We start from the raw sequence: 235,643 nt of genomic DNA on the forward strand, positions 1-235,643 counted from the left end.
CAGTAGGCCAGCGACTTTCTTTCTACAATGCCACCCATGCATCCTTCATGTATCTCATTATACAACCATCGTTTGCGATTACAAATGTGATTTGTAACTTTCATGCTTACATATGTATCAATAGTTCAATTTAATGGGACATTTTATTGAGGGACCATCTGTTGTTTTGGTCTGTTCTGGGACTGATTAAGCTGTTGTTTTGCTGCCTTGTCCAAGTTTGGGAACTGGTGTACTTGTGCAACTTTGAGGTAAAACTTTACGTATTTTACGTATACAATTTTCGTGATTTACTTACCTTTCTTATTATTTGCAATCCTATCTTTGTTTGTATTGTTTGTTGTTGTAACTTTCTGACCCACCTATACTGCAAATCTATGAAAAAGAGCTTCATAGATAATTGTATTTCTCCAGAATATATAGAGATTCTGATGCTGAGCATTAAACTGGTCAGACTACTACCGTTGTGTGAAATAGGTTAGAGTCAAGGAAGCAAATGTTAACAAAGGAAATTGAATATTCTAGACTAGGACAAAGAGGTTATTATGAGTGCCAGTGAGGGGTTAGAGGATGTGGCCTCAAATGAACCAAGTTTCCTGAGGACAATGGGGAAACATTTTTGAAAGTCATGATGGGTGATGACTTTTAGAAAACTCTATCACATCAATACCTGCTAGAGTGCAGAAATTAGCTGATTCATATCAAACATTCCTATGTATAGACAAAATAACTTCCTTGTAATATTTCCGGAGAGACTTTGAAAAGTACTGTCATTGACTACTTGCTGAGGCCGGGACGGCACACGAGAGTGGGGTATGGATAGAAACGCGTACACACCTGGCCACTTTTGTCTCCCTATAATTTGGCCATTTATGACTACGCCACGCAAGAGATGATTGCGGTCAATCCCGTTAATGCCACCGCAGCGCAAAATTGCTTGCTACCTTCTGCTAGATCACAGAAATGTCACACAGCTGACTCTACACATAACCGTCAAAGTCCAATTTAACATTTTTATTATCATCACCACCATCTGGCATTAGGTTTTAGGTCTATCCGTGGGTCACCGACCTCTGGATGCCAAGCCAAAGTGTCTCCCTGCTTAAACAAGTGTCTGGCAATGTTGACCTCAATTGGTGAACGCTTCTCCACACGGTCCTGTAAATCCCCCTCACCAGTCACTTGATGAATCTATCAGTCTAGTGGTACTCATTTTATCAACCAGATAGGAGAAAATGAGCTCAGTCAGCCACCAACCAGGATTTTGAGTTTTGCACGATCTGATAGCGACTGTGAATTTCTTAAGATTGATGGTAGTTTTTCAAGAATGATACCACTTCTGGTATACATATGGAACTTTTCCAACACGTAGCTTTGCAAGCCCGGGAAAAAATACTAAATAGAGGAAAACCTTGCCCAACGCGTGTTAGTCGAATGCGTGTTTCGTTTACACACGATTTACAAACTTAGGTCTGTTCTACAAAACACGGGGGTGATGTTTCGACAATACATTATGCGGTTTGACGCTGCTAATATTATCATGTCCATGTTGAAAAGTAATGCCCGCAGTGTTACATCGGTTGGAAGGTGTGAATGCATCGACTATGAGAACGATTTATTTACCGTGTATGTTTTGTGTGTGTATGTTTTTGTATAATAATGTAACACACTCAACACGTAGAGCAGCAAAATACAAATGCTCACAATGCCGCATCACTGTCCAACTGGCGCTCGACTCGTTGTTTTGGGCAACGCTCCTCTGACCTCCATTGTTGTTGGAGGGCAACTGCCTCCAACTCTCTAGTTATGTCCTTCCCGAGCCTCCTCCACAGTCATCGGCTCGTCTGATCAGCTCCACATCCTCCTATACAGTATTAGTCCATAATGTTTCTACCCATGCCCTGCTCTTTTAGCCTCCTCTATCCGGCCAAGCAGAAGCTGCTTGGGCATGCAGTTGATGGGCATGTGGGCTCCATAATCCAGCCAACGCAGCCTTGCCTGCCTGAGGAGCTCATTTTTGGGAGTGACCAAATCTGTCAACCATCGGTCAGCTCCACGTATTCCATTATAACCTAACCGATACAAAAATCTGTCCTTAAAGTTGGTTTGGTATCATCAGCAGGATTAACACTGTATCACTTGCTGCTGGCCAAGAGAAACAAAAATCTGAATTTGTAATTTGCATGCCAGCTTGATGTGGGCAGTTTTTCAGATAGGGAAGTATTCTGATTGCAATCTGAGGGTTCATGTGGACAGCAGATTCTATATAAAAACCAAGACGGCCCAGCAGTGAGACACGGTAGTGGAAAGGAAAGACTCGTGCACAAGAAGCTCCAAGTCTTCAATAAACTCCAGTTCTTCGATCAGCCATGCTCGCCTTTCTCGTCTGTGCTGCTCTGCTGGTTGGAGGTGAGTGATTGCCATGCACACATTTGTTTTAGTGGAGTGATCCCTCTAGCTTCTTCAGGAACTGGACTTAGTTATAGAAAAGTTTGCTAGTACATGGATTAAAACATGATACAACATGCATAAGGTACAACCCAAAAACACATCACTATCATTGTGTGTGTACTATGGTATGTATTCCCATGGGCGAGGTAGTTTAGCGGTTAGCGTCCTGTGCTACGAACCCGGCCACCCGAGTTCAACGACCGCTCACGACCAACACCAGTGACGATTATCTGAGTCGGTCTTGGGCCTCGCCTAGGTCGACTCAACCTCAAATGAGTACCTGCTACGATGTGTGAACATCGCCACTCGAAAAACAAATGCGGCTGGGCATGGTACTATCTACCCACCCTTTCGTGTGCCGCAACCGGCCTTCATAGGTGCTCATTAACTGCACTTGCCCCAACAGTTCGTTAAAGCTATACGGGGGATATTTGTTTTTGTTTCGCGTCTCCTTTTGTTTCTCACAGCTGAGGTGTCTGCTCAGAGTTGTGGGATCGCAGCGTATTCCCAGATCCGCGTGGTGAACGGCGTGGAGGCTCGCGCCAACTCCTGGCCTTGGCAGGTAACGGCAGAAGCTGAATAGCAGCCATCACAGCCACACGCTGCATTGCCAGTCGATCACAGTGCAGCAGTATCCATTGTTCTAAATGCCACGTGGAGGACATCATCCAGCAGTGCACTGACACAACGGCTGCATGTGTGCAACATGAAATGTTCAGATCTTCCACTATTATCAATATCATTGGATCAGTGACTATAATGGGAGAGTGGAAGCGCAGTGGTTTATGCACCGCACGACCAACCATGCTACATGGTTTACATTCCCAGCGACTGCTAATTATTAGTGGGGAATGAAATCCATACCAGTCCCGGATTCTATCCGTTCACAACCAGCTATGACTAGCATTGTGAGGCCTGGTCAAACGGAGAGTATATTGACGAAAGGGCTGAGTTAGTACTGTATTGTAAGATATAGAAATTGGACAAATAACCGTAACTACCATCACTTTTCTGGGTGTGCATTGCAGGCGCTCGTGCAGAGGTACTCTGGAGGAAGATGGGTCAACTACTGTGGAGGAACCCTCATTGATAGTCAATGGGTGCTTACCTCTGCGAGCTGCTACACGTGAGTCACGGCACCAGTGGCGTCGCTTTCATGTGTGCAGGCGGTGCAACTGCACCGGGGCCCAGGTACTATACAGTATTTTCCTGTACCACGTTGTGGCCACCAAAGTTGGAGCAGTGTATCCTGGGAGCAAGGAGGCGGCCTCTATCAATTACCTTTACACGATGCCGCAATGTGGCATTAGTTACCATGCAGTAACTCGCATCATTACTGTTTATTAATTCCTCACTGCAATGTTTACAGGTGTAAGTGATTACGACCGCCCGTCTCTCTGTTATCTCCCCACATCCACCACAATGTGCAGGAGTGGATACAGCTACAGGGTGGTGCTGGGAAAGCACAGTCTGTCCACAACCGAGTCGGGGCAAGTCACACCTGCATTGAGCCTGATCGCCTGGCATAGCTACTGGAATCCCAGCATCCCGGCCAATGGGTGAGACTGCACACGGGCGCCCTGTTTCCGTGACACTGTGACATTCCGAGTTGAAATAGACAGATACATATCCATATATACAAACATGTACAGAGACATTCTACAAAGACGCAAAGAGACAGACATTTATTTTCCCATTCTCGAAGCTCATCACTTAAACTGCCTTAAAGCAAAACAAAGTATAATTGGAATGTCAGGCAATGATGAATTATTTTTCAGAAGTAACATTTAGTGTTATATGGCAGTGTTAATGACAAGACGATGAGATGTCTTGATTTGTGCTTACGCACTGCTTCCAACCCATGCCCATTCTGTGTTTTTTTAAAGATACAGACAGATGAGACACAATGCAATTTCTTCAACTCATACAATGCTTACGATAATACAATAACTAAAATATACTGTAGACCTCATGCATTTGACCCTATTACCCATTGTTCCATTATCTGCAGAAGCTGTATTGTCCACAATACGTCTTATTACCCGTGGTCCTATTCTTCCCATTATTGATTAATCTGTCCCCACAAATAAGTGCAGTGTCAAATCATGGATAACCCCACGATATATATCCCCCACATCACCCGGGTTAGTGGGAGTTCTCCTGTGCACAGCGCTGAATCCCCAATGCTTGTTGTATGTTCGGAGTTGAGCGTCACATCACGGCTGCCCCTGTCTCAATCCCCCACAGGTACGACATCGCCATGTTCAAGATTGCGTCGCCCGTGGCTCTTTCCAGCAAGGTGCGCCTCGCCTGCCTGCCCAGCGCCAACCAGATACTGCCCAACAACTACCCGTGCTACGTTACAGGCTGGGGATCCCTTTCCAGTAAGTAACGTTCACTCACTGTCAATTAAATACAACAGCAGAGAGAGTTATGTGGAGCGCTTTAAGTCCAACGTGTGAATTGCCCCTCCAGTTTGACTCGGCTCTTAATCTTTCTGGGGTTGACAAAATTAACACAACTCTGCATAGAGTCAACAGTGGGCAGTAGTCTGCCAGTCGGGTGGCGGTGTTGCAATGTGGCTTTTCCCTTTTTAGTACAGAGAGATGGACGGTTCGATAGGGGAGCGCCTGTTAACCCCACCAAAATCCGATGCTTTCACCAACGCTCTCCATCTCCACGTTGTCTGTGTGCGTGAACAGCCAGCGGCCCCTTCCCCAGCGAGCTGCAGCAGGCCAGCCTGCCCGTGGTGGACTACGCGACGTGCAGCCAGGCCAGCTGGTGGGGGAGCAGCCTGAGGAGCAGCGTGATCTGCGCAGGGGGCAGCACCCGCTCTGCGTGCTATGTGCGTACGGAGTGCAACGCGAGCCAACCCGCGTCAATTCCTTAAGTAAAATTTCCAATGGGAAAATTTGAGGAAGGCCATAGCGGTAGTTTTCTTTACTTGCATTTTTCAAATATTTACTATGCACCCTCCGCATCAACATTTATTAACCCAGTTATTGGGCGATGCTGTGTTGGTAGTGGTGCATAAGCATGAATGACAAAAAGCTCCACACATTTTTCAATAACTCTACCTGTATACGTTTTTTTGAAGACCTCATTATTGATAAATTTGTTGCAGTTTTTTTTTAAACCAATAGTAGATTCCACTTTTGACGGCTTTATTCACATACATTAATAGAGTTACTAAAAATAAAATCCAGATATTAAGACGATGACATGAATAAAAGATGGTAGATAAACTAATACTGTAGCCAACATGGCAATCGTTGACTGTCGCTAGTCACGTTGGCCCTCCTAGATCGTGCCACGTGCATAGAAAACCCAAAGGCAGTATAGTAAAATTGGGGGACGGAAGGGATCAGGCCTTGGCATTCTGCGATATCTCTCCATGACTTAGCACCATGGCTCTGAAGCACACTTGACGAGTGTTTGCTCACACAGACACTTGCTACTACAGGACCTCAAAACTTTAGAACAGGAGCTCGATGCCCACACTCTTACAAAGCCAAAAACATGCTAGCAAAGACACACAAGTTGGTGAGAGGCATGGTGGTATTTGCTATCACAGCCACCCACTCCGGTAATCCAATTCTTCTTGATCCAATGTCAACGTGAGGCATTGCTGTACTCTGCTATGCACCACAGGGTGATGGAGGTGGCCCACTGAACTGCCAGCGATCGGACAATGCCTGGGTGGTGCAGGGAATCTCCAGCTACGTCTCATCTCTGGGCTGCAACACGATTCGCAAGCCCACCGTGTTCACCCGTGTGTCAGCCTACAACAGCTGGATCAGCAACGTGAGTGTTTAGGTTGCCACTGACCAAGTTATTAACATCATAAGACTATCACTATTAATATTTGATACTGTAGAAATATCATTGCCATTAACAATATGCAGTAGAGTTCCAACCATTTTGCGGTGATGTGGAGAGTACATATGTTTCCACGCTACTGCTAATGGAAAAACAATTTGGACATCTCAGGGGACATGCATATGTGATTAACAACTGCATCCACGTGGAGCACATCTGCTATATGGGTCTATGTTAAAATATTATTCAATAGCTGAGACTTATTAGCCAAGTCTATAAATGTGACATACCTTACAACTCAAAAGATTGGGTCATCACAGAAAGCAGATAATCGAAGTTCTATTCCAAATATTAGGGTCAAAATCATGTAATTGTCAATGTAATTATTGCTATAACTTTTGTAAATGTCAATATAATTGTCAATGTTGTAAATATCAATGTAAATCTCAATTGGCTTGCAATCTCCTAATTAGATTGATAATAATGGTATGTTACAAAGACAGGCATTGAAAGTGGGCTCCAGTGGTTTGCAATCAAAAGGAAAATTGTAAACGAAGTTGGTGCAAGATCATCGTAAAACTTGGGGGTCCAGGTATTAACTGCAATAGGAGAAGCGATGGCAAGGTGTGATGATGACAACTTTATTTTGATCGATCACAATGCAAAGGTGGGATTGGCATAAGGAATCAGGCTGGTATTGGCCAGGTATGATTGCTACCATATTTGTTTGTCTGTAGGTACTGACGTTTAAACACCACCCATTCTCTGTTTCTCCCACAGGTCATGAGCGTGTACCGTGAAGCCCCAAAGCTCGCCGATGGAGAGCAGCGCGTCAACAGCGGAGCCAATGCCACAATTGCTGCATTCAGGCAGCCACAGGAGTAAAGCTATATGCTGTTTACAGCAATGCTACAACTAACCCTAGAAATACAGTTTCTTGCTATGGGTATTTAGTTTTAATATTGGACTGGGCATGTGGTTCAATGCAGTGAGTTTGTGTGGTCACATTGCTATACATGTCATCACCTATGATAGTAAATGCTGCTCATGTGACCACTGTCAAAAAGACTGACTCCATTTTGCATGAATACCGGATGTTAAGTAGTTATCTTTGTATTTTGTGACGAAAGAAAGTGGCAATAAAACCAGCATGCATACTGGATCATAAAGTGCCATTTATATCACTTGAGAAGCTATTGATTGAATCTGAAATATTAGGATGAGGCCGAGGCAGCATGAGTTAAATTTCATCCGTTGTCATAGTTTAGTAGGGAATGGAACATCATGTGTTATTGTGGGACGACAGCTGATTCAGGGCGATGCGATTTTGGCTTGGTGTAAATGCAATTTGGAGAACAATTAAAGTACCTGGTTTGTTGAATTGACTGGTGGAAGTTATACCACATTAACCATACACATAATTACAGGATTCTCAGATTATTATTTTGGCGTTCATCTGTATTGCTAGGACACATAAAGATGTCACTAAAATATAGAATCACATTTGAGTAATCTATAAAATAATACGCTTTTTCAGGTGTGTGCCTGACTTTAATGCATCGGGATGACATCACGCGAGTTTTGGGTGAGGTGAAGGGGTTGATGGCTTCAAAAATGCAGGAGTGTTGAGAGGTGTATTAATGTCACGCCAGGATGGGGTGATGGTGTGAGAAGGCAGGGTGATGATGTCACGAGATGACGAGGGACCGAATGAAGATCATGATATCACGAGACCTTAGGCTGGTTAGAATTTATAGAGGGATCATAACGTCATGTGATACTAGTGTAGTTTATGATAAGTGTAATGACTCGGACAACTTGAACTGTAGAGGTTTCTTTAGTTATTATTTAGGCATCAACTTATTTTCATGCACTGCCCGCGTTAATCTACCTCGTAGGGAGGTGGGGACAACAACACACAGACGGTGCGATGCCTCCTGCCACCTCATCAGCAGACCTTCCTGAAGGACGAACTGCGAGACTCCCTTAGGCCCAGGGTTCTCGTGGTCAGTTTCTGTCCAGCACCACATGTTCAACAGGGAGACAACCTCCATCTGTAGCTGGCCTCATTCGGCATGCGTGAACCCCAACGTGTCATCTCTATGTGTGACCACCACGGCTGGTGGTGGGTCACTGAAAGCCACTTTGACCCCGGTGGCCCAGCCCTAGGCTGTTTACACTGGCCCTCGCTCGACGAGCATGCGCAGCATCTCTTCAGCGGCAAGCGGGATGATGCATCGGCATAGCAGTGCCCCACACCCCTGCGGTGAACCACTCGAAATAAGTACTCCTGGAGTATTTCCAACTAGCGTGAGAGCTGGCCGGGAGGCTGGTCCACTCTCAGAGAGAACTCGGGTGCCACGTGGTCCATGAATACTACAGACTCTCTGCCATAGAGATAAGGCCTGTACTGTTGGACGAAGTACACCATGGCCAACAGTTCCCTACGGGTGACACGGTACCACTGCTCGGTGGTTGACAGGATGCGACTCCTGTATGCGATCACCCTTTCCACCCCGTTCTTCACCTAGGACAGGACAGCTTCTATGCCCATGTCACTTGCATCAGTGTCCAGTAAGGACGGCAGGGAAACGCGATCTCGCAGCGCAGGGAACGCAGCCTCCTCCTGGAGTGTAGAAGAAGTTTTCCTGGAGGTAAAATTTTAAATCATTTTGCATTGTGTCTTCCACCAGACGTTCCCAGAATACCTGCACTATTTGTTTGGGCCTTCCACATTTATCTGGTCGGTGCCCCAAGTGTCGGATCCAACTTACCACGGGTGGTGATCAGTTGACAGCTCCGCCCTTCTCTTTACCTGAGTGTCCATAACATATGCCCTTAGGTCCTATGATGCAGCAATGTCAATTATTGACGTTAGGCCCAAGGTGCTCTCGTACCAGGTATACTTATGAGCATCGTTGTGTTCAAAAATGGTGTTTGTTATTGACATTCTATGACTAATGTAGAATTCCAATAATATTTCACCGTTCGGGTTCAGATCAGGGGGGTATTCCTCCCAATCGCGACTCTTCAGGTATTTCCATTGTTTCCCACGTGAACATGGAAGTCGCCCATTAAGACTATGGAGTCGGTAGGCAGCACCGTATCGAGCACTGCATCCTCCATCTCCAAGAAGGCCGAATACTCTGAACTGCTGTTTCGTTCATGAGCACAGACATCAGTCAGAGTTTTCCTTTTTGAGACCCGATGTCTCAATGAGGCTACCCTCTCATCCAATGGTACAAACTCCAACTGAATAGCACCCAGCAGGGGGCTTGTGAATATCCCCACATCCGCCCATGACCTCTCACCACATTGCTGCCATGGGGGAGCCAGTCTCTCCTTGGGAGTTTAACTGTTGACTGTACACAAAGTGTTGCATATATAACAAACCCAGAAAGGATGATGGGCTGAGCTGACCCCTGGTATCTAAAACAAGATCAATTTAAAGGGGAGTGGCTACAATGTGTTCAGAATGCTGCAAGAGTTGTAAAACACGGATCAACTCACTCCTGTGCACTGGGTGTCGGTTGGTAGAAAATGTTAACGTGAATTATTGTTGACATCTTTTAAGCGGTACCATATTTTGGAGCCTCTGTATTCGGCAGATTCGTTGACAAATTAGTTTTCAATCTGTCATAGCTCGAGTGGTACACATTTTGTTATTACAAGAACGGCAGCTGAAATTAAGAATAACTGAACGTGAACTTGGTATTTTCCACCAAAAGTTGAACATCTAATCTAGAAGTATTATTGATGCACTGCCAATTCGTCAATATAGGACAACATTTAATATTTTATTTTCAAAGAGATTGAAAATATCGCAAATGAAAAAAACAAATAAAGGCAAAGACTCAAACAAATTGTATCTAATCTGTGTGGCTTTTAAACATCGCATTTTTTCTGCAATCACTTCGTAGTAATCTAAAACTCTCCTTTGCACTGGAACCTTGAGATATACTGCATAGGGGGGGGTGGGGGTGGTAATGTTCGTGATTTGAAATTGCGATCTGGGATTCAACTCTTAGGCAATACAATAATCTGACAATTTAACACAAAAGATAAATACACTTGCGACGTATGTTTTACAGGAAATCATTCGTGAGCCTCAAGCTTCCTTTCAGTTAGATGCTGCTTGTGTTGTTTGGCTAATTTCTTATCGAGAACTTTGCATATACGAGGCTGGAGTTCTTAGAGGGTGGGCTTAGCCCCACCCCCCTTCCTCCTCTTAACCATGCCTTCCCCCATCATCTCATTGTCATCGTCATCTAAACCGTTAATATTAAAGGTATGTAAGTTAATCTAATTTTTAATTATTCCATTGTGTAATGTAATGTATTCCATTCGGTGTTTAGTGGATAAACAGGCTACTTAGCGAAGCTATGACGAGTCTGACCGGGGCCATGGTTCGTTCCCCTAACCCCCTATTTCCCACAGGCACCTGCACTTTACCAACCGCGAGGGCTTTCAGGAACCAAACACTCGCGGTTGGCAGGGGATTACTGTAGACCCTGGCTCATAGACAGTCAGAACTCGAGCTGATATTTTTAACTGTTACATATAAAAATATTAGTCGTTAGCTAATTGAACATTGAACTCACTCATTAAATGTGTAATGGATTCAACTGAGTCGCAGACGTACTTCTTGGAGGAAACACATATTTATTAACACCAACACATAACACAAACGGGTTACATCCCTTCACCACATAACCTATGGTGGTGTATCAACAGGCCTACTACGCTTGTTACTGGGAGTGGCTACAACGGACATGACCTTAGCTGGAGTCCACGTGTTGATGACTTCTTCTTGTATGCAGAACGGAGATCGTAGATCTTCAGATGATGGCAGCAACGCTGTACCCCTGTCCCTGTGCAGATCCCGGTTTATATGCTGCTGGGTCGTGGCTGGCCCCGTCCTTGGCCACGACCACCTTCAAGAAACCTCTTGCTCTTTCTCGACCCTTCCCCTAGGATCTACCCTGACACATGACCACACCCAAGCCCCCCTCCTGGGTCCTTGTGTAGATCTTACTGGTCACGTGCCTTCCAGGGTGAACCAAAATGCCATGGCCTAGGGTAACCTTATCCCATGGCTGACACTCCAACACTCCCTCCTGTAGGAGTCAGCACTGCACGCCACGCGTGGTGCCAATGCGCTATCCCAATGCTCACCGAGCCCACCCCTAGGGCTGGTACTACACCCACCAACGGGGTGTCCACGATGACAATGCATCACACGCCGTACCTCGCTACAGCCGGCATTACACAGCAATATACACGATGTCGCTACATACGTGATGTCCGCGATGTCACTTCAAATGCATAGTCACGATGCTGCTACATCAAATAGTGGTAAACGCCTAGGTAGAGGCTACCCATACTTCATCCCTTTGTCACATAAACAGTTAACACTGAAAAATCACCACCAAGAATTGCAACTGTGGTGCCACAGCAGCGATGCCGCTCGGTCGGAGACGTGCCTGCAACTGTGATGCCGCAGCAGCGAAGCCGTCCTGACGACGCCGTGGCCGCAACGCGGGCACCTCCAAGCGATAGGGCCGACGCTGCTCTTCCTTCACCACCCCCCACATGAACACACACAAACCCCCACATAGAGCCCCGAGGGGAGGTCACCTGGTCGACAGGTTTTCACCTGCGACCGGGGAATTGGGCGACCTCCCCCGAGGCTAACTCGCACTGCGGCGCCGTGACTTGGGTTGTAATTACATGGTCACGACGGGGCTGCTGAGCCACCGTGGATAGAAAACACCCACAACACACACGGGTCAGAAGGCAGGTAGGGGGGGGACGGAGTCACAAACGGTGGGAAAAACAGGGCCGGTCCTCTGATTGGTAGGACAGATGCACTTGTTTAGAGGGTGAAAAGCGGACGTCTGAGAGAGCACTGGTCCGGGGAGAGTGGCTGGATAATCCGAGCCACCTGATTGGATGGGAGGCCAGCGGATCAGCCCCGATTTATCTTTGATGCAGAGGGCAATAAAAAGGGTAGAGAAGGTGGGGAAAGATGAGTTCGTATTGTACTCAAGCCAGGCTCGGGGCCGTCGACTTCCCAGCCACTCGAACATCCGTGTGACGAGTCGAAGTGCAGCGAGGATCCGACCCAGCAGCTCCGTACGAGTCGAACCGTGAGTACCCGAGAGTGAGATATTGAGGCCATTGGGAGATCGTCTTATGAGAGTGATTTGAAAGAGTCTATACAGATCGGGTCTTAGACCATCGGGAGATAGGTTAGACCTGCCCTGCTGACTCAAACTGACTCGGGAAATTTAGCCTTGGACTCGCTGAGAATAAACTGCTGGGGATCAATAAACCTTGTCGTGTGGTTTCTGCGAGGGTGGAACGGATGCATGTTGGTGTGTGTCGTTGTACCCTGTGTTTGTGCGTGAGGGTGTATTTACCCACGTGTTTGCGCTCGCCCATGCATGTAGCTTGTGGTTAGCGTGTGGGTGTGTTGAGTGGCGGCGGACTCGTACAGGGGCACGTGAGATTACTCATACGCCCTTTCGTTTAATGTGTGCGTGAGGCTAACGGGCAGTGTACACGCGAGATTATTTGTGCGGCCTTTTGTTTAGCGTGTGCGTGGGGTGAACGGGCGGCGTACCTGTGAGTTTGTTCATACAGCCCTTTAAATAAATCTCCGAGACAACCCCCCAATCGGCTGCGCATGTGCAAGTGACGTCCTTGCCCTCTGACCCCCGACCCCGAGTCCCGCGCGTGCGATTGGTATGTGGCACGGGAGAAGAGCGACGTCGGATTTCGGGTGAGAGGGTGTGAGTGAGTCAGTGCGCGCGGAGATTGTGTGTATTGATCCCAGGTGGCTAAGCACCAGCCACGAATCATGCCCCGAGGGGCCGCAGCGAAGGGGGGGGGGGAGTCGGTGTGCAGTAACCCTCCCCAGGACACGGAAGAGGGGAGCAGTGGATCCCACCTGAGCGAGGAGCCGGGGGTCAGCCTCCCCAACACAACACGGGCTTGCCACAAGGTACACTTCCTCATCCTTGACCAGGCAGCGTTGGTTGTATCATCAAGAATGATTGAGGTGGCTATTTTCAAGAGTGACTCACAATATCTCTCGGTCTGTAACCAAATGAATTGGTTGGGCTTACACCTGAATAGGTCTCACATTGAAGCACGTTTAACACATGCATTGTGGACTGCTTCTTTAAAATCATTACATGGCATTAACTAAACACTCGTGTAGTCTACACCAGAAACAACATTCATTACTCACAAGTATTATGTCTCAATGACTGCAAATTGGATGGATTAACATAAACTTATTAAGCTCAGCTTGAACCTGCATCTTATGAAATAGCTGGCCCTGCCTCCCCCTGGTAACGTGGCCAAGTCTCTCAATCAGGCTATAAATTCCACCTCTGTGCTTTCTGCCATGCAGTGCCAGAGGGTGCCCATAATGGACAGAACAATTACTTTAGGTGGCCTCAATTGGCACATATATTCAACAGCTTGACATATATCTGGCGCTCCAGCATCAGAACGACAAAGATCTGGATCGAGAATGTGTACATCCTTCTTATACAGTACTGCAAATCTCCACAGGTTTACAACAGACGTTCCACATGTTACTGCTAGTTTTACATATTCTTACATCTCCAGAGAACTGAAAGCAACAAGAAGTACTTAAGTGCAATGCAGAAGACATCACAACTAGAAGACCTGTGTGGTTAACGTCCCGTTTGGGAGTTGCCTCAGCTTATTATCCCTTTATAGAATGAGCATCACACTTTTTGGGATGCTAGCCTCTGTTATAGTAATGGTGAATTTCAACCAATTGCTTAGAGCCAACATTGTAGATGGTTACGACTATCCCGTGCTTGGTTGAACACAGTCACTTTGACACAACCATCATTATTTAAGTTTTAAGTTAAGCAGTTTAAAAAACAATGTATATATTATCAGAGAACGTGTGTTTACATGTTCACCACACGTACGTGTAGTTGATGCAGACATGATTCCTTGCAAAAAGTTTCTGTTTGGTGATTGAACATTTTAACACAACTTTTCTTGTCAGAAATGATAAAACCGATTCTTATTTTTTTCATTTAGCGCTATCGATAACAATGTGTAATTAAGTTGTCAAATCTGGTTCAGACGCTTCATTTGAACACGCGTGTAATCCCTGAAAAATATTAATCACAAACTAATTTCGTAAGTAGGCTTTCACGACCAACATGATTATTAATTATTTTATTGTGGGTTAGATCATCGTCTAGATACTTACATGTTTCAGTATGACCCTTCACCACCCAACAGAGCCAATTAAAAAGTACGTTGCCACGTGGGGCAAATAGGTCAATGGATCTAGTGTTTCAGTAAAAACTGACTTTTGAAAAGCAACCAAAGGTAAAAAAATTACAATACGTGTCGCTGGAGATGACAGCATCAACAAGTGCTAACAAAAGCAAACTTTCAGAGCTTTTGTAGTGGGCATTGCCTTTCCATTGTCCTGGCCTGCTCTATCCACCAAATGACTCTCCCATAACACTCTTGCCCTCACCCTGTAGTTGTCTCTATAATGGTCTAAGCTTTCCTGGGCCGATAAATGCCTTCCCCCTGTCCCCATTTTGTTATCGAAATCCCACCTTTCCATCACCTATTCTTGCATTGGTCGCTACACAGCCCTGTCGCTTTTCCAGGGACTGGAAACAACTGGACCATGATGCATTCCATTAGAATATCCGGTCATCATCAGCGTGTCTAAGTCCTGCATCGACGGGTTGATTCCTTTGCAGCTCAATGAGAAAATAACATTCATGCTGTTCTTGATGAACTCGTGCCCATCCGAAGAAGCACAAAAAGAACAGGGAAAGCATGCAATAATTGACTGCCACCGGAGATGGCTGTAGTGTCTTTGTAAGAGAGATGGTTTCGAGACTGTCCTACTTGCCTACAGAGCCACCTGCAGATCTGCCAATTGCCTCATTATTGAGTCTCGCAGATCGTTCTATGCTCTGAATGTAAAGGAGTCGGCTCGCAACCCCCGTGCTCTGTCGTAAATCGCGAAGGATCTGCTGCACTCCAAACACCCATCAACCAGTCAACCCGGTCTGTGCAAAGTACTTGCGATGTTCTTAGCCAATAAATAGTGACGATCAAAATGGCAGTTTCTAACTTGAAGGAAATGCATTCTCCCATTCTGCCATTTGAGTTTGTTCAACCTGGAACCAATGCAAAAGTCAAAACCCTGGCATCAACGTCGGTGGCAGAGGTGTCGATGATCATCGCACAGTACGCCAAATAAGATGTTGCCGCTCGATTACATCCACACGCCGAGTCTCAAATAATGCTCAGACGTGCTTTAGCCGTTGATTATCCACCTGGCAAATCTCTGTTTCACAGACTGGTTAAAAATGGCGGAGGTAACCCCGCTCCTGAAAAAAGTTGGCTTGAGCCATAGTGACCCCAGAAACGATTGCCCAATTTCAAACATGAGTACGATTTCAAAGCACATAGAACACCTTTGTCTGAAGCGGTTACTTCCCCACATCGCTGTGACAGACAATCAACCCATTTCAGTCGAGGTACCGGAAGTTCCACAGCACTGAGAGGGCTCTATTAAAGATCACTGAAGATCTCTACAGGACATGTATGACCGGTGCACCACTGTGTTGGCTGGCCTTAATGTCTGAGGCATCTTCGAAACCATAGAGCAGCTATGATCAAGTTTTGTTATATTGATTACGGCACTAGAGTGGATTCATTCATTCCCCTATTTCCAATCACAGTTCGTCAAGCTGGGTGACAAACAGTCATCACCTTTGCCATACCTAGTTGACATACCACCAGGGGTCCATCTTCGGGCCCTTCCTATTTTCAACATATGTCTTTCCGATCGCAGATGTCATATCCTCGCATCTTATCAAGTTCCATCAATATGCTGATGCTACATAATTGTACATCACAGTGAAGTCAAAGTTAGACATGAAGAGCCTCAATAACCTCGAAGATTGCATATTAGTGGTGCATGTGGTTTTCACAAAACCAGTTGCTGCTTAATCCATGAAAATCGGAGGTTCTGCTGATTGGCACTCAGGCTCAGGCGAAAACATTTGTGGGAGGATCAGTTGTGGCAGTCGCAGATGCCGTTAGTGAGTTTTCTATTTATTTAAAGAGGCTCGGCAATATACTCAAGCAGAATGTCGTTTGACCACAAGGTGCAAAATATAGTCGGGTCCTGCAAATTTCATATGAAGGCTCACCGACACATTCGACTACTATTGAGTCATAACATAGACAGTATGATGGTGTGTAGCACAGTATCGACAAGGCTCAATTATTGCAACTCACTACTCTACGAGATGTCTGGCAAAAAAAATAGTAAGCTGCAGTGTGTACAAAATGCTTTGGCACGTGTTATGATGGATACTGCAAGATCCGACCATGTATGTCCAGTGTTCACTGAGTTGCAGTGGCTTCCAGTTGCCCAACGAATGCATTATAAGGTCGCATTCATTCCACACAAAGTGCTTTCCATAAAATAACCACAATGCCTTGCTGATGTCAAGGAGCAAAAAAAACAGCACGCAAACTTCAGTCATCTTCGCAGAGGCTTTTGGCTAACCATCAAACAAAGACGGCCACTGAATTGCTTGCCTTCAGATGCCCATCTGCATACATCTGGTATGCTCTTTCTTCGATGTTAGGAAATCACGGGAGCAAGGCACTTTTAAGTCTAGTTTGCAAACTCATGTGTTTAGAACTGCGTTGTGTGTTTAGTTTGTTGTCCTCCCGCACCTCCAATTGGCATGGTCTTCTACGTTCTGTGCAAAAGAAGTTCAACATACATACATCTCTGTGGCTCATTCCGGGCCCTCCCATGGCCATTCTGAAAAACTCTGTCGCGACCTATTGTAAAACCTTCATTTTTACATGACTATCGGCTCTTCTATTCCCACTGTCCCTCCTGTAAGGTACTCACACAGGCACTACCGTGGCCGCACCCTTTGACCACACTGCAATATCGCTCCCTTACTGACAGACTAATGCCCGATTGTCGGCCGGTGCTGAGTTCACTGATGCATCACAGAGATATCTGCCGCTGGGGATCCCCGTGGCTGGACGGTCAAAGGGTGTTCTGCCTCACGGCAGGTGTTCTGCCCCATGACAGGTGTGGGGGTGTGTGTACACAGGAATTTCCTGTTTGGAGGTTGAGTTTGGTCACGTGACCAGGAAGTTACGATTGAAGATTCCCTCTCAGCCACGCAGCAGGGTGCCAGATATTACACAGAGTACAACATGGTGGCAACTGTTCATTGTGGGACTTTAAGAAGCATTGTCTGTAAGTTCGTTTATGTTCGTATAATACTGGGAATGCTGTTATAATGTTAGAATGACCGTTATAATGTTCTAAATGCCTTTATAATGCTGTTGAGTTGTTATGATAAATATGAGGCCTAGTTAACAACGAAGCCTGCCACTTGCCTTATTGTGAATGTTACTTGTAATTGAAAAAGTCGAGTCAGACTCGTACCCATGTAACCTTATTGCGATCTTGCGAGCAAGGATGACGAAATATCTCATCCATAGTTCAGTGTTATGTGTGGTGCTGTACATTTAGGCTGCAGTATGGTGATTACACGATGTGCCCTTACTTAACACAGTAGCTTATTCACTTGTATGGCTATTCAGTACTAATGTAGGTGTCTGATCCATCTAGGATCTGGTGTTGAGTTTCCTGTTATCTAAGAAAATGTTATGATGCTGTCGTGTTTATTCATTGTATTGATATTTCCAAGTATTAACAGATGCTGTATTTGTGCTGTGTTTTTGCCATCAATTTTACCTCGTTCAATTCATGAATATGTTTGGAATCGGATGTTCATCCTTGCTCTGAAGGTTTAATGAATGCGAGGTTATCTACTCGGATAGTGGTGCAACGCAGCGCACAGCGAGGCCGAGACAGTAAAAAGACAGTCTTCTTGGAGCTCCCAACCAGCCAGCTCCTCAGGCTTGGAGCTCTCAAGCAGCCAGATCTGCAGCTAGTCTACATTATATTTGTGTTGCAAGCATCGCGGCGTGGAAAGCCACAGTTCAACAGGGAGAGATACTGAAGCAAGTGATTTAAGCAATACAGGACCTCCCATCTTGCCTCAAGAGGACCAAGGAAGTTCAAGGCCACAAAGAGAGGTCAGGCTGACACAAAGGGCCTTGGAAAGCTATGGTGCTGAGAAGCAAGACCTTGATGCCAGGATAGAAAGGGCATGGGACCGGGTTGAAGCAGATATATCTGAAGCTCAAAACACCTCAGACACAGTGGCCTCAATTCAGCGGGCCATACAGCGAGTGAAGGTGAGCAGTTCAAGCTACAAGCTGCTGGCAAATAAATACATCTTCCTCCTGAAGAAGGTGAAAACATACGAGGACATCGAGGGAGTGCGCATGCAAGAGCACTTCCTTGAACTGCTCGATGATAATGTGCAGGCAGTGATACAAGACGTGTCGCAGGGACATGCTGAGAGTCCACAAGGTTCGCGATCAACGCAATGAACCTCACGCCACTCCCTATGCCGAGTGACTCGACCTAGGATGGGTCATCGTAGGTGATGTCTGTCTCGATGGAACACACAAACCAGACCACATTAGCACATTCAGAACAAGTGTGCTCACGAATGGACGCACGTCACTCTTCAAACCGTGCCCCAACCACTTCACGCTGAAAGAGAAACACGAAGAGAAAACTCAATGCTGTACCATGCAGATCTACAAAGAAACCACCATGGTCACCACGACTTCGCTTGTTCATCCACCGTCTTCACTGGATTTTGTTCCTCCACGTTTTTCCAAGCCAGTCCTGACTGACAAGAAGAAGACTAAGCTGAAGCTGCTGCTTGTTGCTCTGCAGGCCGTGGCCTCTCCGTTCCTAGACCCGGAGCTGTTGTCCGAGTGAGAATCCTGGAAGGAGTTCCACGGCAAGGCCCCACAACCAGAACATACCATCCAAAGGCTTAAGCTGTGTGGAGCAGTTTTAGCTACAGCAGTGGTGGAACTGATCTTAGACGAATTGGTCATTAAACTGGATGCGGTAAAGTTCTACACGAAAAGTAACGTCGTTCTGGGCTACATAAACAACCAAACCAGAAGGTTCAACGCCTACATCAGCAACAGGGTGGAACGCATCAGGAGATCGACTCAGCCAGAACAATGGAATGACGTTCCAACTGAACAGAATCACGCAGATCTCGCAACTAGGTCTGCCCCTGCATCTCTGCTGAAGCAAACCATCTTGCTGACGGGTCCAGTGTTCCTCTTACGACGTGACGGTGGCCCAGGTACTACCAATGAGACTTTTGGACTCGTAGAGCCCTAGTCAGACAAGGAGATTTGTCCTCAAGTGACAACCTTGGTCACAAATGTGCGACCAAGAAGTCCACTGAGTCCACACCATTTTTAATATTTCTCGAAATGGACGACGATCGTGCGAGCGATAGCACATCTAATGCATATTGCAGACTGCTTCCATCACCCGATGAGAGGCACCACTTGTAGCTGCAATGGGTGGCATCACTGCACAGTGCCACGCACTGAAGATGAACTTTTCAGAGCAAGGAAATGAATATTCCGCTGTGTGCAACAGGCAGCTTATGCAAGTGAGATCAAGTCCATCAGCAAGGGAGAAGACCTTCCTCGGGTCAGCACCCTCAGGAAGTTAAACCCCAGGATGGACAAAGACGGCTTGCTCAGGATCGGTGGTCGGCTAGGGAATGCAAAATTAGATGAGAATGAACGAAACCCCCTCATAATCCCAAGCCAGAGCCACATCTCAATTTTACTTGTGCAATACTACCACGAGAAGGTCAAGCACCAAAGTCGGCACTTCACAGAAGGAGCAATCCGATCTGCAGGGTTGTGGATCGTTGGAGCAAAGAGGTGCATCACCAGCACAATCCACAAGTGTATTAGGTGTTGCAAGCTACGTGGAAAACAGGAAGAACAGAAAATGGCAGACCTCCCAGCCGATCGACTAAGTATGGAACCTCCTTTCACCTCTGTAGTGATCGACGTGTTCGGACCGTGGACAGTCATCTCCCGTCGCACCAGAAAAGGGCTTGTGAACAGCAAACGTTTGGCAGTGCTGTTCACCTGTATGAGTACACGAGCAGTGCACATCGAAGTAATCAAATCCATGGACTCTTCGAGTTTTATAAATGCACTCCGGAGGTTCTTCGCCATCAGAGGGCCAGCCAAGCAACTCCATTCTGATTGTGGAACCAATTTCACTGGAGCATGTAAAGAGCTTAAGATCTATACGGAAAATGTTGAAGGTCATTCTTTAGGGAAATTCCTTAGTGACCAAGGCTGCACATGGATCTTCAACCCTCCTCACTCTTCGCATATGGGTGGAGTCTGGGAACGCATGATCGAGATTGCTCGACACATTCTCGACTCCATGCTGTGTGATGTCAGGTCCACACAGCTCTCTCACAAGGTCTTGACCACTCTCATGGCCGAGGTCTCAGCTATAATTAACTCAAGACCCCTGATCCCCATCTCAACCGACCCAGAGTCACCATTCATATTGACTCCTGCTCCACTTCTTACCCAGAAGACAGATGTGCTCACAGCACCCACTGAGGAGGTCAGCACTGCAGACCTCTACAGACGTCAATGGAGGCAAGTGCAGAGCTTCATTAACACGTTCTGGCGTCGCTGGAAAAACGAGTACCTTACGACACTCCAAGTGCGCAGCAAGTGGCAGTCTAACAGACCAGACATCCGAGAAGATGACCTCGTCCTACTGAAGGACAACCAAGTCAAATGGAATGAGTGGCCAATGGGCCTTATCCTCAAGACTATTCCTAGTGCCGATGGAAAAGTTCGAAAGGTCGAGGTTATAATTGCGAAGCAAGGTGTCGTTAGGACTTTCGTCAGGCCCATAGTTGAGACAGTACTGCTTTTCTCTCACAAAGATATGGACAAATAAGTTGACCCATTGAACTTTGTTATACATTTGTTTATGAGATAGAAAATAAATGGTGGTATCTCCTAGATACTAGACGGGGAGTGTTCTGCCTCACGGCAGGTGTGGGGGTGTGTGTACACAGGAATTTCCTGTTTGGAGGTTGAGTTTGGTCACATGACCAGGAAGTTACGATTTAAGATTCCCTCTCAGCCACGCGGCAGGGTGTCAGCCATTACACAGAGTACAAAATGTGGCACAAAGAGCATCCCCGTGAAGACATATGCAACTGTTCATTGTGGGACTTTAAGAAGCATTGTCTGTAAGGTCGTTTATGTTCTTATGATACTGGGAATGCTGTTATAATTTTATAACAAGCCTTATAATGCTGTAAATGCCTTTATAATGCTGTTAAATTGTTATGATAAATATGCGGCCTAGTTAACAACGAAACCTGCCACTTGCCTTAATGTGAGTGTTACTTGTAATTGAAAAAGTCGAGTCAGACTCGTACCCATGTAACCTTATTGCGATCATGAGAGCAAGGATGACGAAATATCTCATCCACAGTTCAGTGATATATGTGTTGCTGTAAATTTAGGCTACAGTATGGCGATTACACGATGTGCCCTTAACACAGTAGCTAATTCTCTTGTATAGCTATTCAGTACTAATGTAGGTGCCTGGTCCATCCAGAATCTAGTGTTGAGTTTCATGTTATCAAAGACAATGTTAAGATGCTCTAGTGTCCATTCATTGTATTGATATCTCCAAGCATTACCAGATGCTGTATTTGTGCTGTGTTTTTCCCATCAGTTTTACCTCGTTCAATTAATTAAATATGTTTGGAGTCGGATGTTCACCCTGGCTCTGAAAGTTAATTGAATGCGAGGTTATCTACTCAGATAGTGGTGCAACGCAGCGCACAGCGAGGCCGAGACAAAGGGTGCCACGAAATGTGTGACATGGGAGATATTCATATTAAGTAATGCTGATTGTTGGAAATTACACAGTCCTATGATGGAGACCCACAGTATGACCACTGTTGACTGTATGCAAAGTTATGTTCAGAAACATATTAAATCTTTATTTTGACTGGAGAAATCTGATGAGCAGTGAAGCTCTTTTTAATGTTTATCAGTCATTGACATATGAGAACAAGATAGAAAAATGTTGAGCAAGTTACTCTTAAATACAAATAACGTATCGAAGTACAAATTAACACAGATACATATGTAGAGTAGTGGTCGGTGACGTTACGTCACGCTCACCTTCCTTCTGCAATGACGTCACAGGAAGTGACGTCAGGCGGATCTTCCGGTATGATGACGTCATGGGAAGCGATGTCGTACACAGGGGGCTGGGCGGTGATATGTCCCCCTGGGGTTCTTAAGCTGGAACCCGTGACATGAGCGGGGTCGTCGTGAGAGCCGGAAATGGGAGTGGGTGGAAGTCGGGACCCAGGGTAGGGTAGGCTAGCAAGAGGCTAGAGTGGCTGCTTCACCCGGCCGGCCGATGTTGGTTTTTCCCTCGGCCGGTGCAGTGGGAAGAGCCCGGGTAGTGTGTGTGTGTGTTAGGGACTCCCAGTACCCTATCCCTGGGGAGATATATATTAGCCCATGCCAACATAGGCGTAAGCCCCTAAATAACCCCAGGCGTAAGCCCCTAATAAACCCTGGCGTAAGCCCCTAAGAAGATCTGCCTCCAAGTCATTTGCACCATCACACATACATTACATTCCTGCAGGTTTCTCAAGACCAAATGCAAGCTTGGACTCTACCCGGCCAAACTCCACTCATTAAACTGGAGGGGGAATTGACAAAACGTGGACACTGTGGGTTCTAATTCCGTTTTTTTTTATAGATGACGTAAGTATATAAATGTGTCGTTAAACTCGCCACCACCCGACAGCCAGTTAGTAAGGGTTGTCCTGTAAACAGAACAAGCCAATGCATCACTGGTACAGCACACCGGTGTGTTGGAGAGCCAAGCCACTGCATTAACAAACTTACTACGACGTTTCGCCAGTAATTACAACTAGCTTCATCAGGCGACAGCCAGGTTTGTGTAGAAGTCCACCTTTTTAACGACAGATTTATATATCTACGCGATCCAACCCAAAAACCTGTATTATGGATGCTATTGGTCGCGAAATCCTACGTGTTAAACTGACTCTGGGCTCTACCGCCGTCTCCTGGCCAGTCGGGGTATGGCACCTCGACGCACATTGGAAGGATGTTTTGCAACATTTGCGTGGGCCACCAATCCTAAATAAATGTCAGCAAGTACGTGATGCATTGTTATAATCTTGTTTGAATGGTCAGTAATGAGTGGTGAGTGACGAGGATTAGGTGAGTCATACGTGTTCAGTCGTGTTTGGTGAGTGAAAGTTGGAAGTGGAAGGAAGCAGCCTTCACGTTGCCCACTCTGTTAAGTGAGAAATAACAACGAATGCCATCAACGCGGCGACCGAACGAGTTATCAGCCTCCAGCGCAACGACACAAGCCACGCCAACGGCCCCGTTCATGGCCAAACAACGTGCATAGATAGGCCCTGAGACAGGTACCCTCCAACTGTACATTGAGGGAAGTGCGAGTATCTCGCGAACACAATGAACAAACATATTGATGTCCTGACGCTGCAAGAAACCCATGTCTTCGCTGCCCTACATATATCACCACGAGTAAGTAGTGAGTGGGAGTGATAGCACAGTGGTTAGTGTAGTGCACTCTGTATGTATGTTTAACTTATTTCGTACCGTACGTAGCCAACAGAGCTAATCAAAGGTGCTCTGTATCCGGCGAAGCTAGTTCTATTCCCGCTCACGACCAATATCAGTGGCGAATACCTGAACCGGCCCAGGATCGCGCATAGGTCGACCGTGCCTCAATTGATTACCTACTTCTTTGTGGAAACATTGTCACTAGCGAGACAAAGGCAGCCAGGCATGTTACTGGCCCTATCAACCCCTCGAGTGCCTTCAGAGGTGCATGCTTAAAGCACTTGCCCCAACAGACTAAGGCTACATGGGCGATCTTTGGTCAGTGGTGAGTCTAGTGAATGTAGGTTTTGGGTGATTGGAAGTTGAGTGATGAGTGCTGAGTAACGAGTGTTTGGTGGTGTCAGATGTGAGATGATTAGCACAGTTCGCTATGTATGGTGTTCGAAATAGGTTCAACATACGTACATCCATATATAATAAGTTCAACATACGTAAATGCAATACGTCAAGCAAGTTGTGAGTGCCTGTATGTTATGACAGCCAGGTGAATGGTGTGTGGTAAATGTACCAGGCAATGAAACAAATCAGATACTTTATTTTGTACTTCAAATGTTTATTTTACACCAACCCAAACATTCACCAATAACATTATCAATCCACAGTACAGTATTGTTAATTCATAAACCACATCGGACACATTAAGCATTATGAAACGAGTCTTCATCACCCTGCATTAACCTGCTTCCCACAATACACCACGATACTGCGTGACCCAAACACTACTAAATTATAATGGACGGAATTGCACAAATGCTACATTGGCCTGACCAATATTAAAGTAATATAATGGCCTGTATAATGCTAAACTGTACACGTGTAACAGTGACATTATTTCGGTAGTCCAAAGATGCATGCCTTTAAAGGTCGTCCCATGAGCTTGTTTTTCCAATCATTGCTGGATGAATTGTCACCAAAATGTCAGTCCCTGAATAGATAGTTCAGAGGTAGCTTTGATCTGCAGGATCAGTCTCAAATGATTGTGTTTAATCCTCCCCCACTGTCCAATCGCTTTGTCCTACTGTACAGTCTTAGCCATCACCTACAATGAAGGCCAGATTTTACAGATGTCAGCCATGTCTCCGTTATGCTGAAATATCCGACTTAAAACCATCACATGTTTGTAGGTATAACATCTTAACATACATTGCTGTTGTTATATTAGTGTCATTTGTATTTCAGAAAACAAATATATATTTTTTATTTTTTTGATAAAAAGTACAATTCATAGCGTACTATATGTCCATTTTTATAGGAGAGTGATGCTTTGAATATGGCGTGGAGGCTAACACGTTTTTAAAAATAAACTCCACCAGCAAATTGAGCTCTGTTTCTGGATCCTCTTTGTAATGCCACGCAACCAGATTATGCATGAGTCGGGAGACTGAACACAACGCAGAACATCACACGGCCCCAGGTAATATCTGCCTGGTGGAGCATTAGCAGATCCGGTACACTTAAGATCACATTACAGTATTTGGAAATCGAGTCAATAATTTGCTAATTATGGATTTGTAATCAGTCGTACCATACAATATATGCAATATTGTTTAACATTGTCTTCACAAAGGGAGAAAAAATTTAAACTTACTATAAAAATAGCGGTTCATTATGGAACGTTACTTTAAAAAGATGTTTTAAAATAGTATAGCACTGGCAGTACAGTATGCATGTTGGTATGACAAAAATGTATTGTTTCACATGTGATCTAAATGCCAAGTTGTTATAGTGTCATTAACACTGGTAATGTCTGCCATGGCCACACAAACTCACTGCATCAAACCACCCATCCTATGCTCACATGTCCAGTCCCACATTAAAAAAGGCAATACCCGTAACAATAAACTGTAATTCTAGTATTAGCGGTAGCATTGATGTAAAGAGCATGATGCTTTAAGCCTGCGGCTTGTTGAATGCGGCAATTGTGGCATTAACTCCGCTGTTGACACTCTGCTCTCCCTCGGCGATCTTCGGAGCTTCACGGTACACGCTCATGACCTGCGGGAGAAATCGGGAATGGGTGGTGTTTGAACGTCAGTACCTATAGATAAACGAACATGATAGCAATCATACATGGCCGATACCAGCCACACCGATGACTCATGCAAATCCCACCTTTGCATTGTGATCAATAAAGAAAAAGGACATCACACCTTTCCATCACTTATGCTAGTGCACCGTCAAAACTTGAGCGCCAAGGTTGACGAGTCTTATCACCATCTTGTGGTTTTCACATTGGGTTTCTGACCACTGAATTCCACTTTCAACGCCTGCCTTGATAACATGTCCATTTCAATCCTCCACATATGCCCCATCCATGAAACGTTTCCCTGATTAATTACAAGGTTCAAGGTTAAGTGACATCTACATAGATCTTTACAACAATATCAACATTGACAATGATAATGACATAAGAGCAATAACAATAATCACATTGACAGTGACGTGTTATTGAAAATGCTTTTTACTGTACCATTTGTATGATAATGACAATGACATTGCTACAGTAAGAGCATCAATATTGACATTGCCAGCGAGATCATGGTACGAACGTTGACATTGACAGCGTTGGCACTCACGTTGCTGATCCAGCTGTTGTAGGCTGATACGCGGGTGAACACAGTGGGCTTGCGGACTGTGTTGCAGCCCAGAGATGAGACGTAGCTGGTGATTCCCTGCACCACCCAGGCATTGTCTGACTGCTGGCAGTTCAGTGGACCACCTCCATCACCCTGTGATGCATAGAAGAGGATACACATGCAACCACGTTAACTGGGTAAAGCATAAACGGGATATGGTGGTGGGTGCAGGAGCTTGCAAGTACAGGGAAATGGAGCGGTGTCTGGATGAGCAAACTTTTCAAATACGCTTTAGTACCGTGATGCTGAGTAACAGAGTAAAATCACACAACCCTAAGGCCTGATTCCTCCCATCACTTGAAACGCCTTTCTGTGTCTAGCCCCACACTGCTCTGGTCGCTAGACACACGTGGCAGGGTCTAGCAAAGTCAAACTATGATAAGTGACAAAATCAATATGCACCCTGTTGGCTCTGGCATTAATTTATTCAATATTTGTATTCCTTCTGCTATTTATTGATTGAATGTAGTCATGCAAAAACTTATTCGGAATAATTTTAGTCAAATCATTGTCGCCGGATTTCATTTGGTCATTCTGTTAGTCTAGGCAACTAAAGCAGTCACTATTTGTCCAGTCTGAGTTAATAATTATTGTGCTGGGATGTGCGCCGCCCCCTCCGCTCCCCCAACATTACCAGGTCAGCCAATCAGTGATGCCAGTGGTCACAGTCATCACCATGCTTGGGGATTGTTGTCCACTCATTGACATTGTTGACTAAATTCAGATTTAAAAGAAACATTTTGTTGATAACTATTCTCATTAGTAAATTTAGTCAAATAATTGAGGCAGGTTGGCTCGCGTTGAACTCCATACGCACAGAGCACGCAGAGCGGGTGCTGCCCCCTGCGCAGATCACGCTGCTCCTCAGGCTGCTCCCCCACCAGCTGGGTTGGCTGCACGTCGCGTAGTCGACCACGGGCAGGCTGGCCTGCTGCAGGGCGCTGGGGAAGGGGCCGCTGGCTGCTCACGCGCACAGACAATGTGGAAACGGAGAGCATTGGTGAAAGCATCGGAGTTGTGTGGCGTTAGCAGGTGCTCCCCAAGCGAACCATTGGTGTCTCCATGTTCAATATGCAAAAGGCACATAGCATCACAGCCCGCCTACTCGCATTCTAATGACTCCATACAGAGTTGTGTTCATTCTGAAGACTACAGAAAGATGAAGGGCTCAGTCAACCCTCTACTGTGATTTGTGACAGTTTCTCAGCCAGAATCATCTCGTTAACGTGGATGGCCAATTGACACATTGGGCTTAAATCACTTCCCATAACTCTGCCTCCTTTGTGTTTAATGGGGACCGAGTGAACGGTACTCACTGTCGAGAGAACCCCAGCCCGTGACGTAGCACGGGTAGTTGTTGGGCAGGATCTGGTTGGCGCTGGGCAGGCAGGCGAGGCGCACCTTGCTTGTGAGGGTCACGGGCGATGCAATCTTGAACATGGCGATGTCGTACCTGTGGGGGATCGAGATGGGCAGCTGTGAAGCAACGCTCAATACCAGTGACGGATTGGGACTAAAAATCGGCACAGGCATTTGTAAACAAACCGGACCAATATTTTTTTCCTCTATATTTTCTATATCTTTTTTTGTTTGCATTTTGACTGCTTGTGTTGTGGTTATTGCAAACATGATGCCTTGAATAAAGGTCTCAGTTTTTGTGCCAGTTAAAAGGGTAAAACCTATTCCTATATCTTGTTACTGGCAAAGGAGGTCTCATAATATAAATGCTCACCCCGAGCCCTCAATACTCTGATAGTGCGCTGTTTTTGAGTTGTACGCCTTTTGGCGTCTTCTGGTTCAACACCAATGGAGACTAGGCTCTAAGAAAAGCTGTCTCGGGTGTGGACCAATCAAATTCAAGGACAGTGCATATTATTATCAGAGTTGTCTTTTTTGTTTGCATTTTGACTGCTTGTGTTGTGGTTATTGCAAACATGATGCCTTGAATAAAGGTGTCAGTTTTTGTGCCAGTTAAAAGGGTAAAACCTATTCCTATATCTTGTTACTGGCAAAGGAGGTCTCATAATATAAATTCTCACCCCGAGCCCTCAATACTCTGATAGTGCGCTGTTTTTGAGTTGTACTCCTTTTGGCGTCTTCTGGTTCAACACCAATGGAGACGAGGCTCTAAGAAAAACCGTCTCGGTTGTGGACCAATCAAATTCAAGGACAGTGCATATTATTATCAGAGTTGTCTTTTTTGTTTGCATTTTGACTGCTTGTGTTGTGGTTATTGCAAACATGATGCCTTGAATAAAGGTGTCAGTTTTTGTGCCAGTTAAAAGGGTAAAACCTATTCCTATATCTTGTTACTGGCAAAGGAGGTCTCATAATATAAATGCTCACCCCGAGCCCTCAATACTCTGATAGTGCGCTGTTTTTGAGTTGTACGCCTTTTGGCGTCTTCTGGTTCAACACCAATGGAGACTAGGCTCTAAGAAAAGCCGTCTCGGGTGTGGACGAATCAAATTCAAGGACAGTGCGTATTATTATCAGAGTTGTCTTTTTTGTTTGCATTTTGACTGCTTGTGTTGTGGTTATTGCAAACATGATGCCTTGAATAAAGGTGTCAGTTTTTGTGCCAGTTAAAAGGGTAAAACCTCTTCCTAAACCGGACCTAATTATGGCTCTGGACAATATTCTTTTGTTTAATGGGCTGGGGGACAAACTGTATACTTGAAGCTAGATTTGCGATGTGACGTATTCGTTTAATTTTGCCGTGTGATCTCATTGGCCCATTTGGGCTGGTACAAAAAACAAACGAACTGGTGAAGAATAATATTTTGGGCTGCCAAATATCTGATTTAATGCCAACTAAGCAATGGATCTTACACATTCGAGGTAAGAACATTTTTAGATTTTTTTTCTTTTTACTCTGAGAACATTTGCTATTTCTCCACACAGTCCGGCTCACCGGCCCTCAGAATGGACCGGCCCACTGAGCATTTGCCCGGAATTATGCCCTATGGCCAGTCTGGGCCTGCTCCCCATCCAACATACCCCATGCAATTGGGGTTCAGCGTTGTGCAGATAACGCTCCTCTAACCGTGGTGATGTGGGGGACCAATATTGTAGATGATATTATCTGCTAATTTAGTCCTATTATTTTCGGAATAAAATTGCAGCTAATCATGTATAATCGAAAGAATACGGCCACGGATAATAGGAGTTTTTGCAGACCCTATAGTTCCTGTATGGATGCCTCTGTATGCATGTCTGTTTTTCTATTTATAGTGTATGTGTTTTGTCTGTTTGTCTAAATGACACTTTATGTTTGTATTTTTTATCTCTCCATGGCAATTCTATCACGGTGTCACACAAATCAGTGTGTGTGTTTGCGTTCTCACCCATTTGTTGGGATGCTGGGATTCCAGTAGGTATGCCAGACGGCCAGGCTCAATGGAGGGGTGATCTCCCCCGGCTCGGTTGTGGACACACTGTGCTTTCCCAACACCACCCTGTAGCTGTAGCCATTCCTGCACGTTGTGGTGAATGTGGGGAGATAACAGAGCAACGGGCGGTCTTAATCACTTAAATCTGTAAACATTTCAGTGAGGAATTACTAAACAGAAATTGTGCGAACTTGATTGGTTGCTTTCGTGACTGCAGGAATTACTCTGGTTTTTTCGGTAAAGTCACGTAGAAATTATAAAAAAAAATATATATAATAGCATACGACGTTTCGATTGCAACACAAGCAATCATCATCAGGTACAGAAGAGCTAAATTTAAGAGAGAGAGGAAACATATAACCGCATATATATACAAACCTTAAGTAGAGGGAATTAACACAGACACACCAGGGGACACAGAGAGAGACGGAGCAACACTAAATCAAACAGGGTTTAGCAAAATTTGGAAACTATATAAAGCAACACAGACGGTCGGTTAAAACACAATTAACACATGGTTTGGTAGATTACACTATTTCAAAGATTGCTCAATTGTAAGTTCAGTGTGAAATTTAAGAGAGAATACAGACCGCAAAGAGACATAAGGGGAGAAGCGGGCACACAATGAAGAAGTAAAGCCGCATCTCTGTGCCGACGACTTAAATAGCCAGAGAAGGTGGGACTGGGTTTCAGAGACAATGGGACGAAAAATTATTAGCTCTTCTGTACCTGATGATGATTGCTTGTGTTGCAATCGAAACGTCGTATGCTATTATATAATCTTATTTTTATTATTTCTACGTGACTTTACCGAAAAAAATAAAGTAGAAATTGTGCGATTTACTGCATGGTATTTTCACTGCCACATTGCGGCATCGTGTAAAGGTAATTTATAGAGGCCGCCTCCTTGCTCCCAAGATCGACTGCTCCATCCTTGGTGGCCACAATGTGGTACAGGAAAATACTGTACAGTACCTGGGCCACGATGCAGTTGCACCGCCTGCACACACACTAGCGACTCTACTGGTGCCATGACTCACGTGAAGCAGCTCGCAGAGGTGAGCACCCATTGACGATCAATCAGGGTTCCTCCACAGTAGTTGACCCATCTTCCTCCAGAGTACCTCTGCACGAGCGCCTGCAATGCAAACACAGCGAGATTGGTTGTGGTTACTGTTATTTGTCCAAAACTCCAATTACCGTATTATATCGAATAATACAGTCCTAACTTAGCCCTTGTGTCAATGCACAATGCTGGTTGCGAAGGGGTGTAATCCGGGACTGGTTCAGATATCACTCGCCACATTTGCTGGAAATGGAACCCATGTAGGCTGGTTCGTAGTGCAGTACGTAAACCACTGTGCCTCCGCTCTCCCAACGTACAATCATATTGAGGGACAGTGTGTTGTCCTGGTGTGTTCTGGGACTGTTTCTGTTGTTGTTTTACTGCCTTTCCCAAGCTTGGCAATTGACGTACAAATGCAATATGAACTTTGATACTTTATAAAAAAATAACATGTATATTGAAGGGACCCGACAGTGATGTGATGGTATATTCCTCTCCTGGTATGCGGGAGGTCAGGGGTTCAAACCCAACCCTGACACCTGTACATTTAGAGTGTGCATGTTCTCCTTGTGGTCGTGTGGATTTTATTCCCGGATGCTCAGAGTTATCCCTCCATATTTTAAAACATGCATCTATATTATTTTGCTGATATAAATTTTCACATGATGGGCCACTTTGGTGAGCTATCGTTTCTAAAAAAGAAATAGGTCAGTGGGCTTTATCTGGTAAGATAAAAATATATTTTCGTTTAATTTGTATATATTTTAAAGTGATTTGTTTACCTTTCCTATATTTGCACTCCTGTTGTGTTTTTGCGTTGTGTTGTTGTAACGTTCTGACCTGCCCCTACTGGACATCTGTGAAAAGAGCTTTAAAGCTCATCGGATTCCTCCAATATGAAAACATTCTGATTCACATGCAAAATACAGTGACTGATTCAATCGCATTGGGAAGAGTGGAAGATCTGAACATTTCATGTTACACACATGCAGCCTTTTTGTCAATGCTCCGCTGGATGAGGGCCTCCACGTGGCATATACACCAATGGATGCTGCTGCACTGAGATCGACTGACAATGCAGCGTGTCTCTGTGATGGCTGTTATTCAGCCTCTCCCGTTACCTGCCAAGGCCAGGAGTTGGCACGAGCCTCCACGCCATTCACCACGCGGATCTGGGGATACGCTGCGATCCCACAGCTCTGAGCCGACACCTCAGCTGTGAGGAACAACAGCACACACACAATAGCACACACGCGCAATACTATACACACAAAAGTACACACACACATAAATGTACTCAGGGGTGCAGCTCTGGGGTATGCAGCGTATGCGTCCTATAGGGGGGCCCAGTCGGTCACAAGGAGTCCCGAATAAACAGACGAACAAGTAAAACATGTTACGAACAATTTTGTTATTTTTGTTTACCTGCGGTCTACCATGGACCGAGCCCGATTAACGTTATCGTATCAATGGAGCATTCAGATGCGCGATCCACCGCCTTTGAGGAAATCCTAGAGACCTATACTGATGGGCGGGGATGAAAGCAAGACTCAACGCATGATAATTTCATTGTGAGTATTGTACCTTTACGTTTATTAATACTGTAACTGTGAGACTGTCTTCCTCTAAAACCCAATACACGGTGCAACTGAAATCATATCGAAACAGTGATAGCCTGCGTATTATTGCATACGGGTTAAAAACATCAGTAGCTGTTTCAGTGAGAGTCGGGAGAAAGGAGGGGGGTGTCCACCAGTCGATTCTTGCATACCCCCGTTGAAAGAGGTCGTTGCGTCGGAATACAATAAAAGCGGACTGAAATAAAAGCGGCGCTTAGCCATTCAAAGAAAGGGGAAATTATGGGGGGCGTGGCACTTGCATCGTACTCCAGAGCTTTGGTAATACTGGTAGGAACCTCCTGGTTCCACCAGCCCACAGGGGATTTTTGTGTCCGTCCGTCCGTCGTGCATCCAAAAATGGGAGGGGTGGGGCTGGGTGGAGAGGGGAGGGTGGGGAGGGAGGGGCTGGGTGGGGAGGGGCTGGGTGAGGAGGGAGGGGCTGGGTGGTGAGGGAGGGGCTGGATGGGGAGGGAGGGGCTGGGTGGAGAGGGGAGGGTGGGGAGGAGCTGGGTGGTGAAGTCGGCCACGGCACACACGAGGGGGTGGGTCGCCACCAACCATGTCCGGCCATCTTCACGACAGTTTTTCCTCCACGTGGAGAATCAACAACATGCGTTTGGAGTATGCGGCTGCTCTCAATCTCAACATTATGAGCCGCCAATTCGTGGGTATTGTACTCTTCTTTTTTTAGGAACAGCTTTTTTTTCTCTCCACCATCCCAGGTCCCCACTCGGTCCCCACCCTTCACGCCGGCTTGTGCCCGCCCTCACAGTCGGGCATATTTGCGGAATACACCACGTGGTGCCACCGTTGACCCTGGCCATTGACCGAGCAACCCAACGTTCCTACCAGCTCCCTCCGCAGGAATGTGTTTTTCAAGGACACGCCTGTGAGAGTGACGATGATCGTAAAAAATGCTGTCGACAACGCTATTGTGTATGAAGTCAATAATGTGCCGTTACCATCATGGCTGTCAACCTATACGGTTTACTCCGTATTCTTGTACAGGCAAATTGAGTTATCTCAGGTCCATACGGCATACAGCCGTTTCAATACGGGCAAAAAAAGTGTTTTTGTCTATTTTTTTGTGTTTCTTCCTTGTGATGGGACTGTAGGATGAACGTTGAGATTTTTTAAGGGCACGGGGTGACCAATAAGGTCTGAATTGGTCTGTAACAAGATAGGCACTGATAAAGAGTTGACAGGTGTATAATATTGTAAACCGTTACCGTGAATTATATCGGTTTCACAGTTGCAGTGTAAGATACTATTCTTTTGAAGATATCGGAGCAGACCCACAGACGCGCTTTGGATTGATTATTTTGTAGAATATGTTCCGAATGAATGTCCGTGTATCTGGTTGTTTATTAACATCAATAAAGCCCTGGAACGACTATACACGATTATTCCGCATAATGGTTTAACATTTATATAGCTATCGTTTAAAAGCATCATTATCATGAAGAAATTTGAGCAAACAGCGTATATTTCATATTTTTAATCTGTTAAAAGTGATTTGTATCAAATTGCATAATTAATGGTTAAAGAATAGGATAGCATATATCGCTCTGGTATGTGTGCTATATAATAAGTCTTATTACTGCCTATGATTCAGATCGTTTCCCTGATGGATACATTGATAGTTAATGTTAGGGTTTATATAATCCGCTTGGGAAGTCCTGATGGCATTTTATTGTTCTAAGAATTAATAAGCATAATTTGTTAAAACTGGCTAATGTTGCGAATAATATCGATTATCTAGATGTTATATAGTGATAAGAGATGGTCTCCCCACACGACTGACTGACGATGGGTGCACATGTGTGTGGCGTGGACTGAGAGGTCTCGTATCATATGTACGTTGAACTTCTTTTATGCCGTACGTAGCAAACCGTGATAAACAGAGGTGTGGGGGAAGGAAATCAAACTAAACACGAAAAGCAGTTCTCAAGAAAATGTACAGGTTCAGATTTTGGGCTCAGATTAAAACAGAACCAACCTGAAAGAAGTTCCCGCGACCATCATTATATGTATGATTGACACCCGTCTTCACTGGCAGACCATCATTAAAACAACTAAATGTGCAGCGACCGAACTGGACAAAAGCAGTATGGAAGTGCCATACGAGCATCTTCTAGAATTAAGTCTAGTTCACTTAGCAGCTCAATTTGTCAGCAAGAGCAACACTCACCCGCAACCAGCAGAGCAGCACAGACGAGAAAGGCGAGCATGGTTGATCAATGTCTTGGAGCTTCTTGAAGGCTTGTAGTTTCTTGATCACTGCCGTGTCTCACTACTGGGACCTCTTGGCTTTTATAGAGAATCTGTTGCCCACGTCAGACCTCCAGGAGTAAACAACTCTCAGGCAAAACCGCATGCAATTATTTACGTTTCAAATTAAGGCGTGCCATCGTGTCTGATATTTAGGTGGGTGTCAGCAGGAGAGAAGTGGTGGAATTTAAAGTATTATTTTAGGCGTATAAAACTTTTAGAAATGTTGCAGCATGTGCAAAAAGTTATATTTTTTATGCAAAACACACGCTATCAGAGGATCGCAAGCTAGAATCCTGGTTGGTAGTTTTATAGGCAGATACCCCCCCACCACAGTATGGGGAATATTCAACACTGGCATAGGCCCGCCAGTGGAGGTGAACACTGCCAAACACTGGTTGAACAGGGAGATACTTTCTTTGGCTTTTAGTGATTTGAAATGTAATGCATTAATTTATTTTCCTTATTTTAAGCCCATTGATTACATTATTGAGCTTACTCTTTGGTTCTTTCGGTAAAGTCACGTAGGTAGAAAAAACAATATATCACGCCGTTTTGATTGCAGGCGGAAAAAATATTCCAGCAGTAGAAATGCTGAACTAGGAAGAACACAGCAAGAGAGCTTCTACAACAAGAGGTTATATATGTTGGCCAAGGGCAAGCAGGCGGGGTCCGAGCTGGGAAGGAGTCCCATCCCCGCACGCAAGTATATAGGTTGTGTTAATGGGGGAGATTAGGGAGAGAGAGATTAGGGAGAGATAAAAGCATGTAAAAGTAAATGAGCTTCCGTCGCCGCATAAGTGAACCACCGCAACGGGTGCGGTGGTCGCGCCAGCGAGACACACAGCCCATCACAGAGCCAGAACCATCGATACATCGAGGCTAAGGGAGCAGAGGTGGCCATGTTAGTGAGACCCCAGGCCGTTAATGCAGAGGCACCCAAAAGGGCAATGCAACTCAGATAGTCGGAGATAACAGCCAAACGGCAGGAAGGATGGAAGCACCACACCAAGTTACGACTTTACTTGGTTAATAACTTCCTTCCAATGATTGTTCAGCTTATACCCATCTTTTCGGTTGAAATTGTCTGTGTGTTTATATATATATCTGGATGGCTTCATGGACACATTTTGATGGTAGCCCGAAGGTTTGCAGAGTACCTTGGTCTCAGAAAAAAACAATATCGTGGGAGCCCACTGCGTTATAACAATGATCAGCCAAGGCAGAGGTATTGGTTCTGTCGTGTTTCAAATCTGCCTTGTGTTCGCGAACACGGTCCAAGACCTGTCGTTTCGTTTCCCCAATGTAACTGCTGCAGCAGACACAACTTAATTTGTAGACACCAGGGTTTTGCATGTCAGGAATGACATCCTTCACAGATGGTATCAAATCACGGATTTTTTTGTACTGTATTGAATTGGACCTGGATCTTATGTTTGTTTAAGATTTTCGAAATATTTTTTGGTAACACCTGCTATGTATGGCAAGGTGATGGTTTTTATTGGGTCCTCAGATGGTTGTCTCCCCATGGTTGGGAATACAGCTTTGCGGATTGTGCGGTCTTAGTATCCATTCATCTTGAGGGCTTGGTGTACGTGCTCCAGTTCACTGGCTATGTGACGCTGGTCGGAGATGCAGCGGACCCTATGGTGTAGTGTTTTGATGAGAGAATTCTTCTGGGCCAGATGGTGGTGTGAATCAGGCTTTAGATTGTGGGTGGCTTTCCTGTAGACGGAATGTCCCAACGAGCCATCAGGCTTCTTCTCGACCAAAACATCCAGGAATGGTAGCATGCCATCATTTTCTACTTCCATTGTTAATTTGATGGAAGGGTGTATGGAATTGATGTGGTTGAAAAATTGGTACAGTGCTGGTTGGCCATGTGGCCAGATGACTTAAGGGTCATCTACGTATCTCTTCCACAGGGAAGGACGTAGGGTAGATGTCAGGATGTCATCTGTTTCAAATATCTGCGTGAAAACATTCGCTACCACTGGTGATAAGGGAGAACCCATAGGGATACCTTCATTTTGTTTGTAGAATGTACCATTCCAGGTGAAGTAAGTGTTGGTAAGGCAGTGCCTCACTAAAGTTGGTACATCAGGAGTCAGTCCCTGTTGGACCAAGTTTTCAATGATTGCTATTGTGTTAGGTACAGGTACCTTGATAAACAGAGAGATTACATAGAAACTGACAAGCAAATCATCTAGAGACAGTGAAATGTCCTTGATTAGAGAAACCAAGTGAGCTGAGGTGAGTACTGCTGAGGTGGTCTTGCCGTGAATGGAAGCAGGGTCTCAGACAGAAATCGGCCCAGTTTGTAGGTAGGTGAGTTGATGGTGGATACTATAGGACGGAGTGGAGTCGAATTAGTGATGATATTGTTGTTTTTTGTAGCCAGTCATTTGGTAGGATCTTTGTTGATTTTGGCATAACTGACATCATTAAGAAGGTCCTGGATTTTGTTGGTGTACGTGGTTTTATCCATAATGACCATGGCATTGCCCTTGTCGGCTGAGAGGAAGACAATGTCATCTCTCTTTTTCAATTGAGCAAGTTCAGAGCGCTCATCTCTGCCGATGTTTCTAATGGGTTTCTTAGCGTTTTTGAGGATGGTGGCGATTTCAGATCTTGCCACGTCTGCCGGGATGTGTCCCTAACCTTTGAGGGCTACGTCATCCTGGGCAATGATATCATCCACTGGGATGTGTTTGGGAGTGACTGAAAAATGCAGCCCTCTAGCGAGTACCGATTTTAGGCAATCAGAAATTGGACTGTTACTCTTATTGATAACAATCTTGTTAACATCTAACTTTTTCACGTGTGGATCTGGCTTCTTTTTTGACAGGATGTTGAATTTAGCAGTCAGGTTAACTTTACATTTGGTTGACATTGTCGCGGCAGAAGAAACAGTCATGTGATCTACAAGGTCCCAAGCAGATGTGGATATTTTATCGATTAATGCTAAGTGAGAAGATGGGTATAAGCTGAACAATCATTAGAAGGACGTTATTAACCAAGTAAAGTCTTAACTTGCTTTGGTGCTTCCATCCTTCTTGCCGTTTGGCTGTTATCTCCGACTCTATGAGTTGCATTGCCCTTTTGGTTGCCTCTGCATTAGCGGGCTGAGGTCTTACTAACATGGCCACCTCTGCTCCCTTAGCTTCGATGTATCGATGGTTCTGGCTGTGTCATGGGGTGTGTCTCACTGGCGCGACCACCGTTGCGGTGGTTCTCTTGCGTTGACACGCTTACCTCTCACAGCGCAGTTAGCAGCGCCGCACCTTGTGTTACACATAGACGTGACATTAACTTGCTAATCTCCCTAATCCCTCTGCCTAATCTCTCCCATCAACATAGTGCTAATCTCCCATTAACATTGCTACTCTGCGCATATGCGGCGACGGTACTCTTATGCGGCGACGGAAGCTCATTTACTTTGACATGCTAATTTCTCTCCATAATATCTCTCTCCCTAATCTCCCGTATTAACACAACTGATGTGCTTGCGTGCGAGGATTGGACTCCTTCCCAGCTCGGACCCCGCCTGCTTGCCCTTGGCCAACATATATAACCCCTTGTTGTAGAAGCACTCTGGCTGTGTTCTTCCTAGTTCAGCATTTCTACTGCTGGATTATTTTTTCCGCCTGCGGACGATCGCTTGTGTTGCGATCGAAACGTCGTGATGTTTTTTTTCTTTTTCTACCTACGTGACCAAAGAGTATGGATTCCTGATGTCACGAAAGCTTCAAATCAAGATTCATGATCTTTTTTTGTTAATTTTAATAATTTCAACTTTTTATGATAAAGTGTTATGTCTATGACAACATAGAAGATTAATTCATCAGCCTAAATGTTGTGTTGGGGATATACCTGGACCTGTCTTACCCTTTTGTTTGCCTTTTAAGCTGGAAGCAGTGGCACATGCCTGTGATCCGGCATTCTATAGTCAAATGTTGGTGGACCATGTAGATATATGAGAATCTTCCACCTGTGATCTGATACAAAGTGGCCAGAAGATATCAGTACGGCAAATTAATTCTAGAGTCCATTAGTACAGATCATCAAGTGTTTTCCCGGACCCGGGGCGTTGGGCTCGTGTGGGGTCTGGCTCCTGGCTGCGTTGCTGCTCGTCGTCATCTCTCCATCGTCTGACCACGTAGAAGATCTCCTGCGTGGTTTCCATCGCCGTCATCATCACGCTGCTAGCCAGCGGCATAGCCGAGTGAGCGTGATGGGACCACGCCAAGTGATCGGCTGTGTGTAGCCAGTAGAGACGTTAATATCTAGTGTTGTACTCAGTGTAAGGAAGAATAAGTGTTGGCCTGTGTTGTGCCCAGCGTGAGTAATAAAGAAGAAGTACCCTCTACACACTGTGCTACTGTGTGGGTGCCACAGTACTTTACCACTTTGTTTCAAAGCCTCTACATGCCTCGAAAGAAATCTCAATACACGTTTTGCATCATATACTATTCTCCTCTGTAATATATAGAGCCATCAATTTCACACTGGAACACTCCTCCTTGGCGCGAGTGCCACCGTCGCCATGCACAACGACGTCGAGGCACACCAGAAAACCTCTCTAAGCACAGCCAAACCGGAGGATGAGAGAAAAAATGTTATACAATCCATATCGTCTCGGTCTTTATATTGTTGATGGTGCGTTTTTGTGTGTGTGTGTGCACACGAGTGGGTGCTGTTGTTAGGGAAGGTAACTAACTCTATGAGAGAGCATGACCAGAACGGGTCGTCCCTCAGTTTAGAAAATATTCCCTGCCGCCAGCAAGACGTGCACAGGGTGTTCACGCCGATGAACCATCTCCCTGGGCCCTGCGAAAGCCGCGTGACCTCGGGTGAACGGGGGATTAGGGGTTGTGTGTTGACCAGGGGCAGTCTTCATGTTGTCAACAAATGCCTGGAGAATATTCTAGGCATGTGTTGACAATGATGGAGAACAAGTGGAGACTCTTTGACTTTTTTAATGTATTAACATTCATTTGTTATCATGTTACAGTGTATTATCCGTTCTTTTTACATTAATAACTATAGTCCCATGTGAGTGTTAACATTTATTTGAAGCAGCCTGTGCAGAGCGACCCCAGCGGTCGCTCACCACTAAGGGGCAGTGACGGTACCTTGACGCTTGTGCTTTGAGGCGCCTTAAGGGTGCACCTTGAGGCGACATACGCACGGATACACCCATATACATTTAGAGATATCCTCCACCTACGTAGAGACACACTCATATATAAACTGGTGATCGCATGGGCGTCTCAGGCTCAACGAAGCGGGGTGTCGAATATTCACCCCTGTGTGAGGTCGTCAGGTGCAGAGTGGTTGCCCAGCTGAGGTGTGCGATGACGAACCTGTGGCGCACACGCATGTGCACTTATAGTAGGGGGCAGGTACCCCACCCCAGGAGGGCCTCACTTGGGGGAAGGACTGTTCTATACAGGGGATGAGGAACCTGAGGACGAGATGGAGACCTGCCAGGGGCAGGCCGGTTGAGACAACAACCTGGCCGGGCAGAGTGGTAGAGGGCCGCGCAATGCGCCCACGAAGGAATTGCGAGCAATGATGAAACACGAGGGCCTGACAGAGGCAGGGGGCTGCTCTGGACCAACACTCGCCGCGCCGGCAAGACCTCGGGTGGCGCCGGAAAGACCTCAGGTGGCGCCGGCTAGACTTCGTGTGGCACCGGCAAGACCTCGGGTGGCGTCGGCCCACCAATTCCCCCACCCTGCTCGCGTCGGGTGACATCACTTGGGGCTTGGGTCATACATAATTTGTCAAAAGAAACAGCGGCGTTTGCATTCGAAGCAGCAGGACAGTATCTGTTTGCACAAATAATGTAGGAAGAATTAGACACAGGCACATGCCCTCCTTTGTATTTGCTTAAGATGTGCGTGGCTTCACAGTTTGTCAATTATGACATTTGCAAGAGAGCATTGCAACTGCACAAAAATAAATGTAACTGATATTTAAGATTGTGACCACAAATATGGGCACCTTTAAAGCCACGTCAATTTGTGGTAATGTAATCCCTATTCAATAACAAAAATATGTATAGAGTTTTAAAAAGCCAATGCCAATGTTTGTCTTGTTATGGACTTACTATGGAGTTACAAGTATTAAATTTCAATTATCACATGAAATGGCTTATGATATGTTTACGTCATTTAAAGGTTGCTTATTTTTACAAACTGCCAGAGAGACGGTAATATTCGTGGAGTGCAGTGTGAGGCAAGGACCATCTGTGAACAATGACCAAGATCCCCCGTATAGCCTTAATACACTTTTGGGGAAAGTGCTGTGAGCGAGCATCTATTAAGGTCAGCGCCAGCACACGCCCGGACGCCTTTGTCTCCCAAGTGAAAATTTTACACATCGCACAACGTACTAATTTGAGGCTGAGTCTACCTAGGGAAGGCCCAGGACCAGTTCAGATATTCGTGACTGGTGTTGGCTATGATTATTTTTGTATTCCACAATGTGGTGGATAAACTAAAGCCATTTACGTACGCGAGATTATTTACCAGTACATCAGTGAACATATATATATACATAATATAGGTGGAGCAACACATTATTCCTGTTATATCCAATGTCACAGACTGAAAAGTAGACATTTTATTGCAATATCAATGCTATAATATAAAAATACACTTCTGTCGAACATCAGTGCTCATCTCAATTTTCTCTGGTGTTCCCCCCCCCCCACCATCTGCACAAAACGTCGATTCCCATCAAAGATTCTGCAAGTCTCATTGTCTTACTGTGGATGTCACAACAACCCAGAAGCTCCATTAATCCATCTCTTCATACAAAAGCATAGGTTTGGTGAAAGTCTAAAAAACAAATGCAAAGCATCTATACACATTTCCAGCTGTTCTCTACGATCTGGCCAAGTGGAAGTAACAATGCGATGGCTACAACGAGCCTTGCCCAAATACCCACACTGGGTTTTCCCCGTAAGTGAGCACATCCGATTAGTTTATTCAGACGGGTAAGATGACTCCATGGCTACAACCACATTTCGAGTGCGAGTCGACACATCAAATCACAGAGCCTCTGCGACAGACGGTTCTCGACTGCAGGGCACGACTAATATAAACTACAATCATGAATCGTTTGACATGTCAGGATCGTATAACTTAAATAGGCAGACAAAAATGCACGCCCGAACATATTGTACCAGCATCTCACAAAAATGCTTCCTGCATGCAAATTATCCTTTGTGATGAAATAAATATATATACCTCCAGCACAAGCAATGATTTGATGGTTTATACATGGAACTTGCAACGAAAGAAAATATTTGCATTGCCTGAGTAGTTTCCGATACAAATAGTCAATCTCAGATATGCGTGCGAGCAGGTTCTATGCACGTTCATAATTTTCATAGTTTACATGATGCAGAATCAGAATCTGTATGCATCTTGGAGAAATCCAATGACCTACGGAGCTTTTTCCACAAATGTCCAGGAGAGGTAGGTCAAAAGTTACATAACGCAGGGGGGGGGGGAGGGGGGTATCCTATCATTCTGCTTTATCCACTCGCGTTATTTTATTTGCACACTAAAGCTGGTTCGTGATGCCCTCGGGGGGGGGGGAGGGGGTGACTACGAAGAGGAGGCGTCCCGCACAATGTGACGATAATACTGTGGGTTTGTGCCACGTTTGAACAGATCTTCCCAAATGGCTGTCCAACGGCGTGGATGGTTCTCTAAAGGTTCTCCCATTTCCTCCCACAAATAGCCACCCACTATGGGAATTGACCAAACACCCCAATTTTAACAAGACCCTCCTGAAAACGAGTATTGAGACTCAGTGTGGCTTCCGAAGGTAAAGTGGATTATCATTAAAGTTCCTGTAATACATTAAGGCAATATCACCTGCTTTGTAATCAGTTATAATTATTTCAGCGATGAAACAAGAATTGGTTTTAAACTTTTGGCAGTAATAGGTATTGAGATGTTCAAACACCAAATAGACACCTATTGCAAGGTATCAAGGCTGTATTAACCACACGTACTTGTGGCAAAACATGCTCTGATAATATATGCAGTTTGTTTGAAACTGATGGGCCTACACCAGAGATATTCTTCTGTATGGCCTTGTCTAACCAGTTTTAGACCACATATAGCCAAACGGCTAAAGTACAAATCTATCCTACACATTTATTTCAGCTTTATGTCTATCACTGGATGCAGGCCTCATGCGGTGTCAGTCATGTAAAAGGTTTGAGCACGCAGTGTTTAGGAACTAGATCAGGGGTCGGGAACCTTTTTGACTAAGAGAGCCATGAAAGCAAAAAAATTGGAAATTTATTTCAGTGAGAGCCATATAATATATTTTAAAAGTGAATTCAACTAAATGTCAGTATAATAAGCCTCTGAATTTATTCTTTTAAATAATGTTGTTATAACACTCACCATTAATGCGACTTCTGGTGCTGCATGGATTTGCTGATGTCTTTGTAGTCGGGTTGGTACTTTGTAGTCGGGTTGGTACTTGGTGAGGTTAAGCTTCATGCAAGCGTTGAGGCTTTCATCCGTTAAACGTGATCGTAGGTTGGACTTGATGTTTTTAAGATGTGAGAATGACTGCTCACATGCATACGTAGATCCAAACATGGTCAATACAGCAATACTCACACGCTGCAGTGTGTGGTATGTGACAGGAAGCGCGTTCCAAGTTTTGAGAATCAGCTGGTCTTCGGGTTGGAGTTTTTTCATTTCTGTCCACATGTGCTTGCTCGCCAACTCCGCTTTCTGTCGTGTGATTCTTTCCAAATCTTCATTCAGTGACTTGAACTTATTCACCCACATGTCTGAGGCCTTCAGGTCAGCCACTTCTGCTTCAAAATCTCTGACGGAGACACCAGGGATGTAATTCAGGTCGGCTGTGTTCAGTGAACACTCGTTTGGATGGGTGATGAACTTAAAAAGACGAGTGTGCTCACGAAATTCTCCAAAGCGTGCTTTGAAGGACTGTAGGAGACTGGATGTGCAGCCAGCTAGCTGGTGGAGATCAAGGTTTTGAATGGGCTCACTTGCTGTGCATGCATCTTTAAATTGGCTCAGTTTTTCAAAATGTAGTAAACGACCTGTTTCAAGATCCGTGATGAAAAGCTCCAGCTTGTTTTCAAAAGCAAATACAGCTTGTTGAAGGGATAACACTGTATTTCCAATGCCTTGCATTTTCACGTTGAGCTGGTTCAGATGTTCAGTCAGATCTACGAGATAGTAAAACTTGAGGAGCCACTCGGTGTCGGCTAGCTCAGGATACCCGACGCCTTTCATTTCAAGGAAAGTCCGGATTTCGTTCAGGCAAGCCGCAAAACGGCTAAGCACCTTCCCTCTTGACAACCAACGCACATTGCTGTGCAAAAGCAGACCAGGATAGTTATTTACAACTTCATCCAGCAGTGTTTTAAACTGGCGATCATTTAAGGCTCGGGCAACAATAAAGTTGATCACACGAATGACCAGCGACATCACTTCGCCAAACTGCCTGTCACACATCTGAGCACAAAGTGCCTCCTGGTGTATAATGCAATGGAAACTTAGGATGGGTCTATTTTCATGTTCACGGAGAAGCGCCACAAATCCTTTGTTTTTCCCCACCATACACGGAGCACCATCAGTACACACTGAGAGAAGTTTATCCATAGGTAGACTTTTTTCTTGAGCAAACTCCATGAAAGACTTGAATAAATCCTCACCTCTTGTGGACCCTTTTAATGGCAGAACAGCAAGACTTTCTTCGCGCAGTGTGTCACCAACAGCATATCTTGCAATCACGCTGAACTGCGACAAATGGCTCACGTCTGTTGACTCATCCAAAGCCAGAGAAAAGAACGGCGCTGCATTTATGTCCTTCACTTGCGTTTCCTCCACTTTGTTTGCCATCACGATGGTACGATCATGAACAGTTCTTGCCGACAGAGGCATGTCTTGTATCCGTTTGATTATCTTGTCTTTGTTCGGAAGATCATCAAAAAGTTCATTGGCTACATCCAGCATGAACGTTTTAGCATACTCGCCATCTGTGAATGGTTTTCCGTTCCTCACTATTGCTAAAGAACCAGCAAAGCTAGCCGAATTATAGTCACCTTGCCGGGTCCATACGCGGAGTTGCTGCTGGCTATCTTGCACCCTGCTCAGAAGCTCTTGGCACGCTTTCTTTCTGCTGTCTCCCGCAGGGTATTTTGATGCAAAGGTAGCGTGGCGCGTGCCGAAGTGCCGCTTTACATTCGACCGTTTCAACGATGTAATTTTGTCATTGCAAATTAGACACACCGCAGAACCCGCTCTCTCCACAAAGGCGAATTCTTCGGTCCATTCGTCCTGAAATGTACGATACTCGTCGTCTTTTTTTCTTTTCGCCATCTTCTTCGTCGAAGGGTTAGCTTTGAGCTAATGACCGAGCAGACGCAGTCTCAGACTGATTCAAAAGGGGGCGTTTACCTGTTTTACCCAGCAACGGCAAACGTAGGCCAGTATCATCCAATTAAAATAATGGACAATTGCTCCTGCAGCCCTGAACAGGACATGCACAGTGAAAAATCGATGGATGGATTAAAACAAGTGAGAATATTTTGTTTTATCTGCGAGCCATATGCAATCATCAAAAGAGCCACATCTGGCTCGCGAGCCATAGGTTCCCGACCCCTGAACTAGATGATGCAGCATTAAACTTGCGCATAGGCAGAAACATCAGCGAAGATAAATCCGGTGATAATATCACAAATACCTTGTGATCACACAAGGAAAAATGAAGGTTCCTAGTCAATTTGCATATGTGAAGAGATTCGTTTGATATAAAGTAATTTGAGTTCTGCATGTTTTTTTTATTTCTCCGTAGCAACCTTGGAAATGTACGTTTAGTGGAATGAATTTGGAGGTTGCATATATATATTAACAGCCCTTTGTTAATATGCTGCTGGATGAGGGCCTCTCCACGCCATGGCAGTCATTGAGGGTTTTTTAAACCACACTTTGCCGTGCTGGCTTGTCTGTGGTAGCAAGTGTCATGATACTGGTGGGGAGCGGAGTCGCAGTGGTTACCGCACTGCGCTATGAACCCCGTGACCTGAGTGTAATTCCCGGCCATAGCAAACATCACTGGTGAGTGATATTCAAACCGACACTGAGCACCAATAACACTGACTAGCATGGTGAAGCATGGTCAGTCAGACAGTGGGTTGACAAAAGGACTGTTAGTATTATTCAAGAAAAAAATCGGACTTGTGTACTCAAACTGTACACAAGTCCGAAAAATAAGTCCTGGCTTAACGCAGAAGATGCGTTCCTGAAAAGTGCCGGACGTCTGGAAAGCAAGATGACAAGAGCCTCCACTTCAAGGCCGGCTTAAAACCCCTGACGTAGCACAGGCACGTCTGGAACATGAGAGAACAAGCCTGGCAGTGTCTAGAACAGGGGTGGGGACCCTTTTTTCTGCCAAGGGCCATTTGGATATTTATAACATCATTCGCGGGCCATACAAAATTATCTACTCAAGAATTTTACTGTTATATTTGGTCGAACATTAAATTAACTCACCCCTAATGTGATGGCTGAAACTGCTTCTCTTTGGTGAGGCGTGTGATGTTAGCTGGTATTGATGATGTTGCTACTCGCAACTGCTTTTCCAGGTTTGCTCCTAGATTTATTGAATTTCGAGTCCTGCCTGCGGTTGCCGTGGCAGGGCCAGACAAAATGATTTCGCGGGCCTTATACGGCCCGCGGGCCGAACGTTCCCCACCCCTGCTCTAGAACCATAAAACAAAAGCAACAGAACAAGAACGTATACATAATTTAAATCATGCATGGACAATGACAACTTTGTGCATAATATGTATGGTGACTCTTGGATTAACAGAAGAATGCTGTCATGTCATTGGCAATACATCTACTGACTGACAAATTTAACTATTTGTGAGATGAAGAGCACATGCCGGAGGCACGCTTGTTTATGTGAACCAATATATTGTCAATAAACAAATAACTAGGGTGTTTGTCTCTTAACAGATTCCGAAGTGAGCGAGGCATCGCCCTGGTGTTTTTGCACAATATTACGTTGTCCAGATTTTTCTACGAAATATCACAAACCCCTCAAATAAAATATTGTGGCACCTTTGCTTGCATAGCACAAGCAGTAACTGTGTTACTATATGAGATAATGACTAATGTTAACTATGAACTTTATTTTATTTTACCATGTAAAGCACACTGAGCTATATATCTATTTTTCACAAGTGAACTGGCCACAAATGATACCTCAGCGAAGTTGCTTATGTGGAAAGCTATAACAGCCAAATACTTTAACCCCATGGAAATAAATCCACGCGACCACGGGGAGAGCATGCAAACTCCAAATATACAAGCGTCAGGGTCTATATCGAACCCAAGACCTCCTGTATACCGGGCGAGGTAGTTAACATCTCGCCACTGTGGCGAGATGTTAACTACCTCGATCACTGTGGCGAGATGGCGCACCACAGTACTGTACCACTTTGCTTCAAAGCCTCCACATGCCTTCCAGCAATCTCAATACACGTTTTGCATGTCATAATATTCTCCTCTTTCCTCTCTTTTTCCCTCCTGATGACGATCGCTTGAGTTGTGATCTAAACGTCGTAGTTTTTTTCTTATTTTTTCTTATTTTCTTTAATATTCTCGGGGTTCACTATCAATATCTGAGTCTCACAACGGCAGCCTGACGAGTGGGAACCGTGGGCAACGGCTGTTAAAACGCGGCGCAAGCTTCAGTCTCATTGCCTCCTGTTAGAATGTCGCCCGACAGAGGGCGACACAGATTAACGGCTGTGGCTAAATTGCCACGCGGAAGTTATTTCAAGACACAAAAAAAACAATGTATTCGTTAATATTGATTTAGTTTTGGTCATATCGCGTTGATTACAAACACAGATGTTGATTGCTTAAGGACACCGGAGTGAATTTCAATTTGAAGCTTTCGTGACTGCAGGAATCCTGACTCTTTGGTTCTTTCGGTAAAGTCACGCGGGTAGAGATCAAATTAAACAAATCACGACGTTTTGATCGCAACACAACACACCGGAATGCTGAAGAGCAACGCACAACATCTGACAATAAGATTCGACGTTTTCGCTGGTAATCACATCCAGCATCACCGAGCGATGACTCAGAGGTGAACTCCTGCAGGAGATGATGATTGTCAGAGTTGAACTCGTTATTTCCAGCCGGCATTACTGTTTCTGTGGTGTAGAGTTTCTCGTCATTTGCAGCTTTGAACTTTTCAGGTTAGTTTGTCGACGTACTCATGTTAAGGAGTTGGCAACGCTGAGGTGTGGAGTCACAACAGCGAGGGCGTGGTTCACTGCCTTGGTTCTTGAGCTGTAAATTATTTAGGAAAAGAAACAAGCTCTTCAATGCACACACTTTTATTTGCACCCAAAGTAGAATTTAAATTATTTTGACCGCCAAATTAATACAATTTGATGTGCTGCCCGTCTTTTTTGTCGAACATACTGTAGAGTACACATTAATTTTGCCCGTAATCATGGAGCTGAAGCGTCCAGCGAGTGGTGATGGTGAGAGTGTTGCGTCCGTGGCCCAGAGGGGGGCTGAGCCCCCCCCCTTAGTTCTTCTTCTAACCAACCTCCCCACATCAACTCATTGTCATCATCATCTAAACCGTTAATATTAAAGGTATGTAAAGTTAATCTAATCTTTTTATTGTGATATTGTGTAATGTACTGTATTTTATTCGGTGTTTAGTGAATAAACAGGCAGCTTAGTTAAGCTATGGTGAGTCTGACAGCGGCTATGGTTCCCCTAAGTCTCTATTTCCCACAGGCCCCTGTACTTTACCAACCGCGAGGGCTTTAAAGAACCTAGCCATCGCGGTTGGTAGGGGATTACTTTAGACCCTGGCTCATAAGCATAGTCAGAACTCTGGCTGATCTTTTGAACTTGATACTTTTAATGAGCGTGGCCGTCTTCCCAACGGGGTGGAGACGGACCTATCTCAGGGCAAAACTGTTACATCGAAACATAAAGTCGTTAGCTAATTGAACATTTAACTCCCACGTTACATGCACAGCCACTATGCTGCGACATCAAGTAGTGGTAAATGCCTAAGTAGAGGCTAGCCATACTTCATCCCTGCGTTACATAAACAGTACAGACTGAAAGATCACCGACGAAGCATGGCAACACGGGCTTACCACACGGTACACTTCATCATCCTTGCCCCAGGCAGCGTTGGATGTATCTTCAAGAATTATTCAGGGCGCCTATTTTCAAGAGTGACTCAGTATCTCTCAGTCTGAAACCAAATGAATTGGTTGGGCTTACACCTGAATAGGTCTCATATCGGAGCACATTGAATACATGCAGTGTTCACTACTTCTTTAAACTCATTAAGTTGCATTAACAATACACTCGTGTAGTCTACACCAAAACAATATTGCTTACTCACAAGAATGGTTTCTCAAGGGCTGCAAATCTGATGGATTAACATAACAATACGGAGCTCAGCATGGAGACTGCATCTCATGAAATAACTGGCCCTGCCTCTCACTGGTTATGTGGCCAAGTCTCCGCACTAGGCTATCAATTCCACCCCTGTGCATTCTGTCATTTAGTGCCAGAGAGTGCACATAATGGACAGAACAATTACTTTAAGGTGGCCTCACTTGACATATATTCAACAGCTTGACATATATCTGGCGCTCCAGCATCAGAACGACAAAGATCTGGATCTAGAATGTGTACATCCTTCTTATACAGTACTGCAAAAAAAGTTCCACAATGTTACTGCTAGCTTTACATATGCTTACATCTCCAGAGAACAGAAAGCAAAAGATCACTGTTTTTCTAATTTGCACCTATGATCTGAGTACCAGTGTAATGCGTCACTCACTAAAAATGCTATTGTGTGCGTTTCAATTCGATAAAAGCACGGTGGACAGAGGACCGCGCTCACAGTTATAATGTTAGCAGTGGTTAGCGCATTGCACGATGGACCCAGTGGAACTGAGTTTGATTCTCAGCCACTGCTAACATCAGCGGAGAGTGCAGTGTGAACCAGTCTTGGACCCCTCAGCTTCTCCAAAGTGCACTGACTAACAGTAGCGAATATAATCTCACTACGACTGATTCTTCACAGGGAAGCCTTCACTCGATTGACGAAGGGCTGTAATTACATATTAATTCCACCAAATGTAATTTTTTCCAATGTAGCCATAAATTAAACCACACATGTCCTTACCTCTAAAATGTCTTGGGTTTCCATGCCAATGCTTAGTACTAAACATTTCAAAAAGGGACATTTCCACACACATGCAAATCTGCACAGACGGAACCACTGTTTCTGGGTCACCTGATTTGCGACTTCACTACAGATACCACTATCTGCTCTGCTTGTGTTGCACACGCTCAGGTTGCAGGCTGCCCTATCTTGTTTATAATGTCCCATCTATGTTTTCCAAGTAATTTGCATGCATTCACTTGGATGACGTATTTTCGCTTGGCCAGATGCCGGAAGATGTAAAGGGGTAGGAAGTGGAGAAACGGTCAGCTCTTCACATATTAAAACAAGGCACCAAACACCATGTGACATTTAACAAGAATCTCGAACAGACTACATTCATAATAAATGTGTAATAGCGGCCTGCAGAAATGTATGCAGGGAAAAAAATAAAAATAAAATCTAAATCAAGTTATAAACAGTGGGGCAGTGCTCTTCTTTGGCAGTCCCGATCCCGGATTGATGCCGTGGGGAGCCAGACTCTCCTGAGTACATCAACTGATGACTGTACACAAAGTGTTGCAAATTTAATAAACCCAGAAAGGATGATGGGCTGAGCCTACTCCTGGTCTTTAAAACAAATAAAATAACAATGGGAGTGGCTACAATGTTTTCAAGATGCTGCAGAAGTTGTAAACCATGGATCATCTCAGTCCTTTGCACTGGGTGTCAGTTGGTAGAAAATGTGAACGTGAAACATTGTTGGTATCTTTTAAGCGGTAACACATTTTGAAACCTCTGTATTTGCCAGAATTATTGATCAATTGTATTACAATCTGTCATTATGTAAGTTCTATTGGTATACATTTTGTTATTACAAGAACGACAGATGAAATTGAGAATAACTGAACAGGAATTTGATGTTTTGCATCAAAGTTGAACATCTTACCTAGATATATTATCAATGCACTCACAATTCGGCAACATAGGACATTTAATATTTTATTTTCAGAGAAATTGATAATATCGCAGATGAAGAGACCAAACAAGAGCAAAGACTCAATCAAAATTGTATCTAGTTTGTATTGTTTTTTAAACATCGCATTTGGTGTGCAATCAGTTTGTAATCATTGGGGTGGGGGGGGGGTATGACCAATATTTGAACTTGCGATCTGCGATTCAACTAATAGGCAATACAATAACTTTCCATTTCAACACAAAATATACAAAAATACACTTGCGATGTATGATATTTAACAGTAAATCAACGTTGTAATAAATAATTTAGCCAGAATAGCATTCGTGAGCCTCAACGCTCTTTCAGTTGGATGCTGCTTGGGTTGTTTGGCTAATTTCTTTTAGAGAATGTTTGCAAATAGGAGGAGGCTGGAGTACTCGGAAAAAAACCTCACACTTATAAGGGGATAACACTGCATAATTAGGATGGATGCAGTAGGCCAGCGACTTTCTTTCTACAATGCCACCCATGGATCCTTCATGTTTCTCATTATACAACCATCGTTTGCGATTAAAAACGTGATTTGTAACTTTCATGCTTACACATGTATCAATAGTTCAATTTAATGGGCAATTTTATTGAGGGACTATCTGTTGTTTTGGTGTGTTCTGGGACTGATTAAGCTCTTGTTTTGCTGCCTTGTCCAAGTTTGGGAACTGGTGTACTTGTGCAACTTTGACGTAAAACGTTATGTATTTTACGTATACAATTTTCTTATGATTTGCACTCCTATCTTTGTTTGTATTGTTTGTTGTTGTAACTTTCTGACCCACATATACTGCAAATTTATGAAAAAGAGCTTCATAGATAATCGGATTTCTCCAGGATAAATAGAGATTCTGATGCTGATCATTAAACTGGTCAGACTACTACCGTTGTGTGAAATAGGTTAGAGTCAAGGAAGCAAATGTTAACAAAGGAAATTGAATATTGTAGACTAGGACAAAGAGGTTATTATGAGTTCCAGTGAGGGGTTAGAGGATGTGGCCTCAAATGAACCAAGTTTGCCTGAGGACAATGGGGAAACATTTTTGAAAGTCATGATGGGTGATGACTTTTATAAAACTCTATCACATCAATACCTGCTCGAGTGCAGAAATTAGCTGGTTCATATCAAACATTCCTATGTATAGACAAAGTAACTCCCTTGTAATATTTCCGGAGAGACTTTGAAAAGTACTGTCATTGAGTACTTGCTGAGGCCAGGACGGCACACGAGAGTGGGGTATGGATAGAAACGCGTACACACCTGGCCACTTTTGTCTCCCTATAATTTGGCCATTTATGACTACGCCACGCAAGAGATGATTACGGTCAATCCCGTTAATGCCACCGCAGCTCAAAATTGCTTGCTACCTTCTGCTAGATCACAAAAATGTCACACAGCTGACTCTACACATAACCGTCAAATTCCAATTTAACATTTTTATTATCATCATCACCACCATCTGGCATTAGGTTTTAGGTCTATCCCTTTGTCGCCGACCTCTGGATGCCAAGCCGAAGTGTCTCCCTGCTTAAACAAGTGTCTGGCAATGTTGACCTCAATTGGTGAACGCTTCTCCACACGGTCCTGTAAATCCCCCTCACCAGTCACATTATGAATCTACCAGTCTAGTGGTACTCATTTTATCAACCAGATAGGAGAAAATGAGTTCAGTCAGCCATCAACCAGGATTTTGAGTTTTGCCACGATCTGATAGCGACTGTGAATTTCTTAAGATTGATGGTAGTTTTTCAAGAATGATACCACTTCTGGTATACATATGGAACTTTTCCAACACGTAGCTTAGCAAGCCCGGGGAAAAATACTAAATAGAGGAAAACCTTGCCCAACGCGTGTTAGTCGAATGCGTGTTTCGTTTACACACGGTTTAAAAACTTAGGTCTGTTCTACAAAACACGGGGGTGATGTTTCGACAATACATTATGCGGTTTGACGCTGCTAATATTATCATGTCCATGTTGAAAAGTAATGGCCGCAGAGTGTTACATCGGTTGGAAGGTGTGAATGCATCGACTATGAGAACGATTTATTTACCGTGTATGTTTTGTGTGTGTATGTTTTTGTATAATAATGTAACACACTCAACACGCAGAGCAGCAAAATACAAATGCTCACAATGCCGCATCACTGTCCACCTGGCGCTCCACTCGTTGTTTTGGGCAACGCTCCTCTGACCTCCATTGTTGTTGGAGGGCGACTGCCTCCAACTCTCTAGTTATGTCCTTCCCGAGCCTCGTCCACAGTCATCAGCTCGTCTGATCAGCTCCACATCCTCCTATACAGTATTAGTCCATAATGTTTCTACCCGTGCCGTGCTCTTTTAGCCTCCTCTATCCGGCCAAGCAGAAGCTGCTTGGGCATGCAGTTGATGGGCATGTGGGCTCCATAATCCAGCCAACGCAGCCTTGCCTGCCTGAGGAGCTCATTTTTGGGAGTGACCAGATCTGTCAACCATCGGTCAGCTTCACATATTCCATTATAACCTAACCGATACAAAAATCTGTCTTTAAAGTTGGTTTGGTATCATCAGCAAGATTAACACTGTATCACTTCCTGCTGGCCAAGAGAAACAAAAATCTGAATTTGTAATTTGCATGCCAGCTCGATGTGGGCAGTTTTTCAGATAGGGAAGTATTCTGATTGCAATCTGAGGGTTCATGTGGACAGCAGATTCTGTATAAAAACCAAGACGGCCCAGCAGTGAGACACGGTAGTGGAAAGGAAAGACTCGTGCACAAGAAGCTCCAAGTCTTCAATCAACTCCAGTTCTTCGATCAGCCATGCTCGCCTTTCTCGTCTGCGCTGCTCTGCTGGTTGGAGGTGAGTGATTGCCATGCACACATTTGTTTTAGTGGAGTGATCACTCTAGCTTCTTCAGGAACTGGACTTAGTTATAGAAGAGTTTGCTAGTACATGGATTAAAACATGACACAACATGCATAAGGTACAACCCAAAAAACACATCACTATCATTGTGTGTGTACTATGGTATGTATTCCCATGGGAGAGGTAGTTTAGCGGTTAGCGTCCTGTGCTACGAACCCGGCCACCCGAGTTCAACGACCGCTCACGACCAACACCAGTGACGATTATCTGAGTCGGTCTTGGGCCTCGCCTAGGTCGACTCAACTTCAAATGAGTACCTGCTACGATGTGTGAACATCCCCACTCGAAAAACAAATGCGGCTGTGCATGTTACTATCTACCCACCCTTTCGTGTGCCGCAACCGGCCTTCATAGGTGCTCATTAACTGCACTTGCCCTAACAGTTCGTTAAAGCTATACGGGGGATATTTGTTTTTGTTTCGCGTCTCCTTTTGTTTCTCACAGCTGAGGTGTCTGCTCAGAGTTGTGGGATCGCAGCGTATTCCCAGATCCGCGTGGTGAACGGCGTGGAGGCTCGCGCCAACTCCTGGCCTTGGCAGGTAACGGCAGAGGCTGAATAGCAGCCATCACAGCCACACACTGCATTGCCAGTCGATCACAGTGCAGCAGTATCCATTGTTCTAAATGCCACGTGGAGGACATCATTCAGCAGTGCACTGACACAACGGCTGCATGTGTGCAACATGAAATGTTCAGATCTTCCACTATTCTCAATGTCATTGAATATGTGACTATAATGGGAGAGTGGTAGCGCAGTGGTTTATGCACCGCACGACGAACCATGCTACATGGTTTACATTCCCAGCGACTGCTAATATTAGTGGGAGTGAAATCCATACCAGTTCCGAATTCTATCCGTTCACAACCAGCTATGACTAGCATTGTGAGGCCTGGTCAAACGGTGAGTGTATTGACTAAAGGGCTGAGTTAGTACTGTATTGTAAGATATAGAAATTGGACAAATAACCGTAACTACCACCACTTTTCTGGGTGTGCATTGCAGGCGCTCGTGCAGAGGTACTCTGGAGGAAGATGGGTCAACTACTGTGGAGGAACCCTCATTGATAGTCAATGGGTGCTTTCCTCTGCGAGCTGCTACACGTGAGTCACGGCACCAGTGGCGTCGCTATCATGTGTGCAGGCGGTGCAACTGCACCGGGGCCCAGGTGTTGTACAGTATTTTCCTGTACCACATTGTGGCCACCAAAGTTGGAGCAGTGTATCCTGGGAGCAAGGAGGCGGCCTCTATCAATTACCTTTACACGATGCCGCAATGTGGCATTGAAAATACCATGCAGTAACTCGCATCATTACTGTTTATTAATTCCTCACTGCAATGTTTACAGGTGTAAGTGATTACGACCGCCCGTCTCTCTGTTATCTCCCCACATCCACCACAATGTGCAGGAGTGGCTACAGCTACAGGGTGGTGCTGGGAAAGCACAGTGTGTCCACAACCGAGTCGGGGCAAGTCACACCTGCATTGAGCCTGATCGCCTGGCATAGCTCCTGGAATCCCAGCATCCCGGCCAATGGGTGAGACTGCACACGGGCGCCATGTTTCCGTGACACTGTGACATTCCGAGTTGAAATAGACAGATACATATCCATATATACAAACATGTACAGAGACATTCTACAAAGACGCAAAGAGACAGACATTTATTTTCCCATTCTCGAAGCTCATCACTTAAACTGCCTTAAAGCAAAACAAAGTATAATTGGAATGTCAGTCAATGATGATTTATTTTTCAGAAGTAACATTTAGTGTTATATGGCAGTGTTAATGACAAGACGATGAGATGTCTTGATTTGTGCTTACGCACTGCTTCCAGCCCATGCCCATTCTGTGTTTTAATAGATACAGACAGATGAGACACAATGCTATTTCTTCATCTCATACAATGCTTATGATAATACAATAACTAAAATATACTGTAGACCTCATGCATTTGACCCTATTACCCATGGCTCCATTATCTGCAGAAGCTGTATTGTCCACAATACGTCTTATTACCCGTGGTCCTATTCTTCCCATTATTCATTAATCTGTCCCCACAAATAAGTGGAGTGTCAAATCATGGATAACCCCACGACATATATCCCCCACATCACCCGGGTTAGTGGGAGTTCTCCTGTGCACAGCGCTGAATCCCCATTGATTGTTGTATGTTCGGAGTTGAGCGTCACATCACGGCTGCCCCTGTCTCAATCCCCCACAGGTACGACATCGCCATGTTCAAGATTGCGTCGCCCGTGACTCTTTCCAGCAAGGTGCGCCTCGCCTGCCTGCCCAGCGCCAACCAGATACTGCCCAACAACTACCCGTGCTACGTTACAGGCTGGGGATCCCTTTCCAGTAAGTAACGTTCACTCACTGTCAATTAAATACAACAGCAGAGGGAGTTATGTGGAGTGCTTTAAGTCCAACGTGTGAATTGCCCCTCCAGTTTGACTCGGCCCTTAATCTTTCTGGGGTTGACAAAATTAACACAACTCTGCATAGAGTCAACAGTGGGCAGCAGTCTGCCAGTCGGGTGGTGGTGTTGCTATGTGGCTTTTCCCTTTTCAGTACAGAGAGATGGACGGTTCGATAGGGGAGCGCCTGTTAACGCCACCAAAATCCGATGCTTTCACCAACGCTCTCCATCTCCACGTTGTCTGTGTGCGTGAACAGCCAGCGGCCCCTTCCCCAGCGAGCTGCAGCAGGCCAGCCTGCCCGTGGTGGACTACGCGACGTGCAGCCAGGCCAGCTGGTGGGGGAGCAGCCTGAAGAGCAGCGTGATCTGCGCGGGGGGCAGCACCCGCTCTGCGTGCTATGTGCGTACGGAGTGCAATGCGAGCCAACCCGCGTCAATTCCTTAAGTAAAATTTCCAATGGGAAAATTTGAGGAAGGCCATAACGGTTGTTTGCTTTACTTGCATTTTTCAAATATTTACTATGCACCCTCCGCATCAATAATTATTAACCGAGTTATTGGGCGATGCTGTGTTGGTAGTGGTGCATAAGCATGAATGACAAAAAGCTCCACACATTTTTCAATAACTCTACCTGTATACGTTTTTTTGAAGACCTCATTATTGACAAATTTGTTGCAGTTTTTTTGTATAACCAATAGTAGATTCCACTTTTCACGGCTTTATTCACATACATTAATGGAGTTACTAAAAATAAAATCAAGATATTAAGACGATGTCATGAATAAAAGATGGTAGATAAACTAATACTGTAGCCAACATGGCAATCGTTGACTGTCGCTCGTCAAGTTGGCCCTCCTAGATCGTGCCACGTGCATGGAAAACCCAAAGGCAGTATAGTAGAATTCGGGGACGGGAGGGATCAGGCCTTGGCATTCTGCGATATCTCTCCATGACTTAGCACCATGGCTCTCAAGCACACTTGACGAGTGTTTGCTCACACAGACACCTTCTACTATAGGACCTCAAAACTTTAGAACAGGAGCTCGATGCCCACACTCTTACAAAGCCAAACGCATGCTATCAAAGACACACAAGTTGCTGAGAGGCATGGTGGTATTTGCTATCACAGCCACCCACTCCGGTAATCCAATTCCTCTTGATCCAATGTCAACGTGAGGCATTGCTGTACTCTGCTATGCACCACAGGGTGATGGAGGTGGCCCGCTGAACTGCCAGCGGTCGGACAATGCCTGGGTGGTGCAGGGAATCTCCAGCTACGTCTCATCTCTGGGCTGCAACACGATTCGCAAGCCCACCGTGTTCACCCGTGTGTCAGCCTACAACAGCTGGATCAGCAACGTGAGTGTTTAGGTTGCCACTGTCCAAGTAATCAACATCATAAGACTGTCACTATTAATATTTAATACTGTAGAAATATCATTGCCATTAACAAAATGCAGTAGAGTTCCAATCATTTTGCGGTGATGTGGAGAGTACATACGTTTCCACGCAACTGCTAATGGCAAAACAATTTGGACATCTCAGGAGACATGCATATGTGATTAACAACTGCATCCACGTGGAGCACATCTGCTATATGGGTCTATGTTAAAATATTATTCAATAGCTGAGACTTATTAGCCAAGTCTATAAATGTGACATACCTTACAACTCATAAGATTGGGTCATCACAGAAATCAGATAATCGAAGTTTTACTCCAAATATTAGGGTAAAAATCATGTAATTGTCAATGTAATTATTGCTATAACTTTGTAAATGTCAATATAATTGTCAATGTTGTCAATATCAGTGTAAATCTCAATTGGCTTACAATCTCCTAATTAGATTGATAGTAATGATTTGTTACCAAGACAAGCATTGAAAGTGGACTACAGTGGTTTGCAATCAAAAGGAAAATTGTAAACGAAGTTGGTGCAAGATCATCGTAAAACTTGGGGGTCTAGGCATTAACTGCAATAGGAGAAGCGATGGCAAGGTGTGATGATGACAACTTTATTTTGATCGATCACAATGCAAAGGTGGGATTGGCATAAGGAATCAGGCTGGTATTGGCCAGGTATGATTGCTACCATATTTGTTTGTCTGTAGGTACTGACGTTTAAACACCACTCATTCTCTGTTTCTCCCACAGGTCATGAGCGTGTACCGTGAAGCCCCAAAGCTCGCCGATGGAGAGCAGCGCGTCAACAGCGGAGCCAATGCCACAATTGCTGCATTCAGGCAGCCACAGGAGTAAAGCTATATGCTCTTTACATCAATGCTACAACTAACCTTAGAATTATAGTATCTTGCTATGGGTATTTAGTTTTAAGATTGGACTGGGCATGTGGTTCAATGCAGTGAGTTTGTGTGGTCACATTGCTATACATGTCATCACCTATGATAGTAAACGCTGCTCATGTGACCACTGTCAAAAAGACTGACTCCATTTTGCATGAATACCGGATGTTAAGTAGTTATCTTTGTATTTTCTGACGAAAGAAAGTGGCAATAAAACCAGCATGCATACTGGATCATAAAGTGCCATTTATATCACTTGAGAAGTTATTGATTGAATCTGAAATATTAGGATGAGGCCGAGGCAGCATGAGTTAAATTTCTTCCATTGTCATAGTAGTGGGGAATGGAACATCATGTGTTATTGTAGGACGACAGCTGATTCAGGGCGATGCGATTTTGGCTTGGTGTAAATGCAATTTGGAGAACAAATAAAGTACCTGGTTTGTTGAATTGACTGGTGGAAGTTATACCACATTAACCATACACATTTTTACAGGATTCTCAGATTATTATTTTGGCGTTCATCTGCATTGCTATGACACGTAAAGATGTCACTAAAATATGGAATCACACTTGAGTAATCTATATAATAATACGCTTTTTCAGGTGTGTGCCTGACTTTAATGCATCGGGATGACATCACGCGAGTTATGGGTGAGGTGAAGAGGTTGATGGCTTCAAAGATGCAGGAGTGTTGAGAGGCGTATCAATGTCACGCCAGGATGGGGTAATGACGTGAGGAGGCAGGGTGATGATGTCACGAGATGACGAGGGACCGAATGAAGATTATAACATCACGAGACCTTTGGCTGGTTAGAATTTATAGAGGGATCATAACGTTATGTGATACTAGTGAAGTTTATGATAAGTGTAATGACTCGGACAACTTGAACTGTAGAGATTTCTTTAGTTATTATTTAGGCCGCTTCACGCAGGTAACTTCAACTTGGAGAGGGATAATGCACAGATCACTTGGACCAGGGATGGCACGCAAGTAGCGGTGACGCGAAGACAACGATGGCCCGTAGACAGCAACAGCGTGAAGACAGTCGACCCGATCCCGTGGCAGCCCTAAACCTTGCGTCTCGCATCCTTTTATTCCCGGCGTGGCCCTCACTCTGCCCCCGGCAATGCCCCCTTTCTCGAATCCTCTAGCCCAGCGGTCTCTTTTTGGCACCAGGGACCGGTTTCGTGGAAGACAACTTTTTTAATGGACCGGGGAGGGGGGGGGGAGTTCATGTTAAAAAATCAACCCTCCATGACCATGGGAGATCTGCTAAGAGGAATCGTAAACACGTTGACCGGGTCCTTGACGCCGGTCCATCGCCCTGGGTAGATTTCTGTGCCTCTAAAGGCAATGGGGGCTTGCACAAAAGCCTTGATTGGATAGGCTCATCCCTGGACTCTTCTGAAGAATTTGACCGGGCTCCAGCCAGCGGTCCATCACACGTGGGGGCTTCTTGAGGTTCCCCGGGCTTCAGGGACTTGGAAACTCTGGGCGGAACAACACATTTTTCCTGAGGCACAAATTCCTTGGCCGATTGCCCCGGCTCATTGAACACACCAGACATCGGCGCAAAAGGGCTTGGGGGTGAGCTGTCAACAGAGGGCTAAACATATGGTTTCAGGCGCGATGGGTGAACGAACCAACGGCGGCATCCCACCTGAATTCTCACACACTGAAGCCTCCTCTCTTCCTCCACCTCGACGGGACCTTACCATGGCTGATGTAACTTGTGAGACGTACCCAGCAACAGCTGAGGGCAGTAAAACTAGGCCCTGTCCCCGACTGCCCATGGAAACACGTGCTCATGCCGTTAGAAATTTGCATCTTGGCAGTGTTTTCTCTGGCCGCTTCGCGAACTTCAGAGACACAATGCAGAATGACCTGTCAGGGAATGGGCATGGCTGCTCTCTTCCTCCCCGAGGCCATACCCAATTGTGCATCAATGAGGGGTTCATTTTCCCGCCCATACATGGGTAAAAATGGGGAAAATCTTGTAGAAGCATGGGTAGCCATCCTGTACGCTGCCAAGACTCCCAGAATGTGCAAATCCCAATCTGTCTGTGCCTCATTAACTGCCTGACAGAGCATCGATGTCAGGGTTCTGTGTAAGCGTTCCACCACACCATCCATTTGGGGATGGTTTTGCGACGTTCTCATCTTTTTTTTGTGCCCGGCACGTCGCACACTTTGCGCAGCAGCTTGGACGAGAAATTTCGACCTTGATTCGTGAGAAGCCGCACGGAGTCCCCCTTATCCATCACATAGATGTGCAAAAATGCATCGGATATGGATGCAGCCGTTTGGTTGGGCAATGGCCAAGCCATTGGACACTGGAAAAAATACTTAACCCTGACTAGGAGAAATGTATTCCCCCTTTGTGTAGCCGGACAGGGTCTCAGGATGTCAAGTGCAACCAATTTGTTAATGCGGGACACCGTGATGGACTGTAGCAGGGGTTGAGATTTTTGCGATGGCAGCTTGTGGCGCACGCATATGTGCGATCATTGATCAAATGGAAGACATCGTTTGACATTCTCGGCCAATAAAAGTCTCATTGCTTTTTAAAAAAAGTTTTCAAATGCCCGAGGTGCATCAACTGATTTTCATGCACTGCCCGCGTTAATCTACCTCGAAGGGAGGTGGGGACCACAACACACAGATGGTGCAATGCCTCCTGCCACCTCATCAGCAGACCTTCCTGAAGGACGAACTGCGAGACTCCCTTAGGCCCGGGGTTCTCGTGGTCAGTTTCTGTCCAGCGCCGCAAGTTCAACAGGGAGACATCCTCCATCTGTAACTGGCCTCATTCGGCATGCGTGAGCCCCAACGTGTCATCTCTATGTGCGACCACCACGGCTGGTGGTGGGTCACTCAAAGCCACTACGACCCCCGGTGGCCCAGCCCTAGGCTGTTTACACTGGCCCACGCCCGACGAGCATGCGCAACATCTTTTCAGCGGCAAGCGGGATGATGCATCGGCATAGCAGTGCCCCACACCCCTGCAGTGAACCACTCAAAAGAAATTCTCCTGGAGTATTACCAACTAGCGTAAGAGCTGGCCGGAAGGCTGGTCCACTCTCAGAGAGTACTCGGGTGCCACGTGGTCCATGCAGACTACAAACTATCTGCCATAAAGATAAGGCCTGTACTGTTGGACGAAGTACACCATGGCCAACAGTTCCCTGCGGGTGATACGGTACCACTGCTCGGTGGTTGAAAGGATGCGACTCCCGTATGCGATCACCCTTTCCACCCAGTTCTTCCCCTGGGACAGGACAGCCCCTATGCCCATGTCACTTGCATCAGTGTCCAGTATGGACGGCAGGGAAACGCGATCTCGCAGCGTAGGGAACGCAGCCTCCTCCTCCTCCTGGAGTGTAGAAGAAGTTTTCTTGGAGGTCAAAGTTGAAATCTTTTGCATTGTGTCTTCCACCATACGCTCCCAGAATACCTGCACTATTTGTTTGGGCCTTCCACATGTATCTGGTCGGTGCCCCAAGTGTCGGATCACTTGACAGCTCCGCCCTTCTCTTTATCTGAGTGTCCATAACATATGCCCTTAGGTCCTATGATGCAGCAATAATGTCAATTATTGACGTTAGGCCCAAGGTGCTCTGGTACCAAATATACTTATGAGCATCGTTGTGTTCAAAAATGGTGTTTGTTATTGACATTCTGTGACTAATGCAGAATTCCAATAATATTTCACCGTTCGGGTTCAGATCAGTGGGGTATTCCTCCCAATCACGACTCTTCAGGTATTTCCATTGTTTCCCACGTGAACATTGAAGTCGCCCATTAAGACGATGGAGTCGGTAGGCATCACCGTATCGAGCACTGCATCCTCCATCTCCAAGAAGGCCGAATACTCTGAACTGCTTTTTAGTGCATGAGCACAGACAACAGTCAGAGTTTTCCTTTTTGAGACCCGATGTCTCAATGAGGCTACCCTCTCATCCAATGGTACAAACTCCAACTGAATAGCACTCAGCAGGGGGCTTGTGAATATCCCCACATCCGCCCATGGCCTCTCACCACATTGCTGCCATGGGGGAGCCAGGCTCTCCTTGGGAGTTCAACTGTTGACTGTACACAAAGTGTTGCAAATTTAATAAACCCAGAAAGGATGATGGGCTGAGCCGACCCCTGGTATCTAAACCAAACTAAATTAAAAGGGGAGTGGCTACAATGTGTTCAGAATGCTGCAAGAGTTGTAAAACACGGATCAACTCCCTCCTGTGCACTGGGTGTCGGTTGGTAGAAAATGTTAACGTGAATTATTGTTGACATCTTTTAAGCGGTAACATATTTTGGAGCCTTTGTATTCGGCAGATTCTTTGACAAATTACGTTACAATCGGTCATAGCTCGAGTGGTACACATTTTGTTACTACAAGAACGGCAGCTGAAATTTAGAATAACTGAACGTGAACTTCGTATTTTCCACCAAAGTTGAACATCTAATCTAGAAGTATTATTAATGCACTGCCAATTCGTCAATATAGGACGACATTTAATATTTTATTTCCAAAAAGATTGAAAATATCGCAAATGAAAAGGACAAAAAAAAGCAAAGACTCAAACAAATTGTATCTAATCTGTGTTGTTTTTAAACATCGCATTTTTTCTGCAATCACTTCGTAGTAATCTAAAACTCTCGTTTACACTGGCACCTTGAGATAGGGGGGGGGGGTGGTAATGTTCGTGATTTGAACTTGCGATCTGGGATTCAACTCTTAGGCAATACAATAACCTGACAATTTAACACAAAAGATAAATACACTTGCGACGTATGTTTTACAGGAAATCATTCGTGAGCCTCAAGGCTCCTTTCAGTTAGATGCTGCTTGTGTTGTTTGGCTAATTTCTTATCGAGAACTTTGTATATAGGAGGCTGGAGTACTAACAGGGTGGGCTTAGCCCCACCCCCCTTCCTCCTTCTAACCATGCCTTCCCCCATCATCTCATTGCCATCGTCATCTAAACCGTTAATATTAAAGGTATGTAAGTTATATTCTTAGCTCTTTCGGTAAAGTCACGTTGAAGGGAAACAATAAAAGAATAAAATATATATAAAACAATAAAAATTATCACGACGTTTCGACCATAACACAAACGGTCGTCATCAGGTGTGTCGGTTTGTAAGTTAATCTAATGCTTTATATATGCCATTGTGTAATGTACTGTATTCGATTCGGTGTTTCTTGGATAAACAAGAAACTTAGCGAAGCTATGACGGTTCTGACCGGGGCCATGGTACCCCTAACCCCCTATTTCCCACAGGCCCCTGCACTTTACCAACCGCGAGGGCTTTCAGGAACCAAACATTCACGGTTAGCAGGGGATTACTGTAGACCCTGGCTCATAAAGTCAGAACTCGAGCTGATATTTTTAACTGTTACATATAAAATATTAGTCGTTAGCTAATTGAACATTGAACTCACTCATTAAATGTGTAATGGTTTCAACTGACTCGCAGACGTACTTCTTGGAGGAAACACATATTTATTAACACCAACACATAACACAAACGGGTTACATCCCTTCACCACATAACCTATGGTGGTGTATCAACAGGCCTACTACGTTTGTTACTGGGAGTGGCTACAACGGACAAGACCTTAGCTGGAGTCCTCGTCCACGTGTTGATAACTTCTTCTTGTATGTAGAAGGGAGATCGTAGATCTTCAGATGATGGCAGCAACGCTGAACCCCTGTCCCTGTGCGGACTCCGGTTTATATGCTGCTGAGTCGTGGCTGGCCCCGCCCTTGGCCACGACCACCTTCGAGAAACCTCATGCTGTTTCTCGACCCTTCCCGTAGGATCTACCATGACATATGACCACACCTAAGCCCCCCTCCTGGGTCCTTGTGTAGATCTTACTGGTCACGTGCCTTCCAGGGTGAACCAAAATGCCATGGCCTAGGGTAACCTTATCCCATGGCTGACACTCCAACACTCCCTCCTGTAGGAGTCAGCACTGCACGCAACGCGTGGTGCCAATGCGCTATCCCAGTGCTCATCGAGCCCACCCCTAGGACTGGTACTACACCCACCAACGGGGTGTCCACGATGACAATGCATCACACGCCGTACCTCGCTACAGCCGGCATTACACAGCAATATACACGATGTCGCTACATACGTGATGTCCGCGATGTCACTTCAAATGCATAGTCATGATGCTGCTACATCAAATAGTGGTAAACTCCTAGGTAGAGGCTACCCATACTTCATCCTTGTGTCACATAAACAGTTAACACTGAAAAATCACCACCAAGAATTACAACTGTGGTGCCGCAGCAGCGAAGCCGTCCTGACGACGCCGTGGCCGCAACGCGGCCACCTCCGAGCGACGGGGCCGACGCTGCTCTTCCTTCAACACCCCCCACATGAACACACACAAACCCCCACATAGAGCCCCGAGGGGAGGTCACCTGGCCGACAGGTTTTCACCCGGGAGCCCTCTCATGGGACCAAACTTCACGGTTTCCTGCGACCAGGGAATTGGGCGACCTCCCCCGAGGCTAACTCGCACCACGGCGCCGTGACTTGGGTTGTAATCACGTGGTCACGACGGGGCTGCTGAGCCACCGCGGATAGAAAACAGCCACAACACACACGGGTCAGCAGGCAGGTAGGGGGGGGGGACGGAGTCACGAACGGCGGGAAAAACAGGGCCGGTCCTCTGATTGGTAGGACAGATGCACTTGTTTAGAGGGTGAAAAGTGGACGTCTGAGACAGCACCGGTCCGGGGAGAGTGGCAGGATAATCCGAGCCACCTGATTGGGTGGGAGGCCAGCGGATCAGCGCCGATTTATCTTTGATGTAGAGGACGATAAAAAGGGTAGAGAAGGCGGGGAGAGATGAGTTCGGATTGTACTCAAGCCAGGCTCAGGGCCGTCGACTTCCCAGCCACTCGAACGTCCGTGTGACGAGTCGAAGTGCAGCGAGGATCTGACCCAACAGCTCTGTACGAGCCGAACCGTGAGTACCCGAGAGTGAGATATTGAGGCCATTGGGAGATCGTCTTAGGAGAGTGATTTAAAAGTCTATACAGATCGGGTCTTAGACCATCGGGAGATAGGTTAGACCTGCCCTGCTGACTCAAACTGACTCGGGTAATTTAGCCTCGGACTCGCTGATAATAAACTGCTGGGGATCAATAAACCTTGTCGTGTGGTTTCTGCGAGGGTGGAACGGATGCATGTTGGTGTGCGTCGTTGTACCCTGTGTTTGTGCGTGAGGGTGTATTTACCCACGTGTTTGCGCTCGCCCATGCATGTAGCTTGTGGTTAGCGTGTGCGTGTGTTGAGCGGCGGCGGACTCGTACAGGGGCACGTGAGATTACTCATATGCCCTTTCGTTTAACGTGTGCGTGAGGCTAACGGGCAGCGTACACGTGAGATTATTTGTGCAGCCTTTTGTTTAGCGTGTGCGTGGGGTGAGCGGGTGGCGTACCTGTGAGTTTATTCATACAGCCCTTTAAATAAATCTCCGAGACAACCCCCCAATCGGCTGCGCGTGTGCAAGTGACGTCCCTGCCCTCTGACCCCCGACCACGAGTCCCGCCCGTGCGATTGGTACGTGGCACGGGAGAAGAGCGACGTCAGATTTCGGGTGAGAGGGTGTGAGTCAGCGCGCGGAGATTGTGTGTATTGATCCCAGGTGGCTAAGCACCAGCCACGAATCATGCCCGCAGCGAAGGGGGGGGGGGGGGTGGGGGGGAGTTGGTGCGCAATAACCCTCCCCAGGACATGGAACAGTGGATCCCACCTGAGCGAGGAGCCGGGGGTCAGCCTCCCCAACACAACACGGGCTTGCCACAAGGCACACTTCATCATCCTTGACCAGGCAGCATTGGTTGTATCATCAAGAATGATTGAGGTGGCTATTTTCAAGAGTGACTCATAATATCTCTCGGTTTGTAACCAAATGAATTGGTTGGGTTACACCTGAATAGGTCTAACATTGAAGCACGTTTAACACATGCATTGTGGACTGCTTCTTTAAAATCATTACATGGCATTAACTAAACACTCGTGTAGTCTACACCAGAAACAACATTCATTACTCACAAGTATTGTGTCTCAATGACTGCAAATTGGATGGATTAACTTAAAATTATTAAGCTCAGCTTGAACCTGCATCTTATGAAATAGCTGGCCCTGCCTCCCCCTGGTAATGTGACAAAGTCTCCCAATCAGGCTATAAATTCCACCCCTGTGCTTTCTGCCATGCAGTGCCAGAGGGTGCCCATAATGGACAGAACAATTACTTTAGGTGGCCTCAATTGGCACATATATTCAACAGCTTGACATATTTCTGGCGCTCCAGCATCAGAACGACAAAGATCTGGATCGAGAATGTGTACATCCTTCTTATACAGTACTGCAAATCTCCACAGGTTTACAACAGAAGTTCCACATGTTACTGCTAGTTTTACATATTCTTACATCTCCAGAGAACAAAAAGCAACAAGAATTACTTAAGTTCAGTGGCAGAAGACATCACAACCAGAAGACCTGTGTGGTTAAAGTCCCGTTTGGGAGTTGCCTCAGCTTATTATCCCTTTATAGAATGAGCATCACACTTTTTGGGATGCTAGCCTCTGTTATAGTAATGGTGAATTTCAACCACTTGCTTAGAGCCAACATGGTAGTTGGTTACGACTATCCCGTGCTTGGTTGAACACAGTCACTTTGACACAACCGTCATTATTTAAGTTTTAAGTTAAGCAGTTTAAAAAACAATGTATATATTATCAGAGCACGTGTGTTTACATGTTCACCACACGTACGTGTAGTTGATGCAGACATGATTCCTTGCAAAAAGTTTCTGTTTGGTGATTGAACATTTTAACACAACTTTTCTTGTCAGAAATGGTAAAACCGATTCTTATTTTTTCATTTAGCGCTATCGATAACAATGTGTAATTAAGTTGTCAAATCTGGTTCAGACGCTTCATTTGAACACGCGTGTAATCCCTGAAAAATATTAATTACAAACTAATTTCGTAAGTAGGCTTTCACGACCAACATGATTATTAATTATTTTATTGTGGGTTAGATCATCGTCTAGATACTTACATGTTTCAGTATGACCCTTCACCACCCGACAGAGCCAATTAAAAAGTACGTTGCCACGTGGGGCAAATAGGTCAATGGATCTAGTGTTTCAGCAAAAACTGACTTTTGAAAAGCAAGCAAAGGTAAAAAAATTACAATACGTGTCGCTGGAGATGACAGCATCAACAAGTGCAAACAAAAGCAAACTTTCAGAGCTTTTGTAGTGGGCATTGCCTTTCCATTGTCCTGGCCTGCTCTATCCACGAAATGACTCTCCCATAACACTCTTGCCCTCACCCTGTAGTTGTCTCTATAATGGTCTAAGCTTTCCTGGGCCGATAAATGCCTTCCCCCTGTCCCCATTTTGTTCCCGAATTCCCACCTTTCCATCACCTATTCTTGCATTGGTTGCTACACAGCCCTGTCGCTTTTTCAGGGACTGGAAACAACTGGACCATGATGCATTCCATCAGAATATCCGGTAATCATCAGCGTGTCTAAGTCCTGCATCGACGGGTTGATTCCTATGCAGCTCAATTAGAAAATAACATTCATGCTGTTCTTGATGAACTCGTGCCCATCCGAAGAAGCACAAAAAGAACAGGGAAAGCACGCAATAATTGGCTGCCACCGGAGATGGCTGTAGTGTCTTTGTAAAATAGATAGTTTCGAGACTGTCCTACTTGCTTACAGAGCCACCTGCAGATCTGCCAATTGCCTCATTATTGAGTCTCGCAGATTGTTCTATGCTCTAAATGTCAATGAGTCGGCTCGCAACCCCCGTGCTCTGTCGTAAATCGCGAAGGATCTGCTGCACTCCAAACACCCATCAACCAGTCAACCCGGTCTGTGCAAAGTACTTGCGATGTTCTTAGCCAATAAAATAGTGACGATCAAAATGGCAGTTTCTAACTTGAAGGAAATGCATTCTCCCATTCTGCCATTTGAGTTTTTTCAACCTGGAACCAATGCAAAACTCAAAACCCTGGCATCAACGTCGGTGGCAGAGGTGTCGATGACCATCGCACAGTACGCCAAATAAGATGTTGCCGCTCGATTACATCCACACGCCGAGTCTCAAATAATGCTCAGACGTACTTTAGCCGTTGATTATCCACCTGGCAAATCTCTGTTTCACAGACTGGTTAAAAATGGCGGAGGTAACCCCGCTCCTGAAAAAAGTTGGCTTGAGCCATAGTGACCCCAGAAACGATTGCCGAATTTCAAACATGAGTACGATTTCAAAGCGCATAGAACACCTTTGTCTGAAGTGGTTACTTCCCCACATCGCTGTGACAGACAATCAACCCGTTTCAGTCGAGGTACCGGAAGTCCCACAGCACTGAGAGGGCTCTATTAAAGATCACTAATGATCTCTACAGGACATGTATGACCGGTGCACCACTGTGTTGGCTGGCCTTGATGTCTGAGGCATCTTCGAAACCATAGAGCAGCTATGATCAAGTTTTGTTATATTGATTACGGCACTAGAGTGGATTCATTCATTCCCCTATTTCCAATCACAGGTCGTCAAGCTGGATGACAAACAGTCATCACCTTTGCCATACCTAGTTGACATACCACCAGGGGTCCATCTTCGGGCCCTTCCTATTTTCAACATATGTCTTTCCGATCACAGATGTCACATCATCGCATCTTATCAAGTTCCATCAATATGCTGATGCTACATAATTGTACATCACAGTGAAGTCAAAGTTAGACATGAAGAGCCTCAATAACCTCGAAGATTGCACGTGAGTGGTGTATGTGGTTTTCACAAAACCAGTTGCTGCTTAATCCAGGAAAATCGGAGGTTCTGCTGATTGGCACTCAGGCTCAGGCGAAAACATTTGTGGGAGGATCAGGTGTGGCAGTCGCAGATGCCGTTAGTGAGTTTTCTATTTATCTAAAGAGGCTCGGCAATATACTCAAGCAGAATGTCGTTTGACCACAAGTTTTCAAAATATAGTCGGGTCCTGCAAATTTCATATGAGGGCTCACCGACACATTCGACTACTATTGAGTCATAACATAGACAGTATGATGGTGTGTAGCACAGTATCGACAAGGCTCAATCATTGCAACTCACTACTCTACGAGATGTCTGGCAAAAAAATAGTAAGCTGCAGTGTGTACAAAATGCTTTGGCACGTGTCATGATGGGTACTGCAAGTTCCGACCATGTATGTCCAGTGTTCACTGGCTTCCAGTTGCCCAACGAATGCATTATAAGGTCGCACTCATTCCACGCAAAGTGCTTTCCATAAAATAACCACAATGCCTTGCTGATGTCGAGGAGCAAAAAAAACAGCACGCAAACTTCAATCATCTTCGCAGAGGCTTTTGGCTAACCATCAAACAAAGACGGCCACTGAATTGCTTGCCTTCAGATGCCCATCTGAATACATCTGGTATGCTCTTTCTTCGATGTTAGGAAATCACGGGAGCAAGGCACTTTTAAGTCTAGTTTGCAAACTCATATGTTTAGAACTGCGTTGTGTGTTTAGTTTGTTGTCCTCCCGCACCTCCAATTGGCATGGTCTTCTACGTTCTGTGCAAAAGAAGTTCAACATACATACATCTCTGTGGCTCATTCCGGGCCCTCCCATGGCCATTCTGAAAAACTCTGTCGCGACCTATTGTAAAACCTTCATTTTTACATGACTATCAGCTCTTCTATTCCCACTGTCCCTCCTGTAAGGTACTCACACAGGCACTACTGTGGCCGCACCCTTTGACCACACTGCAATATCGCTCCCTTACTGACAGACTAATGCCCGATTGTCGGCCGGTGCTGAGTTCACTCATGCATCACAGAGATATCTGCCGCTGGGGATCCCCGTGGCTGGACGGTCAAAGGGTGTTCTGCCTCACGGCAGGTGTTCTGCCCCATGGCAGGTGTGGTGGTGTGTGTACACAGGAATTTCCTGTTTGGAGGTTGAGTTTGGTCACGTGACCAGGAAGTTACGATTGAAGATTCCCTCTCAGCCACGCAGCAGGGTGCCAGATATTACACAGAGTACAACATCGTGGCAACTGTTCATTGTGGGACTTTAAGAAGCATTGTCTGTAAGTTCGTTTATGTTCGTATAATACTGGGAATGCTGTTATAATGTTAGAATGACCGTTATAATGTTCGAAATGCCTTTATAATGCTGTTGAGTTGTTATGATAAATATGAGGCCTAGTTAACAACGAAGCCTGCCACTTGCCTTATTGTGAATGTTACTTGTAATTGAAAAAGTCGAGTCAGACTCGTACCCATGTAACCTTATTGCGATCTTGCGAGCAAGGATGACGAAATATCTCATCCATAGTTCAGTGTTATGTGTGGTGCTGTACATTTAGGCTGCAGTATGGTGATTACACGATGTGCCCTTAACACAGTAGCTTATTCACTTGTATGGCTATTCAGTACTAATGTAGGTGTCTGATCCATCTAGGATCTGGTGTTGAGTTTCCTGTTATCTAAGAAAATGTTATGATGCTGTCGTGTTTATTCATTGTATTGATATTTCCAAGTATTAACAGATGCTGTATTTGTGCTGTGTTTTTGCCATCAATTTTACCTCGTTCAATTCATGAATATGTTTGGAATCGGATGTTCATCCTTGCTCTGAAGGTTTAATGAATGCGAGGTTATCTACTCGGATAGTGGTGCAACGCAGCGCACAGCGAGGCCGAGACAGTAAAAAGACAGTCTTCTTGGAGCTCCCAACCAGCCAGCTCCTCAGGCTTGGAGCTCTCAAGCAGCCAGATCTGCAGCTAGTCTACATTATATTTGTGTTGCAAGCATCGCGGCGTGGAAAGCCACAGTTCAACAGGGAGAGATACTGAAGCAAGTGATTTAAGCAATACAGGACCTCCCATCTTGCCTCAAGAGGACCAAGGAAGTTCAAGGCCACAAAGAGAGTTCAGGCTGACACAAAGGGCCTTGGAAAGCTATGGTGCTGAGAAGCAAGACCTTGATGCCAGGATAGAAAGGGCATGGGACCGGGTTGAAGCAGATATATCTGAAGCTCAAAACACCTCAGACACAGTGGCCTCAATTCAGCGGGCCATACAGCGAGTGAAGGTGAGCAGTTCAAGCTACAAGCTGCTGGCAAATAAATACATCTTCCTCCTGAAGAAGGTGAAAACATACGAGGGCATCGAGGGAGTGCGCATGCAAGAGCACTTCCTTGAACTGCTCGATGATAATGTGCAGGCAGTGATACAAGACGTGTCGCAGGGACATGCTGAGAGTCCACAAGGTTCGCGATCAACGCAATGAACCTCACGCCACTCCCTATGCCGAGTGACTCGACCTAGGATGGGTCATCGTAGGTGATGTCTGTCTCGATGGAACACACAAACCAGAACACATTAGCACATTCAGAACAAGTGTGCTCACGAATGGACGCACGTCACTCTTCAAACCGTGCCCCAACCACTTCACGCTGAAAGAGAAACACGAAGAGAAAACTCAATGCTGTACCATGCAGATCTACAAAGAAACCACCATGGTCACCACGACTTCGCTTGTTCATCCACCGTCTTCACTGGATTTTGTTCCTCCACGTTTTTCCAAGCCAGTCCTGACTGACAAGAAGAAGACTAAGCTGAAGCTGCTGCTTGTTGCTCTGCAGGCCGTGGCCTCTCCGTTCCTAGACCCGGAGCTGTTGTCCGAGTGAGAATCCTGGAAGGAGTTCCACGGCAAGGCCCCACAACCAGAACATACCATCCAAAGGCTTAAGCTGTGTGGAGCAGTTTTAGCTACAGCAGTAGTCGAACTGATCTTAGACGAATTGGTCATTAAACTGGATGCGGTAAAGTTCTACACGAAAAGTAACGTCGTTCTGGGCTACACAAACAACCAAACCAGAAGGTTCAACGCCTACATCAGCAACAGGGTGGAACGCATCAGGAGATCGACTCAGCCAGAACAATGGAATGACGTTCCAACTGAACAGAATCACGCAGATCTCGCAACTAGGTCTGCCCCTGCATCTCTGCTGAAGCAAACCATCTTGCTGACGGGTCCAGTGTTCCTCTTACGACGTGACGGTGGTCCAGGTACTACCAATGAGACTTTTGGACTCGTAGAGCCCTAGTCAGACAAGGAGATTTGTCCTCAAGTGACAACCTTGGTCACAAATGTGCGACCAAGAAGTCCACTGAGTCCACACCATTTTTAATATTTCTCGAAATGGACGACGATCGTGCGAGCGATAGCACATCTAATGCATATTGCAGACTGCTTCCATCACCCGATGAGAGGCACCACTTGTAGCTGCAATGGGTGGCATCACTGCACAGTGCCACGCACTGAAGATGAACTTTTTAGAGCAAGGAAATGAATATTCCGCTGTGTGCAACAGGCAGCTTATGCAAGTGAGATCAAGTCCATCAGCAAGGGAGAAGACCTTCCTCGGGTCAGCACCCTCAGGAAGTTAAACCCCAGGATGGACAAAGACGGCTTGCTCAGGATCGGTGGTCGGCTAGGGAATGCAAAATTAGATGAGAATGAACGAAACCCCCTCATAATCCCAAGCCAGAGCCACATCTCAATTTTACTTGTGCAATACTACCACGAGAAGGTCAAGCACCAAAGTCGGCACTTCACAGAAGGAGCAATCCGATCTGCAGGGTTGTGGATCGTTGGAGCAAAGAGGTGCATCACCAGCACAATCCACAAGTGTATTAGGTGTTGCAAGCTACGTGGAAAACAGGAAGAACAGAAAATGGCAGACCTCCCAGCCGATCAACTAAGTATGGAACCTCCTTTCACCTCTGTAGTGATCGACGTGTTCGGACCGTGGACAGTCATCTCCCGTCGCACCAGAAAAGGGCTTGTGAACAGCAAACGTTTGGCAGTGCTGATCACCTGTATGAGTACACGAGCAGTGCACATCGAAGTAATCAAATCCATGGACTCTTCGAGTTTTATAAATGCACTCCGGAGGTTCTTCGCCATCAGAGGGCCAGCCAAGCAACTCCATTCTGATTGTGGAACCAATTTCACTGGAGCATGTAAAGAGCTTAAGATCTATACGGAAAATGTTGAAGGTCATTCTTTAGGGAAATTCCTTAGTGACCAAGGCTGCACATGGATCTTCAACCCTCCTCACTCTTCGCATATGGGTGGAGTCTGGGAACGCATGATCGAGATTGCTCGACACATTCTCGACTCCATGCTGTGTGATGTCAGGTCCACACAGCTCTCTCACAAGGTCTTGACCACTCTCATGGCCGAGGTCTCAGCTATAATTAACTCAAGACCCCTGATCCCCATCTCAACCGACCCAGAGTCACCATTCATATTGACTCCTGCTCCACTTCTTACCCAGAAGACAGATGTGCTCACAGCACCCACTGAGGAGGTCAGCACTGCAGACCTCTACAGACGTCAATGGAGGCAAGTGCAGAGCTTCATTAACACGTTCTGGCGTCGCTGGAAAAACGAGTACCTTACGACACTCCAAGTGCGCAGCAAGTGGCAGTCTAACAGACCAGACATCCGAGAAGATGACCTCGTCCTACTGAAGGACAACCAAGTCAAATGGAATGAGTGGCCAATGGGCCTTATCCTCAAGACTATTCCTAGTGCCGATGGAAAAGTTCGAAAGGTCGAGGTTATAATTGCGAAGCAAGGTGTCGTTAGGACTTTCGTCAGGCCCATAGTTGAGACAGTACTGCTTTTCTCTCGCAAAGATATGGACAAATAAGTTGACCCATTGAACTTTGTTATACATTTGTTTATGAGATAGAAAATAAATGGTGGTATCTCCTAGATACTAGACGGGGAGTGTTCTGCCTCACGGCAGGTGTGGGGGTGTGTGTACACAGGAATTTCCTGTTTGGAGGTTGAGTTTGGTCACATGACCAGGAAGTTACGATTTAAGATTCCCTCTCAGCCACGCGGCAGGGTGTCAGCCATTACACAGAGTACAAAATGTGGCACAAAGAGCATCCCCGTGAAGACATATGCAACTGTTCATTGTGGAACTTTAAGAAGCATTGTCTGTAAGGTCGTTTATGTTCTTATGATACTGGGAATGCTGTTATAATTTTATAACAAGCCTTATAATGCTGTAAATGCCTTTATAATGCTGTTAAATTGTTATGATAAATATGCGGCCTAGTTAACAACGAAACCTGCCACTTGCCTTAATGTGAGTGTTACTTGTAATTGAAAAAGTCGAGTCAGACTCGTACCCATGTAACCTTATTGCGATCATGAGAGCAAGGATGACGAAATATCTCATCCACAGTTCAGTGATATATGTGGTGCTGTAAATTTAGGCTACAGTATGGCGATTACACGATGTGCCCTTAACACAGTAGCTAATTCTCTTGTATAGCTATTCAGTACTAATGTAGGTGCCTGGTCCATCCAGAATCTAGTGTTGAGTTTCATGTTATCAAAGACAATGTTAAGATGCTCTAGTGTCCATTCATTGTATTGATATCTCCAAGCATTAACATATGCTGTATTTGTGCTGTGTTTTTCCCATCAGTTTTACCTCGTTCAATTAATTAAATATGTTTGGAGTCGGATGTTCACCCTGGCTCTGAAAGTTAATTGAATGCGAGGTTATCTACTCAGATAGTGGTGCAACGCAGCGCACAGCGAGGCCGAGACAAAGGGTGCCACGAAATGTGTGACATGGGAGATATTCATATTAAGTAATGCTGATTGTTGGAAATTACACAGTCCTATGATGGAGACCCACAGTATGACCACTGTTGACTGTATGCAAAGTTATGTTCAGAAACATATTAAATCTTTATTTTGACTGGAGAAATCTGATGAGCAGTGAAGCTCTTTTTAATGTTTATCAGTCATTGACATATGAGAACAAGATAGAAAAATGTTGAGCAAGTTACTCTTAAATACAAATAACGTATCGAAGTACAAATTAACACAGATACATATGTAGAGTAGTGGTCGGTGACGTTACGTCACGCTCACCTTCCTTCTGCAATGACGTCACAGGAAGTGACGTCAGGCGGATCTTCCGGTATGATGATGTCATGGGAAGCGATGTCATACACAGGGGGCTGGGCGGTGATATGTCCCCCTGGGGTTCTTAAGCTGGAACCCGTGACATGAGCGGGGTCGTCGTGAGAGCCGGAAATGGGAGTGGGTGGAAGTCGGGACCCAGGGTAGGGTAGGCTAGCAAGAGGCTAGAGTGGCTGCTTCACCCGGCCGGCCGATGTTGGTTTTTCCCTCGGCCAGTGCAGTGGGAAGAGCCCGGGTAGTGTGTGTGTGTGTTAGGGACTCCCAGTACCCTATCCCTGGGGAGATATATATTAGCCCATGCCAACATAGGCGTAAGCCCCTAAATAACCCCAGGCGTAAGCCCCTAATAAACCCTGGCGTAAGCCCCTAAGAAGATCTGCCTCCAAGTCGTCATTTGCACCATCACACATACATTACATTCCTGCAGGTTTCTCAAGACCAAATGCAAGCTTGGACTCTACCCGGCCAAACTCCACTCATTAAACTGGAGGGGGAATTGACAAAACGTGGACACTGTGGGTTCTAATTCCGTTTTTTTTATAGATGACGTAAGTATATAAATGTGTCGTTAAACTCGCCACCACCCGACAGCCAGTTAGTAAGGGTTGTCCTGTAAACAGAACAAGCCAATGCATCACTGGTACAGCACACCGGTGTGTTGGAGAGCCAAGCCACTGCATTAACAAACTTACTACGACGTTTCGCCAGTAATTACAACTAGCTTCATCAGGCGACAGCCAGGTTTGTGTAGAAGTCCACCTTTTTAACGACAGATTTATATATCTACGCGATCCAACCCAAAAACCTGTATTATGGATGCTATTGGTCGCGAAATCCTACGTGTTAAACTGACTCTGGGCTCTACCGCCGTCTCCTGGCCAGTCGGGGTATGGCACCTCGACGCACATTGGAAGGATGTTTTGCAACATTTGCGTGGGCCACCAATCCTAAATAAATGTCAGCAAGTACGTGATGCATTGTTATAATCTTGTTTGAATGGTCAGTAATGAGTGGTGAGTGACGAGGATTAGGTGAGTCATACGTGTTCAGTCGTGTTTGGTGAGTGAAAGTTGGAAGTGGAAGGAAGCAGCCTTCACGTTGCCCACTCTGTTAAGTGAGAAATAACAACGAATGCCATCAACGCGGCGACCGAACGAGTTATCAGCCTCCAGCGCAACGACACAAGCCACGCCAACGGCCCCGTTCATGGCCAAACAACGTGCATAGATAGGCCCTGAGACAGGTACCCTCCAACTGTACATTGAGGGAAGTGCGAGTATCTCGCGAACACAATGAACAAACATATTGATGTCCTGACGCTGCAAGAAACCCATGTCTTCGCTGCCCTACATATATCACCACGAGTAAGTAGTGAGTGGGAGTGATAGCACAGTGGTTAGTGTAGTGCACTATGTATGTATGTATGTTTAACTTATTTCGTACCGTACGTAGCCAACAGAGCTAATCAAAGGTGCTCTGTATCCGGCGAAGCTAGTTCTATTCCCGCTCACGACCAATATCAGTGGCGAATACCTGAACCGGCCCAGGATCGCGCATAGGTCGACCGTGCCTCAATTGATTACCTACTTCTTTGTGGAAACATTGTCACTAGCGAGACAAAGGCAGCCAGGCATGTTACTGGCCCTATCAACCCCTCGAGTGCCTTCAGAGGTGCATGCTTAAAGCACTTGCCCCAACAGACTAAGGCTACATGGGCGATCTTTGGTCAGTGGTGAGTCTAGTGAATGTAGGTTTTGGGTGATTGGAAGTTGAGTGATGAGTGCTGAGTAACGAGTGTTTGGTGGTGTCAGATGTGAGATGATTAGCACAGTTCGCTATGTATGGTGTTCGAAATAGGTTCAACATACGTACATCCATATATAATAAGTTCAACATACGTAAATGCAATACGTCAAGCAAGTTGTGAGTGCCTGTATGTTATGACAGCCAGGTGAATGGTGTGTGGTAAATGTACCAGGCAATGAAACAAATCAGATACTTTATTTTGTACTTCAAATGTTTATTTTACACCAACCCAAACATTCACCAATAACATTATCAATCCACAGTACAGTACTGTTAATTCATAAACCACATCGGACACATTAAGCATTATGAAACGAGTCTTCATCACCCTGCATTAACCTGCTTCCCACAATACACCACGATACTGCGTGACCCAAACACTACTAAATTATAATGGACGGAATTGCACAAATGCTACATTGGCCTGACCAATATTAAAGTAATATAATGGCCTGTATAATGCTAAACTGTACACGTGTAACAGTGACATTATTTCGGTAGTCCAAAGATGCATGCCTTTAAAGGTCGTCCCATGAGCTTGTTTTTCCAATCATTGCTCGTAGAACAGATGAGTAGAATTACCTGGATGAATTGTCACCAAAATGTCAGTCCCTGAATAGATAGTTCAGAGGTAGCTTTGATCTGCAGGATCAGTCTCAAATGATTGTGTTTAATCCTCCCCCACTGTCCAATCGCTTTGCCCTACTGTACAGTCTTAGCCATCACCTACAATGAAGGCCAGATTTTACAGATGTCAGCCATGTCTCCATTATGCTGAAATATCCGACTTAAAACCATCACATGTTTGTAGGTATAACATCTTAACATACATTGCTGTTGTTATATTAGTGTCATTTGTATTTCAGAAAACAAATATATATTTTTTTGATAAAAAGTACAATTCATAGCGTACTATATGTCCATTTTTATAGGAGAGTGATGCTTTGAATATGGCGTGGAGGCTAACACGTTTTTAAAAATAAACTCCACCAGCAAATTGAGCTCTGTTTCTGGATCCTCTTTGTAATGCCACGCAACCAGATTATGCATGAGTCGGGAGACTGAACACAACGCAGAACATCACACGGCCCCAGGTAATATCTGCCTGGTGGAGCATTAGCAGATCCGGTACACTTAAGATCACATTACAGTATTTGGAAATCGAGTCAATAATTTGCTAATTATGGATTTGTAATCAGTCGTACCATACTATATATGCAATATTGTTTAACATTGTCTTCACAAAGGGAGAAAAAATTTAAACTTACTATGAAAATAGCGGTTCATTATGGAACGTTACTTTAAAAAGATGTTTTAAAATAGTATAGCACTGGCAGTACAGTATGCATGTTGGTATGACAAAAATGTATTGTTTCACATGTGATCTAAATGCCAAGTTGTTATAGTGTCATTAACACTGGTAATATGTCTGCCATGGCCACACAAACTCACTGCATCAAACCACCCATCCTATGCTCACATGTCCAGTCCCACATTAAAAAAGGCAATACCCGTAACAATAAACTGTAATTCTAGTATTAGCGGTAGCATTGATGTAAAGAGCATGATGCTTTAAGCCTGCGGCTTGTTGAATGCGGCAATTGTGGCATTAACTCCGCTGTTGACACTCTGCTCTCCCTCGGCGATCTTCGGAGCTTCACGGTACACGCTCATGACCTGCGGGAGAAATCGGGAATGGGTGGTGTTTGAACGTCAGTACCTATAGATAAACGAACATGATAGCAATCATACATGGCCGATACCAGCCACACCGATGGCTCATGCAAATCCCACCTTTGCATTGTGATCAATAAAGAAAAAGGACATCACACCTTTCCATCACTTATGCTAGTGCACAGTCAAAACTTGAGCGCCAAGGTTGACGAGTCTTATCACCATCTTGTGGTTTTCACATTGGGTTTCTGACCACTGAATTCCACTTTCAACGCCTGCCTTGATAACATGTCCATTTCAATCCTCCACATATGCCCCATCCATGAAACGTTTCCCTGATTAATTACAAGGTTCAAGGTTAAGTGACATCTACATAGATCTTTACAACAATATCAACATTGACAATGATAATGACATAAGAGCAATAACAATAATCACATTGACAGTGACGTGTTATTGAAAATGCTTTTTACTGTACCATTTGTATGATAATGACAATGACATTGCTACAGTAAGAGCATCAATATTGACATTGACAGCGAGATCATGGTACGAACGTTGACATTGACAGCGTTGGCACTCACGTTGCTGATCCAGCTGTTGTAGGCTGATACGCGGGTGAACACAGTGGGCTTGCGGACTGTGTTGCAGCCCAGAGATGAGACGTAGCTGGTGATTCCCTGCACCACCCAGGCATTGTCTGACTGCTGGCAGTTCAGTGGACCACCTCCATCACCCTGTGATGCATAGAAGAGGATACACATGCAACCACGTTAACTGGGTAAAGCATAAACGGGATATGGTGGTGGGTGCAGGAGCTTGCAAGTACAGGGAAATGGAGCGGTGTCTGGATGAGCAAACTTTTCAAATACGCTTTAGTACCGTGATGCTGAGTAACGGAGTAAAATCACACAACCCTAAGGCCTGATTCCTCCCATCACTTGAAACGCCTTTCTGTGTCTAGCCCCACACTGCTCTGGTCGCTAGACACACGTGGCAGGGTCTAGCAAAGTCAAACTATGATAAGTGACAAAATCAATATGCACCCTGTTGGCTCTGGCATTAATTTATTCAATATTTGTATTCCTTCTGCTATTTATTGATTGAATGTAGTCATGCAAAAACTTATTCGGAATAATTTTAGTCAAATCATTGTCGCCGGATTTCATTTGGTCATTCTGTTAGTCTAGGCAACTAAAGCAGTCACTATTTGTCCAGTCTGAGTTAATAATTATTGTGCTGGGATGTGCGCCGCCCCCTCCGCTCCCCCAACATTACCAGGTCAGCCAATCAGTGATGCCAGTGGTCACAGTCATCACCATGCTTGGGGATTGTTGTCCACTCATTGACATTGTTGACTAAATTCAGATTTAAAAGAAACGTTTTGTTGATAACTATTCTCATTAGTAAATTTAGTCAAATAATTGAGGCAGGTTGGCTCGCGTTGAACTCCATACGCACAGAGCACGCAGAGCGGGTGCTGCCCCCTGCGCAGATCACGCTGCTCCTCAGGCTGCTCCCCCACCAGCTGGGTTGGCTGCACGTCGCGTAGTCGACCACGGGCAGGCTGGCCTGCTGCAGGGCGCTGGGGAAGGGGCCGCTGGCTGCTCACGCGCACAGACAATGTGGAAACGGAGAGCATTGGTGAAAGCATCGGAGTTGTGTGGCGTTAGCAGGTGCTCCCCAAGCGAACCATTGGTGTCTCCATGTTCAATATGCAAAAGGCACATAGCATCACAGCCCGCCTACTCGCATTCTAATGACTCCATACAGAGTTGTGTTCATTCTGAAGACTACAGAAAGATGAAGGGCTGAGTCAACCCTCTACTGTGATTTGTGACAGTTTCTCAGCCAGAATCATCTCGTTAACGTGGATGGCCAATTGACACATTGGGCTTAAATCACTTCCCATAACTCTGCCTCCTTTGTGTTTAATGGGGACCGAGTGAACGGTACTCACTGTCGAGAGAACCCCAGCCCGTGACGTAGCACGGGTAGTTGTTGGGCAGGATCTGGTTGGCGCTGGGCAGGCAGGCGAGGCGCACCTTGCTTGTGAGGGTCACGGGCGATGCAATCTTGAACATGGCGATGTCGTACCTGTGGGGGATCGAGATGGGCAGCTGTGAAGCAACGCTCAATACCAGTGACGGATTGGGACTAAAAATCGGCACAGGCATTTGTAAACAAACCGGACCAATATTTTTTTCCTCTATATTTTCTATTTCTTTTTTTGTTTGCATTTTGACTGCTTGTGTTGTGGTTATTGCAAACATGATGCCTTGAATAAAGGTCTCAGTTTTTGTGCCAGTTAAAAGGGTAAAACCTATTCCTATATCTTGTTACTGGCAAAGGAGGTCTCATAATATAAATGCTCACCCCGAGCCCTCAATACTCTGATAGTGCGCTGTTTTTGAGTTGTACGCCTTTTGGCGTCTTCTGGTTCAACACCAATGGAGACTAGGCTCTAAGAAAAGCTGTCTCGGGTGTGGACCAATCAAATTCAAGGACAGTGCATATTATCAGAGTTGTCTTTTTTGTTTGCATTTTGACTGCTTGTGTTGTGGTTATTGCAAACATGATGCCTTGAATAAAGGTGTCAGTTTTTGTGCCAGTTAAAAGGGTAAAACCTATTCCTATATCTTGTTACTGGCAAAGGAGGTCTCATAATATAAATGCTCACCCCGAGCCCTCAATACTCTGATAGTGCGCTGTTTTTGAGTTGTACGCCTTTTGGCGTCTTCTGGTTCAACACCAATGGAGACTAGGCTCTAAGAAAAGCCGTCTCGGGTGTGGACGAATCAAATTCAAGGACAGTGCGTATTATTATCAGAGTTGTCTTTTTTGTTTGCATTTTGACTGCTTGTGTTGTGGTTATTGCAAACATGATGCCTTGAATAAAGGTGTCAGTTTTTGTGCCAGTTAAAAGGGTTAAACCTATTCCTAAACCGGACCTAATTATGGCTCTGGACAATATTCTTTTGTTTAATGGGCTGGGGGACAAACTGTATACTTGAAGCTAGATTTGCGATGTGACGTATTCGTTTAATTTTGCCGTGTGATCTCATTGGCCCATTTGGGCTGGTACAAAAAACAAACGAACTGGTGAAGAATAATATTTTGGGCTGCCAAATATCTGATTTAATGCCAACTAAGCAATGGATCTTACACATTCGAGGTAAGAACATTTTTAGATTTTTTTTCTTTTTACTCTGAGAACATTTGCTATTTCTCCACACAGTCCGGCTCACCGGCCCTCAGAATGGACCGGCCCACTGAGCATTTGCCCGGAATTATGCCCTATGGCCAGTCTGGGCCTGCTCCCCATCCAACATACCCCATGCAATTGGGGTTCAGCGTTGTGCAGATAACGCTCCTCTAACCGTGGTGATGTGGGGGACCAATATTGTAGATGATATTATCTGCTAATTTAGTCCTATTATTTTCGGAATAAAATTGCAGCTAATCATGTATAATCGAAAGAATACGGCCACGGATAATAGGAGTTTTTGCAGACCCTATAGTTCCTGTATGGATGCCTCTGTATGCATGTCTGTTTTTCTATTTATAGTGTATGTGTTGTGTCTGTTTGTCTAAATGACACTTTATGTTTGTATTTTTTATCTCTCCATGGCAATTCTATCACGGTGTCACACAAATCAGTGTGTGTGTTTGCGTTCTCACCCATTTGTTGGGATGCTGGGATTCCAGTAGGTATGCCAGACGGCCAGGCTCAATGGAGGGGTGATCTCCCCCGGCTCGGTTGTGGACACACTGTGCTTTCCCAACACCACCCTGTAGCTGTAGCCATTCCTGCACGTTGTGGTGGATGTGGGGAGATAACAGAGCAACGGGCGGTCTTAATCACTTAAATCTGTAAACATTTCAGTGAGGAATTACTCAACAGAAATTGTGCGAACTTGATTGGTTGCTTTCGTGACTGCAGGAATTACTCTTTGGTTTTTTCGGTAAAGTCACGTAGAAATTATAAAAATAAAAATAAAATTATATAATAGCATACGACGTTTCGATTGCAACACAAGCAATCATCATCAGGTACAGAAGAGCTAAATTTAAGAGAGAGAGGAAACATATAACCGCATATATATACAAACCTTAAGTAGAGGGAATTAACACAGACACACCAGGGGACACAGAGAGAGACGGAGCAACACTAAATCAAACAGGGTTTAGCAAAATTTGGAAACTATATAAAGCAACACAGACGGTCGGTTAAAACACAATTAACACATGGTTTGGTAGATTACACTATTTCAAAGATTGCTCAATTGTAAGTTCAGTGTGAAATTTAAGAGAGAATACAGACCGCAAAGAGACATAAGGGGAGAAGCGGGCACACAATGAAGAAGTAAAGCCGCATCTCTGTGCCGACGCCTTAAATAGCCAGAGAAGGTGGGACTGGGTTTCAGAGACAATGGGACGAAAAATTATTAGCTCTTCTGTACCTGATGATGATTGCTTGTGTTGCAATCGAAACGTCGTATGCTATTATATAATCTTATTTTTATTATTTCTACGTGACTTTACCGAAAAAAATAAAGTAGAAATTGTGCGATTTACTGCATGGTATTTTCACTGCCACATTGCGGCATCGTGTAAAGGTAATTTATAGAGGCCGCCTCCTTGCTCCCAAGATCGACTGCTCCATCCTTGGTGGCCACAATGTGGTACAGGAAAATACTGTACAGTACCTGGGCCACGATGCAGTTGCACCGCCTGCACACACACTAGCGACTCTACTGGTGCCATGACTCACGTGAAGCAGCTCGCAGAGGTGAGCACCCATTGACGATCAATCAGGGTTCCTCCACAGTAGTTGACCCATCTTCCTCCAGAGTACCTCTGCACGAGCGCCTGCAATGCAAACACAGCGAGATTGGTTGTGGTTACTGTTATTTGTCCAAAACTCCAATTACCGTATTATATCGAATAATACAGTCCTAACTTAGCCCTTGTGTCAATGCACAATGCTGGTTGCGAAGGGGTGTAATCCGGGACTGGTTCAGATATCACTCGCCACATTTGCTGGAAATGGAACCCATGTAGGCTGGTTCGTAGTGCAGTACGTAAACCACTGTGCCTCCGCTCTCCCAAAGTACAATCATATTGAGGGACAGTGTGTTGTCCTGGTGTGTTCTGGGACTGTTTCTGCTGTTGTTTTACTGCCTTTCCCAAGCTTGGCAATTGACGTACAAATGCAATATGAACTTTGATACTTTATAAAAAAATAACATGTATATTGAAGGGACCCGACAGTGATGTGATGGTATATTCCTCTCCTGGTATGCGGGAGGTCAGGGGTTCAAACCCAACCCTGACACCTGTACATTTAGAGTGTGCATGTTCTCCTTGTGGTCGTGTGGATTTTATTCCCGGATGCTCAGAGTTATCCCTCCATATTTTAAAACATGCATCTATATTATTTTGCTGATATAAATTTTCACATGATGGGCAACTTTGGTGAGCTATCGTTTCTAAAAAAGAAATAGGTCAGTGGGCTTTATCTGGTAAGATAAAAATATATTTTCGTTTAATTTGTATATATTTTAAAGTGATTTGTTTACCTTTCCTATATTTGCACTCCTGTTGTGTTTTTGCGTTGTGTTGTTGTAACGTTCTGACCTGCCCCTACTGGACATCTGTGAAAAGAGCTTTAAAGCTCATCGGATTCCTCCAATATGAAAACATTCTGATTCACATGCAAAATACAGTGACTCATTCAATCGCATTGGGAAGAGTGGAAGATCTGAACATTTCATGTTACACACATGCAGCCTTTTTGTCAATGCACCGCTGGATGAGGGCCTCCACGTGGCATATACACCAATGGATGCTGCTGCACTGAGATCGACTGACAATGCAGCGTGTCTCTGTGATGGCTGTTATTCAGCCTCTCCCGTTACCTGCCAAGGCCAGGAGTTGGCACGAGCCTCCACGCCATTCACCACGCGGATCTGGGGATACGCTGCGATCCCACAGCTCTGAGCCGACACCTCAGCTGTGAGGAACAACAGCACACACACAATAGCACACACGCGCAATACTATACACACAAAAGTACACACACACATAAATGTACTCAGGGGTGCAGCTCTGGGGTATGCAGCGTATGCGTCCTATAGGGGGGCCCAGTCGGTCACAAGGAGTCCCGAATAAACAGACGAACAAGTAAAACATGTTACGAACAATTTTGTTATTTTTGTTTACCTGCGGTCTACCATGGACCGAGCCCGATTAACGTTATCGTATCAATGGAGCATTCAGATGCGCGATCCACCGCCTTTGAGGAAATCCTAGAGACCTATACTGATGGGCGGGGATGAAAGCAAGACTCAACGCATGATAATTTCATTGTGAGTATTGTACCTTTACGTTTATTAATACTGTAACTGTGAGACTGTCTTCCACTAAAACCCAATACACGGTGCAACTGAAATCATATCGAAACAGTGATAGCCTGCGTATTATTGCATACGGGTTAAAAACATCAGTAGCTGTTTCAGTGAGAGTCGGGAGAAAGGAGGGGGGTGTCCACCAGTCGATTCTTGCATACCCCCGTTGAAAGAGGTCGTTGCGTCGGAATACAATAAAAGCGGACTGAAATAAAAGCGGCGCTTAGCCATTCAAAGAAAGGGGAAATTATGGGGGGCGTGGCACTTGCATCGTACTCCAGAGCTTTGGTAATACTGGTAGGAACCTCCTGGTTCCACCAGCCCACAGGGGATTTTTGTGTCCGTCCGTCCGTCGTGCATCCAAAAATGGGAGGGGTGGGGCTGGGTGGAGAGGGGAGGGTGGGGAGGGAGGGGCTGGGTGGGGAGGGGCTGGGTGGGGAGGGGCTGGGTGAGGAGGGAGGGGCTGGGTGGTGAGGGAGGGGCTGGATGGGGAGGGAGGGGCTGGGTGGAGAGGGGAGGGTGGGGAGGAGCTGGGTGGTGAAGTCGGCCACGGCACACACGAGGGGGTGGGTCGCCACCAACCATGTCCGGCCATCTTCACGACAGTTTTTCCTCCACGTGGAGAATCAACAACATGCGTTTGGAGTATGCGGCTGCTCTCAATCTCAACATTATGAACCGCCAATTCGTGGGTATTGTACTCTTCTTTTTTTAGGAACAGCTTTTTTTTTTCTCTCCACCATCCCAGGTCCCCACTCGGTCCCCACCCTTCACGCCGGCTTGTGCCCGCCCTCACAGTCGGGCATATTTGCGGAATACACCACGTGGTGCCACCGTTGACCCTGGCCATTGACCGAGCAACCCAACGTTCCTACCAGCTCCCTCCGCAGGAATGTGTTTTTCAAGGACACGCCTGTGAGAGTGACGATGATCGTAAAAAATGCTGTCGACAACGCGATTGTGTATGAAGTCAATAATGTGCCGTTACCATCATGGCTGTCAACCTATACGGTTTACTCCGTATTCTTGTACAGGCAAATTGAGTTATCTCAGGTCCATACGGCATACAGCCGTTTCAATACGGGCAAAAAAAGTGTTTTTGTCTATTTTTTTGTGTTTCTTCCTTGTGATGGGACTGAAGGATGAACGTTGAGATTTTTTAAGGGCACGGGGTGACCAATAAGGTCTGAATTGGTCTGTAACAAGATAGGCACTGATAAAGAGTTGACAGGTGTATAATATTGTAAACCGTTACCGTGAATTATATCGGTTTCACAGTTGCAGTGTAAGATACTATTCTTTTGAAGATATCGGAGCAGACCCACAGACGCGCTTTGGATTGATTATTTTGTAGAATATGTTCCGAATGAATGTCCGTGTATCTGGTTGTTTATTAACATCAATAAAGCCCTGGAACGACTATACACGATTATTCCGCATAATGGTTTAACATTTATATAGCTATCGTTTAAAAGCATCATTATCATGAAGAAATTTGAGCAAACAGCGTATATTTCATATTTTTAATCTGTTAAAAGTGATTTGTATCAAATTGCATAATTAATGGTTAAAGAATAGGATAGCATATATCGCTCTGGTATGTGTGCTATATAATAAGTCTTATTACTGCCTATGATTCAGATCGTTTCCCTGATGGATACATTGATAGTTAATGTTAGGGTTTATATAATCCGCTTGGGAAGTCATGATGGCATTTTATTGTTCTAAGAATTAATAAGCATAATTTGTTAAAACTGGCTAATGTTGCGAATAATATCGATTATCTAGATGTTATATAGTGATAAGAGATGGTCTCCCCACACGACTGATTGACGATGGGTGCACATGTGTGTGGCGTGGACTGAGAGGTCTCGTATCATATGTACGTTGAACTTCTTTTATGCCGTACGTAGCAAACCGTGATAAACAGAGGTGTGGGGGAAGGAAATCAAACTAAACACGAAAAGCAGTTCTCAAGAAAATGTACAGGTTCAGATTTTGGGCTCAGATTAAAACAGAACCAACCTGAAAGAAGTTCCCGCGACCATTATATGTATGATTGACACCCGTCTTCACTGGCAGACCATCATTAAAACAACTAAATGTGCAGCGACCGAACTGGACAAAAGCAGTATGGAAGTGCCATACGAGCATCTTCTAGAACTAAGTCTAGTTCCTGAAGAAGCTAGAACGGTCGCTCCACTAAAAAAATGCGTGCATTGCAATCACTTAGCAGCTCAATTTGTCAGCAAGAGCAACACTCACCCGCAACCAGCAGAGCAGCACAGACGAGAAAGGCGAGCATGGTTGATCAATGACTTGGAGCTTCTTGAAGGCTTGTAGTTTCTTGATCACTGCCGTGTCTCACTACTGGGACCTCTTGGCTTTTATAGAGAATCTGTTGCCCACGTCAGACCTCCAGGAGTAAACAACTCTCAGGCAAAACCGCATGCAATTATTTACGTTTCAAATTAAGGCGTGCCATCGTGTCTGATATTTAGGTGGGTGTCAGCAGGAGAGAAGTGGTGGAATTTAAAGTATTATTTTAGGCGTATAAAACTTTTAGAAATGTTGCAGCATGTGCAAAAAGTTATATTTTTTATGCAAAACACACGCTATCAGAGGATCGCAAGCTAGAATCCTGGTTGGTAGTTTTATAGGCAGATACCCCCCCACCACAGTATGGGGAATATTCAACACTGGCATAGGCCCGACAGTGGAGGTGAACACTGCCAAACACTGGTTGAACAGGGAGATACTTTCTTTGGCTTTTAGTGATTTGAAATGTAATGCATTAATTTATTTTCCTTATTTTAAGCCCATTGATTACATTATTGAGCTTACTCTTTGGTTCTTTCGGTAAAGTCACGTAGGTAGAAAAAACAATATATCACGCCGTTTTGATTGCAGGCGGAAAAAATATTCCAGCAGTAGAAATGCTGAACTAGGAAGAACACAGCAAGAGAGCTTCTACAACAAGAGGTTATATATGTTGGCCAAGGGCAAGCAGGCGGGGTCCGAGCTGGGAAGGAGTCCCATCCCCGCACGCAAGTATATAGGTTGTGTTAATGGGGGAGATTAGGGAGAGAGAGATTAGGGAGAGATAAAAGCATGTAAAAGTAAATGAGCTTCCGTCGCCGCATAAGTGAACCACCGCAACGGGTGCGGTGGTCGCGCCAGCGAGACACACAGCCCATCACAGAGCCAGAACCATCGATACATCGAGGCTAAGGGAGCAGAGGTGGCCATGTTAGTGAGACCCCAGGCCGTTAATGCAGAGGCACCCAAAAGGGCAATGCAACTCAGATAGTCGGAGATAACAGCCAAACGGCAGGAAGGATGGAAGCACCACACCAAGTTACGACTTTACTTGGTTAATAACTTCCTTCCAATGATTGTTCAGCTTATACCCATCTTTTCGGTTGAAATTGTCTGTGTGTTTATATATATCTGGATGGCTTCATGGACACATTTTGATGGTAGCCCGAAGGTTTGCAGAGTACCTTGGTCTCAGAAAAAAACAATATCGTGGGAGCCCACTGCGTTATAACAATGATCAGCCAAGGCAGAGGTATTGGTTCTGTCGTGTTTCAAATCTGCCTTGTGTTCGCGAACACGGTCCAAGACCTGTCGTTTCGTTTCCCCAATGTAACTGCTGCAGCAGACACAACTTAATTTGTAGACACCAGGGTTTTGCATGTCAGGAATGACATCCTTCACAGATGGTATCAAATCACGGATTTTTTTGTACTGTATTGAATTGGACCTGGATCTTATGTTTGTTTAAGATTTTCGAAATATTTTTTGGTAACACCTGCTATGTATGGCAAGGTGATGGTTTTTATTGGGTCCTCAGATGGTTGTCTCCCCATGGTTGGGAATACAGCTTTGCGGATTGTGCGGTCTTAGTATCCATTCATCTTGAGGGCTTGGTGTACGTGCTCCAGTTCACTGGCTATGTGACGCTGGTCGGAGATGCAGCGGACCCTATGGTGTAGTGTTTTGATGAGAGAATTCTTCTGGGCCAGATGGTGGTGTGAATCAGGCTTTAGATTGTGGGTGGCTTTCCTGTAGACGGAATGTCCCAACGAGCCATCAGGCTTCTTCTCGACCAAAACATCCAGGAATGGTAGCATGCCATCATTTTCTACTTCCATTGTTAATTTGATGGAAGGGTGTATGGAATTGATGTGGTTGAAAAATTGGTACAGTGCTGGTTGGCCATGTGGCCAGATGACTTAAGGGTCATCTACGTATCTCTTCCACAGGGAAGGATGTAGGGTACATGTCAAGATGTCATCTGTTTCAAATATCTGCGTGAAAACATTCGCTACCACTGGTGATAAGGGAGAACCCATAGGGATACCTTCATTTTGTTTGTAGAATGTACCATTCCAGGTGAAGTAAGTGTTGGTAAGGCAGTGCCTCACTAAAGTTGGTACATCAGGAGTCAGTCCCTGTTGGACCAAGTTTTCAATGATTGCTATTGTGTTAGGTACAGGTACCTTGATAAACAGAGAGATTACATAGAAACTGACAAGCAAATCATCTAGAGACAGTGAAATGTCCTTGATTAGAGAAACCAAGTGAGCTGAGGTGAGTACTGCTGAGGTGGTCTTGCCGTGAATGGAAGCAGGGTCTCAGACAGAAATCGGCCCAGTTTGTAGGTAGGTGAGTTGATGGTGGATACTATAGGACGGAGTGGAGTCGAATTAGTGATGATATTGTTGTTTTTTGTAGCCAGTCATTTGGTAGGATCTTTGTTGATTTTGGCATAACTGACATCATTAAGAAGGTCCTGGATTTTGTTGGTGTACGTGGTTTTATCCATAATGACCATGGCATTGCCCTTGTCGGCTGAGAGGAAGACAATGTCATCTCTCTTTTTCAATTGAGCAAGTTCAGAGCGCTCATCTCTGCCGATGTTTCTAATGGGTTTCTTAGCGTTTTTGAGGATGGTGGCGATTTCAGATCTTGCCACGTCTGCCGGGATGTGTCCCTAACCTTTGAGGGCTACGTCATCCTGGGCAATGATATCATCCACTGGGATGTGTTTGGGAGTGACTGAAAAATGCAGCCCTCTAGCGAGTACCGATTTTAGGCAATCATAAATTGGACTGTTACTCTTATTGATAACAATCTTGTTAACATCTAACTTTTTCACGTGTGGATCTGGCTTCTTTTTTGACAGGATGTTGAATTTAGCAGTCAGGTTAACTTTACATTTGGTTGACATTGTCGCGGCAGAAGAAACAGTCATGTGATCTACAAGGTCCCAAGCAGATGTGGATATTTTATCGATTAATGCTAAGTGAGAAGATGGGTATAAGCTGAACAATCATTAGAAGGACGTTATTAACCAAGTAAAGTCTTAACTTGCTTTGGTGCTTCCATCCTTCTTGCCGTTTGGCTGTTATCTCCGACTCTATGAGTTGCATTGCCCTTTTGGTTGCCTCTGCATTAGCGGGCTGAGGTCTTACTAACATGGCCACCTCTGCTCCCTTAGCTTCGATGTATCGATGGTTCTGGCTGTGTCATGGGGTGTGTCTCACTGGCGCGACCACCGTTGCGGTGGTTCTCTTGCGTTGACACGCTTACCTCTCACAGCGCAGTTAGCAGCGCCGCACCTTGTGTTACACATAGACGTGACATTAACTTGCTAATCTCCCTAATCCCTCTGCCTAATCTCTCCCATCAACATAGTGCTAATCTCCCATTAACATTGCTACTATGCGCATATGCGGCGACGGTACTCTTATGCGGCGACGGAAGCTCATTTACTTTGACATGCTAATTTCTCTCCATAATATCTCTCTCCCTAATCTCCCGTATTAACACAACTGATGTGCTTGCGTGCGAGGATTGGACTCCTTCCCAGCTCGGACCCCGCCTGCTTGCCCTTGGCCAACATATATAACCCCTTGTTGTAGAAGCACTCTGGCTGTGTTCTTCCTAGTTCAGCATTTCTACTGCTGGATTATTTTTTCCGCCTGCGGACGATCGCTTGTGTTGCGATCGAAACGTCGTGATGTTTTTTTTTTCTTTTTCTACCTACGTGACCAAAGAGTATGGATTGCTGATGTCACGAAAGCTTAAAATCAAGATTCATGATCTTTTTTTGTTAATTTTAATAATTTCAACTTTTTATGATAAAGTGTTATGTCTATGACAACATAGAAGATTCATTCATCAGCCTAAATGTTGTGTTGGGGATATACCTGGACCTGTCTTACCCTTTTGTTTGCCTTTTAAGCTGGACGCAGTGGCACATGCCTGTGATCCGGCATTCTATAGTCAAATGTTGGCGGACCATGTAGATATATGAGAATCTTACACCCGTGATCTGATAAAAAGTGGCCAGAAGATATCAGTACGGCAAATTAATTCTAGAGTCCATTAGTACAGATCATCAAGTGTTTTCCCGGACCCGGGGCGTTGGGCTCGTGTGGGGTCTGGCTCCTGGCTGCGTTGCTGCTCGTCGTCATCTCTCCATCGTCTGACCACGTAGAAGATCTCCTGCGTGGTTTCCATCGCCGTCATCATCACGCTGCTAGCCAGCGGCATAGCCGAGTGAGCGTGATGGGACCACGCCAAGTGATCGGCTGTGTGTAGCCAGTAGAGACGTTAATATCTAGTGTTGTACTCAGTGTAAGGAAGAATAAGTGTTGGCCTGTGTTGTGCCCAGCGTGAGTAATAAAGAAGAAGTACCCTCTACACACTGTGCTACTGTGTGGGTGCCACAGTACTTTACCACTTTGTTTCAAAGCCTCTACATGCCTCGAAAGAAATCTCAATACACGTTTTGCATCATATACTATTCTCCTCTGTAATATATAGAGCCATCAATTTCACACTGGAACACTCCTCCTTGGCGCGAGTGCCACCGTCGCCATGCACAACGACGTCGAGGCACACCAGAAAACCTCTCTAAGCACAGCCAAACCGGAGGATGAGAGAAAAAATGTTATACAATCCATATCGTCTCGGTCTTTATATTGTTGATGGTGCGTTTTTGTGTGTGTGTGTGCACACGAGTGGGTGCTGTTGTTAGGGAAGGTAACTAACTCTATGAGAGAGCATGACCAGAACGGGTCGTCCCTCAGTTTAGAAAATATTCCCTGCCGCCAGCAAGACGTGCACAGGGTGTTCACGCCGATGAACCATCTCCCTGGGCCCTGCGAAAGCCGCGTGACCTCGGGTGAACGGGGGATTAGGGGTTGTGTGTTGGCCAGGGGCAGTCTTCATGTTGTCAAAAAATGCCTGGAGAATATTCTAGGCATGTGTTGACAATGATGGAGAACAAGTGGAGACTCTTTGACTTTTTTAATGTATTAACATTCATTTGTTATCATGTTACAGTGTATTATTCGTTCTTTTTACATTAATAACTATAGTCCCATTTTAGTGTTAACATTTATTTGAAGCAGCCTGTGCAGAGCGACCCCAGCGGTCGCTCACCACTAAGGGGCAGTGACGGTACCTTGACGCTTGTGCTTTGAGGCGCCTTAAGGGTGCACCTTGAGGCGACATACGCACGGATACACCCATATACATTTAGAGATATCCTCCACCTACGTAGAGACACACTCATATATAAACTGGTGATCGCATGGGCGTCTCAGGCTCAACGAAGCGGGGTGTCGAATATTCACCCCTGTGTGAGGTCGTCAGGTGCAGAGTGGTTGCCCAGCTGAGGTGTGCGATGACGAACCTGTGGCGCACACGCATGTGCACTTATAGTAGGGGGCAGGTACCCCACCCCAAGAGGGCCTCACTTGGGGGAAGGACTGTTCTATACAGGGGATGAGGAACCTGAGGACGAGATGGAGACCTGCCAGGGGCAGGCCGGTTGAGACAACAACCAGGCCGGGCAGAGTGGTAGAGGGCCGCGCAATGCGCCCACGAAGGAATTGCGAGCAATGATGAAACACGAGGGCCTGACAGAGGCAGGGGGCTGCTCTGGACCAACACTCGCCGCGCCGGCAAGACCTCGGGTGGCGCCGGAAAGACCTCAGGTGGCGCCGGCTAGACTTCGTGTGGCACCGGCAAGACCTCGGGTGGCGTCGGCCCACCAATTCCCCCACCCTGCTCGCGTCGGGTGACATCACTTGGGGCTTGGGTCATACATAATTTGTCAAAAGATACAGCGGCGTTTGCATTCGAAGCAGCAGGACATTATCTGTTTGCACAAATAATGTAGGAAGAATTAGACACAGGCACATGCCCTCCTTTGTATTTGCTTAAGATGTGCGTGGCTTCACAGTTTGTCAATTATGACATTTGCAAGAGAGCATTGCAACTGCACAAAAATAAATGTAACTGATATTTAAGATTGTGACCACAAATATGGGCACCTTTAAAGCCACGTCAATTTGTGGTAATGTAATCCCTATTCAATAACAAAAATATGTATAGAGTTTTAAAAAGCCAATGCCAATGTTTGTCTTGTTATGGACTTACTATGGAGTTACAAGTATTAAATTTCAATTATCACATTATGAAATGGCTTATGATATGTTTACGTCATTTAAAGGTTGCTTATTTTTACAAACTGCCAGAGAGACGGTAATATTCGTGGAGTGCAGTGTGAGGCAAGGACCATCTGTGAACAATGACCAAGATCCCCCGTATAGCCTTAATACACTTTTGGGGAAAGTGCTGTGAGCGAGCATCTATTAAGGTCAGCGCCAGCACACGCCCGGACGCCTTTGTCTCCCAAGTGAAAATTTTACACATCGCACAACGTACTAATTTGAGGCTGAGTCTACCTAGGGAAGGCCCAGGACCAGTTCAGATATTCGTGACTGGTGTTGGCCATGATTATTTTTGTATTCCACAATGTGGTGGAGAAACTAAAGCCATTTACGTACGCGAGATTATTTACCAGTACATCAGCGAACATATATACATAATATAGGTGGAGCAACACATTCTTCCTGTTATATCCAATGTCACAGACTGAAAAGTAGACATTTTATCGCAATATCAATGCTATAATATAAAAATACACTTCTGTCGAACATCAGTGCTCATCTCAATTTTCTCTGGTGTTCGCCCCCCCCCCACCATCTGCACAAAACGTCGATTCCCATCAAAGATTCTGCAAGTCTCATTGTCTTACTGTGGATGTCACAACAACCCAGAAGCTCCATTAATCCATCTCTTCATACAAAAGCATAGGTTTGGTGAAAGTCTAAAAAACAAATGCAAAGCATCTATACACATTTCCAGCTGTTCTCTACGATCTGGCCAAGTGGAAGTAACAATGCGATGGCTACAACGAGCCTTGCCCAAATACCCACACTGGGTTTTCCCCGTAAGTGAGCACATCCGATTAGTTTATTCAGACGGGTAAGATGACTCCATGGCTACAACCACATTTCGAGTGCGAGTCGACACATCAAATCACAGAGCCTCTGCGACAGACGGTTCTCGACTGCAGGGCACGACTAATATAAACTACAATCATGAATCGTTTGACATGTCAGGATCGTATAACTTAAATAGGCAGACAAAAATGCACGCCCGAACATATTGTACCAGCATCTCACAAAAATGCTTCCTGCATGCAAATTATCCTTTGTGATGAAATAAATATATATACCTCCAGCACAAGCAATGATTTGATGGTTTATACATGGAACTTGCAACGAAAGAAAATATTTGCATTGCCTGAGTAGTTTCCGATACAAATAGTCAATCTCAGATATGCGTGCGAGCAGGTTCTATGCACGTTCATAATTTTCATAGTTTACATGATGCAGAATCAGAATCTGTATGCATCTTGGAGAAATCCAATGACCTACGGAGCTTTTTCCACAAATGTCCAGGAGAGGTAGGTCAAAAGTTACATAACGCAGGGGGGGGGGGGAGGGGGGTATCCTATCATTCTGCTTTATCCACTCGCGTTATTTTATTTGCACACTAAAGCTGGTTCGTGATGCCCTCGGGGGGGGGGGAGGGGGTGACTACGAAGAGGAGGCGTCCCGCACAATGTGACGATAATACTGTGGGTTTGTGCCACGTTTGAACAGATCTTCCCAAATGGCTGTCCAACGGCGTGGATGGTTCTCTAAAGGTTCTCCCATTTCCTCCCACAAATAGCCACCCACTATGGGAATTGACCAAACACCCCAATTTTAACAAGACCCTCCTGAAAACGAGTATTGGGACTCAGTGTGGCTTCCGAAGGTAAAGTGGATTATCATTAAAGTTCCTGTATTACATTAAGGCAATATCACCTGCTTTGTAATCAGTTATAATTATTTCAGCGATGAAACAAGAATTGGTTTTAAACTTTTGGCAGTAATAGGTATTGAGATGTTCAAACACCAAATAGACACCTATTGCAAGGTATCAAGGCTGTATTAACCACACGTACTTGTGGCAAAACATGCTCTGATAATATATGCAGTTTGTTTGAAACTGATGGGCCTACACCAGAGATATTCTTCTGTATGGCCTTGTCTAACCAGTTTTAGACCACATATAGCCAAAAGGCTAAAGTACAAATCTATCCTACACATTTATTTCAGCTTTATGTCTATCACTGGATGCAGGCCTCATGCGGTGTCAGTCATGTAAAAGGTTTGAGCACGCAGTGTTTAGGAAATAGATCAGGGGTCGGGAACCTTTTTGACTAAGAGAGCCATGAAAGCAAAAAATTTGGAAATTTATTTCAGTGAGAGCCATATAATATATTTTAAAAGTGAATTCAACTAAATGTCAGTATAATAAGCCTCTGAATTTATTCTTTTAAATAATGTTGTTATAACACTCACCATTAATGCGACTTCTGGTGCTGCATGGATTTGCTGATGTCTTTGTAGTCGGGTTGGTACTTTGTAGTCGGGTTGGTACTTGGTGAGGTTAAGCTTCATGCAAGCGTTGAGGCTTTCATCCGTTAAACGTGATCGTAGGTTGGACTTGATGTTTTTAAGATGTGAGAATGACTGCTCACATGCATACGTAGATCCAAACATGGTCAATACAGCAATACTCACACGCTGCAGTGTGTGGTATGTGACAGGAAGCGCGTTCCAAGTTTTGAGAATCAGCTGGTCTTCGGGTTGGAGTTTTTTCATTTCTGTCCACATGTGCTTGCTCGCCAACTCCGCTTTCTGTCGTGTGATTCTTTCCAAATCTTCATTCAGTGACTTGAACTTATTCACCCACATGTCTGAGGCCTTCAGGTCAGCCACTTCTGCTTCAAAATCTCTGACGGAGACACCAGGGATGTAATTCAGGTCGGCTGTGTTCAGTGAACACTCGTTTGGATGGGTGATGAACTTAAAAAGACGAGTGTGCTCACGAAATTCTCCAAAGCGTGATTTGAAGGACTGTAGGAGACTGGATGTGCAGCCAGCTAACTGGTGGAGATCAAGGTTTTGAATGGGCTCACTTGCTGTGCATGCATCTTTAAATTGGCTCAGTTTTTCAAAATGTAGTAAACGACCTGTTTCAAGATCCGTGATGAAAAGCTCCAGCTTGTTTTCAAAAGCAAATACAGCTTGTTGAAGGGATAACACTGTATTTCCAATGCCTTGCATTTTCACGTTGAACTGGTTCAGATGTTCAGTCAGATCTACGAGATAGTAAAACTTGAGGAGCCACTCGGTGTCGGCTAGCTCAGGATGCCCGACGCCTTTCATTTCAAGGAAAGTCCGGATTTCGTTCAGGCAAGCCGCAAAACGGCTAAGCACCTTCCCTCTTGACAACCAACGCACATTGCTGTGCAAAAGCAGACCAGGATAGTTATTTACAACTTCATCCAGCAGTGTTTTAAACTGGCGATCATTTAAGGCTCGGGCAACAATAAAGTTGATCACACGAATGACCAGCGACATCACTTCGCCAAACTGCCTGTCACACATCTGAGCACAAAGTGCCTCCTGGTGTATAATGCAATGGAAACTTAGGATGGGTCTATTTTCATGTTCACGGAGAAGCGCCACAAATCCTTTGTTTTTCCCCACCATACACGGAGCACCATCAGTACACACTGAGAGAAGTTTATCCATAGGTAGACTTTTTTCTTGAGCAAACTCCATGAAAGACTTGAATAAATCCTCACCTCTTGTGGACCCTTTTAATGGCAGAACAGCAAGACTTTCTTCGCGCAGTGTGTCACCAACAGCATATCTTGCAATCACGCTGAACTGCGACAAATGGCTCACGTCTGTTGACTCATCCAAAGCCAGAGAAAAGAACGGCGCTGCATTTATGTCCTTCACTTGCGTTTCCTCCACTTTGTTTGCCATCACGATGGTACGATCATGAACAGTTCTTGCCGACAGAGGCATGTCTTGTATCCGTTTGATTATCTTGTCTTTGTTCGGAAGATCATCAAAAAGTTCATTGGCTACATCCAGCATGAACGTTTTAGCATACTCGCCATCTGTGAATGGTTTTCCGTTCCTCACTATTGCTAAAGAACCAGCAAAGCTAGCCGAATTATAGTCACCTTGCCGGGTCCATACGCGGAGTTGCTGCTGGCTATCTTGCACCCTGCTCAGAAGCTCTTGGCACGCTTTCTTTCTGCTGTCTCCCGCATGGTATTTTGATGCAAAGGTAGCGTGGCGCGTGCCGAAGTGCCGCTTTACATTCGACCGTTTCAACGATGTAATTTTGTCATTGCAAATTAGACACACCGCAGAACCCGCTCTCTCCACAAAGGCGAATTCTTCGGTCCATTCGTCCTGAAATGTACGATACTCGTCGTCTTTTTTTCTTTTCGCCATCTTCTTCGTCAAAGGGTTAGCTTTGAGCTAATGACCGAGCAGACGCAGTCTCAGACTGATTCAAAAGGGGGCGTTTACCTGTTTTACCCAGCAACGGCAAACGTAGGCCAGTATCATCCAATTAAAATAATGGACAATTGCTCCTGCAGCCCTGAACAGGACATGCGCAGTGAAAAATCGATGGATGGATTAAAACAAGTGAGAATATTTTGTTTTATCTGCGAGCCATATGCAATCATCAAAAGAGCCACATCTGGCTCGCGAGCCATAGGTTCCCGACCCCTGAACTAGATGATGCAGCATTAAACTTGCGCATAGGCATGAACATCAGCGAAGATAAATCCGGTGATAATATCACAAATACCTTGTGATCACACGAGGAAATGAAGGTTCCTAGTCAATTTGCATATGTGAAGAGATTCGTTTGATATAAAGTAATTTGAGTTCTGCATGTTTTTTTTATTTCTCTGTAGCAACCTTGGAAATGTACGTTTAGTGGAATGAATTTGGAGGTTGCATATATATTAACAGCCCTTTGTTAATATGCTGCTGGATGAGGGCCTCTCCACGCCATGGCAGTCATTGAGGGTTTTTTAAACCACACTTTGCCGTGCTGGCTTGTCTGTGGTAGCAAGTGTCATGATACTGGTGGGGAGCGGAGTCGCAGTGGTTACCGCACTGCGCTATGAACCCCGTGACCTGAGTGTAATTCCCGGCCATAGCAAACATCACTGGTGAGTGATATTCAAACCGACACTGAGCACCAATAACACTGACTAGCATGGTGAAGCATGGTCAGTCAGACAGTGGGTTGACAAAAGGACTGTTAGTATTATTCAAGAAAAAATCGGACTTGTGTACTCAAACTGTACACAAGTCCGAAAAATAAGTCCTGGCTTAACGCAGAAGATGCGTTCCTGAAAAGTGCCGGACGTCTGGAAAGCAAGATGACAAGAGCCTCCACTTCAAGGCCGGCTTAAAACCCCTGACGTAGCACAGGCACGTCTGGAACATGAGAGAACAAGCCTGGCAGTGTCTAGAACAGGGGTGGGGACCCTTTTTTCTGCCAAGGGCCATTTGGATATTTATAACATCATTCGCGGGCCATACAAAATTATCTACTCAAGAATTTTACTGTTATATTTGGTCGAACATTAAATTAACTCACCCCTAATGTGATGGCTGAAACTGCTTCTCTTTGGTGAGGCGTGTGATGTTAGCTGGTATTGATGATGTTGCTACTCGCAACTGCTTTTCCAGGTTTGCTCCTAGATTTATTGAATTTCGAGTCCTGCCTGCGGTTGCCGTGGCAGGGCCAGACAAAATGATTTCGCGGGCCTTATACGGCCCGCGGGCCGAACGTTCCCCACCCCTGCTCTAGAACCATAAAACAAAAGCAACAGAACAAGAACGTATACATAATTTAAATCATGCATGGACAATGACAACTTTGTGCATAATATGTATGGTGACTCTTGGATTAACAGAAGAATGCTGTCATGTCATTGGCAATACATCTACTGACTGACAAATTTAACTATTTGTGAGATGAAGAGCACATGCCGGAGGCACGCTTGTTTATGTGAACCAATATATTGTCAATAAACAAATAACTAGGGTGTTTGTCTCTTAACAGATTCCGAAGTGAGCGAGGCATCGCCCTGGTGTTTTTGCACAATATTACGTTGTCCAGATTTTTCTACGAAATATCACAGACCCCTCAAATAAAATATTGTGGCACCTTTGCTTGCATAGCACAAGCAGTAACTGTGTTACTATATGAGATAATGACTAATGTTAACTATGAACTTTATTTTATTTTACCATGTAAAGCACACTGAGCTATATATCTATTTTTCACAAGTGAACTGGCCACAAATGATACCTCAGCGAAGTTGCTTATGTGGAAAGCTATAACAGCCAAATACTTTAACCCCATGGAAATAAATCCACGCGACCACGGGGAGAGCATGCAAACTCCAAATATACAAGCGTCAGGGTCTATATCGAACCCAAGACCTCCTGTATACCGGGCGAGGTAGTTAACATCTCGCCACTGTGGCGAGATGTTAACTACCTCGATCACTGTGGCGAGATGGCGCACCACAGTACTGTACCACTTTGCTTCAAAGCCTCCACATGCCTTCCAGCAATCTCAATACACGTTTTGCATGTCATAATATTCTCCTCTTTCCTCTCTTTTTACCTCCTGATGACGATCGCTTGAGTTGTGATCTAAACGTCGTAGTTTTTTTCTTATTTTTTCTTATTTTCTTTAATATTCTCGGGGTTCACTATCAATATCTGAGTCTCACAACGGCAGCCTGACGAGTGGGAACCGTGGGCAACGGCTGTTAAAACGCGGCGCAAGCTTCAGTCTTATTGCCTCCTGTTAGAATGTCGCCCGACAGAGGGCGACACAGATAAACGGCTGTGGCTAAATTGCCACGCGGAAGTTATTTCAAGACACAAAAAAAACAATGTATTCGTTAATATTGATTTAGTTTTGGTCATATCGCGTTGATTACAAACACAGATGTTGATTGCTTAAGGACACCGGAGTGAATTTCAATTTGAAGCTTTCGTGACTGCAGGAATCCTGACTCTTTGGTTCTTTCGGTAAAGTCACGCGGGTAGAGATCAAATTAAACAAATCACGACGTTTTGATCGCAACACAACACACCGGAATGCTGAAGAGCAACGCACAACATCTGACAATAAGATTCGACGTTTTCGCTGGTAATCACATCCAGCATCACCGAGCGATGACTCAGAGGTGAACTCCTGCAGGAGATGATGATTGTCAGAGTTGAACTCGTTATTTCCAGCCGGCATTACTGTTTCTGTGGTGTAGAGTTTCTCGTCATTTGCAGCTTTGAACTTTTCAGGTTAGTTTGTCGACGTACTCATGTTAAGGAGTTGGCAACGCTGAGGTGTGGAGTCACAACAGCGAGGGCGTGGTTCACTGCCTTGGTTCTTGAGCTGTAAATTATTTAGGAAAAAAACAAGCTCTTCAATGCACACACTTTTATTTGCACCCAAAGTAGAATTTAAATTATTTTGACCGCCAAATTAATACAATTTGATGTGCTGCCCGTCTTTTTTGTCGAACATACTGTAGAGTACACATTAATTTTGCCCGTAATCATGGAGCTGAAGCGTCCAGCGAGTGGTGATGGTGAGAGTGTTGCGTCCGTGGCCCAGAGGGGGGCTGAGCCCCCCCCCCCTTAGTTCTTCTTCTAACCAACCTCCCCACATCAACTCATTGTCATCATCATCTAAACCGTTAATATTAAAGGTATGTAAAGTTAATCTAATCTTTTTATTGTGATATTGTGTAATGTACTGTATTTTATTCGGTGTTTAGTGAATAAACAGGCAGCTTAGTTAAGCTATGGTGAGTCTGACAGCGGCTATGGTTCCCCTAAGTCTCTATTTCCCACAGGCCCCTGTACTTTACCAACCGCGAGGGCTTTAAAGAACCTAGCCATCGCGGTTGGTAGGGGATTACTTTAGACCCTGGCTCATAAGCATAGTCAGAACTCTGGCTGATCTTTTGAACTTGATACTTTTAATGAGCGTGGCCGTCTTCCCAACGGGGTGGAGACGGACCTATCTCAGGGCAAAACTGTTACATCGAAACATAAAGTCGTTAGCTAATTGAACATTTAACTCCCACGTTACATGCACAGCCACTATGCTGCGACATCAAGTAGTGGTAAATGCCTAAGTAGAGGCTAGCCATACTTCATCCCTGCGTTACATAAACAGTACAGACTGAAAGATCACCGACGAAGCATGGCAACACGGGCTTACCACACGGTACACTTCATCATCCTTGCCCCAGGCAGCGTTGGATGTATCTTCAAGAATTATTCAGGGCGCCTATTTTCAAGAGTGACTCACAGTATCTCTCAGTCTGAAACCAAATGAATTGGTTGGGCTTACACCTGAATAGGTCTCATATCGGAGCACATTGAATACATGCAGTGTTCACTACTTCTTTAAACTCATTAAGTTGCATTAACAATACACTCGTGTAGTCTACACCAAAAACAATATTGCTTACTCACAAGAATGGTTTCTCAAGGGCTGCAAATCTGATGGATTATCATAACAATACGGAGCTCAGCATGGAGACTGCATCTCATGAAATAACTGGCCCTGCCTCTCACTGGTTATGTGGCCAAGTCTCCGCACTAGGCTATCAATTCCACCCCTGTGCATTCTGTCATTTAGTGCCAGAGAGTGCACATAATGGACAGAACAATTACTTTAAGGTGGCCTCACTTGACATATATTCAACAGCTTGACATATATCTGGCGCTCCAGCATCAGAACGACAAAGATCTGGATCTAGAATGTGTACATCCTTCTTATACAGTACTGCAAAAAAAGTTCCACAATGTTACTGCTAGCTTTACATATGCTTACATCTCCAGAGAACAGAAAGCAAAAGATCACTGTTTTTCTAATTTGCACCTATGATCTGAGTACCAGTGTAATGCGTCACTCACTAAAAATGCTATTGTGTGCGTTTCAATTCGATAAAAGCACGGTGGACAGAGGACCGCGCTCACAGTTAGAATGTTAGCAGTGGTTAGCGCATTGCACGATGGACCCAGTGGAACTGAGTTTGATTCTCAGCCACTGCTAACATCAGCGGAGAGTGCAGTGTGAACCAGTCTTGGACCCCTCAGCTTCTCCAAAGTGCACTGACTAACAGTAGCGAATATAATCTCACTACGACTGATTCTTCACAGGGAAGCCTTCACTCGATTGACGAAGGGCTGTAATTACATATTAATTCCACCAAATGTAATTTTTTCCAATGTAGCCATAAATTAAACCACACATGTCCTTACCTCTAAAATGTCTTGGGTTTCCATGCCAATGCTTAGTACTAAACATTTCAAAAAGGGACATTTCCACACACATGCAAATCTGCACAGACGGAACCACTGTTTCTGGGTCACCTGATTTGCGACTTCACTACAGATACCACTATCTGCTCTGCTTGTGTTGCACACGCTCAGGTTGCAGGCTGCCCTATCTTGTTTATAATGTCCCATCTATGTTTTCCAAGTAATTTGCATGCATTCACTTGGATGACGTATTTTCGCTTGGCCAGATGCCGGAAGATGTAAAGGGGTAGGAAGTGGAGAAACGGTCAGCTCTTCACATATTAAAACAAGGCACCAAACACCATGTGACATTTAACAAGAATCTCGAACAGACTACATTCATAATAAATGTGTAATAGCGGCCTGCAGAAATGTATGCAGGGAAAAAAATAAAAATAAAATCTAAATCAAGTTATAAACAGTTGGGCAGTGCTCTTCTTTGGCAGTCCCGATCCCGGATTGATGCCGTGGGGAGCCAGACTCTCCTGAGTACATCAACTGATGACTGTACACAAAGTGTTGCAAATTTAATAAACCCAGAAAGGATGATGGGCTGAGCCTACTCCTGGTCTTTAAAACAAATAAAATAACAATGGGAGTGGCTACAATGTTTTCAAGATGCTGCAGAAGTTGTAAACCATGGATCATCTCAGTCCTTTGCACTGGGTGTCAGTTGGTAGAAAATGTGAACGTGAAACATTGTTGGTATCTTTTAAGCGGTAACACATTTTGAAACCTCTGTATTTGCCAGAATTATTGATCAATTGTATTACAATCTGTCATTATGTAAGTTCTATTGGTATACATTTTGTTATTACAAGAACGACAGATGAAATTGAGAATAACTGAACAGGAATTTGATGTTTTGCATCAAAGTTGAACATCTTACCTAGATATATTATCAATGCACTCACAATTCGGCAACATAGGACATTTAATATTTTATTTTCAGAGAAATTGATAATATCGCAGATGAAGAGACCAAACAAGAGCAAAGACTCAATCAAAATTGTATCTAGTTTGTATTGTTTTTTAAACATCGCATTTGGTGTGCAATCAGTTTGTAATCATTGGGGTGGGGGGGGGGGGTATGACCAATATTTGAACTTGCGATCTGCGATTCAACTAATAGGCAATACAATAACTTTCCATTTCAACACAAAATATACAAAAATACACTTGCGATGTATGATATTTAACAGTAAATCAACGTTGTAATAAATAATTTAGCCAGAATAGCATTCGTGAGCCTCAACGCTCTTTCAGTTGGATGCTGCTTGGGTTGTTTGGCTAATTTCTTTTAGAGAATGTTTGCAAATAGGAGGAGGCTGGAGTACTCGGAAAAAAACCTCACACTTAAAAGGGGATAACACTGCATAATTAGGATGGATGCAGTAGGCCAGCGACTTTCTTTCTACAATGCCACCCATGGATCCTTCATGTTTCTCATTATACAACCATCGTTTGCGATTAAAAACGTGATTTGTAACTTTCATGCTTACACATGTATCAATAGTTCAATTTAATGGGCAATTTTATTGAGGGACTATCTGTTGTTTTGGTGTGTTCTGGGAATGATTAAGCTCTTGTTTTGCTGCCTTGTCCAAGTTTGGGAACTGGTGTACTTGTGCAACTTTGACGTAAAACGTTATGTATTTTACGTATACAATTTTCTTATGATTTGCACTCCTATCTTTGTTTGTATTGTTTGTTGTTGTAACTTTCTGACCCACATATACTGCAAATTTATGAAAAAGAGCTTCATAGATAATCGGATTTCTCCAGGATAAATAGAGATTCTGATGCTGATCATTAAACTGGTCAGACTACTACCGTTGTGTGAAATAGGTTAGAGTCAAGGAAGCAAATGTTAACAAAGGAAATTGAATATTGTAGACTAGGACAAAGAGGTTATTATGAGTTCCAGTGAGGGGTTAGAGGATGTGGCCTCAAATGAACCAAGTTTGCCTGAGGACAATGGGGAAACATTTTTGAAAGTCATGATGGGTGATGACTTTTATAAAACTCTATCACATCAATACCTGCTCGAGTGCAGAAATTAGCTGGTTCATATCAAACATTCCTATGTATAGACAAAGTAACTCCCTTGTAATATTTCCGGAGAGACTTTGAAAAGTACTGTCATTGAGTACTTGCTGAGGCCAGGACGGCACACGAGAGTGGGGTATGGATAGAAACGCGTACACACCTGGCCACTTTTGTCTCCCTATAATTTGGCCATTTATGACTACGCCACGCAAGAGATGATTACGGTCAATCCCGTTAATGCCACCGCAGCTCAAAATTGCTTGCTACCTTCTGCTAGATCACAAAAATGTCACACAGCTGACTCTACACATAACCGTCAAATTCCAATTTAACATTTTTATTATCATCATCACCACCATCTGGCATTAGGTTTTAGGTCTATCCCTGGGTCACCGACCTCTGGATGCCAAGCCGAAGTGTCTCCCTGCTTAAACAAGTGTCTGGCAATGTTGACCTCAATTGGTGAACGCTTCTCCACACGGTCCTGTAAATCCCCCTCACCAGTCACATTATGAATCTACCAGTCTAGTGGTACTCATTTTATCAACCAGATAGGAGAAAATGAGTTCAGTCAGCCATCAACCAGGATTTTGAGTTTTGCCACGATCTGATAGCGACTGTGAATTTCTTAAGATTGATGGTAGTTTTTCAAGAATGATACCACTTCTGGTATACATATGGAACTTTTCCAACACGTAGCTTAGCAAGCCCGGGGAAAAATACTAAATAGAGGAAAACCTTGCCCAACGCGTGTTAGTCGAATGCGTGTTTCGTTTACACACGGTTTAAAAACTTAGGTCTGTTCTACAAAACACGGGGGTGATGTTTCGACAATACATTATGCGGTTTGACGCTGCTAATATTATCATGTCCATGTTGAAAAGTAATGGCCGCAGAGTGTTACATCGGTTGGAAGGTGTGAATGCATCGACTATGAGAACGATTTATTTACCGTGTATGTTTTGTGTGTGTATGTTTTTGTATAATAATGTAACACACTCAACACGCAGAGCAGCAAAATACAAATGCTCACAATGCCGCATCACTGTCCACCTGGCGCTCCACTCGTTGTTTTGGGCAACGCTCCTCTGACCTCCATTGTTGTTGGAGGGCGACTGCCTCCAACTCTCTAGTTATGTCCTTCCCGAGCCTCGTCCACAGTCATCAGCTCGTCTGATCAGCTCCACATCCTCCTATACAGTATTAGTCCATAATGTTTCTACCCGTGCCGTGCTCTTTTAGCCTCCTCTATCCGGCCAAGCAGAAGCTGCTTGGGCATGCAGTTGATGGGCATGTGGGCTCCATAATCCAGCCAACGCAGCCTTGCCTGCCTGAGGAGCTCATTTTTGGGAGTGACCAGATCTGTCAACCATCGGTCAGCTTCACATATTCCATTATAACCTAACCGATACAAAAATCTGTCTTTAAAGTTGGTTTGGTATCATCAGCAAGATTAACACTGTATCACTTCCTGCTGGCCAAGAGAAACAAAAATATGAATTTGTAATTTGCATGCCAGCTCGATGTGGGCAGTTTTTCAGATAGGGAAGTATTCTGATTGCAATCTGAGGGTTCATGTGGACAGCAGATTCTGTATAAAAACCAAGACGGCCCAGCAGTGAGACACGGTAGTGGAAAGGAAAGACTCGTGCACAAGAAGCTCCAAGTCTTCAATCAACTCCAGTTCTTCGATCAGCCATGCTCGCCTTTCTCGTCTGCGCTGCTCTGCTGGTTGGAGGTGAGTGATTGCCATGCACACATTTGTTTTAGTGGAGTGATCACTCTAGCTTCTTCAGGAACTGGACTTAGTTATAGAAGAGTTTGCTAGTACATGGATTAAAACATGACACAACATGCATAAGGTACAACCCAAAAAACACATCACTATCATTGTGTGTGTACTATGGTATGTATTCCCATGGGAGAGGTAGTTTAGCGGTTAGCGTCCTGTGCTACGAACCCGGCCACCCGAGTTCAACGACCGCTCACGACCAACACCAGTGACGATTATCTGAGTCGGTCTTGGGCCTCGCCTAGGTCGACTCAACTTCAAATGAGTACCTGCTACGATGTGTGAACATCCCCACTCGAAAAACAAATGCGGCTGGGCATGTTACTATCTACCCACCCTTTCGTGTGCCGCAACCGGCCTTCATAGGTGCTCATTAACTGCACTTGCCCTAACAGTTCGTTAAAGCTATACGGGGGATATTTGTTTTTGTTTCGCGTCTCCTTTTGTTTCTCACAGCTGAGGTGTCTGCTCAGAGTTGTGGGATCGCAGCGTATTCCCAGATCCGCGTGGTGAACGGCGTGGAGGCTCGCGCCAACTCCTGGCCTTGGCAGGTAACGGCAGAGGCTGAATAGCAGCCATCACAGCCACACACTGCATTGCCAGTCGATCACAGTGCAGCAGTATCCATTGTTCTAAATGCCACGTGGAGGACATCATTCAGCAGTGCACTGACACAACGGCTGCATGTGTGCAACATGAAATGTTCAGATCTTCCACTATTCTCAATGTCATTGAATATGTGACTATAATGGGAGAGTGGTAGCGCAGTGGTTTATGCACCGCACGACGAACCATGCTACATGGTTTACATTCCCAGCGACTGCTAATATTAGTGGGAGTGAAATCCATACCAGTTCCGAATTCTATCCGTTCACAACCAGCTATGACTAGCATTGTGAGGCCTGGTCAAACGGTGAGTGTATTGACGAAAGGGCTGAGTTAGTACTGTATTGTAAGATATAGAAATTGGACAAATAACCGTAACTACCACCACTTTTCTGGGTGTGCATTGCAGGCGCTCGTGCAGAGGTACTCTGGAGGAAGATGGGTCAACTACTGTGGAGGAACCCTCATTGATAGTCAATGGGTGCTTTCCTCTGCGAGCTGCTACACGTGAGTCACGGCACCAGTGGCGTCGCTATCATGTGTGCAGGCGGTGCAACTGCACCGGGGCCCAGGTGTTGTACAGTATTTTCCTGTACCACATTGTGGCCACCAAAGTTGGAGCAGTGTATCCTGGGAGCAAGGAGGCGGCCTCTATCAATTACCTTTACACGATGCCGCAATGTGGCATTGAAAATACCATGCAGTAACTCGCATCATTACTGTTTATTAATTCCTCACTGCAATGTTTACAGGTGTAAGTGATTACGACCGCCCGTCTCTCTGTTATCTCCCCACATCCACCACAATGTGCAGGAGTGGCTACAGCTACAGGGTGGTGCTGGGAAAGCACAGTGTGTCCACAACCGAGTCGGGGCAAGTCACACCTGCATTGAGCCTGATCGCCTGGCATAGCTCCTGGAATCCCAGCATCCCGGCCAATGGGTGAGACTGCACACGGGCGCCATGTTTCCGTGACACTGTGACATTCCGAGTTGAAATAGACAGATACATATCCATATATACAAACATGTACAGAGACATTCTACAAAGACGCAAAGAGACAGACATTTATTTTCCCATTCTCGAAGCTCATCACTTAAACTGCCTTAAAGCAAAACAAAGTATAATTGGAATGTCAGTCAATGATGAATTATTTTTCAGAAGTAACATTTAGTGTTATATGGCAGTGTTAATGACAAGACGATGAGATGTCTTGATTTGTGCTTACGCACTGCTTCCAGCCCATGCCCATTCTGTGTTTTAATAGATACAGACAGATGAGACACAATGCTATTTCTTCATCTCATACAATGCTTATGATAATACAATAACTAAAATATACTGTAGACCTCATGCATTTGACCCTATTACCCATGGCTCCATTATCTGCAGAAGCTGTATTGTCCACAATACGTCTTATTACCCGTGGTCCTATTCTTCCCATTATTCATTAATCTGTCCCCACAAATAAGTGGAGTGTCAAATCATGGATAACCCCACGACATATATCCCCCACATCACCCGGGTTAGTGGGAGTTCTCCTGTGCACAGCGCTGAATCCCCATTGCTTGTTGTATGTTCGGAGTTGAGCGTCACATCACGGCTGCCCCTGTCTCAATCCCCCACAGGTACGACATCGCCATGTTCAAGATTGCGTCGCCCGTGACTCTTTCCAGCAAGGTGCGCCTCGCCTGCCTGCCCAGCGCCAACCAGATACTGCCCAACAACTACCCGTGCTACGTTACAGGCTGGGGATCCCTTTCCAGTAAGTAACGTTCACTCACTGTCAATTAAATACAACAGCAGAGGGAGTTATGTGGAGTGCTTTAAGTCCAACGTGTGAATTGCCCCTCCAGTTTGACTCGGCCCTTAATCTTTCTGGGGTTGACAAAATTAACACAACTCTGCATAGAGTCAACAGTGGGCAGCAGTCTGCCAGTCGGGTGGTGGTGTTGCTATGTGGCTTTTCTCTTTTCAGTACAGAGAGATGGACGGTTCGATAGGGGAGCGCCTGTTAACGCCACCAAAATCCGATGCTTTCACCAACGCTCTCCATCTCCACGTTGTCTGTGTGCGTGAACAGCCAGCGGCCCCTTCCCCAGCGAGCTGCAGCAGGCCAGCCTGCCCGTGGTGGACTACGCGACGTGCAGCCAGGCCAGCTGGTGGGGGAGCAGCCTGAAGAGCAGCGTGATCTGCGCGGGGGGCAGCACCCGCTCTGCGTGCTATGTGCGTACGGAGTGCAATGCGAGCCAACCCGCGTCAATTCCTTAAGTAAAATTTCCAATGGGAAAATTTGAGGAAGGCCATAACGGTTGTTTGCTTTACTTGCATTTTTCAAATATTTACTATGCACCCTCCGCATCAATAATTATTAACCGAGTTATTGGGCGATGCTGTGTTGGTAGTGGTGCATAAGCATGAATGACAAAAAGCTCCACACATTTTTCAATAACTCTACCTGTATACGTTTTTTTGAAGACCTCATTATTGACAAATTTGTTGCAGTTTTTTTGTATAACCAATAGTAGATTCCACTTTTCACGGCTTTATTCACATACATTAATGGAGTTACTAAAAATAAAATCCAGATATTAAGACGATGTCATGAATAAAAGATGGTAGATAAACTAATACTGTAGCCAACATGGCAATCGTTGACTGTCGCTCGTCAAGTTGGCCCTCCTAGATCGTGCCACGTGCATGGAAAACCCAAAGGCAGTATAGTAGAATTCGGGGACGGGAGGGATCAGGCCTTGGCATTCTGCGATATCTCTCCATGACTTAGCACCATGGCTCTCAAGCACACTTGACGAGTGTTTGCTCATACAGACACCTTCTACTATAGGACCTCAAAACTTTAGAACAGGAGCTCGATGCCCACACTCTTACAAAGCCAAACGCATGCTAGCAAAGACACACAAGTTGCTGAGAGGCATGGTGGTATTTGCTATCACAGCCACCCACTCCGGTAATCCAATTCCTCTTGATCCAATGTCAACGTGAGGCATTGCTGTACTCTGCTATGCACCACAGGGTGATGGAGGTGGCCCGCTGAACTGCCAGCGGTCGGACAATGCCTGGGTGGTGCAGGGAATCTCCAGCTACGTCTCATCTCTGGGCTGCAACACGATTCGCAAGCCCACCGTGTTCACCCGTGTGTCAGCCTACAACAGCTGGATCAGCAACGTGAGTGTTTAGGTTGCCACTGTCCAAGTAATCAACATCATAAGACTGTCACTATTAATATTTAATACTGTAGAAATATCATTGCCATTAACAAAATGCAGTAGAGTTCCAATCATTTTGCGGTGATGTGGAGAGTACATACGTTTCCACGCAACTGCTAATGGCAAAACAATTTGGACATCTCAGGAGACATGCATATGTGATTAACAACTGCATCCACGTGGAGCACATCTGCTATATGGGTCTATGTTAAAATATTATTCAATAGCTGAGACTTATTAGCCAAGTCTATAAATGTGACATACCTTACAACTCATAAGATTGGGTCATCACAGAAATCAGATAATCGAAGTTTTACTCCAAATATTAGGGTAAAAATCATGTAATTGTCAATGTAATTATTGCTATAACTTTGTAAATGTCAATATAATTGTCAATGTTGTCAATATCAGTGTAAATCTCAATTGGCTTACAATCTCCTAATTAGATTGATAGTAATGATTTGTTACCAAGACAAGCATTGAAAGTGGACTACAGTGGTTTGCAATCAAAAGGAAAATTGTAAACGAAGTTGGTGCAAGATCATCGTAAAACTTGGGGGTCTAGGCATTAACTGCAATAGGAGAAGCGATGGCAAGGTGTGATGATGACAACTTTATTTTGATCGATCACAATGCAAAGGTGGGATTGGCATAAGGAATCAGGCTGGTATTGGCCAGGTATGATTGCTACCATATTTGTTTGTCTGTAGGTACTGACGTTTAAACACCACTCATTCTCTGTTTCTCCCACAGGTCATGAGCGTGTACCGTGAAGCCCCAAAGCTCGCCGATGGAGAGCAGCGCGTCAACAGCGGAGCCAATGCCACAATTGCTGCATTCAGGCAGCCACAGGAGTAAAGCTATATGCTCTTTACATCAATGCTACAACTAACCTTAGAATTATAGTATCTTGCTATGGGTATTTAGTTTTAAGATTGGACTGGGCATGTGGTTCAATGCAGTGAGTTTGTGTGGTCACATTGCTATACATGTCATCACCTATGATAGTAAACGCTGCTCATGTGACCACTGTCAAAAAGACTGACTCCATTTTGCATGAATACCGGATGTTAAGTAGTTATCTTTGTATTTTCTGACGAAAGAAAGTGGCAATAAAACCAGCATGCATACTGGATCATAAAGTGCCATTTATATCACTTGAGAAGTTATTGATTGAATCTGAAATATTAGGATGAGGCCGAGGCAGCATGAGTTAAATTTCTTCCATTGTCATAGTTTAGTAGGGAATGGAACATCATGTGTTATTGTAGGACGACAGCTGATTCAGGGCGATGCGATTTTGGCTTGGTGTAAATGCAATTTGGAGAACAAATAAAGTACCTGGTTTGTTGAATTGACTGGTGGAAGTTATACCACATTAACCATACACATTTTTACAGGATTCTCAGATTATTATTTTGGCGTTCATCTGCATTGCTATGACACGTAAAGATGTCACTAAAATATGGAATCACACTTGAGTAATCTATATAATAATACGCTTTTTCAGGTGTGTGCCTGACTTTAATGCATCGGGATGACATCACGCGAGTTATGGGTGAGGTGAAGAGGTTGATGGCTTCAAAGATGCAGGAGTGTTGAGAGGCGTATCAATGTCACGCCAGGATGGGGTAATGACGTGAGGAGGCAGGGTGATGATGTCACGAGATGACGAGGGACCGAATGAAGATTATAACATCACGAGACCTTTGGCTGGTTAGAATTTATAGAGGGATCATAACGTTATGTGATACTAGTGAAGTTTATGATAAGTGTAATGACTCGGACAACTTGAACTGTAGAGATTTCTTTAGTTATTATTTAGGCCGCTTCACGCAGGTAACTTCAACTTGGAGAGGGATAATGCACAGATCACTTGGACCAGGGATGGCACGCAAGTAGCGGTGACGCGAAGACAACGATGGCCCGTAGACAGCAACAGCGTGAAGACAGTCGACCCGATCCCGTGGCAGCCCTAAACCTTGCGTCTCGCATCCTTTTATTCCCGGCGTGGCCCTCACTCTGCCCCCGGCAATGCCCCCTTTCTCGAATCCTCTAGCCCAGCGGTCTCTTTTTGGCACCAGGGACCGGTTTCGTGGAAGACAACTTTTTTAATGGACCGGGGAGGGGGGGGGGAGTTCATGTTAAAAAATCAACCCTCCATGACCATGGGAGATCTGCTAAGAGGAATCGTAAACACGTTGACCGGGTCCTTGACGCCGGTCCATCGCCCTGGGTAGATTTCTGTGCCTCTAAAGGCAATGGGGGCTTGCACAAAAGCCTTGATTGGATAGGCTCATCCCTGGACTCTTCTGAAGAATTTGACCGGGCTCCAGCCAGCGGTCCATCACACGTGGGGGCTTCTTGAGGTTCCCCGGGCTTCAGGGACTTGGAAACTCTGGGCGGAACAACACATTTTTCCTGAGGCACAAATTCCTTGGCCGATTGCCCCGGCTCATTGAACACACCAGACATCGGCGCAAAAGGGCTTGGGGGTGAGCTGTCAACAGAGGGCTAAACATATGGTTTCAGGCGCGATGGGTGAACGAACCAACGGCGGCATCCCACGTGAATTCTCACACACTGAAGCCTCCTCTCTTCCTCCACCTCGACGGGACCTTACCATGGCTGATGTAACTTGTGAGACGTACCCAGCAACAGCTGAGGGCAGTAAAACTAGGCCCTGTCCCCGACTGCCCATGGAAACACGTGCTCATGCCGTTAGAAATTTGCATCTTGGCAGTGTTTTCTCTGGCCGCTTCGCGAACTTCAGAGACACAATGCAGAATGACCTGTCAGGGAATGGGCATGGCTGCTCTCTTCCTCCCCGAGGCCATACCCAATTGTGCATCAATGAGGGGTTCATTTTCCCGCCCATACATGGGTAAAAATGGGGAAAATCTTGTAGAAGCATGGGTAGCCATCCTGTACGCTGCCAAGACTCCCAGAATGTGCAAATCCCAATCTGTCTGTGCCTCATTAACTGCCTGACAGAGCATCGATGTCAGGGTTCTGTGTAAGCGTTCCACCACACCATCCATTTGGGGATGGTTTTGCGACGTTCTCATCTTTTTTTTGTGCCCGGCACGTCGCACACTTTGCGCAGCAGCTTGGACGAGAAATTTCGACCTTGATTCGTGAGAAGCTGCACGGAGTCCCCCTTATCCATCACATAGATGTGCAAAAATGCATCGGCTATGGATGCAGCCGTTTGGTTGGGCAATGGCCAAGCCATTGGACACTGGAAAAAATACTTAACCCTGACTAGGAGAAATGTATTCCCCCTTTGTGTAGCCGGACAGGGTCTCAGGATGTCAAGTGCAACCAATTTGTTAATGCGGGACACCGTGATGGACTGTAGCAGGGGTTGAGATTTTTGCGATGGCAGCTTGTGGCGCACGCATATGTGCGATCATTGATCAAATGGAAGACATCGTTTGACATTCTCGGCCAATAAAAGTCTCATTGCTTTTTAAAAAAAGTTTTCAAATGCCCGAGGTGTATCAACTGATTTTCATGCACTGCCCGCGTTAATCTACCTCGAAGGGAGGTGGGGACCACAACACACAGATGGTGCAATGCCTCCTGCCACCTCATCAGCAGACCTTCCTGAAGGACGAACTGCGAGACTCCCTTAGGCCCGGGGTTCTCGTGGTCAGTTTCTGTCCAGCGCCGCAAGTTCAACAGGGAGACATCCTCCATCTGTAACTGGCCTCATTCGGCATGCGTGAGCCCCAACGTGTCATCTCTATGTGCGACCACCACGGCTGGTGGTGGGTCACTCAAAGCCACTACGACCCCCGGTGGCCCAGCCCTAGGCTGTTTACACTGGCCCACGCCCGACGAGCATGCGCAACATCTTTTCAGCGGCAAGCGGGATGATGCATCGGCATAGCAGTGCCCCACACCCCTGCAGTGAACCACTCAAAAGAAATTCTCCTGGAGTATTACCAACTAGCGTAAGAGCTGGCCGGAAGGCTGGTCCACTCTCAGAGAGTACTCGGGTGCCACGTGGTCCATGCAGACTACAAACTATCTGCCATAAAGATAAGGCCTGTACTGTTGGACGAAGTACACCATGGCCAACAGTTCCCTGCGGGTGATACGGTACCACTGCTCGGTGGTTGAAAGGATGCGACTCCCGTATGCGATCACCCTTTCCACCCAGTTCTTCCCCTGGGACAGGACAGCCCCTATGCCCATGTCACTTGCATCAGTGTCCAGTATGGACGGCAGGGAAACGCGATCTCGCAGCGTAGGGAACGCAGCCTCCTCCTCCTCCTGGAGTGTAGAAGAAGTTTTCTTGGAGGTCAAAGTTGAAATCTTTTGCATTGTGTCTTCCACCATACGCTCCCAGAATACCTGCACTATTTGTTTGGGCCTTCCACATGTATCTGGTCGGTGCCCCAAGTGTCGGATCACTTGACAGCTCCGCCCTTCTCTTTATCTGAGTGTCCATAACATATGCCCTTAGGTCCTATGATGCAGCAATAATGTCAATTATTGACGTTAGGCCCAAGGTGCTCTGGTACCAAATATACTTATGAGCATCGTTGTGTTCAAAAATGGTGTTTGTTATTGACATTCTGTGACTAATGCAGAATTCCAATAATATTTCACCGTTCGGGTTCAGATCAGTGGGGTATTCCTCCCAATCACGACTCTTCAGGTATTTCCATTGTTTCCCACGTGAACATTGAAGTCGCCCATTAAGACGATGGAGTCGGTAGGCATCACCGTATCGAGCACTGCATCCTCCATCTCCAAGAAGGCCGAATACTCTGAACTGCTTTTTAGTGCATGAGCACAGACAACAGTCAGAGTTTTCCTTTTTGAGACCCAATGTCTCAATGAGGCTACCCTCTCATCCAATGGTACAAACTCCAACTGAATAGCACTCAGCAGGGGGCTTGTGAATATCCCCACATCCGCCCATGGCCTCTCACCACATTGCTGCCATGGGGGAGCCAGGCTCTCCTTGGGAGTTCAACTGTTGACTGTACACAAAGTGTTGCAAATTTAATAAACCCAGAAAGGATGATGGGCTGAGCCGACCCCTGGTATCTAAACCAAACTAAATTAAAAGGGGAGTGGCTACAATGTGTTCAGAATGCTGCAAGAGTTGTAAAACACGGATCAACTCCCTCCTGTGCACTGGGTGTCGGTTGGTAGAAAATGTTAACGTGAATTATTGTTGACATCTTTTAAGCGGTAACATATTTTGGAGCCTTTGTATTCGGCAGATTCTTTGACAAATTACGTTACAATCGGTCATAGCTCGAGTGGTACACATTTTGTTACTACAAGAACGGCAGCTGAAATTTAGAATAACTGAACGTGAACTTCGTATTTTCCACCAAAGTTGAACATCTAATCTAGAAGTATTATTAATGCACTGCCAATTCGTCAATATAGGACGACATTTAATATTTTATTTCCAAAAAGATTGAAAATATCGCAAATGAAAAGGACAAAAAAAAGCAAAGACTCAAACAAATTGTATCTAATCTGTGTTGTTTTTAAACATCGCATTTTTTCTGCAATCACTTCGTAGTAATCTAAAACTCTCGTTTACACTGGCACCTTGAGATAGGGGGGGGGGGGGTGGTAATGTTCGTGATTTGAACTTGCGATCTGGGATTCAACTCTTAGGCAATACAATAACCTGACAATTTAACACAAAAGATAAATACACTTGCGACGTATGTTTTACAGGAAATCATTCGTGAGCCTCAAGGCTCCTTTCAGTTAGATGCTGCTTGTGTTGTTTGGCTAATTTCTTATCGAGAACTTTGTATATAGGAGGCTGGAGTACTAACAGGGTGGGCTTAGCCCCACCCCCCTTCCTCCTTCTAACCATGCCTTCCCCCATCATCTCATTGCCATCGTCATCTAAACCGTTAATATTAAAGGTATGTAAGTTATATTCTTAGCTCTTTCGGTAAAGTCACGTTGAAGGGAAACAATAAAAGAATAAAATATATATAAAACAATAAAAATTATCACGACGTTTCGACCATAACACAAACGGTCGTCATCAGGTGTGTCGGTTTGTAAGTTAATCTAATGCTTTATATATGCCATTGTGTAATGTACTGTATTCGATTCGGTGTTTCTTGGATAAACAAGAAACTTAGCGAAGCTATGACGGTTCTGACCGGGGCCATGGTACCCCTAACCCCCTATTTCCCACAGGCCCCTGCACTTTACCAACCGCGAGGGCTTTCAGGAACCAAACATTCACGGTTAGCAGGGGATTACTGTAGACCCTGGCTCATAAAGTCAGAACTCGAGCTGATATTTTTAACTGTTACATATAAAATATTAGTCGTTAGCTAATTGAACATTGAACTCACTCATTAAATGTGTAATGGTTTCAACTGACTCGCAGACGTACTTCTTGGAGGAAACACATATTTATTAACACCAACACATAACACAAACGGGTTACATCCCTTCACCACATAACCTATGGTGGTGTATCAACAGGCCTACTACGTTTGTTACTGGGAGTGGCTACAACGGACAAGACCTTAGCTGGAGTCCTCGTCCACGTGTTGATAACTTCTTCTTGTATGTAGAAGGGAGATCGTAGATCTTCAGATGATGGCAGCAACGCTGAACCCCTGTCCCTGTGCGGACTCCGGTTTATATGCTGCTGAGTCGTGGCTGGCCCCGCCCTTGGCCACGACCACCTTCGAGAAACCTCATGCTGTTTCTCGACCCTTCCCGTAGGATCTACCATGACATATGACCACACCTAAGCCCCCCTCCTGGGTCCTTGTGTAGATCTTACTGGTCACGTGCCTTCCAGGGTGAACCAAAATGCCATGGCCTAGGGTAACCTTATCCCATGGCTGACACTCCAACACTCCCTCCTGTAGGAGTCAGCACTGCACGCAACGCGTGGTGCCAATGCGCTATCCCAGTGCTCATCGAGCCCACCCCTAGGACTGGTACTACACCCACCAACGGGGTGTCCACGATGACAATGCATCACACGCCGTACCTCGCTACAGCCGGCATTACACAGCAATATACACGATGTCGCTACATACGTGATGTCCGCGATGTCACTTCAAATGCATAGTCATGATGCTGCTACATCAAATAGTGGTAAACTCCTAGGTAGAGGCTACCCATACTTCATCCTTGTGTCACATAAACAGTTAACACTGAAAAATCACCACCAAGAATTACAACTGTGGTGCCGCAGCAGCGAAGCCGTCCTGACGACGCCGTGGCCGCAACGCGGCCACCTCCGAGCGACGGGGCCGACGCTGCTCTTCCTTCAACACCCCCCACATGAACACACACAAACCCCCACATAGAGCCCCGAGGGGAGGTCACCTGGCCGACAGGTTTTCACCCGGGAGCCCTCTCATGGGACCAAACTTCACGGTTTCCTGCGACCAGGGAATTGGGCGACCTCCCCCGAGGCTAACTCGCACCACGGCGCCGTGACTTGGGTTGTAATCACGTGGTCACGACGGGGCTGCTGAGCCACCGTGGATAGAAAACAGCCACAACACACACGGGTCAGCAGGCAGGTAGGGGGGGGGACGGAGTCACGAACGGCGGGAAAAACAGGGCCGGTCCTCTGATTGGTAGGACAGATGCACTTGTTTAGAGGGTGAAAAGTGGACGTCTGAGACAGCACCGGTCCGGGGAGAGTGGCAGGATAATCCGAGCCACCTGATTGGATGGGAGGCCAGCAGATCAGCGCCGATTTATCTTTGATGTAGAGGACGATAAAAAGGGTAGAGAAGGCGGGGAGAGATGAGTTCGGATTGTACTCAAGCCAGGCTCAGGGCCGTCGACTTCCCAGCCACTCGAACGTCCGTGTGACGAGTCGAAGTGCAGCGAGGATCTGACCCAACAGCTCTGTACGAGCCGAACCGTGAGTACCCGAGAGTGAGATATTGAGGCCATTGGGAGATCGTCTTAGGAGAGTGATTTAAAAAGTCTATACAGATCGGGTCTTAGACCATCGGGAGATAGGTTAGACCTGCCCTGCTGACTCAAACTGACTCGGGTAATTTAGCCTCGGACTCGCTGATAATAAACTGCTGGGGATCAATAAACCTTGTCGTGTGGTTTCTGCGAGGGTGGAACGGATGCATGTTGGTGTGCGTCGTTGTACCCTGTGTTTGTGCGTGAGGGTGTATTTACCCACGTGTTTGCGCTCGCCCATGCATGTAGCTTGTGGTTAGCGTGTGCGTGTGTTGAGCGGCGGCGGACTCGTACAGGGGCACGTGAGATTACTCATATGCCCTTTCGTTTAACGTGTGCGTGAGGCTAACGGGCAGCGTACACGTGAGATTATTTGTGCAGCCTTTTGTTTAGCGTGTGCGTGGGGTGAGCGGGTGGCGTACCTGTGAGTTTATTCATACAGCCCTTTAAATAAATCTCCGAGACAACCCCCCAATCGGCTGCGCGTGTGCAAGTGACGTCCCTGCCCTCTGACCCCCGACCACGAGTCCCGCCCGTGCGATTGGTACGTGGCACGGGAGAAGAGCGACGTCATATTTCGGGTGAGAGGGTGTGAGTCAGCGCGCGGAGATTGTGTGTATTGATCCCAGGTGGCTAAGCACCAGCCACGAATCATGCCCGCAGCGAAGGGGGGGGGGGTGGGGGGGAGTTGGTGCGCAATAACCCTCCCCAGGACATGGAACAGTGGATCCCACCTGAGCGAGGAGCCGGGGGTCAGCCTCCCCAACACAACACGGGCTTGCCACAAGGCACACTTCATCATCCTTGACCAGGCAGCATTGGTTGTATCATCAAGAATGATTGAGGTGGCTATTTTCAAGAGTGACTCATAATATCTCTCGGTTTGTAACCAAATGAATTGGTTGGGTTACACCTGAATAGGTCTAACATTGAAGCACGTTTAACACATGCATTGTGGACTGCTTCTTTAAAATCATTACATGGCATTAACTAAACACTCGTGTAGTCTACACCAGAAACAACATTCATTACTCACAAGTATTGTGTCTCAATGACTGCAAATTGGATGGATTAACTTAAAATTATTAAGCTCAGCTTGAACCTGCATCTTATGAAATAGCTGGCCCTGCCTCCCCCTGGTAATGTGACAAAGTCTCCCAATCAGGCTATAAATTCCACCCCTGTGCTTTCTGCCATGCAGTGCCAGAGGGTGCCCATAATGGACAGAACAATTACTTTAGGTGGCCTCAATTGGCACATATATTCAACAGCTTGACATATTTCTGGCGCTCCAGCATCAGAACGACAAAGATCTGGATCGAGAATGTGTACATCCTTCTTATACAGTACTGCAAATCTCCACAGGTTTACAACAGAAGTTCCACATGTTACTGCTAGTTTTACATATTCTTACATCTCCAGAGAACAAAAAGCAACAAGAATTACTTAAGTGCAGAGGCAGAAGACATCACAACCAGAAGACCTGTGTGGTTAAAGTCCCGTTTGGGAGTTGCCTCAGCTTATTATCCCTTTATAGAATGAGCATCACACTTTTTGGGATGCTAGCCTCTGTTATAGTAATGGTGAATTTCAACCACTTGCTTAGAGCCAACATGGTAGTTGGTTACGACTATCCCGTGCTTGGTTGAACACAGTCACTTTGACACAACCGTCATTATTTAAGTTTTAAGTTAAGCAGTTTAAAAAACAATGTATATATTATCAGAGCACGTGTGTTTACATGTTCACCACACGTACGTGTAGTTGATGCAGACATGATTCCTTGCAAAAAGTTTCTGTTTGGTGATTGAACATTTTAACACAACTTTTCTTGTCAGAAATGGTAAAACCGATTCTTATTTTTTCATTTAGCGCTATCGATAACAATGTGTAATTAAGTTGTCAAATCTGGTTCAGACGCTTCATTTGAACACGCGTGTAATCCCTGAAAAATATTAATCACAAACTAATTTCGTAAGTAGGCTTTCACGACCAACATGATTATTAATTATTTTATTGTGGGTTAGATCATCGTCTAGATACTTACATGTTTCAGTATGACCCTTCACCACCCGACAGAGCCAATTAAAAAGTGCGTTGCCACGTGGGGCAAATAGGTCAATGGATCTAGTGTTTCAGCAAAAACTGACTTTTGAAAAGCAAGCAAAGGTAAAAAAATTACAATACGTGTCGCTGGAGATGACAGCATCAACAAGTGCAAACAAAAGCAAACTTTCAGAGCTTTTGTAGTGGGCATTGCCTTTCCATTGTCCTGGCCTGCTCTATCCACGAAATGACTCTCCCATAACACTCTTGCCCTCACCCTGTAGTTGTCTCTATAATGGTCTAAGCTTTCCTGGGCCGATAAATGCCTTCCCCCTGTCCCCATTTTGTTCCCGAATTCCCACCTTTCCATCACCTATTCTTGCATTGGTTGCTACACAGCCCTGTCGCTTTTTCAGGGACTGGAAACAACTGGACCATGATGCATTCCATCAGAATATCCGGTAATCATCAGCGTGTCTAAGTCCTGCATCGACGGGTTGATTCCTATGCAGCTCAATTAGAAAATAACATTCATGCTGTTCTTGATGAACTCGTGCCCATCCGAAGAAGCACAAAAAGAACAGGGAAAGCACGCAATAATTGGCTGCCACCGGAGATGGCTGTAGTGTCTTTGTAAAATAGATAGTTTCGAGACTGTCCTACTTGCTTACAGAGCCACCTGCAGATCTGCCAATTGCCTCATTATTGAGTCTCGCAGATTGTTCTATGCTCTAAATGTCAATGAGTCGGCTCGCAACCCCCGTGCTCTGTCGTAAATCGCGAAGGATCTGCTGCACTCCAAACACCCATCAACCAGTCAACCCGGTCTGTGCAAAGTACTTGCGATGTTCTTAGCCAATAAAATAGTGACGATCAAAATGGCAGTTTCTAACTTGAAGGAAATGCATTCTCCCATTCTGCCATTTGAGTTTTTTCAACCTGGAACCAATGCAAAACTCAAAACCCTGGCATCAACGTCGGTGGCAGAGGTGTCGATGACCATCGCACAGTACGCCAAATAAGATGTTGCCGCTCGATTACATCCACACGCCGAGTCTCAAATAATGCTCAGACGTGCTTTAGCCGTTGATTATCCACCTGGCAAATCTCTGTTTCACAGACTGGTTAAAAATGGCGGAGGTAACCCCGCTCCTGAAAAAAGTTGGCTTGAGCCATAGTGACCCCAGAAACGATTGCCCAATTTCAAACATGAGTACGATTTCAAAGCGCATAGAACACCTTTGTCTGAAGTGGTTACTTCCCCACATCGCTGTGACAGACAATCAACCCGTTTCAGTCGAGGTACCGGAAGTCCCACAGCACTGAGAGGGCTCTATTAAAGATCACTAATGATCTCTACAGGACATGTATGACCGGTGCACCACTGTGTTGGCTGGCCTTGATGTCTGAGGCATCTTCGAAACCATAGAGCAGCTATGATCAAGTTTTGTTATATTGATTACGGCACTAGAGTGGATTCATTCATTCCCCCATTTCCAATCACAGTTCGTCAAGCTGGATGACAAACAGTCATCACCTTTGCCATACCTAGTTGACATACCACCAGGGGTCCATCTTCGGGCCCTTCCTATTTTCAACATATGTCTTTCCGATCACAGATGTCACATCATCGCATCTTATCAAGTTCCATCAATATGCTGATGCTACATAATTGTACATCACAGTGAAGTCAAAGTTAGACATGAAGAGCCTCAATAACCTCGAAGATTGCACGTGAGTGGTGTATGTGGTTTTCACAAAACCAGTTGCTGCTTAATCCAGGAAAATCGGAGGTTCTGCTGATTGGCACTCAGGCTCAGGCGAAAACATTTGTGGGAGGATCAGGTGTGGCAGTCGCAGATGCCGTTAGTGAGTTTTCTATTTATCTAAAGAGGCTCGGCAATATACTCAAGCAGAATGTCGTTTGACCACAAGTTTTCAAAATATAGTCGGGTCCTGCAAATTTCATATGAGGGCTCACCGACACATTCGACTACTATTGAGTCATAACATAGACAGTATGATGGTGTGTAGCACAGTATCGACAAGGCTCAATCATTGCAACTCACTACTCTACGAGATGTCTGGCAAAAAAATAGTAAGCTGCAGTGTGTACAAAATGCTTTGGCACGTGTCATGATGGGTACTGCAAGTTCCGACCATGTATGTCCAGTGTTCACTGGCTTCCAGTTGCCCAACGAATGCATTATAAGGTCGCACTCATTCCACGCAAAGTGCTTTCCATAAAATAACCACAATGCCTTGCTGATGTCGAGGAGCAAAAAAAACAGCACGCAAACTTCAATCATCTTCGCAGAGGCTTTTGGTTAACCATCAAACAAAGACGGCCACTGAATTGCTTGCCTTCAGATGCCCATCTGAATACATCTGGTATGCTCTTTCTTCGATGTTAGGAAATCACGGGAGCAAGGCACTTTTAAGTCTAGTTTGCAAACTCATATGTTTAGAACTGCGTTGTGTGTTTAGTTTGTTGTCCTCCCGCACCTCCAATTGGCATGGTCTTCTACGTTCTGTGCAAAAGAAGTTCAACATACATACATCTCTGTGGCTCATTCCGGGCCCTCCCATGGCCATTCTGAAAAACTCTGTCGCGACCTATTGTAAAACCTTCATTTTTACATGACTATCAGCTCTTCTATTCCCACTGTCCCTCCTGTAAGGTACTCACACAGGCACTACCGTGGCCGCACCCTTTGACCACACTGCAATATCGCTCCCTTACTGACAGACTAATGCCCGATTGTCGGCCGGTGCTGAGTTCACTCATGCATCACAGAGATAGCTGCCGCTGGGGATCCCCGTGGCTGGACGGTCAAAGGGTGTTCTGCCCCATGGCAGGTGTTCTGCCCCATGGCAGGTGTGGTGGTGTGTGTACACAGGAATTTCCTGTTTGGAGGCTGAGTTTGGTCACGTGACCAGGAAGTTACGATTGAAGATTCCCTCTCAGCCACGCAGCAGGGTGCCAGATATTACACAGAGTACAACATCGTGGCAACTGTTCATTGTGGGACTTTAAGAAGCATTGTCTGTAAGTTCGTTTATGTTCGTATAATACTGGGAATGCTGTTATAATGTTAGAATGACCGTTATAATGTTCTAAATGCCTTTATAATGCTGTTGAGTTGTTATAAATATGAGGCCTAGTTAACAACGAAGCCTGCCACTTGCCTTATTGTGAATGTTACTTGTAATTGAAAAAGTCGAGTCAGACTCGTACCCATGTAACCTTATTGCGATCTTGCGAGCAAGGATGACGAAATATCTCATCCATAGTTGTGTTATGTGTGGTGCTGTACATTTAGGCTGCAGTATGGTGATGACACGATGTGCCCTTAACACAGTAGCTTATTCACTTGTATGGCTATTCAGTACTAATGTAGGTGTCGTGATCCATCTAGGATCTGGTGTTGAGTTTCCTGTTATCTAAGAAAATGTTATGATGCTGTCGTGTTCATTCATTGTATTGATATTTCCAAGTATTAACAGATGCTGTATTTGTGCTGTGTTTTTGCCATCAATTTTACCTCGTTCAATTCATGAATATGTTTGGAATCGGATGTTCATCCTTGCTCTGAAGGTTTAATGAATGCGAGGTTATCTACTCGGATAGTGGTGCAACGCAGCGCACAGCGAGGCCGAGACAGTAAAAAGACAGTCTTCTTGGAGCTCCCAACCAGCCAGCTCTTCAGGCTTCGAGCTCTCAAGCAGCCAGATCTGCAGCTAGTCTACATTATATTTGTGTTGCAAACATCGCGGCGTGGAAAGCCACAGTTCAACAGGGAGAGATACTGAAGCAAGTGATTTAAGCAATACAGGACCTCCCATCTTGCCTCAAGAGGACCAAGGAAGTTCAAGGCCACAAAGAGAGGTCAGGCTGACACAAAGGGCCTTGGAAAGCTATGGTGCTGAGAAGCAAGACCTTGATGCCAGGATAGAAAGGGCATGGGACCGGGTTGAAGCAGATATATCTGAAGCTCAAAACACCTCAGACACAGTGGCCTCAATTCAGCGGGCCATACAGCGAGTGAAGGTGAGCAGTTCAAGCTACAAGCTGCTGGCAAATAAATACATCTTCCTCCTGAAGAAGGTGAAAACATACGAGGGCATCGAGGGAGTGCGCATGCAAGAGCACTTCCTTGAACTGCTCGATGATAATGTGCAGGCAGTGATACAAGACGTGTCGCAGGGACATGCTGAGAGTCCACAAGGTTCGCGATCAACGCAATGAACCTCACGCCACTCCCTATGCCGAGTGACTCGACCTAGGATGGGTCATCGTAGGTGATGTGTCTCGATGGAACACACAAACCAGACCACATTAGCACATTCAGAACAAGTGTGCTCACGAATGGACGCACGTCACTCTTCAAACCGTGCCCCAACCACTTCACGCTGAAAGAGAAACACGAAGAGAAAACTCAATGCTGTACCATGCAGATCTACAAAGAAACCACCATGGTCACCACGACTTCGCTTGTTCATCCACCGTCTTCACTGGATTTTGTTCCTCCACGTTTTTCCAAGCCAGACAATGACTGACAAGAAGAAGACTAAGCTGAAGCTGCTGCTTGTTGCTCTGCTGGTGGTCGTGGCGGTGGTCGCTGCGGCCGTGGCCTCTCCGTTCCTAGACCCGGAGCTGTTGTCCGAGTGAGAATCCTGGAAGGAGTTCCACGGCAAGGCCCCACAACCAGAACATACCATCCAAAGGCTTAAGCTGTGTGGAGCAGTTTTAGCTACAGCAGTAGTCGAACTGATCTTAGACGAATTGGTCATTAAACTGGATGCGGTAAAGTTCTACACGAAAAGTAACGTCGTTCTGGGCTACATAAACAACCAAACCAGAAGGTTCAACGCCTACATCAGCAACAGGGTGGAACGCATCAGGAGATCGACTCAGCCAGAACAATGGAATGACGTTCCAACTGAACAGAATCACGCAGATCTCGCAACTAGGTCTGCCCCTGCATCTCTGCTGAAGCAAACCATCTTGCTGACGGGTCCAGTGTTCCTCTTACGACGTGACGGTGGCCCAGGTACTACCAATGAGACTTTTGGACTCGTAGAGCCCTAGTCAGATAAGGAGATTTGTCCTCAAGTGACAACCTTGGTCACAAATGTGCGACCAAGAAGTCCACTGAGTCCACACCATTTTTAATATTTCTCGAAATGGACGACGCTCGTGCGAGCGATAGCACATCTAATGCATATTGTAGACTGCTTCCATCACCCGATGAGAGGCACCACTTGTAGCTGCAATGGGTGGCATCACTGCACAGTGCCACGCACTGAAGATGAACTTTTCAGAGCAAGGAAATGAATATTCCGCTGTGTGCAACAGGCAGCTTATGCAAGTGAGATCAAGTCCATCAGCAAGGGAGAAGACCTTCCTCGGGTCAGCACCCTCAGGAAGTTAAACCCCAGGATGGACAAAGACGGCTTGCTCAGGATCGGTGGTCGGCTAGGGAATGCAAAATTAGATGAGAATGAACGAAACCCCCTCATAATCCCAAGCCAGAGCCACATCTCAATTTTACTTGTGCAATACTACCACGAGAAGGTCAAGCACCAAAGTCGGCACTTCACAGAAGGAGCAATCCAATCTGCAGGGTTGTGGATCGTTGGAGCAAAGAGGTGCATCACCAGCACAATCCACAAGTGTATTAGGTGTTGCAAGCTACGTGGAAAACAGGAAGAACAGAAAATGGCAGACCTCCCAGCCGATCGACTAAGTATGGAACCTCCTTTCACCTCTGTAGTGATCGACGTGTTCGGACCGTGGACAGTCATCTCCCGTCGCACCAGAAAAGGGCTTGTGAACAGCAAACGTTTGGCAGTGCTGTTCACCTGTATGAGTACACGAGCAGTGCACATCGAAGTAATCAAATCCATGGACTCTTCGAGTTTTATAAATGCACTCCGGAGGTTCTTCGCCATCAGAGGGCCAGCCAAGCAACTCCATTCTGATTGTGGAACCAATTTCACTGGAGCATGTAAAGAGCTTAAGATCTATACGGAAAATGTTGAAGATCATTCTTTAGGGAAATACCTTAGTGACCAAGGCTGCACATGGATCTTCAATCCTCCTCACTCTTCGCATATGGGTGGAGTCTGGGAACGCATGATCGAGATTGCTCGACACATTCTCGACTCCATGCTGTGTGATGTCAGGTCCACACAGCTCTCTCACAAGGTCTTGACCACTCTCATGGCCGAGGTCTCAGCTATAATTAACTCAAGACCCCTGATCCCCATCTCAACCGACCCAGAGTTACCATTCATATTGACTCCTGCTCCACTTCTTACCCAGAAGACAGATGTGCTCACAGCACCCACTGAGGAGGTCAGCACTGCAGACCTCTACGGACGTCAATGGAGGCAAGTGCAGAGCTTTGTTAACACGTTCTGGCGTCGCTGGAAAAACGAGTACCTTACGACACTCCAAGTGCGCAGCAAGTGGCAGTCTAACAGACCAGACATCCGAGAAGATGACCTCGTCCTACTGAAGGACAACCAAGTCAAATGGAATGAGTGGCCAATGGGCCTTATCCTCAAGACTATTCCTAGTGCCGATGGAAAAGTTCGAAAGGTCGAGGTTATAATTGCGAAGCAAGGTGTCGTTAGGACTTTCGTCAGGCCCATAGTTGAGACAGTACTGCTTTTCTCTCGCAAAGATATGGACAAATAAGTTGACCCATTGAACTTTGTTATACATTTGTTTATGAGATAGAAAATAAATGGTGGTATCTCCTAGATCAGGGGTCGGGAACCTATGGCTCGCGAGCCAGATGTGGCTCTTTTGATGATTGCATATGGCTCGCAGATAAAACAAAATATTCTCACTTGTTTTAATCCATCCATCGATTTTTCACTGCGCATGTCCTGTTCAGGGCTGCAGGAGCAATTGTCCATTATTTTAATTGGATGATACTGGCCTACGTTTGCCGTTGCTGGGTAAAACAGGTAAACACCCCCTTTTGAATCAGTCTGAGACTGCGTCTGCTCGGTCATTAGCTCAAAGCTAACCCTTCGACGAAGAAGATGGCGAAAAGAAAAAAAGACGACGAGTATCGTACATTTCAGGACGAATGGACCGAAGAATTCGCCTTTGTGGAGAGAGCGGGTTCTGCGGTGTGTCTAATTTGCAATGACAAAATTACATCGTTGAAACGGTCGAATGTAAAGCGGCACTTCGACACGCGCCACGCTACCTTTGCATCAAAATACCCTGCGGGAGACAGCAGAAAGAAAGCGTGCCAAGAGCTTCTGAGCAGGGTGCAAGCTAGCCAGCAGCAACTCCGCGTATGGACCCGGCAAGGTGACTATAATTCGGCTAGCTTTGCTGGTTCTTTAGCAATAGTGAGGAACGGAAAACCATTCACAGATGGCGAGTATGCTAAAACGTTCATGCTGGATGTAGCCAATGAACTTTTTGATGATCTTCCGAACAAAGACAAGATAATCAAACGGATACAAGACATGCCTCTGTCGGCAAGAACTGTTCATGATCGTACCATCGTGATGGCAAACAAAGTGGAGGAAACGCAAGTGAAGGACATAAATGCAGCGCCGTTCTTTTCTCTGGCTTTGGATGAGTCAACAGACGTGAGCCATTTGTCGCAGTTCAGCGTGATTGCAAGATATGCTGTTGGTGACACACTGCGCGAAGAAAGTCTTGCTGTTCTGCCATTAAAAGGGTCCACAAGAGGTGAGGATTTATTCAAGTCTTTCATGGAGTTTGCTCAAGAAAAAAGTCTACCTATGGATAAACTTCTCTCAGTGTGTACTGATGGTGCTCCGTGTATGGTGGGGAAAAACAAAGGATTTGTGGCGCTTCTCCGTGAACATGAAAATAGACCCATCCTAAGTTTCCATTGCATTATACACCAGGAGGCACTTTGTGCTCAGATGTGTGACAGGCAGTTTGGCGAAGTGATGTCGCTGGTCATTCGTGTGATCAACTTTATTGTTGCCCGAGCCTTAAATGATCGCCAGTTTAAAACACTGCTGGATGAAGTTGTAAATAACTATCCTGGTCTGCTTTTGCACAGCAATGTGCGTTGGTTGTCAAGAGGGAAGGTGCTTAGCCGTTTTGCGGCTTGCCTGAACGAAATCCGGACTTTCCTTGAAATGAAAGGCGTCGGGCATCCTGAGCTAGCCGACACCGAGTGGCTCCTCAAGTTTTACTATCTCGTAGATCTGACTGAACATCTGAACCAGCTCAACGTGAAAATGCAAGGCATTGGAAATACAGTGTTATCCCTTCAACAAGCTGTATTTGCTTTTGAAAACAAGCTGGAGCTTTTCATCACGGATCTTGAAACAGGTCGTTTACTACATTTTGAAAAACTGAGCCAATTTAAAGATGCATGCACAGCAAGTGAGCCCATTCAAAACCTTGATCTCCACCAGCTAGCTGGCTGCACATCCAGTCTCCTACAGTCCTTCAAAGCACGCTTTGGAGAATTTCGTGAGCACACTCGTCTTTTTAAGTTCATCACCCATCCAAACGAGTGTTCACTGAACACAGCCGACCTGAATTACATCCCTGGTGTCTCCGTCAGAGATTTTGAAGCAGAAGTGGCTGACCTGAAGGCCTCAGACATGTGGGTGAATAAGTTCAAGTCACTGAATGAAGATTTGGAAAGAATCACATGACAGAAAGCGGAGTTGGCGAGCAAGCACATGTGGACAGAAATGAAAAAACTCCAACCCGAAGACCAGCTGATTCTCAAAACTTGGAACGCGCTTCCTGTCACATACCACACACTGCAGCGTGTGAGTATTGCTGTATTGACCATGTTTGGATCTACGTATGCATGTGAGCAGTCATTCTCACATCTTAAAAACATCAAGTCCAACCTACGATCACGTTTAACGGATGAAAGCCTCAACGCTTGCATGAAGCTTAACCTCACCAAGTACCAACCCGACTACAAAGACATCAGCAAATCCATGCAGCACCAGAAGTCGCATTAATGGTGAGTGTTATAACAACATTATTTAAAAGAATAAATTCAGAGGCTTATTATACTGACATTTAGTTGAATTCACTTTTAAAATATATTATATGGCTCTCACTGAAATAAATTTCCAAATTTTTTGCTTTCATGGCTCTCTTAGTCAAAAAGGTTCCCGACCCCTGTCCTAGATACTAGACGGGGAGTGTTCTGCCTCACGGCAGGTGTGGGGGTGTGTGTACACAGGAATTTCCTGTTTGGAGGTTGAGTTTGGTCACATGACCAGGAAGTTACGATTTAAGATTCCCTCTCAGCCACGCGACAGGGTGTCAGCCATTACACAGAGTACGAAATGTGGCACAAAGAGCATCCCCGTGAAGACATATGCAACTGTTCATTGTGGGACTTTAAGAAGCATTGTCTGTAAGGTCGTTTATGTTCTTATAATACTGGGAATGCTGTTATAATTTTATAACAAGCCTTATAATGCTGTAAATGCCTTTATAATGCTGTTAAATTGTTATGATAAATATGCGGCCTAGTTAACAACGAAACCTGCCACTTGCCTTAATGTGAGTGTTACTTGTAATTGAAAAAGTCGAGTCAGACTCGTACCCATGTAACCTTATTGCGATCATGAGAGCAAGGATGACAAAATATCTCATCCACAGTTCAGTGATATATGTGGTGCTGTAAATTTAGGCAACAGTATGGCGATTACACGATGTGCCCTTAACACAGTAGCTAATTATCTTGTATAGCTATTCAGTACTAATGTAGGTGCCTGGTCCATCCAGAATCTAGTGTTGAGTTTCATGTTATCAAAGACAATGTTAAGATGCTCTAGTGTCCATTCATTGTATTGATATCTCCAAGTATTAACAGATGCTGTATTTGTGCTTTGTTTTTCCCATCAGTTTTACCTCGTTCAATTAATTAAATATGTTTGGAGTCCGATGTTCACCCTGGCTCTGAAAGTTAATTGAATGCGAGGTTATCTACTCAGATAGTGGTGCAACGCAGCGCACAGCGAGGCCGAGACAAAGGGTGCCACGAAATGTGTGACATGGGAGATATTCATATTAAGTAATGCTGATTGTTGGAAATTACACAGTCCTATGATGGAGACCCACAGTATGACCACTGTTGACTGTATGCAAAGTAATGTTCAGAAACATTAAATCTTTATTTTGACTGGAGAAATCTGATGAGCAGTGAAGCTCTTTTTAATGTTTATCAGTCATTGACATCAATAATACAAACAACTATATGAGAACAAGATAGAAAAATGTTGAGCAAGTTACTCATAAATACAAATAACGTATCGAAGTACAAATTAACACAGATACATATGTAGAGTAGTGGTCGGTGATGTTACGTCACGTTCACCTTCCTTCTGCAATGACGTCACAGGAAGTGACATCAGGCGGATCTTCCGGTACGATGACGTCATGGGAAGCGATGTCATACACAGGGGGCTGGGCGGTGATATCATGTCCCCCTGGGGTTCTTAAGCTGGAACCCGTTACATGAGCGGGGTCGTCGTGAGAGCCGGAAACGGGAATGGGTGGAAGTCGGGACCCAGGGTAGGGTAGCCTAGCACGAGGCTAGAGTGGCTGCTTCACCCGGCCGGCCGATGTTGGTTTTTCCCTCGGCCGGTGCAGTGGGAAGAGCCCGGGTAGTGTGTGTGTGTGTTAGGGACTCCCAGTACCCTATCCCTGGGGAGATATATATTAGCCCATGCCAACATAGGCGTAAGCCCCTAAATAACCCCAGGCGTAAGTCCCTAATAAACCCTGGCGTAAGCCCCTAAGAAGATCTGCCTCCGAGTCGTCATTTGCACCATCACACATACATTACATTCCTGCAGGTTTCTCAAGACCAAATGCAAGCTTGGACTCTACCCGGCCAAACTCCACTCATTAAACTGGAGGGGAAATTGACAAAACGTGGACACTGTGGGTTCTAATTCCGTTTTTTTATAGATGACGTAAGTATATAAATGTGTCGTTAAACTCGCCACCACCCGACAGCCAGTTAGTAAGGGTTGTCCTGTAAACAGAACAAGCCAATGCATCACTAGTACAGCACACCGGTGTGTTGGAGAGCCAAGCCACTGCATTAACAAACTGAGTACGACGTTTCGCCAGTAATTACAACTAGCTTCATCAGGCGACAGCCAGGTTTGTGTAGAAGTCCACCTTTTTAACGACATTTATATATCTACGCGATCCAACCCAAAAACCTGTATTATGGATGCTATTGGTCGCGAAATCCTACGTGTTAAACTGACTCTGGGCTCTACCGCCGTCTCCTGGCCAGTCGGGGTATGGCACCTCGACGCACATTGGAAGGATGTTTCGCAACATTTGCGTGGGCCACCAATCCTAAATAAATGTCAGCAAGTACGTGATGCATTGTTATAATCTTGTTTGAATGGTCAGTAATGAGTGGTGAGTGACGAGGATTAGGTGAGTCATACGTGTTCAGTCGTGTTTGGTGAGTGGAAGTTGGAAGTGGAAGGAAGCAGCCTTCACGTTGCCCACTCTGTTAAGTGAGAAATAACAACGAATGCCATCAACGCGGCGACCGAACGAGTTATCAGCCTCCAGCGCAACGACACAAGCCACGCCAACGGCCCCGTTCATGGCCAAACAACGTGCATAGATAGGCCCTGAGACAGGTACCCTCCAACTGTACATTGAGGGAAGTGCGAGTATCTCGCGAACACAATGAACAAACATATTGATGTCCTGACGCTCCAAGAAACCCATGTCTTGGCTGCCCTACATATATCACCACGAGTAAGTAGTGAGTGGGAGTGATAGCACAGTGGTTAGTGTAGTGCACTCTGTATGTATGTTTAACTTATTTCGTACCGTACGTAGCCAACAGAGCTAATCAAAGGTGCTCTGTATCCGGCGAAGCTAGTTCTATTCCCGCTCACGACCAATATCAGTGGCGAATACCTGAACCGGCCCAGGATCGCGCATAGGTCGACCGTGCCTCAATTGATTAACTACTTCTTTGTGGAAACATTGTCACTAGCGAGACAAAGGCAGCCAGGCATGTTACTGGCCCTATCAACCCCTCGAGTGCCTTCAGATGTGCATGCTTAAAGCACTTGCCCCAACAGACTAAGGCTACATGGGCGATCTTTGGTCAGTGGTGAGTCTAGTGAATGTAGGTTTTGGGTGATTGGAAGTTGAGTGATGAGTGCTGAGTAACGAGTGTTTGGTGGTGTCAGATGTGAGATGATTAGCACAGTTCGCTATGTATGGTGTTCGAAATAGGTTCAACATACGTACATCCATATATAATAAGTTCAACATACGTAAATGCAATTCGTCAAGCAAGTTGTGAGTGCCTGTATGTTATTACAGCCAGGTGAATGGTGTGTGGTAAATGTACCAGGCAATGAAACAAATCAGATACTTTATTTTGTACTTCAAATGTTTATTTTACACCAACCCAAACATTCACCAATAACATTATCAATCCACAGTACAGTACTGTTAATTCATAAACCACATCGGACACATTAAGCATTATGAAACGAGTCTTCATCACCCTGCATTAACCTGCTTCCCACAATACACCACGATACTGCGTGACCCAAACACTACTAAATTATAATGGACGGAATTGCACAAATGCTACATTGGTCTGACCAATATTAAAGTAATATAATGGCCTGTATAATGCTAAACTGTACACGTGTAACAGTGACATTATTTCGGTAGTCCAAAGATGCATGCCTTTAAAGGTCGTCCCATGAGCTTGTTTTTCCAATCATTGCTCGTAGAACAGATGAGTAGAATTACCTGGATGAATTGTCACCAAAATGTCAGTCCCTGAATAGATAGTTCAGAGGTAGCTTCGATCTGCAGGATCAGTCTCAAATGATTGTGTTTAATCCTCCCCCACTGTCCAATCGCTTCGCCCTACTGTACAGTCTTAGCCATCACCTACAATGATGGCCAGATTTTACAGATGTCAGCCATGTCTCCGTTATGCTGAAATATCCGACTTAAAACCATCACATGTTTGTAGGTATAACATCTTAACATACATTGCTGTTGTTATATTAGTGTCATTTGTATTTCAGAAAACAAATATATATTTTTTATTTTTTTGATAAAAAGTACAATTCATAGTGTACTATATGTCCATTTTTATAGGAGAGTGATGCTTTGAATATGGCGTGGAGGCTAACACGTTTTTAAAAATAAACTCCACCAGCAAATTGAGCTCTGTTTCTGGATCCTCTTTGTAATGCCACGCAACCAGATTATGCATGAGTCGGGAGACTGAACACAACGCAGAACATCACACGGCCCCAGGTAATATCTGCCTGGTGGAGCATTAGCAGATCCGGTACACTTAAGATCACATTACAGTATTTGGAAATCGAGTCAATAATTTGCTAATTATGGATTTGTAATCAGTCGTACCATACTATATATGCAATATTGTTTAACATTGTCTTCACAAAGGGAGAAAAAATTTAAACTTACTATGAAAATAGCGGTTCATTATGGAACTTTACTTTAAAAAGATGTTTTAAAATTGTATAGCACTGGCAGTACAGTATGCATGTTGGTATGACAAAAATGTATTGTTTCACATGTGATCTAAATGCCAAGTTGTTATAGTGTCATTAACACTGGTAATATGTCTGCCATGGCCACACAAACTCACTGCATCAAACCACCCATCCTATGCTCACATGTCCAGTCTCACATTAAAAAAGGCAATACCCGTAACAATAAACTGTAATTCTAGTATTAGCGGTAGCATTGATGTAAAGAGCATGATGCTTTAAGCCTGCGGCTTGTTGAATGCGGCAATTGTGGCATTAACTCCGCTGTTGACACTCTGCTCTCCCTCGGCGATCTTCGGAGCTTCACGGTACACGCTCATGACCTGCGGGAGAAATCGGGAATGGGTGGTGTTTGAACGTCAGTACCTATAGATAAACGAACATGATAGCAATCATACATGGCCGATACCAGCCACACCGATGACTCATGCAAATCCCACCTTTGCATTGTGATCAATAAAGAAAAAGGACATCACACCTTTCCATCACTTATGCTAGTGCACAGTCAAAACTTGAGCGCCAAGGTTGACGAGTCTTATCACCATCTTGTGGTTTTCACATTGGGTTTCTGACCACTGAATTCCACTTTCAACGCCTGCCTTGATAACATGTCCATTTCAATCCTCCACATATGCCCCATCCATGAAACGTTTCCCTGATTAATTACAAGGTTTAAGGTTAAGTGACATCTACATAGATCTTTACAACAATATCAACATTGACAATGATAATGACATAAGAGCAATAACAATAATCACATTGACAGTGACGTGTTATTGAAAATGCTTTTTACTGTACCATTTGTATGATAATGACAATGACATTGCTACAGTAAGAGCATCAATATTGACAGCGAGATCATGGTACGAACGTTGACATTGACAGCGTTGGCACTCACGTTGCTGATCCAGCTGTTGTAGGCTGATACGCGGGTGAACACAGTGGGCTTGCGGACTGTGTTGCAGCCCAGAGATGAGACGTAGCTGGTGATTCCCTGCACCACCCAGGCATTGTCTGACTGCTGGCAGTTCAGTGGACCACCTCCATCACCCTGTGATGCATAGAAGAGGATACACATGCATCCACGTTAACTGGGTAAAGCATAAACGGGATATGGTGGTGGGTGCTGGTAAGGGAAAGTACAGGAGCTTGCAAGTACAGGAAATTGGAGCGGTGTCTGGATGAGCAAACTTTTCAAATACGCTTTAGTACCGTGATGCTGAGTAACGGACTAAAATCACACAACCCTAAGGCCTGATTCCTCCCATCACTTGAAACGCCTTTCTGTGTCTAGCCCCACACTGCTCTGGTCGCTAGACACACGTGGCAGGGTCTGGCAGAGTCAAACTATGATAAGTGACAAAATCAACATGCACCCTGTTGGCTCTGGCACTAATTTAGTCAATATTTGTATTCCTTCTGTTATTTATTGATTGAATGTAGTCATGCAAAAACTTAGTCGGAAGAATTTTAGTCAAATCATTGTGTCGCCGGATTTCATTTGGTCATTCTGTTAGTCTAGGCAACTAAAGCAGTCACTATTTGTCCAGTCTGAGTTATTAATTATTGTACTGGGATGTGCGCCGCCCCCCTCCGCTCCCCCAACATTACCAGGTCAGCCAATCAGTGATGCCAGTGGTCACAGTCATCACCATGCTTGGGGATTGTTGTCCACTCATTGACATTGTTGACTAAATTCAGATTTAAAAGAAACATTTTGTTGATAACTATTCTCATTAGTAAATTTAGTCAAATAATTGAGGCAGGTTGGCTCGCGTTGAACTCCATACGCACAGAACACGCAGAGCGGGTGCTGCCCCCTGCGCAGATCACGCTGCTCCTCAGGCTGCTCCCCCACCAGCTGGGTTGGCTGCACGTCGCGTAGTCGACCACGGGCAGGCTGGCCTGCTGCAGCACGCTGGGGAAGGGGCCGCTGGCTGCTCACGCGCACAGACAATGTGGAAACGGAGAGCATTGGTGAAAGCATCGGAGTTGTGTGGCGTTAGCAGGTGCTCCCCAAGCGAACCATTGGTGTCTCCATGTTCAATATGAAAAAGGCACATAGCATCACAGCCCGCCTACTCGCATTCTAATGACTCCATACAGAGTTGTGTTCATTTTGAAGACTACAAAAATATGAAGGGCTGAGTCAACCCTCTACTGTGATTTGTGACAGTTTATCAGCCAGAATCATCTCGTTAACGTGGAGGGGCAATTGACACATTGGGCTTAAATCACTTCCCATAACTCTGCCTCCTTTGTGTTTAATGGGGACTGAGTGAACGGTACTCACTGTCGAGAGAACCCCAGCCCGTGACGTAGCATGGGTAGTTGTTGGGCAGGATCTGGTTGGCGCTGGGCAGGCAGGCGAGGCGCACCTTGCTTGTGATGGTCACGGGCGATGCAATCTTGAACATGGCGATGTCGTACCTGTGGGGGATCGAGATGGGCAGCCGTGAAGCAACGCTCAATACCAGTGACGGACTGGAACTAAAAATCGGCACAGGCATTTGTAAACAAACCGGACCAAATTATGGCTATGGACAATATTCTTTTGTTTAATGGGCTGGGGGACAAACTGTATACTCAAAGCTAGATTTGCGATGTGACGTATTAGTTGAATTTTGCCGTGCGATCTCATTGGCCCATTTGGGCTGGTACAAAAAACAAATGGACTCGTGAAGACTAATATTTTGGGCTGCCAAATATCTGATTTAATGCCAACTAAGCAATGGATCTTACACATTCGAGGTAAGAACATTTTTAGATTTTTTTTCTTTTTACTCTGATCACATTTGCTATTTCTACACACAGACCGGCTCACCGGCCCTCAGAATGGACCGGCCCACTGAGCATTTGCCCGGAATTATGCCCTATGGCCAGTCTGGGCCTGCTCCCCATCCAACATACATTGGGGTTCAGCGTTGTGCAGATAACTCTCCTCTAACCCTGGTGATGTGGGGGACCAATATCGAAGATGATATTATCTGCTAATTTACTCCTATTATTTTCGGAATAAAATTGCAGCTAATCATGTATAATCGAAATAATACGGCCACGGATAATAGGAGTTTTTGCAGACCCTACAGTTCCTGTACGGATGCCTCTGTATGCATGTCTGTTTTACTATTTATAGTGTATGTGTTTTGTCTGTTTGTCTAAATGACACTTTATGTTTGTATTTTTTATCTCTCCATGGCAATTCTATCACGGTGTCACACAAATCAGTGTGTGTGTTTGCGTTCTCACCCATTTGTTGGGATGCTGGGATTCCAGTAGGTATGCCAGACGGCCAGGCTCAATGGAGGGGTGATCTCCCCCGGCTCGGTTGTGGACACACTGTGCTTTCCCAACACCACCCTGTAGCTGTAGCCATTCCTGCACGTTGTGGTGGATGTGGGGAGATAACAGAGCAATGGGCTGTCTTAATCACTTTAATCTGTACACATTGCAGTGAGGAATTACTAAACAGAAATTGTGCGAACTTGATTGGTTGCTTTCGTGACTGCAGGAATTACTCTTTAGTTTTTTCGGTAAAGTCATGTAGAAATTATAAAAATAAAATTATATCAAGCATACGACGTTTCGATTGCAACACAAGCAATCATCATCAGGTACAGAAGAGCTAAATTTAAGAGAGAGAGGAAACACATAACTGCATATATATACAAACCTTAAGTAGAGGGAATTAACACAGACACACCAGGGGACACACAGAGAGACGGAGCAACACTAAATCAAACAGGGTTTAGCAAAATTTGGAAACTATATAAAGCAACACAGACGGTCGGTTAAAACACAATTAACACATGGTCTGGTAGATTACGCTATTTCAAAGATTGCTAAATTGTAAGTTAAGTGTGAAATTTAAGATAGAATACAGACCGCAAAGAGACATATGGGGAGAAGCGGGCACACAATGAAGAAGTAAAGCCGCATCTCTGTGCCGACGCATTAAATAGCCAGATAAGGTGGGACTGGGTTTCAGAGACAATGGGACGAAAAATTATTAGCTCTTCTGTACCTGATGATGATTGCTTGTGTTGCAATGGAAACGTCGTATGCTATTATATAATTTTATTTTATTTTTATTATTTCTACGTGACTTTACCGAAAAAACCAAAGAGTAATTCCTGCAGTCACGAAAGCAACCAATCAAGTTCGAACCACCTTTACGGGAAGGTATGAAGTCTGTGTCTTTGTGTTGTTCTCTGCTGGTGTATCTGCCTTTATGTCTTGACTTGGTGTTTGTATCGCTGTGTTGTCTCTGCCTGTGTTTGTGCCTTGTGTCTCCGAGTGGGCGCTGCGACTGCCTCCACAGCCCCCTGTGTGACAACTCGTGCCCTCTACCCGCACCGTCCTTTGATATGTGCTCTCTTCATGCTAATAATTTTTCGTCCCATTGTCTCTGAAACCCAGTCCCACCTTCTCTGGCTATTTAAGGCGTCGGCACAGAGATGCGGCTTTACTTATTCACTGTGTGCCCGCCTCTCCCCATATGTCTCTTTGCTGTCTGTATTCTCTCTTAAATTTCGCACTTAACTTACAATTTAGCAATATTTGAAATAGCCTAATCTACCAGACCATGCGTTAATTGTGTTTTAACCGACCGTCTGTGTTGCTTTATATAGTTCCTAAATTTTGCTAAACCCTGTTTGATTTAGTGTTGCTCCGTCTCTCTTTGTGTCCCCTGGTGTGTCTGTGTCAATTCCCTCTACTTAAGGTTTGTATATATATCTGCTGTTATGTGTTTCCTCTCTCTCTTAAATTTAGCTCTTCTGTACCTGATGATGATTGCTTGTGTTGCAATCGAAACGTCGTATGCTATTATATAATTTTATTTTTATTATTTATACGTGACTTTACCGAAAAAAACAAAGTAGAAATTGTGCGGTTTACTGCATGGTATTTTCACTGCCACATTGCGGCATCGTGTAAAGGTAATTTATAGAGGCCGCCTCCTTGCTCCCAAGATCGACTGCTCCATCCTTGGTGGCCACAATGTGGTACAGGAAAATACTGTACAGTACCTGGGCCACGATGGAGTTGCACCGCCTGCACACACACTAGCGACTCTACTGGTGCCATGACTCACGTGAAGCAGCTCGCAGAGGTGAGCACCCATTGACGATCAATTAGGGTTCCTCCACAGTAGTTGACCCATCTTCCTCCAGAGTACCTCTGCACGAGCGCCTGCAATGCAAACACAGCGAGATTGGTTGTGGTTAATGTTATTTGTCCAGAACTCCAATCACCGTATTATATCGAATAATACAGTCCTAACTTAGCCCTTGTGTCAATGCACAATGCTGGTTGCGAAGGGGTGTAATCCGGGATTAGTTCAGATATCACTCGCCACATTTACTGGAAATGGAACCCATGTAGGCCGGTTCGTAGTGCAGTACGTAAACCACTGTGCCTCCGCTCTCCCAAAGTACAATCATATTGAGGGACTGTGTGTTGTCCTGGTGTGTTCTGGGACTGTTTCTGCTGTTGTTTTACTGCCTTTCCCAAGCTTGGCAATTGACGTACAAATGCAATATGAACTTTGATACTTTATAAAAAATAATATTTATATTGAAGGGACCCGACAGTGCTGTGATGGTATATTCCTCTCCTGGTATGCGGGAGGTCAGGGGTTCAAACCCAACTCTGACACCTGTACATTTGGAGTGTGCATGTTCTCCCTGTGGTCGTGTGGATTTTATTCCCGGATGCTCAGGGTTATCCCTCCATATTTTAAAACATGCATCTATATTATTTTGCTGATATAAATTTTCACATGATGGGCCACTTTGGTGAGCTATCGTTTCTAAAAAAGAAATAGCTCAGTGGGCTTTATCTGGTAAGATAAAAATATATTTTCGTTTAATTTGTATATATTTTAAAGTGATTTGTTTACCTTTCCTATACTTTGCACTCCCGTTGTGTTTTTGCGTTGTGTTGTTGTAACGTTCTGACCTGCCCCTACTGGATATCTGTGAAAAGAGCTTTAAAGCTCATCGGATTCCTCCAATATGAAAACATTCTGATTCACATGCAAAATACAGTGACTGACTCAATGGCATTGGGAAGAGTGGAAGATCTGAACATTTCATGTTGCACACATGCAGCCTTTTTGTCAATGCACCGCTGGATGAGGGCCTCCACGTGGCATATACACCAATGGATGCTGCTGCACTGAGATCGACTGACAATGCAGCGTGTGACTGTGATGGCTGTTATTCAGCCCCTGCCGTTACCTGCCAAGGCCAGGAGTTGGCACGAGCCTCCACGCCATTCACCACGCGGATCTGGGGATACGCTGCGATCCCACAGCTCTGAGCCGACACTTCAGCTGTGAGGAACAAAAGCACACACACAATAGCACACACGTGCAATACTATACACACAAAAGTACACACACACATAAATGTACTCAGGGGTGCAGCTCTGGGGTATGCAGCATATGCGTCCCATAGGGGGGCCCAGTCGGTCACAAGGAGTCCCGAATAAACAGACGAACAAGTAAAACATGTTACGAACAATTTTGTCATTTTTGTTTACCTGCGGTCTACCATGGACCGAGCCCGATTAACGTTATCGTATCAATGGAGCATTCAGATGCGCGATCCACCGCCATTGAGGAAATCCTAGAGACCTATACTGATGGGCGGGGATGAAAGCAAGACTCAACGCATGATAATTTCATTGTGAGTATTGTACCTTTACGTTTATTAATACTGTAATTGTGAGACTGTCTTCCTCTAAAACCCAATACACGGTGCAACTGAAATCATATCTAAACAGTGATAGCCTGCATATTATTGTATACGGGTTAAAAACATCAGTAGCTGTTTCATTGAGAGTAGGGAGAAAGGAGGGGGGTGTCCACCAGTCGATTCTTGCATACCCCCGTTGAAAGAGGTCGTTACGTCGGAATACAATAAAAGCGGACTGAAATAAAAGCGGCGCTTAGCCATTCAAAGAAAGGGGAAATTATGGGGGGCGTGGCACTTGCATCGTACTCCAGAGCTTTGGTAATACTGGTAGGAACCTCCTGGTTCCACCAGCCCTCAGGGGATTTTTGTGTCCGTCCGTCCGTCGTGCATCCAAAAATAGGAGGGGTGGGGCTGGGTGGAGAGGGGACGGTGGGGAGGGAGGAGCTGGGTGGGGAGGGAGGGGCTGGGTGGAGAGGAGAGGGTGGGGAGGGAGGGTGGGGAGGGGCTGGGTGGTGAAGGCGGCCACGGCACACACGAGGGGGTGGGTCGCCACCAACCACGTCCGGCCATCTTCACGACAGTTTTCCCTCCACGTGGAGAATCAACAACATGCGTTTGGAGTATGCGGCTGCTCTCAATCTCAACATTATGAGCCGCCAATTCGTGGGTATTGTACTCTTCTTTTTTTAGGAACAGCTTTTTTTTTCTCTCCACCATCCCAGGTCCCCACTCGGTCCCCACCCTTCACGCCGGCTTGTGCCCGCCCTCACAGTCGGGCATATTGTGCGGAATACACCACGTGGTGCCGCCGTTGACCCTGGCCATTGACCCAGCAACCCAACGTTCCTACCAGCTCCCTCCGCAGGAATGTGTTTTTGTGTATGAAGTCAATAATGTGCTGTTAACATCATGGCTGTCAACCTATATGGTTTACTCCGTATTCTTGTATAGGCAAATTGAGTTTTCAGGTCCATACGGCATACAGCCGTTTCAATACGGGCAAAAAAAGTGTTTTTGTCTATTTTTTTGTGTTTCTTCCTTGTGATGGGACTGTAGGATGAACGTTGAGATTTTTTAAGGGCACGGGGTGACCAATAATGTCTGAATTGGTCTGTAACAAGATAGGCAATGATAAAGAGTTGACAGGTGTATAATATTGTAAACCGTTACTGTGAATTATAGCGGTTTCACAGTTGCAGTGTAAGATACTATTCTTTTGAAGATATCGGAGCAGACCCACAGACGCGCTTTGGATTGGTTATTTTGTAGAATATGTTCCGAATGAATGTCAGTGTATCTGGTTGTTTATTAACATCAATAAAGCCCTGGAACGACTATAAACGATTATTCCGCATAATGGTTTAACATTTATATAGCTATCGTTTAAAAGCATCATTATGATGAAGACATTTGAGCAAACAGCGTATATTTCATATTTTTAATCTGTTAAAAGTGATTTGTATCAAATTGCATAATTAATGGTTAAAGAATAAGATAGCATATATCGCTCTGGTATGTGTGCTATATAATAAGTCTTATTACTGCCTATGATTCAGATCGTTTCCCTGATGGATACATTGATAGTTAATGTACGGTTTAAATAATCCGCTTGGGAAGTCATAATGGCGTGTTATTGTTCTAAGAATTAATAAGCATAATTTGTTAAAACTGGCTAATGTTGCGAATAATATCGATTATCTAGATGTTATATAGTTATAAGAGATGGGCTCCCCACACGACTGATTGACGATGGGTGCACATGTGTGTGGCATGGACTGAGAGGTCTCGTATCATATGTACGTTGAACTTATTTTATGCCGTACGTAGCAAACCGTGATAATCGGAGGTTAGGGGGAAGGAAATCAAACTAAACACGAAAAGCAGTTCTAAAGAAAATGTACAGGTTCAGATTTGGGGCTCAGATTAAAACAGAACCAACCTGAAAGAAGTCCCCACGACCATCATCATATGTATGATTGACACCCGTCTTCACTGGCAGACCATCATTAAAACAACTAAATGTGCAGCGACCAAACTGGACAAAAGCAGTTTGGAAGTGCCATACAAGCAACTTCTAGAACTAAGTCTAGTTCCTGAAGAAGCTAGAACGGTCGCTCCACTAAATAAAATGCGTGCATTGCAATCACATAGCAGCTCAATGTGTCAGCAAGAGCAACACTCACCCGCAACCAGCAGAGCAGCACAGACGAGAAAGGCGAGCATGGTTGATCAATGACTTGGAGCTTCTTGAAGGCTTGTAGTTTCTTGATCACTGCCGTGTCTCACTACTGGGACCTCTTGACTTTTATACAGAATCTGTTGCCCATGTCAGACCTCCAGGAGTAAACAACTCTCAGCCAAAACCGCATGCAAATATCAAATTATTTACATTTCAAATTAAGGCGTGCCATCGTATCTGATATTCAGGTGGGTGTCAGCAGAAGAGAAGTGGTGGAATTTAAAGTATTTTTTTAGGCGTATAAAACTTTTAGAAATGTTGCAGCATGTGCAAAAAGTTTTATTTTTATGCAAAACACACGCTATCAGAGGATCGCAAGCTTGAATCCTGGTTGGTAGTTTTATAGGCAGATACCCCCCTACCACAGTATGGGGAATATCCATCACTGGCATAGGCCCGCCAGGAGAGGTGAACACTGCCAAACACTGGTTGAACAGGGAGATACTTTCTTTGGCTTTTAGTGATTTGAAATGTAATGCATTAATTTATTTTCCTTATTTTAAGCCCATTGATTACATTATTGAGCTTACTGTTTGGTTATTTCGGTAAAGTCACGTAAGTAGAAAAGTTTAAAAAAACAATATATCACAACATCTCGATCGCAACACAAGCGATTGTCCTCAGGCGGAAAAAATAATGATCCTGCAGTAGAACTGCTGAACCAGAAAGAACACAGCGAGAGAGCTTCTACATCAAGAGGTTATATATGTTGGCCAAGGGCAAGCAGGTGGGGTCCAAGCTGGGAAGGAGTCCCATCCCCGCACGCAAGCATATAGGTTGTGTTAATGGGGGAGATTAGGGAGAGAGAGATTAGGGAGAGAGATAAGCATGTCAAAGTAAATGAGCTTCCGTCGCCGCATAAGTGAACCACCGCAACGGTGGTCGCGTCAGTGAGACACATAGCCCATCACACAGCCAGAACCATTGATACATCGAGGCTAAGGGAGCAGAGGTGGCCATGTTAGTGAGACCCCAGCCCGTTAATGCAGAGGCACCCAAAAGGGCAATGTAACTTAGATAGTCGGAGATAACAGCCAAACGGCAGGAAGGATGGAAGCACCACACCAAGTTACAATTTTACTTGGTTAATAACTTCCTTCCAATAATTGTTCAGCTTATACCCATCTTTTCGGTTGAAATTGTCTCTGTTTATATATCTGGATGGCTTCATGGACACATCTTTGATGGTAGCCCGAAGGTTTTCAGAGTACCTTGGTCTCAGAAAAAAACAATGCGTTATAACAATGATCAGCCAAGGCAGAGGTATTGGTTCTGTCGTGTTTCAAATCTGCCTTCTTTCGAGAACACGGTCCAAGACCTGTCGTTTCGTTTTCCCAATGTAACTGCTGCCGCAGACACAACTTAATTTGTAGACACCAGGGTTTTGCATGTCAGGATTGACATCCTTCACAGATGGTATCAAATCACGGATTTTGTGTACTGTATTGAATTGGACCTGGATCTTGTGTTTGTTTAAGATTTTCGAAATATTTTTGGTAACACCTGCTATGTATGGCAAGGTGATGGTTTTTATTGGGTCCTCAGATGGTTGTCGCTCCATGGTTGGGAATACAGCTTTGCGGATTGTGTGGTCTTAGTATCCATTCATCTTGAGGGCTTGGTGTACATGCTCCAGTTCACTGGCTAGGTGACGCTGGTGGGAGATGCAGCGGACCCTATGGTGTAGTGTTTTGATGAGAGAATTCTTCTGGGCCAGATGGTGGTGGGAATCAGGCTTTAGATTGGAATCCATGTGGGTGGCTTTCCTGTAGACGGAATGTCCCAACGAGCCATCAGGCCTCTTCTCGACCAAAACATCCAGGAATGGTAGCATGCCATCATTTTCTACTTCCATTGTTAATTTGATGGAAGAGTGTATGGAATTGATGTGGTTGAAAAATTGGTGCAGTTCTGGTTGGCGATGTGGCCAGATGACTTAAGGGTCATCTACGTATCTCTTCCACAGGGAAGGACGTAGGGTGGATGTCAAGATGTCATCTGTTTCAAATATCCCCATGAAAACATTCGCTACCACTGGTGATAAGGGAGAACCCATAGGGGTACCTTCATTTTGTTTGTAGAATGTACCATTCCAGGTGAAGTAAGTGTTGGTAAGGCAGTGCCTCACCAAAGTTGGTACATCAGGAGTCAGTCCCTGTTGGACCAAGTCTTCAATGATTGCTATTGTGTCAGGTACAGGTACCTTGATGAACAGAGATTACGTAGAAACTGACAAGCAAATCATCTAGAGACGGTGAAATGTCCTTGATTATAGAAACCAAGTGAGCTGAGGTGAGTACTGCTGAGGTGGTCTTGCCCGTGAATGGAAGCAGGGTCTCAGACAGAAATCTGGCCAGTTTGTAGGTAGGTGAGTTGATGGTGGATACTATAGGACGGAGTGGAGTCGAATTCGTGATGATATTGTTGTTTTTTATGGCCAGTCATTTGGTAGGATCTTTGTTGATTTAGGTATTACTGACATTATTAAGAAGGTCCTGGATTTTGTTGGTGTCCGTGGTTTTATCCATAATGACCATGGCATTGCCCTTGTCGGCTGAGAGGAAGACAATGTCATCTCTCGATTTAAAGCTTTCGTGACTGCAAGGATTCATCTTCTTTGGTTCTTTCGGTCAAGTCACGTAGAATGAGAATAAAATAATAAATTGATTAAATAAAATAACACAATAAAATTCTCACGACGTTTTAGCCACAACACAAGCGGCCTTCATCAGGTGAAGGGACAAGACTGTCTGGATGACAGCGCTGGAGCTGGAGCGCTGTCCTCCAGACAGCTGGAGCGCTGTCCTCCAGACAGTCTCGTCCCTTCACCTGATGAAGGCTGCTTGTGTTGTGGCTGAAACGTCATGAGAATTTGATTGCGTTATTTTATTTTATCAATTTATTATTTTATTCTCATTCTATGTGATTTTACTGAAAGAACCAAAGAAAATGTAATCTCTCTTTTTCAATTGAGCAAGTTCAGAGCGCTCATCCCTGCCGATGTTTCTAATGAGTTTCTTAGCGTTTTTAAGGATGGCGGCGATTTCAGATCTTGCCACGTCTGCTGGGATGTGTCCCTAACCTTTGAGGGCTACGTCATCCTGGACAATGATATCATCCACTGAGATGTGTTTGGGGGTGACTGAAAAATTCAGCCCTCTAGCGAGTGCCGATTTTAGGCAATCAGAAATTGGACTGTTACTCTTATTGATAACAATCTTGTTAACATCTAACTTTTTCACGTGTGGATCTGGCTTCTTTTTTGACAGGATGTTGAATTTAGCAGTCAGGTTAACTTTACATTTGGTTGACATTGTCGCGGCAGAAGAAACAGTCATGTGATCTACAAGGTCCCAAGCAGATGTGGACATTTTATCGATTAATGCTAAGTGAGAAGATGGGTATAAGCTGAACAATCATTGGAAGGACGTTATTAACCAAGTAAAGTCTTAACTTGCTTTGGTGCTTCCATCCTTCTTGCCGTTTGGCTGTTATCTCCGACTCTATGAGTTGCATTGCCCTTTGGTTGCCTCTGCATTAACGGGCTGGGGTCTTACTAACATGGCCACCTCTGCTCCCTTAGCTTCCATGTATCGATGGTTCTCGCTGTAACATGGGCGGTGTGTCTCACTGGCGTGACCACCGTTGCGGTGGTTCTCTTGCGTTGATACGCTTGCCTCTCACAGCGCAGTTAGCAGCGCCGCAGCTTGTGTTACACATAGACATGACATTAACTTGCTAATCTCCCTAATCCCTCTGCCTAATCTCTCCCATCAACATAGTGCTAATCTCCCATTAACACTGCTACTCTGCGCATGCGGCGACGGTACTCTTATGCGGCGACGGAAGCTTACTGTGACATGCTAATTTCTCTCCATAATCTCACTCTCCCTAATCTCTCGTATTAACACAACTGATGTGCTTGCGTGCACACTCCTTCCCAGCTCGGACCCTGCCTGCTTGCCCTTGGCCAACATATATAACCCCTTGTTGTAGAAGCACTCTGGCTGTGTTCTTCCAAGTTCAGCATTTCTACTGTTGGATTATTTTTTCCGCCTACGGACGATCGCTTGTGTTGCGATCGAAACATCGTGATTTTTTTCTTTTTCTACCTACGTGACCAAAGAGTATGGATTCCTGATGTCACGAAAGCTTCAAATCAAGATTCGTGATCTTTTTTGTTCATTTTAATAATTTCAACATTTTATGATAAAGTGTTATGTCTATGACAACATAGAAGATTCATTCATCAGCCTAAATGTTGTGTTGGGGATATACCTGGACCTGTCTTACCCTTTTGTTTGCCTTTTAAGCTGGACGCAGTAGCACATGCCTGTGATCCGGCATTCTATAGTCGAATGTTGGTGGACCATGTAGATATATGAGAATCTTCCACCTGTGATCTGATACAAAGTGGCCAGAAGATATCAGTACGGCAAATTGATTCTAGAGTCCATTAGTACAGATCATCAAGTGTTTTCCCGGACCCGGGGCGTTGGGCTCATGTGTGGGGTCTGGGTCCTGGCTGCGTTGCTGCTCGTCGTCATCTCTCCGTCTTCTGACCACGTAGAAGATCTCCTGCGTGGTTTCCATCGCCGTCATCATCACGCTGCCAGCCAGTGGCATAGCCGAGTGAGCGCGATGGGACCATGCCAAGTGATCGGCTGTGTGTAGCCAGTAGAGACGTTAATATCTAGTGTTGTACTCAGTGTAAGGAATAATAAGTGTTGGCCTGTGTTGTGCCCAGTGTGTGTAATAAATAAGAAGTACCCTCTACACACTGTGCTACTGTGTGGACGCCACAGTACTTTGTTTTAAAGCCTCTACATGCCTTGAAAGAAATCTCAATACACGTTTTGCATCATATACTATTCTCCTCTGTAATATATAGAGCCATCAATTTCACACTGGAACACTCCTCCTTGGCGCGAGTGCCACCGTCGCCATGCACAACGACGTCGAGGCACACCAGAAAACCTCTCTAAGCACAGCCAAACCGGAGGATGAGAGAAAAAATGTTATACAATCCATATCGTCTCGGTCTTTATATTGTTGATGGTGCGTTTTTGTGTGTGTGTGCACGCGAGTGGGTGCTGTTGTTAGGGAAGATAACTAACTCTATGAGAGAGCATGACCAGAACGGGTCGTCCCTCAGTTTAGAAAATATTCCCTGCCGCCAGCAAGACGTGTACAGGGTGTTCACGCCGATGAACCATCTCCCTGGGCCCTGCGAAAGCCGCGTGACCTCGGGTGAATGGGGGATTAGGGGTTGTGTGTTGGCCAGGGGCAGTCTTCATGTTGTCAACAAATGCCTGGAGAAGATTCTAGGCATGTGTTGACAATGATGGAGAACAAGTGGAGACTCTTTGACTTATTTAATGTATTAACATTCATTTGTTATCATGTTACAGTGTATTATCCGTTCTTTTTACATTAATAACTATAGTCCCATGTGAGTGTTAACATTTATTTGAAGCACGCTGTGCAGAGCGACCCCAGCGGTCGCTCACCACTAAGGGGCAGTGACGGTACCTTGACGCTTGTGCCTTGAGGCGCCTCAAGGGTGCACCTTGAGGCGACATACGCACGGATACACCCATATACATTTAGAGATATCCTCCACCTACGTAGAGACACACTCATATATAAACTGGTGATCGCATGGGCGTCTCAGGCTCAACGAAGCGGGGTGTCGAATATTAACCCCTGTGTGAGGTCGTCAGGTGCAGAGTGGTTGCCCAGCTGAGGTGTGCGATGACGAACCTGTGGCGCACACGCGTGTGCACTTAGAGTAGGGGGCAGGTACCCCACCCCAGGAGGGCCTCACTTGGGGGAAGGACTGTTCTATACAGGGGATGAGGAACCTGAGGACGAGATGGAGACCTGCCAGGGGCAGGCCGGTTGAGACAACAACCAGGCCGGGCGGAGTGGTAGAGGGCCGCGCAATGCGCCCACGAAGGAATTGCGAGCAATGATGAAACACGAGGGCCTGACAGGGTCAGGGGGCTGCTCTGGACCAACACTCGCCGCGCCGGCAAGACCTCGGGTGGCGCCGGAAAGACCTCAGGTGGCGCCGGCTAGACTTCGTGTGGCACCGGCAAGACCTCGGGTGGCGTCGGCCCACCAATTCCCCCACCCTGCTCGCGTCGGGTGACATCACTTGGGGCTTGGGTCATACATAATTTGTCAAAAGAAACAGCGGCGTTTGCATTCGAAGCAGCAGGACATTATCTGTAGGAAGAATTAGACACAGGCACATGCCCTCCTTTGTATTTGCTTAAGATGTGCGTGGCTTCACAGTTTGTCAATTATGACATTTGCAAGAGAGCCTTGCAACTGCACAAAAATAAATGTAACTGATATTTAAGATTGTGACCACATATATGGGCACCTTTAAAGCCACGTCAATTTGTGGTAATGTAATCCCTATTCAATAACAAAAATATGTATAGAGTTTTAAAAAGCCAATGCCAATGTTTGTCTTGTTATGGACTTACTATGGAGTTACAAGTATTAAATTTCAATTATCACATTATGAAATGGCTTATGATATGTTTATGTCATTTAAAGGTTGCTTATTTTTACAAACTGCCAGAGAGACGGTAATATTCGTGGAGTGCAGTGTGAGGCAAGGACCATCTGTGAACAATGACCAAGATCCCCCGTATAGCCTTAATACACTTTTGGGGAAAGTGCTGTGAGCGAGCATCTATTAAGGTCAGCGCCAGCACACGCCCGGACGCCTTTGTCTCCCAAGTGAAAATTTTACACATCGCACAACGTACTAATTTGAGGCTGAGTCTACCTAGGGAAGGCCCAGGACCAGTTCAGATATTCGTGACTGGTGTTGGCCATGATTATTTTTGTATTCCACAATGTGGTGGATAAACTAAAGCCATTTACGTACGCGAGATTATTTACCAGTACATCAGTGAACATATATACATAATATAGGTGGAGCAACACATTCTTCCTGTTATATCCAATGTCACAGACTGAAAAGTAGACATTTTATTGCAATATCAATGCTATAATATAAAAACACACTTCTGTCGAACATCAGTGCTCATCTCAATTTTCTCTGGTGTTCGCCCCCCCCCCCCCCCCACCATCTGCACAAAACGTCGATTCCCATCAAAGATTCTGCAAGTCTCATTGTCTTACTGTGGATGTCACAACAACCCAGAAGCTCCATTAATCCATCTCTTCATACAAAAGCATAGGTTTGGTGAAAGTCTAAAAAACAAATGCAAAGCATCTATACACATTTCCAGCTGTTCTCTACGATCTGGCCAAGTGGAAGTAACAATGCGATGGCTACAACGAGCCTTGCCCAAATACCCACACTGGGTTTTCCCCGTAAGTGAGCACATCCGATTAGTTTATTCAGACGGGTAAGATGACTCCATGGCTACAACCACATTTCGAGTGCGAGTCGACACATCAAATCACAGAGCCTCTGCGACAGACGGTTCTCGACTGCAGGGCACGACTAATATAAACTACAATCATGAATCGTTTGACATGTCAGGATCGTATAACTTAAATAGGCAGACAAAAATGCACGCCCGAACATATTGTACCAGCATCTCACAAAAATGCTTCCTGCATGCAAATTATCCTTTGTGATGAAATAAATATATATACCTCCAGCACAAGCAATGATTTGATGGTTTATACATGGAACTTGCAACGAAAGAAAATATTTGCATTGCCTGAGTAGTTTCCGATACAAATAGTCAATCTCAGATATGCGTGCGAGCAGGTTCTATGCACGTTCATAATTTTCATAGTTTACATGATGCAGAATCAGAATCTGTATGCATCTTGGAGAAATCCAATGACCTACGGAGCTTTTTCCACAAATGTCCAGGAGAGGTAGGTCAAAAGTTACATAACGCAGGGGGGGGGTGGAGGGGGGTATCCTATCATTCTGCTTTATCCACTCGCGTTATTTTATTTGCACACTAAAGCTGGTTCGTGATGCCCTCGGGGGGGGAGGGGGTGATTACGAAGAGGAGGCGTCCCGCACAATGTGACGATAATACTGTGGGTTTGTGCCACGTTTGAACAGATCTTCCCAAATGGCTGTCCAACGGCGTGGATGGTTCTCTAAAGGTTCTCCCATTTCCTCCCACAAATAGCCACCCACTATGGGAATTGACCAAACACCCCAATTTTAGCAAGACCCTCCTGAAAACGAGTATTGAGACTCAGTGAGGCTTCCGAAGGTAAAGTGGATTATCATTAAAGTTCCTGTAATACATTAAGGCAATATCACCTGCTTTGTAATCAGTTATAATTTTTTCAGCGATGAAACAAGAATTGGTTTTAAACTTTTGGCAGTAATAGGTATTGAGATGTTCAAACACCAAATAGACACCTATTGCAAGGTATCAAGGCTGTATTAACCACACGTACTTGTGGCAAAACATGCTCTGATAATATATGCAGTGTGTTTGAAACTGATGGGCCTACACCAGAGATATTCTTCTGTATGGCCTTGTCTAACCAGTTTTAGACCACATATAGCCAAAAGGCTAAAGTACAAATCTATCCTGCACATTTATTTCAGCTTTATGTCTATCACTGGATGCAGGCCTCATGCGGTGTCAGTCATGTAAAAGGTTTGAGCACGCAGTGTTTAGGAACTAGATGATGCAGCATTAAACTTGCGCATAGGCAGGAACATCAGCGAAGATAAATCCGGTGATAATATCACAAATACCTTGTGATCACACAAGGAAATGAAGGTTCCTAGTCAATTTGCATATGTGAAGAGATTCGTTTGATATAAAGTAATTTGAGTTCTGCATGTTTTTTTTATTTCTCCGTAGCAACCTTGGAAATGTACGTTTAGTGGAATGAATTTGGAGGTTGCATATATATTAACAGCCCTTTGTTAATATGCTGCTGGATGAGGGCCTCTCCACGCCATGGCAGTCATTGAGGGTTTTTTAAACCACACTTTTGCCGTGCTGACTTGTCTGTGGTAGCAAGTGTCATGATACTGGTGGGGAGCGGAGTCGCAGTGGTTACCGCACTGCGCTATGAACCCCGTGACCTGAGTGCAATTCCCGGCCATAGCAAACATCACTGGTGAGTGATATTCAAACCGACACTGAGCACCAATAACACTGACTAGCATGGTGAAGCATGGTCAGTCAGACAGTGGGTTGACAAAAGGACTGTTAGTATTATTCAAGAAAAAATCGGACTTGTGTACTCAAACTGTACACAAGTCCGAAAAATAAGTCCTGGCTTAACGCAGAAGATGCGTTCCTGAAAAGTGCCGGACGTCTGGATAGCAAGATGACAAGAGCCTCCACTTCAAGGCCGGCTTAAAACCCCTGACGTAGCACAGGCACGTCTGGAACATGAGAGAACAAGCCTGGCAGTGTCTAGAACAGGGGTGGGGACCCTTTTTTCTGCCAAGGGCCATTTGGATATTTATAACATCATTCGCGGGCCATACAAAATTATCTACTCAAGAATTTTACTGTTATATTTGGTCGAACATTAAATTAACTCACCCCTAATGTGATGGCTGAAACTGCTTCTCTTTGGTGAGGCGTGTGATGTTAGCTGGTATTGATGATGTTGCTACTCGCAACTGCTTTTCCAGGTTTGCTCCTAGATTTATTGAATTTCGAGTCCTGCCTGCGGTTGCCTTGGCAGGGCCAGACAAAATGATTTCGCGGGCCTTATACGGCCCGCGGGCCGAACGTTCCCCACCCCTGCTCTAGAACCATAAAACAAAAGCAACAGAACAAGAACGTATACATAATTTAAATCATGCATGGACAATGACAACTTTGTGCATAATATGTATGGTGACTCTTGGATTAACAGAAGAATGCTGTCATGTCATTGGCAATACATCTACTGACTGACAAATTTAACTATTTGTGAGATGAAGAGCACATGCCGGAGGCACGCTTGTTTATGTGAACCAATATATTGTCAATAAACAAATAACTAGGGTGTTTGTCTCTTAACAGATTCCGAAGTGAGCGAGGCATCGCCCTGGTGTTTTTGCACAATATTACGTTGTCCAGATTTTTCTACGAAATATCACAGACCCCTCAAATAAAATATTGTGGCACCTTTGCTTGCATAGCACAAGCAGTAACTGTGTTACTATATGAGATAATGACTAATGTTAACTATGAACTTTATTTTATTTTACCATGTAAAGCACACTGAGCTATATATCTATTTTTCACAAGTGAACTGGCCACAAATGATACCTCAGCGAAGTTGCTTATGTAGAAAGCTATAACAGCCAAATACTTTAACCCCATGGAAATAAATCCACGCGACCACGGGGAGAGCATGCAAACTCCAAATATACAAGCGTCAGGGTCTATATCGAACCCAAGACCTCCTGTATACCGAGCTAAGGTAGTTAACATCTCGCCACTGTGGCGAGATGTTAACTACCTCGATCACTGTGGCGAGATGGGCACCACAGTACTGTACCACTTTGCTTCAAAGCCTCCACATGCCTTCCAGCAATCTCAATACACGTTTTGCATGTCATAATATTCTCCTCTTTCCTCTCTTTTTCCCTCCTGATGACGATCGCTTGAGTTGTGATCTAAACGTCGTAGTTATTGTCTTATTTTCTTTAATATTCTCGGGGTTCACTTTCAATATCTGAGTCTCACAACGGCAGCCTGACGAGTGGGAACCGTGGGCAACGGCTGTTAAAACGCGGCGCAAGCTTCAGTCTCATTGCCTCCTGTTAGAATGTCGCCCGACAGAGGGCGACACAGATAAACGGCTGTGGCTAAATTGCTACGCGGAAGTGATTTCAAGACACAAAAAAAACAATGTATTCGTTAATAATGATTTCGTTTTGGTCATATCGCGTTGATTACAAACACAGATGTTGATTGCTTGAGGACACCGGAATGAATTTCAATTTGAAGCTTTCGTGACTGCAGGAATCCTGACTCTTTGGTTCTTTCGGTAAAGTCACGCGGGTAGAGATAAAATTAAACAAATCACGACGTTTTGATCGCAACACAACACACCGGAATGCTGAAGAGCAACGCACAACATCTGACAATTTTTATTCGACGTTTTCGCTGGTAATCACATCCAGAATCACCGAGCGATGACTCAGAGGTGAACTCCTGCAGGAGATAATGATTGTCAGAGTTGAACTCGTTATTTCCAGCCGGCATTACTGTTTCTGTGGTGTAGAGTTTCTCGTAATTTGCAGCTTTGAACTTTTCAGGTTAGTTTGTCGACGTACTCATGTTAAGGAGTTGGCAACGCTGAGGTGTGGAGTCACAACAGCGAGGACGTGGTTCACTGTCTTGGTTCTTGAGCTGTAAATTATTTAGGAAAATAAAAGCTCTTCAATGCACACACTTTTATTTGCACCCAAAGTAGAATATAAATTATTTTGACCGCCGAATTAATAAAAATTTGATGTGCTGCCCGTCTGTTTTGTCGTACATACTGTAGAGTACACATTATTTTTGCCCGTAATCATGGAGCTGAAGCGTCCAGCGAGTGGTGATGGTGAGAGTGTTGCGTCCGTGGCCCAGAGGGGGGCTGAGCCCCCCCCCCTTAGTTCTTCTTCTAACCAACCTCCCCACATCAACTCATTGTCATCATCATCTAAACCGTTAATATTAAAGGTATGTAAAGTTAATCTAATCTTTTTATTGTGCTATTGTGTAATGTACTGTATTTTATTCGGTGTTTAGTGAATAAACAGGCAACTTAGTTAAGCTATGGTGAGTCTGACAGCGGCTATGGTTCCCCTAATCTCCTATTTCCCACAGGCCCCTGTACTTTACCAACCGCGAGGGCTTTAAGGAACCTAGCCATCGCGGTTGGCAGGGGATTACTTTAGACCCTGGCTCATAAGCATAGTCAGAACTCTGGCTGGTCTTTTGAACTTGATACTTTTAATGAGCGTGGCCGTCTTCCCAACGGGGTGGAGACGGACCTATCTCAGGGTAAAACTGTTACATCGAAACATAAAGTCGTTAGCTAATTGAACATTGAACTCCCACGTTACATGCACAGCCACTATGCTGCGACATCAAGTAGTGGTAAATGCCTAAGTAGAGGCTAGCCATACTTCATCCCTGCGTTACATAAACAGTACAGACTGAAAGATCACCGACGTAGCATGGCAACACAGGCTTACCACACGGTACACTTCATCATCCTTGCCCCAGGCAGCGTTGGATGTATCTTCAAGAATTATTCAGGGCGCCTATTTTCAAGAGTGACTCACAGTATCTCTCAGTCTGAAACCAAATGAATTGGTTGGGCTTACACCTGAATAGGTCTCATATCGGAGCACATTGAATACATGCAGTGTTCACTACTTCTTTAAACTCATTAAGTTGCATTAACAATACACTCGTGTAGTCTACACCAAAAACAATATTGCTTACTCACAAGAATGGTTTCTCAAGGGCTGCAAATCTGATGGATTAACATAACAATACGGAGCTCAGCATGGAGACTGCATCTCATGAAATAACTGGCCCTGCCTCTCCCTGGTTATGTGGCCAAGTCTCCCAACTAGGCTATCAATTCCACCCCTGTGCATTCTGTCATTTAGTGCCAGAGAGTGCACATAATGGACAGAACAATTACTTTAAGGTGGCCTCACTTGACATATATTCAACAGCTTGACATATATCTGGCGCTCCAGCATCAGAACGACAAAGATCTGGATCTAGAATGTGTACATCCTTCTTATACAGTACTGCAAAGCTCCACAGGTTTACCACAAAAGTTCCACAATGTTACTGCTAGCTTTACATATGCTTACATCTCCAGAGAACAGAAAGCAAAAGATCACTGTTTTTCTAATTTGCACCTATGATCTGAGTACCAGTGTAATGCGTCACTCACTAAACAATGCTATTGTGTGCGTTTCAATTCGATAAAAGCACGGTGGACAGAGGGCCGCGCTCACAGTTAGAATGTTAGCAGTGGTTAGCGCATTGCACGATGGACCCAGTGGAACTGAGATTGATTCTCAGCCACTGCTAACATCAGCGGAGAGTGCAGTGTGAACCAGTCTTGGACCCCTCAGCTTCTCCAAAGTGCACTGACTAACAGTAGCGAATATAATCTCACTACGACTGATACTTCACAGGGAAGCCTTCACTCGATTGACGAAGGGCTGTAATTACATATTAATTCCACCAAATGTAATTTTTTCCAATGTAGCCATAAATTAAACCACACATGTCCTTACCTCTAAAATGTCTTGGGTTTCCATGCCAATGCTTAGTACTAAACATTTCAAAAAGGGACATTTCCACACACATGCAAATCTGCACAGACGGAACCACTGTTTCTGGGTCACCTGATTTGCGACTTCACTACAGATACCACTATCTGCTCTGCTTGTGTTGCACACGCTCAGGTTGTAGGCTGCCCTATCTTGTTTATAATGTCCCATCTATGTTTTCCAAGTAATTTGCATGCATTCACTTGGATGACGTATTTTCGCTTGGCCAGATGCCGGAAGATGTAAAGGGGGTAGGAAGTGGAGAAACGGTCAGCTCTTCACATATTAAAACAAGGCACCAAACACCATGTGACATTTAACAAGAATCTCGAACAGACTACATTCATAATAAATGTGCAATAGCGGCCTGCAGAAATGTATGCAGGGAAAAAAATAAAAATAAAAATCTAAATCAAGTTATGAACAGTTGGGCAGTGCTCTTCTTTGGCAGTCCCGATCCCGGATTGATGCCGTGGAGAGCCAGACTCTCCTGAGTACATCAACTGATGACTGTACACAAAGTGTTGCAAATTTAATAAACCCAGAAAGGATGATGGGCTGAGCCTACTCCTGGTCTTTAAAACACATACAATAACAATGGGAGTGGCTACAATGTTTTCAAGATGCTGCAGAAGTTGTAAACCATGGATCATCTCAGTCCTTTGCACTGGGTGTCAGTTGGTAGAAAATGTGAACGTGAAACATTGTTGGTATCTTTTAAGCGGTAACACATTTTGTAACCTCTGTATTTGCCAGAATTATTGATCAATTGTATTACAATCTGTCATTATGTAAGTTCTATTGGTATACATTTTGTTATTACAAGAACGGCAGATGAAATTGAGAATAACTGAACGGGAATTTGATGTTTTGCATCAAAGTTGAACATCTTACCTAGATATATTATCAATGCACTCACAATTCGGCAACATAGGACATTTAATATTTTATTTTCAGAGAAATTGATAATATCGCAGATGAAGAGACCAAACAAGAGCAAAGACTCAATCAAAATTGTATCTAGTTTGTATTGTTTTTTAAACATCGCATTTGGTGTGCAATCAGTTTGTAATCATTGGGGTGGGGGGGGGTATGACCAATATTTGAACTTGCGATCTGCGATTCAACTAATAGGCAATACAATAACTTTCCATTTCAACACAAAATATACAAAAATACACTTGCGATGTATGATATTTAACAGTAAATCAACGTTGTAATAAATAATTTAGCCAGAATAGCATTCGTGAGCCTCAACGCTCTTTCAGTTGGATGCTGCTTGGGTTGTTTGGCTAATTTCTTTTAGAGAATGTTTGCAAATAGGAGGAGGCTGGAGTACTCGGAAAAAAACCTCACACTTAAAAGGGGATAACACTTCCTAATTAGGATGGATGCAGTAGGCCAGCGACTTTCTTTCTACAATGCCACCCATGGATCCTTCATGTATCTCATTATACAACCATCGTTTGCGATTAAAAACGTGATTTGTAACTTTCATGCTTACACATGTATCAATAGTTCAATTTAATGGGCAATTTTATTGAGGGACCATCTGTTGTTTTGGTGTGTTCTGGGACTGATTAAGCTCTTGTTTTGCTGCCTTGTCCAAGTTTGGGAACTAGTGTACTTGTGCAACTTTGACGTAAAACGTTATGTATTTTACGTATACAATTTTCTTATGATTTGCACTCCTATCTTTGTTTGTATTGTTTGTTGTTGTAACTTTCTGACCCACATATACTGCAAATTTATGAAAAAGAGCTTCATAGATAATCGGATTTCTCCAGGATAAATAGAGATTCTGATGCTGATCATTAAACTGGTCAGACTACTACCGTTGTGTGAAATAGGTTAGAGTCAAGGAAGCAAATGTTAACAAAGGAAATTGAATATTGTAGACTAGGACAAAGAGGTTATTATGAGTTCCAGTGAGGGGTTAGAGGATGTGGCCTCAAATGAACCAAGTTTGCCTGAGGACAATGGGGAAACATTTTTGAAAGTCATGATGGGTGATGACTTTTATAAAACTCTATCACATCAATACCTGCTCGAGTGCAGAAATTAGCTGGTTCATATCAAACATTCCTATGTATAGACAAAGTAACTCCCTTGTAATATTTTCGGAGAGACTTTGAAAAGTACTGTCATTGAGTACTTGCTGAGGCCAGGACGGCACACGAGAGTGGGGTATGGATAGAAACGCGTACACACCTGGCCACTTTTGTCTCCCTATAATTTGGCCATTTATGACTACGCCACGCAAGAGATGATTACGGTCAATCCCGTTAATGCCACCGCAGCTCAAAATTGCTTGCTACCTTCTGCTAGATCACAAAAATGTCACACAGCTGACTCTACACATAACCGTCAAATTCCAATTTAACATTTTTATTATCATCATCACCACCATCTGGCATTAGGTTTTAGGTCTATCCCTGGGTCGCCGACCTCTGGATGCCAAGCCGAAGTGCCTCCCTGCTTAAACAAGTGTCTGGCAATGTTGACCTCAATTGGTGAACGCTTCTCCACACGGTCCTGTAAATCCCCCTCACCAGTCACTTTATGAATCTACCAGTCTAGTGGTACTCATTTTATCAACCAGATAGGAGAAAATGAGTTCAGTCAGCCACCAACCAGGATTTTGAGTTTTGCCACGATCTGATAGCGACTGTGAATTTCTAAAGATTGATGGTAGTTTTTCAAGAATGATACCACTTCTGGTATACATATGGAACTTTTCCAACACGTAGCTTAGCAAGCCCGGGAAAAAATACTAAATAGAGGAAAACCTTGCCCAACGCGTGTTAGTCGAATGCGTGTTTCGTTTACACACGGTTTAAAAACTTAGGTCTGTTCTACAAAACACGGGGGTGATGTTTCGACAATACATTATGCGGTTTGATGCTGCTAATATTATCATGTCCGTGTTGAAAAGTAATGGCCGCAGAGTGTTACATCGGTTGGAAGGTGTGAATGCATCGACTATGAGAACGATTTATTTACCGTGTATGTTTTGTGTGTGTATGTTTTTGTTTAATAATGTAACACACTCAACACGCAGAGCAGCAAAATACAAATGCTCACAATGCCGCATCACTGTCCACCTGGCGCTCCACTCGTTGTTTTGGGCAACGCTCCTCTGACCTCCATTGTTTTTGGAGGGCGACTGCCTCCAACTCTCTAGTTATGTCCTTCCCGAGCCTCCTCTACAGTCATCGGCTCGTCTGATCAGCTCCACATCCTCCTATACAGTATTAGTCCATAATGTTTCTACCCGTGCCGTGCTCTTTTAGCCTCCTCTATCCGGCCAAGCAGAAGCTGCTTGGGCATGCAGTTGATGGGCATGTGGGCTCCATAATCCAGCCAACGCAGCCTTGCCTGCCTGAGGAGCTCATTTTTGGGAGTGACCAGATCTGTCAACCATCGGTCAGCTTCACGTATTCCATTATAACCTAACCGATACAAAAATCTGTCTTTAAAGTTGGTTTGGTATCATCAGCAGGATTAACACTGTATCATTTCCTGCTGGCCAAGAGAAACAAAAATCTGAATTTGTAATTTGCATGCCAGCTCGATGTGGGCAGTTTTTCAGATAGGGAAGTATTCTGATTGCAATCTGAGGGTTCATGTGGACAGCAGATTCTGTATAAAAACCAAGACGGCCCAGCAGTGAGACACGGTAGTGGAAAGGAAAGACTCGTGCACAAGAAGCTCCAAGTCTTCAATAAACTCCAGTTCTTCGATCAGCCATGCTCGCCTTTCTCGTCTGCGCTGCTCTGCTGGTTGGAGGTGAGTGATTGCCATGCACACATTTGTTTTAGTGGAGTGATCACTCTAGCTTCTTCAGGAACTGGACTTAGTTATAGAAGAGTTTGCTAGTACATGGATTAAAACATGACACAACATGCATAAGGTACAACGCAAAAAACACATCACTATCATTGTGTGTGTACTATGGTATGTATTCCCATGGGAGAGGTAGTTTAGCGGTTAGCGTCCTGTGCTACGAACCCGGCCACCCGAGTTCAACGACCGCTCACGACCAACACCAGTGACGATTATCTGAGTCGGTCTTGGGCCTCGCCTAGGTCGACTCAACTTCAAATGAGTACCTGCTACGATGTGTGAACATCCCCACTCGAAAAACAAATGCGGCTGGGCATGTTACTATCTACCCACCCTTTCGTGTGCCGCAACCGGCCTTCATAGGTGCTCATTAACTGCACTTGCCCTAACAGTTCGTTAAAGCTATACGGGGGATATTTGTTTTTGTTTCGCGTCTCCTTTTGTTTCTCACAGCTGAGGTGTCTGCTCAGAGTTGTGGGATCGCAGCGTATTCCCAGATCCGCGTGGTGAACGGCGTGGAGGCTCGCGCCAACTCCTGGCCTTGGCAGGTAACGGCAGAGGCTGAATAGCAGCCATCACAGCCACACGCTGCATTGCCAGTCGATCACAGTGCAGCAGTATCCATTGTTGTACATGCCACGTGGAGGACATCATTCAGCAGTGCACTGACACAACGGCTGCATATGTGCAACATGAAATGTTCAGATCTTCCACTATTCTCAATGTCATTGAATATGTGACTATAATGGGAGAGTGGTAGCGCAGTGGTTTATGCACCGCACGACGAACCATGCTACATGGTTTACATTCCCAGCGACTGCTAATATTAGTGGGAGTGAAATCCATACCAGTCCCGGATTCTATCCGTTCACAACCAGCTATGACTAGCATTGTGAGGCCTGGTCAAACGGTGAGTGTATTGACGAAAGGGCTGAGTTAGTACTGTATTGTAAGATATAGAAATTGGACAAATAACCGTAACTACCACCACTTTTCTGGGTGTGCATTGCAGGCGCTCGTGCAGAGGTACTCTGGAGGAAGATGGGTCAACTACTGTGGAGGAACCCTCATTGATAGTCAATGGGTGCTTTCCTCTGCGAGCTGCTACACGTGAGTCACGGCACCAGTGGCGTCGCTATCATGTGTGCAGGCGGTGCAACTGCACCGGGGCCCAGGTGTTGTACAGTATTTTCCTGTACCACATTGTGGCCACCAAAGTTGGAGCAGTGTATCCTGGGAGCAAGGAGGCGGCCTCTATCAATTACCTTTACACGATGCCGCAATGTGGCATTGAAAATACCATGCAGTAACTCGCATCATTACTGTTTATTAATTCCTCACTGCAATGTTTACAGGTGTAAGTGATTACGACCGCCCGTCTCTCTGTTATCTCCCCACATCCACCACAATGTGCAGGAGTGGCTACAGCTACAGGGTGGTGCTGGGAAAGCACAGTGTGTCCACAACCGAGTCGGGGCAAGTAACACCTGCATTGAGCCTGATCGCCTGGCATAGCTACTGGAATCCCAGCATCCCGGCCAATGGGTGAGACTGCACACGGGCGCCCTGTTTCCGTGACACTGTGACATTCCGAGTTGAAATAGACAGATACATATCCATTTATACAAACATGTACAGAGACATTCTACAAAGACGCAAAGAGACAGAAATTTATTTTCCCATTCTCGAAGCTCATCACTGACACTGCCTTAAAGCAAAACAAAGTATAATTGGAATGTCAGTCAATGGTGAATTATTTTTCAGAAGTAACATTTAGTGTTATATGGCAGTGTTAATGACAAGACGATGAGATGTCTTGATTTGTGCTTACGCACTGCTTCCAGCCCATGCCCATTCTGTGTTTTAATAGATACAGACAGATGAGACACAATGCTATTTCTTCATCTCATACAATGCTTACGATAATACAATAACTAAAATATACTGTAGACCTCATGCATTTGACCCTATTACCCATGGCTCCATTATCTGCAGAAGCTGTATTGTCCACAATACGTCTTATTACCCGTGGTCCTATTCTTCCCATTATTCATTAATCTGTCCCCACAAATAAGTGCAGTGTCAAATCATGGATAACCCCACGATATATATCCCCCACATCACCCGGGTTAGTGGGAGTTCTCCTGTGCACAGCGCTGAATCCCCATTGCTTGTTGTATGTTCGGAGTTGAGCGTCACATCACGGCTGCCCCTGTCTCAATCCCCCACAGGTACGACATCGCCATGTTCAAGATTGCGTCGCCCGTGGCTCTTTCCAGCAAGGTGCGCTTCGCCTGCCTGCCCAGCGCCAACCAGATACTGCCCAACAACTACCCGTGCTACGTTACAGGCTGGGGATCCCTTTCCAGTAAGTAACGTTCACTCACTGTCAATTAAATACAACAGCAGAGGGAGTTATGTGGAGCGCTTTAAGTCCAACGTGTGAATTGCCCCTCCAGTTTGACTCGGCCCTTAATCTTTCTGGGGTTGACAAAATTAACACAACTCTGCATAGAGTCAACAGTGGGCAGTAGTCTGCCAGTCGAGTGGCGGTGTTGCTATGTGGCTTTTCCCTTTTTAGTACAGAGAGATGGACGGTTCGATAGGGGAGCGCCTGTTAACGCCACCAAAATCCGATGCTTTCACCAATGCTCTCCATCTCCACGTTGTCTGTTTGCGTGAACAGCCAGCGGCCCCTTCCCCAGCGAGCTGCAGCAGGCCAGCCTGCCCGTGGTGGACTACGCGACGTGCAGCCAGGCCAGCTGGTGGGGGAGCAGCCTGAGGAGCAGCGTGATCTGCGCGGGGGGCAGCACCCGCTCTGCGTGCTATGTGCGTACGGAGTGCAACGCGAGCCAACCCGCGTCAATTCCTTAAGTAAAATTTCCAATGGGAAAATTTGAGGAAGGCCATAACGGTTGTTTGCTTTACTTGCATTTTTCAAATATTTACTATGCACCCTCCGCATCAATATTTATTAACCCAGTTATTGGGCGATGCTGTGTTGGTAGTGGTGCATAAGCATGAATGACAAAAAGCTCCACACATTTGTCAATAACTCTAACCTGTATACGTTTTTTTGAAGACCTCATTATTGACAAATTTGTTGCAGTTTTTTTGTATAACCAATAGTAGATTCCACTTTTGACGGCTTTATTCACATACATTAATGGAGTTACTAAAAATAAAATCCAGATATTGGGACGATGACATGAATAAAACATGGTAGATAAATGAATACTGTAGCCAACATGGCAATCGTTGACTGTCGCTCGTCACGTTGGCCCTCTTAGATCGTGCCACGTGCATGGAAAACCCAAAGGCAGTATAGTAGAATTGGGTGACGGAAGGGATCAGGCCTTGGCATTCTGCGATATCTCTCCATGACTTAGCACCATGGCTCTGAAGCATACTTGACGAGTGTTTGTTCACACAGACACCTGCCACTACAGGACCTCAAAACTTTAGAACAGGAGCTCGATGCCCACACTCTTACAAAGCCAAAAACATGCTAGCAAAGACACACAAGTTGGTGAGAGGCATGGTGGTATTTGCTATCACAGCCACCCACTCCGGTAATCCAATTCTTCTTGATCCAATGTCAACGTGAGGCATTGCTGTACTCTGCTATGCACCACAGGGTGATGGAGGTGGCCCGCTGAACTGCCAGCGGTCGGACAATGCCTGGGTGGTGCAGGGAATCTCCAGCTACGTCTCATCTCTGGGCTGCAACACGATTCGCAAGCCCACCGTGTTCACCCGTGTGTCAGCCTACAACAGCTGGATCAGCAACGTGAGTGTTTAGGTTGCCACTGTCCAAGTTATTAACATCATAAGACTGCCACTATTAATATTTAATACTGTAGAAATATCATTGCCATTAACAATATGCAGTAGAGTTCCAACCATTTTGCGGTGATGTGGAGAGTACATATGTTTCCACGCAACTGCTAATGGCAAAACAATTTGGACATCTCAGGGGACATGCATATGTGATTAACAACTGCATCCACGTGGAGCACATCTGCTATATGGGTCTATGTTAAAATATTATTCAATAGCTGAGACTTATTAGCCAAGTCTATAAATGTGACATACCTTACAACTCAAAAGATTGGGTCATCACAGAAAGCAGATAATCGAAGTTCTATTCCAAATATTAGGGTCAAAATCATGTAATTGTCAATGTAATTATTGCTATAACTTTTGCAAATGTCAATATAATTGTCAATGTTGTCAATATCAATGTAAATCTCAATTGGCTTACAATCTCCTAATTAGATTGATAATAATGGTTTGTTACAAAGACAGGCATTGAAAGTGGGCTCCAGTGGTTTGCAATCAAAAGGAAAATTGTAAACGAAGTTGGTGCAAGATCATCGTAAAACTTGGGGGTCTAGGTATTAACTGCAATAGGAGAAGCGATGGCAAGGTGTGATGATGACAACTTTATCTTGATCGATCACAATGCAAAGGTGGGATTGGCATAAGGAATCAGGCTGGTATTGGCCAGGTATGATTGCTACCAAATTTGTTTGTCTGTAGGTACTGACGTTTAAACACCACCCATTCTCTGTTTCTCCCACAGGTCATGAGCGTGTACCGTGAAGCCCCAAAGCTCGCCGATGGAGAGCAGCGCGTCAATAGCGGAGCCAATGCCACAATTGCTGCATTCAGGCAGCCACAGGAGTAAAGCTATATGCTCTTTACAGCAATGCTACAACTAACCCTAGAAATACAATTTATTGCTATGGGTATTTAGTTTTAATGTTGGACTGGGCATGTGGTTCAATGCAGTGAGTTTGTGTGGTCACATTGCTATACATGTCATCACCTATGATAGTAAATGCTGCTCATGTGACCACTGTCAAAAAGACTGACTCCATTTTGCATGAATACCGGATATTAAGTAGTTATCTTTGTATTTTGTGACAAAAGAAAGTGGCAATAAAACCAGCATGCATACTGGATCATGAAGTGCCATTTATATCACTTGAGAAGTTATTGATTGAATCTGAAATATTAGGATGAGGCCGAGGCAGCATGAGTTCAATTTCATCCATTGTCATAGTTTAGTAGGGAATGGAACATCATGTGTTATTGTGGGACGACAGCTGATTCAGGGCGATGCGATTTTGGCTTGGTGTAAATGCAATTTGGAGAACAAATAAAGTACCTGGTTTGTTGAATTGACTGGTGGAAGTTATACCACATTAACCATACACATAATTACAGGATTCTCAAATTATTATTTTGGCGTTCATCTGCATTGCTAGGACACATAAAGATGTCACTAAAATATAGAATCACACTTGAGTAATCTATATAAGAATACGCTTTTTCAGGTGTGTGCCTGACTTTAATGCATCGGGATGACATCACGCGAGTTTTGGGTGAGGTGAAGGGGTTGATGGCTTCAAAGATTCAGGAGTGTTGAGAGGCGTATCAATGTCACGCCAGGATGGGGTGAGGATGTGAGAAGGCAGGGTGATGATGTCATGTGATGACGAGGGACCGAATGAAGATCATGACATCACGAGACCTTTGGCTGGTTAGAATTTATAGAGGGATCATAACGTCATGTGATACTAGTGAAGTTCATGATAAGTGTAATGACTCGGACAACTGGAACTGTAGAGGTTTCTTTAGTTATTATTTAGGTCGCTTCACGCAGGTAACTTGAAATTGGAGAGGGATAATGCACAGATCACTTGGACCAGGGATGGCACGGAAGTAGCGGTGATGCGAAGACAACGATGGCCCGTAGACAGCGACAGCGTGAAGACAGTCGACCCGATCCTATGGCAGCCCTAAACCTTGCGTCTCGCATCCTTTTATTCCCGGCGTGGCCCTCTATTCGGTGCCAGCAACGCCCTCTTTCTCGAATCCTCTAGCCCAGCGGTCTCCAACCTCTTTGGCACCAGGGAATCGTAAAGACTTTGACCGGGTCCTTGACGCCGGTCCATCGCTCTGGGCGGATTTCTGTGCCTCTAAAGGCAATGGGGGCTTGCACAAAAGCCTTGATTGGATAGGCTCATCCCTGGCCTCTTCTGAAGAATTTGACCGGGCTCCAGCCAGCGGTCCATCACATGTGGGGGCTTCTTGAGGTTCCCCGGGCTTCAGGGACTTCGAAACTCTGGGCGGAACAACACATTTTTCCTGAGGCACAATTTCCTTGGCCGATTGCCCCGGCTCATTAACACACCAGACATCGGCGCAAAAGGGCTTGGGGGTGAGCTGTCAACAGAGGGCTAAACATATGGTTTCAGGCGCGATGGGTGAACGAACCAACGGCGGCATCCCACCTGAATTCTTACACACTGAAGCCTCCTCTCTTCCTCCACCTCGACGGGACCTTACCATGGCTGATGTAACTTGTGAGACGTACCCAGCAGCAGCTGAGGGCAGTAAAACTAGGCCCTGTCCCCGACTGTCCATGGAAGCACGTGCTCATGCCGTTAGAAGCTTGCATCTTGGCAGTGTTTTCTCTGGCCGCTTCGCGAACTTCAGAGACACAATGAAGAATGACCTGGCAGGGAATGGGCATGGCTGCTCTCTTCCTCCCCGAGGCCATACCCAATTGTGCGTCAATGAGGGGGTCATTTTCCCGCCCATACATGGGTAAAATTGGGGAAAATCTTGTAGAAGCATGGGTAGCCATCCTGTACGCTGCCAAGACTCCCAGAATGTGCAAATCCCAATCTGTCTGTGCCTCATTAACTGCCTGACAGAGCATCGATGTCAGGGTTCTGTGTAAGCGTTCCACCACATCATCCATTTGGAGATGGTATTGCGACGTTCTCATCTTTTTTGTGCCCGGCACGTCGCACACTTTACGCAGCAGCTTGGACGATAAATTTCGACCTTGATTCGTGAGAAGCTGCTCGGAGTCCCCCTTATCCATCACATAGATGTGCAAAAATGTATCGGCTATGGATGCAGCCGTTTGGTTGGGCAATGGCCAAGCCATTGGACACTGGAAAAAATACTTAACCCTGACTAGGAGAAGTGTATTCCCCTTTTGTGTAGCCGGACAGGGTCTCAGGATGTCAAGTGCAACCAATTTGTTAATGTGGGACACCGTGATGGACTGTAGCAGAGGTTGAGATTTTTGCGATGGCAGCTTGTGGCGCACGCATATGTGCGATCATTGATCAAATGGAAGACATCGTTTGACATTCCCGGCCAATAAAAGTCTCATTGCTTTTTAAAAAAAGTTTTCAAATGCCCGAGGTGCATCAACTGATTTCCATGCACTGCCCGCGTTAATCTACCTCGAAGGGAGGTGGGGACCACAACACCCAGACGGTGCAATGCCTCCTGCCACCTCATCAGCAGACCTTCCTGAAGGACGAACTGCGAGACTCCCTTAGGCCCGGGGTTCTCTTGGTCAGTTTCTGTCCAGCGCCGCAAGTTCAACAGGGAGACATCCTCCATCTGTAGCTGGCCTCATTCGGCATGCGTGAGCCCCAACGTGTCATCTCTATGTGCGACCACCACGGCTGGTGGTGGGTCACTCAAAGCCACTACGACCCCCGGTGGCCCAGCCCTAGGCTGTTTACACTGGCCCACGCCCGACGAGCATGCGCAGCATCTCTTCAGCGGCAAGCGGTATGATGCATCGGCATAGCAGTGCCCCACACCCCTGCAGTGAACCACTCGAAATAAATACTCCTGGAGTATTACCAACTAGCGTAAGAGCTGGCCGGAAGTCTGGTCCACTCTCAGAGAGTACTCGGGTGCCACGTGGTCCATGCAGACTACAAACTGTCTGCCATAAAGATAAGCCCTGTACTGTTGGACAAAGTACACCATGGCCAACAGTTCCCTGCGGGTGATACAGTACCACTGCTCGGTGGTTGAAAGGATGCGACTCCCGTATGCGATCACCCTTTCCACCCCGTTCTTCACCTGGGACAGGACAGCCCCTATGCCCATGTCACTTGCATCAGTGTCCAATATGGACGGCAGGGAAACGCGATCTCGCAGCGTAGGGAACGCAGCCTCCTCCTCCTCCTCCTGGAGTGTGGAAGAAGTTTTCTTGGAGGTCAAAGTTGAAATCTTTTTGCATTGTGTCTTCCACCAGACGCTCCCAGAATACCTGCACTATTTGTTTGGGCCTTCCACATGTATCTGGTCGGTGCCCCAAGTGTCGGATCCAACTTACCACGGGTGGTGATCACTTGACAGCTCCGCCCTTCTCTTTACCTGAGTGTCCAAAACATATGCCCTTAGGTCCTATGATGCAGCAATAATGTCAATTATTGACGTTAGGCCCAAGGTGCTCTGGTACCAAATATACTTATGAGCATCGTTGTGTTCAAAAATGGTGTTTGTTATTGACATTCTGTGACTAATGCAGAATTCCAATAATATTTCACCGTTCGGGTTCAGATCAGGGGGGTATTCCTCCCAATCACGACTCTTCAGGTATTTCCATTGTTTCCCACGTGAACATTGAAGTCGCCCATTAAGACTATGGAGTCGGTAGGCATCACCGTATCGAGCACTGCATCCTCCATCTCCAAGAAGGCCGAATACTCTGAACTGCTTTTTAGTGCATGAGCACAGACAACAGTCAGAGTTTTCCTTTTTGAGACCCGATGTCTCAATGAGGCTACCCTCTCATCCAATGGTACAAACTCCAACTGAATAGCACCCAGCAGGGGGCTTGTGAATATCCCCACATCCGCCCATGGCCTCTCACCACATTGCTGCCATGGGGGAGCCATGGCAGCAATGGGAGTTCAACTGTTGACTGTACACAAAGTGTTGCAAATTTAACAATCCCAGAAAGGATGATGGGCTGAGCCGACCCCTGGTATCTAAACCAAACTAAATTAAAAGGGGAGTGGCTACAATGTGTTCAGAATGCTGCAAGAGTTGTAAAACACGGATCAACTCCCTCCTGTGCACTGGGTGTCGGTTGGTAGAAAATGTTAACGTGAATTATTGTTGACATCTTTTAAGCGGTAACATATTTTGGAGCCTCTTTATTCGGCAGATTCTTTGACAAATTACATTACAATCTGTCATAGCTCGAGTGGTACACATTTTGTAATTACAAGAACGGCAGCTGAAATTTAGAATAACTGAACGTGAACTTCGTATTTTCCACCAAAGTTGAACATCTAATCTAGAAGTATTATTAATTTACTGCCAATTCGTCAATATAGGACGACATTTAAAATTTTATTTTCAAAGAGATTGAAAATATCGCAAATGAAAAGGACAAATAAAAGCAAAGACTCAAACAAATTGTATCTAATCTGTGTTATTTTTAAACATCGCATTTTTTCTGCAATCACATCGTAGTAATCAAAAACTCTCGTTTACACTGGCACCTTGAGATGGGGGGGGGGGGTGGTAATGTTCGTGATTTTAACTTGCGATCTGGGATTCAACTCTTAGGCAATACAATAACCTGACAATTTAACACAAAAGATAAATACACTTGCGACGTATGTTTTACAGGAAATCATTCGTGAGCCTCAAGGCTCCTTTCAGTTAGATGCTGATTGTGTTGTTTGGCTAATTTCTTATCGAGAACTTTGTATATAGGAGGCTGGAGTACTTAGAGGGTGGGCTTAGCCCCACCCCCCTTCCTCCTTCTAACCATGCCTTCCCCCATCATCTCATTGTCATCGTCATCTAAACCGTTAATATTAAAGGTATGTAAGTTATATTCTTAGCTCTTTCGGTAAAGTCACGTTGAAGGGAAACAATAAAAGAATAAAATATATATAAAACAATAAAAATTCTCACGACGTTTCGACCATAACACAAACGGTCGTCATCAGGTGTGTCGGTTTGTAAGTTAATCTAATGCTTTATATATGCCATTGTGTAATGTACTGTATTCGATTCGGTGTTTCGTGGATAAACAGGAAACTTAGCGAAGCTATGACGGTTCTGACCGGGGCCATGGTTCCCCTAACCCCCTATTTCCCACAGGCCACTGCACTTTACCAACCGCGAGGGCTTTCAGGAACCAAACATTCGCGGTTAGCAGGGGATTACTGTAGACCCTGGCTCATAAAGTCAGAACTCGAGCTGATATTTTTAACTGTTACATATAAAAATATTAGTCGTTAGCTAATTGAACATTGAACTCACTCATTAAATGTGTAATGGATTCAACTGACTCGCAGACGTACTTCTTGGAGGAAACACATATTTATTAACACCAACACATAACACAAACGGGTTACATCCCTTCACCACATAACCTATGGTGGTGTATCAACAGGCCTACTACGTTTGTTACTGGGAGTGGCTACAACGGACAGGACCTTAGCTGGAGTCCTCGTCCACGTGTTGATAACTTCTTCATGTATGTAGAAGGGAGATCGTAGATCTTCAGATGATGGCAGCAACGCTGAACCCCTGTCCCTGTGCGGACCCCGGTTTATATGCTGCTGAGTCGTGGCTGGCCCCGCCCTTGGCCACGACCACCTTCGAGAAACCTCATGCTGTTTCTCGACCCTTCCCGTAGGATCTACCATGACACATGACCACACCCAAGCCCCCCTCCTGGGTCCTTGTGTAGATCTTACTGGTCACGTGCCTTCCAGGGTGAACCAAAATGCCATGGCCTAGGGTAACCTTATCCCATGGCTGACACTCCAACACTCCCTCCTGTAGGAGTCAGCACTGCACGCCACGCGTGGTGCCAATGCGCTATCCCAGTGCTCACCGAGCCCACCCCTAGGACTGGTACTACACCCACCAACGGGGTGTCCACGATGACAATGCATCACACGCCGTACCTCGCTACAGCCGGCATTACACAGCAATATACACGATGTCGCTACATACGTGATGTCCGCGATGTCACTTCAAATGCATAGTCATGATGCTGCTACATCAAATAGTGGTAAACTCCTAGGTAGAGGCTACCCATACTTCATCCCTGTGTCACATAAACAGTTAACACTGAAAAATCACCACCAAGCATTGCAACTGTGGTGCCGCAGCAGCGAAGCCGTCCTGACGACGCCGTGGCCGCAACGCGACCACCTCCGAGCGACGGGGCCGACGCTTCTCTTCCTTCAACACCCCCCACATGAACACACACAAACCCCCACATAGAGCCCCGAGGGGAGGTCACCTGGCCGACAGGTTTTCACCCGGGAGCCCTCTCATGGGACCAAACTTCACGGTTTCCTGCGACCAGGGAATTGGGCGACCTCCCCCGAGGCTAACTCGCACCACGGCGCCGTGACTTGGGTTGTAATCACGTGGTCACGACGGGGCTGCTGAGCCACCGCGGATAGAAAACTGCTACAACACACACGGGTCAGCAGGCAGGTAGGGGGGGGGGGCACGGAGTCACGAACGGCGGGAAAAACAGGGCCGGTCCTTTGATTGGTAGGACAGATGCACTTGTTTAGAGGGAGAAAAGCGGACGTCTGAGACAGCACCGGTCCGAGGAGAGTGGCAGGATAATCCGAGCCACCTGATTGGATGGGAGGCCAGCGGATCAGCGCCGATTAATCTTTGATGTAGAGGACAATAAAAAGGGTAGAGAAGGCGGGGAGAGATGAGTTCGGATTGTACTCAAGCCAGGCTCGGGGCCGTCGACTTCCCAGCCACTAGAACGTCCGTGTGACGAGTCGAAGTGCAGCGAGGATCTGACCCAACAGCTCCGTACGAGTCGAACCGTGAGTACCCGAGAGTGAGATATTGAGGCCATTGGGAGATCGTCTTAGGAGAGTGATTTAAAAGAGTCTATACAGATCGGGTCTTAGACCATCGGGAGATAGGTTAGACCTACCCTGCTGACTCAAACTGACTCGGGTAATTTAGCCTCGGACTCGCTGACAATAAACTGCTGGGGATCAATAAACCTTGTCGTGAGGTTTCTGCGAGGGTGGAACGGATGCATGTTGGTGTGCGTCGTTGTACCCTGTGTTTGTGCGTGAGGGTGTATTTACCCACGTGTTTGCGCTCGCCCATGCATGTAGCTTGTGGTTAGCGTGTGCGTGTGTTGAGCGACGGCGGACTCGTACAGGGGCACGTGAGATTACTCATACGCCCTTTCGTTTAACGTGTGCGTTAGGCTAACGGGCAGCGTACACGCGAGATTATTTGTGCGGCCTTTTGTTTAGCGTGTGCGTGGGGTGAACGGGCGGCATACCTGTGAGTTTGTTCATACAGCCCTTTAAATAAATCTCCGAGACAACCCCCCAATCGGCTGCGCATGTGCAAGTGACGTCCTTGCCCTCTGACCCCGGACCCCGAGTCCCGCGCGTGCGATTGGTATGTGGCACGGGAGAAGAGCGACGTCGGATTTCGGGTGAGAGGGTGTGAGTGAGTCAGTGTGCGCGGAGATTGTGTGTATTGATCCCAGGTGGCTAAGCACCAGCCCCGAATCATGCCCCGAGGGGCCGCAGCGAAGGGGGGGGGGGGGGTCGGTGTGCAGTAACCCTCCCCAGGACACGGAAGAGGGGAGCAGTGGATCCCACCTGAGCGAGGAGCCGAGGGTCAGCCTCCCCAACACAACACGGGCTTGCCACAAGGTACACTGCATCATCCTTGACCAGGCAGCGTTGGTTGTATCATCAAGAATGATTGAGGTGGCTATTTTCAAGAGTGACTCACAATATTTCTCGGTCTGTAACCAAATGAATTAGTTGGGCTTACACCTGAATAGGTCTCACATTGAAGCACGTTTAACACATGCATTGTGGACTGCTTCTTTAAAATCATTACATGGCATTAACTAAACACTCGTGTAGTCTACACCAGAAACAACATTCATTACTCACAAGTATTATGTCTCAATTACTGCAAATTGGATGGAATAACATAAACTTATTAAGCTCAGCTTGAACCTGCATCTTATGAAATAGCTGGCCCTGCCTCCCCCTGGTAACGTGGCCAAGTCTCTCAATCAGGCTATAAATTCCACCTCTGTGCTTTCTGCCATGCAGTGCCAGAGGGTGCCCATAATGGACAGAACAATTACTTTAGGTGCTCTCAATTGGCACATATATTCAACAGCTTGACATATATCTGGCGCTCCAGCATCAGAACGACAAAGATCTGGATCGAGAATGTGTACATCATTCTTATACAGCACTGCAAATCTCCACAGGTTTACAACAGACGTTCCACATGTTACTGCTAGTTTTTCATATTCTTACATCTCCAGAGAACTGAAAGCAACAAGAAGTACGTACGTGCAATGCAGAAGACATCACAACTAGAAGACCTGTGTGGTTAACGTCTAGTTTGGGAGTTGCCTCAGCTTATTATCTATTTATAGAATGAGCATCACACTTTTTGGGATGCTAGCCTCTGTTATAGTAATGGTGAATTTCAACCAATTGCTTAGAGCCAACATTGTAGATGGTTACGACTATCCCGTGCTTGGTTGAACACAGTCACTTTGACACAACCGTCATTATTTAAGTTTTAAGTTAAGCAGTTTAAAAAACAATGTATATATTATCAGAGCACGTGTGTTTACATGTTCACCACACGTACGTGTAGTTGATGCAGACATGATTCCTTGCAAAAAGTTTCTGTTTGGTGATTGAACATTTTAACACAATTTTTCTTGTCAGAAATGATAAAACCGATTCTTATTTTTTTCATTTAGCGTTATCGATAACAATGTGTAATTAAGTAGTCAAATCTGGTTCAGACGCTTCATTTGAACACGTGTGTAATCCCTGAAAAATATTAATCACAAACTAATTTCGTAAGTAGGCTTTCACGACCAACATGATTATTAATTATTTTATTGTGGGTTAGATCATCGTCTAGATACTTACATGTTTCAGTATGACCCTTCACCACCCAACAGAGCCAATAAAAAAGTACGTTGCCACGTGGGGCAAATAGGTCAATGGATCTAGTGTTTCAGTAAAAACTGACTTTTGAAAAGCAAGCAAAGGTAAAAAAATTACAATACGTGTCGCTGGAGATGACAGCATCAACAAGTGCTAACAAAAGCAAACTTTCAGAGCTTTTGTAGTGGGCATTGCCTTTCCATTGTCCTGGCCTGCTCTATCCACCAAATGACTCTCCCATAACACTCTTGCCCTCACCCTGTAGTTGTCTCTATAATGGTCTAAGCTTTCCTGGGCCGATAAATGCCTTCCCCCTGTCCCCATTTTGTTATCGATTTCCCACCTTTCCATCACCTATTCTTGCATTGGTCGCTACACAGCCCTGTCGCTTTTCCAGGGACTGGAAACAACTGGACCATGATGCATTCCATCAGAATATCCGGTCATCATCAGCGTGTCTAAGTCCTGCATCGACGGGTTGATTCCTTTGCAGCTCAATTAGAAAATAACATTCATGCTGTTCTTGATGAACTCGTGCCCATCCGAAGAAGCACAAAAAGAACAGGGAAAGCACGCAATAATTGGCTGCCACCGGAGATGGCTGTGGTGTCTTTGTAAGAGAGATAGTTTCGAGACTGTCCTACTTGCCTACAGAGCCACCTGCAGATCTGCCAATTGCCTCATTATTGAGTCTCGCAGATCGTTCTATGCTCTGAATGTCAAGGAGTCGGCTCGCAACCCCCGTGCTCTGTCGTAAATCGCGAAGGATCTGCTGCACTCCAAACACCCATCAACCAGTCAACCCGGTCTGTGCAAAGTACTTGCGATGTTCTTAGCCAATAAAATAGTGACGATCAAAATGGAAGTTTCTAACTTGAAGGAAATGCATTCTCCCATTCTGCCATTTGAGTTTGTTCAACCTGGAACCAATGCAAAAGTCAAAACCCTGGCATCAACGTCGGTGGCAGAGGTGTCGATGATCATCGCACAGTACGCCAAATAAGATGTTGCCGCTCGATTACATCCACACGCCGAGTCTCAAATAATACTCAGACGTGCTTTAGCCGTTGATTATCCACCTGGCAAATCTCTGTTTCACAGACTGGTTAAAAATGGCGGAGGTAACCCCGCTCCTGAAAAAAGTTGGCTTGAGCCATAGTGACCCCAGAAACGATTGCCCAATTTCAAACATGAGTACGATTTCAAAGCGCATAGAACACCTTTGTCTGAAGCGGTTACTTCCCCACATCGCTGTGACAGACAATCAACCCGTTTCAGTTGAGGTACCGGAAGTTCCACATCACGGAGAGGGCTCTATTAAAGATCACTGAAGATCTCTACAGGACATGTATGACCGGTGCACCACTGTGTTGGCTGGCCTTAATGTCTGAGGCATCTTCGAAACCATAGATCAGCTATGATCAAGTTTTGTTATATTGATTACGGCACTAGAGTGGATTCATTCATTCCCCTATTTCCAATCACAGTTCGTCAAGCTGGGTGACAAACAGTCATCACCTTTGCCATACCTAGTTGACATACCACCAGGGGTCCATCTTCGGGCCCTTCCTATTTTCAACATATGTCTTTCCGATCGCAGATGTCATATCCTCGCATCTTATCAAGTTCCATCAATATGCTGATGCTACATAATTGTTCATCACAGTGAAGTCAAAGTTAGACATGAAGAGCCTCAATAACCTCGAAGATTGCGTATTAGTGGTGCATGTGGTTTTCACAAAACCAGTTGCTGCTTAATCCAGGAAAATCGGAGGTTCTGCTGATTGGCACTCAGGCTCAGGCGAAAACATTTGTGGGAGGATCAGGTGTGGCAGTCGCAGATGCCGTTAGTGAGTTTTCTATTTATTTAAAGAGGCTCGGCAATATACTCAAGCATAATGTCGTTTGACCACAAGGTGCAAAATATAGTCGGGTCCTGCAAATTTCATATGAGGGCTCACCGACACATTCGACTACTATTGAGTCATAACATAGACAGTATGATGGTGTGTAGCACAGTATCGACAAGGCTCAATTATTGCAACTCACTACTCTACGAGATGTCTTGCAAAAAAATAGTAAGCTGCAGTGTGTACAAAATGCTTTGGCACGTGTTATGATGGATACTGCAAGATCCGACCATGTATGTCCAGTGTTCACTGAGTTGCAGTGGCTTCCAGTTGCCCAACGAATGCATTATATGGTCGCACTCATTCCACACAAAGTGCTTTCCATAAAATAACCACAATGCCTTGCTGATGTCAAGGAGCAAAAAAATCAGCACGCAAACTTCAGTCATCTTCGCAGAGGCTTTTGGCTAACCATCAAACAAAGACGGCCACTGAATTGCTTGCTTTCAGATGCCCATCTGCATACATCTGGTATGCTCTTTCTTCGATGTTAGGAAATCACGGGAGCAAGGCACTTTTAAGTTTAGTTTGCAAACTCATATGTTTAGAACTGCGTTGTGTGTTTAGTTTGTTTTCCTCCCGAACTTCCAATTGGCATGGTCTTCTACGTTCTGTGCAAAAGAAGTTCAACATACATACATCTCTGTGGCTCATTCCGGGCCCTCCCATGGCCATTCTGAAAAACTCTGTCGCGATCTATTGTAAAACCTTCATTTTTACATGACTATCGGCTCTTCTATTCCCACTGTCCCTCCTGTAAGGTACTCACACAGGCACTACTGTGGCCGCACCCTTTGACCACACTGCAATATCGCTCCCTTACTGACAGACTAATGCCCGATTGTCGGCCGGTGCTGAGTTCACTCATGCATCACAGAGATAGCTGCCGCTGGGGATCCCCGTGGCTGGACGGTCAAAGGGTGTTCTGCCCCATGGCAGGTGTTCTGCCCCATGGCAGGTGTGGGGGGTGTGTGTACACAGGAATTTCCTGTTTGGAGGTTGAGTTTGGTCACGTGACCAGGAAGTTACGATTGAAGATTCCCTCTCAGCCACGCAGCAGGGTGCCAGATATTACACAGAGTACAACATCGTGGCAACTGTTCATTGTGGGACTTTAAGAAGCATTGTCTGTAAGTTCGTTTATGTTCGTATAATACTGGGAATGATGTTAGAATGACCGTTATAATGTTGTAAATGCCTTTATAATGCTGTTGAGTTGTTATGATAAATATGAGGCCTAGTTAACAACGAAGCCTGCCACTTGCCTTATTGTGAATGTTACTTGTAATTGAAAAAGTCGAGTCAGACTCGTACCCATGTAACCTTATTGCGATCTTGCGAGCAAGGATGACGAAATATCTCATCCATAGTTCAGTGTTATGTGTGGTGCTGTACATTTAGGCTGCAGTATGGTGATTACACGATGTGCCCTTACTTAACACAGTAGCTTATTCACTTGTATGGCTATTCAGTACTAATGTAGGTGCCTGATCCATCTAGGACAGTGGTTCTTAACCTGGGTTCGATCGAACCCCAGGGGTTCGGTGAGTCGATCTCAGGGGTTCGGCAGAGCCCCCGCCACGGAGGTCCGGACACACTTGAATTATTGTGTAAATTTGTGATGACACACACGGCCCGCTTGGCCATCACTGGCTGCAGATGATCATGCTACACTGCTTGGCCAATCAGCGCTGCGGGGAATTTAGTGCGTACTCAGTAGTCAACGTGTGACTGTTGTTGTCGTACGTCGTGTGATTTCTTTAATATTTTATCCATACTAACTATGTCGGGCAAAAGAAGAAAGTGGTCGGACGAATATGTACAACATGGATTCTCATGTATCACGGAACGTGATGGGAGTGAGCGTCCTATCTGCATGATTTGCAACGCCAAGTTGAGCAACTCTAGTCTTGCACCGGCAAAACTAAAGGAACACTTCTTGAAGCTGCATGGAGACGGGGAATACAAGAACACAACACTTGCTGAATTCAGGGTGAAGAGAGCCAGATTCGATGAAAGGGCCACTCTGCCTGCTCTTGGATTTGTACCTGTTAACAAACCGATCCTGACAGCATCGTACGAAGTTGCTTACCTGATCGCAAAGCAGGGCAAGCCACACACCATTGGTGAAACACTTGTGAAACCAGCTGCATTAAAGATGGCGAATCTGATACTCGGAACAGGGCCGAAGGTAAATTATCCCAAATTCCCCTTTCAAATGACACCGTCAGTGACAGAATAGAAGACATGAGTAAAGACATCTTGGCTCAAGTAGTCGCGGATCTGATTTCAAGCCCGGCAAAATTCAGCCTTCAACTCGACGAAACCACAGACGTTTCTGATCTAAGCCAGCTTGCTGTTTTTGTACGCTATGTGAAAGACAACATGATAAAAGAAGAGTTTTTATTTTGTAAGCCTCTTACAACAACAACGAAGGCAGCCGATGTGAAGAAGCTTGTGGATGACTTCTTCAGAGACAACAATCTTTCATGGGATATGGTTTCTGCAGTTTGTACGGACGGAGCTCCAGTCATGCTGGGAAGAAAGTCTGGTTTTGGTGCGCTAGTAAAGGCCGATGCACCACACATCATTGTGACGCATTGTATTCTGCACAGGCATGCGTTGGCAACAAAAAACCTTACCTCCAAAAATGGCAGAAGTATTAAAAACTGTGGTGGAATGTGTGAACTATGTGCGAAAAAGTGCTCTGAGGCACCGCATCTTCAGTGAGCTGTGTAAAGAAATGGGCTCTGAATTTGAGGTACTTCTGCTCCATTCTAATATTCGGTGGTTATCCCGGGGACAGGTGCTGAATCGTGTTTTTGCCATGCGTGTGGAATTAGCCCTGTTTTTGCAAGAGCACCAACACTGCCATGCAGATTGCTTCAAAAATCCTGAGTTCATTCTCATTTTAGCGTACATGGCTGATATATTCGCAGCTCTCAATCATCTCAATCAGCAGATGCAGGGTGGTGGAGTCAATATCATGGAAGCGGAAGAACACCTGAAGGCTTTTCATAAAAAGCTACCGTTATGGAAACGACGAACAGAGAACAATAACTTCGCAAACTTCCCGCTTCTGGACGACTGTGCAAGTAAGATCGAAGATGTGTCTGGAATCGGAGATATTTCTGTATCCACGGAACTGAAGCAAACAATTGCCACGCACTTAGATGAGCTTGCAAAGTCTCTCGACGGATATTTCCCTACAAGAGAGTCATATCCAGCATGGGTGAGACAGCCGTTCACGTTTGCTGTTGAAACAGCAGATGTCAATGATGAATTCCTCGACGAAATCATTGAAATTCAGCAGAGCCAGGTTCAACAGCAACTCTTCAGAACAACAACGCTCTCAACGTTTTGGCGTCGACAAATGAACAAGTATCCAGTTATTGCTAAGAAAGCCCTGGATTTTTTTATACCATTTGTTACAACATATCTTTGTGAGCAATCCTTTTCGAGGATGCTGGACATAAAAACGAAGAAAAGGAACAGACTTTGCTGTGAAAATGACATGAGAGTGGCACTTGCCAAGGTGAAGCCACGCATATCTGAACTGATCTCTCAAAGGCAACAGCAGAAGTCACATTGATTTCCAGGTATGTAATTTGTTGTGAGTTTATGCATTGTGTTGGTTTTATTCTTTGAACAAGGTAAAGTTCATGCACGGCTCATTTTGTGTACCAGTAAAAAACATATCAATGTCTTGAATTTGAAAAAAATCACATTTTATTTTTCACTAAAGAGGGGTTCGGTGAATGCGCATATGAAACTGGTGGGGTTCGGTACCTCCAACAAGGTTAAGAACCACTGATCTAGGATCTGGTGTTGAGTTTCCTGTTATCTAAGAAAATGTTATGATGCTGTCGTGTTCATTCATTGTATTGATATTTCTAGGTATTAACAGATGCTGTATTTGTGCTGTGTTTTTGCCATCAATTTTACCTCGGTAAATTTATGAAATATGTTTGGAATCGGATGTTCATCCTTGCTCTGAAGGTTTATTGAATGCGAGGTTATCTACTCGGATAGTGGTGCAACGCAGCGCACAGCGAGGCCGAGACAGTAAAAAGACAGTCTTCTTGGAGCTCCCAAGCAGCCAGATCTGCAGCTAGTCTACATTATATTTGTGTTGCAAGCATCGCGGCGTGGAAAGCCACAGTTCAACAGGGAGAGATACTGAAGCAAGTGATTTAAGCAATACAGGACCTCCCATCTTGCCTCAAGAGGACCAAGGAAGTTCAAGGCCACAAAGAGAGGTCAGGCTGACACAAAGGGCCTTGGAAAGCTATGGTGCTGAGAAGCAAGACCTTGATGCCAGGATAGAAAGGGCATGGGACCGGGTTGAAGCAGATATATCTGAAGCTCAAAACACCTCAGACACAGTGGCCTCAATTCAGCGGGCCATACAGCGAGTGAAGGTGAGCAGTTCAAGCTACAAGCTGCTGGCAAATAAATACATCTTCCTCCTGAAGAAGGTGAAAACATACGAGGGCATCGAGGGAGTGCGCATGCAAGAGCACTTCCTTGAACTGCTCGATGATAATGTGCAGGCAGTGATACAAGACGTGTCGCAGGGACATGCTGAGAGTCCACAAGGTTCGCGATCAACGCAATGAACCTCACGCCACTCCCTATGCCGAGTGACTCGACCTAGGATGGGTCATCGTAGATGATGTCTGTTTCGATGGAACACACAAACCAGACCACATTAGCACATTCAGAACAAGTGTGCTCACGAATGGACGCACGTCACTCTTCAAACCGTGCCCCAACCACTTCACGCTGAAAGAGCAACACGAAGAGAAAACTCAATGCTGTACCATGCAGATCTACAAAGAAACCACCATGGTCACCACGACTTCGCTTGTTCATCCACCGTCTTCACTGGATTTTGTTCCTCCACGTTTTTCCAAGCCAGTCCTGACTGACAAGAAGAAGACTAAGCTGAAGCTGCTGCTTGTTGCTCTGCAGGCCGTGGCCTCTCCGTTCCTAGACCCGGAGCTGTTGTCCGAGTGAGAATCCTGGAAGGAGTTCCACGGCAAGGCCCCACAACCAGAACATACCATCCAAAGGCTTAAGCTGTGTGGAGCAGTTTTAGCTACAGCAGTGGTGGAACTGATCTTAGACGAATTGGTCATTAAACTGGATGCGGTAAAGTTCTACACGAAAAGTAACGTCGTTCTGGGCTACATAAACAACCAAACCAGAAGGTTCAACGCCTACATCAGCAACAGGGTGGAACGCATCAGGAGATCGACTCAGCCAGAACAATGGAATGACGTTCCAACTGAACAGAATCACGCAGATCTCGCAACTAGGTCTGCCCCTGCATCTCTGCTGAAGCAAACCATCTTGCTGACGGGTCCAGTGTTCCTCTTACGACGTGACGGTGGCCCAGGTACTACCAATGAGACTTTTGGACTCGTAGAGTCCTAGTCAGACAAGGAGATTTGTCCTCAAGTGACAACCTTGGTCACAAATGTGCGACCAAGAAGTCCACTGAGTCCACACCATTTTTAAGATTTCTCTAAATGGACGACGATCGTGCGAGCGATAGCACATCTAATGCATATTGCAGACTGCTTCCATCACCCGATGAGAGGCACCACTTGTAGCTGCAATGGGTGGCATCACTGCACAGTGCCACGCACTGAAGATGAACTTTTCAGAGCAAGGAAATGAATATTCTGCTGTGTGCAACAGGCAACTTATGCAAGTGAGATCAAGTCCATCAGCAAGGGAGAAGACCTTCCTCGGGTCAGCACCCTCAGGAAGTTAAACCCCAGGATGGACAAAGACGGCTTGCTCAGGATCGGTGGTCGGCTAGGGAATGCAAAATTAGATGAGAATGAACGAAACCCCCTCAATCCCAAGCCAGAGCCACATCTCAATTTTACTTGTGCAATACTACCACGAGAAGGTCAAGCACCAAAGTCGGCACTTCACAGAAGGAGCAATCCGATCTGCAGGGTTGTGGATCGTTGGAGCAAAGAGGTGCATCACCAGCACAATCCACAAGTGTATTAGGTGTTGCAAGCTACGTGGAAAACAGGAAGAACAGAAAATGGCAGACCTCCCAGCCGATCGACTAAGTATGGAACTTCCTTTCACCTCTGTAGTGATCGACGTGTTCGGACCGTGGACAGTCATCTCCCGTCGCACCAGAAAAGGGCTTGTGAACAGCAAACGTTTGGCAGTGCTGATCACCTGTATGAGTACACGAGCAGTGCACATCGAAGTAATCAAATCCATGGACTCTTCGAGTTTTATAAATGCACTCCGGAGGTTCTTCGCCATCAGAGGGCCAGCCAAGCAACTCCATTCTGATTGTGGAACCAATTTCACTGGAGCATGTAAAGAGCTTAAGATCTATACGGAAAATGTTGAAGATCATTCTTTAGGGAAATTCCTTAGTGACCAAGGCTGCACATGGATCTTCAACCCTCCTCACTCTTCGCATATGGGTGGAGTCTGGGAACGCATGATCGAGATTGCTCGACACATTCTCGACTCCATGCTGTGTGATGTCAGGTCCACACAGCTCTCTCGCAAGGTCTTGACCACTCTCATGGCCGAGGTCTCAGCTATAATTAACTCAAGACCCCTGATCCCCATCTCAACCGACCCAGAGTCACCATTCATATTGACTCCTGCTCCACTTCTTACCCAGAAGACAGATGTGCTCACAGCACCCACTGAGGAGGTCAGCACTGCAGACCTCTACAGACGTCAATGGAGGCAAGTGCAGAGCTTCGTTAACACGTTCTGGCGTCGCTGGAAAAACGAGTACCTTACGACACTCCAAGTGCGCAGCAAGTGGCAGTCTAACAGACCAGACATCCGAGAAGATGACCTCGTCCTACTGAAGGACAACCAAGTCAAATGGAATGAGTGGCCAATGGGCCTTATCCTCAAGACTATTCCTAGTGCCGATGGAAAAGTTCGAAAGGTCGAGGTTATAATTGCGAAGCAAGGTGTCGTTAGGACTTTCGTCAGGCCCATAGTTGAGACAGTACTGCTTTTCTCTCGCAAATATATGGACAAATAAGTTGACCCATTGAACTTTGTTATACATTTGTTTATGAGATAGAAAATAAATGGTGGTATCTCCTAGATACTAGACGGGGAGTGTTCTGCCTCACGGCAGGTGTGGGGGTGTGTGTACACAGGAATTTCCTGTTTGGAGGTTGAGTTTGGTCACATGACCAGGAAGTTACGATTTAAGATTCCCTCTCAGCCACGCGGCAGGGTGTCAGCCATTACACAGAGTACAAAATGTGGCACAAAGAGCATCCCCGTGAAGACATATGCAACTGTTCATTGTGGGACTTTAAGAAGCATTGTCTGTAAGGTCGTTTATGTTCTTATGATACTGGGAATGCTGTTATAATTTTATAACAAGCCTTATAATGCTGTAAATGCCTTTATAATGCTGTTAAATTGTTATGATAAATATGCGGCCTAGTTAACAACGAAACCTGCCACTTGCCTTAATGTGAGTGTTACTTGTAATTGAAAAAGTCGAGTCAGACTCGTACCCATGTAACCTTATTGCGATCATGAGAGCAAGGATGACGAAATATCTCATCCACAGTTCAGTGATATATGTGGTGCTGTAAATTTAGGCTACAGTATGGCGATTACACGATGTGCCCTTAACACAGTAGCTAATTCTCTTGTATAGCTATTCAGTACTAATGTAGGTGCCTGGTCCATCCAGAATCTAGTGTTGAGTTTCATGTTATCAAAGACAATGTTAAGATGCTCTAGTGTCCATTCATTGTATTGATATCTCCAAGCATTAACAGATGCTGTATTTGTGCTGTGTTTTTCCCATCAGTTTTACCTCGTTCAATTAATTAAATATGTTTGGAGTCAGATGTTCACCCTGGCTCTGAAAGTTAATTGAATGCGAGGTTATCTACTCAGATAGTGGTGCAACGCAGCGCACAGCGAGGCCGAGACAAAGGGTGCCACGAAATGTGTGACATGGGAGATATTCATATTAAGTAATGCTGATTGTTGGAAATTACACAGTCCTATGATGGAGACCCACAGTATGACCACTGTTGACTGTATGCAAAGTTATGTTCAGAAACATTAAATCTTTATTTTGACTGGAGAAATCTGATGAGCAGTGAAGCTCTTTTTAATGTTTATCAGTCATTGACATATGAGAACAAGATAGAAAAATGTTGAGCAAGTTACTCTTAAATACAAATAACGTATCGAAGTACAAATTAACACAGATACATATGTAGAGTAGTGGTCGGTGACGTTACGTCACGCTCACCTTCCTTCTGCAATGACGTCACAGGAAGTGACGTCAGGCGGATCTTCCGGTATGATGACGTCATGGGAAGCGATGTCATACACAGGGGGCTGGGCGGTGATATGTCCCCCTGGGGTTCTTAAGCTGGAACCCGTGACATGAGCGGGATCGTCGTGAGAGCCGGAAATGGGAGTGGGTGGAAGTCGGGACCCAGGGTAGGGTAGGCTAGCAAGAGGCTAGAGTGGCTGCTTCACCCGGCCGGCCGATGTTGGTTTTTCCCTCGGCCGGTGCAGTGGGAAGAGCCCGGGTAGTGTGTGTGTGTTAGGGACTCCCAGTACCCTATCCCTGGGGAGATATATATTAGCCCATGCCAACATAGGCGTAAGCCCCTAAATAACCCCAGGCGTAAGCCCCTAATAAACCCTGGCGTAAGCCCCTAAGAAGATCTGCCTCCAAGTCGTCATTTGCACCATCACACATACATTACATTCCTGCAGGTTTCTCAAGACCAAATGCAAGCTTGGACTCTACCCGGCCAAACTCCACTCATTAAACTGGAGGGGGAATTGACAAAACGTGGACACTGTGGGTTCTAATTCCGTTTTTTTTTATAGATGACGTAAGTATATAAATGTGTCGTTAAACTCGCCACCACCCGACAGCCAGTTAGTAAGGGTTGTCCTGTAAACAGAACAAGCCAATGCATCACTGGTACAGCACACCGGTGTGTTGGAGAGCCAAGCCACTGCATTAACAAACTGACTACGACGTTTCGCCAGTAATTACAACTAGCTTCATCAGGCGACAGCCAGGTTTGTGTAGAAGTCCACCTTTTTAACGACAGATTTATATATCTACGCGATCCAACCCAAAAACCTGTATTATGGATGCTATTGGTCGCGAAATCCTACGTGTTAAACTGACTCTGGGCTCTACCGCCGTCTCCTGGCCAGTCGGGGTATGGCACCTCGACGCACATTGGAAGGATGTTTCGCAACATTTGCGTGGGCCACCAATCCTAAATAAATGTCAGCAAGTACGTGATGCATTGTTATAATCTTGTTTGAATGGTCAGTAATGAGTGGTGAGTGACGAGGATTAGGTGAGTCATACGTGTTCAGTCGTGTTTGGTGAGTGGAAGTTGGAAGTGGAAGGAAGCAGCCTTCACGTTGCCCACTCTGTTAAGTGAGAAATAACAACGAATGCCATCAACGTGGCGACCGAACGAGTTATCAGCCTCCAGCGCAACGACACAAGCCACGCCAACGGCCCCGTTCATGGCCAAACAACGTGCATAGATAGGCCCTGAGACAGGTACCCTCCAACTGTACATTGAGGGAAGTGCGAGTATCTCGCGAACACAATGAACAAACATATTGATGTCCTGACGCTGCAAGAAACCCATGTCTTCGCTGCCCTACATATATCACCACGAATAAGTAGTGAGTGGGAGTGATAGCACAGTGGTTAGTGTAGTGCACTCTGTATGTATGTTTAACTTATTTCGTACCGTACGTAGCCAACAGAGCTAATCAAAGGTGCTCTGTATCCGGCGAAGCTAGTTCTATTCCCGCTCACGACCAATATCAGTGGCGAATACCTGAACCGGCCCAGGATCGCGCATAGGTCGACCGTGCCTCAATTGATTACCTACTTCTTTGTGGAAACATTGTCACTAGCGAGACAAAGGCAGTCAGGCATGTTACTGGCCCTATCAACCCCTCGAGTGCCTTCAGAGGTGCATGCTTAAAGCACTTGCCCCAACAGACTAAGGCTACATGGGCGATCTTTGGTCAGTGGTGAGTCTAGTGAATGTAGGTTTTGGGTGATTGGAAGTTGAGTGATGAGTGCTGAGTAACGAGTGTTTGGTGGTGTCAGATGTGAGATGATTAGCACAGTTCGCTATGTATGGTGTTCGAAATAGGTTCAACATACATACATCCATATATAATAAGTTCAACATACGTAAATGCAATACGTCAAGCAAGTTGTGAGTGCCTGTATGTTATGACAGCCAGGTGAATGGTGTGTGGTAAATGTACCAGGCAATGAAACAAATCAGATACTTTATTTTGTACTTCAAATGTTTATTTTACACCAACCCAAACATTCACCAATAACATTATCAATCCACAGTACAGTACTGTTAATTCATAAACCACATCGGACACATTAAGCATTATGAAACGAGTCTTCATCACCCTGCATTAACCTGCTTCCCACAATACACCACGATACTGCGTGACCCAAACACTACTAAATTATAATGGACGGAATTGCACAAATGCTACATTGGCCTGACCAATATTAAAGTAATATAATGGCCTGTACAATGCTAAACTGTACACGTGTAACAGTGACATTATTTCGGTAGTCCAAAGATGCATGCCTTTAAAGGTCGTCCCATGAGCTTGTTTTTCCAATCATTGCTCGTAGAACAGATGAGTAGAATTACCTGGATGAATTGTCACCAAAATGTCAGTACCTGAATAGATAGTTCAGAGGTAGCTTTGATCTGCAGGATCAGTCTCAAATGATTGTGTTTAATCCTCCCCCACTGTCCAATCGCTTTGCCCTACTGTACAGTCTTAGCCATCACCTACAATGATGGCCAGATTTTACAGATGTCAGCCATGTCTCCGTTATGCTGAAATATCCGACTTAAAACCATCACATGTTTGTAGGTATAACATCTTAACATACATTGCTGTTGTTATATTAGTGTCATTTGTATTTCAGAAAACAAATATATATTTTTATTTTTTTGATAAAAAGTACAATTCATAGCGTACTATATGTCCATTTTTATAGGAGAGTGATGCTTTGAATATGGCGTGGAGGCTAACACGTTTTTAAAAATAAACTCCACCAGCAAATTGAGCTCTGTTTCTGGATCCTCTTTGTAATGCCACGCAACCAGATTATGCATGAGTCGGGAGACTGAACACAACGCAGAACATCACACGGCCCCAGGTAATATCTGCCTGGTGGAGCATTAGCAGATCCGGTACACTTGAGATCACATTACAGTATTTGGAAATCGAGTCAATAATTTGCTAATTATGGATTTGTAATCAGTCGTACCATACTATATATGCAATATTGTTTAACATTGTCTTCACAAAGGTAGAAAAAATGTAAACTTACTATGAAAATAGCGGTTCATTATGGAACTTTACTTTAAAAAGATGTTTTTAAATTGTATAGCACTGGCAGTACAGTATGCATGTTGGTATGACAAAAATGTATTTTTTGTCAAATTAGAAAGCTCATTGTTTCACATGTGATCTAAATGCCAAGTTGTTATAGTGTCATTAACACTGGTAATATGTCTGCCATGGCCACACAAACTCACTGCATCAAACCACCCATCCTATGCTCACATGTCCAGTACCACATTAAAAAAGGCAATACCCGTAACAATAAACTGTAATTCTAGTATTAGCGGTAGCATTGATGTAAAGAGCATGATGCTTTAAGCCTGCGGCTTCTTGAATGCGGCAATTGTGGCATTAACTCCGCTGTTGACGCTCTGCTCTCCCTCGGCGATCTTCGGAGCTTCACGGTACACGCTCATGACCTGCGGGAGAAATCGGGAATGGGTGGTGTTTGAACGTCAGTACCTATAGATAAACGAACATGATAGCAATCATACATGGCTGATACCAGCCACACCGATGACTCATGCAAATCCCACCTTTGCATTGTGATCAATAAATAAAAAGGACATCACACCTTTCCATCACTTATGCTAGTGCACAGTCAAAACTTGAGCGCCAAGGTTGACGAGTCTTATCACCATCTTGTGGTTTTCACATTAGGTTTCTGACCACTGAATTCCACTTTCAACGCCTGCCTTGATAACATGTCCATTTCAATCCTCCACATATGCCCCATCCATTAAACGTTTCCCTGATTATTTTACAAGGTTCAAGGTTAAGTGACATCTACATAGATCTTTACGACAATATCAACATTGACAATGATAATGACATACGAGCAATAACAATAATCACACTGACAGTGACGTGTTATTGAAAATGCTTTTTACTGTACCATTTGTATGATAATGACAATGACATTGCTACAGTAAGAGCATCAATATTGACATTGACAGCAAGATCATGGTACGAACGTTGACATTGACAGCGTTGGCACTCACGTTGCTGATCCAGCTGTTGTAGGCTGATACGCGGGTGAACACAGTGGGCTTGCGGACTGTGTTGCAGCCCAGAGATGAGACGTAGCTGGTGATTCCCTGCACCACCCAGGCATTGTCTGACTGCTGGCAGTTCAGTGGACCACCTCCATCACCCTGTGATGCATAGAAGAGGATACACATGCATCCACGTTAACTAGGTAAAGCATAAACGGGATATGGTGGTGGGTGCTGGTAAGGGTAAGTACAGGAGCTTGCAAGTACAGGAAATTGGAGTGGTGTCTGGATGAGCAAACTGATCAAATACGCTTTAGTACCGTGATGCTGAGTAATGGAGTAAAATCACACAACCCTAAGGCCTGATTCCTCCCATCACTTGAAACGCCTTTCTGTGTCTAGCCCCACACTGCTCTGGTCGCTAGACACACGTGGCAGGGTCTGGCAAAGTCAAACTATGATAAATGACAAAATCAATATGCACCCTGTTGGCTCTGGCATTAATTTAGTCAATATTTGTATTCCTTCTGCTATTTATTGATTGAATGTAGTCATGCAAAAACTTAGTCGGAAGAATTTTAGTCAAATCATTGTGTCGCCGGATTTCATTTGGTCATTCTGTTAGTCTAGGCAACTAAAGCCGTCACTATTTGTCCAGTCTGAGTTATTAATTGTGCTGGGACGTGCGCCGCCCCCCTCCGCTCCCCCAACATTACCAGGTCAGCCAATCAGTGATGCCAGTGGTCACAGTCATCACCATGCTTGGGGATTGTTGTCCACTCATTGACATTGTTGACTAAATTCAGATTTAAAAGAAACATTTTGTTGATAACTATTCTCATTAGTAAATTTAGTCAAATAATTGAGGCAGGTTGGCTCGCGTTGAACTCCATACGCACAGAGCACGCAGAGCGGGTGCTGCCCCCTGCGCAGATCACGCTGCTCCTCAGGCTGCTCCCCCACCAGCTGGGTTGGCTGCACGTCGCGTAGTCGACCACGGGCAGGCTGGCCTGCTGCAGCACGCTGGGGAAGGGGCCGCTGGCTGCTCACGCGCACAGACAATGTGGAAACGGAGAGCATTGGTGAAAGCATTGGAGTTGTGTGGCGTTAGCAGGTGCTCCCCAAGCGAACCATTGGTGTCTCCATGTTCAATGTGCAAAAGGCACATAGCATCACAGCCCATCTACTCGCATTCTAATGACTCCATACAGAGTTGTGTTCATTTTGAAGACTACAAAAAGATGAAGGGCTGAGTCAACCCTCTACTGTGATTTGTGACAGTTTCTCAGCCAGAATCATCTCGCTAACGTGGAGGGGCAAATGACACATTCGGCTTAAATCACTTCCCATAACTCTGCCTCCTTTTTGTTTAATGGGCACTGAGTGAACGGTACTCACTGTCGAGAGAACCCCAGCCCGTGACGTAGCACGGGTAGTTGTTGGGCAGGATCTGGTTGGCGCTGGGCAGGCAGGCGAGGCGCACCTTGCTTGTGAGGGTCACGGGCGATGCAATCTTGAACATGGCGATGTCGTACCTGTGGGGGATCGAGATGGGCAGCCGTGAAGCAACGCTCAATACCAGTGACGGACTGGGACTAAAAATCTGCACAGGCATTTGTAAACAAACCGGACCAAATTATTGCTATGGACAATATTCTTTTGTTTAATGGGCTGGGGGACAAACTGTATACTCGAAGCTAGATTTGCGATGTGACGTATTAGTTTTATTTTTGCCATGCGATCTCATTGGCCCATTTGGGCTGGTACAAAAAACAAATGGACTGGTGAAGAATAATATTTTGGGCTGCCAAATATCTGATTTAATGCCAACTAAGCAATGGATCTTACACATTCGAGGTAAGAACATTTTTAGATTTTTTTCTTTTTACTCTGAGAACATTTGCTATTTCTCCACACAGACCGGCTCAATGGCCCTCAGAATGGACCGGCCCACTGAGCATTTGCCCGGAATTATGCCCTATGGCCAGTCTGGGCCTGCTCCCCATGCAATTGGGGTTCAGCGTTGTGCAGATAACTCTCCTCTAACCGTGGTGATGTGGGGGACCAATATCGTAGATTATATTATCTGCTAATTTACTCCTATTATTTTCGGAATAAAATTGCAGCTAATCATGTATAATTGAAAGAATACGGCCAAGGATAATAGGAGTTTTTGCAGACCCTACAGTTCCTGTATGGATGCCTCTGTATGCATGTCTGTTTTTCTATTTATAGTGTATGTGTTTGTCTGTCTAAATGACACTTTACGTTTGTATTTTTTATCTCTCCATGGCAATTCTATCACGGTGTCACACAAATCAGTGTGTGTGTTTGCGTTCTCACCCATTTGTTGGGATGCTGGGATTCCAGTAGGTATGCCAGACGGCCAGGCTCAATGGAGGGGTGATCTCCCCCGGCTCGGTTGTGGACACACTGTGCTTTCCCAACACCACCCTGTAGCTGTAGCCATTCCTGCACGTTGTGGTGGATGTGGGGAGATAACAGAGCAATGGGCGGTCTTAATCACTTAAATCTGTAAACATTTCAGTGAGGAATTACTAAACAGAAATTGTGCGAACTTGATTGGTTGCTTTCGTGACTGCCGGAATTACTCTTTGTTTTTTCGGTAAAGTCACGTAGAAATTATGAAAATAAAATTACATCATAGCATACGACGTTTCGATTGCAACACAAGCAATGATCATCAGGTACAGAAGAGCTAAGTAGAGGGAATTAACACAGACACACCAGGGGACACAGAGAGAGACGGAGCAACACTAAATCAAACAGGGTTTAGCAAAATTTGGAAACTATATAAAGCAACACAGACGGTCGGTTAAACACAATTAACGCATGGTCTGGTAGATTAGCTATTTCAAAGATTACTAAATTGTAAGTTAAGTGTGAAATTTAAGAGAGAATACAGACCGCAAAGAGACATATGGGGAGAAGCAGGCCGACGCCTTAATAGCCAGAGAAGGTGGGACTGGGTTTCAGAGACAATGGGACGAAAAATTATTAGCTCTTCTGTACCTGATGATGATTGCTTGTGTTGCAATCGAAACGTCGTATGCTATTATGCAATTTTATTTTCATTATTTCTACGTGACTTTACCGAAAAAACCAAAGAGTTATTCCGGCAGTCACGAAAGCAACCAATCAAGTTCGAACCATCTTTACGGGAAGGTATGAAGTCTGTGTCTTTGTGTTGTTCTCTGCTGGTGTATCTGCCTTTGTGTCTTGACTTGGTGTTTGTATCGCTGTGTTATCTCTGCCTGTGTTTGTGCCTTGTGTCTCCGAGTGGGCGCTGCGACTGCCTCCACAGCCCCCTGCGTGACAACTCGTGCCCTCTACCCGCACCGTCCTTTGATATGTGCTCTCTTCATGCTTATAATTTTTCGTCCGATTGTCTCTGACACCCAGTCCCACCTTCTCTGGCTATTTAAGGCGTCGGCACAGAGATGCGGCTTTACTTATTCACTGTGTGCCCGCCTCTCCCCATATGTCTCTTTGCTGTCTGTATTCTCTCTTAAATTTCGCACTTAACTTACAATTTAGCAATCTTTGAAATAGTGTAATCTACCAGACCATGCGTTAATTGTGTTTTAACCGACCGTCTGTGTTGCTTTATATAGTTCCCAAATTTTGCTAAACCCTGTTTGATTAAGTGTTGCTCCGTCTCTCTCTGTGTCCCCTGGTGTGTCTGTGTTAATTCCCTCTACTTAAGGTTTGTATATATCTGCGGTTGTGTGCTTCCTCTCTCTCTTAAATTTAGCTCTTCTGTACCTGATGATGATTGCTTGTGTTGCAATCGAAATGTCGTATGCTATTATATAATTTTATTTTTATTATTTCTACGTGACTTTACCGAAAAAAACAAAGTAGAAATTGTGCGATTTACTGCATGGTATTTTCACTGCCACATTGCGGCATCGTGTAAAGGTAATTTATAAAGGCCGCCTCCTTGCTCCCAAGATCGACTGCCCCATCCTTGGTGGCCACAATGTGGTACAGGAAAATACTGTACAGTACCTGGGCCACGATGCAGTTGCACCGCCTGCACACACACTAGCGACTCTACTGGTGCCATGACTCACGTGAAGCAGCTCGCAGAGGTGAGCACCCATTGACGATCAATCAGGGTTCCTCCACAGTAGTTGACCCATCTTCCTCCAGAGTACCTCTGCACGAGCGCCTGCAATGCAAACACAGCGAGATTGGTTGTGGTTACTGTTATTTGTCCAAAACTCCAATTACCGTATTATATCGAATAATACAGTCCTAACTTAGCCCTTGTGTCTTTGCACAATGCTGGTTGCGAAGGGGTGTAATTCGGGACTGGTTCAGATATCACTCGCCACATTTGCTGGAAATGGAACCCATGTAGCCCGGTTTGTAGTGCAGTATATAAACCACTGTGCCTCCGCTCTCCCAAAGTACAATCATATTGAGAGACTGTGTGTTGTCCTGGTGTGTTCTGGGACTGTTTCTGCTGTTGTTTTACTGCCTTTCCCAAGCTTGGCAATTGAAGTACAAATGCAATATGAACTTCGATACTATATATAAAAAATAATATTTATATTGAAGGGACCCGACAGTGATGTGATGGTATATTCCTCTTCTGGTATGCGGGAGGTCAGGGGTTCAAACCCAACTCTGACACCTGTACATTTGGAGTGTGCATGTTCTCCCTGTGGTTGTGTGGATTTTATTCCCGGGTGCTCAGGGTTATCCCTCCATATTTTAAAACATGCATCTATATTATTTTGCTGATATAAATTTTCACATGATGGGCCACTTTGGTGAGCTATCGTTTCTAAAAAAGAAATAGCTCAGTGGGCTTTATCTGGTAAGATAAAAATATATTTTCGTTTAATTTGTATATATTTTAAAGTGATTTGTTTACCTTTCCTATACTTTGCACTCCTGTTGTGTTTTTGTGTTGTGTTGTTGTAACGTTCTGACCTGCCCCTACTGGATATCTGTGAAAAGAGCTTTAAAGCTCTTCGGATTCCTCCAATATGAAAATATTCTGATTCACATGCAAAATACAGTGACTGATTCAATGGCATTGGGAAGAGTGGAAGATCTGAACATTTCATGTTGCACACATGCAGCCTTTTTGTCAATGCACCGCTGGATGAGGGCCTCCACGTGGCATATACACCAATGGATGCTGCTGCACTGAGATCGACTGACAATGCAGCGTGTGGCTGTGATGGCTGTTATTCAGCCTCTGCCGTTACCTGCCAAGGCCAGGAGTTGGCACGAGCCTCCACGCCATTCACCACGCGGATCTGGGGATACGCTGCGATCCCACAGCTCTGAGCCGACACCTCAGCTGTGAGGAACAACAGCACACACACAATAGCACACACGCGCAATACTATACTCACAAAAGTACACACACACATAAATGTACTCAGGGGTGCAGCTCTGGGGTATGCAGCGTATGCGTCCCATAGGGGGGGCCCAGTCGGTCACAAGGAGTCCCGAATAAACAGACGAACAAGTAAAACATGTTACGAACAATTTTGTCATTTTTGTTTACCTGCGGTCTACCATGGACCGAGCCCGATTAACGCTATCGTATCAATGGAGCATTCAGATGCGCGATCCACCGCCTTTGAGGAAATCCTAGAGACCTATACTGATGGGCGGGGATGAAAGCAAGACTCAACGCATGATAATTTCATTGTGAGTATTGTACCTTTACGTTTATTAATACTGTAACTGTGAGAATGTCTTCCTCTAAAACCCAATACACGGTGCAACTGAAATCATATCGAAACAGTGATAGCCTGCGTATTATTGCATACGGGTTAAAAACATCAGTAGCTGTTTAAGTGAGAGTCGGGAGAAAGGAGGGGGGTGTCCACCAGTCGATTCTTGCATACCCCCGTTGAAAGAGGTCGTTGCGTCGGAATACAATAAAAGCGGACTGAAATAAAAGCGGCGCTTCGCCATTTAAAGAAAGGGGAAATTATGGGGGGCGTGGCACTTGCATCGTACTCCAGAGCTTTGGTAATACTGGTAGGAACCTCCTGGTTCCACCAGCCCACGGAATTTTTGTGTCCGTCGTGCATCCAAAAATGGGAGGGGTGGGGCTGGGTGGAGAGGGGAGGGTGGGGAGGGAGGGGCTGGGTGGGGAGGGGCTGGGTGAGGAGGGAGGGGCTGGGTGGGGAGGGGCTAGGTTAGGAGGGAGGGGCTGGGTGGTGAAGGCGGCCACGGCACACGCGAGGGGGTGGGTCGCCACCCACCACGTCCGGCCATCTTCACGACAGTTTTCCCTCCACGTGGAGAATCAACAACATGCGTTTGGAGTATGCGGCTGCTCTCAATCTGAACATGAGCCGCCAATTCGTGGGTATTGTACTCTTCTTTTTTAGGAACAGCTTTTTTTTTCTCTCCACCATCCCAGGTCCCCACTCGGTCCCCACCCTTCACGCCGGCTTGTGCCCGCCCTCACAGTCGGGCATATTTGCGGAATACACCACGTGGTGCCGCCGTTGACCCTGGCCATTGAACGAGCAACCCAACGTTCCTACCAGCTCCCTCCACAGGAATGAGTTTTTCAAGGACACGCCTGTGAGAGTGACGATGATCGTAAAAAATGCTGTCGACAACGCGATTGTGTATGAAGTCAATAATGTGCCGTTAACATCATGGCCGTCAACCTATATGGTTTACTCCGTATTCTTGTATAGGCAAATTGAGTTTTCAGGTCCATACGGCATACAGCCGTTTCAATACGGGCAAAAAACGTGTTTTTGTCTATTTTTTGTGTTTCTTCCTTGTGATGGGACTGTAGGATGAACGTTGAGCTTTTTTAAGGGCACGGGGTGACCAATAATGTCTGAATTTGTCTGTAACAAGATAGGCACTGATAAAGAGTTGACAGGTGTATAATATTGTAAACCGTTACCGTGAATTATAGCGGTTTCACAGTTGCAGTGTAAGATACTATTCTTTTGAAGATATCGGAGCAGACCCACAGATGCGCTTTGGATTGATTATTTTGTAGAATATGTTCCGAATGAATGTCAGTGTATCTGGTTGTTTATTGACATCAATAAACCCCTGGAACGACTATACACGATTATTCCGCATAATGGTTTAACATTTATATAGCTATCGTTTAAAAGCATCATTATCATGAATACATTTGAGCAAACAGCGTATATTTCATACTTTTAATCTGTTAAAAGTGATTTGTATCAAATTGCATAATTAATGGTTAAATAATAGGATAGCATATATCGCTCTGGTATGTGTGCTATATAATACGTCTTATTACTGCCTATGATTCAGATCGTTTCCCTGATGGATACATTGATAGTTAATGTTAGGGTTTATATAATCCGCTTGGGAAGTCATGATGGCATTTTATTGTTCTAAGAATTAATAAGCATAATTTGTTAAAACTGGCTAATGTTGCGAATAATATCGATTATCTAGATGTTATATAGTGATAAGAGATGGTCTCCCCACACGACTGATTGACGATGGGTGCACATGTGTGTGGCGTGGACTGAGAGGTCTCGTATCATATGTACGTTGAACTTCTTTTATGCCGTACGTAGCAAACCGTGATAAACAGAGGTGCGGGGGAAGGAAATCAAACTGAACACGAAAAACAGTTCTCAAGAAAATGTACAGGTTCAGATTTTGGCCTCAGATTAAAACAGAACCAACCTGAAAGAAGTTCCCGCGACCATCATTATATGTACGATTGACACCCGTCTTCACTGGCAGACCATCATTAAAACAACTAAATGTGCAGCGACCGAACTGGACAAAAGCAGTATGGAAGTGCCATACGAGCATCTTCTAGAACTAAGTCTAGTTCCTGAAGAAGCTAGAACGGTCGCTCCACTAAAAAAATGCGTGCATTGCAATCACTTAGCAGCTCAATTTGTCAGCAAGAGCAACACTCACCCGCAACCAGCAGAGCAGCACAGACGAGAAAGGCGAGCATGGTTGATCAATGACTTGGAGCTTCTTGAAGGCTTGTAGTTTCTTGATCACTGCCGTGTCTCACTACTGGGACCTCTTGGCTTTTATAGAGAATCTGTTGCCCACGTCAGACCTCCAGGAGTAAACAACTCTCAGGCAAAACCGCATGCAATTATTTACGTTTCAAATTAAGGCGTGCCATCGTGTCTGATATTTAGGTGGGTGTCAGCAGGAGAGAAGTGGTGGAATTTAAAGTATTTTTTTAGGCGTATAAAACTTTTAGAAATGTTGCAGCATGTGCAAAAAGTTATATTTTTTATGCAAAACACACGCTATCAGAGGATCGCAAGCTAGAATCCTCGTTGGTAGTTTTATAGGCAGATACCCCCCCACCACAGTATTGGGAATATTCAACACTGGCATAGGCCCGCCAGTGGAGGTGAACACTGCCAAACACTGGTTGAACAGGGAGATACTTTCTTTGGCTTTTAGTGATTTGAAATGTAATACATTAATTTATTTTCCTTATTTTAAGGCCATTGATTACATTATTGAGCTTACTCTTTCGTTCTTTCGGTAAAGTCACGTAGGTAGAAAAAACAATATATCACGCCGTTTTGATTGCAGGTGGAAAAAATATTCCAGCAGTAGAAATGCTGAACTAGGAAGAACACAGCAAGAGAGCTTCTACAACAAGAGGTTATATATGTTGGCCAAGGGCAAGCAGGCGGGGTCCGAGCTGGGAAGGAGTCCCATCCCCGCACGCAAGTATATAGGTTGTGTTAATGGGGGAGATTAGGGAGAGAGAGATTAGGGAGAGATAAAAGCATGTAAAAGTAAATGAGCTTCCGTCGCCGCATAAGTGAACCACCGCAACGGGTGCGGTGGTCGCGCCAGCGAGACACACAGCCCATCACAGAGCCAGAACCATCGATACATCGGGGCTAAGGGAGCAGAGGTGGCCATGTTAGTGAGACCCCAGGCCGTTAATGCAGAGGCACCCAAAAGGGCAATGCAACTCAGATAGTCGGAGATAACAGCCAAACGGCAGGAAGGATGGAAGCACCACACCAAGTTACGACTTTACTTGGTTAATAACTTCCTTCCAATGATTGTTCAGCTTATACCCATCTTTTCGGTTGAAATTGTCTGTGTGTTTATATATATATATCTGGATGGCTTCATGGACACATTTTGATGGTAGCCCGAAGGTTTGCAGAGTACCTTGATCTCAGAAAAAAACAATATCGTGGGAGCCCACTGCGTTATAACAATGATCAGCCAAGGCAGAGGTATTGGTTCTGTCGTGTTTCAAATCTGCCTTGTGTTCGCGAACACGGCCCAAGACCTGTCGTTTCGTTTCCCCAATGTAACTGCTGCGGCAGACACAACTTAATTTGTAGACACCAGGGTTTTGCATGTCAGGAATAACATCCTTCACAGATGGTATCAAATCATGGATTTTTTTGTACTGTGTTGAATTGGACCTGGATCTTATGTTTGTTTAAGATTTTTGAAATATTTTTTGATAACACCTGCTATGTATGGCAAGGTGACGGTTTTTATTGGGTCCTCAGATGGTTGTCTACCTATGGTTGGGAATACAGCTTTGCGGATTGTGCGGTCTTAGTATCCATTCATCTTGAGGGCTTGGTGTACGTGCTCCAGTTCACTGGCTATGTGACGCTGGTCGGAGATGCAGCGGACCCTATGGTGTAGTGTTTTGATGAGAGAATTCTTCTGGGCCAGATGGTGGTGGGAATCAGGCTTTAGATTGGAATCCATGTGGGTGGCTTTCCAGTAGACGGAATGTCCCAACGAGCCATCAGGCTTCTTCTCGACCAAAACATCCAGGAATGGTAGCATGCCATCATTTTCTACTTCTATTGTTAATTTGATGGAAGGGTGTATGGAATTGATGTGGTTGAAAAATTGGTACAGTGCTGGTTGGCCATGTGGCCAGATGACTTAAGGGTCATCTACGTATCTCTTCCACAGGGAAGGACGTAGGGTAGATGTCAGGATGTCATCTGTTTCAAATATCTGCGTGAAAACATTCGCTACCACTGGTGATAAGGGAGAACCCATAGGGATACCTTCATTTTGTTTGTAGAATGTACCATTCCAGGTGAAGTAAGTGTTGGTAAGGCAGTGCCTCACCAAAGTTGGTACATCAGGAGTCAGTCCCTGTTGGACCAAGTTTTCAATGATTGCTATTGTGTTAGGTACAGGTACCTTGATAAACAGAGAGATTACGTAGAAACTGACAAGCAAATCATCTAGAAACAGTGAAATGTCCTTGATTAGAGAAACCCAGTGAGCTGAGGTGAGTACTGCTGCCGTGAATGGAAGCAGGGTCTCAGACAGAAATCGGCCCAGTTTGTAGGTAGGTGAGTTGATGGTGGATACTATAGGACGGAGTGGAGTCGAATTAGTGATGATATTGTTGTTTTTGTAGCCAGTCATTTGGTAGGATCTTTGTTGATTTTGGCATAACTGACATCATTAAGAAGGTCCTGGATTTTGTTGGTGTACGTGGTTTTATCCATAATGACCATGGCATTGCCCTTGTCGGCTGAGAGGAAGACAATGTCATCTATCTTTTTCAATTGAGCAAGTGCAGAGCGCTCATCTCTGCCGATGTTTCTAATGGGTTTCTTAGCGTTTTTGAGGATGGTGGCGATTTCAGATCTTGCCACGTCTGCCGGGATGTGTCCCTAACCTTTGAGGGCTACGTCATCCTGGGCAATGATATCATCCACTGGGATGTGTTTGGGAGTGACTGAAAAAGTCAGCCCTCTAGCGAGTACCGATTTTAGGCAATCAGAAATTGGACTGTTACTCTTATTGATAACAATCTTGTTAACATCTAACTTTTTCACGTGTGGATCTGGCTTCTTTTTTGACAGGATGTTGAATTTAGCAGTCAGGTTAACTTTACATTTGGTTGACATTGTCGCGGCAGAAGAAACAGTCATGTGATCTACAAGGTTCCAAGCATATGTGGATATTTTATCGATTAATGCTAAGTGAGAAGATGGGTATAAGCTGAACAATCATTAGAAGGACGTTATTAACCAAGTAAAGTCTTAACTTGCTTTGGTGCTTCCATCCTTCTTGCCGTTTGGCTGTTATCTCCGACTCTATGAGTTGCATTGCCCTTTTGGTTGCCTCTGCATTAGCGGGCTGAGGTCTTACTAACATGGCCACCTCTGCTCCCTTAGCTTCGATGTATCGATGGTTCTGGCTGTGTCATGGGGTGTGTCTCACTGGCGCGACCACCGTTGCGGTGGTTCTCTTGCGTTGACACGCTTACCTCTCACAGCGCAGTTAGCAGCGCCGCAGCTTGTGTTACACATAGACGTGACATTAACTTGCTAATCTCCTTAATCCCTCTGCCTAATCTCTCCCATCAACATAGTGCTAATCTCGCATTAACACTGCTACTCTGCGCATATGCGGCGACGGTACTCTTATGCGGCGACGGAAGCTCATTTACTTTGACATGCTAATTTCTCTCCATAATCTCTCTCTCCCTAATCTCCCGTATTAACACAACTGATGTGCTTGCGTGCGAGGATTGGACTCCTTCCCAGCTCGGACCCCGCCTGCTTGCCCTTGGCCAACATATATAACCCCTTGTTGTAGAAGCACTCTGGCTGTGTTCGTCCTAGTTCAGCATTTCTACTGCTGGATTATTTTTTCCGCCTGCAGACGATCGCTTGTGTTGCGATCAAAACGTCGTGATGTTTTTTTTCTTTTTCTACCTACGTGACCAAAGAGTATGGATTCCTGATGTCACGAAAGCTTCAAATCAAGATTCATGATCTTTTTTTGTTAATTTTAATAATTTCAACATTTTATGATAAAGTGTTATGTCTATGACAACATAGAAGATTCATTCATCAGCCTAAATGTTGTGTTGGGGATATACCTGGACCTGTCTTACCCTTTTGTTTGCCTTTTAAGCTGGACGCAGTGGCACATGCCTGTGATCCGGCATTCTATAGTCAAATGTTGGTGGACCATGTAGATATATGAGAATCTTACACCCGTGATCTGATAAAAAGTGGCCAGAAGATATCAGTACGGCAAATTAATTCTAGAGTCCATTAGTACAGATCATCAAGTGTTTTCCCGGACCCGGGGCGTTGGGCTCGTGTGGGGTCTGGCTCCTGGCTGTGTTGCTGCTCGTCGTCATCTCTCCATCGTCTGACCACGTAGAAGATCTCCTGCGTGGTTTCCATCGCCGTCATCATCACGCTGCTAGCCAGCGGCATAGCCGAGTGAGCGTGATGGGACCACGCCAAGTGATCGGCTGTGTGTAGCCAGTAGAGACGTTAATATCTAGTGTTGTACTCAGTGTAAGGAAGAATAAGTGTTGGCCTGTGTTGTGCCCAGTGTGAGTAATAAAGAAGAAGTACCCTCTACACACTGTGCTACTGTGTGGGTGCCACAGTACTTTACCACTTTGTTTCAAAGCCTCTACATGCCTCGAAAGAAATCTCAATACACGTTTTGCATCATATACTATTCTCCTCTGTAATATATAGAGCCATCAATTTCACACTGGAACACTCCTCCTTGGCGCGAGTGCCACCGTCGCCATGCACAACGACGTCGAGGCACACCAGAAAACCTCTCTAAGCACAGCCAAACCGGAGGATGAGAGAAAAAATGTTATACAATCCATATCGTCTCGGTCTTTATATTGTTGATGGTGCGTTTTTGTGTGTGTGTGCACGCGAGTGGGTGCTGTTGTTAGGGAAGATAACTAACTCTATGAGAGAGCATGACCAGAACGGGTCGTCCCTCAGTTTAGAAAATATTCCCTGCCGCCAGCAAGACGTGCACAGGGTGTTCACGCCGATGAACCATCTCCCTGGGCCCTGCGAAAGCCGCGTGACCTCGGGTGAACGGGGGATTAGGGGTTGTGTGTTGGCCAGGGGCAGTCTTCATGTTGTCAACAAATGCCTGGAGAAGATTCTAGGCATGTGTTGACAATGATGGAGAACAAGTGGAGACTCTTTGACTTATTTAATGTATTAACATTCATTTGTTATCATGTTACAGTGTATTATCCGTTCTTTTTACATTAATAACTATAGTCCCATTTAAGTGTTAACATTTATTTGAAGCACGATGTGCAGAGCGACCCCAGCGGTCGCTCACCACTAAGGGGCAGTGACGGTACTTTGACGCTTGTGCCTTGAGGCGCCTCAAGGGTGCACCTTGAGGCGACATACGCACGGATACACCCATATACATTTAGAGATATCCTCCACCTACGTAGAGACACACTCATATATAAACTGGTGATCGCATGGGCGTCTCAGGCTCAACGAAGCGGGGTGTCGAATATTAACCCCTGTGTGAGGTCGTCAGGTGCAGAGTGGTTGCCCAGCTGAGGTGTGCGATGACGAACCTGTGGCGCACACGCGTGTGCACTTAGAGTAGGGGGCAGGTACCCCACCCCAGGAGGGCCTCACTTGGGGGAAGGACTGTTCTATACAGGGGATGAGGAACCTGAGGACGAGATGGAGACCTGCCAGGGGCAGGCCGGTTGAGACAACAACCAGGCCGGGCGGAGTGGTAGAGGGCCGCGCAATGCGCCCACGAAGGAATTGCGAGCAATGATGAAACACGAGGGCCTGACAGGGTCAGGGGGCTGCTCTGGACCAACACTCGCCGCGCCGGCAAGACCTCGGGTGGCGCCGGAAAGACCTCAGGTGGCGCCGGCTAGACTTCGTGTGGCACCGGCAAGACCTCGGGTGGCGTCGGCCCACCAATTCCCCCACCCTGCTCGCGTCGGGTGACATCACTTGGGGCTTGGGTCATACATAATTTGTCAAAAGAAACAGCGGCGTTTGCATTCGAAGCAGCAGGACATTATCTGTTTGCACAAATAATGTAGGAAGAATTAGACACAGGCACATGCCCTCCTTTGTATTTGCTTAAGATGTGCGTGGCTTCACAGTTTGTCAATTATGACATTTGCAAGAGAGCATTGCAACTGCACAAAAATAAATGTAACTGATATTTAAGATTGTGACCACAAATATGGGCACCTTTAAAGCCACGTCAATTTGTGGTAATGTAATCCCTATTCAATAACAAAAATATGTATAGAGTTTTAAAAAGCCAATGCCAATGTTTGTCTTGTTATGGACTTACTATGGAGTTACAAGTATTAAATTTCAATTATCACATTATGAAATGGCTTATGATATGTTTATGTCATTTAAAGGTTGCTTATTTTTACAAACTGCCAGAGAGACGGTAATATTCGTGGAGTGCAGTGTGAGGCAAGGACCATCTGTGAACAATGACCAAGATCCCCCGTATAGCCTTAATACACTTTTGGGGAAAGTGCTGTGAGCGAGCATCTATTAAGGTCAGCGCCAGCACACGCCCGGACGCCTTTGTCTCCCAAGTGAAAATTTTACACATCGCACAACGTACTAATTTGAGGCTGAGTCTACCTAGGGAAGGCCCAGGACCAGTTCAGATATTCGTGACTGGTGTTGGCCATGATTATTTTTGTATTCCACAATGTGGTGGATAAACTAAAGCCATTTACGTACGCGAGATTATTTACCAGTACATCAGCGAACATATATACATAATATAGGTGGAGCAACACATTCTTCCTGTTATATCCAATGTCACAGACTGAAAAGTAGACATTTTATTGCAATATCAATGCTATAATATAAAAACACACTTCTGTCGAACATCAGTGCTCATCTCAATTTTCTCTGGTGTTCGCCCCCCCCCCCCACCATCTGCACAAAACGTCGATTCCCATCAAAGATTCTGCAAGTCTCATTGTCTTACTGTGGATGTCACAACAACCCAGAAGCTCCCTTAACCCATCTCTTCATACAAAAGCATAGGTTTGGTGAAAGTCTCCAAAACAAATGCAAAGCACCTATACACATTTCCAGCTGTTCTCTACGATCTGGCCAAGTGGAAGTAACAATGCGATGGCTACAACGAGCCTTGCCCAAATACCCACACTGGGTTTTCCCCGTAAGTGAGCACATCCGATTAGTTTATTCAGACGGGTAAGATGACTCCATGGCTACAACCACATTTCGAGTGCGAGTCGACATCAAATCACAGAGCCTCTGCGACAGACGGTTCTCGACTGCAGGGCACGACTAATATAAACTACAATCATGAATCGTTTGACATGTCAGGATCGTATAACTTAAATAGGCAGACAAAAATGCACGCCCGAACATATTGTACCAGCATCTCACAAAAATGCTTCCTGCATGCAAATTATCCTTTGTGATGAAATAAATATATATATACCTCCAGCACAAGCAATGATTTGATGGTTTATACATGGAACTTGCAACGAAAGAAAATATTTGCATTGCCTGAGTAGTTTCCGATACAAATAGTCAATCTCAGATATGCGTGCGAGCAGGTTCTATGCACGTTCATAATTTTCATAGTTTACATGATGCAGAATCAGAATCTGTATGCATCTTGGAGAAATCCAATGACCTACGGAGCTTTTTCCACAAATGTCCAGGAGAGGTAGGTCAAAAGTTACATAACGCAGGGGGGGGGGGGGAGGGGGGTATCCTATCATTCTGCTTTATCCACTCGCGTTATTTTATTTGCACACTAAAGCTGGTTCGTGATGCCCTCGGGGGGGGAGGGGGTGACTACGAAGAGGAGGCGTCCCGCACAATGTGACGATAATACTGTGGGTTTGTGCCACGTTTGAACAGATCTTCCCAAATGGCTGTCCAACGGCGTGGATGGTTCTCTAAAGGTTCTCCCATTTCCTCCCACAAATAGCCACCCACTATGGGAATTGACCAAACACCCCAATTTTAACAAGACCCTCCTGAAAACGAGTATTGGGACTCAGTGTGGCTTCCGAAGGTAAAGTGGATTATCATTAAAGTTCCTGTATTACATTAAGGCAATATCACCTGCTTTGTAATCAGTTATAATTATTTCAGCGATGAAACAAGAATTGGTTTTAAACTTTTGGCAGTAATAGGTATTGAGATGTTCAAACACCAAATAGACACCTATTGCAAGGTATCAAGGCTGTATTAACCACACGTACTTGTGGCAAAACATGCTCTGATAATATATGCAGTTTGTTTGAAACTGATGGGCCTACACCAGAGATATTCTTCTGTATGGCCTTGTCTAACCAGTTTTAGACCACATATAGCCAAAAGGCTAAAGTACAAATCTATCCTACACATTTATTTCAGCTTTATGTCTATCACTGGATGCAGGCCTCATGCGGTGTCAGTCATGTAAAAGGTTTGAGCACGCAGTGTTTAGGAAATAGATCAGGGGTCGGGAACCTTTTTGACTAAGAGAGCCATGAAAGCAAAAAATTTGGAAATTTATTTCAGTGAGAGCCATATAATATATTTTAAAAGTGAATTCAACTAAATGTCAGTATAATAAGCCTCTGAATTTATTCTTTTAAATAATGTTGTTATAACACTCACCATTAATGCGACTTCTGGTGCTGCATGGATTTGCTGATGTCTTTGTAGTCGGGTTGGTACTTTGTAGTCGGGTTGGTACTTGGTGAGGTTAAGCTTCATGCAAGCGTTGAGGCTTTCATCCGTTAAACGTGATCGTAGGTTGGACTTGATGTTTTTAAGATGTGAGAATGACTGCTCACATGCATACGTAGATCCAAACATGGTCAATACAGCAATACTCACACGCTGCAGTGTGTGGTATGTGACAGGAAGCACGTTCCAAGTTTTGAGAATCAGCTGGTCTTCGGGTTGGAGTTTTTTCATTTCTGTCCACATGTGCTTGCTCGCCAACTCCGCTTTCTGTCGTGTGATTCTTTCCAAATCTTCATTCAGTGACTTGAACTTATTCACCCACATGTCTGAGGCCTTCAGGTCAGCCACTTCTGCTTCAAAATCTCTGACGGAGACACCAGGGATGTAATTCAGGTCGGCTGTGTTCAGTGAACACTCGTTTGGATGGGTGATGAACTTAAAAAGACGAGTGTGCTCACGAAATTCTCCAAAGCGTGCTTTGAAGGACTGTAGGAGACTGGATGTGCAGCCAGCTAACTGGTGGAGATCAAGGTTTTGAATGGGCTCACTTGCTGTGCATGCATCTTTAAATTGGCTCAGTTTTTCAAAATGTAGTAAACGACCTGTTTCAAGATCCGTGATGAAAAGCTCCAGCTTGTTTTCAAAAGCAAATACAGCTTGTTGAAGGGATAACACTGTATTTCCAATGCCTTGCATTTTCACGTTGAACTGGTTCAGATGTTCAGTCAGATCTACGAGATAGTAAAACTTGAGGAGCCACTCGGTGTCGGCTAGCTCAGGATGCCCGACGCCTTTCATTTCAAGGAAAGTCCGGATTTCGTTCAGGCAAGCCGCAAAACGGCTAAGCACCTTCCCTCTTGACAACCAACGCACATTGCTGTGCAAAAGCAGACCAGGATAGTTATTTACAACTTCATCCAGCAGTGTTTTAAACTGGCGATCATTTAAGGCTCGGGCAACAATAAAGTTGATCACACGAATGACCAGCGACATCACTTCGCCAAACTGCCTGTCACACATCTGAGCACAAAGTGCCTCCTGGTGTATAATGCAATGGAAACTTAGGATGGGTCTATTTTCATGTTCACGGAGAAGCGCCACAAATCCTTTGTTTTTCCCCACCATACACGGAGCACCATCAGTACACACTGAGAGAAGTTTATCCATAGGTAGACTTTTTTCTTGAGCAAACTCCATGAAAGACTTGAATAAATCCTCACCTCTTGTGGACCCTTTTAATGGCAGAACAGCAAGACTTTCTTCGCGCAGTGTGTCACCAACAGCATATCTTGCAATCACGCTGAACTGCGACAAATGGCTCACGTCTGTTGACTCATCCAAAGCCAGAGAAAAGAACGGCGCTGCATTTATGTCCTTCACTTGCGTTTCCTCCACTTTGTTTGCCATCACGATGGTACGATCATGAACAGTTCTTGCCGACAGAGGCATGTCTTGTATCCGTTTGATTATCTTGTCTTTGTTCGGAAGATCATCAAAAAGTTCATTGGCTACATCCAGCATGAACGTTTTAGCATACTCGCCATCTGTGAATGGTTTTCCGTTCCTCACTATTGCTAAAGAACCAGCAAAGCTAGCCGAATTATAGTCACCTTGCCGGGTCCATACGCGGAGTTGCTGCTGGCTATCTTGCACCCTGCTCAGAAGCTCTTGGCACGCTTTCTTTCTGCTGTCTCCCGCATGGTATTTTGATGCAAAGGTAGCGTGGCGCGTGCCGAAGTGCCGCTTTACATTCGACCGTTTCAACGATGTAATTTTGTCATTGCAAATTAGACACACCGCAGAACCCGCTCTCTCCACAAAGGCGAATTCTTCGGTCCATTCGTCCTGAAATGTACGATACTCGTCGTCTTTTTTTCTTTTCGCCATCTTCTTCGTCAAAGGGTTAGCTTTGAGCTAATGACCGAGCAGACGCAGTCTCAGACTGATTCAAAAGGGGGCGTTTACCTGTTTTACCCAGCAACGGCAAACGTAGGCCAGTATCATCCAATTAAAATAATGGACAATTGCTCCTGCAGCCCTGAACAGGACATGCGCAGTGAAAAATCGATGGATGGATTAAAACAAGTGAGAATATTTTGTTTTATCTGCGAGCCATATGCAATCATCAAAAGAGCCACATCTGGCTCGCGAGCCATAGGTTCCCGACCCCTGAACTAGATGATGCAGCATTAAACTTGCGCATAGGCATGAACATCAGCGAAGATAAATCCGGTGATAATATCACAAATACCTTGTGATCACACGAGGAAATGAAGGTTCCTAGTCAATTTGCATATGTGAAGAGATTCGTTTGATATAAAGTAATTTGAGTTCTGCATGTTTTTTTTTATTTCTCTGTAGCAACCTTGGAAATGTACGTTTATTGGAATGAATTTGGAGGTTGCATATATATTAACAGCCCTTTGTTAATATGCTGCTGGATGAGGGCCTCTCCACGCCATGGCAGTCATTGAGGGTTTTTTAAACCACACTTTGCCGTGCTGGCTTGTCTGTGGTAGCAAGTGTCATGATACTGGTGGGGAGCGGAGTCGCAGTGGTTACCGCACTGCGCTATGAACCCCGTGACCTGAGTGTAATTCCCGGCCATAGCAAACATCACTGGTGAGTGATATTCAAACCGACACTGAGCACCAATAACACTGACTAGCATGGTGAAGCATGGTCAGTCAGACAGTGGGTTGACAAAAGGACTGTTAGTATTATTCAAGAAAAAATCGGACTTGTGTACTCAAACTGTACACAAGTCCGAAAAATAAGTCCTGGCTTAACGCAGAAGATGCGTTCCTGAAAAGTGCCGGACGTCTGGAAAGCAAGATGACAAGAGCCTCCACTTCAAGGCCGGCTTAAAACCCCTGACGTAGCACAGGCACGTCTGGAACATGAGAGAACAAGCCTGGCAGTGTCTAGAACAGGGGTGGGGACCCTTTTTTCTGCCAAGGGCCATTTGGATATTTATAACATCATTCGCGGGCCATACAAAATTATCTACTCAAGAATTTTACTGTTATATTTGGTCGAACATTAAATTAACTCACCCCTAATGTGATGGCTGAAACTGCTTCTCTTTGGTGAGGCGTGTGATGTTAGCTGGTATTGATGATGTTGCTACTCGCAACTGCTTTTCCAGGTTTGCTCCTAGATTTATTGAATTTCGAGTCCTGCCTGCGGTTGCCGTGGCAGGGCCAGACAAAATGATTTCGCGGGCCTTATACGGCCCGCGGGCCGAACGTTCCCCACCCCTGCTCTAGAACCATAAAACAAAAGCAACAGAACAAGAACGTATACATAATTTAAATCATGCATGGACAATGACAACTTTGTGCATAATATGTATGGTGACTCTTGGATTAACAGAAGAATGCTGTCATGTCATTGGCAATACATCTACTGACTGACAAATTTAACTATTTGTGAGATGAAGAGCACATGCCGGAGGCACGCTTGTTTATGTGAACCAATATATTGTCAATAAACAAATAACTAGGGTGTTTGTCTCTTAACAGATTCCGAAGTGAGCGAGGCATCGCCCTGGTGTTTTTGCACAATATTACGTTGTCCAGATTTTTCTACGAAATATCACAGACCCCTCAAATAAAATATTGTGGCACCTTTGCTTGCATAGCACAAGCAGTAACTGTGTTACTATATGAGATAATGACTAATGTTAACTATGAACTTTATTTTATTTTACCATGTAAAGCACACTGAGCTATATATCTATTTTTCACAAGTGAACTGGCCACAAATGATACCTCAGCGAAGTTGCTTATGTGGAAAGCTATAACAGCCAAATACTTTAACCCCATGGAAATAAATCCACGCGACCACGGGGAGAGCATGCAAACTCCAAATATACAAGCGTCAGGGTCTATATCGAACCCAAGACCTCCTGTATACCGGGCGAGGTAGTTAACATCTCGCCACTGTGGCGAGATGTTAACTACCTCGATCACTGTGGCGAGATGGCGCACCACAGTACTGTACCACTTTGCTTCAAAGCCTCCACATGCCTTCCAGCAATCTCAATACACGTTTTGCATGTCATAATATTCTCCTCTTTCCTCTCTTTTTACCTCCTGATGACGATCGCTTGAGTTGTGATCTAAACGTCGTAGTTTTTTTCTTATTTTTTCTTATTTTCTTTAATATTCTCGGGGTTCACTATCAATATCTGAGTCTCACAACGGCAGCCTGACGAGTGGGAACCGTGGGCAACGGCTGTTAAAACGCGGCGCAAGCTTCAGTCTTATTGCCTCCTGTTAGAATGTCGCCCGACAGAGGGCGACACAGATAAACGGCTGTGGCTAAATTGCCACGCGGAAGTTATTTCAAGACACAAAAAAAACAATGTATTCGTTAATATTGATTTAGTTTTGGTCATATCGCGTTGATTACAAACACAGATGTTGATTGCTTAAGGACACCGGAGTGAATTTCAATTTGAAGCTTTCGTGACTGCAGGAATCCTGACTCTTTGGTTCTTTCGGTAAAGTCACGCGGGTAGAGATCAAATTAAACAAATCACGACGTTTTGATCGCAACACAACACACCGGAATGCTGAAGAGCAACGCACAACATCTGACAATAAGATTCGACGTTTTCGCTGGTAATCACATCCAGCATCACCGAGCGATGACTCAGAGGTGAACTCCTGCAGGAGATGATGATTGTCAGAGTTGAACTCGTTATTTCCAGCCGGCATTACTGTTTCTGTGGTGTAGAGTTTCTCGTCATTTGCAGCTTTGAACTTTTCAGGTTAGTTTGTCGACGTACTCATGTTAAGGAGTTGGCAACGCTGAGGTGTGGAGTCACAACAGCGAGGGCGTGGTTCACTGCCTTGGTTCTTGAGCTGTAAATTATTTAGGAAAAAAACAAGCTCTTCAATGCACACACTTTTATTTGCACCCAAAGTAGAATTTAAATTATTTTGACCGCCAAATTAATACAATTTGATGTGCTGCCCGTCTTTTTTGTCGAACATACTGTAGAGTACACATTAATTTTGCCCGTAATCATGGAGCTGAAGCGTCCAGCGAGTGGTGATGGTGAGAGTGTTGCGTCCGTGGCCCAGAGGGGGGCTGAGCCCCCCCCCCCTTAGTTCTTCTTCTAACCAACCTCCCCACATCAACTCATTGTCATCATCATCTAAACCGTTAATATTAAAGGTATGTAAAGTTAATCTAATCTTTTTATTGTGATATTGTGTAATGTACTGTATTTTATTCGGTGTTTAGTGAATAAACAGGCAGCTTAGTTAAGCTATGGTGAGTCTGACAGCGGCTATGGTTCCCCTAAGTCTCTATTTCCCACAGGCCCCTGTACTTTACCAACCGCGAGGGCTTTAAAGAACCTAGCCATCGCGGTTGGTAGGGGATTACTTTAGACCCTGGCTCATAAGCATAGTCAGAACTCTGGCTGATCTTTTGAACTTGATACTTTTAATGAGCGTGGCCGTCTTCCCAACGGGGTGGAGACGGACCTATCTCAGGGCAAAACTGTTACATCGAAACATAAAGTCGTTAGCTAATTGAACATTTAACTCCCACGTTACATGCACAGCCACTATGCTGCGACATCAAGTAGTGGTAAATGCCTAAGTAGAGGCTAGCCATACTTCATCCCTGCGTTACATAAACAGTACAGACTGAAAGATCACCGACGAAGCATGGCAACACGGGCTTACCACACGGTACACTTCATCATCCTTGCCCCAGGCAGCGTTGGATGTATCTTCAAGAATTATTCAGGGCGCCTATTTTCAAGAGTGACTCACAGTATCTCTCAGTCTGAAACCAAATGAATTGGTTGGGCTTACACCTGAATAGGTCTCATATCGGAGCACATTGAATACATGCAGTGTTCACTACTTCTTTAAACTCATTAAGTTGCATTAACAATACACTCGTGTAGTCTACACCAAAAACAATATTGCTTACTCACAAGAATGGTTTCTCAAGGGCTGCAAATCTGATGGATTATCATAACAATACGGAGCTCAGCATGGAGACTGCATCTCATGAAATAACTGGCCCTGCCTCTCACTGGTTATGTGGCCAAGTCTCCGCACTAGGCTATCAATTCCACCCCTGTGCATTCTGTCATTTAGTGCCAGAGAGTGCACATAATGGACAGAACAATTACTTTAAGGTGGCCTCACTTGACATATATTCAACAGCTTGACATATATCTGGCGCTCCAGCATCAGAACGACAAAGATCTGGATCTAGAATGTGTACATCCTTCTTATACAGTACTGCAAAAAAAGTTCCACAATGTTACTGCTAGCTTTACATATGCTTACATCTCCAGAGAACAGAAAGCAAAAGATCACTGTTTTTCTAATTTGCACCTATGATCTGAGTACCAGTGTAATGCGTCACTCACTAAAAATGCTATTGTGTGCGTTTCAATTCGATAAAAGCACGGTGGACAGAGGACCGCGCTCACAGTTAGAATGTTAGCAGTGGTTAGCGCATTGCACGATGGACCCAGTGGAACTGAGTTTGATTCTCAGCCACTGCTAACATCAGCGGAGAGTGCAGTGTGAACCAGTCTTGGACCCCTCAGCTTCTCCAAAGTGCACTGACTAACAGTAGCGAATATAATCTCACTACGACTGATTCTTCACAGGGAAGCCTTCACTCGATTGACGAAGGGCTGTAATTACATATTAATTCCACCAAATGTAATTTTTTCCAATGTAGCCATAAATTAAACCACACATGTCCTTACCTCTAAAATGTCTTGGGTTTCCATGCCAATGCTTAGTACTAAACATTTCAAAAAGGGACATTTCCACACACATGCAAATCTGCACAGACGGAACCACTGTTTCTGGGTCACCTGATTTGCGACTTCACTACAGATACCACTATCTGCTCTGCTTGTGTTGCACACGCTCAGGTTGCAGGCTGCCCTATCTTGTTTATAATGTCCCATCTATGTTTTCCAAGTAATTTGCATGCATTCACTTGGATGACGTATTTTCGCTTGGCCAGATGCCGGAAGATGTAAAGGGGTAGGAAGTGGAGAAACGGTCAGCTCTTCACATATTAAAACAAGGCACCAAACACCATGTGACATTTAACAAGAATCTCGAACAGACTACATTCATAATAAATGTGTAATAGCGGCCTGCAGAAATGTATGCAGGGAAAAAAATAAAAATAAAATCTAAATCAAGTTATAAACAGTTGGGCAGTGCTCTTCTTTGGCAGTCCCGATCCCGGATTGATGCCGTGGGGAGCCAGACTCTCCTGAGTACATCAACTGATGACTGTACACAAAGTGTTGCAAATTTAATAAACCCAGAAAGGATGATGGGCTGAGCCTACTCCTGGTCTTTAAAACAAATAAAATAACAATGGGAGTGGCTACAATGTTTTCAAGATGCTGCAGAAGTTGTAAACCATGGATCATCTCAGTCCTTTGCACTGGGTGTCAGTTGGTAGAAAATGTGAACGTGAAACATTGTTGGTATCTTTTAAGCGGTAACACATTTTGAAACCTCTGTATTTGCCAGAATTATTGATCAATTGTATTACAATCTGTCATTATGTAAGTTCTATTGGTATACATTTTGTTATTACAAGAACGACAGATGAAATTGAGAATAACTGAACAGGAATTTGATGTTTTGCATCAAAGTTGAACATCTTACCTAGATATATTATCAATGCACTCACAATTCGGCAACATAGGACATTTAATATTTTATTTTCAGAGAAATTGATAATATCGCAGATGAAGAGACCAAACAAGAGCAAAGACTCAATCAAAATTGTATCTAGTTTGTATTGTTTTTTAAACATCGCATTTGGTGTGCAATCAGTTTGTAATCATTGGGGTGGGGGGGGGGGTATGACCAATATTTGAACTTGCGATCTGCGATTCAACTAATAGGCAATACAATAACTTTCCATTTCAACACAAAATATACAAAAATACACTTGCGATGTATGATATTTAACAGTAAATCAACGTTGTAATAAATAATTTAGCCAGAATAGCATTCGTGAGCCTCAACGCTCTTTCAGTTGGATGCTGCTTGGGTTGTTTGGCTAATTTCTTTTAGAGAATGTTTGCAAATAGGAGGAGGCTGGAGTACTCGGAAAAAAACCTCACACTTAAAAGGGGATAACACTGCATAATTAGGATGGATGCAGTAGGCCAGCGACTTTCTTTCTACAATGCCACCCATGGATCCTTCATGTTTCTCATTATACAACCATCGTTTGCGATTAAAAACGTGATTTGTAACTTTCATGCTTACACATGTATCAATAGTTCAATTTAATGGGCAATTTTATTGAGGGACTATCTGTTGTTTTGGTGTGTTCTGGGAATGATTAAGCTCTTGTTTTGCTGCCTTGTCCAAGTTTGGGAACTGGTGTACTTGTGCAACTTTGACGTAAAACGTTATGTATTTTACGTATACAATTTTCTTATGATTTGCACTCCTATCTTTGTTTGTATTGTTTGTTGTTGTAACTTTCTGACCCACATATACTGCAAATTTATGAAAAAGAGCTTCATAGATAATCGGATTTCTCCAGGATAAATAGAGATTCTGATGCTGATCATTAAACTGGTCAGACTACTACCGTTGTGTGAAATAGGTTAGAGTCAAGGAAGCAAATGTTAACAAAGGAAATTGAATATTGTAGACTAGGACAAAGAGGTTATTATGAGTTCCAGTGAGGGGTTAGAGGATGTGGCCTCAAATGAACCAAGTTTGCCTGAGGACAATGGGGAAACATTTTTGAAAGTCATGATGGGTGATGACTTTTATAAAACTCTATCACATCAATACCTGCTCGAGTGCAGAAATTAGCTGGTTCATATCAAACATTCCTATGTATAGACAAAGTAACTCCCTTGTAATATTTCCGGAGAGACTTTGAAAAGTACTGTCATTGAGTACTTGCTGAGGCCAGGACGGCACACGAGAGTGGGGTATGGATAGAAACGCGTACACACCTGGCCACTTTTGTCTCCCTATAATTTGGCCATTTATGACTACGCCACGCAAGAGATGATTACGGTCAATCCCGTTAATGCCACCGCAGCTCAAAATTGCTTGCTACCTTCTGCTAGATCACAAAAATGTCACACAGCTGACTCTACACATAACCGTCAAATTCCAATTTAACATTTTTATTATCATCATCACCACCATCTGGCATTAGGTTTTAGGTCTATCCCTGGGTCACCGACCTCTGGATGCCAAGCCGAAGTGTCTCCCTGCTTAAACAAGTGTCTGGCAATGTTGACCTCAATTGGTGAACGCTTCTCCACACGGTCCTGTAAATCCCCCTCACCAGTCACATTATGAATCTACCAGTCTAGTGGTACTCATTTTATCAACCAGATAGGAGAAAATGAGTTCAGTCAGCCATCAACCAGGATTTTGAGTTTTGCCACGATCTGATAGCGACTGTGAATTTCTTAAGATTGATGGTAGTTTTTCAAGAATGATACCACTTCTGGTATACATATGGAACTTTTCCAACACGTAGCTTAGCAAGCCCGGGGAAAAATACTAAATAGAGGAAAACCTTGCCCAACGCGTGTTAGTCGAATGCGTGTTTCGTTTACACACGGTTTAAAAACTTAGGTCTGTTCTACAAAACACGGGGGTGATGTTTCGACAATACATTATGCGGTTTGACGCTGCTAATATTATCATGTCCATGTTGAAAAGTAATGGCCGCAGAGTGTTACATCGGTTGGAAGGTGTGAATGCATCGACTATGAGAACGATTTATTTACCGTGTATGTTTTGTGTGTGTATGTTTTTGTATAATAATGTAACACACTCAACACGCAGAGCAGCAAAATACAAATGCTCACAATGCCGCATCACTGTCCACCTGGCGCTCCACTCGTTGTTTTGGGCAACGCTCCTCTGACCTCCATTGTTGTTGGAGGGCGACTGCCTCCAACTCTCTAGTTATGTCCTTCCCGAGCCTCGTCCACAGTCATCAGCTCGTCTGATCAGCTCCACATCCTCCTATACAGTATTAGTCCATAATGTTTCTACCCGTGCCGTGCTCTTTTAGCCTCCTCTATCCGGCCAAGCAGAAGCTGCTTGGGCATGCAGTTGATGGGCATGTGGGCTCCATAATCCAGCCAACGCAGCCTTGCCTGCCTGAGGAGCTCATTTTTGGGAGTGACCAGATCTGTCAACCATCGGTCAGCTTCACATATTCCATTATAACCTAACCGATACAAAAATCTGTCTTTAAAGTTGGTTTGGTATCATCAGCAAGATTAACACTGTATCACTTCCTGCTGGCCAAGAGAAACAAAAATATGAATTTGTAATTTGCATGCCAGCTCGATGTGGGCAGTTTTTCAGATAGGGAAGTATTCTGATTGCAATCTGAGGGTTCATGTGGACAGCAGATTCTGTATAAAAACCAAGACGGCCCAGCAGTGAGACACGGTAGTGGAAAGGAAAGACTCGTGCACAAGAAGCTCCAAGTCTTCAATCAACTCCAGTTCTTCGATCAGCCATGCTCGCCTTTCTCGTCTGCGCTGCTCTGCTGGTTGGAGGTGAGTGATTGCCATGCACACATTTGTTTTAGTGGAGTGATCACTCTAGCTTCTTCAGGAACTGGACTTAGTTATAGAAGAGTTTGCTAGTACATGGATTAAAACATGACACAACATGCATAAGGTACAACCCAAAAAACACATCACTATCATTGTGTGTGTACTATGGTATGTATTCCCATGGGAGAGGTAGTTTAGCGGTTAGCGTCCTGTGCTACGAACCCGGCCACCCGAGTTCAACGACCGCTCACGACCAACACCAGTGACGATTATCTGAGTCGGTCTTGGGCCTCGCCTAGGTCGACTCAACTTCAAATGAGTACCTGCTACGATGTGTGAACATCCCCACTCGAAAAACAAATGCGGCTGGGCATGTTACTATCTACCCACCCTTTCGTGTGCCGCAACCGGCCTTCATAGGTGCTCATTAACTGCACTTGCCCTAACAGTTCGTTAAAGCTATACGGGGGATATTTGTTTTTGTTTCGCGTCTCCTTTTGTTTCTCACAGCTGAGGTGTCTGCTCAGAGTTGTGGGATCGCAGCGTATTCCCAGATCCGCGTGGTGAACGGCGTGGAGGCTCGCGCCAACTCCTGGCCTTGGCAGGTAACGGCAGAGGCTGAATAACAGCCATCACAGCCACACACTGCATTGCCAGTCGATCACAGTGCAGCAGTATCCATTGTTCTAAATGCCACGTGGAGGACATCATTCAGCAGTGCACTGACACAACGGCTGCATGTGTGCAACATGAAATGTTCAGATCTTCCACTATTCTCAATGTCATTGAATATGTGACTATAATGGGAGAGTGGTAGCGCAGTGGTTTATGCACCGCACGACGAACCATGCTACATGGTTTACATTCCCAGCGACTGCTAATATTAGTGGGAGTGAAATCCATACCAGTTCCGAATTCTATCCGTTCACAACCAGCTATGACTAGCATTGTGAGGCCTGGTCAAACGGTGAGTGTATTGACGAAAGGGCTGAGTTAGTACTGTATTGTAAGATATAGAAATTGGACAAATAACCGTAACTACCACCACTTTTCTGGGTGTGCATTGCAGGCGCTCGTGCAGAGGTACTCTGGAGGAAGATGGGTCAACTACTGTGGAGGAACCCTCATTGATAGTCAATGGGTGCTTTCCTCTGCGAGCTGCTACACGTGAGTCACGGCACCAGTGGCGTCGCTATCATGTGTGCAGGCGGTGCAACTGCACCGGGGCCCAGGTGTTGTACAGTATTTTCCTGTACCACATTGTGGCCACCAAAGTTGGAGCAGTGTATCCTGGGAGCAAGGAGGCGGCCTCTATCAATTACCTTTACACGATGCCGCAATGTGGCATTGAAAATACCATGCAGTAACTCGCATCATTACTGTTTATTAATTCCTCACTGCAATGTTTACAGGTGTAAGTGATTACGACCGCCCGTCTCTCTGTTATCTCCCCACATCCACCACAATGTGCAGGAGTGGCTACAGCTACAGGGTGGTGCTGGGAAAGCACAGTGTGTCCACAACCGAGTCGGGGCAAGTCACACCTGCATTGAGCCTGATCGCCTGGCATAGCTCCTGGAATCCCAGCATCCCGGCCAATGGGTGAGACTGCACACGGGCGCCATGTTTCCGTGACACTGTGACATTCCGAGTTGAAATAGACAGATACATATCCATATATACAAACATGTACAGAGACATTCTACAAAGACGCAAAGAGACAGACATTTATTTTCCCATTCTCGAAGCTCATCACTTAAACTGCCTTAAAGCAAAACAAAGTATAATTGGAATGTCAGTCAATGATGAATTATTTTTCAGAAGTAACATTTAGTGTTATATGGCAGTGTTAATGACAAGACGATGAGATGTCTTGATTTGTGCTTACGCACTGCTTCCAGCCCATGCCCATTCTGTGTTTTAATAGATACAGACAGATGAGACACAATGCTATTTCTTCATCTCATACAATGCTTATGATAATACAATAACTAAAATATACTGTAGACCTCATGCATTTGACCCTATTACCCATGGCTCCATTATCTGCAGAAGCTGTATTGTCCACAATACGTCTTATTACCCGTGGTCCTATTCTTCCCATTATTCATTAATCTGTCCCCACAAATAAGTGGAGTGTCAAATCATGGATAACCCCACGACATATATCCCCCACATCACCCGGGTTAGTGGGAGTTCTCCTGTGCACAGCGCTGAATCCCCATTGCTTGTTGTATGTTCGGAGTTGAGCGTCACATCACGGCTGCCCCTGTCTCAATCCCCCACAGGTACGACATCGCCATGTTCAAGATTGCGTCGCCCGTGACTCTTTCCAGCAAGGTGCGCCTCGCCTGCCTGCCCAGCGCCAACCAGATACTGCCCAACAACTACCCGTGCTACGTTACAGGCTGGGGATCCCTTTCCAGTAAGTAACGTTCACTCACTGTCAATTAAATACAACAGCAGAGGGAGTTATGTGGAGTGCTTTAAGTCCAACGTGTGAATTGCCCCTCCAGTTTGACTCGGCCCTTAATCTTTCTGGGGTTGACAAAATTAACACAACTCTGCATAGAGTCAACAGTGGGCAGCAGTCTGCCAGTCGGGTGGTGGTGTTGCTATGTGGCTTTTCTCTTTTCAGTACAGAGAGATGGACGGTTCGATAGGGGAGCGCCTGTTAACGCCACCAAAATCCGATGCTTTCACCAACGCTCTCCATCTCCACGTTGTCTGTGTGCGTGAACAGCCAGCGGCCCCTTCCCCAGCGAGCTGCAGCAGGCCAGCCTGCCCGTGGTGGACTACGCGACGTGCAGCCAGGCCAGCTGGTGGGGGAGCAGCCTGAAGAGCAGCGTGATCTGCGCGGGGGGCAGCACCCGCTCTGCGTGCTATGTGCGTACGGAGTGCAATGCGAGCCAACCCGCGTCAATTCCTTAAGTAAAATTTCCAATGGGACAATTTGAGGAAGGCCATAACGGTTGTTTGCTTTACTTGCATTTTTCAAATATTTACTATGCACCCTCCGCATCAATAATTATTAACCGAGTTATTGGGCGATGCTGTGTTGGTAGTGGTGCATAAGCATGAATAACAAAAAGCTCCACACATTTTTCAATAACTCTACCTGTATACGTTTTTTTGAAGACCTCATTATTGACAAATTTGTTGCAGTTTTTTTGTATAACCAATAGTAGATTCCACTTTTCACGGCTTTATTCACATACATTAATGGAGTTACTAAAAATAAAATCCAGATATTAAGACGATGTCATGAATAAAAGATGGTAGATAAACTAATACTGTAGCCAACATGGCAATCGTTGACTGTCGCTCGTCAAGTTGGCCCTCCTAGATCGTGCCACGTGCATGGAAAACCCAAAGGCAGTATAGTAGAATTCGGGGACGGGAGGGATCAGGCCTTGGCATTCTGCGATATCTCTCCATGACTTAGCACCATGGCTCTCAAGCACACTTGACGAGTGTTTGCTCATACAGACACCTTCTACTATAGGACCTCAAAACTTTAGAACAGGAGCTCGATGCCCACACTCTTACAAAGCCAAACGCATGCTAGCAAAGACACACAAGTTGCTGAGAGGCATGGTGGTATTTGCTATCACAGCCACCCACTCCGGTAATCCAATTCCTCTTGATCCAATGTCAACGTGAGGCATTGCTGTACTCTGCTATGCACCACAGGGTGATGGAGGTGGCCCGCTGAACTGCCAGCGGTCGGACAATGCCTGGGTGGTGCAGGGAATCTCCAGCTACGTCTCATCTCTGGGCTGCAACACGATTCGCAAGCCCACCGTGTTCACCCGTGTGTCAGCCTACAACAGCTGGATCAGCAACGTGAGTGTTTAGGTTGCCACTGTCCAAGTAATCAACATCATAAGACTGTCACTATTAATATTTAATACTGTAGAAATATCATTGCCATTAACAAAATGCAGTAGAGTTCCAATCATTTTGCGGTGATGTGGAGAGTACATACGTTTCCACGCAACTGCTAATGGCAAAACAATTTGGACATCTCAGGAGACATGCATATGTGATTAACAACTGCATCCACGTGGAGCACATCTGCTATATGGGTCTATGTTAAAATATTATTCAATAGCTGAGACTTATTAGCCAAGTCTATAAATGTGACATACCTTACAACTCATAAGATTGGGTCATCACAGAAATCAGATAATCGAAGTTTTACTCCAAATATTAGGGTAAAAATCATGTAATTGTCAATGTAATTATTGCTATAACTTTGTAAATGTCAATATAATTGTCAATGTTGTCAATATCAGTGTAAATCTCAATTGGCTTACAATCTCCTAATTAGATTGATAGTAATGATTTGTTACCAAGACAAGCATTGAAAGTGGACTACAGTGGTTTGCAATCAAAAGGAAAATTGTAAACGAAGTTGGTGCAAGATCATCGTAAAACTTGGGGGTCTAGGCATTAACTGCAATAGGAGAAGCGATGGCAAGGTGTGATGATGACAACTTTATTTTGATCGATCACAATGCAAAGGTGGGATTGGCATAAGGAATCAGGCTGGTATTGGCCAGGTATGATTGCTACCATATTTGTTTGTCTGTAGGTACTGACGTTTAAACACCACTCATTCTCTGTTTCTCCCACAGGTCATGAGCGTGTACCGTGAAGCCCCAAAGCTCGCCGATGGAGAGCAGCGCGTCAACAGCGGAGCCAATGCCACAATTGCTGCATTCAGGCAGCCACAGGAGTAAAGCTATATGCTCTTTACATCAATGCTACAACTAACCTTAGAATTATAGTATCTTGCTATGGGTATTTAGTTTTAAGATTGGACTGGGCATGTGGTTCAATGCAGTGAGTTTGTGTGGTCACATTGCTATACATGTCATCACCTATGATAGTAAACGCTGCTCATGTGACCACTGTCAAAAAGACTGACTCCATTTTGCATGAATACCGGATGTTAAGTAGTTATCTTTGTATTTTCTGACGAAAGAAAGTGGCAATAAAACCAGCATGCATACTGGATCATAAAGTGCCATTTATATCACTTGAGAAGTTATTGATTGAATCTGAAATATTAGGATGAGGCCGAGGCAGCATGAGTTAAATTTCTTCCATTGTCATAGTAGTGGGGAATGGAACATCATGTGTTATTGTAGGACGACAGCTGATTCAGGGCGATGCGATTTTGGCTTGGTGTAAATGCAATTTGGAGAACAAATAAAGTACCTGGTTTGTTGAATTGACTGGTGGAAGTTATACCACATTAACCATACACATTTTTACAGGATTCTCAGATTATTATTTTGGCGTTCATCTGCATTGCTATGACACGTAAAGATGTCACTAAAATATGGAATCACACTAGAGTAATCGATATATTAATACGCTTTTTCAGGTGTGTGCCTGACTTTAATGCATCGGGATGACATCACGCGAGTTATGGGTGAGGTGAAGAGGTTGATGGCTTCAAAGATGCAGGAGTGTTGAGAGGCGTATCAATGTCACGCCAGGATGGGGTAATGACGTGAGGAGGCAGGGTGATGATGTCACGAGATGACGAGGGACCGAATGAAGATTATAACATCACGAGACCTTTGGCTGGTTAGAATTTATAGAGGGATCATAACGTTATGTGATACTAGTGAAGTTTATGATAAGTGTAATGACTCGGACAACTTGAACTGTAGAGATTTCTTTAGTTATTATTTAGGCCGCTTCACGCAGGTAACTTCAACTTGGAGAGGGATAATGCACAGATCACTTGGACCAGGGATGGCACGCAAGTAGCGGTGACGCGAAGACAACGATGGCCCGTAGACAGCAACAGCGTGAAGACAGTCGACCCGATCCCGTGGCAGCCCTAAACCTTGCGTCTCGCATCCTTTTATTCCCGGCGTGGCCCTCACTCTGCCCCCGGCAATGCCCCCTTTCTCGAATCCTCTAGCCCAGCGGTCTCTTTTTGGCACCAGGGACCGGTTTCGTGGAAGACAACTTTTTTAATGGACCGGGGAGGGGGGGGGGAGTTCATGTTAAAAAATCAACCCTCCATGACCATGGGAGATCTGCTAAGAGGAATCGTAAACACGTTGACCGGGTCCTTGACGCCGGTCCATCGCCCTGGGTAGATTTCTGTGCCTCTAAAGGCAATGGGGGCTTGCACAAAAGCCTTGATTGGATAGGCTCATCCCTGGACTCTTCTGAAGAATTTGACCGGGCTCCAGCCAGCGGTCCATCACACGTGGGGGCTTCTTGAGGTTCCCCGGGCTTCAGGGACTTGGAAACTCTGGGCGGAACAACACATTTTTCCTGAGGCACAAATTCCTTGGCCGATTGCCCCGGCTCATTGAACACACCAGACATCGGCGCAAAAGGGCTTGGGGGTGAGCTGTCAACAGAGGGCTAAACATATGGTTTCAGGCGCGATGGGTGAACGAACCAACGGCGGCATCCCACCTGAATTCTCACACACTGAAGCCTCCTCTCTTCCTCCACCTCGACGGGACCTTACCATGGCTGATGTAACTTGTGAGACGTACCCAGCAACAGCTGAGGGCAGTAAAACTAGGCCCTGTCCCCGACTGCCCATGGAAACACGTGCTCATGCCGTTAGAAATTTGCATCTTGGCAGTGTTTTCTCTGGCCGCTTCGCGAACTTCAGAGACACAATGCAGAATGACCTGTCAGGGAATGGGCATGGCTGCTCTCTTCCTCCCCGAGGCCATACCCAATTGTGCATCAATGAGGGGTTCATTTTCCCGCCCATACATGGGTAAAAATGGGGAAAATCTTGTAGAAGCATGGGTAGCCATCCTGTACGCTGCCAAGACTCCCAGAATGTGCAAATCCCAATCTGTCTGTGCCTCATTAACTGCCTGACAGAGCATCGATGTCAGGGTTCTGTGTAAGCGTTCCACCACACCATCCATTTGGGGATGGTTTTGCGACGTTCTCATCTTTTTTTTGTGCCCGGCACGTCGCACACTTTGCGCAGCAGCTTGGACGAGAAATTTCGACCTTGATTCGTGAGAAGCTGCACGGAGTCCCCCTTATCCATCACATAGATGTGCAAAAATGCATCGGCTATGGATGCAGCCGTTTGGTTGGGCAATGGCCAAGCCATTGGACACTGGAAAAAATACTTAACCCTGACTAGGAGAAATGTATTCCCCCTTTGTGTAGCCGGACAGGGTCTCAGGATGTCAAGTGCAACCAATTTGTTAATGCGGGACACCGTGATGGACTGTAGCAGGGGTTGAGATTTTTGCGATGGCAGCTTGTGGCGCACGCATATGTGCGATCATTGATCAAATGGAAGACATCGTTTGACATTCTCGGCCAATAAAAGTCTCATTGCTTTTTAAAAAAAGTTTTCAAATGCCCGAGGTGTATCAACTGATTTTCATGCACTGCCCGCGTTAATCTACCTCGAAGGGAGGTGGGGACCACAACACACAGATGGTGCAATGCCTCCTGCCACCTCATCAGCAGACCTTCCTGAAGGACGAACTGCGAGACTCCCTTAGGCCCGGGGTTCTCGTGGTCAGTTTCTGTCCAGCGCCGCAAGTTCAACAGGGAGACATCCTCCATCTGTAACTGGCCTCATTCGGCATGCGTGAGCCCCAACGTGTCATCTCTATGTGCGACCACCACGGCTGGTGGTGGGTCACTCAAAGCCACTACGACCCCCGGTGGCCCAGCCCTAGGCTGTTTACACTGGCCCACGCCCGACGAGCATGCGCAACATCTTTTCAGCGGCAAGCGGGATGATGCATCGGCATAGCAGTGCCCCACACCCCTGCAGTGAACCACTCAAAAGAAATTCTCCTGGAGTATTACCAACTAGCGTAAGAGCTGGCCGGAAGGCTGGTCCACTCTCAGAGAGTACTCGGGTGCCACGTGGTCCATGCAGACTACAAACTATCTGCCATAAAGATAAGGCCTGTACTGTTGGACGAAGTACACCATGGCCAACAGTTCCCTGCGGGTGATACGGTACCACTGCTCGGTGGTTGAAAGGATGCGACTCCCGTATGCGATCACCCTTTCCACCCAGTTCTTCCCCTGGGACAGGACAGCCCCTATGCCCATGTCACTTGCATCAGTGTCCAGTATGGACGGCAGGGAAACGCGATCTCGCAGCGTAGGGAACGCAGCCTCCTCCTCCTCCTGGAGTGTAGAAGAAGTTTTCTTGGAGGTCAAAGTTGAAATCTTTTGCATTGTGTCTTCCACCATACGCTCCCAGAATACCTGCACTATTTGTTTGGGCCTTCCACATGTATCTGGTCGGTGCCCCAAGTGTCGGATCACTTGACAGCTCCGCCCTTCTCTTTATCTGAGTGTCCATAACATATGCCCTTAAGTCCTATGATGCAGCAATAATGTCAATTATTGACGTTAGGCCCAAGGTGCTCTGGTACCAAATATACTTATGAGCATCGTTGTGTTCAAAAATGGTGTTTGTTATTGACATTCTGTGACTAATGCAGAATTCCAATAATATTTCACCGTTCGGGTTCAGATCAGTGGGGTATTCCTCCCAATCACGACTCTTCAGGTATTTCCATTGTTTCCCACGTGAACATTGAAGTCGCCCATTAAGACGATGGAGTCGGTAGGCATCACCGTATCGAGCACTGCATCCTCCATCTCCAAGAAGGCCGAATACTCTGAACTGCTTTTTAGTGCATGAGCACAGACAACAGTCAGAGTTTTCCTTTTTGAGACCCGATGTCTCAATGAGGCTACCCTCTCATCCAATGGTACAAACTCCAACTGAATAGCACTCAGCAGGGGGCTTGTGAATATCCCCACATCCGCCCATGGCCTCTCACCACATTGCTGCCATGGGGGAGCCAGGCTCTCCTTGGGAGTTCAACTGTTGACTGTACACAAAGTGTTGCAAATTTAATAAACCCAGAAAGGATGATGGGCTGAGCCGACCCCTGGTATCTAAACCAAACTAAATTAAAAGGGGAGTGGCTACAATGTGTTCAGAATGCTGCAAGAGTTGTAAAACACGGATCAACTCCCTCCTGTGCACTGGGTGTCGGTTGGTAGAAAATGTTAACGTGAATTATTGTTGACATCTTTTAAGCGGTAACATATTTTGGAGCCTTTGTATTCGGCAGATTCTTTGACAAATTACGTTACAATCGGTCATAGCTCGAGTGGTACACATTTTGTTACTACAAGAACGGCAGCTGAAATTTAGAATAACTGAACGTGAACTTCGTATTTTCCACCAAAGTTGAACATCTAATCTAGAAGTATTATTAATGCACTGCCAATTCGTCAATATAGGACGACATTTAATATTTTATTTCCAAAAAGATTGAAAATATCGCAAATGAAAAGGACAAAAAAAAGCAAAGACTCAAACAAATTGTATCTAATCTGTGTTGTTTTTAAACATCGCATTTTTTCTGCAATCACTTCGTAGTAATCTAAAACTCTCGTTTACACTGGCACCTTGAGATAGGGGGGGGGGGTGGTAATGTTCGTGATTTGAACTTGCGATCTGGGATTCAACTCTTAGGCAATACAATAACCTGACAATTTAACACAAAAGATAAATACACTTGCGACGTATGTTTTACAGGAAATCATTCGTGAGCCTCAAGGCTCCTTTCAGTTAGATGCTGCTTGTGTTGTTTGGCTAATTTCTTATCGAGAACTTTGTATATAGGAGGCTGGAGTACTAACAGGGTGGGCTTAGCCCCACCCCCCTTCCTCCTTCTAACCATGCCTTCCCCCATCATCTCATTGCCATCGTCATCTAAACCGTTAATATTAAAGGTATGTAAGTTATATTCTTAGCTCTTTCGGTAAAGTCACGTTGAAGGGAAACAATAAAAGAATAAAATATATATAAAACAATAAAAATTATCACGACGTTTCGACCATAACACAAACGGTCGTCATCAGGTGTGTCGGTTTGTAAGTTAATCTAATGCTTTATATATGCCATTGTGTAATGTACTGTATTCGATTCGGTGTTTCTTGGATAAACAAGAAACTTAGCGAAGCTATGACGGTTCTGACCGGGGCCATGGTACCCCTAACCCCCTATTTCCCACAGGCCCCTGCACTTTACCAACCGCGAGGGCTTTCAGGAACCAAACATTCACGGTTAGCAGGGGATTACTGTAGACCCTGGCTCATAAAGTCAGAACTCGAGCTGATATTTTTAACTGTTACATATAAAATATTAGTCGTTAGCTAATTGAACATTGAACTCACTCATTAAATGTGTAATGGTTTCAACTGACTCGCAGACGTACTTCTTGGAGGAAACACATATTTATTAACACCAACACATAACACAAACGGGTTACATCCCTTCACCACATAACCTATGGTGGTGTATCAACAGGCCTACTACGTTTGTTACTGGGAGTGGCTACAACGGACAAGACCTTAGCTGGAGTCCTCGTCCACGTGTTGATAACTTCTTCTTGTATGTAGAAGGGAGATCGTAGATCTTCAGATGATGGCAGCAACGCTGAACCCCTGTCCCTGTGCGGACTCCGGTTTATATGCTGCTGAGTCGTGGCTGGCCCCGCCCTTGGCCACGACCACCTTCGAGAAACCTCATGCTGTTTCTCGACCCTTCCCGTAGGATCTACCATGACATATGACCACACCTAAGCCCCCCTCCTGGGTCCTTGTGTAGATCTTACTGGTCACGTGCCTTCCAGGGTGAACCAAAATGCCATGGCCTAGGGTAACCTTATCCCATGGCTGACACTCCAACACTCCCTCCTGTAGGAGTCAGCACTGCACGCAACGCGTGGTGCCAATGCGCTATCCCAGTGCTCATCGAGCCCACCCCTAGGACTGGTACTACACCCACCAACGGGGTGTCCACGATGACAATGCATCACACGCCGTACCTCGCTACAGCCGGCATTACACAGCAATATACACGATGTCGCTACATACGTGATGTCCGCGATGTCACTTCAAATGCATAGTCATGATGCTGCTATATCAAATAGTGGTAAACTCCTAGGTAGAGGCTACCCATACTTCATCCTTGTGTCACATAAACAGTTAACACTGAAAAATCACCACCAAGAATTACAACTGTGGTGCCGCAGCAGCGAAGCCGTCCTGACGACGCCGTGGCCGCAACGCGGCCACCTCCGAGCGACGGGGCCGACGCTGCTCTTCCTTCAACACCCCCCACATGAACACACACAAACCCCCACATAGAGCCCCGAGGGGAGGTCACCTGGCCGACAGGTTTTCACCCGGGAGCCCTCTCATGGGACCAAACTTCACGGTTTCCTGCGACCAGGGAATTGGGCGACCTCCCCCGAGGCTAACTCGCACCACGGCGCCGTGACTTGGGTTGTAATCACGTGGTCACGACGGGGCTGCTGAGCCACCGCGGATAGAAAACAGCCACAACACACACGGGTCAGCAGGCAGGTAGGGGGGGGGGACGGAGTCACGAACGGCGGGAAAAACAGGGCCGGTCCTCTGATTGGTAGGACAGATGCACTTGTTTAGAGGGTGAAAAGTGGACGTCTGAGACAGCACCGGTCCGGGGAGAGTGGCAGGATAATCCGAGCCACCTGATTGGATGGGAGGCCAGCAGATCAGCGCCGATTTATCTTTGATGTAGAGGACGATAAAAAGGGTAGAGAAGGCGGGGAGAGATGAGTTCGGATTGTACTCAAGCCAGGCTCAGGGCCGTCGACTTCCCAGCCACTCGAACGTCCGTGTGACGAGTCGAAGTGCAGCGAGGATCTGACCCAACAGCTCTGTACGAGCCGAACCGTGAGTACCCGAGAGTGAGATATTGAGGCCATTGGGAGATCGTCTTAGGAGAGTGATTTAAAAAGTCTATACAGATCGGGTCTTAGACCATCGGGAGATAGGTTAGACCTGCCCTGCTGACTCAAACTGACTCGGGTAATTTGGCCTCGGACTCGCTGATAATAAACTGCTGGGGATCAATAAACCTTGTCGTGTGGTTTCTGCGAGGGTGGAACGGATGCATGTTGGTGTGCGTCGTTGTACCCTGTGTTTGTGCGTGAGGGTGTATTTACCCACGTGTTTGCGCTCGCCCATGCATGTAGCTTGTGGTTAGCGTGTGCGTGTGTTGAGCGGCGGCGGACTCGTACAGGGGCACGTGAGATTACTCATATGCCCTTTCGTTTAACGTGTGCGTGAGGCTAACGGGCAGCGTACACGTGAGATTATTTGTGCAGCCTTTTGTTTAGCGTGTGCGTGGGGTGAGCGGGTGGCGTACCTGTGAGTTTATTCATACAGCCCTTTAAATAAATCTCCGAGACAACCCCCCAATCGGCTGCGCGTGTGCAAGTGACGTCCCTGCCCTCTGACCCCCGACCACGAGTCCCGCCCGTGCGATTGGTATGTGGCACGGGAGAAGAGCGACGTCAGATTTCGGGTGAGAGGGTGTGAGTCAGCGCGCGGAGATTGTGTGTATTGATCCCAGGTGGCTAAGCACCAGCCACGAATCATGCCCGCAGCGAAGGGGGGGGGGGTGGGGGGGAGTTGGTGCGCAATAACCCTCCCCAGGACATGGAACAGTGGATCCCACCTGAGCGAGGAGCCGGGGGTCAGCCTCCCCAACACAACACGGGCTTGCCACAAGGCACACTTCATCATCCTTGACCAGGCAGCATTGGTTGTATCATCAAGAATGATTGAGGTGGCTATTTTCAAGAGTGACTCATAATATCTCTCGGTTTGTAACCAAATGAATTGGTTGGGTTACACCTGAATAGGTCTAACATTGAAGCACGTTTAACACATGCATTGTGGACTGCTTCTTTAAAATCATTACATGGCATTAACTAAACACTCGTGTAGTCTACACCAGAAACAACATTCATTACTCACAAGTATTGTGTCTCAATGACTGCAAATTGGATGGATTAACTTAAAATTATTAAGCTCAGCTTGAACCTGCATCTTATGAAATAGCTGGCCCTGCCTCCCCCTGGTAATGTGACAAAGTCTCCCAATCAGGCTATAAATTCCACCCCTGTGCTTTCTGCCATGCAGTGCCAGAGGGTGCCCATAATGGACAGAACAATTACTTTAGGTGGCCTCAATTGGCACATATATTCAACAGCTTGACATATTTCTGGCGCTCCAGCATCAGAACGACAAAGATCTGGATCGAGAATGTGTACATCCTTCTTATACAGTACTGCAAATCTCCACAGGTTTACAACAGAAGTTCCACATGTTACTGCTAGTTTTACATATTCTTACATCTCCAGAGAACAAAAAGCAACAAGAATTACTTAAGTGCAGTGGCAGAAGACATCACAACCAGAAGACCTGTGTGGTTAAAGTCCCGTTTGGGAGTTGCCTCAGCTTATTATCCCTTTATAGAATGAGCATCACACTTTTTGGGATGCTAGCCTCTGTTATAGTAATGGTGAATTTCAACCACTTGCTTAGAGCCAACATGGTAGTTGGTTACGACTATCCCGTGCTTGGTTGAACACAGTCACTTTGACACAACCGTCATTATTTAAGTTTTAAGTTAAGCAGTTTAAAAAACAATGTATATATTATCAGAGCACGTGTGTTTACATGTTCACCACACGTACGTGTAGTTGATGCAGACATGATTCCTTGCAAAAAGTTTCTGTTTGGTGATTGAACATTTTAACACAACTTTTCTTGTCAGAAATGGTAAAACCGATTCTTATTTTTTCATTTAGCGCTATCGATAACAATGTGTAATTAAGTTGTCAAATCTGGTTCAGACGCTTCATTTGAACACGCGTGTAATCCCTGAAAAATATTAATCACAAACTAATTTCGTAAGTAGGCTTTCACGACCAACATGATTATTAATTATTTTATTGTGGGTTAGATCATCGTCTAGATACTTACATGTTTCAGTATGACCCTTCACCACCCGACAGAGCCAATTAAAAAGTGCGTTGCCACGTGGGGCAAATAGGTCAATGGATCTAGTGTTTCAGCAAAAACTGACTTTTGAAAAGCAAGCAAAGGTAAAAAAATTACAATACGTGTCGCTGGAGATGACAGCATCAACAAGTGCAAACAAAAGCAAACTTTCAGAGCTTTTGTAGTGGGCATTGCCTTTCCATTGTCCTGGCCTGCTCTATCCACGAAATGACTCTCCCATAACACTCTTGCCCTCACCCTGTAGTTGTCTCTATAATGGTCTAAGCTTTCCTGGGCCGATAAATGCCTTCCCCCTGTCCCCATTTTGTTCCCGAATTCCCACCTTTCCATCACCTATTCTTGCATTGGTTGCTACACAGCCCTGTCGCTTTTTCAGGGACTGGAAACAACTGGACCATGATGCATTCCATCAGAATATCCGGTAATCATCAGCGTGTCTAAGTCCTGCATCGACGGGTTGATTCCTATGCAGCTCAATTAGAAAATAACATTCATGCTGTTCTTGATGAACTCGTGCCCATCCGAAGAAGCACAAAAAGAACAGGGAAAGCACGCAATAATTGGCTGCCACCGGAGATGGCTGTAGTGTCTTTGTAAAATAGATAGTTTCGAGACTGTCCTACTTGCTTACAGAGCCACCTGCAGATCTGCCAATTGCCTCATTATTGAGTCTCGCAGATTGTTCTATGCTCTAAATGTCAATGAGTCGGCTCGCAACCCCCGTGCTCTGTCGTAAATCGCGAAGGATCTGCTGCACTCCAAACACCCATCAACCAGTCAACCCGGTCTGTGCAAAGTACTTGCGATGTTCTTAGCCAATAAAATAGTGACGATCAAAATGGCAGTTTCTAACTTGAAGGAAATGCATTCTCCCATTCTGCCATTTGAGTTTTTTCAACCTGGAACCAATGCAAAACTCAAAACCCTGGCATCAACGTCGGTGGCAGAGGTGTCGATGACCATCGCACAGTACGCCAAATAAGATGTTGCCGCTCGATTACATCCACACGCCGAGTCTCAAATAATGCTCAGACGTGCTTTAGCCGTTGATTATCCACCTGGCAAATCTCTGTTTCACAGACTGGTTAAAAATGGCGGAGGTAACCCCGCTCCTGAAAAAAGTTGGCTTGAGCCATAGTGACCCCAGAAACGATTGCCCAATTTCAAACATGAGTACGATTTCAAAGCGCATAGAACACCTTTGTCTGAAGTGGTTACTTCCCCACATCGCTGTGACAGACAATCAACCCGTTTCAGTCGAGGTACCTGAAGTCCCACAGCACTGAGAGGGCTCTATTAAAGATCACTAATGATCTCTACAGGACATGTATGACCGGTGCACCACTGTGTTGGCTGGCCTTGATGTCTGAGGCATCTTCGAAACCATAGAGCAGCTATGATCAAGTTTTGTTATATTGATTACGGCACTAGAGTGGATTCATTCATTCCCCTATTTCCAATCACAGTTCGTCAAGCTGGATGACAAACAGTCATCACCTTTGCCATACCTAGTTGACATACCACCAGGGGTCCATCTTCGGGCCCTTCCTATTTTCAACATATGTCTTTCCGATCACAGATGTCACATCATCGCATCTTATCAAGTTCCATCAATATGCTGATGCTACATAATTGTACATCACAGTGAAGTCAAAGTTAGACATGAAGAGCCTCAATAACCTCGAAGATTGCACGTGAGTGGTGTATGTGGTTTTCACAAAACCAGTTGCTGCTTAATCCAGGAAAATCGGAGGTTCTGCTGATTGGCACTCAGGCTCAGGCGAAAACATTTGTGGGAGGATCAGGTGTGGCAGTCGCAGATGCCGTTAGTGAGTTTTCTATTTATCTAAAGAGGCTCGGCAATATACTCAAGCAGAATGTCGTTTGACCACAAGTTTTCAAAATATAGTCGGGTCCTGCAAATTTCATATGAGGGCTCACCGACACATTCGACTACTATTGAGTCATAACATAGACAGTATGATGGTGTGTAGCACAGTATCGACAAGGCTCAATCATTGCAACTCACTACTCTACGAGATGTCTGGCAAAAAAATAGTAAGCTGCAGTGTGTACAAAATGCTTTGGCACGTGTCATGATGGGTACTGCAAGTTCCGACCATGTATGTCCAGTGTTCACTGGCTTCCAGTTGCCCAACGAATGCATTATAAGGTCGCACTCATTCCACGCAAAGTGCTTTCCATAAAATAACCACAATGCCTTGCTGATGTCGAGGAGCAAAAAAAACAGCACGCAAACTTCAATCATCTTCGCAGAGGCTTTTGGCTAACCATCAAACAAAGACGGCCACTGAATTGCTTGCCTTCAGATGCCCATCTGAATACATCTGGTATGCTCTTTCTTCGATGTTAGGAAATCACGGGAGCAAGGCACTTTTAAGTCTAGTTTGCAAACTCATATGTTTAGAACTGCGTTGTGTGTTTAGTTTGTTGTCCTCCCGCACCTCCAATTAGCATGGTCTTCTACGTTCTGTGCAAAAGAAGTTCAACATACATACATCTCTGTGGCTCATTCCGGGCCCTCCCATGGCCATTCTGAAAAACTCTGTCGCGACCTATTGTAAAACCTTCATTTTTACATGACTATCAGCTCTTCTATTCCCACTGTCCCTCCTGTAAGGTACTCACACAGGCACTACTGTGGCCGCACCCTTTGACCACACTGCAATATCGCTCCCTTACTGACAGACTAATGAACGATTGTCGGCCGGTGCTGGGTTCACTCATGCATCACAGAGATATCTGCCGCTGGGGATCCCCGTGGCTGGACGGTCAAAGGGTGTTCTGCCTCACGGCAGGTGTTCTGCCCCATGGCAGGTGTGGGGGTGTGTGTACAAAGGAATTTCCTGTTTGGAGGTTGAGTTTGGTCACGTGACCAGGAAGTTACGATTGAAGATTCCCTCTCAGCCACGCAGCAGGGTGCCAGATATTACACAGAGTACAACATCGTGGCAACTGTTCATTGTGGGACTTTAAGAAGCATTGTCTGTAAGTTCGTTTATGTTCTTATAATACTGGGAATGCTGTTATAATGTTAGAATGACCGTTATAATGTTCTAAATGCCTTTATAATGCTGTTGAGTTGTTATAAATATGAGGCCTAGTTAACAACGAAGCCTGCCACTTGCCTTATTGTGAATGTTACTTGTAATTGAAAAAGTCGAGTCAGACTCGTACCCATGTAACCTTATTGCGATCTTGCGAGCAAGGATGACGAAATATCTCATCCATAGTTCAGTGTTATGTGTGGTGCTGTACATTTAGGCTGCAGTATGGTGATTCCACGATGTACCCTTAACACAGTAGCTTATTCACTTGTATGGCTATTCAGTACTAATGTAGGTGTCTGATCCATCTAGGATCTGGTGTTGAGTTTCCTGTTATCTAAGAAAATGTTATGATGCTGTCGTGTTTATTCGTTGTATTGATATTTCCAAGTATTAACAGATGCTGTATTTGTGCTGTGTTTTTGCCATCAATTTTACCTCGTTCAATTCATGAATATGTTTGGAATCGGATGTTCATCCTTGCTCTGAAGGTTTAATGAATGCGAGGTTATCTTCTCGGATAGTGGTGCAACGCAGCGCACAGCGAGGCCGAGACAGTAAAAAGACAGTCTTCTTGGAGCTCCCAACCAGCCAGCTCCTCAGGCTTGGAGCTCTCAAGCAGCCAGATCTGCAGCTAGTCTACATTATATTTGTGTTGCAAGCATCGCGGCGTGGAAAGCCACAGTTCAACAGGGAGAGATACTGAAGCAAGTGATTTAAGCAATACAGGACCTCCCATCTTGCCTCAAGAGGACCAAGGAAGTTCAAGGCCACAAAGAGAGGTCAGGCTGACACAAAGGGCCTTGGAAAGCTATGGTGCTGAGAAGCAAGACCTTGATGCCAGGATAGAAAGGGCATGGGACCGGGTTGAAGCAGATATATCTGAAGCTCAAAACACCTCAGACACAGTGGCCTCAATTCAGCGGGCCATACAGCGAGTGAAGGTGAGCAGTTCAAGCTACAAGCTGCTGGCAAATAAATACATCTTCCTCCTGAAGAAGGTGAAAACATACGAGGGCATCGAGGGAGTGCGCATGCAAGAGCACTTCCTTGAACTGCTCGATGATAATGTGCAGGCAGTGATACAAGACGTGTCGCAGGGACATGCTGAGAGTCCACAAGGTTCACGATCAACGCAATGAACCTCACGCCACTCCCTATGCCGAGTGACTCGACCTAGGATGGGTCATCGTAGGTGATGTCTGTCTCGATGGAACACACAAACCAGACCACAGCACATTCAGAACAAGTGTGCTCACGAATGGAAGCACGTCACTCTTCAAACCGTGCCCCAACCACTTCACGCTGAAAGAGAAACACGAAGAGAAAACTCAATGCTGTACCATGCAGATCTACAAAGAAACCACCATGGTCACCACGACTTCGCTTGTTCATCCACCGTCTTCACTGGATTTTGTTCCTCCACGTTTTTCCAAGCCAGTCCTGACTGACAAGAAGAAGACTAAGCTGAAGCTCCTGCTTGTTGCTCTGCAGGCCGTGGCCTCTCCGTTCCTAGACCCGGAGCTGTTGTCCGAGTGAGAATCCTGGAAGGAGTTCCACGGCAAGGCCCCACAACCAGAACATACCATCCAAAGGCTTAAGCTGTGTGGAGCAGTTTTAGCTACAGCAGTGATGGAACTGATCTTAGACGAATTGGTCATTAAACTGGATGCGGTAAAGTTCTACACGAAAAGTAACGTCGTTCTGGGCTACATAAACAACCAAACCAGAAGGTTCAACGCCTACATCAGCAACAGGGTGGAACGCATCAGGAGATCGACTCAGCCAGAACAATGGAATGACGTTCCAACTGAACAGAATCACGCAGATCTCGCAACTAGGTCTGCCCCTGCATCTCTGCTGAAGCAAACCATCTTGCTGACGGGTCCAGTGTTCCTCTTACGACGTGACGGTGGCCCAGGTACTACCAATGAGACTTTTGGACTCGTAGAACCCTAGTCAGACAAGGAGATTTGTCCTCAAGTGACAACCTTGGTCACAAATGTGCGACCAAGAAGTCCACTGAGTCCACACCATTTTTAATATTTCTCGAAATGGACGACGATCGTGCGAGCGATAGCACATCTAATGCATATTGCAGACTGCTTCCATCACCCGATGAGAGGCACCACTTGTAGCTGCAATGGGTGGCATCACTGCACAGTGCCACGCACTGAAGATGAACTTTTCAGAGCAAGGAAATGAATATTCCGCTGTGTGCAACAGGCAGCTTATGCAAGTGAGATCAAGTCCATCAGCAAGGGAGAAGACCTTCCTCGGGTCAGCACCCTCAGGAAGTTAAACCCCAGGATGGACAAAGACGGCTTGCTCAGGATCGGTGGTCGGCTAGGGAATGCAAAATTAGATGAGAATGAACGAAACCCCCTCATAATCCCAAGCCAGAGCCACATCTCAATTTTACTTGTGCAATACTACCACGAGAAGGTCAAGCACCAAAGTCGGCACTTCACAGAAGGAGCAATCCGATCTGCAGGGTTGTGGATCATTGGAGCAAAGAGGTGCATCACCAGCACAATCCACAAGTGTATTAGGTGTTGCAAGCTACGTGGAAAACAGGAAGAACAGAAAATGGCAGACCTCCCAGCCGATCGACTAAGTATGGAACCTCCTT

At 45.2% G+C, this 235,643-nt stretch overlaps 9 protein-coding genes across 17 annotated transcripts; 5 read left to right on the top strand and 4 right to left on the bottom strand.

Annotated features, from left to right (window-relative positions):
* The first annotated feature begins 2,279 nt into the window (after positions 1-2,279).
* LOC116941532 (chymotrypsin-like elastase family member 2A) lies at positions 2,280-7,648 on the top strand. The gene is made up of 8 exons (XM_032952678.2): positions 2,280-2,406; positions 2,916-3,010; positions 3,477-3,574; positions 3,879-4,007; positions 4,696-4,832; positions 5,151-5,293; positions 6,100-6,252; positions 7,048-7,648. The coding sequence occupies exons 1-8, from the start codon at positions 2,367-2,369 to the stop codon at positions 7,150-7,152; spliced, it is 900 nt and encodes a 299-aa protein (XP_032808569.1). The 5' UTR covers positions 2,280-2,366; the 3' UTR covers positions 7,153-7,648.
* A 9,772-nt stretch (positions 7,649-17,420) lies between these two features.
* LOC116941528 (chymotrypsin-like elastase family member 2A) lies at positions 17,421-59,299 on the top strand. 3 transcript variants are annotated; one of them, XM_076066644.1, is made up of 8 exons: positions 17,421-17,590; positions 54,571-54,665; positions 55,130-55,227; positions 55,534-55,662; positions 56,349-56,485; positions 56,804-56,946; positions 57,754-57,906; positions 58,701-59,299. In XM_076066644.1, the coding sequence occupies exons 1-8, from the start codon at positions 17,548-17,550 to the stop codon at positions 58,803-58,805; spliced, it is 903 nt and encodes a 300-aa protein (XP_075922759.1). In that variant the 5' UTR covers positions 17,421-17,547; the 3' UTR covers positions 58,806-59,299. The 3 variants fall into 3 exon arrangements, with proteins under 3 accessions (XP_075922759.1, XP_075922758.1, XP_075922760.1); XM_076066643.1 differs by lacking the exon at positions 17,421-17,590 and adding an exon at positions 17,614-21,530; XM_076066645.1 differs by lacking the exon at positions 17,421-17,590 and adding an exon at positions 52,959-54,060.
* LOC116941529 (chymotrypsin-like elastase family member 2A) lies at positions 24,536-35,002 on the bottom strand. Its single transcript, XM_032952676.2, has 8 exons — positions 34,896-35,002; positions 32,207-32,301; positions 31,060-31,157; positions 29,975-30,103; positions 27,944-28,080; positions 27,445-27,587; positions 26,568-26,720; positions 24,536-25,986 (listed from the first exon to the last, which is right to left on the bottom strand). The coding sequence occupies exons 1-8, from the start codon at positions 34,933-34,935 to the stop codon at positions 25,882-25,884; spliced, it is 900 nt and encodes a 299-aa protein (XP_032808567.1). The 5' UTR covers positions 34,936-35,002; the 3' UTR covers positions 24,536-25,881.
* Positions 59,300-70,885: 11,586 nt separating the features above from the next.
* LOC142924343 (chymotrypsin-like elastase family member 2A) lies at positions 70,886-112,493 on the top strand. Of its 3 annotated transcripts, none has more exons than XM_076066647.1 (9): positions 70,886-70,994; positions 107,103-107,252; positions 107,763-107,857; positions 108,322-108,419; positions 108,726-108,854; positions 109,541-109,677; positions 109,996-110,138; positions 110,946-111,098; positions 111,893-112,493. In XM_076066647.1, exons 2-9 carry the CDS (start codon positions 107,213-107,215, stop codon positions 111,995-111,997), a joined length of 900 nt encoding a protein of 299 aa, XP_075922762.1. In that variant the 5' UTR covers positions 70,886-70,994; positions 107,103-107,212; the 3' UTR covers positions 111,998-112,493. The 3 variants fall into 3 exon arrangements, with proteins under 3 accessions (XP_075922762.1, XP_075922763.1, XP_075922761.1); XM_076066648.1 differs by having other exon boundaries at positions 70,889-70,994; positions 107,100-107,252; XM_076066646.1 differs by lacking the exons at positions 70,886-70,994; positions 107,103-107,252 and adding an exon at positions 72,731-74,930.
* On the bottom strand, positions 77,927-88,194 carry LOC142924344 (chymotrypsin-like elastase family member 2A). The gene is made up of 8 exons (XM_076066649.1): positions 88,086-88,194; positions 85,332-85,426; positions 84,185-84,282; positions 83,092-83,220; positions 81,371-81,507; positions 80,872-81,014; positions 79,995-80,147; positions 77,927-79,413 (listed from the first exon to the last, which is right to left on the bottom strand). Exons 1-8 carry the CDS (start codon positions 88,123-88,125, stop codon positions 79,309-79,311), a joined length of 900 nt encoding a protein of 299 aa, XP_075922764.1. The 5' UTR covers positions 88,126-88,194; the 3' UTR covers positions 77,927-79,308.
* Positions 112,494-124,052: 11,559 nt separating the features above from the next.
* On the top strand, positions 124,053-165,967 carry LOC116941526 (chymotrypsin-like elastase family member 2A). Of its 3 annotated transcripts, none has more exons than XM_032952672.2 (9): positions 124,053-124,187; positions 160,572-160,724; positions 161,235-161,329; positions 161,794-161,891; positions 162,198-162,326; positions 163,013-163,149; positions 163,468-163,610; positions 164,419-164,571; positions 165,367-165,967. In XM_032952672.2, exons 2-9 carry the CDS (start codon positions 160,685-160,687, stop codon positions 165,469-165,471), a joined length of 900 nt encoding a protein of 299 aa, XP_032808563.1. In that variant the 5' UTR covers positions 124,053-124,187; positions 160,572-160,684; the 3' UTR covers positions 165,472-165,967. The 3 variants fall into 3 exon arrangements, with proteins under 3 accessions (XP_032808563.1, XP_075922768.1, XP_075922767.1); XM_076066653.1 differs by having other exon boundaries at positions 160,575-160,724; XM_076066652.1 differs by lacking the exons at positions 124,053-124,187; positions 160,572-160,724 and adding an exon at positions 127,558-130,539.
* On the bottom strand, positions 133,549-143,713 carry LOC116941525 (chymotrypsin-like elastase family member 2A). Its single transcript, XM_076066651.1, has 8 exons — positions 143,604-143,713; positions 140,962-141,056; positions 139,815-139,912; positions 137,969-138,097; positions 137,013-137,149; positions 136,514-136,656; positions 135,618-135,770; positions 133,549-135,042 (listed from the first exon to the last, which is right to left on the bottom strand). The coding sequence occupies exons 1-8, from the start codon at positions 143,641-143,643 to the stop codon at positions 134,938-134,940; spliced, it is 900 nt and encodes a 299-aa protein (XP_075922766.1). The 5' UTR covers positions 143,644-143,713; the 3' UTR covers positions 133,549-134,937.
* An 11,546-nt stretch (positions 165,968-177,513) lies between the features above and the next one.
* LOC142924346 (chymotrypsin-like elastase family member 2A) lies at positions 177,514-221,259 on the top strand. 3 transcript variants are annotated; one of them, XM_076066656.1, is made up of 9 exons: positions 177,514-177,617; positions 215,871-216,020; positions 216,531-216,625; positions 217,090-217,187; positions 217,494-217,622; positions 218,309-218,445; positions 218,764-218,906; positions 219,714-219,866; positions 220,661-221,259. In XM_076066656.1, exons 2-9 carry the CDS (start codon positions 215,981-215,983, stop codon positions 220,763-220,765), a joined length of 900 nt encoding a protein of 299 aa, XP_075922771.1. In that variant the 5' UTR covers positions 177,514-177,617; positions 215,871-215,980; the 3' UTR covers positions 220,766-221,259. The 3 variants fall into 3 exon arrangements, with proteins under 3 accessions (XP_075922771.1, XP_075922772.1, XP_075922770.1); XM_076066657.1 differs by having other exon boundaries at positions 177,521-177,617; positions 215,868-216,020; XM_076066655.1 differs by lacking the exons at positions 177,514-177,617; positions 215,871-216,020 and adding an exon at positions 183,049-183,836.
* Positions 186,826-196,965, bottom strand: LOC142924345 (chymotrypsin-like elastase family member 2A). Its single transcript, XM_076066654.1, has 8 exons — positions 196,857-196,965; positions 194,165-194,259; positions 193,016-193,113; positions 191,262-191,390; positions 190,317-190,453; positions 189,818-189,960; positions 188,925-189,077; positions 186,826-188,342 (listed from the first exon to the last, which is right to left on the bottom strand). Exons 1-8 carry the CDS (start codon positions 196,894-196,896, stop codon positions 188,238-188,240), a joined length of 900 nt encoding a protein of 299 aa, XP_075922769.1. The 5' UTR covers positions 196,897-196,965; the 3' UTR covers positions 186,826-188,237.
* Positions 221,260-235,643: the final 14,384 nt, after the last annotated feature.

This window comes from Petromyzon marinus, chromosome 12 (assembly GCF_048934315.1).
Source record: "Petromyzon marinus isolate PM22_M1 ecotype Great Lakes invasive population chromosome 12, UKy_Petmar_22M1.pri1.0, whole genome shotgun sequence".
Taxonomy (NCBI): Eukaryota; Metazoa; Chordata; class Hyperoartia; order Petromyzontiformes; family Petromyzontidae; genus Petromyzon; species Petromyzon marinus.

What these genes read in the sequence shown, in the direction of transcription:
- LOC116941532 (XM_032952678.2), top strand. Translation starts at nt 2,367, where the DNA reads ATGCTCGCCTTTCTCGTCTGTGCTGCTCTGCTGGTTGGAG. An exon ending in CCAACTCCTGGCCTTGGCAG is followed by an intron (nt 3,011 to 3,476) that starts GTAACGGCAGAA and finishes TGTGCATTGCAG; the next exon opens with GCGCTCGTGCAGAGGTACTC. An exon ending in AGGCTGGGGATCCCTTTCCA is followed by an intron (nt 4,833 to 5,150) that starts GTAAGTAACGTT and finishes GTGCGTGAACAG; the next exon opens with CCAGCGGCCCCTTCCCCAGC.
- LOC116941528 (XM_076066643.1), top strand. Translation starts at nt 21,386, where the DNA reads ATGACCAGGAAGTTACGATTTAAGATTCCCTCTCAGCCACGCGGCAGG. An exon ending in CCCAGCATCCCGGCCAATGG is followed by an intron (nt 55,663 to 56,348) that starts GTGAGACTGCAC and finishes AATCCCCCACAG; the next exon opens with GTACGACATCGCCATGTTCA. An exon ending in AGGCTGGGGATCCCTTTCCA is followed by an intron (nt 56,486 to 56,803) that starts GTAAGTAACGTT and finishes GTGCGTGAACAG; the next exon opens with CCAGCGGCCCCTTCCCCAGC.
- LOC116941529 (XM_032952676.2), bottom strand. Translation starts at nt 34,935, where the DNA reads ATGCTCGCCTTTCTCGTCTGTGCTGCTCTGCTGGTTGCGG. An exon ending in TGCTGCTCTGCTGGTTGCGG is followed by an intron (nt 32,302 to 34,895) that starts GTGAGTGTTGCT and finishes TGTTCCTCACAG; the next exon opens with CTGAGGTGTCGGCTCAGAGC. An exon ending in ACAACAGCTGGATCAGCAAC is followed by an intron (nt 25,987 to 26,567) that starts GTGAGTGCCAAC and finishes TTTCTCCCGCAG; the next exon opens with GTCATGAGCGTGTACCGTGA.
- LOC142924343 (XM_076066646.1), top strand. Translation starts at nt 74,786, where the DNA reads ATGACCAGGAAGTTACGATTTAAGATTCCCTCTCAGCCACGCGGCAGG. An exon ending in CCAACTCCTGGCCTTGGCAG is followed by an intron (nt 107,858 to 108,321) that starts GTAACGGCAGAG and finishes TGTGCATTGCAG; the next exon opens with GCGCTCGTGCAGAGGTACTC. An exon ending in ACAACAGCTGGATCAGCAAC is followed by an intron (nt 111,099 to 111,892) that starts GTGAGTGTTTAG and finishes TTTCTCCCACAG; the next exon opens with GTCATGAGCGTGTACCGTGA.
- LOC142924344 (XM_076066649.1), bottom strand. Translation starts at nt 88,125, where the DNA reads ATGCTCGCCTTTCTCGTCTGTGCTGCTCTGCTGGTTGCGG. An exon ending in ACCTCTGCGAGCTGCTTCAC is followed by an intron (nt 83,221 to 84,184) that starts GTGAGTCATGGC and finishes CACAACGTGCAG; the next exon opens with GAATGGCTACAGCTACAGGG. An exon ending in GGGCTGGGGTTCTCTCGACA is followed by an intron (nt 81,015 to 81,370) that starts GTGAGTACCGTT and finishes GCGCGTGAGCAG; the next exon opens with CCAGCGGCCCCTTCCCCAGC.
- LOC116941526 (XM_076066652.1), top strand. Translation starts at nt 130,395, where the DNA reads ATGACCAGGAAGTTACGATTTAAGATTCCCTCTCAGCCACGCGACAGG. An exon ending in CCAACTCCTGGCCTTGGCAG is followed by an intron (nt 161,330 to 161,793) that starts GTAACGGCAGAG and finishes TGTGCATTGCAG; the next exon opens with GCGCTCGTGCAGAGGTACTC. An exon ending in CCCAGCATCCCGGCCAATGG is followed by an intron (nt 162,327 to 163,012) that starts GTGAGACTGCAC and finishes AATCCCCCACAG; the next exon opens with GTACGACATCGCCATGTTCA.
- LOC116941525 (XM_076066651.1), bottom strand. Translation starts at nt 143,643, where the DNA reads ATGCTCGCCTTTCTCGTCTGTGCTGCTCTGCTGGTTGCGG. An exon ending in GCACCCGCTCTGCGTGTTCT is followed by an intron (nt 135,771 to 136,513) that starts GTGCGTATGGAG and finishes TATGCATCACAG; the next exon opens with GGTGATGGAGGTGGTCCACT. An exon ending in ACAACAGCTGGATCAGCAAC is followed by an intron (nt 135,043 to 135,617) that starts GTGAGTGCCAAC and finishes TTTCTCCCGCAG; the next exon opens with GTCATGAGCGTGTACCGTGA.
- LOC142924346 (XM_076066655.1), top strand. Translation starts at nt 183,692, where the DNA reads ATGACCAGGAAGTTACGATTTAAGATTCCCTCTCAGCCACGCGGCAGG. An exon ending in CCAACTCCTGGCCTTGGCAG is followed by an intron (nt 216,626 to 217,089) that starts GTAACGGCAGAG and finishes TGTGCATTGCAG; the next exon opens with GCGCTCGTGCAGAGGTACTC. An exon ending in AGGCTGGGGATCCCTTTCCA is followed by an intron (nt 218,446 to 218,763) that starts GTAAGTAACGTT and finishes GTGCGTGAACAG; the next exon opens with CCAGCGGCCCCTTCCCCAGC.
- LOC142924345 (XM_076066654.1), bottom strand. Translation starts at nt 196,896, where the DNA reads ATGCTCGCCTTTCTCGTCTGTGCTGCTCTGCTGGTTGCGG. An exon ending in GGGCTGGGGTTCTCTCGACA is followed by an intron (nt 189,961 to 190,316) that starts GTGAGTACCGTT and finishes GCGCGTGAGCAG; the next exon opens with CCAGCGGCCCCTTCCCCAGC. An exon ending in ACAACAGCTGGATCAGCAAC is followed by an intron (nt 188,343 to 188,924) that starts GTGAGTGCCAAC and finishes TTTCTCCCGCAG; the next exon opens with GTCATGAGCGTGTACCGTGA.